The sequence below is a fragment of the Setaria viridis genome, chromosome 5 (assembly GCF_005286985.2).
Source record: "Setaria viridis chromosome 5, Setaria_viridis_v4.0, whole genome shotgun sequence".
Classification (NCBI taxonomy): domain Eukaryota; kingdom Viridiplantae; phylum Streptophyta; class Magnoliopsida; order Poales; family Poaceae; genus Setaria; species Setaria viridis.
The window spans coordinates 42,418,237-42,647,044 of record NC_048267.2 but is presented as its reverse complement, the minus strand read 5'-3'; the positions used below and the strand labels follow the sequence as shown (position 1 = coordinate 42,647,044).

Sequence of the window (228,808 nt, the reverse complement as noted above, 5' to 3'; positions counted from 1 at the left end):
CACATCGGATGTTTGGATACTAATTAGGAGTATTAAACATAGACTATTTACAAAACCCATTGCACAGATGGAGTCTAATTCGCGAGACGAATCTATTAAGCCTAATTAGTCCATGATTTGACAATGTGCTGCTACAGTAAATATGTGCTAATCATGGATTAATTAGGCTCAATAGATTCGTCTCGCGAATTAGTATAAGGGTTCTGCAATTAGTTTTATAATTAGCTCATGTTTAGTAATTCTAATTAGCATCCGAACATCCGATGTGACACTCCTAAAGTTTAGCACCTCGTATCCAAACACCTCCTTTCTCTCCTCACCTCCTCTCCCACTACTACCACCCCTCCCCACGCGTGGGCGAGTCGGCTGCGGACTGGGCGGGGGGGAGTGGAGCAAGAGCCTCAAAGTTCTATTCCAGAAGCAACGAGCTCAATTCTGCATCGGAAGGAGCTCGATTCAGCTGCGTCGTGGCAGGGGCTATCTTCTCTTTCAATCTGCAGTCTGCACCGATACGCGGCACCACCTCCTCCGTCCGCTTCCAGCCGCCGCTGCTTCTTGCCGTCGAGCTGGTGCCGCCACTCACCGCTACAGCTGATGGGCACCGCACGAGGCACAGTTGCTCTGGAGTCTCCATCGGCAGGGACCATCTCGAGAGCGCGACCTGCACGAAGGCGCCCGAGCTGCGACTGCGGATTGAACATCGCCAATCAGTGGACTGCGACCGCGGTAGCTCGCCTCGCCGATGCTTTGGCAGTCGGTTGCTACGGCAAGATGCGGTAACAGGGAGAAGGCATCATGAGGGGTCCCGTTCGTGGGGTTCTCAGCGCCGATGGGGATTGGGTCTCATCCGCTCAGGCTGCTTCTGCTCGGGCGTGGAGGTCTGATGGTGGGACGAGCAGGGATTGGATCGGGAGCAGCAGATCTCCTTCCTCCTCTCCAATCCATCTTAATTTCCCCCGAAGAGCAATCGTCAGATTTCTAATTCTCCAATTTTGGTGGCTGTTGCGCCACCTCTCTCCCATGGCCAAGCATAGCGCACGGTAGCGGCTCTTCTCCTTTCTCTCTTCACCGAGAAAACTTCTTGCACCTCTTTGCTTCAGCAAGAAAGCAGCAGCACCTCTCCTCTCCCTCCTACCCTACACGCAAGAAGCAATCAGTGCTTAATCCTCTCCAAATCAAAGCAGGCATGTATCTCTCTCTCCGAATCTTCTTCTCGAGAGCACATAGCAAACTGGCAGCTCAAGCATCCACCTTTCTACCTCCGGTTTCCTTCTCTAGAAGATTGAAGCATCAGTCCTTTATTTTTCTCTGCCTCGGTCGCATGGACTGATTTATCTCTGCGTATGTGGCAACGGGCCCGGCAGGCTGCACCTGTGCGCTGCTGCGGGAGGCCCCAATGGTGAATCACCAACAGGCGCCTCCCGTGCTATGTAGCCCCGAGTAGCCGCATCCGGCCGCAAGAGGGAGAACGCAGGGCACCACCAAGCTCGTCCGCAGGCATGCGGATGGAGAATGTAGGGCAACGCCGAGCTCGTCGCGGGCGGAGGACGGGCGCGACTGTGCAGCGCGGAAGGCTGCACCGCTAGCGCACTTGAAGCGTAGAAGAAGCTACATGTGAACCCCGTTCTTCCACGGGGCATTTAACAGCGATCATCGAGGGTCAAAATCATCTTTTCAGAGGGGCAAAATCGTCTTTTCATGGGATATTTAATGGCGATCGGATGGAAAATCTAACAAAGTGTCATATAAGGAACCAAAGTTATACCCGGTGTCAAATAGCGAACGAAAAAATTTTAAGGACCAAGAAAGTAACAAGTAACTTTTCTGGTGTCAAATAAGGAATTGTCTCTTTCCTATTTAGCTTCCGAAAGATCATTAAGCTTCGTAACTATAAAGCCCAAATACTAATTGCATTACTCTCCATTAACAGCCCACCGATATTTTTTCCTGTGTACGAGCGCGCAGGGTCTTGTTCCTAACACATGCAGTGGTAGAGTCATCACAACATACAGGCTTTTGTTTAGTTTTTTTCTTTATCCATTCTTCTAATTGACCTAGCTATTACCCAATTATATGCTAAGATGTACGGTGATGTGATTTTTAACATGAAGGGTCTAGTTCAACTCATTCTGAAAAAAATCTAGTATTCTGATTATACTATTTTGACATTTTAAGCATAAAAATTGGATAGATATACTTAAACTAATGCAGTCAACATTTTCAGATGCTAGGTTCAACATTTTCTCAAATTTAGGGGGTGTTTGGATACGAGGTGTTAAACTTTAACAGTGTCACATCGGAGGTTCGGATGCTAATTAGAAGAACTAAACATGAGCTAATTATAAAACTAATTGCAAAACCCTGTGCTAATTCGCGAGACGAATCTATTAAACCTAATTAATCCATCATTAGCAATTGGTTACTGTAGCACCACATTGTCAAATCATGGACTAATTAGGCTTAATAGATTCGTCTCGTGAATTACACTCCATCTGTGCAATTAGTTTTGTAATTAGCCTATGTTTAATACTCCTAATTAGTATCCAAACATCCGATGTGACAGGTGTTAAACTTTAACATATGGTTGCCAAACAGGCCCTTAGTTCAACAATTCGGATAGACTAGATCAACATTTTGTATATAAATGTTGAAGCAGTATGTTCAAAATGTTGAAGAAGTTGTTCCAAATGTTTAAACAACACATTCCAAATGTTGATTTAAAAAATACATATAAAAAATTAAAAATATACCCATATTGAATCTTATTTTGGTGTATTAATTCCAAATAACACTGGTTCAAACGGATTTCAAAACAGATCAACGGTCTAAGAGAAAAATGCATTTGAACTTTGAAACCTAGATGGGATTATCCTCCGCCTCCTCCATTTGACTGCTGACGTGTGTCATCCATTTGGCGGTGACTCGAGCGTGCGAGAGACGAAGAGAGGCAAGGCTGAGGAGAGATTAGGTGCATCCAATGGATAAGAAAGCTTGCACGAATCTCCAACATCTGAAGCCACGTAATAAACGGCATTCGGAAGCCATATAGGATCTCCGGGTCAGGAGAGGGAAAGACCAACGAACAATGTTTGTGAGGAAGGGCCCAAAGGCCCGTATCGGTTGCTGGGCCGTGCTGGAAAGGAGGCGGATGCCCACATGATTTGTGGAAGGGGTTCCCAGATTTTGACGCCAGAACAATTCAGATGCACCCAATGCTTGGGGCGCTCCCGTGCGCCCGGCCGAATGCATCCGTTGGATGCACAATCAACGCCCCCAGCCGGCGCAAGCAGCAGCGCACCGCCTCCTATCGACGTCATCAACCAGGGATTGTGCAATGCCTCTCCTGGACAGCACATTTATATGCCTCACAAGTCATAACTAGCAAATATACCCATGCGTTGCAACGGTGGAGAACACTTTTCTTGCTCATCAAATATGGCCCGAAGCTCAATTGATAACTTGATCTATAAACCACGTTAATTGCTCCCAAATTTGCTCGTCATTGTAGCAAATTAAGGTGTCCCATATTTTGTACTTTATGTTAATGTTTCTTTCTTCTCAGATTCTCTTATCTAAATGTTTTCCCTTTATTCTCTGCATTTGAGATGGTTTAGATTAGAAATAAATAGGGATTGAGTCATTGAGACGAAGATTTGTAACAGAACACCTAAATCCTATTCACTGCAACAAGGAAGAGAAACAGCTAGCGTAGCAAGATCTGGGTGACTGTGATTTGCAGCAAGGAAGAGAGAGAGCTTCTAGATGAGAAATAGCCGGGGCAGCAGCACTCAAGGACGCTCACTTCTCACCTTGGGGTGACTGATTTTCAGTGTGCAGCAAGGTCGGGATCGTGACCGACGGAGAACTCTACCGCGGCACATGTTCATGCTGAGCGTGCCCACAATACCGAGCCTAGCTTGCCAACGACCATGCTGTGCGCTCGTGTCGCGCCGCCGTGCCGTGCTGCTCGATGTCTGGCGGCGCTCGTGGTTTGCCCACTCAAACGCATCATGCATGCATGGCCTGGCGGCCGAGGCAGCCCACGCAAGCATGTCCTCTGTCCAGCTGCTTGCTCGGCCTGCTGGCGGACACAAGCTTTGCAACACCATGCGGCCCAGCCCACTACTTCATCAAACGCGCTTAACAGGGGACACGAAAAGGTCGGTGCCGTTTCTGTGTCAGCGCCATACGCGCCGCCCGGTCTGCCGAGGCTTGGCTTCTCACCGGACTTTCGCCGGAATCCGGTACCCGGCCATCGATGGCCATGCGGACAGCACCAGAGGGGAGCGGAGGATGTGGGCAACCCATTTTTGAGGTGATGGAGAGAGGATAGGGGTCCAGGTCGTGCAACTACGGCGTCTAGGGTTGAAAGGTTTCTTAGCTTTGTTGTTGGTTGGTGTATGGTAACTGGCCTCCGGAGTCGGAGTAGGTAGAGCACGTGCATCCAATTTGGACATGGAGACTATGGTCCACAGTAATATCGCCATGTTCGTGCCGATGTTTTCCTCCATAACTAATGGTTGATTATGAAAAATATGAGGAATTTTCTTCAAAACAACTACGGTGGTAAGAAACAACGGTATTTTAATATTATATATATATAGGATTCACACGGTGCGGAGAAAACGGAATCTCCCTATCTGCAACCAAATGTTCAGAAAACTACTCGACTCTGCAATTTAACTGAATTAGCACTGCAACATCAAGCCGTACGAGAGAATGCATTGAACCATCCATTGATATTAATTAAACTAGCATCACTGGCTAACTATATCGTTTATACTGTAATGTTTCGGTTAAAAAATATTTTCGAAGAAAAAAGAACTGAACAAACTATCCGATCAAAGTCGTTGTATGCAGTGGTGCTATCAGGGCTACCTCGACGCCATCAAAACATGTAGCTACAGTCGTGTTTCAATTAATCTTGTTGCATGTCCTGCTGGTGCTCGTCGCCGTTGCTCAAAGCCAGAGACTTGGCGACCTCGTTGAGCTCCTTCATTGCCTCTGCTTGGAGTCGCATGCATTCGTCTGTTACCTCGGCGCATCTCTGGTCGATGAGCACCCGACTGGGCGGAGGACAATGAGGCGCCTCCACTTGCTTGTGTTTGGTGCTTGCCGGCAGCAGCTTCAGATGCCGCATGATCACGCGGTCCATCGCCTCCGTGCTCCGGACGAGCGCTTCCGAGTTCCGACTTCCGTCGTTCATCCATATATTTTTACGGAACTTCTCACACACTTTTAGATACATATTTTGTACGTGTGACGCCTAAAGTTGCACAAGGACACTTTGTGGGTTTTAGGATACACAATGGAACAGTTGAATGAGGTAAGGGGAATATGAGTCCCTTTGAAGTAAGGGACAGAACATAACAACTGGTCCTTACATTTGAGCAGGCTCTGCTCGGAAATGTTACCAAACTGAGATATGAGATGTGACATGCTAGGGAGTCATGGGGTATTATACTGCTAGTACTCTAGTTTACTACCCTATATGACGATGTATGCATTGATGTTGATCTTATCACAAGCGAAGGTGGCAGATATTCCTATATGCGATCACGTTGATTTCCAATTATTATCGTGATTAGTTTCAGTCACTCATGTAGTCATGTTACGTTTCTTAATTGTCTGTTGGGAACCATGTTTCACACATGCTTGATTGTGCCACGATGGAAACTGTTCTGAAAGGTGGATTTTAGAGATGGGCTACATTTAACCGAGCAAAGATGGCACATCCTCACGCCCAAATCTATTTGTATTACTCTTGGTAGCACGCTCTTTTTTGAATTATCAAGCTTAAATGTACACTAAATTTTGCGTGGTATTACAAAACCAACCAACCGCTACTCTCTTGTTCATCACAAGCTGTAGGTATACATACAAAAATCTAGAAGAAACTATGAACAGTATGTACTTAAAAAAAACGAGAACATTTTGTACAATGAGTTATCCTATATTCAAACATCAGATTGGAAGAAGACAGTACCGAATAATCGCGACCTGAAAATGTGCATTAAAAAGTTCAAAGACGCTATGAAAATTGTTTGCAAATAAATATCAGATTCTCAATCCGAATCATAATCCAATTCAAGCATCAGACTGGAAATCGACAATGCTGGTGAGAGTATCAGTTTAGCCGTACGTGTGCAGAAAGGACGTCGGATTCGGACGCGCTTCCTGTCGGAGTCGGCAATAGGTCAGGGTTATAAGAACAGTCGTCGTCCGCTACCAAAAACAACACCACGGATCGCATCAGGCCTCACGGGCAGCTGCTTATAAGAACAGTCGTCGTCCGCTACCAAAAACAACACCACGGATCGCATCAGGCCTCACGGGCAGCAGCTAGTAGCCATGACGGCGGAGCCGGACGCCGACGCCGCCAGGCGGAAACTGGAAGCGCTAGTCCAGATTATGGACCCGGTGATTGAGCGGCTGGACCGCGTGATGCTGCGCCACCGCAAGGTCACGCCGGCGGGAACCAAGCGCAAGCAGCCGGAGCCGCGCTCTAGCCGCCCGCTCAGCTTTCTGCTGGAAATTGATAAGAGGCGCGCCGAGCTTAAAGTAGAGTTCAACCGGATCTATGAGGAGGCGATGGCGGAGCTGGACAAGGTTGAGGCGTCGGAAGCCGATGATGCCGAGCTCCAGGGCATGCAAGGTTCCGATGGCATGGAGGTGGAGACCTCTCAGGCTTCCACGTCCACGTCAAGCAACTTTGATCCGTAGGCAGTGCTACCGGTCGGGGTCTTTTAGCGTCTTACTCCGATCCTATTTTTTCTTCTTTGCACATTTTTTCCTGAGGGATTATAATGGTGATGAATAAATGCTGTTGATTTGAATCAATGAAATGAAAAAACGGAAATACGGCAGAGTGCCAGAGTCGATCTCGAATACCAAGTCTAGTCAACTACTCAACTCTGCTTTCTTTAAGTTATCTCAGTCTTTTTTCCCATTATTGATCTGCATCAACATCATTCTTTCACGTGCTGAAAGACACGTGGCTACATGCGAGAATAGTGAGTAACTACTCTTCTATATGATGGTGGTCATATTTTTAAGATGATGTTATATTAGAGCTATATGGATTGTCTGAATTGATTGAGAGAAGTATGTTAAACCATGTTGTTGATTACAAACGCAAACTTTTGTTCATGCCAATATCCAACAAACCAATACACACTGTGGTAGAGTAAAACAATGCAACTTTGAACTGATTTTGTTGCGCCATGTCTAATATTTCCCACTTTTACTGTTTCCTCCAATTTTTTCCATCAGGTAGTGTACTGTCTTTAATAGGCCTGAAGTTTAGAGAGTTCACTTTGGAAATTTGAACTTGCGCACTTAAAAACAAATTGAAGGCGTGCACAAGGAGATTTTTGCTCGATCAAAACAGGGTCTGAAGGTCCGAGGCAAACCCCTACACAACACGTACTGCTCACGAGTATGTGCACCAACGCGCGCGCCGTCCACGCACGCGAAGAGTTTGGCTTTGGACTTGTACGTGTGTGTTGTAAGCTTCGTGTCAGAGGACGGAACAGCACAGATCACACTACCACACAACGCATATGGCATCAAAAGCGAAGAGTTTGGCTTCGGACTTGTACGCGTGTGTTGTAAAGCTTCGTGTCGGAGTATGGAATAGTAGAACTTTTTTTTATTTTTAACCCTTTTTTTTCTTTATTTTTAAAAATAACCTCAATGGGGTTTAATTTGCGCGGCATAACCCTTTTGGCCGCGCCAGACCGCCTGGCGCGGCAGGAACATGCTGCCGCGCCACATGCACTGGCGCGGCAGCCCCCTGCCACGCTGGCGCCGCGAGCCGCGGCGCCAGGCGGGCGCTGACGTGGGCGGGCTTTTGCCGCGCCAGCCCGCCTGGCGCGTCAGGGCCAACACTTAGGCCGCGCGCCGGCTCCCTTCCTCCTCCCTCCCTCCTTTCTTCCTCCTCCAGACACACCACACAGCAGCACCTTGCAGCGCCGGCCCCCGCCACCCCACCCCCAAATCCACCAAAAATCCGGCATTTTTGGTGGGGGGAAAGTAGTGGGAATCGATCCCTACTTCGTGTGGAAGGTATTCCCCTACTTATTCTCGTGTTTTACCATTGCATTTGGTAGATCAGAGGATGTTTAGGTGACTTAGGGTTAGGTTAGTGATTTGAAATTTTAATGAAATGCAATGGTGTTTTGTGTTAGATGATACGTAGTTCATACACAATTGAGTCTCTGCCCGTGATATTGACGTGTAGAACTTGTTGAATGCTTCGATTTAGGTATATATTCATTCAATTGTGTGGTTTACATGACATGTATTTTTTTTATATGTTCAATTAATTAGTCTCATTTTTGTTTCAGTGTTTGTATTTTGTAGATCGAGTGTTTACATTTTATCAAAATGATGTATATAGCTAGTATGAATTACGTGTGTAAAGTTTATTTGTGTATTAAATTTGTTGCACTTAATTTACAGGTGAGATGGCGTCGTTTGGTTCTGAATACAAACGGCGTAGGTGGTATGTGCGTTATGTGGGCGAGTCCAATGTTGCTGGTCCCGTACCTCCTGCTCTTCCGGTACCACTTTGTAGATGTGGCGCGCAAGCAGAGGTGAAACAATCAAGGCATCCAAAGACAGCCGGAAGAGCCTTCTATGTATGCAAATGGACTTTTGATCCATTGCCTGCCGCACCTTGCGATTTCTTTCAGTGGATCGATGGACCCGACAAATATGATCCTAGGATCCGCCTATTCCCATATCATAGCACAGAGCTTAAACCATACCATAAGTTTAGGCGTTGGGTTCCTCCTCCACCAAACCCACCTAGGATGACCGATGAGGAGAAGCAGGAGGCTGCTTGTAGGCGTGTGAGGGATCCCCCCATGTGCAAGTGTGGTGTTCCTGCTAAGCTTATGCGTCCTAACTTAGGGGATCCACCTAAGTTTACTCCATTCTTTCGATGCTCCCTAAAGACTCATGTAAGTATATTACGAGAATATTAGTATGTTGTTTAGCTAGCAGTTATAATTTTGCAGTATATTGTTCATACTTTAACTTGATGTTATTGCTTGGTAGTTGGAGAAGCGTTTTGTAGTTACTTTACATCTGAGTAGTTCACGTCATGGGTTTTTTGCAGGATGGGTGGCCGTTGTGTGATTTCAATGAGTATATATACGGCCCAATGGCAATGTGGCCAACAGAGGAGGAAGTGCGGGAGTTTGAAAGTGAAAATGCACCGTGGCCATGTGTGTCCTCTCCTAGTGATAGATGCAAGTGTGGTATATTGGCAACAGAAGGTGTGGTGCCTTCTGAACTTGGATATGGTTCGTTCTGTGGAAATGCACATGGCGATTACTGGGTTAGTAAGTACTCGTCTCTTATGTTTTATGAAGGTTGTAACTTGGTTCAAATTTGTAAGAATATTGAATTGTTGTTGCAGGAGGGAAGGACATGTGATTGGGAAGATTTTTGTGGTCGATATGATTTGTTATTAAAGTTGGGAAATACATCGGAACCATGGAAGTTAAGGAAACAACAAGAAATTAAAGAAAAGATTAGGAAAAAGTATGATGTGCCTATTCCTGACGACGACTTGCTTTGGGGAAAAATATATCAAGATATGGTGCATGAGACTGGAGTGAAACCTAATGGACTTTATGCAAGAGAAACTATTATTAAGTATTGGAGGCAAAATAGATCCAAGTATCCACGACCTCTAACTGAAAATGAGAAGAGAGAAAATAGGAGGAAGTTGCAGGAGGAGAGGGACTTGGAGAAACAAAGGTTGATGGAGGAAAGAGATCGCTTAGGTTATGTGGTTGATCCGAATGTGAAATACCCTGAGGGTTCATGGGAACAATATTTGCAACAAAAAGCGGCAAGAAAAAGAAGGCTTGAAATGGAAGAGTTACAACAAAAAGCGGAAGAGGCACAGATGGAGACGATGAAGGCTCTTGTTGCCGATTTACCTGTTGGTAAGGTTAATGTCGATAAGAAAGGCAAGGGAGTTGTTGTTGCCGGAGATGTTGATGATGATGATGATGACGACGAGTTACTATATGAAGGTGACTCGGACTAGATGAACGTGTTGATGTAGCTGGATCATGTTTCTCTGTAGCTGTGAAAACAATGTAGAACATTATGTTTATGTTTATTCTGGGAACTACAATTAGTTGTCAAAAACTATTTTCATTTTCGAGAGAACTATGTTCAGACGCATCAAAGTTTGCCGTGACATGACTGGCTTCTTGTGGTTTTGGCGTGCTGTTTTCCTGAACTCCTGTCCACGGATCACCGTAGTCAATCTCCATGCATCTTCCCGACCCGGAAGGAATAAGGTATAAGAAAGAAAGCAATGCTTTCTTTTTATTCATTTTTATCTGTAAATTGAGTTGTTAATGAATCCGCTTCATTCGCCGACTCTATTTCATTCGCTGAATATATATGATATTTCTTTTCTTTGAAACATAAATTCTATAACAAGGTTTGAGACCTTGTGTTTGTATCTATTTATCTTTTTTATACTAGTGGAATTTCATTGTATTGGGTTCTTTCTTAGATCTAAATGGAGTGGAATAGCCAAATAAAAAAAGGCCTTTCATATAAAAATGTAAGAATATTATGATTTAGATAAATACTCGAAAATCTACTAAAATCTACTGAAATCTACTGAAAATCTACTGAAATTCTACTGAAAGCCGGGTGCGGGCCGTGCCGCGCCAGGCGGCCTGGCGCGGCAGGGATGAGCTGTCGCGCCAAGCGCAACCTACTTTCAGTAGGTTGCGCCGGGGGCCGGCCGTGCCGCGCCAGGCGGCCTGGCGCGGTAGGGCTGGACTGCCGCGCCAAACGCAACCTACTTTCAGTAGGTTGCGCCGGGGGCCGGCCGTGCCGCGCCAGGCGGCCTGGCGCGGCAGGGCTGGGCTGCCGCGCCAAACGCAACCTACTTTCAGTAGGTTGCGCCGGGTGGGAGGCCGGCCGTGCCGCGCCAGGCGGCCTGGCGCGGCAGGGGTGCACTGCCGCGCCAACTGCAACCCAATTTCAGTAGGTTTCGCCGGGGGGTGGTGGCGGCAAGGGTGCGCGGCGGAGCCAATTTTAGTAAACTTTCATTAGGTTTCGCCCCGGGGGGTGGGGCATCAGGAGCGCGCTGCACAATCCGAAACGTATTTTTGTGCTAAACATTTACGGAAAAATACACGAAATACAAGTACATCATGGAGCAAACATATAATTGTACGAACATAAAAAAACGTAACAAGCAACTTAGTCTTTTACAAACGTGACATGAATAAACCTAACATGCTTAGTCTTTTACCAACTTAGTCTTTTACAAACGTGACATGAATAAACGTGACATGGAATAATTGGGCACATGATAGGTTCAGTGGCGTGACCGCCGCTCATCCGGAGGGCTAAAAGGATCTCTTGGGCGACGCTCCCTCCTTGGATGCGTGGGCAGCACATTGGCGCTGCCAACGTCGGTGTGGTCCCGGGAACGACGACGTCGGCGTGGCAACCGGGTATGAGTTGCAGGTTCCTATTGAATAATTGGGCACAAATCATAAAATTTGTATGACACTTCGGGAGCGAACATTAAAATATATAATTGAAATTGGAGGAACTTCTGAATATACCTGGCTGGACTCTCCCTGCGTCTGAGTCACAGGTGGAGCATCGTGAGAAATCTCGAGTTCCTCACCATACGTAGGGTCATCATCCTCAGACTGCTCACCTTCTGAGTCCTCGCTTTCCTGAGGGGATGCGGGTTCCTTACCTCGCGATCTCCTGCTAGGACCTGCCGCAGTGGACGGTGTTGCAGCCCTGGGGGTAGTCACCAATGCAGTCCGACGTGATCCTGAAGAAGTACCCTGGACATTGGCCCCGTCGTGCGCATCTGAGGATGTCATGCAGTTCATCCTCTGCGCCATTCGCCTGCAACTTTTACGAACCCTCTGCCATATATTCACGACTATGTTATTGATGGTTACAAAGATAGTACGAGTATAAGTGAAAATTTGTTTGGACTTCTACCTCTGCAAAAGCATGAAGCAGACTATCACCTTCCCCAACAGCGTGCTCCATAATCACGCCCGCCTCGTTAGAGAGCCTTGCAAGCTGTTGTCCCTGCACGCAGTAGTTTTCATTCCATAAGTGATCAATGTGACGATACTATAATTACAAACCGAAAGCTTACCATATAGTCGTGGAGAGGTGCACGCTCAGGCTGTGTCCCATGGCGTGTCACGGTGTCGTACGCGTCAGCTATGTCAGCGTCATCATCAGACGGTGCATCCTCAATGGGCACATTAGTCCAAGATGGTTTCACTTTGGTTCTCGTCGAAGTACAGTACCATCTTATGTACTCATTGTTGGGTCGCCAGTACGGTCCACCTTCAGGATCGCATCCTTCCTTGTTGTTCCACATGTGGATGTACCGGTCATGCTTCACCCTCCAATCATTTTCCTTGTACCGCTTTCTGCGGTCGATACTGCATCAGAAATTAGTGAAGTATTAGTATAACACGTTAATTGCGTTAATTGAATACCCTCCAATAGTTATTTATTCCTGCGTACCTGTGCAGCTGCTGCGAAGTCGATAATTCCAACGGAGGGCACGGTTGCATCCTCCCAAACTGCCGCATCACCCTATGCGGCATATGAAACTCTACCACGTAGTACAGTATCATTGGGGTCGTGCACCTCCACAGCTCTCTATCTCTGTAGCACGTCGGTGAAAAGACGATATCGCTAAGCTGCTGACGGTCATACGGTTTCCATTCCACCTTCAAAAATTTTCACGCAATACTTATTTCATCTACCATTATATGCAAGTTAGCTTAAAAAACTATTATGGTTACCAAATTACCTGGTACTGCGTGAGAACATCAAACTCGTTCGTGTAGGCCCTGTAGCGCCTATCCGGATTGCCACGAACGGGCCGCACATGCTTCCACACGTGATAGAACGTGGGAAGAGAATCGTGTCGATGCCATGGCTGAAATTGCAAGTAAGTCCAATTGGTCACATGATACAATAGTTTTTCGAACATTAACGTAGAAAAAGGAATTAGCCGTTGTCACTTACATCGACACGGAGGCGGGAAGGTCGACCCACGGGCATTCGCTCCCAAATCCATATCTGGAGCATATAAGTGCACCCTCCAATATTAGAATCTCTCGCTGTGCGCCGGCAAGCCTCACATAACTGTATGTACAGCCAGGCAAGAGCCGCTGAGCCCCAACTGTAAGTGGCTATGTTTTCCCAAACTTGACCTAGAATGGGGAGAACCATCCACGATACTATGTTCCCAGCAGCATCTGGAAGGAGGAATGTACTGACAAAGTGCCATAGCCACACTCGAGCAAAGCGCTGCACGACCTCGTCATTTGCTCCCGGAGGACACACCTCGAAGTGCTCCCTCAACCATGCCGAGCTAACACCGGACGTCTTCTTCGAGCTATCTCCGCCCTCTGGCTCTGGCGGCCTAATCCCAATATGCATCTCGACCATATCACGCCAATTCTCATTCTGGATAATACCTGTCACTGGCAGCCCATGCAGTGGAAGGCCGAGTATCATAGCCGCATCCTGCATTGTGATGGTCATTTCTCCGAAGGGCATGTGGAACGTGTGAGTCTCCGGACGCCACCTGTCGACCATAGCGGTCAACAGTGGTCCGTCCATTGGAGGGAGACCCCCCACGACCTGAACAGCGATATCCAAGAAACCTGCTCTCTGCAGGTACTGGGCGTACCGCTCATCCCACCTAAGTGGTGAGTGCACCCTAGCCCTCAGTGGTGTCAAATTCTGCAAAACATTATAAGAACATTTCAGTATGAGAAGTCAATCCAATTGTGAATAACGGGCTTCTAAAGTGGTAAGTAACACAAATATGATACAAATGACATTTTCAGTATGAAATTGTTTACACTCTACACAAGCGAATAGTAACGAAGGCACATCCTTAATTAATTTATAAGAACATTTCATACGAAAATCTTGCAATTCTCATCCTAAGGTATGCATTCATCAGCAAAAAATAGCAACCATTGTTATACCTCATTCATGTCCGCGAGGTGGTGGGCACGGTGGTGCAAGTCGTAAGCAGCCTCAAGAAGAGGGTACCCCGGGGCCGCCATCCTAAAAAAACAACATAAATGATCGTTAGTAAAAAGCTTCATTACATCATAAGTACGGAAAATATGATAATGTACGGAAAATATGATAGGCAACGCGCATACCCAATTGTTCGAATTACCCGGCCTATTACTGCTCGGTCTAGATTTAGTGCCTTTTGATTTTCTACTGCGGCATGTGCAATTCCTGATGATCTTGTGGCACTTGGAGCAACGATTTTCCGACTTGTCAATATCAAAATCACCAGTATCATAATCTGCAGAAAGCCTCCCTTCCGACACGTCCATCTCGCCTGTGAAACGCTTCTTCTGCCGCCTTCCTACTTTATTTCTCATTAAACTGGGGTTAGGCACGTACCCTACCCCTTCATATGCCGGCCATTGTGATGGATCTAGGTAAGGTTGGAAGCTTGATTCCCAAATTTTGATGGTGTGCTCCCTAGAGTACAACGGTGACAAGTACATGGGGCTTTCAAAGTTAAGACCTCTTGCCTTGCAAGCTGTAATGAAGTGTGAACATGGAAGGTGCAACAATTGAGGAACATTGCAGGTGCACGAAACTTCGTGCAGATCCACTCTATAGTGTCGGCCTCCATGACTCTCACCCCCAATGTTAGTCGAACCGTAACTTCTTATAGAATACACCATCCTTTCTGGCCCGTACGGATCTGCTAAGTGGTGCACGGATCTAAGCTCAGCCTCTGATAAATAATTATCTGCAACTTGCCCAATTCTATAGCCTTGATCTAACATATCACGCGCCTTTCCCCATCGGTTCACAAAGTAGGCGTTGCATTTTTCGAATGTGTATTCAATAATTCCAGCGACGGGCCAACTTCGGATGCCTTTGAAAACTCCGTTGAGTGATTCCGAGAAGTTCGTGGTCATAATACCCCACCGCATCCCTCCCTCATCGAAAGCCTGCGCCCATTTATCCTTGTCCCTCATTTCACCCTTCAACCATTCTTTTGCGTCGTCGTTCAAGTCCTTCACTAAATCTTCTAACTTCTCACGAAATTCTCTCTCTGTATGAACCGTGCATAATAATTTCAATTTTCCAATCACACGATTGCTCTTCTGCCGACGCGACATGTTGGCAGCAAAGTGCCTCATGCACCACCTATGCACAAGCGGTGGAAAACCATCAATGTGGTCCTTTGCACAATTTAGAAGCCCATGATGCCTATCTGATATCATACACACTATCCGTGAAGGTCCAAGAACATTTACCCGAACAAGTTTCATAAACCATGACCAACTCTCATTATTCTCACTCTCGACCAAGGCAAAAGCAAGAGGCACAATCTGTTGTTCTGGATCTACAGCAACTGCCATCATTAATGTACCCTTGTACTTGCCAGTCAAGAATGTACCGTCCACCAGTATCACAGGACGGCAATGTTGAAATGCCTCACTACATTGAGGGAAGCACCAAAATACCCTTTGCAGTATATGCTTCAACACTCCATTGTCAGGAACCATCATGCCACATGAGTCGATCCACCATTTAACTCCGTGATTGTAGTAGGTTATAGCTGAGAGTACCCTAGGAACCATGCCGTACGACTCCTTCCAGTCGCCCCAAAGCAGGGCAACAGCGTGTTGCTTCGCCCGCCAAGCCTTGGAATACTTCACACGGTACCCACTAAAGATGAAGATGGACTCCACGAGTGATGGCACCGATGTCTCGCTGTCTTTACGGATAATGCCTAGGATACGCCGTCCAAGGTACTTTGCTGTGCACTGTACATGCTCTCGCTTCGGCTGTGACGACCGACAAGTATGCGGTTGCACAACATTTGAAATTCTCCATTGTCCGGTGCTTGATATTAGCCGAGACCATACACGCCAATGGCATCCTTGCTTGCACATCACATTGTATCTTAAGTTCTTGTCAGAGTGAACTACGCTAAAAGGTCTATGTAACCTCACCGCGTAGTCAGCCAAGAAAAACTTCAGCTCCTCAAGGCTATTGAACTTCATCCCCTTCTTAATCACTGGACTCTCACCAATGGACGTCCCTTCTGCATTCACCATACTAGATTCACATATTGCTTTGTGAACCATACTTATGTCCTTATCATTGGGAACGGATGGCAGTTTGACATCACGTTCTTTTAACATCCGCAACTCACACTGGGTGTAAGAAAAACAATCGTCCATACGACGAATGCCTTCTACATCATGTACGGTTGCGGTGTCAAATTGCAGTCCATCCTCTTCATTTTCTACCCCGACGTTCTCATATTCATGCCCACCACTCTCAAATAGTGATTCCTCCTCTACCTCCTCACCTACTACCCCATCTTCCTCCAATTCACAATCTTCGGAACCCATAGAGACATTATCAACATCTATATTTGCTTCATCCCTCTCAAAAATGTTATTGGGAAATCATCATTGGCAATAGCCAAGTCAAAATCACGTTCTGTTTCACCTAACACGTGATGCAACATTTCTGACTCCTGGGTACCATTATGGTTCACTACCGTCACTTCCTCCCTCATGACAACATTTGGGCCAGGCATACGAACAATTTCGACTATAACCTCTAAACATGCAACATTACCTTCGTGCACAACATCCTTATAGTGCTTCCAATTCGCATCGGATGCTAACTTCATGAGAACATAATGAGCTCTAGCTTTCCCACAATCAAAACGACCTCTCAAACTTATCTCATCCACTCTACATCCATACTTCATCATTACACGGTCAACTAAATCACTAAAACTTGAAGGACCATCAAATATTTCAATTGACTCATTCATATTCTCTAACTCCCCATTTTGTTTCACAACACCACCATGAAAAAATCGAACTAAACGATCCATCTACAAAATACAAACATTTCACCATGTCATATACACTACACATTGCACATATTCGACATATCAACTACACACATTACATATATTGGACAAATTGCAAACAAAAAATACACATATACATTGCACTATACGATTCAATGAATATATCCTTAAATCAATAAGTTCTACACGTCAATATCGCGGGCAGAGACTCAATTGCGTATGAACTACGTATCATCTAACACAAAATACCATTGCATTTCATTGAAATTTCAAATCACTAACCTAACCCTAAGTCACCTAAACATCCTCCGATCTACCAAATGCAACGGTAAAACACGAGAATAAGTAGGGGAATACCTTCCACACGAAGCAGGGATCGATTCCCACTACTTTCCCCCACCGAAAACGCCGGATTTTGGGTGGATTTGGGGGTGGGGCGGCGGGGGGCGGCGCAGGAGCTTCGGGCTCGGGGGTTTCTGGAGGAGAAAGAAAGGAGGGAGGGAGGAGGAAGGGAGCCGGCGCGCGGCCTAAGTGTTGGCCCTGCCGCGCCAGGCGGGCTAGCACGGCGAAAGCCCGGCCCACGTCAGCGCCCGCCTGGCGCCCGCCTGGCGCCGCGGGTCGCCGCGCCAGCGTGGCAGGGGGCTGCCGCGCCAGTGCATGTGGCGCGGCAGCATGTTCCTGCCGCGCCAGGCGGTCTGGCGCGGCCAAAAGGGTTATGCCGCGCAAATTAAACCCCACTGAGGTTATTTTTAAAAATAAAGAAAAAAAAGGGTTAAAAATAAAAAAAAGTTCTACTATTCCATACTCCGACACGAAGCTTTACAACACACGCGTACAAGTCCGAAGCCAAACTCTTCACTTTTGATGCCATATGCGTTGTGTGGTAGTGTGATCTGTGCTGTTCCGTCCTCTGACACGAAGCTTACAACACACACGTACAAGTCCAAAGCCAAACTCTTCGCGTGCGTGGACGGCGCGCGCGTTGGTGCACATACTCGTGAGCAGTACGTGTTGTGTAGGGGTTTGCCTCGGACCTTCAGACCCTGTTTTGATCGAGCAAAAATCTCCTTGTGCACGCCTTCAATTTGTTTTTAAGTGCGCAAGTTCAAATTTCCAAAGTGAACTCTCTAAACTTCAGGCCTATTAAAGACAGTACACTACCTGATGGAAAAAATTGGAGGAAACAGTAAAAGTGGGAAATATTAGACATGGCGCAACAAAATCAGTTCAAAGTTGCATTGTTTTACTCTACCACAGTGTGTATTGGTTTGTTGGATATTGGCATGAACAAAAGTTTGCGTTTGTAATCAACAACATGGTTTAACATACTTCTCTCAATCAATTCAGACAATCCATATAGCTCTAATATAACATCATCTTAAAAATATGACCACCATCATATAGAAGAGTAGTTACTCACTATTCTCGCATGTAGCCACGTGTCTTTCAGCACGTGAAAGAATGATGTTGATGCAGATCAATAATGGGAAAAAAGACTGAGATAACTTAAAGAAAGCAGAGTTGAGTAGTTGACTAGACTTGGTATTCGAGATCGACTCTGGCACTCTGCCGTATTTCCGTTTTTTCATTTCATTGATTCAAATCAACAGCATTTATTCATCACCATTATAATCCCTCAGGAAAAAATGTGCAAAGAAGAAAAAATAGGATCGGAGTAAGACGCTAAAAGACCCCGACCGGTAGCACTGCCTACGGATCAAAGTTGCTTGACGTGGACGTGGAAGCCTGAGAGGTCTCCACCTCCATGCCATCGGAACCTTGCATGCCCTGGAGCTCGGCATCATCGGCTTCCGACGCCTCAACCTTGTCCAGCTCCGCCATCGCCTCCTCATAGATCCGGTTGAACTCTACTTTAAGCTCGGCGCGCCTCTTATCAATTTCCAGCAGAAAGCTGAGCGGGCGGCTAGAGCGCGGCTCCGGCTGCTTGCGCTTGGTTCCCGCCGGCGTGACCTTGCGGTGGCGCAGCATCACGCGGTCCAGCCGCTCAATCACCGGGTCCATAATCTGGACTAGCGCTTCCAGTTTCCGCCTGGCGGCGTCGGCGTCCGGCTCCGCCGTCATGGCTACTAGCTGCTGCCCGTGAGGCCTGATGCGATCCGTGGTGTTGTTTTTGGTAGCGGACGACGACTGTTCTTATAAGCAGCTGCCCGTGAGGCCTGATGCGATCCGTGGTGTTGTTTTTGGTAGCGGACGACGACTGTTCTTATAACCCTGACCTATTGCCGACTCCGACAGGAAGCGCGTCCGAATCCGACGTCCTTTCTGCACACGTACGGCTAAACTGATACTCTCACCAGCATTGTCGATTTCCAGTCTGATGCTTGAATTGGATTATGATTCGGATTGAGAATCTGATATTTATTTGCAAACAATTTTCATAGCGTCTTTGAACTTTTTAATGCACATTTTCAGGTCGCGATTATTCGGTACTGTCTTCTTCCAATCTGATGTTTGAATATAGGATAACTCATTGTACAAAATGTTCTCGTTTTTTTTAAGTACATACTGTTCATAGTTTCTTCTAGATTTTTGTATGTATACCTACAGCTTGTGATGAACAAGAGAGTAGCGGTTGGTTGGTTTTGTAATACCACGCAAAATTTAGTGTACATTTAAGCTTGATAATTCAAAAAAGAGCGTGCTACCAAGAGTAATACAAATAGATTTGGGCGTGAGGATGTGCCATCTTTGCTCGGTTAAATGTAGCCCATCTCTAAAATCCACCTTTCAGAACAGTTTCCATCGTGGCACAATCAAGCATGTGTGAAACATGGTTCCCAACAGACAATTAAGAAACGTAACATGACTACATGAGTGACTGAAACTAATCACGATAATAATTGGAAATCAACGTGATCGCATATAGGAATATCTGCCACCTTCGCTTGTGATAAGATCAACATCAATGCATACATCGTCATATAGGGTAGTAAACTAGAGTACTAGCAGTATAATACCCCATGACTCCCTAGCATGTCACATCTCATATCTCAGTTTGGTAACATTTCCGAGCAGAGCCTGATCAAATGTAAGGACCAGTTGTTATGTTCTGTCCCTTACTTCAAAGGGACTCATATTCCCCTTACCTCATTCAACTGTTCCATTGTGTATCCTAAAACCCACAAAGTGGAAACTAGACATGCCCCATGTCTCTCTCATGAGGACTACTACTTCTGCCTAAATACGTGACCGAGTAAGCCAAACATCAGCCCTTCCCTGTCTTTCACCACATCCTCATCGACTATACTTGCATACCACTTGTACTTCGCTTCTGATGCACTTTGTTCCAACCTTGTAGCTGTCAGGTCCAGCTCCAATTGGTTGATGGTATTATGCAGCTCGTCAATCCTCCTTTCTGCCCCTTTGATTCTCTTGATATTGTCTGACCCTGGCGATCTTGTGGAAGCCTTCAATGTTCTTATCTTCTGATCCAGCAACTCCTTCATGTCACGGCATCTCTGTATTTCTCTCAGAAGTTCATTCTCCTTCAGAACCAAAGAACCATGAACCTGCAATATATCCATCCAATCAATATTGGAACTGATGAACGGCTGAAAAACGAAAAACGAATACATGCCCATGACAGCCATTACCGACCTCATAAAAAAAGAACACATACTGGTATGCGTCGTCAACTTGTTCGTCTGTCAAATTGTTCAAGTCAATCTGGGCAAACAAACAAGTAACTCATTAGAAAACGATAAAGGCAAATTAAGTGCATCGCCGAAATTTCCAAATCAGTATGCAATATTCGACAACCAACAAATACACAGCTACCCTGGTTCTTGATTTTCACACCATCTAACAATTTCAAAGGTATCAAATTCACAGCTAACCTCTCATACACTGTTACGAAACACACAACCGGCACAATGAGGAGATATAACAAGAACGGCCAACGTCACTGCATCTAATCTAACATATAAAAGAAGCATCACAGAAGAATTTTTTATGATGAAGAAAGGGAACCAGAGGGCATCTTCCACCTCATACAGCAAGACATCAGATTGCTGCAACTAGCTTTGGGAGATGTAAGCATAGTAACATACAGAAATTCTGATGGAGCAAGGTCCACATGCAAATTTCCAGTCTAGATACAGGAATCACATGTCTTGTATACAATGCTGGCGGGAATATTTGATGGCTTGCCTGTAACAAACCTACTCTGCATCTCTGCCCCTCTGTCCTTACTTCTCATGTGTAATCTCTGCCTGGAATGCCAGGTATATTTGTGTAACTGCGCCTATTTCGCTCAATGAATGAATGTAGGTGGGGATTACCCCCCCCCCCCCCCCCCCCCCGTTTCAAAAAAAAAAAGAATGGCAGATGTCATGGGATGGGCTGGTTCACTAGTCATCAGTCCCGAGAGTAATCTTACTGAGGCAATCTTACTGTGTAGTTTGCACTGATGGGGGATAGGAATTGTAGGGTAAGCAGACTTCTGCATCGAGAGGGGCTATGGAGTCGACCCGGGAGCTAATATGAAGAATGCAAGTCGAAGCTGTGTTGAGTTTGGATGCAAGGGTGGTTGTTGGATGGATGAATGGACAGTTGAGAGGTGTATGATCTTTGAAGGGCAGATGTTGCTCTTCTGGGTTCCAAGAATTTTAACTGGCCTGCGTGCCGGATCATTTTTCAAGGAATGCTTGTGTCTGTGCTGTCAAACTGAACCGACCATTTTGGGACTGTGGTACATATGCAATGCATTCGGACTCAGGTCAGGTGTGCCTTTGTAGGACTCTAAAAAAAAAAGAGGCAATTGCTTCCCACAAAAATATTAGATTACTACACGATTTTCAATAAGGCAACAAATACACAGCTACCCAGTTCCTAATTTCCATACCATGTAACAGCTTCAAAGGTTTCAAATTCACAGCCGTCTTTCATAATTTTACAGATCATTCAAGCAATTTTAAAGGCACCATCCACGGTTATTCTGGTTCATAATGTAAAATCATCCACACAGATTCAAAACCACCGGATTAGAGGCGCATTCACAGATTTATACCTTCTCAGCCCGGTTCTCATCATCATCTCGTGCGGGCAACTGAGGAACCTGCGAGAAATGTATATATCAGACTAGATACAGACTAACACAGCAGGTAAACCAGATCAGATTAAGAGCCTAACATGGACGCACCTCGGGACGCACCAAACCTCCGCCCTCACTAAGCCTTCTCCTCTCCTCCCGGGATCTCCGGCCGAGTCTCCGACTCGAATGCCGCCGGATCAACCTCGCCATGGAGGCTGGAGCTCTCGACCCCTCCGCTTCGAGCACCCCAGCGCAGCAACAGAAACGCCAATTGCCAAACAAAGCGTAGGACGCACGGCTCCTTTTTTTTTTTTGAGAGAGAGAAAGGGTTGGATTTTATTGATACAAGGCTGGTAAAAAAGGACGCACGGCTCCTTGGTGGCGAAGGTTTCAGCGGACGCCGGAGCGGCGTGGATGGGCCGTATCTTGGGCCGTCTCGAATGGGCCCAAATGGAAGGATTTAGACCAGCATGATTGCTTCCTCTCTAAAAAGAAGAAGAAGAAAAGAAAAGAAAGCGTATTGCTCTCTTGATTGCGAGGTCAACATGCCACATGCGTGATCGTGAGCGGCAACACACGCGAAAGAAATCACCCTTTCACTGAAATAACAGATTGTTCATTTCGTTTCTGCAGCCAGTCTCAACTATCGCATCTGAAAATGCGTGCAACCATTCAGTATTCCAAGTGCACAAACAATCCTAATCAGCATGTCAATTCACGTCATTTAGTCTGAAGAAACGACCAGTGCGGTTTACGTAATGCTAACATGGATCATGGATGGCCTTTCTCTCTAGTCTCGAAATGCTTTTAAAACCCGAAACGGGTAAAAAAAAAAACTCGACAACTCGTGTGTTATATTGTAGTTCCTGATCCGATGAAGAAACTGCAAGCACTGGAAATGGGCATCATGGACGGCTATCCAAGGAAACCAAACACCCAACACCAGTCTCAAATAATGGACGCCCTCCCAGCCGGAGCGAGCAGCAGCAGCGCCACCCATGCACCGCCGGCGCCTCACCACGGCACGGCCAAGAAGAGGCACCACTCCGACCGCGCCAAGATCCTCCTCCTCTTCCTCCTCACCAACTCCGTCTCCATCCTCCTGTCCGTATTCTTCTCCCACGTCACCGGCGTCGGGAGCGACGGCGGCGGCGGCGGCGACACCGCGCTCGACTTCGCGCTCAGCGTCCTCTCCTCCAGCCAGAGCCTCGCCGTCGACCTCCACCGCCGCATCGAGGCCACCGACGCGATCATCAAGAGGCTCATCTCCAACTCGGGCAGGATGAAGCGGGACGAGCCCCCGCCAAAGCTGACGCCGGAGGAGGAGCTCACGCTCGCGCTCGGCCCCCACACGCTCCCCTTCGGCTACACCCCGAACCTCGACTCCGACAAGCTGTACCCGGCGGTCGGCGCCGCGTGCCACCGCCACCGCGACGAGCTCAGGAAGTACATGACGTACAACGTCACCGGCGACTGCCCGTCCGACGAGGCGCTCGCCGAGAGCCTGATGCTCCGGGGCTGCGAGCCGCTGCCGAGGCGCCGGTGCCGCGCGCGCGGCCCCGCCGGGTTCCCGGACCCGATGCCGTTCCCGGAAAGCCTGTGGGTGATCCCGCCGGACAAGTCCGTCTCGTGGGGCCCCTACTCGTGCAAGAACTACTCGTGCCTCGTGGACCGCGCTCGCCGCCGCCCGGGGAACCACCACGACCACCGCGAGGCCAGCTTCGACCTCGCCGGCGAGGAGCAGCGGCGGTGGGTCGGGAACGGCGGGGACCTCGACTACGACATCGACGCCGTGCTGGCGTCCAAGCCGCGCGGCACGGTGCGGGTCGGGCTCGACATCGGCGGCGGCACGGGCACGTTCGCGGCGCGCATGGCGGAGCGCGGCGTGACCGTGGTGACCACGACCCTCGACCTCGGCGCGCCACTCGGCGCCTTCGTGGCGTCGCGCGGGCTCGTCCCGCTCCACCTCGGCGCCGTCGCCGGCCGGCTCCCGTTCTTCGACGGCACGCTCGACATCGTGCACTCGATGCACGCGCTCGGCAACTGGATTCCCGGCGAGGTGATGGAGGCGGAGCTGTACGACATCTACCGCGTGCTCCGGCCGGGCGGGATATTCTGGCTGGACCACTTCTTCTGCACCGGGAAGGAAATGGCCGAGGTGTACGTGCCCATCATCGAGAAGGTCGGGTTCCGGAAGCTCCGGTGGAACACCGGCAAGAAGCTCGACAAGGGGTCCAACGCCGACGAGTGGTACATCTCGGCCCTGCTGGAGAGGCCTATGATGTGAAACTTCAGACAGAGCCGGAGCAGTGCGATGACAGTATTGAACGGAAGAAATAATGGTATTCCTAGATGTGAATTATGGTGTGATGGATCGTGTAACTGTGTTTTTTTAAGAAACCTATTGTCTGTTGTTTATTTTCTTCGGTGTCAGGAATCCTCTTTTGTTAATGCAAGTTTGGAATCTTGAAGATTCAGACTCTGTACCGACAGGCTTCTTCAGAATGAAGTGTTTCTCTTTTCTGAACTTCGTTGCGTGAGTCCTGGTGTCTTTCCTTTTACGCATCCTTCATCATCTTCAGAGCGAGCTTGTATCACTTCAACAAAGTGAGTCAATCGTCTACAAACATGCTCGTTGTTTCCATAAACGAAACTCTGAAAGTAGGAAGTCTTTCGTGCTCTCCCTGTCCCAACTCGGCAATGGGTCCAGCAAAACAGTGGAGAGCACGACAGTGTCAGTGAACATGATCCGAGGAAACCGCGAAGTTAAACAAGCGTTTTATATGACCAAATGCCACACATGCAATGGCATCTCTGACATGAAGAGTGGAGAATGCGAGGTCCCGAAGAGAAGCGCAATGGCGGCTGAGCAGGTGAGGTGACTGTTCACCTGAGCCCGAGCTGCTAATCCGCCATTGCCAGGGCTCTCTTGCGCCTCTCGTTCCCACTACCAGTCCATCACCGTTCAAATGGAAATCTGCACCCAGATTGGGACGTGCGGATTCAGAATTTCTCTCTCCCGGTTCGATCGCCGCTCGAGCCTCAATAATGTCCTTGCGCTTAATTGTACAACGTCAGCTAGCTTAGAGAATTAAAATATAATATTTTGTCTAGAGGGAGAAGGAAATATTGAGAAGAGTTATCTCTTGATTTAGAGATAGTCTTATACACATATTTCAAGACTACGTGGGCTGGTATGCAGGTCCATTTATATTTTAAGCTATGTGTTAAGGGTTAGATCATTGGACAAGTTGTCTTTTATGCCATTTTTATTGCTATGAGTTAGTGGTTGACTCCAACGGTTGGAAGAGGCCGAATAGTGAAATACTGAATTTCTGTGTTTAGACCCTGTACTTCTTGTCCGGATCATGACACTGTATCTTCAGGTTTGCAGTGTCGCTATCCGAAAGTTCAGGGAGATTGGCAGATTGCTAGCATATAGCGTGTGTAAAGTCAGTTGTTCAACAACATGAATCAGTTGCGAACAATCCAGTTTGGTTGGAGCACCGTCTGCAAATAGAAGATCACCAACTATGCCTGTCAACGTTAAACATCATCTGTTGATGATCTCCCTTTTTCTCTAAGATTTTGACTTAGTTTCTTCAAGATGAATGGCATTAGTCTTTCTTTTTAGGGAGAAAATGGCATTAATCTTTCTTCGTATAATAATTTAATAATTTCAATTTATATAAAACGTAACCGTAAAAGAAACCGAGACCACCAAGAAAACTATAGGAAACCCTCTTGGTCCACCGTGGACCGGTTCTACCGGCCGTAAACGGACACGCCGCGACGAGGAAGACGGCAGCGGTTTTGCCCGCGTGCCGAGCACAACACACGGATCAAAATAAACCGGGCCCAAATCCTCGCCGAAACGCCCACGAAATTCCCCGCAAAACAAATATAAACCCACTCCTCCCCTTCCTCCAACTCCTGTCTGCCTCCTCTCCATCCCCCCGTTCCCTCCACCACCGCCACCACCACCGGCCTTGCTCGTCTCGCGGCGACCCGCGGCCGCGCTCCCCCGCGCCGGAACCCTAGCGGCCGCCATTGCCCCCGCGCCGCGCGCTCGATGGACGGAGGGGGCTCTGGGGCGGCGCCGAACGCCGCGCGCACCGCTGAGGAGGTCTTCCGCGACTACCGCGCCCGCCGCGCCGGCATGATCAAGGCCCTCACCACCGGTACGCCTCCTCTCGACCCTAGATTGGGCTTCTGATTCCCGCGCGGCTGCGTGGATTCGTGTGATTGATGCTGTGTCTTTTCGTGTGCTGTGCAGATGTGGACAAGTTCTTCAAGCTCTGCGACCCCGGTGAGTGCGCTCGATCTCTTCGGGTTGCTCGTCCGGGATGGGGATCGGTAGCCGAGGAGCTTTGCGTGGGTTTGCTGCTTGGATGCGGTTGCTTTGGGGGGAGATTGGAAGCTAAATTTGGAGAAATTTCCCCTTTCTCTATCTCATCTGTCCTCTCTCTCTACACTCCTGGGATTTCGAATTATTGATGGTCTTGTAGCTTTCATTAACGCTGTGCTAGATTGTAGCTGTTGGATTTTGGTGACAGATTACGGACCGATATGACAGTTTTGTGGAGAGAAAAATGCTTTTTGGTTGGTTGGAACTGTGGAACTAGTGGTTGGCCTTCGTTTTCTGTTAGTTTGTTAGCACTATGTGTGTTGCGACCAATCATATATAGGTAGCTCATAAGAAGGATGCTGCAGAAAGTTGCTAGAGATTTTAGGCTCATTGGTGCCATGGGATTATCGACTAATTGTCTGTGCTTGGATTTCTACATGACTGCTTGCTAGTGTGTGCCGTCTGTTGTTTCTTATACTATTCCGTAGTTGTTGGGAAGAGTCGGTATAGCGGAGTCAATGACATAATTGGATAGGTATACTGAATCAGCATATCTTTTTCATTCAGTGCATTGATAGCACTGTACGTCTGGCTGAAATACGTGGTTGCTTTCGCTGCTTGCCCTATTCATGTAATTATTGTGGGGTTTGGTTGCTTCTCATTATTAAATATTAAGGCTTGGTCTGCAGCGTTTTCTGCTTGAGCTTTGCACCCTGGTGAGCAGCAGTGCACAGTTAGTGTGGACCTACTACTAAATTTTGAATGCTGCAGGATAATGCTATGCAGGATCTTGTTATGGATACTAATTCCATTGGTTTTGAACAGAAAAGGAGAACTTGTGCCTTTATGGGTATCCCAATGAGACGTGGGAGGTGACCTTGCCAGCTGAGGAAGTGCCCCCAGAGATCCCTGAACCAGCATTAGGAATCAACTTTGCTAGGGATGGCATGAACGAGAAGGACTGGCTGGCGCTAGTTGCAGTTCACAGTGATTCCTGGCTACTGTCTGTAGCATTCTACTTTGGTGCCCGGTTTGGGTTTGACAAAGAAGCTAGGTAATTGTTCTGCTATGATTGAACTATGCAGTTTTCATAATCAATTAATGTTGTCTGTTCCTTTCTTCCCAGAGATGAATTTCAGTTTGGCATACCAGAAAGTACAGATGCATGTTAATCTACAGTCTACAGATTTGCTAAGTTGCCATTTTCTAGATGCACCTTTGGATTCATTTAATGTGGATATGACATCCAACTAAGTTTGCGAGTGAATTCTTTTACTCTAGATTTGGTCAGTTGACTCAGTTTCTTGTTGCTCCCATACATTTGTTCCTACATTCTGAATTCTGAACAGTGTGAATAATATTTTGTTGAATGTTTTGCTCAAAAAATATTTTGTTGAATGTTGGGATTATAAAATAAATTATGTCCTGTACATAGTTGCTTAGTGCTGAATGCGTAAAGAAAATGGGCTTGCATTTTTGTGGCAAGTTAAGCTAGGGAAAGTTAAGAAAATGGGATTCCTAAATGAATGTTCTTATCTTCTTCGTTTTCTTTTGGTGTTGTTTTTACACTCATTTTACTTTTTTTTTTGAATAACCACTCATTCTACAATTTTCCCTTTTCAGCTAGATTTAGGAATATGAACTCCCCTGCTCTAATGTGGATATGAGGGCCTTGAGACTTTTGAAATACCATTTCACTTTAGGAGATGCAATTTATCATGTCTTGAATCATACAATTTGTGTTTCATGTGAACCATTTCACCTACTTTTGCCCTGTCAATAACTGGATAAATGTTGTAATATAGATAGCAATGTGTACCTTATGTATCCTTAAACTTATTTCCAGTTCTGCCTTTCATGTATAATGCAAGAACACTGATGAAGGGTTAATATATCCATTACTGAGAACCCCCATATAGCAGAATTTGTGTTTTGGCGGTTGTTCCTGAAGTCATGTTATAGACAACATATATTTACGACATTGCATTATGACCATAAGAAGTATGTCAAGCTTTATTTTACTGTTAAGTGTTGAAAGGAGGAAAAAAGGTAAACTGAATGTATATGCTGAATGGCTGCATGGATGAATGATGCTAATATTAAGTTACATGCTACTAATACTAGGCATCAGTAGTTAGCCACGCTGAATTCAGCATTACATAAAATTCCATTATAACCTTTTAGATCTCATCCTTGTTGTATATGTTGGGCCATTGACTTGTGATATCGATATTTAGTAAACCAACTATAGGCATGCACCTCCATATTGCTGTTAGAAAGGTGGATTTCATTTGTTAAATGGATTTGTTACTACTCAAGAGTAAACACTAATGCATTTTTGTTACTTTGTAACCGAAATGATGTCATCTGGGCACGACATGGTGTACATGTAAAGATACCCAAAAATACATTTTGCAAACTAAACTGTGGAACTGAGTACTGGACATAGAAAGTGTACACTGTATTATAGGAAGGTGTTATAGAATTAATGCAGTTGACTGAACTAACTTTCCCTAGAACCACTGAAATGTCAACACATAGCACAGTTCCCAGCTAGAATTATCAACACCTGAGCATATAGTTAAGAGTTAGGTATTGAGACTGGATCGTCTAACCTTTTTACTCCTTTCGTTGATAAATTTATTATCTGATTCATCGCACTTCATTTGTTCTCTCATCTTCATTCAGGAAGGTTCACTCCAACTAACTGGTCTCTTATTGCGTCCGGATCTCATATAGTGCCAGTACCTACTTTTTGAGGATAGCAATGTTAGTTTTAAATATGATCACATAGGATAACAGCAGAACAGTAGTACACAAGAGAGAGAATATCCTAATTGGCTGTCCAAGATCTACATAAATTGTTAGAAACCGGCTGCAATTTCAGGCAGCGGTATGAAAATGGGTGGTATGTGAAATTCACTAGAGTATGATGGGATGGGAATACCGACCTACTTGTTGGGAAATATCTGGATCTTGACAAAAACTTATTTTGCAATGGCTACTGTTAGTTGCATTTCTTATGATGCTTGATTGTTGTTATGCAGGAGGCGACTCTTCAGCATGATAAACAACATGCCTACAATATTTGAGGTAGTGACAGGATCGGCCAAGAAACAGACGAAGGAGAAGACACCTAACAGTAGCAGCAAGAGCAACAAGCCTAGTTCAAAAGTGGTAAATGCCATGCCCTTTTCTGTTTCCATCCAGCCCTTGATTCCTTCCGGTAACACGACTTTGCACCTGCAGCAGTCAAGAGCTGAGGCTCGTTCAAAGGCCAAGGTCCCCAAAGATGAAGAAGAGAGCGGTGACGACGATGGGGACGAGGAGGCGGAAGAGCACGACAACACCCTGTGCGGGACCTGCGGAACCAACGACGGCAAGGACCAGTTCTGGATCTGCTGCGATAACTGCGAGAAGTGGTACCACGGGAAGTGCGTCAAGATCACGCCCGCCCGGGCCGAGCACATCAAGCAGTACAAGTGCCCGGACTGCACCAACAAGAGGGCCAGGGTGTGAACGACGACCGAGCACCCCAGCGGCCTTTTCAGGAGGAAACCATCTCCTGGCGCCGGGATCATCCCCTAGATATGGCGTAGTTTCCTAGCCTGTAAAACCCGCGTTTCTATTTATGGTTACATATCTGTTGGTTAGTTGTTCGACCTAGCTGTGTGTCTCTAAAACGTGGCATGTCCCCTGTGTTGAGTGTTGACGTGAGCGTCTCTCTTCCTAGTATGTAAACACTGGAGGTACCTCTCAACTGACCATTTCTTCATTATTCGTGCAGTGCACTTGGTAGTAGTGACTAGTGACTGTAGTCTTTGTTAACAGTTCCCAGCATGTCTGCTTGTGCGTAGGTAGGATTTGAATAGTTCTTGAATTGCTCAAATCTGTATCTTACTGTGCAATATGTTGGTACTACATGAATGTTCTACAGATAGCATTCCCGCGGGTCCAATATGAATATATGATGATGTTCCGAAACCAGGTTTTCTCTATTGCTTTTGCGTCTGCAGAACATCTGCTGTCTGGGGTGTAACAAGTGCGCACGCCGCTTGCGTGCTGACGCTGCGGGTTCTTGGGGCAGCGCCTTCGCGTCGTGCCCCCTGGTCCGGCAGCGCGGTGGCGTCGTTACGGCGGCGCCATGGCGTAGCTCGCGTTGGGGCGATTCCCCGCCGGCCGCCGCAATTGATCATGAAGTCGCAATGGCTCAGTCGCTTTACCCTGAAGCAGAGGAGGTAGTCAGGTAGAGCAAGAAAGCGCCATGCCGCCCAACGTCAAGTTCCGGCGCCCCACCGTCCCCGCGCTCTGCTTCGCCGTCGCACCTCATCACATCACGGAGACAGCCGGCGACGGCCCGCCTCGCCGCCCAACCTGACACCAGCACCGTCCGCCCCCGCGCCCCCGCCGGACTTGTGCATCCACAACGGCGTTAAGGCGCCACGTCCGGCATGGACATGGCCGCGTTCCCGACTTCCCGAGTGCGACGCTCGACTCAGAGCACAGGCACCGTGCGACGGAACGGAACGCCATGGCGGCCGGCCACCTGCAGGCGCGCCTGGCGCACTGCGGAGTGCGGAGCGGCAATGCGCGTGCGCAACGGGGCAGGCAGAGGCAGCGGTGCATGGTGCCGACGGTGGCGGCGGGTGGCTCGCCGGCGCTCTTAGCGTTTACTCCAGAGCAGCAGCGTCCTCCTCCTGGCCTCGCTTGCCTGCTCGCGGTTTGCCGGCGGGTGGCCTTGCCGCTGGACACGGCGACCGGGGGCGGACGGCATCTCGTTTACCGTCCGGGGTGGGCGGTATTTCATTTACCGTCCACCCCCTGGGCACCTGAGGGCCGTCCAATCCGCAACCGACGGCTAGGAATACACCCGATACGGGCTCGAGCGAAGCGAACGGAGCTCTTCTCTCGTCGAGGCGAGGCGTGATCCCGCGGCGCTGCCTCGCCGGCGTCCGGCGAGCTCCCGAGCCTTTGCGTCGTTCTCGTGCACGAGGTGGTGTTGGTTCGATCCGGCCGCGGAATCTCGATTGCTTCCGCTCCCGTGGCGATTTGGATGTGTCTTTGTTCTTCTCTCAGCAGACCTCCACAACACACCTCAGTTCGTTCGTTTAATTTCCTCTTCGCGTCCATCGCCATGGCGAGCTGGAGCCGGAGATGCATCTGAGACGTTGCAAAAGCCTTGTTCCAGCAGTCGGAGGCTCGGAGCAAACTGAGGATAAGAGAACAACGCTCCCAAATTTTCCGTTGTCAAGAAAAACGACTTCCAATCTGTCGCCTGGGCGGCCGGCATACAGGGAGTTTCCGGTTCAAACTAACATCCGGCTATTTTTTTTATATAGTATATGCACGTCAAAGCCCTAGAATCGAGGGGAGGCGGCGGCCGGCGTAGGAACAGAGCAAGGCGGCGAAGGAAGAGGGAGCGATCGCGTGGATGTCTCTCCGCGCCCTAGGTTCCCTCCTCACCCGGAGGTTCGCGCCACGCGCACGCGGGGTCCCCAGCGCACAGGCGGAGTCCTCTCTTGGGATCGGCATCAAGAAGGCCCCTGCAGGGTCGGTGGCGGGGAGGCCAGCGCGCTCTCTCCACACACACCGGTGAGTCTCCGCTACACCCAGGTCCCAGATCGAAAATTTGGTTACGTTCTTCTGCACTCGCGGCTCAAAATTCTCATCCCGAATTCCCGGTACAGAGGGATCTCGCCGCTCGTGATGGCGCCTATGGCGCTGCAGCCACGGCCGCGTTAGCCGGATTCGTCGCACTTCTGTATTTGAACAAAGACACAAAGAAGCCAGGTACCAAATCGCCTCTAGATTCCTCGTCGATTGTTCTTTCCATGTGCGACCTGTCCATGTCTCCATGAACCACACTGCCCACCTTCATATGTACTGCTTGTAGCCGGCGAGGTCACCGGCGTTGAGGCCAGGAAGGAGGTGCCTCCTCATGTCCTCCAGGAATTAAAGGATGAGGAAGATCTCAAGGTGAACTTCGTGGGCAAAGACGGCAAAGTCAACTGGCGTGAGTACGTCGAATACCTCGACAACCGGAGGTATCGTGGTGGGAAGCATCACCATCACGCCACAGAGGCGGTTTCTGGTAAGGAAGCCATGGATGAGGTGACTGGAAGGGACGATGCTGTGGAGCCGGAGGACTTGGAGGTCGACGAGGAAGCCATGCGTGCCAGGTTTGAGGACTGGGTGAAGGAGTATGGCCGGTCATACAGGAGCAAGAAGGAGAAGGCTCGGCGATACGAGATCTTCAGGAAGAGGCAAATTGATAATGATAGGCGTAACAAGCGTAATGCCTCGAAACCGAATGGAGCCCGTTTTGGCACTAGCGAATTTTCAGACTGGACAAAGGAAGAGTGGAACAGCCGGATGAGCGGCCGTTGTGGTGCCTTTGACTGGGAGGAGTACTTTGCTCCCTGAAAGGCTATGATTCTTGAGGGGAGGGCGTGACGACAGCCGAAGATCTTATGGCTGAGCAATCAAGAACTGACTAGCATATAGGTTCACTGATCTTCGCTAAGTGTAGTTCGCTCGTTTCTTTTTTGGTTCAGAAAGTTCACACATTCATCGGAGTTTATGAGTGTTTTAAATTTTTTTTCAATTTTCAAAAGCTATAATGATCTTTGGTTACAGAAGGATGATAATTCATAAATCACATACCGAATCTCAATCAAGCACCGCAAAGGCTAGCCTGCTTGCGATTTTCCAGACCATAATAATAAAAAACAACAAAACGAAAATACGCTGAGATCTGTCCCGCGGGCCGTGGCTTCCGCGCCTCCTAACCGTCAACAGACGGCCCAGGACATCTAGGACGCAAAAAACAGGCCGCTTCCTCTGCCACGATCACACCTCCCATCTGCACCTCCGGTGACGCTCCGCTCGCTCATCGCCGCCCCGCCCCCGAAAATGGCTCGAGCGCTGCTCCTGCGAATAGCCCGATGCTACCCGCCTCTCCCGACCTCATCCGCGCTCTCCCAGCCGCGGCCCCTGCCGCCGCCGCTGCTCCGCCGCCAGGCGCCCTCCCCGCTCCGCTTCGTCCCCGCCTTCTCACTCCCCGCCTCGTCCGTGTCCACCAGCTCGGATGCTCCCAGCGACGGCGGGGGCGGCCGCAAGGGGGAAGAGGATGGCGCGGAGGGCGGCGGCTACGTCGACTACTTGGGGATGAGCGACGAGGAGCTCATGGGGCAGTGCGAGATGGGCACGTTCAAGGCGTCCGGCCCCGGCGGCCAGCACCGCAACAAGCGCGAGTCCGCCGTCCGGCTAAAGCACCGCCCCACCGGCATCATCGCCCAGGTCGGGAACTTTGCTGAATTAGCTGCCATTCTCAGTTAACATGGTCGCTTCATTGGGGATATCTTAAATAAATGGACATTTCAGACAATGCTTCCTTACTGTGTTCCTAGAGTTTGAATGATTGGAAGATTGGATTAATGCAATCACAAATCAATTGGACTTCAGATAAACTAAATAATTTTTTTTTTGGCCTGATTTCTTGTATTTCCTTCGTGCACGCTTCTCCTGCTTTGTTATGCGATAGAACTTTAGAACTAGCTCTTTTCCTTTTGCTTGTTAATTTATTTTCAGTGTGATTTCCCACAGGCTGTGGAGGATCGGTCACAACATATGAATCGAGCATCTGCTTTGTCTCGGCTTCGAACCCTGATTGCTCTTAAAGGTAAAATCTGGTCTGCTCCAAGTTACCCTTTTAGTATTGGACAAGTGTTTATTAGTTCAAGTAATTCAACATCCTAGATTACCCAGCTGCATCAGAGCTCCAGTGCTAGTAGCTAGGTGGCGTTAAGACACTTCACTTCCATTTTCAGTTCTCATGCTGCCTGACGGCCATAATACTCCATGACCATTAACAGCTTGATTCTACCAGTTAGGAGGCCAATAAACCTTGAGGACTACACTCCACCAGTTGAGCTTCTTCAGATATTGCCCCTAAAGTCCACCATACGAGGAAAAGATGTTGGGCCCCAAATTGGTCCAAATAACTCAAAATTTTCTCCAGTATGCACCTGTTGTTATGTTAATATGCTTACTGGATATGTTTTGTTGTCCTCAAGATCGCATATTTAAACATCTCCCTTTGCCCTTCGTTTTCCACTGGGCAGGGAATGCAAGCTTTATTAGATCTGCTGTTTGCTGTTGAAGGTTCTGTATCAGATGCAGCAAAGATTCTAGGGTAATGCATCACTTCCATATTCTAGGTTGCAACAGATGCTGTATGGCAATTGGCAGCATGTATATTAGTTTTACATTGAAGCCTCATAGATATTTCGCTAAATTATTGACTGCAACGCAGCCTAAGTACTGGTGCTTTGTCAAGATTGATTCTGTCAGATGACTCTCTCCGGACAGCTGCAAATGAACTGCGAGCTTCAAAGGTAACCCTGCAAGCATGTGGCCATAAATATCTACTCATTGACTAGAGAATATCACATAGCACATTCCAAATATTAGGTTCTAGAATCTGGAGTACCAGCAATAAGTGATCATGTCACAGTGACCTAGGCTAGCAATCTAAGATGTTATGTTGTTACAGACCACTGTTAATAGCCAGGTCCATTACAGTGTTTTACCCTAAAATACTTTAATACTTTAATAAAACAATTTCAAGCACATCTGATGGCTAATAATTCACCACAATGTGATGCTCCCTGATTTCCACTTGAGCACTTTACATGCAAGTACAATGTGCACACACCATCTAGCCATATCCAGGTGACAGCTCAACCCATTTTTAGAAATACAAGAAGAGTATATGGGAATCTGGGATGGACTTGTCAGAGTATGTTCACTAAAACACAAAAAATATCAGTATAACTGTTCATCTCTCTGTGCAGGGACTGAAGCCTCTAAGATGAAATCTGTAAAATTGTTACCTTCAAATGCACCTAGCCCAAGTGCCAAGTTGCTCAGAAGTCAGGAGCCATGATTTCAAGGGAAACATTTGGGACTTATACTCATTCTGTTGGTTTAAGGAATGTTCATATATCAGTTAAAATTGCCCCAAACATGGTCAATGGGCAGTTAGTATCTCGTGTATTAGATATACATTATGTTCTCCAACACCACTGTACTATTTTTTCGGAGGAATCTCCCTGCTAACCACTAACTCTTGATAAGGTTGTTGAAACGGATGTGCTGAATTGCTATTTGGATTAGCTGCAACTACCACACGGGTATAGAATTCTGATTTTGTTTTGTATCATTGTTTGACGATGCTTTTAACAAATTGAAGCCTTTACATTGACATGCGCAATAAACTTGTTTCTAAGTTCTATTGTCATTGCATGAAAAAAAATGGTAATCGGAGCTCCGTTTGTTCTGCCAAAGTATGAATTCAGCAGAAAACCTTACCCCATTTTTCATTGATATATAAAGAATGTTTACAAAGAGGTCAGCTATCTCGTGTACTAGCTCCATAATTATTCTAGTTTTCAAAAATGTTTAAGTGCTGATGAATGCTGCACTACAAAATCAAAGTTGTCTGTAAAATCAGGCAAACAGTTAGTTTTGCCTATCATTTCCCACTCATCAGGCGCTCAGCCAGAAGCATGTCATCCGGAGTGGTCACCTGCAATAAATTCACATTCGGACAGTTATCTTTACAAATTAAGCAATTCAGAACATTTTAGTTCAAACGTTATTGTGTGATACCTTAATGTTTGTGTAAGAGCCTTCCGTAATATAGACAGGGTGCTTGAGATATTCTACAATGGATACATCATCGGTGACTTCAAGGCCATCCCTGTGATGGCAAAATTAAATCAGCACAGAGCTCAGGAGAAGTATATCTATTATTTTGATTTGCTGAGCTAAAATTAAGGCTAACCGTTTAACAAGCTCAAAACCAGCTTTGAGTAAATCAGGCTTCATAACCTACAATCGGAAAACATGCTCTTTTTAACGTTGCAGTTTCTCAAAAAGAAATAGAGAGAGGTGCAGGAACAGGATACAAAACAAGAAACATAAAGTGCATACAAGAGTTAGTATGATTACCTGTGGAGTTTGCATTTCCCATAGAGTTTTCCGGTCAAGGGTTTTTACGACAAAAGAATCACTATTAGCCTGTAGGGAATATGGGTGGAAAGGAATGTTATGCCCCATCGAGAATGCTATTATGTGGATGATAGTTGCAGAGCAAAAAAAAAAGCATAAGATTTATAAGGAAGCACTGCAAGGCTGTTCCACATATGAAGTTGTCAAAGCTATTTGTAAGATCATGTTGAATTATTCCCAATCATCTGGATGGTATAAACACTCACCTCCTTTATTGTAGCTTTCACAGGCACACCAAGAACAGCTGCCCCATGCACAGCAGCATCTTCTAAGACCTAGTCAGTAAAATCAAAATCAATATTACTGCTTGAAAAAACTGCAAAGTGATTGTAGCTATTTTTTTCCCCCTATTAGAAAGCACAAAGCAAGCTGCAGCTTTTGGGAAATACACTTCTCTAAAACATATAAAGCAGCAGAATTAAAAGAGAAACTCTTAAATTGCTCTAAGGGCAGCACAAATAATATCAAAGCTGGATCAGTTATTTGGCAATAAATTCCAAGCAACCACACATGTAGTGAATCTGCAGTAGATATAAGTTGCAACTTGCAGGGTGAGTTATATTTCAATACTTCCAAAGAAAGAACAAGCTAAAGCAAACATTTGAGCAGATATTCTATGATGTAACTCATGTAGATAATGGACAATAGGAGTGACCTTTTTTACATCTTCAGAAGAAACTAAGGGCCTTGCAGAATCATGGACACAAACAAGTTCCGAATCCCCATCAATTTCCTGCAAACAAACAGAACACCAGATCCCTACGATATTTATCCACATGAGCAGAAAAGGCAATATACAGGTGGGTTGTCACTGACCTGAAGTCCATTAAAAACAGAGTCCTGTCTCTCTTTTCCTGGGCATGCAAATTTAAGAGGTATTTGCAAGTTCTCAATAGAACCTGCAGAAGTGGATAATGATTTTTGACAAACTTAGATAAATGCATAGCTAAGTCAATGAAAATAGAATAAGTGTGGACAATTTTGCAACCTTCAAATACATCACTATAGTCTGGGTCACACACTACCACGACTTCTTTCATTTCCTTCAGTTGACAGAATGTTTTCAAACTGTGGACAAAATGTAGAGATTCCTGTGTCCTCATCACCTTGCCGACTTGAGAAATTTGAAAATGTCTATGCTAGAGAAATGAACCTGTGCAATGCAATTGGTAGTCCCAGTAGTGGCAGATACTGCTTCGGCATACTTGCCTGTTAGAAAAGATGGGTGGAATTTAGACAAAACGATCAAGCATTGGAAGGACACGCTAATTTCACAGGCTCACAGCATAAATAGAACATTTCACTGCAATTCATCATCACTGACAACAACATTTCACTGTTCATTTTTGCTTAATCTGTTCATTTCCCTGCAATTGTTCAATAGGGCGCAGAGCCTTGATGCATTATGTTTCTTGTACACTAGTAAATGAATTGTTGCCCAAAGGCCCCAATATTAGCAGCTGAAGAACAGCTAAAGTGGCCGTATTGTCCCCAGAATAGAATCACCAAACTGATGAACATAACCTGAACCAATGTACGAGAACTAAAAAGCAAGCGCCCTCACATGGGTGCAACCAAAGGAACTGAAAGACAAGTTTGAAGCAGAAGAGATATAATACCCCCATTCTCTTTCCCTGCCCTCCGGACAAGAGGATCACCGAGACGCTCCTCTCCCTCACAGCCACACCCTGGCGAAACAAAAGCTCCTGTCAGTGCTTCCCCTCTCAGTCAACAGCGCTCGCATCCCCGCGGCCTCTGATAGCCACCTTACCGGCGCGCCGTCGGCTTCGGAAGCGCGAATCGCCGGATTCGAACGCCTCGTGGGCCGCCGAAGAGCAACCCCGTAGCTCCCACCTGACCACAAGCGGCAACAAAACGAAGGGCCTCTCTCAGCGTAGGTAGCAAGCATCTATGAACAATCAAATCGGAACTCCCGAAATTTGCTCAACGATGGTTGCGCGCGGCCCGGCATTTTGACGGAGCGAAGCGCCCGAACAAACGGAGAAGCGGTGACTGATTGCGCTGAAGCAATCCTTACCAGTCCGAATTCGGCGGGACGCGGGGAGCACCGCGGGCGCCGCGAAAGGCGGCGGGGGCGGCGTCGTGGCTGGTGGGAGGCGCGCGTGGAGACGAAGGCAGAGGCGGAGCTCCATCTCGGAGGCGCTGTCCGCGGCGAACGCGAGGGGGAAGCCGAGGTGGATGGTGGTGACGATGGACTGCAGAGAAGAGAAGCGACAAATGGTGGACGCCCTGACGGAAATGGAGGCGGAGGCTGCACTGCTGCAGCATCTCAGCCTTCGTGTTATGCGCTCCGGTCAATCCACGCCGTCCACGTTTTTCCATTTTCCCATCACGTGTTCTACTCAAATGCTAACTGTCAAGTGTCAATCGCATCTTCTTTAGATTTTTTAATTGAGTTGTAAGGTAATTTTACATCATTAGTGTTTTTGTGCAGCAGTTTCAATTTCTAAAGTAGATACATGGATTTGCCTGGGGGTTGCTCGAAGTCACACAGGTTCGCTAAAGTTCTTTCATATCGTTCAGAAGAAGAAGAATATGTTAGGCCATGTAAAAAGTGATCGAATTCCTTTCCATGTGTGACAGAAATTCAGCGAAGACCACGTTGGTGTACTATGTGGGTCGTCTAAAGCAAGGTGCAAAGCAGCTAAGAAAAGGCAGCGCCAAACTCAAAAAGAACTTCTTGTGCTTGCAGACTTCGTCGTGCTTTGTTTTCGAGAGGCTCGTCCTGCTTTCAGCACCACAAGTCCACAGCACACCAGATAACACAAAGAAGGCTTGCAGTTATTACCGAGCATGTATGTACAAGGTGGAGACCGTCGTCGACGGCATGAGTGATAAACTGATAACTCACTGAAACTGGAATTTACTATAAGCACTCTTTTTCCGAAAAAAAAGAAAAGAAAAGAAACTCTAAGGACACTGAAACAAGAAGCTCCGCAGCCGACCAGCACGCAAAACAGGTTACAGCAGGATGGCTACACCATATCTTATACATCAGCAAACATAAATTCAAGCCCCCCTCTCGTTGACCCCTTTACTCAGCACGCGAACCAGCGCACCACCTCTCCCCTCCATGAAAATTCATCTCCGTTCAGGTATTCTTCCTGTTCATGTCGAGAATCCAACAGAAAATGATCAGTAGCTGACAGTTTGAAGTAAGAGGTCTAGATCCAAACCGAACACGATCGGTTACTTACATATCACATAACTCTTGCTCTCCCTGCAATTTGGAAGCTTGGGAGTTGCGAATGAAGGTCCACTGATTCAAACCTAGTGCCGGGCGCCAACATATGTTAGTTCAGCTTCTAACAGCTGAGCATCCCGCGTTGTCAGAAAAGTTAGTCTCACAAACTGACAAACTAGAGACGACATCATCCCCTCGATATTAAACAGAAGGATAGTAGACTCATAGTGGTTTTGCCCCACATAATCGAGCCTTTCCAGGGTTGAGCAGTGATTCGGACATTATCCAACCCTGAAACACAAACAAAAATGTGGTTGGTTGTCACTGTCAGAACTAACTCACACGTATAATGGAAAGAGGTGCATTTATCATAAAGACAGGGAGTTTTGACCTGTTCTCTTGCTTTCTTCTTGAAGGTTCCATATGATGATGAAACGATTTTGCAAGATTCAGCGATGTGTGCCAGGAAATCCATGTTTCTTGAGTACAGGTTTCCATAGTCTGATCGGTCGGGGTTTGCCTGCTTCTGCTTCTGCTTCTGCTTCAGCCTCCGTGCATGTGATGCATTTATAAAATGCAGTAGCACATGAGCCTGTAAAACGGAACACCATGTCCAAGTGTATCAGAAAGAAACCAAAACATCCATAGCTATTGCATCCCAGTGAGAAAAATGCTTACATGGAAAGCAGCTTTGATAATGTCGTCTGATTTTGCTTGGTCCTTGAGCAAAGCATATACTTTATCCTTTGTCGGGTTATATGTTACCATGTATCTCTCATCCTATGTAATTAAGATACCAAATGTTGGTCATACCAAAAGAGCAAATTTCAAAATGCAGGAAATATTCACATATACAAAAACATAGTAGTTTCTGGGTATGTTTTCCGTTGCTGGTGGCCGAGGAGAACATACCTCAAACAGAGGCCTTATGGCAACAAATGAAGCAGGCTCTTGAAATGCTTCTCCAAATCGTGAACCTGAAATATAGTTGAAATATACTATAAATATGCCCGCAGTGTCTCAAGAAAGGACCACAATCTGAATAACTCTTGCACAAACCTATTGCAACTGGCTCGTGCCGCCAAGGTGGATTAAATATCGTCTCCTGTGAATTTCCTTCCTTCAAGGAGGGAATGTGACCTATAATTTAAAAAACAAAGATTAAAAATATAAGATAATGTAGAGCCAAGCGAATATGATTTCAAATTTTTCTATTTAATACTCCTAGAGGTCTAGAAAGGTCAGAAACATGATTCGAGCTTAGAATAAGACTTAAATATGTGACTGAAACATAATAACTAATAAGTGTGTTTAAAAATCTTTGGGTTTCATTTTCAGTATGCAGCTTTTATAGATCGAAATTGCAGCATCGCGCTAAAGAAAACAAAGTTTCCAGCATATTTTAACATTGCCTGGAAGAATCTAGTGCTGCAAAAATCCAAGAGCTCTCTGAACCCCTCTATGATTTTATATGACACTAAGGTCATTTGTCTATGAATTTCGAATTTATTTTATAGAGAAGTACTGCTTCAATGGTTCGATAAACAATTGAATACAGATCGAAGTGCGGTTATTTCTAGCACTTCACAGAACAATTCAAACATATGCTTGTGAGTTTTTGACCTACCAGTTTTAATGAAGGAATCCACTGCAACCGTAAACCTTGCCCTGTTTAGGGTATTCAGCACGACAGATCTCACCTGTTCACGGAAAATTACAGAATTTTAGTCTTTTAGGAAATTCTAAATATGCTCAGAAATAGACTAGAAGAGTAAAAGCGAACCTCATGATATGAACTCAGGAGGTATCCACAGGACAGAAAGGCAAACGAAGTCACCAATGATGGGTTCCTTTTTGAGATAAAGATGCTCAGACCAGTACCCAACTTCAGGTCAAATCAACAAAGAGAAGTCAGTGTAACTGCTAAATCAAGCTTAACATATGGGCGTAAGCATGCAAAGCCCTGCAAATGCTGTATTTAATACAGTGTGCTGACAAGCCAAATGAAATTTAGTAAAACATGCTCAACTTATATACTATAAGGACATTTCAGCTGCATGTCCAATTGCCACCGAGTGACAAGAAAGATGTAAAGGCAACACATGATAATTACCAGATCTGCAATGTTACCGACAGATTCGCCTTTAGCAGTGACATCACCAATGTTTTCTCCTCTTGCATAGGCCTTATAGATTGGAGTGCGCGTTGAGGTTGATGTAACAGCAGCGACATTCTAAATATTGCGTGAAACAAAAAAAATGATGTCCATCAACACTTTTAAAATAGAGTAGGCTCAAAATGCATTGGCTAATGCTTGATGAGGGCAGACCTTCACGACATTTGCTACGCAAGCCATAGGCAAGAAAAATTGAGGGAATGCTGCAGTAGTTAATTCAATACCAGCTCCTATCTCCAGCAGGAGATCACTAGAAAACCGCAGCTGCAGATGATTTTTGTTTCAGTTAGGATGCACGTTGGACACCAAGAAATTGGAAGTAAAGTGGATTCTGCAAAAATGAAGACATGTTTACCTGCTTTAGGTCGTAGTCAAACTTCTTTCCTTGACGTGCAAAAAGCATTTTTCCGACACGCCCAGCACCATCCTGGGGTACAGGTGCAATCACAATTATATACATTAGCCAACCTGAATTATTGAAGTAGACCGATAGCCCACTGGCAGTTTTCTTTTACTGGTTTTCATTCTGGCCATATTAGTGGATTGACAGTACTCCTTTAATGAATTATGGTTTCTGAGACATTGTAAGGACTGGTTTGGCGAGTTCTGGAATGGGAAAAAAAAGTACCTTGAGGATCCAGTTGATAGCAATGGCTCCTGGTGTTGACTTGCTTTGAGAGACTCCAACAGAGCTCAGCAAGGTTCTTGTTGTAAATACTCCCATTGCTCCACCAAAGAAATGCTAAATAATGATCAAATAATTGAACTTAGCCTGATTCATTTGAATCTAGCACTGACGACTGACTATGAACGTAGGTCGTGCAATATACCTTCAAAGCCCTCCAGGTCATGTATGGGACATATGAAGGAGTAACACTGTCAGGAAACCCTTCAGGTACGACATATGATCTTATGAATGCCATTATTTCCTGCAGCCACATTCCACAGTACACTTAATTTTTCAGTTCCAATGGACGAACTTCAACATTTCACATGCCACTTAACAAATCCCTATATTAATGGAGAACGAAAAGTTAAATTGGTAGCACAAATTACATTCAACTGTTCAAATTCTTCTTAATATATTGATACGCAGCTCTCCTACGTGTTCGAGAAAAACATTCAACTTTTCAAAACTTGGAACATAACCTAACACCGAAATCAATAAAGCTGGTGAGGTAGAAGTAATTGTCCCTAGGTGGGACACTAATAAATAAGGAAGCAACCTCCCAACTGATTGAAAGTTGAGACCAACACCCACCAGCTAATCTGAGACTGTTCCACAGTGAGACCAATAAATCTCGCATCTAATCCCCACCCAAGTGTCCAATTCTCTACGATTTTTTTTTGAAAACGAATTCTCTACGAATTTACGCGAACCAACTAGAAATCATCGAAAGATTAAGGTACATATAGACTAAAATCACAAAAGAATTCACAGCCTCGGAATTCTCGATCAAACCAAACTTCCCCCAATTTTGTCTCTTATTACCTCGAAAACACCGGTGTTACTTCAATCAGAAGTGTACATCCTATGGGCGAGAAAACATATCTATTGCCGATTAGATCAATACCCAAAAAAAAATCAAATCCACAAGCGACCATGCCTCGTATGCATCAATCCAATCGAAAAACACCCTAGCAATCCATCAAATCAAATTACCCAAAAGCCGCAACCAATTCTTCCCAATGAGCCGTCAGATGACCCGCAAGTTTGTAACCAACACCGAACCTAACAGCTCGTCACAATTCCACCCAGCTGCCTCACCTCGGCCGGCGGAAGCGGCGACTGCAGCGGCACGGCCCTGACGGAGGCCCCCGCGGGGCTCGCCGCCCCGGCCCTACCCCTCCCCTTCACGGCCCCTCGGTCCACCACGTAACTCCACCGCCTGCCGTCCACCTCCTCCAGGCACAGGAACCCCTCCACCGCCGCCGCGGGCGCCGCCGGCCTCTCCGCGGCCGGCGGCGCCTCCGCGGGCTGCGACGGGATCGTGGAGCGCAGGACGTCGCGCACCGCGAGCCGCGCGTCGGGCGGCGGCAGCGTGACGGCCTGCGTGGTGGAGCGCTTGATCCCCACCGCCGGCGCCATGGCTCCCGCGTCCGGCGGCCGGAGGCGGCGCCGGGGCCTCGGCTTAGTCAGGTGGGCGGAACGGGAATTAATTCGCGAGTGGTCGCGACGGGCGCAGAGGTGGCTGGCAGTGGTTAGAGAGAGAGAGAGGAAGCAGAGAGGGTTACAAAGGCGGACGACGCGAGCAATGCCAAGATGGAGAGAGAGAGAGAGGCTTTTATAGCAGTAATTTCCCTTGATCTCTACGTGCACCAAACAATGTACACAGTTTATTCCCCGCTTTATGACAGGTCAGTGATGGCCCACCCGTCATTCGTAGTCCAGCAGGAGGGTGTGGTGGTCCAGCTTGGCGTCGTCGGGCACCAGAAAGACGAAGCGCTGCTGCGCGCGCAGCAGTTTCGACCTGCTTCTCTACCCGTCACGATGGCTCGTGGGGTAGGACCGTTTCTATGGCCCACCTGTCATGGAGCGTGTTGTCGGAGCAGAGAGGAGAAGAGGGGTAGTGGGCGAGCGGCAGATGGACCAAGGGTGGAAGAAGCAGGAAGGACGGGAGGCTGAGAGAGGAGGCAAGGCAGGAGCCAGGAGCAGGAGGGGGTCGTCGACTTGTCGGGTCCATGGTCCATCGACCATTGGATCGTGATATTTTTGGGGGCGTGTGGCCGCTTCGCGCTGCCTGCCAAGCAGGCCAGGGAATTCAGCGCCTGTGGCTGCCTGGGCGTTAAGTACGAGGTGAGCAGCGCCGTCAAAAGAGAGCCTCGCGTGCAGTTTCGTCGTACGCAGGTCCGGTCCTGAGTCATTGCTGTCAATAATTCAACTTTGAAAGGTTTTTTCCGCCGATGCTGACAGTTATGGTCACGGTAAATAAGTCGGTAAATAACGAAGGTACTAGGATAACAATTCACATATATGACATGCTCGAAAATCTTCGTAGGAGACATTATACTATCTAGCAGAGTGAATTTCATAATCTTTAATTCAGAAATAAGACCATATACCTCAACATCAGATGAACCATCAAAAGAAAAGGTTTCTAATTTAGTGCAACATTCTTCAAGTTCATTATCATTTAACGACTTCAAAGTGTTAACTGGTTGCTCATCAACACTAGCAGACTGTGCATGTGCACCTGATGCATTTACTGTGTTCTCATAGTCACTTACATTGTTATCATCGATGTTGATGCTAACATTTTCTTCTTGATTCCCATTAGTTGGTTCATCTACAACAACTATTGCCAACTCATCTAGGTTCGTCGAAACGCCCGTATTACTCTTAGGCCCTGATTATTCTTGCAAAATTTATCCGTAGCTCCTCTCTGTGATTCATCAACTCATCCACATGTATTTTTGTTTTCCTTTTCTCGTTACCTGATTCATATTTTCTAGACGACACGATATCCACAGTGTTAAAATTATTATAAATATACAATAGTTATAAATCAGTTGAGATTAAATAACTTGTGATAGTGAATTAATAATTAATGGTACGGAGAATAGGGATTTGGCAATCAAATCATTTGATCACAGAAGCAAATTGACAATCTCCTATCTGATCTCCGCCCATCCGCCGTTCCGCCGAGGGACGGCAGGCGTGCGATGCGAGCGGGAGAGAGAACCAACGGCAGGATGAAGTAACAGAGATAAGGGGATGTGGTAGATGAATTGGGCCCTTTTTTAACCACGAAGTGGGTCCACCTTAATGTCACCTTTTACTGTGAACCATTATGGGCGAGGGCAGTAACAAAGGCTACATTTTTCTAGGCCCCAACCTTAATGCTATTTGGAACATAAGCATTGCTCTTGCCCTAAGAATTGTGTTACCGTTACTATGCCCCTAGGATTTGGGGGGCCTTGGGATTTGGGCTCAGGGTGGCCACACACTTCCCCCTAGGGCCGGTCCTGGTCGTACGGCCATGCCTTCTCACACTCACAAACAGTCAGCGTCGTAATTTGTAAGGCTACGCTCACGTGAATAATCGCTGTAAAAAATAATTGGTGCTTGTGCATTGGTTATCTGTTATCCAACCTACATTTTATGCATATATATCATTTTTTAAGACGTACATGGTGCGTTTTTTCATTACGAAGAAAAGAATTACAACAACGCAACTTCAGGAGATACCATAAAGCAAAGAGTTACAAAAGATGCCATCGGGGACAAACAACACAGAAAAGAAAAACCACCTCGTGACCACCACACTAAACATGACCAAGACGACTGAAGCCTGCAAGAGAGAGACACTAGGAACACACGCACATCTTCGATTGCCTAACAACTCGAAGGCAACGGAGGTCGAGTGAGGAGGTCATGCAAGATGATGCCTCTAAGAAGAAAGCGACACACACGCCACCATCGTCCGTCTGTCCGCGGAGGAGCAGACCAAGTCTTCACCTGGCAATCCCACACGATAAACCACCACGCTTGGATGAGAGCCAATGCGATGGGATGGCAGCGAGCAGTCCACGGCGACAATGATGAGGAACATCCGCAGGCACAGCCAAAGACGACCAAAGAGCGACCATGCCACTACTACGGCAACCCAAAGGCGATGGGCGGCGCCGGCGAGAAAAGGCGACCTAGAGCCATGGCAGACGACCATCAACAGAAGAATAGAAAACTCCATTCACCCCATAACACCCCTAACTATTGGAGCAACCAAAACAATTGAAGATTACAACCCAAACGACTAACAACCTGCAAGATTACAAAGAGACAACGCAAAGATTGCCTACAGAACTGCTAAACAAACAGAACAATGCCAAGGTCTCGAGCTAAAGTAGTGGAGCGGAGGGATATGCAAGACGACGCCTCTAGGGAGGGAACAACGTCAAAGACGTCGCCTGTCGTCCGTCCATTCAGGAAAGAATAGACCAAGTTTTCACTTGGCATGACAAAAGTGTTGTGGATGATATTGACAGCGCTCCCAACAGAGTGAGCTACACCCACAGATGTAGCCACTGCCAGTACTGGACAACACCAGGCAGAGATTTTGCTCGTGACATCCACAACCAAAGACTGCAAACACACCTTCGAAGCCCTAGTAGAAGGTTTGGGAAGAGGGCAGCCTAACAAAGGTGGCGGACCAATGCGAAGCCGATAACAGAAGAGCACATGCAGGCACTGATGAAGCCCTCCCCTACCCAGCAACACTCGATGATGACGATCGGGGACGACCCGTAGTGGGGCAATAGTAGCACCTCAAAGGAACATGGGGAGGACGAAGACGCATCTTCTCAACCCCACCAGCGAAGAAGACGGCTGGCGGAGGCATGACCCCACGAGCGACAACCATCGGCAACGAAGAGTGAGCGGATCCGGGTCAGGGGCAGAAATGGCGGAAGACCCACTGGAGGAGACCACCGGTGAGGGCAGCAACCCTAGGGAGCGACCGTAACATGACCTGGGTGTGGAGGGGTGAAGGGAGGAGGGGGAAAGGGATGGGAAAAAAAGGTGGAGGGGGAGGAGAGAGGAGAGCACGCGGCCGGGAGAGGTGGCAGCGGCAGCAGCAGCGCGGAGGTGATGTCGTAGACGAGGAGCGACTATCGGTGACCCTGCGACCCGGCTGACGTTGTAGGAGCACCAGCGAGAGACCGCGCTGCTGGAGGTCCAGCCCGGCGCACAGAGCAGGAGAGGAGTGGTCCCCACCGTCGTACCCGCGGTCGGCAGCTTGCCGAGAAGCCCGACCTGCGTTGCCGCTCCCGTGGAGGGCGCACTGCGCCGGCAGTCGTCGGGCCCCCGCCACGGGGAGCCACACCACTGGGCCGCCGGGCACCCACGTGGGGCGCCGCGCGCGTCGAGTGCCCACGCGGGCCCCCGCGACGTGCCGCCGCGCCGCTAGCTGCCGCGCCCGTCCACCGAGCCCTCGCCTGACCCGAGAGGCCACAGATCCAGTACCGGGAGACGCGGATCCCGGGATCGGAAGGTCGGAGCAGCCCCCGCCGTCGACCTGGATATGGATGGTGAGGGGAGGGAGGGAGGGAGGGAGGGAGGGAGCGGGGACGCGCGCGGCATCGGCTTCGAGCCACCGCCGGCTTAGGGTTTGGTGGGTGACGGTGAGCTAGGGTGGGTGTGCCCCCGAGCTGTTCCTGGAAGCGACGCTCGGGAAGAGACGTCATTTTTTCTTTTTTCTTGTGCTTGTATATATCAACGTGAACAAGACCTAGGGAATTCCTCGAGTTCCTTAGCCCAAAAAAACTGTGAAACATGCTTAAACTGCCGCATCAGCCCGTGTTGCCACATAATTCACATGAGATTCCCACGTGTTGGTAACGGTGCACCCGTTCCTACCATCCTCAGTCCGTTGCGAGACGCAAACCTCATGGCTCGTCATGTGACCGTTGTTGCCACCCAGCCAACACACACCTCAGACAGAGCACACACACCGGCACACCGCTGTTTTTTGTGCAGGCTGCAGGCGCGGAGCGAACGGACGGTCGCGGGGCGGTCTAGGTGGAGGGCTGGCAGCGCCGCTGTTTTCCCCGGGACGGGCAGGTGGCCTCGTGGCGAGGCGGGCACTGCGGCTCCCCGTCGCGACGCGCCCAAGTGGCGCGCCGCCCGCCGCTGCCTCGTTCGGGCGCCAGATTTTTATTCCCCGTCTCGTCCCGCCAGCACGCCGCCGTGGCGCGGGCTGGTCCGGTGGGCGTCGACGACGCCCATCGGTCGGGTTCGGTCGTGGTTGGTACGGAGTAGCTAGCTGCTGCTCTGCTCATCGGCTTCTTCCCCAGGCGGCGTGCGCAGCTCGGTGGCTGCCGCTTGTGCGAGCGTGTCGTGTTCGTGCTCTCCAGGCTGCTCAAGTTTCGCTTGGCTTGTTCGAGCCTCGCACTGCATTGTCTCGAACAATAACCAGCTGGTGAAAGTTTGGTGGTGGTCTGGTGGATTAGCTGCCGCCATTGAACGGAATTTCTGGTGTTCTGGAGCTAGAGTAGAATACCGGCTCGTGTGTTTGGGGCTAATTGCATGTTCGTGTACCGCACGGTTCCGGCGCAGAGTCGTGGTGACGTGGTGGCATGGTCAAAGGCCCAAAGCTTCTTTCCAGGTTCACCGCGCTCCCGCGTCCGGCACGTTCGGCGTGACCCTCTCCGGGATGAAGATGAAGATGAGCACTACCTAATTTTTGTTTTGTGCCTCATGACCGACACGTCACGTTGTCCCTGAGCAATCAGAACAAAACCCTGTTCGTTTTCTGAGCAAAACCTCGTCCTCTTTTCTGTCTACCACTCTACCGTCTCGGATCACAAGGAAGCTGCTACATCATTGCATACCCAAAAAAACCGTAAATAATACTCCTTTTTTTTTTGGACTACGAAGCCCACTCTAAAATGTTTATTCTGCATTGATGAGAACTTGGACTAGGCATCTTGGACAAAAAGTCTCCGTTCTTTCCACCACCTCGTCCAATGTTCCTTGAGCTAAGCGATGAACGCAATGTCACTTCACTATTATCCTAGAGTTTTCATAGCTTAGTTCCGCTTCTCTGGCGTTTAGTAAATAATGCTAAGCGATTGACCCCAAAACGCAATTTTAACCTGCATGCCATCACCGTCTTCCCGCAGTCAAATCGAAGTGGTAATTAATCATCATCTGCCGTGTCAGCTGGAAAGCAACAGGACGGAGTCCAACATGCCGCACAAACCCTACTTCTTCGTAGTACTCCCAACAAATAAAGCTTGCTATTTAAAATTTTGACCCACGAGTAATTAACGTCCAATCTAGACCTAATTCTTCTACTTCCACGATCAATTGGATTCCGCCGGCGCATCAAAGCTGGATGGGGAACAAAAATTAAAGAAACAAGTCAAGGCAGACGGCCCACCCAAACGGCGTGACCGGCGGGCGTGGCCGCCCGTATCTGAACCGAAACTCTGAAACAGTCACGCGATCTTGCCGCGCTGGGGGCGCTTGCGGTGCGCCTGAACTCTGAAGAACACGTCCGCGTAGGCGCCTGTGGCGCACGCACCGTTTGACACCTCCCACCATTTCCAGAGCCGGTCGCGGCGTCCGCTTCCTGCTAACCCCTTCACGCGTGTCCCAGTCTCGCTGCCGACGGAGGAAGACTTCTGCTTTCGCAGGAACAGAGAACCGAGAACTTTTTGATGGGTAGTGTTCCAGAGCACGGCATGGCAATCGGACTCTTGGAGTAGCTGACCAAATGCGCCCCAGCAGCTGCATTGTATATTTGCATGGGCGGGCGAACGTGTCAACACAGGCGGGCAGGGGCAGATGAGTAGTGAGTAGTGTGAGCGTCCTGTGTCCCCATGTCCGGATGCTGCGAGAGAGAGGGGCAGATGACTCTTTTTTGTGCACCCATGCACACCTTTAGTACTGGTACGATGTGACACGTGCCATGCGCGTGCGCCATACTGCCCCGCTGACACCGTCGCTTCTAGTTGAGGCTAGTTTTCCTTTTCGCCCGGGTGAATGGTGCTGGTGCTTGGTACAGTCATCATGTTGAGCGGGATCACGGGGGGCGCTGACGTGGGACGGGAGGGGATGAGGTGGGCCCCGTCAAGCTATCCAATGGCATGCACGCCAATGGTTCTGTACCCTCTGCCGTCGAGTTCTGAATGTTTGTGGCGAAGCACGACGAGACCGTCGACGACAGAAGCAACGAAGAAGACCCGGCCTGCGCACTAGAAACAAAAACAAAGGTATGTTCGCTTCAGCTTATTTAGCCGGTTTATCAGCTATCAAATAGTGTTTTTCTCTCACAACAAATCAGTCGTTTCAGCTTTTCAGCCAGCTTATAAGCTAAAACGAACAGGCCTAAAACGGATTATTCTGCTCTGCTATGTTCTGTTCCGTCGGGGGTTTCAGTTTGAACCCCTTCTCCAGTTCTCCCTTTGGAACCGAAAGAGGCGTGGACGAGCCTCGAGTCCTCGACGGCATGTCTGATCAGTTGAGCAGAAAGAATCTCATTCGTTTTCCACCCGGGGAGAAAGAAGTGCAGTAACAAAAAAAAGGTACAAAGAATGAGGCCACGAGCTGTGCTGTCATAAAATCTCCTGCCCGTACGCTGGTCTTTGTCGACCGAGGTGCTCCCGTGCTCCGCCGGAAAAAAAAACAGCAAAAGGTGCATGAAAAGTTTCAGCCAAAAATATGGATGAATAGATGCTGCAGGGATTTATATCCATACAAAATTTAAGATTTAATATGTGCAAGGAGAGAGAAAGAGAAAAAAAAAGGAGACAAAATTGGCTTTGTTTTCCTGTCCAGTGTCGTCCACTACAGTACTCCACTATCTGCTTGCCGGGCCAGGTCTACCAAGCAAGCATGATGAAGTGAAAATAACAAAAGGCCTGTATGTTCACAACCGCAAATGGGCCTTCCAAAATTCCCTTCCTCTTAAAAACAGATTACGTTTGGGCCTCCCTGGAAAGCCCAGTATGACCCTCTCTCTCAAAAACCACCCTTCTTCACGCATGCCCCCCCCCGTTTTTTTTTAAAAAAAACTTCACGCATTCCATGTGGTCCAACCGCTAATGTTCCCTCTGGATTTTCCAAGTGAAATGCGTCCTACGTCAGACGAGAAACCATACCCATCTTCCAACCAAATTCACCGCGCATAGTAAACAAGGTTCGCGACATGCGATTGGACCTGGAGGATCGAGATCCAGTTCTAGCTCGTGTCATGTGCGCGCACGTGATGCAAAAAAACACGAGGCGCTTAATAACAAAAACAAAATGGAAAAGCGAATACACCGGTCAGCCATTCGTCTCTATTCAATGATAGGCTCAGCTAGCTCGGGATATGCTCCTTGGTTCCTGCTCATCCTCCATCGGAAAGCGAAAACCTCGCTTTACTCGTACTGCTTGCGACTTGCGACGTTGACACTTGAGACTTGCGCATGAATGAAGATCAGAGAGTTGGGCCTAGGCATTAAAACACACCCACTCACTTCCGGTTCCAGATAGGCTGCTTGCCACATTGGCCAACATGCTGAATAGGATTTCTGGATTTTGCACAAACAATGGGCGGCATCGAGGCCTTCTGAAAAGAGACGTGAAGGCTGAAGCCACAGCAGCTGTAACGTCGAGAGTGGAGGGCGTGTCAGGAGCATGGCTCCTCCTTTCCGGCACGGCACCCGCGCGGGCCGGGGATGAGTCAGGGCGACGATCCCAACGATAACCGCGGCGCAAGCCTCGCGGGTACGCAAAGCGCCACCCCCCATGCGGCCATCCCTGGCAGATAAGATAAGGCATCCCTGATGGCTGGCCCCACGTGCCCCACATGGCAGCGGATCTCTCCCGTGAGCTGGTGGTCCCACGCGTCGGCCTCCATCTCTCTTCTCTGCCCCCGCGACACCCTCCCACGCGACCCGGCCGTTAACCGCTCCGGGCCGCAGGACGGTTTGCTCCGGAGCCGACGCCTCCGGATTCCTCCACGTCACCCCATCCGACGGCTGGAGATTCCCCAATCAAATCTCAGTCTCCCACTACCTCCGCCCGTATAAAAACAGGAACCTTCACCCACTTCCCACTTCCTCCCCTATCTCCATTCTCCACCAGCGTCCTCCTCCTCCTCCCCGGCTCCGCCCACCTCGGCCATGTTCCGGACCTTCACGAAGCTTCGGGATGCAGCGGCGCCGCTCGCGTCGTCGGCGGTGCGGCGGTGCTGCGGCGGGAGCCGGATCCGGGCCGACGCCAATTGCCCGCGCTGCGACGCCCACATGTCGGTCCAATTCTCCCTCCAGCAGCTCCCGGCGCCACCGCCGGCCGCCGCAGGGGTCGTAGATGCCTCCCAGAACCACAAACACGACGGGGAGGGTGTGTGCCCGGCGTGCCGGGCGGCGTTCCTGTTCCGCGCCCACCGGATCGACCCGCTGCGGGGCGCGTTCCTCGAGATCCCCGGCGCCATCGGGGGCGAGGAAGAGGACGCGGATAGGGGAGGCTTCGCCGATCGGATCAAGAGGATGTTATCGGAGCGCCCGCCGGATGAGTTCCCCCCGTTGCCGCAATCGCCCCCGATGCCGATGCCGCACTATCATCCGCGACGGAAAAATAACAGGAGGAGACAGAGGGAGGAAGGAGGTGGAGGTGGCGGCGGCGGCGGTAACGGCGGGGACTCATCGTCGGGAGGGGAGGGTACGAGCGCTTCGCCTAAGAGGGAGTGGTGGGGTGGAGCCAGCCTGGGCGATGAGCTGCCGACGCCTCGGGAGATGTGCCGGAGGCTTGACGAGTTCGTTATCGGCCAGGCCAAGGCAAAAAAGGTGCCCCGTATGTCCCCAATTCTGCCTTCTTTTTTCACAATTGGTGCGAATTTTGGCTTAATGTGACTTAGTGCACTTGTGAGCGAAACAATACTGAGGCTGTATAGTGCGGTAACTTAATTCTGCAATTTAACTTGAGTTCGAATTTTGGGACTCCTGAAATTATGAATAACTGAAGCAATGCAGAATTGCATTGCATTGCATTGTGGTCTCGTTTGTTTCTGTTTTCTGGTTTGAACTGATGGAACTCGTATTGTGTGATCTAGATCTCTGATGGGGCCTGCCAAAATTGATGAGCTAATGATGATTGAATTCTGCATATGTGTCACTGTCAGTGTGTCACTTAACGCAACTACCACATTTTCATCATCCTATGCTAGTACTGGCACTGTGCCCTCTTTTCAAGTTTCTGGTCTTAAAGTTACATTGTACTATAGTAGCTTCACATCTTGATGAGATGGATTTTGGCACCGATCGCAGGAGTTCCTAAACTTGGTTGTGGAAATTTAACATGAAGGCTAATGGTTTTATTGGTACATCAATTGCTTGACAAATTATTATCAACACAGCTAATTGCAGAGAGTGATAGAATGTTGAAATCACCAAATTATGCAGTTCAATTGCATGACTTGTGTATAAGATATTTCTTTGCCTGTGGATAAGTCATGAACTAAATTGGCAGGAGTTGGCAGTGTTTTACTTATATTTGTAAAACAACCTAAAACATGTTTGATGTGCTAGTTTTTTTTTGTTGAAATATCAAATAAGTAATTGGTGACACATCTTGTTAAAATTGACTATGATCCTTTTTGCTCTTTGATAGGAGTTAAGTGGGCACCGTGATCCTTTTCTAAGAGCATAGTATAGTTTCCAATTACTTATCGCAAATACCTTTTCCTTGCAGGTGCTATCAGTAGCTGTATACAATCATTACAAGAGAATATATAATGCAAATGTACAGAAAGAGTTAGTCTCTCCCTTTAATTTATCTTCCGTAGTTTTGATTTTTACACATGTCTCCACAATATGAACGACAAGTTACTAAGCTTTGTTACCCATTTGTAATATGTGACCCATACGGTTGCATGTAAATGCAAGTTGCTGATTGCTATGTCCTGCCCATTTCCTGACATGTATGTCTTGCTCTTGTGTCCAGATCTGTTGCCAATTCTGGGTTTCCTGACGCTGCACAAGATGATCAAAATATTGTAGAAATAGATAAAAGCAATGTACTCCTGATGGGCCCAACAGGCTCAGGTTAGTATTCTTTTTCCTTAAAAACTTATCTTCCATACCTCCAAGGTTGCCTTACGCGTGTATAATTAGAGTATAATTAGAGTTACTATAAATTTGAGCTGACAGTTAAATCTTTCTCCATGTTGTCTGCTGACAGGAAAAACATTGCTTGCAAAAACATTAGCACGTATTGTAAATGTACCATTTGTTATAGCTGATGCGACATCATTAACACAGGCAAGTTCATTACTGTTTTACAAACACTATTTTCTTTTGAATGGCTAGGAAAGAACCATACTGAAATGCATTAACTGATTCATGAATGCTCGACACATGATATTGCTGCTAAATTCATTTGTTCTCTTTCACTATTCTGGATTTCAAATTTTACACAATTCTTCAGTATCATACGTTACCACTCGCATTTAAGCTTATGTGGAAACTGGAAAGTAATTTTTGTGAAACATCAGTGAGCTGGCATTTTTATTTATGGTTTCCATCTGTTCTTCCTCCTCTTTTATCATGTTTGTCTGTTAGGGACATGTGGAGATCTTAATTGCACTGAAGTTATGGAGTAACTGAGAATGCGAGTTCAAATTTGGAACCATAACTAAACTTTGCTGCATTATACAGGCTGGATATGTAGGGGAGGATGTAGAGTCAATACTGCAGAAGTTACTAGTGGTACGTGTGGCTGGCCATTATGCCTTTCCTTTGGTTGTTAAAATGTATCCACGGACAGGGAAAATAATAATAAGAAAACCAGACCATTCCAGGATCCTCATGACATTCTAAATTTTGTTCAGGCTGCTGAGTATAACGTTCAAGCTGCCCAGCAAGGGATAGTGTACATAGATGAAATAGATAAAATAACAAAGAAGGTACTGATTCTTTAAATTTTTTTGGGTAGCTTATTTAATTTTTGAGGTTTCTAAATAGTGCCATGTTCCAGGCTGAGAGTGCAAATGTCAGTAGAGATGTATCTGGAGAAGGTGTTCAACAAGCATTGTTGAAAATCCTAGAAGGAACTGTAAGTGACCACACAGGCACACATGTTACATGCCTTTCTATTTGATGGCTTCAGAATTAGGAGTTTACAAGCTACCTTTGACTGACTGGAGCAGCCTGTCAAGAGACTACAGTACTGATGCGGTTTATTTGGAGTACTTACGGGTGTTTCTAATGCAGGTTGTCAGTATTCCTGAGAAAGGATCGCGCAAGAATTCTCGCAGTGAAAGTATACAGGTTACATACTCTAGTACTGTACATGGTCTTTGATGAATACATTTGCTGTATATCATATGGGTCAAAATTGGATTCAATTGAATGCAAACAGTTTTCTTTAGATAGTATTTTGTTCAAAAGGATACTGTACTAGAGTACATAGTGAACTAAGCAAGTATTGATACTCCAAAAGTATTTCATGACAACCAAATAACTGGCTGTGGTAAAGTGCGCAAAGTATAAATATTCTGCATTTTGTCACTATTTGCATAGATATTATGGGCATAATAAGTCCATCTTCGTTCTTCACTGTTTTCAGCGTGACATGCCTGTAACAGAATCTCATGATAATGCAGATAGACACGACCGATATTCTTTTCATATGTGGTGGTGCTTTTGTAGACTTGGAAAAGACTATTTCTGAAAGGTATTGCAGATTTCATGTGTAGATTTGTTACTCCAAAAAAATTGCACACAGAAATTGGACCCTAACTTCTGACATGAATCAGGCGCCAAGATTCATCTATAGGATTTGGGGCACCTATTCGTACAAACATGAGAAGTTCTGGAGCTAGCAGTCCAATGATTACTTCATCTTTGTTAGAATCTGTAAGCATATTATCAAATCTTTTTGCATCAATACTACGAAACAGTCTTTTATGTCTCAAAAATTGTTCCTCACATACGAAGTACTCATTAACTGGATAATCCAATTGCATTGACAGGTTGAGAGTGGTGACCTTGTAAGATATGGTTTAATTCCAGAGTTCACTGGACGTTTGCCCATTCTAGTTAGTCTGGCAGCTCTTAATGAAGATCAGCTTGTTCAGGTAGCTCCGGAAAATGTAGCATTTTGCTGCTTCTTTATTCAATGCTGTTAATGTTCTAAACAATTGTACTCAGATAAGAGTATAAGTAGCATGCTGCAGGTTTATGCAATGATGCTGACCTGTTATGATGATGACGATAACTAATTACTCCATTAGAAGCTTTTACATGGTTTTCATAAAAAAGGTTTTCTTGCCTGCTGAAGCTCATTGAAATGATTTGATCTCCTTTCAGGTTTTGACGGAACCAAAGAATTCACTTTCCAGACAATACAGGAAAATGTTTAACTTGAACAAAGTGAGCCTGCCAAAACTTATCATTATAACATATCTTCTCGTATCGATCAATTACTAATCTTGTATTGCGACTTTTGGTTCATCAGGTTAGACTGCACTTCACTGATGGCGCACTGAGGTTAATAGCTAAGAAGGCGATAGCTAAAAATACTGGTGCTCGTGGTTTAAGAGCCATCTTGGAAACCATTCTATTGGAGGCCATGTATGAGGTAGGCCTCTTTAGCCTTTCTGTAACCAGATTCAAGTTTGATCCATAAATTCTGAGTCTCCTTTTAAGCAGATCCCAGATGAGAAAGCAGGAAATGAGCGAGTAGACGCTGTTGTGGTTGATGAGGAGGCAATTGGTTCTGCTGATAGGCCAGGCTGTGGGGCAAAAATTCTCCGAGGAGACGGTGCATTGGATCAGTACATAACAAGAACTAACGTGATGAATTTACGGGTAGGGTGCTGTCAAGCAAGAAACAGTAAAACCAAACATTTTCTTTCTTACACAATTGTCCATCTTTGGTATTACCGAGAAATTTCTTTGCTTTACTCTGTGGTATTATATTATATCCTTGTAGGTGCAAATTAGCACTGGAATGGAAAATAGACCTCTTCACCTGCTCTGCTAACGTCTGTTTTCACGTGCAGGAAACTAACGATGGTTTGGCCGGGGAGCTCGAGGAAGCGTACATGCTGTCGAGAATTGTTAGTTTGTAACTGGAAAACGCCGGGAGAAGCGTAGATGCTGAGTTCTGACCGACTTCGTACATCATGTAACATGTCTACCCAACACTCACACAAGCTCTTTACTGCTCACCAAATCGCCTGTAATCTGTTCCATTCCTGCTGAGCTCTGACGAGCACATAGATCGAGGGCGCCATTTGTTGTAATTGATGTAAAGAGTTGCCTTTTGATTGAGCAACCGTCCTGCCAAGTAAATTGTTCCGCATTTTTTCCCCTGCTGCCCGAACTGGGCAGCTGAGCTCAATTGTTGTTGGGAAAGCTGTAAAGATCATCATTTTACTGATATGATAAGAAGGCACATTTTCACAAGGCCTACACAGGATCAAGTTTATACTGAATTCTGGGTTCCTGGCTTCTGATCGTTGGAAGTTTTCACAATCTTTATACCTGTCTAAGGTGTATGAGTTTGACATAGAAATACATATGTACACATGCAGCTACGCTCTCTTCAGTCTTCACGAGGCTCTCTAGCCCGCGCAGCCACGGCGCAGGTGAGGGGTGGGCCTCGGCCCACGATGAGTCGGCCTTTGTAGTTGTCCGCGAACTTTACGCAAACCTTTTTGCTATTCTTTCGCGCGCACGAATCGCCAGCCTGATCGGGCGGCGAGGCGCGGCCAACCGGCCCGCTGGCGTTTGATCGTTTCTCTCCCCTGCCGCACCGTTCCATTCCCTTCCCTTCCACTTCTCGAGAGGTCTAGGACTTATCCTCCCCTCGTTTCGAAGGGTGAGGGTGGGGGCGCGCGTACCGAGCGAGCGGGCGAAGCGGCGAGGTGGGTGATTGGGACTCTGGGAGAGATGCCGGGCGGCAGGAGGAGGGGCCCCCTGTGGAGCCTCCCGGTGGCGAGGTCGGACGCGCTCGGCAAGCTGGGCCCGGCCTTCGGCATCGGCGCCGGCTGCGGCGTGGGCATCGGCTTCGGCCTCGTCGGAGGTGCGTGACCCTTCTCCGATGTTTATTTCTCGTCCTGCTTCGTGTGCCGCCGGTTCGCCGCCATAGACACGTTCACGGAGCACCGTACCAGACCCGCGAACTGGAGTGCTCTTACATGAAGATTTTAACGGTCCAGCTAGGCACGCTTATCTCCCGCGGTTCGATCTTTAATCCGAGAACCGTACATTTTTTGGGTTCTTTGTTAGTGGTTTACTCTAATCATTAGAAGTTTGGAACTGTTGTGATATGCTGGATCACTTTTCCCACGCGCCGTTGGTGGATATGGAATGGGGATTCGGGAGGGAGTCCCTTGACAAAACGGCGAACGCGTCGGCTCACAAAGTGTCGAAATTCAAGCTTGTTACAAATGAAATCAACGCTTATTGTGTGCAAAGCGGCCCCTTATTATGTAGAAAGGATCATATCATAGGAATAGGCGACATGGTGGTCGCGGCAGAAATCCCTGCTATTTTGCTGCATTTTTTTTTTCTGTACATCATCTAATCACGTTGGGTAGGACATATTTGCAATTGATCATGGCTTTAGGGGCACCAGCGTTTCTTCAATCTGCTAGCAAGATTCAGGTGGTGTAATCCGCATGTTCCCACGACTGGAGCTGCAGCCCTTGCGCCATGCTGCAGCCTCGGCCATCTGTTGTAGTCTCATCCTTCATACCCGTGGTAGACTTCTCTGCCAGGCACCTCTTCTACACTGGTTCTGGTGGTAATCCTCAATCGCCAAACAAGAATCATCTTGCTGGTTGCTCCTTGCTTGGAGCCTGCTGCCACAGGTGTGGAGGCCTGTGGAAACAAGCAAGAGCCTAGGGTATTTCTAGAGTGCAATGAAGAATAGCGTAGATACTCATACGAGTCTTCTCGTAGTAGGCATCCTTGGTGGACCTTATGAGGAAGTAAATTGAGGAGAAAAAAGAGGAGCTGCTTCGTCTGCTGGTGCAGATGAATGCTGAACTGAGACCCAGTATCTCAGAGAGAAAAGCAGTTGTTCTGGGGAGAAGGAACAGCTGCCTCATTTCCTCCAATAGTACAAAGCTGACACAAACCCCACAAAGCAGCTTCTGATGAATTAAGAGATTTCATTATCAGCTTGAGTTTCATAATATGTTTAGTCATGTATCCCGCTGCTATTCTTAGATTGATTCTATGTTAGGAATGGAGTAGCTGCAGCTATGTATTCTATCGTTTTAAGTTCTGAACTCCATTGCAGAGATTATTGGAGCTGTCTGGTTATCATAATTTATTTATATTCTATTGTTTTAAGTTCTGAACTCCATTGCAGAGATTGTTGGAGCTACATGATTATCATAATTGATGTCTGTACTCTGTGCTCTGGTTTTACATTGTGGTTTTGTTCGCTATGTATGATAAGTTATTACTTAATTTTTGTGTGCATCTTTATTGTTCTTTGCCCTTTTTCTGTTATGTGCACGATGTGAATATGTGATCTCCTTCAGAGGCTGAACTTCACATAGAATAGGTACCATTTCCAAGAACACATTGTGCATGCTGTGATTGGAAACAGCAGAACTTGTCTTAGTTTAGATGGCGATGGCTGATGTCACCAAATATGCAATTATCTTGTGTTGTTTCTTTTCACAGTTTTTTAGCGGTTCCTTCTCACTTTTAGAACATTAGAAGCCATCTTAGTTTGGATTGTCTGAGGATTGATGTGACTGAATCGCTTGCTCTGTTCCTTCTCACTTTACATCTCTCTCTGAACAGGTGCAGGAATTGGAGCTGGATTCCCTGGTTTACAATTGGGATTTGGAGCTGGTGCTGGATGTGGAATAGGAATAGGTTTTGGCTATGGTTTCGGAAAAGGCGTTGCATATGATGAAAGTGGGAGATATTCAAACATCAGGAGACCATTCCAGAACTCCAGAAGCCTTGCTTACGAGTAAGTGACCGATCTGCTTCATGCTAATACAAAGTGACTTCATCCCTATTACTCTGATATGTGTTTTTCAGCATTGAGTTTTACTTATGAGTGGCTTTAGCCAGTCAGAGATCAAAATGTTTTTGCCTACTTTTAGTTTGAATTTCGTGAGTTTCTAAATACGTTCTACGATGACATGTTAGGTTGTACTTGGTGTATTCTTATTTCATGTATGCACCAGAAAGAAATTTACAAAAGTCAATATCCTACTTTAACAAGATCCTGTCAAACATTTTGCAGCGAGCAGTTCGACATCATGTTTGATGAACTGATGGAGAGCACCAGGAAGCTGATCAAAGCAACATCCAAGGAGCTCGACAAGTGGAGGCGGATGTAGGGCAAGCGGCACACATAGGAACTGCATATATTCAGAACCAGAAGGCCTCGGAGGCACACTGCACGTGCCCCTGCGGGAACTGAACTGACCTTTTGCTCGCTCGCTGTTAGCGGCGAATATCTTGAGCGATTCATGAGATATGCTGCCCGATACTCCTGGCCTGTTTGGTGCTCGAACCGATTACTTTTTCAGCCATGTGCTGGGATGCGACACCATGTGATATTTCAATTCACCCACGACGTCGCCGTCGATGCTACCCCTTTTGCGCGCTTCTGGAGAGCGACAATTCGCATCGAAATATCTGGCAGGACGTGGTTTTTTAAATTGCGCCCATAGGTTGACTGCAAGTTTGCATCTTGTCAACTCAATCATGCTGTTTTTCTTTGTTTTTTTTCTGGGTAATCTTGCTGCTTTGCTGAAGGAAACCCTGATTTTCCGGCGTCGCTGATCGACACGATCGCCGTTCCTGTATGGTGCAAAGTTCAAGCGATTCCGACGTCAGGTGAAAGCGAAATGCTGCTGGTGTTTGGATTTCCTGACCGATGTTCCCTACTCCGTGGGAGAGGCTGCAATTGAATAGTGTCATGTTAACGCACACGTCCATTTCAGCTTGTCGAATAAGATGAATAATAGGTGACGGGGAAATCTGCTTCCGTGCTACTCGAGGATTCTAGCTATCCTTTTGAGTCATAGTCCATTCGTCAGGCATCTGATTTCTCCACAAGGATTGCCCGTTTGTCCCCCTGCTGCCAAGTACTAAACCAAAGCTCTCCATAAATCTCCAATGGCATGTCAATTTCGATAGCAGCCCAATGGGAATCACAGTAATTCTGTCTAAAAAAAGGCGTAAACCTGGGGAGGATTTGCAAAACGAAAACAATCTGTTGGTGCATAGGACCACATGGAAAAAAGGTGGCAGGACGAGCAATCCAGCGAAAGATCCATGACGTTTTACGCCCGTGCGAATGATTGAGAGAGCCTTTCTGCTGCTGCAGCAGCACTGGCCTTTCATGCCAGGTCAGCTCGGCGCCCCACTCCCAGGCTTGTAGCCCTGGCCTGCCGGCACTTTAATGGCCTGAACTGCCACCCTGCACATGAGATCTTGGCCACAACCTGCCCAAGGAACATGGAAACAAAAGCTTGCAGCTAAGCAAAAATGCCCATCTCCATCATGAGACACAATAAAACATGGAGGCTGCCCATAGAGACGATCTACACGGATCTCATTTCAGGCAGACGAGATGATAATCCATGTACAAGGCATGACAAAGACATCAATATGTGAATGCAAATAATCATTGCCTCAACTAGAGCTGTCTGGTTGTCTTGAACTAGCACCACACAAAAGCATCAGCACTTGACATATTACAACTATTTCAGGTACACCCAACGAGACCCTTATTATTGTCCGACACAATTGAACCCCAGCTTCTAGAGTGATTGGCCAACCAGGCCTTGTTAACTTACCCAAACCAATAATGTTAATACTTAGGCAGTCAGGCGCACAAAGAATAAATAATTATAGAGTCAAACACAAGCCCACGGAGACCATCCGTCCAAGGACAGACATGTTGTTTGTCGATAAAGAGCATAGATCATGACAGGCATAGGCCAGCAGCACTGATGATCCCAGCATATGCATCACCAATCATCTCCAGCAGTACAGCAGCAGCAGCTTGTAATGGGGGCATTGAACCATGATTGATTTCGGAGGGTGAAGCTTACGGAATCGGGATTACCGCCCTGTTTTCGCACGCTTCATCCCAGTGGAGTTGAAGGGGGACACACTAGGGCTGAGGTGAGGGCTTGGGCTTTCCTCCCTCAGTGTGCCATTTAGAATTGCCAATTCCCTCAGCTGTTGCTTCTTGTAGTAATCCATGGACTCGTCCTAACAAGTAACAGCAGCTCCAGTTAGCTAACAGTACATATCAAAGTTACTATATAGAATGTCAGCAAAGAGGAATGAGGATACATACAATTGGTTTCAGAAGATCCTCTAGGATGGACACAGCTTGATTTAGACGCCCATCAACAATATCTGCTGGAAACTCTGCTTCCACAAGCACATGCAGTGGTTCATTGAGGTGTTCATACCCAGGCTTATCCCTCAGCTTGTCTTCCTGTGAATGAAATCAGTTTTTATTTCAGGACATTTGCATCAGGACTGGGCATGTAAAGTAGAAGTATGAAAAAGTAATGAACCCAATAATTACTTTAGATCTAGAACTTATTACACTGAGCCACAAATTAGATGTAACAAGAAAGCAATGATCACAATACCATACTATCTTAGTTGCCACAGAAATAAATAAAAAGGTTCAAGGGTCCTTCCAGCTCATTAATGTAACTATGGACTTCTGAGGTAAATTATTATAAACTGTCAATAAAGAATACAGTCGTTAAACACATCTAAACTGCATCACATAAATGCTGACACACCACGTCTAAACTATAATAGCGTTTCTACATGACTCTAAATGCCGATATTACATTGAAACTGGAAACAAAACTCACTAAACTTCAAATATTGATATTACATTGTTTTGTGGGTCACAGACGAGTCCTAAATAGAAATTGCATCCTTACTGAGCCCGAGATTGCAGCTTAATATACAAGAAATAACTGAAGCAGCTGATACTAAAAATGAAACGGACAATTTTAACCTTAATTAGCAATTTCCAAAATACCTCCCGTGTAACTATCATTGCATGAAGGGTCACAACATAAGCTTAATGTAATGCGGCTGAGTGAAATTAACTGCGCAATAACAGCTTATCAGTAAGGGCCAGCCACAAGTTTGTCCATGATATCAGTGATGCAATATATTTGCTAATTAATCATGTGCAAATATACTTAAAAATCCACATAAAGAGAACTGTGAGCATACATGGTATATTCAAAAAAAGCCAAATGATTCTAATGTACAACAATGATATTATTTAGATGGAGAAATATTAAAAAAAGAAGTTAAAAAAGAAGTTAAAACAGGCATTTATTTACCTTAACAGAGTCCTTCACTGAACCACGTCCTCGAATATAAACTCTACATTGCGTTGAAGCTTCAACTCTTTTCAGGGAGTTACCTCGGGGCCCCAACAGACGACCAACAAAGTTGTACTAATCACATCAGAAGGGTAAAGCATTAAGATATGGCATAGCACGTTCAAGAAAGTTAAAAGGAAAGAGTTTATTGTTCGAGAAAAAAAAGGAAAGAGTTTACAAAAGCTACACATACATTAGGATACTTGTCCACTGGAACATCCAGCCTCACAACTTTCTTGACAACAGGAGTGCCCGCAAGTGCAGGAGCACCATTCCAACCCATTGATGATGCTTGTAGAACCCCCATATGCTGAGAAAATAGAGCAGTTCTCCATATTAAAAGAAGCTGGCAATGTAAGCTAAGGAAAAAAGAATATAAATAATTTAGGTCCTCAACAAAAATATCTAAAACAACGACTAATCTCCATAAACACTAACAGAACATTTCATTTTTGTCAGCAATAAAGTCTGACATGGAAAAATAATCTTCATTTTTTGAAAGCTCTCCTTGTTACGGTTTACAAGTCATGTTATTTAATCCATGTCCAAGTGTCCAAACTATCTGGCATGTCTAATGCTCTCCCTATTACAATTTACAAGTCATGTTATTTAACCCCATGTCCAAGTGTAAAAACTATTGGTAGGTTGGATTGCTCATAATAAGTGGCAGCTCCAAAGTAAAATGCATAGCATACTCAAATAAAATATGCAAGGTCCAAAACCTATTTGCATTCTACGTTATAAATCCAATGGCCAAACAAGTATGTAATACAAAAAGGAATAAAAAGTTGTCTGATATGCACCTCTGTTTGCATCCCTGACCAGCCGCCCTCCAGATCCATTGGCTGACCATTCACTGGGTGGCCAGGTAACCTTAATGGGCTACCATGCTCAATTCTCTCAGGTTCAACAAAATTATGGTTAGGCGCCATAGTAGATGCCCGCAAAATCTCTGCATTAAAGAGCGTTAACTCAATTAGACAATGATACATATAAGTTGGAAATAATAATGACATTAATACTTTGTATGCCACTCTAAACTGGGGCAAAAGCAACGTATGTGGGATTTCCAAATTTTGTACAATGACATGAACTAATGCACTGTGCCAATGAGATAGTAAACACCTCAACTTTGCTAAAAATAGACATAAGCAGCACAATGACCATTCTTAAGATACGCATAAGCTGGACAATGACCATTCTTAAGATAAAAATTTATGTTTTGACATAACAGCAGCCATTTCTTAGAGTGTGAAGTCAACTATGTGAACAAAAAGATATTGTTTAGGGCCAGAACTCAACGGAATATTACCCTATTATAACCATAAATAAAGTAACAGGCAATAGTATGTTGGGATATTTGAAAAATGAATCAACAACAAAATCCAGTCAAAACAATCCTCTAATTAACTCCTCTGAACAACAATAGTATGATATGATTACAGAAAATCCAAGAAGACAAAGTGCTGAGGCAATCATCAAAGTTCACAGGAATGCATGATTAACAGCCCTAACCTAAAAGACTTCAAGAAAACTAAACATAGCAACTTGTGATAATGAATGTATCACACCATTACCAAACAAAATGGTTAAAGTAACAAAAAAATACATAAACCAGTAACACTAATAATGCCTGGAGGCAAAGGAAACAAACCTTGGTTTAAGAGCCTGGTACAGAAAGGAAGAACTTGCACGAATGGGGCCAATTTCTGCCTCTCTGCAAGCAACTCAGCCAGATATCTGCCAAACAAGCATGCTGTTAGTATCGCAGTAGCCACTACTGTTTTAATTATCACCTGATACACAAAAAAGCATAATTTGAAGGATCTAAAATAACTATAAGCCCACAGAATGAAATGTAATAACAAGAACTTCGATATGATTGATACAGCATGATCCATCAAATCAAAATTACATGTGACCATCGCCAATGAGCGATTTATTACACAAAAAAAATTACACCCATTAGCAGCCAGTCAAACATACAGCTCCTATTTATCCCTAGCAGCCGTCGTTGGGGAACAGCAGAAACAAATCTATCAGCGAGCGATCATCAAACATCCCTATTTTTACAGATCACTACTTCACCAATCTCGGCAGCATTGATCAAGGCGAAACACCACATCCGGAAGTTTAGAATTAAGCGGAAATCTCCACGGGCGGCATCAAATCTCGTGCTCCTCAGAAAGATTCCGAAAGGGCAGGATCAAAAACTAAAACAAAACTTGACCAAAAACAATAGGGAAAACAATCGCGGGAAACAAAATAAAAAATCAAGAGCAAAATAGCGAAACAGACACGCACCTTTCTCTTTCAGAGGAAGAATACCTCAGAGAATTGAGGGGATGGGGGGAAGAATGAACAGGAGACGGAGAGTATTGCAAGAGGGACGGCGGTGGAATCCTGTCATCCATGGTCCCCAAACAGCGAAACAACAAACTTCTCCACAAGATTTTGCAAGATTAGGGGAAAATAAGAGACCTAAGAACACAAAAATCCAAGAACTACGAAACCAAGAAAACAAGAACAGCAGCTACTCCGCAAGCTTAGGTGCAGAGGCCTATCTTGAGGCCTGGGAAATCTGGAACCGAAGAGAGTTAACAAAGAACCGGGATGATAGATATATAAGGGATAGATGGTTGATTCTAATCACAAAAGAGGGAAGGTAATAGTTGGGCAATCAGTAATGAAAGCCCAGGCTGTGCAGGGGTTGGCAGCAGCTCTTGCTGGTGTTTGGTTCTAGCTCTCCTCCCTTTCTCCTCTCCACAGCACACCCACAGCGAGAGAGAAGGGGTGGGTGGGAGAAGGGAGGCGAGAGAGAGGAAGAGACAAACCCAAAGGAGGGCTTTGGATTCTCTCTCCCTCCAGTATATGTCGCGCAGAAATCAAGATGATTGAGGTCTCTCCGCTTCTGGAGTTTCCTCTGTAAATTTTCCTCCTTTCAAGTATTATTACGTTTGTTTTGTATTTTTCCTTGCAGTTCCGGTACTCGTTTTGCTACGTGCACCCGTCAGGATTTCAGCAACACTTGTAGCCAAGCACATATATTGATTATAGGCCATCAATATATAAGATGGCACATCTAAAGAAAATATCTCTAAGATGCTACACAGTTCAAATCCTCATAGTAGATATGCCATTAATTGTAGAATCAATATCGAATATTGTTCATGAAATAAAATGCTTGTATTTTTATTGCGCTAATATTGGTCTATAAATCTACATAAATACATTTCATATTGCCTTGTCACACTTTCATTCAAACTCCTTGTTTTGTTCAATGATTTCCTTTCCAGAAAACCAATACAAATTTATTTTTTTATATATTAATCATGTGTATACCTAATAGCTTACAAATTTATATTGACAAGAGTTCATGGACTAGGATCATCTTAGTTCACGCATAGTAAAAACCATTCAACGCAACGTGAACTATCGAACATCTTGGGCTTTTTTCTTGTGTACCCCTAGCCATGTCGTAATAGTTTAAAAAATTCTTGCACTCAGCCTCAGTTAACGGAATCTAAGGTGTCCGTTTGAGGGGGCGTTGACTCCTCCAGCTAGCAAAGCGCAACCGCTCCCCTAGCCAGCTCCTCTCCATCTGGGCCGTTCATCACGCGCGCAAAGCTAATCGCCTCGCCACCTCCAGCAGCATGCGCAGCGGTCGACATTTCAGCAGCCAACTTTGGCCGCGTTAAGTTTTTCAATCATTGGAACACACTGTCTCGAGAGCCTCTTATTCTAGCCTTGCGCGGCCGCCGCTTCCTCGGAATTAGGCCTAAAAAACCACTCAACTTTGTACACATTTGAGGCATTTTTGTGATATGTTTCTCCTAAACCGATCAAGCTAGGGTTGGCCTGGTCATCATTTGACTGGACAAATTAAAAAAAAAAAAGACAAAAACAAATGGAGGTTTCATGTACACGTATGCACTGGAGGCAATCAGACAGGCAGGCAGACGGTGAGGCGCCTGCATTTGTTTATTGGCACACACTCATAACGTGTTGTTGCGGCGGCCACAACGGAACACGAGTTCCAGTTAGGCACCTGGAGGCCGGGCTCATTCTCATCCAAAACACAGCCTAGCTATGGGTTGCATGGATCATGACTAATCATGGCTGTGGAGCTAGCTAGCTTGATTACACAAGGCTAATCATATATATATTATAAGATAATCTAGCACAGCTGCTACCTATTTCCATCGGTGTAAATCAGAAAGCGTCATGTAGTGAGGATAGTAGGCTTTCGCTGGATGACAGAGACGTGCGTGCTACTGCAAAAAGGAAAAAATTATGAGCGACAGCTGATATATTTTAAGATCGTTACTGGAAATAATTTTGAACGAAATATTGTTTCTTTTCTTTTTAACGAAACACGGAACAGATGCAGACGCTTACATAAACACCGAAATTACCAGCTCGTATACGTTTCATGTATGTTTGTCTCATTAAGAGATGACCTGTACCATCTGTTCAATAAAAAAAAGAGGAAATGACCTGCCATTCTTCTACCACACATCAGTTACTCTGAGTTGTTGTTGTTGTTGTCCAGCTGTGTACCATGGACAAAAACAGGCCAACAGGCACTTTTAATTTGGTTTTATCTTCTTTCGCCAAATTGAAACAGTCACCATTAGTTAGTAGAACCGGTGTGGATCCGATTTTTATTCCTGCTCAGGATTTTTGGCGCAGCGGACCTCTACTAGCTGTGTCGTGCATACATGTGCTCAAGTCCTTTTCAATGCATTAACCTTGCTTCGCTTACTGACAGCTACGGATACAGATACGGCGGTTCCTGTTCAGTTCCAGTACAGCGTTTACCATGCGTCCGGTACAAAGATGAACATGTGATTTCTCTCGCTCCATGGAATGGATGAGTACATTACATTGATTTTGCAATGTTCAGGCCAAAGGAACGCCTCTTTTGTATTTTTTTTAATAAAAGATTAGTCTGCGAAAGAAACGTCTCGGTTTGTTTTTTTTTCGATAGGAGAGAATTGTTTGAATATATGTGAATGAATTCAACGGATGGAAGTTGGCTAGTCAGTGGTATAGCACGCACCCCTGTCTGTCGTACGTCTGAACGTCATGGTTTGAACCCGAGCTGTGTATTTTCTGAAATCTGAGCCCATCTAATTTCTGATCAGCGCCAACATGTCATCACAATTCATAAGTCATAACCAACTACATGTCCTTCTTCACAAAAGAAAAACAGGAGAAGAAACTGAGCAGAACTTTCTTTTCAGGATTCGCGTAGCCGCAATGGTTTGACGAAACCAAACCTAACCGAAGCAATAGCTCTGGGCAGGACGGCAGCTAGCTAGCTGTTGGCCGGTTTGATTTGTGGCCTGACGCAGTTCCTAATGAGTCAGCGTGGGACCCTTTTTATCCCCTAAAAAGAGAACACACTCCTAATGAATCTTGATCCTAGTTTAGAGTTAGGCCGCGCGATCGATCGACTAGGCAAAGATAACCTGCTTTTGAACGAAAAAGGTTTGCATATATACTAAGCTGGATTACCTGATGATAAGTAGGAATAGTTCACTATTCATGATCAGACCTATTATTCGCTGTACTCGTATGAATGCAGAGAAAGTGTTGCCGTGCCGATCGGTACGTCAGGCCTCACAAACCCAACAGCTTCTCTACATGGGCCAGAAGCCCATAAAGCAGCCTCCACGTTTTTCTTCCCCTATAATACTAGTATATGTTTCAGAGTTTCTTTCTTTTTTCCTTTTTTTGTTTTGCAGGCAGATCATCTAGCTAGGCACACATAACCGAGACAGGATGACGATATCATTCATCACACCATACATGCATGGTCAAACTGCAAACCAGCAATGTCTAACCACAAACTACTGTGACCTGAGAACAAACCACACGCTTACTGTGTCTGTAGCCATACTGAAGTAACTGATCCACACCGGTTGCCAGCAGCAGTTCTCCACACACAGCTAGCGTCAGCGTACGTATACTTGACATCGACGCGTTATTCTATATATATGTATATGTAGCATGCAGCCGCAGTTATTAGCAGCTGACGCAAATAGGTCAATGATCACCGGTCGTTTAGTCGTCGACGAGCACTGAGATGCACGCGTGCACCAATTCAGCTAGATGAAGCCTTTGCTGGCGGCGGCGGAGTCGACCTTGATGTGGTACCCGAGGTGGAGGGCAGTCTGCAGGTGGTGGTGCTCCTGCCCCAGCTGGGGATGATGCTGCGACGACGACGACGACGCAGCAGAGGCGGCGGCCAGCATGCTCGCCTGCGCCTGGAGGTAGTAGCCGCGCGGGTCGAACGACGCCGGCAGCGCTTGCAGCTCCGTCGTCGCCGTCGTCGCTCCAACCGGCGGCGGCGCCATCTGCTGGTCTTCTGCCGCCTCCTGCTCAGCTCGCTCGACCTCTGCAACCTGTTCGATCGATCAACACCCACCCATTCGATCAAGATTAGGGGTACTACTGCTTTATGTCATTGATTGTTCTCTTCCTAATTTAGCAAGCAAGCAGTGATGATCAGTACCTTGGCCCTCAGGAACATGTTCTCACTCTGCAGGTCTGCTTCCTGTACACACATAGATAAGATCAGAGCAGTTTAAAGAGGAGCGCTGCCAACAAAAATGCACCACGTGGAATTATATTTCCACGTTCATGTTTCATATAATATAGCTAGGAGGAATATGGATAGCAATGACATAAAGTTGTGAGTCCTTGTGACGACAGCTCCCTCCAGCAAGTGTCTGAATGAACTTACCCTCTTCTGCATATATTCGATCTCTGCAAGCAGCAGCTCATGCTGAAACACACACAAAAAAGGTATATACTGTTAGGGAGGTGACCTTTGCAGTGTCAAATTCACGTGCAGTTAAACATCAGCGCTGTTAATTCCTACGACGACGGCTTTAGATTTTTCAACGGAATAACTTTAAATCTATTGGCTTTTTGATCCATGCATGTTTACCTTCTTGGACCGAATTCGGCCAATGCCTCTTTCGAGCCTGCTTTCAATGCTCTTGAGCTCCTTTGCAGTCATATTGCCAATTGATTCACCCATCAGGTGCCTGACAAGTAGAATGTACCGAAAGGATTTGAACAATGAATCTATGTTGTTTTATCTATGGACACGAAAAAATGAGATAAGTTAACAGAAACTAGTTCGGTGGCTTAATACCTGTTTGAGTTCTGCAAGGTTTGTATCTGCTGATGCAGTTTTGCCGCTTCTTGCTGAAAGTATTGCTGTGAAAATTCCAGTGGCAGAAAATAAAAATGAAGCAGCCAAAAATTCACAATATCAGCTGTGAGTATATTATAGTTAAGAGAAAGAGTTATATATCAAAGCTATAACTCTTTGGGGTTTTGATGTTGATGATGCCGAGCTTTGTATCTGATTATAAATAATGTTTTTTTTTTAAAAAAAGAGAAAATAAATGAAATTATTCTTACATGAGAGTTGACATCTATCACCGGAGCTGTTCCCGAAGTGCTGGCAGAGGCTTTCTTGTACCTCTCTATTGTCGACCTCACGCTGATACAAATGTTAACTATTGTCAAATAAAGTCAAAGCTCTTGCTCATCAGAAGGAAAAAAAAAGATTCTCTCAGTTTCATCTTTGCGCATGGACTTATGTCCCACAATAGGTCTGGTTAGAATTTAACAAGCTTTCACACAAAACAAAGTTCAAATTTCCAAAAATCACTAAAAACAAAAACAAGTAGGAGACGTGCATGTATAAATATATGTTGCCTTGCCACACGTTGCACACAAAAAAGATGCAAATAAAAGCCTAAAGACTTGGTAGATAAATGGGCATCATTTGAATGGCCGAGTCCTAAAGACTCGGTGCAAAACACAAGCAGTCAAAGGCGTTCTTAAACTCCTTAGCACCACCAAGGAAAGGAAGGCAGGAGAATCTACAGTTTCCATCTCCATGCAACGCAGCATACTCTAGAGAGCGACGTCTGTGCAGTGTGCACATGAAATGAAAGAACCTTTTCAGGGAGCTAGGCCCATGCTTGTGATGATTCATGAGTGCATGCATGGCACGGCATGATGAAGTTTCCCAAGGACTAGAACTTGGCAACTTGCAACTGTGGAGCTGGGTTTTCATACTACAATATCGCTTTCTTTCGTGAATGAATGAAAAGAAGTTATCCACCGGAGTCCCAAACTATGACACAAGTAGTAGGCTTGTTTAATATCCATTGCACAAACGCAGCAAGGTACCAAATGCGCGGGAGTATACATGCATCGCCACACTGGTGAAAACTTGGAACGATCATCAGTTACCAGCCTTACCAAGTCATTAAGTCATCATGCTTATCATGTCGAGCAAAATGATGAGAAGACTTTGTTTTGGGGTTCACTCATACAAGTGTGTTTAATCGCCATGCTAGTTATATGTTAACCAGAAATTGACTATTTATCTTGAGTATTTTTTACTGCTGATCGAGTGTTCAGTTCATCACTAAATAAAGCGATTACTCAAAAATTAACATGCACGGTAATTTATTGCTAATCGAAAATATATTCAGATCTCATTATACTAAAGTGATTACTCAAAATTTAACATATAGTGAGTTTTATTTGTTTGTCCCAAAAATAACCCAGAGGGAACTAAAATCATAATTGACCAGTGTAGTTCATTAAAATAATGTGGTTTTCTTTGGAAGTTTTCACATATAACCATATACACGTATACATACCGATATATGGGCATATATATGGCACCGCGTACATCATATGCCTTTTCAATGCATGTATAAGGTGATGCAAATAATTAATGTTGCACCAAGGCATGCATGATTTATTATTTGCATCTCCAAGCTAGCTTGCTACTAACTACACTACCGTCAAAGCTAGCATATCACCTATGTGCAGTTTTGTTGAATGATTAAGAAGAAAAATGCAGCATAAAATGGAGTGAGAATAATAATTAACCAAGTCCATAAGTTTACGCACCTGTTGCTAGAATACTCATAGAGGCGGCCTCGGCTAGAGAAGATGACCAAAGCGATCTCAGCGTCGCAGAGGATGGAGAGTTCGTAAGCCTTCTTCAGCAGCCCGTTCCTGCGCTTGCAGAAGGTCACTTGGCGGCTCGTGGTGTTCTCGATTCTCTTGATCTCAATCTTTCCCCTCCCCATCCCCACGCACAATCACAGTTCACTTTCATAAGCAAAGTGCATGGTCACAAGAACAATTGGTAGATTATCATCAGTGGGATATTGATGGTCAGTAGTTCATGCGAACTTTTCACTTGGATCATGTTCGCTGTGATGAATCTGATGACAAACAAACTTTCCAACACACAACTGAGACCGGATACGAAAGAAGAAAGAGACACAATTGTTGGCAGCTCGGTTTAGTCAATCTTTAGGTTTAGTTTGATGTAGCAGCGAAATTTATTATATATGCAGGCACGTAGTTTTAACTGTTTGTTTGATATATGCAGGTAAATACGATTTTAAACCTAAAAGCACAAACACATTTCCCTAGCACACGCATGCCAGACGTAACTACTTTTGTGTTTGCTTGAAGGAGAACGAAATCTTGGCAGCGCAAAACACACACAGAGAAGAAATTCAGTAATTCAAGGTTCGTAGCTAGCTGCTTCAGTCTTCAGACCAAAGAGATCTTTAATGCATAATATTTCCAAGAATAAAATAATAATAAAGGAAGCACAGATCTGAAGGATATCCTATCTAGGAGCTGAAAGAACACAAGAGCTATCTCAAGAAGGGTTATAGCATCCGACATCCGTCAAAAGAAGGATCATGGACATGACAAAAGCACGAGCAGATAAGTCGAGAAGAAAGCAAGAAAAGTCAGCAAACTAAGCTAAAATCTCAAAGAAATGAAATCACATGTTGCAAGAAACGTTATATTGGCCACAAGGGCAACCAGATCTGCATATGGAGAGGCAAAAATAGAAAAGCCAAATCCAACGAATTTACACGCGAAAGACCTCGCTACTCTCATCGGACGTAGCTGCTGTACTGTAAACTCTCATCGCAGGCTCGCAGTTCTTTGCAGATCCTATTTACGGCAAAACTGAAACTACACCCCAAAGAAATAGCAGAAAAAGGCATGGAAAATCGCCAGGAAAAGAAACGGGGGCAGATCCATGCATCGATTCACACACACAAGAGCTAAGAAAATCATCGAGTACTGCGTGTGTTCTTACCGATCGATCGATCGATCTGATGAAGAGATCGAGATGGGGGCTTGCTGCGGGGCGATGGGACGAGGTGAGGAGAAAGATAGGGCAACTGCATGGGGAAGCCTCGGGCGCAGCGTGGTTTCCTTTTAAAGAAGGGGAGTGGTTGTGTGCCGCTGCTGCTCATTCGTGAGCTCGTGGCGTGTTGGTACATATGCATTTTGGCCCCCCTTCAATTTCCTCTTTTCAGAAAAGTAGCTTGGAAAAAATAGCAATTAGAATCAGTTTTAGTTCTCCTGCTCATCATGGCGTGCGTCCGTGCACGCATACAATTTTGTGGTGAGAGAAATTGGCCATATTGCACTAAACAACAAGCTTTTCCTAAAAGCATTGAGTTTAATTAGTGGCTTCATTTCTACGAGTTTCGTCCATAACTAATGTGTTCATTTCTAGGAGCATCTATCTGAAATCGAAGTAGTACAGCTTATCATGGCACACGGGCGTCAGATACATAGATGACCTTCAGCCTGCAGGCACTAACATGTCCACATGATGTTCCTGTCAAGTACTAAACACCACTTCTGTGAATTCTCTGTACGTCCATAGCCAAAAAAGTGTAGAAGACTGCATCCACGTACACGCAAGAATTACACAAAAAAGCAGCCCCGGGACTGAAGCTTTTTCGCATGCTAACGAGCAGCTTAACCGTGCATATATAGCTAGCTAGCTAGAGGCACGTACGTGTGATCACTACTCTGCTGCGACAGTATAGCCCTGTGAAAAACGTTCGTTCTGTAAACAGGAATGAGCTCATCATCTTTACAGTGATGCACAGTCACAAAAAGCACAGGTTGTACTTGTACCAACAGCAACACTGCTACTCCTACTATCCTGCACTGGCCATATATACACACATACAACAACATCAACATAATAAACTTCATGCACTGAAAATGTGTAAGGAACGCATGCGTACTTGCAGCACAAGCAGTAGCCCTCTCTGATCCCCTCCCCTTTCCTAGAGGGCTCCTTAGATTCACACTTGCCATTTCGGCACAAAGCTACAAGCACATCATCCCGAACTGTTTCAAGCAGCTTGCTCGTGTTGCAAGCCTCGCTGCAACTTTAGAACCTTACCTATCTTGAGACGCCACATCTTTCAGGCCGGGACCAAAGATATATATAGTTGGCAACCTCCAGAAATGCAGAGGTGGCACATGCATTATTCATGCTCAGCCCACCAGTGCAATGACCACCACATGACACGTTAACATCCATGAGAGTCGTTCCAAACACTTGATTTCGACAGAAGAAGATGCATGCTCCAGTTTCATCATCATGCAGTTACAAAACCTATTGATTTACCCAGCTTCCAGAACCCTGTGCGGGTATTATTTTTCTTTCTTGCAAGGAAAAAAAAACATGTCTACAACAGGCAGTGACAACAATTCACAACTTCTCAAGCATATATATAAGTGGTAAAAATCTGAACGGTAGGATGGATCATGTTGGACGGACCAGATCGCTGCCCTTGACTGCTGCCTTCCATTCCGATGGTTTCTACAGGACACCTCAACATACACACACTCCATGATTTCACCTCCTGACAGTTGCACTGCACTTGACATCCTTTAGCCAGGAGATGGACCACATGAATGTAATGGAGGTCAATTGCATCCACACAACCTTTCCTGATTCTTGCACAAGTTTCCTCTGTTGCCCAGCAAAGAGCCCATTGCTGTGAACGGGAACCTGCATGATGTGTGAAGAAATGGACCTTTGTGCTTGGAGATGGAGAAGGACCCCTCCACCAGCAGCCCTACCCAATTTATGGGCGCGTGTGGGCCATCTGATGCAATATGCTCTGTCTAAATTAGCAGGTCCATCAGGCAACAAGTGAAGGTTTAGAAGGTAGACCTTTGTTATCTGTCCATGCAACTAGGTGTTAGCGCGCATTAGCAAATGCTGAATATTAATTAGATGGGTAAGATTGTGACCGCATATATGTCTGCATGACTCCAGGGTTCCATGCCTTTCCATCAGGACACCTGCTACAAGCCAAGTAAAAACAAGACAAATTTTGTTTACAGAAACCACAAATGAACCAGAAGAACTTGTAAGTTGGAAGTGCAACAGATGCTAGACAGAAAAGAAATTAGTCACATATATAGTCTATCTGGATTGCTTTCAGGTTGTCACTGTCAACGGATGGGCACAACTCCATGAATGCTTCCATAATTTGAACTAGTGAATAAATGTATAAACTTGCAGGTTTTCTGCTCAAATGAATGACACGCAAGACTAACTTCATCACAAGAGGCAGAGCTTTGCTAATTCTCTGAAGAAAAAAAAGGTTTGAAACCACCGATTGCAAGACCTAGGTCCACTTCATTCTCAGTCACCTCTGGCTTTCACTGAATTCAAACCTGGTAGTCCACAGTGCGTTCACTTTCACTCGGGCACCCACTGACCGGGTTTCAGGTCCTTAAGACTGATCACATACTTCAATCCTGGTAGCGCATTCATCTTGACCATGAGCTCAATCCTAAAAAGGACGAACATCACCAAAATTATGTGTATAAAGTGAGGTCATTTGTTAACTTAAGCAATCCATTTTTCTATAACTGGTTTAATTAGGACAACACAAACCTTTCTTGCTTGCTTAAAGACAATGATTTGTAGGCTAAGAAACCAGCGTGCCAGGCATCGCTATAGTCTGCAACTTGACTAACCCATTTGTCAAGCTGCAGGCCTTCCTCAAAAGCTAACAGGGGCTGAGGCTGTGGTTCAGATTCACCATACACAGCACATAGCAGCTCCCAACTTTTGTCCTCCAGGCCCCATAGGAACTTCCTTTGTTCATCTCAGAGATTATAGTATGTCAGTGGCTCAACTTTCAAACTTCTCCAGTTTGGAACCATACTGGCTAATTAAAAATATTAACTCACGTGGTGTGTCTTCCCCTACCTTCTTGCTTTCCTCTACAAGTGTCTCCAGATCTGCATTAAAATAACAAAGATAGTGATACCAATCAAAACAAGAAACCAAAATTGACAAACCACTGATAGTGATACCTGAATCAAATGCTTTGATGAGGCCCTCTCGACAAGCAACATACTCTTCAAACATACTGTCAACCCAGCTCCTTGTGCTGTTACAAATTAAACAGGTGAATTTGAGACACTGCTCACAGAGCACCCAATATTAAACTAATAACTCGAGTTTGCTCAAAATAAAAGGATAAATACCACAACTAGAACATACTTGCAAAAAAGAGAGATAAATACCACAACTAGCATACTTGCAAGTACACGGATGAGGCGGTACCATGAGCCCCATGCAGTGGTGGAACCAGAAAAAAAAACTGGGGGGGGGGGGGGGGGGGGGGGGGGGGGGGGGGGAGGGGGCAAGGTGAAGGTCAATATTTTCATGGTAGACATAGGTGCGAAGATCAATGCAAGTACGCTTTTCACAATTTTTTCCAGCATTTCTGCTAGCAATACACTTTTTTCTCTCGAACTATGCAGGAGAGCTGCGTGTCATTTCATTAAGGTAGATAAAAATACATGAGTTTGGCAGACCCATTCGAGTACAGGAACACCACACAAACACACACACACACTCTAAGAAACTACAACAGACACGCCAAAAAACAACAGGACCTTCAGAGCCTAAAAGCCCAAGGTCGGGGACCTGGCCAAGAGCTCCTGGAGGTTTCTTGCTCCAGCACTGCACCAAAGATTGCCTTCAGTGCTGACTGCCCTAAGGACCTCCTGAATGCATGGTCTAGCATTTTCAAACACACAGGAATTGCGCAGGCCACCAGCATAATCAAAGAGTTAACACCCTTTCTCATTTCTTTGGGCACTGCTGAGATCGCTGTCCACCACCACTTAGAGAAGGGAGATGCTGAAGGATCCGGTGTCAGGGTAATAAAGCCCCGTTGCTGAAAGACGAGAGAAGACACAACCAACCAACAGATGATGGATAGTCTCCTCAGCTTGATCACATAGAGGGCAAGCCTCGAGATGGGCCAGGTCCCTCTTCGCGAGGCAATCAGCCATCCAACACCTATTGTGGACAACCAACCAGATAAAGAACTTGCAGCGGGCGCAGAGGGGGGGGGGGGGGGGGGGGGCAGCTTTTCCAAATTCTTCTCCACTTCTCCAGGGGCAAAACTTGATGGTTCCCACAAAATAGGCAGCATAGGCTGATTTACTAGTATACAAACCAGATTAGGTTAGCTTCCAAGAATATTGATCCGGCACCTCTTGTTGTAGAACCATTCCATCCACTATGTCCCATAACTGAAGGTACTCAGTAAGAACTTGGGACTGTTAGAGCTCCTTTTATGTCATTCACCCATCGACGATTTTGAAGAGCTTGAGCTATGGTCCGTCTTTTGGCTGTTCGCTTGGGAACAGTTTTGAATAGACTAGGTGCCAGTTCAGCCAGGGTATGGCCATCCAGCCACCTATGACCTATCTGTCCAGAACAAAATGTGCTCACCATTTCCCACTATGGCATCAACAGCTACTTTGAATAGGGCCTGAGCATTGTTAGGGACTTGTATTGGAAGACCAGCCCATGACCTTGATGGGTCAGTTTTTTCTGCCCACAGCCAACAAATCCTCAAGGCACAACTGAGAAGCTAACAACGTCAAGATCGACAATGTTGAGGTAACAACAGCATTTTTGCAATTGAACATCACTAATTATATCTTACAAAAATAACCAACTGTTTGTTTTAGATTTGAGCAAAAAATCCTTGAAAGATTAAAACAAGATTCTAGTTTCATATCACACATGTCCAGAAGACAGAAACAGATGGAAACTAGACTTTCAAGACAAAAAAGAAAAACAATCTGTCTGTATGCACTGTGTTTGATTGCATGATGCGTCCGTGCAACCTAACACTACGTGAGTGCTGGATAGGTGGAGTGTGCCGTGCGCCCATGCATGTTTGTCTGGTGTCAGCCATGGCAAAGCAAACCATATGCCATCCCTGCCTCCATGGTGACTGGTGAGCTTTCCACAATACACACTGCCCCACACTGCACGAATCACTCCTCATCCCGTTCTCACTTGGAATTGCCTAGGTTCTGATTCCTTGTGGTTGCCTGCTTGGGTTTTGACGTCTGGCTTTGGAGTTTGTAGACGACTACTGCAAGCTGCAGCAAGGGTCTTCAAGAAAATTTCAGGCGTTAGGGGGGCCACGAACCCTGCTGGGCGCTGGCACCCTCCTTGTTCCGCGACGCGGATAGCCCGACGCCCCGCGTCCCCGATGCCACTCCCACGCGTCCACCACCGCCGGCCCGGCTCCGGCGGCCCCTGCCGCCGCCCCACGCTAACCCCTTGGTGACACACGCCCCCGCCGCCTCCATCGCCCACCGGGGTTCCTCCACCGCCCGGCTCCGGCGGCGCCCTCGCCGCCTCCGCTCCTCCGCCGTCTCTCCCACCTCCACCGCCGGCCGGCCAGCCGCCCGGAACTCTCTCTAGGTCCGCAGGCCACAGGTAACCCCCAATCCCAAATCCCCCAAACCCTAAGTCCGGATTCTCTTGCCCATACAATTTCCAGTAGGATTCGGTGACTGATGGATAAGCAAGATTTCAATCGATTGACAAGGAGTAAATCTCGGGAAGAAATGGACCTGAAAGGAAAGCCCATCTCGGAGGCGCCGCGCTGTCGCCGTCGAGGCGTCGACAGCGAGATACTGCCCAAAACAGAAACCCCCAAATCCTATCTAAGGTATGGACGTTATGGGAGGGTACATTAAACGATTAATAATTTTTATATAAACTAGAAGCCACGCGCTCCCGTAGCTCAGTTGGTTAGAGCGTTGGTCTTATGAGCCGAAGGTCGCGGGTTCGAGCCCCGCCGGGAGCAGCGAAATTTGTTATTTTGTTTTTTTGTGGTTGTTTGGCAGCGACTGAGCATTGCTGCTGTTTTCTTTTGGAACAGTAAGCATTTTGCGTTTGCTATTTAATATCTCAGATTGTTTTCTTCTCGAAGACAGTTTTCGGATCATTAATTTTGTGTCCTTTTTTCTTTTTGCATCCATAGTGGTAGTGTGCTAAACATGATAATAGTAAACCAAATTATTTAGGGGCGGCCTACTAGCATGGCAATCGACAATTGTATCTCCCAAAAAGATTGTAGGCTTGTAGCACATTTCATTCTTTTGTGCTTTCTTTTTACCACAAAGAATAAATATTTAAATTTTGACCAACATTTCAGTACCTCTTTCTCAGATATAAAATCATATATTCTTAACAAGAATTTTAACCAACCGAAGTGATAAAAAAAAATGTGCAGGTAGTTAGAGCCTTAGAGGAAGCAGGGCCCAGACCCCAGCGACCTGTACTCTCTCTGCTCCCGATCTCTGTTTCCACTCCAACCCCGAAGGCCGAGCAGAGCAAGCGCCCCCTCGCAGCAATGGACATGTGCGCCCTCAACCTGAAGGCCGGTGGGCCGTGCCTCACGCCGAGGCACGCCCATCCGGCGACGCCGTCTCCCCTTGCCGCAGCCGGCGAGATCGGCTCGCTGGCTGTGGGGCTGACGAGGTGGAGGCGGCAGCCGGCGCGATGGCCGAGGTTGGTGGCGAGCGCGTCGGGGAGGAAGAGGAAGAGCAGCCGAGAGGACGGCGACGAGTCCAAGGACAAGGCCTCCTCTTCCGGTAGGTCCTATTGCCCGTGCTCTGATGCCTTGTCGATCGGCGAGATTGGTGTGGGATCTAGGCGATTTGCGTGTGTGAAGTGGTCAAACGTCTGTAGATTGGGTGGGGATTGATATGATTGGCGCTGGGTTATGAAACTGTCGGTTGAAATATGTGATCTTTGCATCGAGGTTGGTGTTGGTTACTGTATGATTTGTGATGCAAAAGGTGTACTTGTCTCAGGGGGATTCTAGTTGTTATGGTTCATGAGGTGTAACAAGGTAATTTGGCATAACAGTGGACATAGTCTTCGAGGTCCATTTGGAGTCTGAGGCACTTTTGGTGATAAACTACTTTACTGCAATATCTGCACTGATATCAAATTCTCGATGTATAGATTGTGGAGTTCTGATTGCTGCATTTAATTTTCCAGTCACAATATTGCTTAATCAGCGTAACAAAGCCAGTTTGATCTCTCTTGACTTCTAGTTATATACAACATTTCAGTGGAAAGTACATCACCGACTGACTGCAAAATTGGGAACTTGGGTCATGCGGTGTTGGGATTTTTCATGTTTCTTTCACTCTACATCAGACAAATAAATTATTGTAGCATTCTAGTTCTTTTTTGATGTGGTTATTATAAAATGTTTGGTAGAAAGTCTGTTTATTGCCTGTGTTGAGCTGCTGAATTCTGCATGCAGGAAAAGGTGATGCATCTAGTCCCAGTGGAGATGCTTCCAACCGAACAAGCCAAAATCAGGGCGAACCAAATTCAAATGACACGATGTATGTACCTAGCAACCTGTCATATTGGCGAGACGTGAGAGCGAGCTTTGTGATTCCAAAGTTGGTAAGACCTAACTTTGTGTGCTACCTGCTAAGTTTTTCCAACTGTCGCTCCATTATCTTACTGATGAGGCCAAAATATATAGATTTAGATGATCTGGTCTTTGCTATCTCCTTTGTGCTAGAAAGTGTGCCAAAAGATTTTGACAGGCACCTTTAGTCTTGCTCATTTAGTGATTCTATAAGAGTGGCCTTAGAATCTGAAATGAAATTTCATATTAACTCTGACTACCGTTTTACCTCTCCTGCATTCATTCATTACCATATAAAAGAAAGGAGACCATTCACTGTACAACCACCTAAGACTATACCTTAATGTTACAACTTCTGAAATGGACACATGAGACTTTGGAAACTTAAGACCTTCCATCGTACAAAATGTATTTTTGTTCCATATTCAAATTTTAATCTTAGTCAATCTTATTTTTCTCTGTTTTCCACCCTTTTCAGAGAAGATTTCAGTTTCAAGACTTTTGACTGACCTCAGTTGACTAGAACATTTTTCTCACTATCACATATGTGCAGAGGCCTTTGATTTAGGAATTTCTTATGGTTCTCACTGCAACTATCATCATCCCAGTTCCTGCTAAACTTGCTAGCTAGCACTATAGATGGGCAAAATTAGGAGTTTTTTTAACCTTAAACAGCATCATGCTGCTAGACAGTTCCCATAATGTAGTGCGACAACATCTTCAGTGCCATATTGCTAAACATCCCAGTGTCTTATTTGCCTTTTGGTTGTCTCAAATATTTTTCATTTTTTCCTGTATATTCACTTGATGACTGATATACTTATCAGACCCATTTATTTTTCTCCTCGTTTAGCAAAGCAATGGCCTGTCTCTACCTGAAGCTAATTGTTGTTTTGGTTAAGAAATCTCTTGTTGACTTGGTCCTTTTTTAATTTGTTCTTATCCTGTATTCGAACCAGGAGCAAACAGTAGATGTGAATAGTCCACAGACAGCTAAGGATGGACAACTATATCATCTTCCCCGGAAGTGGGCTCATTCTATTCCTATGCCAGAGTCTGGATGCGTGTTGGTCGCCACTGAAGAGCTTGATGGCAACGGTACCTTTGAGAGGACAGTCATCCTTCTCCTAAGCCTAGGCTCAAGAGATGCCTATGATGGTCCATTTGGTATCATCCTGAACCGTCCCCTGTACACGAAGATGAAACATGTGAACCCATCCTTCGGCGAGAAAGCAACCCCTTTTGGCGATTGCTCTCTGCTATTTGGTGGCCCAGTCGATATGAGCCTATTCCTGATGAGGTCGACTGAGGGAAAACCAATCAAGGGGTTCGAAGAGGTGGTACCAGGCATCTGCTTCTGTTTCCGGACTGACCTGGAGAAGGCTAGTGCTCTGATGAATAATGGCACGGTGAAGCCTGAAGACCTGAAGTTCTATGTGGGGTACTCTGCGTGGGATCATGACCAGCTGCTGAGTGAGATTGACGCAGGATACTGGGTTGTCACTTCCTGCAGCTCAGGCCTGATAACGGATGCCTTGACGACGGACCCCTCCTGCCTGTGGACTGAGATTTTGCAGCTGATGGGAGGCCAGTACTCGGAGCTGAGCCAGAAGCCGAAGCAAGATGGGGTGTAAACTCTGCTCATTTGCAGCGTAGTTTGCCAAAATCTTTGTGGTCAATTTGTACATACTTCCAAGTAATCTTAGCTGGCTTGTAGCCAGTGTGATTGCTCTGCTCTGCGTAGTTGCATTAGTGGACCGATTAGCTTTTTTACTTGGTATAAAAAGAACAAATAGCAGTGGTACATGAGTATGTGTAGCTATCCAAAGGCACCTGCCTGCTGTGCCCAAAGCTGAAACTTCCTGTTGTGACTGTCCCTGATGAAACTTTACTGTAGCGTGAATACAAGGAGGTGTTTGGATACCACCTGCTAAAGTTTATACCTGTCATATCGGATGTTTGATACTAATTAGGAGTATTAAACATAGGTTAATTACAAAACTAATTGCACAGATGGAGTCTAATTCGCAAGACGAATCTATTAAGCCTAATTAGTTCATGAATTCACAATGTGGTGCTATAGTAACTATTTGCTAATGATGGATTAATTAGGCTTAATAGATTCGTCTCGCGAATTAGCTCAAGGATTCTGCAATTAGTTTTATAATTAGCTCATGTTTAGTCCTCCTAATTAGCATCCGAACATCTGATATGACACTGCTAAAATTTAGCACCTAGTATCAAACACCCTGACTGAAGAAATTTTCTATGTGATTTGCCATATCTGGTTGGAGCTTGCGTGTGGTCCAGAAACAGACATCTCAAGCATGCTTAGTGGCAAACTGCCAACTGATACCACTCTGAGACATCGGTACGATATGATCCGACTGTCCGTGTGCTCTCCAAAAGATATGGTAAAACGCGTTTGGGATGTGCTCTCCAGAGTTTGGGATCTCCGCGACATCGACAGGCTGATCAGTGATCACCTTCTGCTTCCCTGTATCCGCGTGCAAGTCCTCGTCATTCGTCTGCCCTTGTTATCTCTCTGCTCCAAGGTCTAGCCCGGGTTGATGCAGGATTGCTACAGGAATCAATACACCGCGCAGTCAGGATTCCAACCGTCAACTCTGACTACCTTCTCCAGAACCTGCTACCTGCAGCAACCTCATCTTCTAGTGCACTCACGACAAAGTCTAGGAGCAAAAACACGGCACCCTAGTCGACTTCACCTCACCATCACCCAGTAACAAGTAGGAGGACCACGTCAAGGCTGCAGCCAGGTCAAAATTAACCGTTTTACCTACCAAAGACGACGCTCGCTAAATCCGTTTTTACCTGCAATTGGATTCTGCTGGTCACCGTCATCCAACTGCTCGGCGTTCGGTCGGTCGTTCTGGATGCCCCGGCTGTTCAGACCAGCTCGGGAGAGAACAAGCTTTTAGGGGCGTTTGGTTCCTTTACTTATTTTTAAGCACCTGTCACATCAAATATTTAGATACTAATTAGGAGTATTAAACGTAGACTATTTATAAATCTATTATATAGATGGAAGCTAAACGGCGAGAGTAATTTATTAAGCTTAATTAGTCCATGATTTGACAATGTGCTGCTACAGTAACCATTTGCTAATGATGGATTAATTAGGCTTAATAGATTCGCCGTTTAGGTTCCATCTGTGCAATTAGTTTTATAATTAACTCATGTTTAGTTTTTCTAATTAACCTCCAAATATTCGACGTGACACGAACTAAACTTTAGCTCGAGAAAACAAACGCTCCCCTTTGCGTTCTGACTGATGAAACAGTGTCAGCTTGCTTGACATTGAAATGCGTCTCTGTTTTTTTTTCCCTTTCATCATCTGGTTTATTTATGCGTTTTGCAACGGCATGTACGTGCCAATAAGAATTTTATTGCATCAGTCAGTTTCAGTAGCACTATCTTTTGGCTTGTTACATCAGGATCTCTATGTCATCCACGCTAATCTCCCCGGTGACGAGCTGCTGCTCCCTGCTCCCGCCCGTGCTGTTACTGCTAGCGTGCGCGCGGCTCGCGTACGCGTCGTCGTCCTGATCGCGCGGCCGTGCGCTCGCGCCGCCGCCAATGCCGGTGCGATCCGCCGCGTACCTGTGCGCGGGCGCGGGCGCGCTGTCCCGCGCCGTGACGAGCTGCGCGTCGGCGGCCATGCCGGCGTCCGACGCCACGCGCTGCACGGATCGCGGCGACAGGCGCGCCGCCCCGGCGCCGGCGCCGGCGCCGTACGCGGCCGCGGCGCGCTCGGGGAAGTTGAGCGCCGCGACGTCGCCGCCGGCTGCGACGCCCGGCCCGGCGCCGGCCCCGCCGCGGAGGAAGTAGACGGCCGTGTCGTGCGCGACGGCGGCGGCCTCGGGCGTGGCGTAGGAGCCGAGCCACAGGCGCTCCCGCGTGCCGGGCACCCGGATCTCCGACACCCACTTGCCCCACCGCCGCCGCCGCACGCCCTTGTACCCGCGCCGCCGCTCCGCCTCCGCCTCGTCGCCCCGCTCCGCACGCCTCATGGCGCGCCCACGCGAAGAGCAAGCTCTGGCCTGGCCTGACCTCTCAAGGATTCAAAGCTCGCGACTTGCGTTCTCGAGGTGTCACCGGCACGGGCTTGGCTGACCTTGGAGATGCACGGGCTTGGCTGACCTTGGAGATGCACGGGCTGCGTGTATTTATAGGTATGGGAGGTCAGCCCCCGAGGCGAATTGACCTTGCCCAGTTGCCCTGATATGGTTTGAGTTTGACCTTGAGGGAAAAAAAAAAGTAGCAGCTGGAGAGTGGACGCGCGATGACATTTCTGGTGGTGGTGGGCAGGTCGGTAGGGGAGCAACGCTCGCTGCTGGGTCAAAATTTTCAAATGGGGCCGGGCCAGTCAAACTCTGTGCTTCATTGTCATCTTGTAATAACGTACGTCAGCTTGGCGCTCCAGGTAGGCTCGCCGTCATTTTCGGTTCCTCACAAGTCACAACCATGTGACACAGCTTAGGGCTCCATCCAACTCCGGGTCCTCATATGCGTGGCAGGGGTATCGGAGGAGCTGGAGCCGGTGGAGCTAAAATTTGTAGCTCCACCGATTCCTTGCCAATCTGTGAGGAGGAGGAGAGAGAAAACTGGCTCCCGTAAACAGTGTAGCTACAGTATATGAACAGTGACGTGGAGCTGGTGGGAGCTCCACCAAACTGGCCCTTAATATTCGGTAATATTTTTTTTGCAGGGATTAAAATTCAGTAATGAGAGATTCAAAATTCAGGTTACTGAATTCAGAAATAAGGGTAGTCACACGTTCTGATTATTGAACTCAAGAACATAGCACTTTTCTCACTTCTTGGATGTACTTCTACTTGTTACCTATCAGTGATCTTTTGTTGCGTAGTTTCAAGGCCTTTTGGGTTTGCATCCTCTCAAGATGTTTCCTTGCAGACCGCTGAGAGTGCATCTTGGACCGCGTCCGGCGTCCCTCTCACTTTCTTTCAGTGAGGCGACAAAAGGGACGCAGCAAACGCACTACGCGCATGCCTATCCCACCCCAAGGACACGTTCATTTCATTTAGGCAGGCGCCATATCTGAAGCATGTGCCTGCATCAACTTTATTCTTGCGCGACAAACATGAAACCTGTGCCGAATTAAAGCCAGGTCAATTCGGAGCCAAGTCCTCTTCAAAAAGGGAATGGACCCAAAGGCGGTCAGTTCCCTCCCGGTCAGGCAACGACAGAGAGCTGCGTATCATCGGAAAGGTATGGACACGATGAGGAGATACCGTCCATACCGGCTCGAATCGTTCTAGCTCATTTGACCTTTTTTTTATAAAAAATAAAAATAAAATGTTCGACTCTTTTCTGCTGATTTTCTCCGGTAGCCTTCTTCTTTGGAATCTGTTTCGTCAAATTCTTCGTATAGTCTTTTTTTAAGCATTCCTTGTTCGGCTTCAACTTGTCCACACCTAATCTTGAACCTGAACTACTGATTGTAAACAAGCAAACTTGCTTCACCAATCTTTGGCCCTGCACGGCCAAAGATCATCGATGTCTAGCCACACCTACCCTGCCCTTGCTTGCTCTCTATACTACGGACGGTACGGGTGTGCAAGGTCGTAAGAGTTGGCCTGGAGTCCGATCAGGGGGCGTCGGCATTCTGAGGCCGGCAAAAAAGGAATTGTTTTGGGCTGGTGAAAAATTCCCTTGGGCTCCAGTCACGGTCGGTGAAGATGCATGGAAACCGTGCCCGTTCAGTTCTCTATTTTCCACCCGCACCGCACGCTAGGCGTCCATAAATATTGGCGGGCCACCACCGTGCCACCGATCCCGATCCCAAACAAGAAGAAGAGGCGGCGACGAAAGCGAAATCTACCGTGGAGGAGAGCACCGACGCCGCCGGTGGCCGCTCGCCGCTGGGCACCCTGCCGGTGCTGGTGTGCGACCACGGGCTGAACCCCAACAACCGGCAGACGGCGTTCGCCATCGGCGACCAGAGCCTCCACACCAGCGTCGTGCCGGAGCTCGCGGGCAACCACTACCACGTGACCCCGCACGGCTGGGCCCTCCTCGTGGCGCCCGGGCCGTCGCCGCGCACGCGCCTCTGGGACCCGCGCTCCGGCCAGAGCGTCTCCCTCCCTGCAATGGAGCGCGAGCCGCCGGAGGACTGGGAGTGCTGCCTCTCCGACGCGCCGACGACCTCCCCGTCGTGCGTCGTGCTCGTGCTGCACATGAAAGAGCCCAAGTTCCTCTACTGCCGCGTCGGGGGCAGCCACTGGTCGGCGCACGAGTACGACGTCGGCGACGTGAAGCTGCCGCCCTCGTACGCGCCGCCGAGGAAGATCGTCATCCAGGACGCCGTGGGCGGCAGGTTCTATTTCAATACCGGGAAGCTTGGGGTCATCGATTTCTCGCCGGCGGCGATGCCGGAGCTGAGCTTCATCGACTACCCGCCTCCCGAGTTCCCAATGGGATCCAACTGCCGCAGGGAGTACATGCTGGAGTCGCGCGGGGAGCTGTTCAGCGTCTACATCTGCCTCAAGGAATTCACGCCCGAGATACGGTGTGCGTCTACAAGATCGATCCGTCTGGAGCAGCTGGGCCAGTAGAGGTTGACGACTTGGGAGATAGGGTGTTCCTTCTGAGTTACTCCAATGCCCAGCTGCTGTGCTCGGCGAGCAAGTATGGGGTTAAGGGGAACTGCGTCTACTTCTTCCACAATGTCATGGGGGACATGGACGGTGAGCTCCTGTACATCTTCGACATGGACGACAAAAGCTTGAAGACTGTGCGGCCGTGCCCGGAGATGGCCGAGCTTCTGCGCAGCCCTTTCTGTATGCTGCCTATTGATGATCAAGACAGCACCCGCGAATATTAGCCGCCAGGCTAGCAAAGTAGTAATACTAGTAACAAGACCAGAATCAAACATGTTGTAAACTTTTTTTAACACAGGATTTATCACCCGACTTAATTAGGTGGAAGTGAGCATTATTCATCCGCGACCGTCGTCATCAAGACATCAACCATAACTAGGCAAGTTAACCTCGACACTCCACCCAGTTTCGCTAACACATGAGCAGCAAACACCCCTTCGATCCTCGCCTCTTACAATTATTTTCCAGCCAGTTGGTTGTTCCAAACTTTACACATGTTGTTGCCATCGTCAATTTCTTCGAGTAGAAACAACTTTGTTTGTGTAACGCCTCAATTCAAATATGGCTCAATTCTACTCGCACACCAAGTGAAACACGCACTCGCACCAACCCCGTTTACGCTTTCATCCTTGCTTCATGTAAAAGGTTTAACCCGGGGTTTAGAATGCATTTGATACTTGGATTTATATGCTAGTAACATGACATGCCACTCACATGGACCACTAGTGGGTTCTAAATCATCTAGGACCGGATGATACAGTTTGTGTCTCAATTACTGTCATTGTTATATTATTTGATTTGAGTGAGATGAGGTCATTGTACGTGATCAAGTTTCTGTTGATACTTGAATACATAAAAATGGAAGAAACCATTATCACCCAAATTAAGTATAGAATTACATCCAAATTAACACAAGACCAAAAACTATTTCAGTAGTTCAATTCAAAAACAATTTGTATCCCCCATAAGTCTATTAAAACAATGCCTAAACATACCATCACAACGTAACATGGAGTGCATATCTTGAAAATATAGATTACAAGTCTTTTACCATATTAACATGTTATCACACAGAGTACTAAAATTTGAAGTCCAGCACAACACTGCACAAGACTACATATAACAAATTCACAAACTATCATACTAAATAAACGTGTTAGATAAGTATATTGCAAGCAAGTATGGTTGATTAAAAACAAAAGTATGCAACTGATAGTCAGAATATGAAATAAAAGAATGTTGACATCACTGCCCATAAAACTCACAGTTAGCTTGGTCAGGCATTCAGGCATCAATCATTCGTCCTCATTGCTGACATTACGAGATACTCCATCCGTCTAAGGCATCCTGAGTTTGTCTAAAGTCAAACTTACTGGATGTCACAATTATTAGTTTTGTTTTCTATAAAGTTGATGAAACTTCGGAGTTTAACTTAGGACAAACTCAGGTTATCTTGTATTTCAGGATGGAGGAAGTAGAAGTAGACAACTTAAACTGGCACAAATATGAACAAAAGTTTGGCAGTTGGGCGGGTGGGCCACTTAGATAGAACAAGCAAAATAAAGATTAAAAGGATATCACTGTTGCAGCAGCTAACCAACAATAATAATATGACCTGACGAAGCTAAGCTTCTGGTATTATTAACAAACATTGCAATTATAGGATATACATCTTCGAAACTTTGAACCCCAATTTTCAGACGCAGATTTCCGAACCAAGAGTTTTTAGTTGATTTCATGACTGTAAAACAGATAATTTAATTCAGGATATCGCAGCTGCAAAGTTAGGAGTCAATTACTGAGACGAGCTTGAAAATGTTTCTCATTCGTTTAGTGTATAAAAGATAAAATAACTGGTTGTTCCTCGAAGAAACAGCACAGGTGTAGATGGCTATCATGTTACACACGCGATACAGGAAAAGAATGAACAAAATGAACAAACATGCCAATGATTGCAGTTAGCATCATCGCTGACAGTTTCCCCCTCCCTTCTTGTATTATACACGTATTCTATTCATGTCATTGCATCAGCTCATATCATCACTGGCTCAAATTATGGTTTGGTACTTAATCTTGCATTCCTCTTATGGTAGTCTCGACTCGGAAGGTTGATGAAAGAATCCGAAACAGACCATCTGGGTTGTCTGCATGAACCTGAAAGAAAACATGCAAATAGTCAAATCTTCGGTTTGCAACTTTAGTAAAAACAGAAGGCAGATGCCAAAATACCCAGTGTCCAGCATCTTCAAGCACGTGCATTTCAACTCCTCCACCCTCATCTGCAGCTAATTCTTCTGCAGTATGAATTCTTTGGAGGTCTTCAAGAGCCCATCTATGCAAACTCCGTTCAGCTTTTAGAAAATTAATATGAACCCCCCTTGGTACATTCTCTACAATCCTCCTGAACGGTGCAACATTCAATTAGTCACATAACATGATTTCTTAGGATGATCTCAACTGGCATCGATAAAGATTTACCATAAGTTAGTATCTTCATAAGACTTGTACATCTCAGAGATGCCATTTAGGTCAAAAGTCCATGAGAAGCTTGAAGATGATCGCTGACCTAATGGACTGCTCCGACGTAGATTTGTGGCCACCCACTGAAACAAAGAACCAACCAAAAGAAAAGGAATCCCGGTTGTTTCATTGGAGAGAACAAAATAGAGTAGTCTAAAAGGCATCTTAAAGAGCAGTTAGAATTCAATCATACCTGTGCAACATCCACAGAAAATTGTTCTTTAACAAGAGCATTGACAACCTCCTGCTTTGAAGAAACCTATATTTCAACAATAAATGCAAAAAAATTGCATCATAAAGCAGTGACCTAGCATCAAAATGTATTAAGTAGTATTGGTTTTCTAAGATAGCTTTTAAAGGCAAACCTGCGTAGGCATTCTTCTGAGGAATTCAATAAGTTCAGCAGGGTGATCTTCGCCATCTCCTCCAGCACGAACTTTGCCAGGAGTAGCATCAAGGACCCATACCTTTTGAGGATCAACACTTTAAGAAAATTATCACAAAAGACAAGAAATAATATCTGCAATCCCATTTCCACTACATGATAACATGCAGGATTAGAAGTATCACTCACTCTAACAGGACGAGCAAGTGGTTTTGCAGCTTGTTCTACCATACTCAGGGCCACTGCAAGGACATTTATGAGTACCAAGACAGAATGTAAAGCATGCCATTTTGAAAAGGTAAAGGCATAAAAAGATAAAAACCTTTTCCACCAAAGCTGTGACCAACCAAAACCCGAGGGGCCAGCCTGAGCTGCACTACCTGTTGGATTTAGATAAAGCAAAAGATAAGGGAGCGGAAAAGGTGTGAACAACTGAGAAATAACAGATAGTAGCAGTTAGTATAGCATAGAAGTTATAAAACAAGGTGTAGTGCCAGGCCACAAATAACTTTGCATACTGATGATTATTAAATTATAGTAACCTCAAATCTGCATTTCCTATATATGATTCTGATGTGTGTAAGATGACATGAAGAGTTAGGCCAAGTCACCAAACACTTGGAATCCAGCCAGTCCACGAATGCATAAAGCAAGATTTGCAAAAAAAGATGTATGCAGATATTGCGCCAAGCACATTGGACATATGTGCAGTTTATGTTCAAACAAGGGTCACATCTTGTTTTATTTGACCAAAAATGAAGGTTGAAAACATTAGAAACCAAGGGGCCAATGCATAAATTGCAAGCAGCTACAAACCAGCTTTAGAACATCAAGAGCAGTTGAGGCAACAGTGTGTGGTCCGCGCTTCTTAATTGATGCTGAGTCGCCATGGCAGCGCAAATCAACCAAGAGAAACTGCATAGAGAGAACAAATATCAATCCTTGTTAGTTTCTGCATTGTTTAGCAATTTCAGACCATCATCAGAATGATAGATATAATGACCTGCCACATCGGGAATTCCTGAGCCAACCTCTTTGCAAAAGATCCTTCACAAACAAAATAGTTTGTTAGTAACATGGTTCACAACCAAAACATAAAGGTATCAAGGTTTATTGCTCAACTGACAACTGCAAACTCATAACAAAATATAAAATGCACCAATTCACAATGAAGGTAAAACATATTGAGCACTGCTCATTTACCCCAGTTTTTCCTGCTCCCAAGGATGCCATGAAGGAGAACAGCTGTTGGTGGATCAGGTATCGATTTGTCCATAAATGAATTCCACTGCACCTGAAGTTAAGTGTTGAACATGATCTATCTTGAATTCTTGATAGCACAGGAACATCTCAACATTGAGCTAGTGTACAACTAATGACCGGTCATTGAAGTTAAAGCAAAAACTTACAAGGCTCCCTTGGACCAGTTCATAGGCCTGCAGGTGAAGAGAAAACATTTGTTACCACAAGGGTAGAGGGCTCGTCCCATACAAATACTCTGAAAGCTTCCATACCAGAACTCCAGCATGCTTGCCAACATCAGGCTGATAAAAAATTCCTGTGTCAGCCAAAGCCATTTGAGCACAATTGCATGGAGGGCACACTGACGACCTTGAATTCATATTAGACGACATCAGCAAGCGATGGGTATGAAAATTCTCCTGAAACCAACAGGCAAATGTACAATCACAGCAAAAGTTCAGATTCTGTTGGTGATAAATAAATCAGACCATTCGGGCAGCAAATTATAACACATGCAGGCAAGCCAATGTACATGTAATAAAATTTTCTATACTGCAAACTCTTCATCACACATTTCAAAAAAAAAATACACTCTTCATCACAACCCTGTTTGAGGTCCAGATATACCTCCTATTGCGTCATATGTGTTTTATGGACTAAAAAACACCAACAAGGAACAGTAGTAAAACTAGTAAATACAAACAGATGTGGCATCTATACTCTTTAGCTATGAGAATAGTAAGAAATGTTTTTGCAGTTTAGAACCTTTACCACAGCAAACATTTAAATAGCTCTAAACTGATCACAGAAGACTGACGTTTGCCACAGCAAACTACACTGATCACTGCAGCAAACACTTAAAATTGCCACCAAAAAAATTAATGATGGTCACTACAGTCACAATGACTGATAAGTCCATGGCCATTACTACCATTACCCTAAAAATTTCTTCCTTCTAGTGTCTCCAGGTGATATACATCATATTTTAGGACAATCATACCACAACAAAATGAGACCAACACATTCCACGCTATGAAATGAAACAATCGAAGCAGATCGCTCAAAATGTAAGAAATGCATCAGCACAATAGTTTGCACGGTTCGATAGCAATGAGATTCTGACCCAATTGCATCTGCACTAGGCCGATCACCAATTCACCGCCCGCCACCTCGCACCCTCAAAATTACACCAAAACCTCGCGTTTAGCTTCAACCCAACAACGCGAGGCGGCAGCACCCATAACCGGACCCAGCATTAGCTCCTACAGCTACGACCACGGCGGGACGATTTCGGCCACCCAGAGCAAGCGAAGAACGGAAGAAGACCCCGTACCTCGCGTGGCCGTGCCGCGCGAACCCTAGCCCCGGGTCGCAGCGCGGGGAGGGCCACGGCGCCGAGCGCGGTCCTCCTCGATTCCGCGGAGAGAGAGCGCGGCGGCGCCGCCGCCGCCATGAGACCACCGGCGAGTGGGGGTCAGCAACGGGGGGGCGGGGGGTGGGGGGTGCGGGCGGCGGTGGAGGGCGCACGGGGACTCGGGCGTGTGTTCGTCGGCATAAAAAAATGGCCGATTTATTTGTTCGATTTGTTGTGGCGGGGAGGCCGGCGGAAAAAGGTGGGGGCGGAGAACCCAAAGCTCTAGAGGCTGGCGCGTGGGACCCTGAGACACGTGGCTGGTCCGTGGTAGTGGATGACAGGTGGGGTTGGATTCGGGGAAAGGTCTTCGTGGCGGCGTGTGTGGTCGATGGACTGGCGCGTGTGGTTCAGGTCCAGTTTGGTTTCAATTGCTAAGCAACTCGCTTATTGTAGTGGTTTATTTTTAGCTCTAGGTGTTTGGTTTGGGTTGCTTATCTGATTGTTATTGACATATTTACCCTTGCCATCCCATTTCTCTCTACCCCTAATAATTACCCAGCTCCTATGGGGATCGAGTGGGGCGCGAGCGGTCGGCGGCCGGTGACGGCGGCGAGCGCGCGGCGCGGAGGCGGGCGGGTGGGAGCGGCGGCGGCGGGCGGAAGCGGCGGTGGGCCTGAGTGGTGACGGGAGAGAGGGGGAGAAAGGGGAGAAAGGAGAGAGAATGAGGGTAGGAGGTGTAAAGTGCTCCATAAGCAACCTAAGAGTTGTTTATTTGCTTATGCATAAGCAACTTATAAGCAAGTCTATAAGCAAGAGTGATTGGTTCATAAGCAACTTATTTGCTTATTTTTAAGTTAATGCATAAGCAACTCAAACCAAACAGGTGCTCATTAGCATCCTGAGACTGACCAATCTGGCATGTAGTACTGTATTGCGCATCAGCATCACAGCATCCAGCAGTTGATGACCCTAGGTTCTCGCTGCAGATTCCGAGATGAGCCGCCGCCAATGGCCCTCCTTCCTTGTTTCTTCTAGTGGCGGACTGCACGGCGCAGACGACATAGTAGAACGGCTCAAACCAAGCGCATGAGGCCATCGATCTTCCCAGTGCCAAGTGCCAACCGCCCTTGGTTCAGACCGCTTCACCGAAAGGGAATATGCAAAGTCTTCCTGACTAATGACTGCTGGGAAACAATTTGATATAATGCAACTAAGCAACAAATTAAAAGGAGTTCTCTCTGTCTGTTTCTGGTCCTCTGTTCGCACATGAATGCCGTTACGGCGTTTCCCTGTTCTTGGCCTACCGGGTACTACGATCCGTCGGCGTTGCTGGTAGCTCGTACGTCACAATCTGCTCTCTGTCTTCCTACAAACAGATGCACCTAGAAGTGTTAATGCACAGGACGTACAAGTACAAAGCTGGAACGAGATTTCCTTGCTAGTAACAGCTGGGCAGCGTCCTGTCAGCGTTGGCCTTCAGAATCGAACTTCCAGCTGACGCGACGCGAGCGATGATGAGACAGTTCGTTGATCTGGGTTCTTATGGAAAAAAGCTCCTTCTGAACCCGATGACCTGTTGGGTTGGTAGAATGGGAGGTCAGTTGCAGAGCCCTTTAACCCAGCCCGGCCTAAGAGCGAATGGATAGAATGATATATATAGCCACCGATGCAGCTGTTAGTGATGCATGTACAGAGTATTAACTGACGCTCACTTTGTTATGACAGAACTGCATTCTGTTGTTCTTCAGTCGATAGTGCCATCAGTTCTGCTCTTGTCGGATTCTCCTTTGATCCAAAACAAGCCTTGCTAAAGAAAACCTTTTCTTTTACTTTCTCACCACATTCCCTTGAGACATGAAAAGAAAAGAAGGAGGAGATTTGTTGGAACTTAGAAGAGCTGGAGCTTTCCTATTTCATGGTCTGCGAGTCATAGCTGAACCATTGGCAAACGAAAGTCATCCTGGTCCAAGGTGCACGTTCCTCCACCAGCCCACCTGCAAGGGACATTGATCGCCTTGCCTCCTTGAACTTATCATCACGGTCCAACCGTGCAGGCTCAGCGACAATGGCTTCTGTGGTGCACGTTTTCAGGGGATCCTGATCGATCTCCATGTCTGCTGCATTTTCCTCCCCTTTTTCTGTTGTGGATATTCACTGGATAAGGAATGGACGTCGACCTCCTGCATGAATGCTGTCTCTATGTCAGCAGAGATAATCCCAGGAAGAAGAAGAAGAAGCATTATCCTCATCCCGAGTAGTCCTGCTGTTATCATCGAATAATCCATTTGTCCGTTTGACACAGCTTTCAGGAGTATACACACTCATCTGCAAATCTCTCATGATACTTGACATCATATCTACAGTGTGCTGGTTAGTGCTGCTACTACGAACCACACTGTCGAAGCTATATGGACCTTCCCAGCCGCATCCATTTCTCTTTCTCGTGACATTTGACATCGTATCTATAGATTGCTGCTACTCTATCTTCTTCAAGCTGGTAGCTGTACATCGCACACTGACGCTGTTCTTGTTCATGATCTGTTCCCTTGTCAACTACCACTAACTGCAAAAGAAGCTGCTGTAGCTAACTGCCCATTTCACAAATCAATTCAAAGGCCGCTGCATGTTTGTATTCACGGGAACCGCTTACATAAGTTTACGCCGCTTAATCCCACTTGGAAGCCGAAATTCTGGACAGCAATCGAAGTCCTATTTTGCGCCCGAAGTCCTATTCTGTGATTTTCAGGCTGTTGAAGCGTTCATGGCCTCTGCAGCAACCAAATACGAATAGACTACTTGACATGAGATTTCAAATTTCTTCTTTTGAAAGCGGGGATTTGCTGCGATCCTCGCATGTGTCAGGAATGATGACGCTCACCTAATCCATACGGGAAAAGGTTTCTTTTTTCCCCTGGTTTATCTTAAGATAATATGGCTCCAGTCGTCGTACTGGGGATAGATATGGATGATGGATTGACGGGAGGGGGCGAGACGAGAGGAACTCAATTTCAAGTACGCAAACATATGGACCCCCATCTTGACCGGTGGAAAGGCAAGGCCCAACAACCTATCCCCATCCATGCCCTTCACACGGCCATCCTTGCTCCTTTTTCCTTTTCCCCGGCAAATTTAAGTTCTCCGCCGAATATTCCTAGGCGCCGGTAAAGCATTTCCCGACTAGTATTTGAATTTGCCACCATGAATTTTACTTGGACAAGTTGAATGATCACAGTCACAGGCTACACTACACTTTTCACCAGAGGCTGATGCTTCTTCACAGCTAGAGTTGAGAGCACGAGCTAATTTCTTCCGTCTCCAGCTCCCGAATTTCTTGCAAATTCGTAGCATGGTGCCTAGCGAGAAAAAGGGAGGTAGAATCTATCTAGCGAGGTCCAGTGATCCTACGCGGCCAGTAGGTTAGATTCCCACGGATGGAGGGTACCCTTGGCCCCGTCACGGGCTCACCTCGCATCGTTCGTGCGAAGGAGATCGAGGACAGAGGAGGACGATGGGAAGATTGGCAGGCTCAAAGCCTCAAACGCCTAGTCCTTTGCCCAAGCGATGCAGGGTTGGAGGGTACTTGGGTTTGTTGGCAGCTGGGGCATGGCAGTGCGTCGTAGCCCTTGCATGATTTGGTGTGGTTGGCGTCTACATCTAGAGCTAGAGCGGTTGGGCATCAGTGCCCCTCCCTGTGGTTGAAGCCCTGAAGCCTCTCTGATTGATTGGTTAGTTAGCGAAACAGTACGAGTACTTTCACGGGCGCTTTCTGGAAGAAGGGAGAAACAGTGTCCTCTGTGCACTGTCCCTGGGTCACAATTGACTTACTAATGCTCTGCTTCGGTTGACCATTACCGGCCATGGTGACTGGTGAGCGCAGAAGCCAGTGGTTTTTTTTTTATACTGAAGCCACAGTGGTCGATCGATCGAAGAAGGCAAAAATATCTTTATGCTCTCATGTTGTCAGGCATTTGTTTATTCTGATCCTTGTTATCCTGGGCCTGGACGATCGATCGGGTGGCCGGACATGCCTAGGATAATGGGTAGAGCGTACACTTGATCAGGGAAGATTCCTGATCGACCAGGCGCATCTCCTGCGTATGCAGGGCCATGTGGCCTTCATGTGGGGGATCCTTGGACGTTTCTCGGAGCAGAGCTCACGTCCTCCTCCCGCATGCGTCGCTTGCAGGTGGAGCCGGGCCCGACATGTTCACCCTAGCCGGCCATGGCGAGAGGCTCCCGTCCGTGATGCTGCTCACACGTCAGATCTGACCAGCCTGACCTGAGCTGCAATGTGGGCTGCTGCTCACACGTCAGATCAGATGGCTAGAGCTTGTTAGTACTGCTCCTGCAAGTCGGCAGGCAGTTTACTGAAGTTTACTGGAGGAGAGGAGGAAGAGAGAGAAAGGCCAGGCCAGCTGCATGTCGGCAGAACATCCCCGGCTGTCTTAACACGGGTTTAAGTTTAACTATAAGCGGCATGCATGTGTACTGCCTTTGACGAGCTTAAAGAATATCCATCCATGACACACAGTCACACAGAGACAAGAGAAGCAGGCTGCTGAACTCCAAGATGCGAGCCAATGGGAGGCATGCCACGTTATGGCCGTCGAGTATTCCATGGCAGGGCCATGTGACGTCGCCCTCTCATACGATACCACCAACAGTATGCGGTATGCCACTGTGCCACCGGACCCGGCCTCCATGATTGGACTCGTCCTCTGCACCCAACGAGAGAGAGAGAAGGAAGAGAACACTGTGCCTGCATGGTGCGTGGCACGAGACCACTGCTGCAGCCGGAGGTCGGCGACGACAAGCGAGCGGCGGCCGGCCGCTTCGTGGATCCATTCCAGCGGCGCGCGCGAGCGGCCCCCGAACGGACAAGCGCGCGAGACAAGATCATGAGGAACCCCCGCTTCCCCGCGAGCGCCTGTATGCTGGTAGTAGCAGAACGGAGGGTCACATGGGCGACAGCGTCTCGTGCCGGAGATCCATCCATCCACGGAGCCCCATGTGGCATGCTTGGCAATGGCAATGGCAACCTGCTCGCAGCCTGCCTTTCCCGGTTGCTTTTTCTCGCGGTTGCTTGCTCCCGAGATCCAAACCCGTATGCACGGGCTCTCTACCTTATCTCTCCCCCTAGCTAATCCATCGTCACGATCAGCGTGCGTGAAAAGAAGGGTGAAAAGCTAACCGAACCGATCTCACGCTGCTCATGTGTGCGCCACGGACCGCGTCATCCACGAGCCCTTTTGCCTCTAGTGCTTTTCTTGGAAACAAACACGAGTCTAGTACTTGGCGTGATGCCGTTGAGGACTTGCAGTGCGGTGTTTTACTTTATTTTTTGATGCGCAGGAGAGCAAGTCGATCGGATCGTGAAAGGTGATGTTCCATCCTGCTGCGCACGGGAAGGCTTGCTTGCTTCTCGTTTGCCCGGACTGCGTCGGCGATTTGTGTGTGCCCGCCCAGTAATCCATCATCTGGGCGAGCCTTCAAGTCAAGATTAACCTTGTGCCCTGCAAAGTTGCAAGTAAGAGGCAGGCGGGCAGGTCTTAATCAGACGCTCAGAGTGATACATTGCTCTCATGATACAATCTTATCTTGGACGTTAAATCTGACGAGGCCAGCGAGCATGCATTGAGAACACCCGGTGAAGTTAGGTAAAAATGGGTGCATGAGATGGGACCCAAATTCTGCCTTGCTGGGTACATGCATTATCCTTCACCTTTGCCTCCAAGGCCTTAATTCAACCAGGAAAAGGACAAGAGAACTGCTGGCTGGGCCAACAAGTGCATGCCCTGCCCCCACATGAGGAATAGACAAGTGATGAAAATTAGGGCGTAGGTAGGGTAGGGCAGGGAAGCGTTTTGGAAGCCTCTCAAAAGTTTTCTATTTGTCATCGTCTCCTCCCTCCTCTCTAATATCCAATAATTGGGATGCTTGCTGGTTGTGTGTATATGTGCTCCTTAGTCTTATCCTCGACCAACCTACCTTGGCCTCTCGTGTCCTTGCAGAAATGAGAACTCAGAACTGCTCCTGTTCAACTCAAAGTTAGCTCGGGGAGTACTATCACATTAACTAAATGCTAGTGGTAGTCCTTAGCATCTCAGTCAATTTCACTAGCCATCATCACTCATGTAGCAGTCAAATTAGAGAGGTTAGGAAATCTAATCTACACGATTAACAAGGGTTAATCGATTTTTCATTTTTCTTTCTCAAATCATGTTTTTTTTTAAAAAAAAATGGATCGGGTTAGGAGGGCCGCACGCGGTAAAGGCATCCACGTAACCACCCGGAAGCCACTCCCACGCGGACGCGGGCCCACCGTCAGAGACACGCGAGCGCGCGCGCCGAGCGTTACTAGCACGCTCTCCACTCTCGTCTGGCCAGTGAAGGCAGTAGAGCCTGAGCCTCCCCTCCTCCCGTGAGCAGAGCACGCAACGAATCGCCGTGGTAATTACTCGGCCGCGAGGCGGCCATTAGAGGGCGCTAATCACGCCCAGAATTTAAGAGCCCCCGCCTTGGCCTCGCTGCGCACGCACCTACCTACCTGCGTTGTTGTGTTCTTCGCTTCTTCTCTTCCCCCCCACCCAGCTGCTGCGTGGCGGCACTGCGCTGCACCGCACCGCACAGCGGCGGCTGCGGCGGCAGAGCTGAACAGGGACCGAGGAGCGAGTGGGCTTCCCGTGGCCGCCTTTTGTCTGGTCCGGAGCCGGGGGCGGCGGCGGCGGCAGCTTGCGGATCCCATGCGGCGGCCTCGGTGTCAGGTACTTGAGAATTTGGCTTGGTGGTTTCTCCAGTTCCGAGTTCTAGGGCGCGTGTGGGTGGAGCGGCGCGGTGCTTGTGGGATTTTGGCGGCCGGTTTCGTGATGCGGAACGGCTGTGTTGGGTTGCTGGTGTGGAATTCTGCAATGCGGATCAGTTTTGCCGGATTTTGGTCCTCAACTGTGACTCTCTGAGCAACTCCCGGTCTCCTTCCGGGTATCTTGCGTTGAATTGGAGGTGCTCCATTTGGAAGTTTGAGATCCAGTTCAAATTTGAACCCGCTCGTCCAAACACTTCCTTAAATTTGGGATCAGTGACGCGTAATTTTCTCCTCCTTTTTCTTCGCCGAGGTGTTTAGTCTTCTCCTCTTGTTTTGACGCCGCGAAGGTTTGATTCCCTTACAAGTTCGCCCGACTGAGATGTCGCGGAGAAGAAGCCGAATTATGCATCTTCGATTCAGCTTTTGTCTGACAGAAAATTTGTTTTCGAGCGCTGCAGCGCTTCAAAAGCGCTCCCTTTCCTCAGTTTCAACTTTTTCGTTCTGTAGCTGCTCGGTGGCCTCTCTTTCCTTGCCTTTCCCTTTCTTTTCTGTGGTGAGTTTAAATTCTCACTTTGATGGTATTTTTTAACGGATCTGACGGCTCTCATGATTACCGACAGTTTCGCCTTTCGTTGTTCCGCTTCTCTTTCCTATAAGCAGAGAAGCTTGGTAGAACACGTCCTGAACTCAGCGTCCGTGCACTGTTGTGTAGAGCCGGAGCTACCAAGTTTCTTCTTCTTTTTTTCTTGCTCCATAACAGTCTCTATTTGTTCATGATTTGTTCTGGTACGGCCGAAAATTGCTGGATTCTGCAGATGCAGTTATGTGCCAAATTCTGTAATATGGAGAACCACAGTTTCAACTTTGAAGGATAGGCAATAGACATACTTTCGGTGCTCTAGATGATTAGTGGGATTTACAGGAGTTCTTCGTTCTTTCTTGTTTATGTCAGTTTATTTAGTGTTCTGTTTTACTTGGCCGCACATGCTTTTATCCTTTGGATTGCAGCTGGTTTGAGTTTTGGCATGTGAACTAACAACGTCATGGTATGGGTTGTTGAGAAGAAGACCAGCTGTATCTGGTTTCGTGTTTAGGGATTCCACTGCAGCTTGGAAGGTTGGAATTTTGTGTCTGAAAACTTGAAAAGAAAGGAAAGGATAGGTGCTGAAATAGAGGGCTGGATGCTTCAAGTCGAATTGACATGATGAATATATCATGTTATTAGCTTCCACTGTTCTTCTCAAAGTGTTCTAGAATTGTGTTCTCCCTAACCCCCTTCTCAGCTGTGGTGTTCGGCAAATATTGCTTTTAGACTTACTGATGTGTTCCTAGATATTAACCTGCAATCTTTTACTTGTGGCCAAGAACGAACCAAACATTGTATATCTAACTTCCTTTTCAGCTGTTTGCATTTTAGATCAAATTTCAGCTATGCTGTTATGCCTGGATTTTGAATGTTCTTGCAAATGATTTCAGGGTTTGCCTGTGGAGTTCGCCCAACGATGAATTAGCCACGCCATACGTGATGGCGACGGAAGTCAATCAAACTTATTTTGCATGGTCACAAGGAGAGTCAACTGAACGGGATGGTCCTCAAGTAAGTTTTCCGATGCATTTTAGGTGATGAGCTCTTGTTCAATTTATTTATACTATGTCAATTAGCTTATTGGAAAAAAAAAAGAAAATCCAGACAGTTTGGTTCTTGGCAACTACCACTAGTGGTTAGTAGTCTCACCTCCCTTTTCTGTTGCAATTCGTTTCTTCAGGGAGTATCTGTATCCCAGACACTTGATCATGGTTCCATTTCCTTTGGAAGATTTGAGCTGGAGTCACTATCGTGGGAGAAGTGGTCTGTATTTACTAATGACAGACGAAATGAAGAATTTGGAAAGTTCAACGGTTTAGTTGCTCAGAAGAAGGCTTATTTTGAAGAGTATTACAAGAAGATCAGGGAACTAAAGGCTTCACAGCAGCAAAACCAGCAAACTGAACTTACACTGGAATACAGTGGTGATGGTAGTGACTCTAGCCAGACAGCAGAAGATGAGCAGGGTGCTGATCTTGAAACTCCCACCGGATCTGGAGCACCTCTGGATGACTACGCGGAAGAAGCTCCTCAAGAAACCACGTCGGAGCACGGACTGCAATACTGTGGTGACCAAGGAAACCAAAACTTCAACACAGAATTTTCCTCATCTAATCTTTCTTTGTCAGCTAGAGTTCTGCAGCACACTGACCATGATGTAAAAGGAACTGTCTGTGGTGATAATTCTGCCAGCAAAATGGATGTGGGGCAACAGAACACGAGTTCTGGTCATGATGATCATAGAACAGCATATGAAGCTACGAGGACTCCCGGAAGAACCATTGAGAAAGATTCCAGGCTCAGACATACTCCAAAGATGATACCAAAATCCATCAGAAACCTTTCGAAAAGTGCTATGGATTACACATTTGCTAGTGAGGTAATAGCACAGATTTTGGTTCTGTATTCGTTTGTCTTATAGAAAACTTTGTTGCCATCTACTACCAAATTATAAACTTCTGAGGTATGACATTACATACTAGCAATGTAGGTGCAGTTTGTTTTGATTTGGCATACCTTCTTTCAACATTTCTGTTCCTCTACGCTGAATTGTAGCCAACTACCTAGATGAGTGCATGTTTTGCTTTTATATGCCCACCAACATGAATTGTTTGGTAAATTCATAACACTTACATGAATCATTTCAGAGGCCTGGTTCAGTGAAGCCCAGTACAAGTATGAACCAGAAGACTAAGCCGGTGCAAAGGCCAAATGCAGCACCCCAGAAGATGGCTGGCACTCCAGAAAAGAGCAAGCTTACAGGTCTCAGAAGACCTTCCTCAGCAGGTGCGCAACGGCCCTCTACTGGAGAGCAGCACCCCATTGCGAAGGCAAATTCAAAGACCCCTGCTGTTGTTTCCACCCCACGACGACCTTCCACTGCTGAGAGACGCCCAGTCACCCGAGATCATGCACAGAAGCAAGTCAATGTTACCACACCACGCCGACCTTCTACTTCTGAAAGACGTCCCATCAAAAGAGAGAGTGCAGCAAAGCATGCTGATATTTCCTCTGTACCCCGGCCCTCTACAGGAGAGCGACGTGCTAGTGGTGCTATTACTAGAGATGTTGCTCTGAAAACGGATGCGAAGACTCCTAGCAAGGCAAGACCAACTGTGGCTCATCCAAGGGGTGAAACAACTACAGTGGTATGCTCCAAAATCTCTTATGGTGACAATTTTTTCCAGCTAGATTATCATAACAGTAACTGAAGCACCTCGTGTAGCACTTGTAGTTTATAGCATCATCATTTGGTTTAATGATCATTTACATGTTCTGTTAATGTGGTAAAGTTTAATTGCAGCGAATCTTAACATTTTACTTGTTCATGTAGGCCAATCCCAAAAAGGCTGTCACTCCAAATGCTGCTAGAAGTAGCAAGCTGGAAACCAAAAGGTTACCCTACAAACATATTGGCAGATTTTTTAAAATGTTGGTTTATTGTGTTGGATTTTGATTCCATTGTTTCTTTCCCTGCTTCAATGAACAGCAATAACAACAGACTGAAGGCATCTTCAGCATTGGATAGCCACTCTACTAGGTCTAAAAGAATGGACTTGCAAGCGTCTGGCAAACAAAAATCAAGGTTCTAACACTAAATTAATGTTGGAAAATCTTGTGATGCTTCTAAAATATGATTGTAAAAATTCTATTTGCCACGTTTTCTGACAAAAACTTATGGTTTTGTAGTTCTGTTAACCTTCCTCCAAGGAAAATTTTCAGTTCTACTATTGGAGAACCAGCAGTAGAAACCATTTCTAGGACAAAAAGGAAAGAGGTAATTTGCTCATGACTTTATCTATGATCGTTGCCTCTTTTTTTTATGCACGTGAGTCGTGACAAGATTGGCAGTTTCAACTAAATGTTTACCTTTGCAACTTTGAGTGACTAGTGTCAGATAATACAGAGGACTGTTTAAATGCTTTCCATCTAAAAAACACATTTCAATCTAGATGCTAATTTCTGTCATCTGCTGATAAATCTCATCAATACAATTGTGAACCTGCTTGCTGTAGCCACAGCAAATACATAGTTATGATCATTAAGCTATACTGATGTTCCCAACAGTGTGGCTGTACTACTGGATTTTGCTTAGTTTAGGGTCTCAGGTCAACTTACTAAATTCCAAGAATTCTTTATCATGCTGTAAACTACCACACACCGCCAAACCTTTGCAAGTCATCCCTCTCGAAACAGTTATATCTGAAATGAATTTGTGAATGTAATGTAAATCTTGCACCCAAGTTAAATCAGATTTTCTAACAACTGTTGCCAACCTTTTTGTAGGGCATTCAGGCGACAGTGCAATCTCGAGTATCCACTTCAAAGAGAACAGCTACTTTGCAGACTGGGAACTTAAAGACGAGGGCTCCAAATGTATGACTTTGTACACATCACAGTATTCTTATTATGACCTCCAAGAATTCTAAGATATTCATTTGTTGGTGAGGATGTTTTCTCATCAGATTTGACCTCTTACCAATCTCATTTTTGCAGCCACCAGCACCACCACCTCCACCACGTCGGCCATCACGAATGATGAGCAAACCAACTGCCAGTGCCAGTACCTCATCGGTCGGCGGAAGAAAGCCAAAGTATGTTACCCATCATGATCAGAATACCGAAAAGCCATCTTATTACGCCTCACTGCAATCTTCTCAAATACGCGCTTTTACAGTCTCACACGCTTACCAAGGTCATCTCTCACCCATCCAATGCAGAGCTTCAGCACCACAATGGCACTGAGATGCAGTGGAGACCAGAAAGTATCCGATCTAGTAATGGTCTGCAGAACATGATGGACCTGTGCAACTCATGATCAGCCCTTAGTCCCTTTGTATGGTGTATCTGTAAATCTCAGTACCTCCGTTGGCCCTCCTCTTCTTTGCAGAGCAGCTCCAAGTGTAGTCTAGTGTACGTAGTCGCGCGTATCATATCCATCCACCGGTGCCTAGCTTCATCGTCCAAGGAACTTAGAACAGTGTAAATACCTGGAAATAAGTCTGCCGTTTTTAGCTAAAGTAAGTTCAGCCCAAATCTGTGAACACTCATGCATGTCATTAGCATTGATGAAAAGTCCTCCTTTTTCAGCTTATATATATGGCAACTTTGATGAATTTCTCTTGCACTCATCTGGTTATTTTGCTTGTCCCTCTGAAATGAAAGAATGCACCCACAGTTGAAGTTAAGTGGCAACGGAGATCTGTCTGAACGGCTGAGGCTACGAAATTCCTTTGTGATCTCTAGCGTCCTTGGGAAATGTACAGCCGACACGGCACGATCCGGCCGCGGCAGGCAGCAGACTGACACCGGCCAGTGGGGATGTCGGGGGCTCAGCCAAGGCAGGGGAGAGCGGAGAGGAGTGGCGAGCCGCGAGCGCTTTCCGATCAGGAAAGATGCGAGCCGATCTGGCGCGCAGGCACGCCGCGTGCAGGCGGTACGAGGTTGGGGTCGCCGCCACGCCCAGGACCGCACGGCCGGCAGCTCCGCATCATCCGCACCCTATGACGACGCCCCTCGCCGCGCCGCGCCAAAGCGAAAAGCCAGCCATGATTAATCGTGGCTCGCAAGGCTGTGAAAGAAGATGAGGGGAAAAGGAAGGGCCGTGTGCCGCCGGCAACGGCACCCTTGGCTTGCCGGCCGGCGGATCCCCACCCCCCCACCTCCGCCCGCCCGTCCTCCTGCCGTCCCGCGGCGGTTGGGCTAGCGTTCGCTCCGTCGGCGCGCGGAGATCCAGGGGCCGTGCGGTACACGCCCCCGTGCGGGCGGGTGCATCGCGTTTGACCTTGCGCCTGCCTGCCTGACTGCCCCAGCCCCAGGCATGGCCGGAGCAACGTGCGAACAGGGCGCGGGGAGAGGTTGCACGTGTTGTCATGTCCATATCGTTCTGTTGTTATTACTTAACTGTATATGGCTTTTCTTTCTTGTTAAAGCTATATATGATATTCCAGCGAAAGTGCACTCTTTTGTCTGGTTTCAACTTAGCCCGTAGGACGAAAACTAGGATTTGTGGAATGCTGGTGGCTTGGAAAGATGTGTAACATAATTTGTCCACTTCTTATTAAGATGATAATGACTACACATCATTTTATTTTGAAAAAAAGAAGTAATGTGAACAATAATCTTATAAGCTTGAGATGGACCCCACGAGTGACTCGAGAAGGAGTCATTTCAGAAGGTAGGAAGATACAAGGCGGTTGGCCATACTCATCCTATCTACATTGCGCTTCTACGTCATCCTTGTGGGGGTGCTAAGAGACGTGTTTTCATGTGAAAGTGTTATTGGTAGAAGACTATAAGCATATTTTCATGTGTCTTTAGATTTGAGCTCTGTATCGTATCTGACATTTGGATGCAAGGACAAAAAGAAGTACATATGTATATGTGCACCGCACTTTTTTCCTTGTAATAAACCAAAGTATATTTTTTCACGTAGCATTATTTGGACTATCAAGCATTTATCGTTGAACCTACATCCAACAATATAGTAAACAAGCTAATCCATACTTTTGCATTCATGCTCTTCTTAATATCAAAAGAACAAACTATAGAACATGTTATATTTTTTAGTTAGCTCTTTAAGCTTTACTACAAAACATTTTTTGGGGGCATGTAAACTCTTTAAACGAGTGTTTGTTGCTAATTTAGTGAAAAACGTAATAATGAATTTTCAGTTAGTCCGGTGTAATAAGAGTTTGAGTTCATGGAAGTTTACTTGGATTTTATTAAAATTTACTTCGACCAATTTAGCATCTAAGGGGAAAAAAAGAAATACCATCCTCCTCCTATGGTATATACATGCACAGTAATTCTTATTTGACTCAACATGCCTTGTCATCCGCTTCGCAACAATATTTCTTAACAAAGTACCTATTTCAATTACCTATGATGTTGCATTTAACATGTCACTTGCCTCGCAGTTTGTCACAACTTTAAGGGAGTTTTTATTTGCATCACACTACATTTGGCCTACTTTTGTACTTTGCCGTATTTTTTTTTTGCTAAACCACACATAAATATGACTAGTAATTTGTTCACCACACTTTATCAAAAAGTTTGGTAAAAGGACCGAATCAAATGCGTTGGATATCAAGCTGAAAAAGTATGGCTAGCTACAGTTATCGTGGAGAACCAAACACTTGCTTAAGAGAGATGTTTAGCTAGAAACTAACAATGTCCACTCTCTTCTCCACCCCAAAAATATCCGCAGCCCTCTCCTCCATCTCGGGCAAGACTAGACTTCTCAAATGAGATCGCGTTAGAGGTTTAAATATTTTTGAATTAGGATTGCGGATTTGGAGGGAAGAGCATGGGAGGAAGTTTTGCCGGTGGTAGAGGTGGCTAGTGGGCAGGACAGTAACAAGAAAGGTGTTTGGGCTCCGCCAACCAAGTGGTGGACGATGCTCGATGGGAATAGTTGAAGTTAGGACTTAGGACAACTCACTTCGATGGTTAGCGCGATGAAGGAGAGTGTTTGTAGATGAGAGGAGGAAGAGGATGGTGTAGGACAGTAGGAGGCTAGGAGCAACAAGACATTGTTTGAGCGCCATGGATGAACTAAGGAGAAGCAGAAGGAAGAAGAAGACGGGAGGCGAGATAAAGGAAGGAGAGCCATCAGATAAAAGTGTTCGTTTCAGCTATTGTTGTGGCTGTTGCTGCCGCTTTTAGTTCAATGCTACAGTACTTTTGTATAGGTAGGATGCAGCTGCAGCCACAACAATAGCTCAAGCGAGCAGAGCTAACATTGACGGAGATCTAACGGTCTAAAATACTTAATGTGCTATATAGAACGTTAACATTCTTAATAATTAAAATAGTAAGACTTATAAAAAATATCATCATATCACCTCATCGTCCAGCACTATTGTTTCCTGACAATCGACGAATGAAGCATCAAATGAACACAAGAACTATGATGCCTGGTAGGCTGGTAATGGGATTTGCGGGTACACGTATCAATTTGCCAGGCTCCACGCAGGCTCGGGTGGGGGCGACCGAGGCTGGAGGTCCGGCGCCTACCGAGCCGCAAGACAACTGGAGACAGCCTGTCTCCCACCCCCACTCCTCTCTTCTTCGCTCTGTCTCCGCACTCCTTTCCTCCCACTTCTCTCTTTCTCTCTCCTCCTCCTCAACCCCTCCCCCTTCCCCCATTCCCCACTGCCTCGCTTCACCAGCTCCGTCGCTAGGGCTCCATTCCCCTACACCTCCTCCGCCGCCGGATCCCACCTCGCCTCGCCGCCACCGCCGGTTCGACCCAGGAATCGCCGGATTCGGTGGTGTTTCTCGGCTGCCTCGGCTTCCGCCGCCGGGAGGCCCCTGGCGGCGCTCCCCGCCGCCCTCCGGCCTTCGCTGAGGTGATTTGCTGAGAGCTTGAGTAGTTTCTCCGAAGTTTTTTAGGCAACTCCTTTTTGGTGATCCCGTGCTTACTGTGGTGATTAATGGTCTGGGTTTGAACCGTTTAGCTGTTGGGGAACGAGCAAATATGCTGCTTATTGGATTATTTAAGAGCTACCAAGTGCTATTCTTCCTATTTCTGAAGTGGTTAGGAGGTTCAAAAATTGCCGCGTTTTAGTGCAGGAATGGTAAGCTTTTAGCTGGCTGATTCAAGTAATTTGCCACCAACTTAAATGGCATAGGTTATGCGCCTGCTGATTAACCTGATCAAGTTATGGCATTTCAGTACTGTATTAACTTAGTTATGGCAGTCACTAATGGGTTTGTCCTTGCACGAGCCCTGGAGGTCTAGGGTATAATCAACTCAAATAAAATGAATTTGGTTTTAGGTGTGTAGTGGTGAAGAGAAAATAGCTTTTCTTTTTTTGGGGTACTAGTCTTTGCAAATTTGCTTTCAATCTTATACAGTTACTTGTTGATTGCAGTGCTTAGAAGCTGGCCATCGTTGAGACTTAGAAGGCAGTTGCGTATATGGTATTTGTGGGCCATTGTGCTGTCGATGCGAGCGGAGAGCATGCGTGGCAACTGTTCTTCGGGTGATGCCCCTGACCAGAGTAGCTGCCGATGCATTCGGTGTGTTGACAATTGCACTGTTTGCGCTGTTCGCTGCTCTGGGCCTCTTCTGCATTTTCCAGTCAGTCTACTTCAGGCGTCGGATTCAAAGAGGGTCCTCCTTTCTTCCGCTTGGTTACTTTAACGGCCCATGGGTGACTCGCATTGTGCTGATTCTGATCACCATTTGGTGGGGAGTAGGGGAGATAGTGAGGTTGAGCTTCTTGAAGAAAAAGTTGTTCTCCAGCTTAGTATGGCAGAGGAATATATGTGACGTGTATATACTTTCCAATCTAGGGTTTGCAGAGCCAGGGATCTTGTTTGCATTTGCGCTTCTGCTCCATGGCTCATTACAAAAGAGGGAGCTGGGCACTTTGAACCAAAGATGGAATTGGAAGACCATGGCCTACATGTTGGTGTTCTGCATTCCAGTTTTCTTTGTGCAGGCAATCTTAGTGTTTCTTGGGCCAAAGTTTGTTAAAGATGAGAACAGTGAACATGGGAGGAGAAAGATTGCTAAATACTTCATACGGACATCCATGGCAGTTGGAGATTCAAGCGTTTGCACTTACCCATTGTTTGGCACCATTTTTCTGGGACTTGTAGATGCTATCCTCATGAGCTATGTATCATATGTTGGATCTCGGGTGCTCTCCTTGGTCATCAACAAGGCACTGCGAAGGAGGGTTTCCCTGCTGATGCTTTCAGTCCTTTGCTTCCTTCCTATCAGGGTGCTTCTCCTTGGGTTTTCAGTCCTACCCAAGCCGGGAGATGTTGCCTTTGAGGGCATTATCTTCCTGTCATTCTTGATGATGCTGTCCTGCACAACTGTTGGAATACTCTTGCTTGTTTACTACCCTGTAGCTGATTCGTTGGCCCTCCGAGATATAGGCCACAGGGAAATAGCAGAGATGGTGCCCTATGATGATTACTACTATGAAGGTGCGTCACTTGTGACCAACCAGAGTTTCCGAGAAATTGAGCGGAATTCTGACACTTCAACAAAGCGGGGCTCCATATCCTTCCGCACAATGATCAGGGAAGACCAGCTCCAGCAGGATGGTGCAGATGAGATGGGCTTCTCTTCTCGCAGCGGTGTCCAAATTGGATCACCCTCAGGATCTTCACCAAGTGCTGCAATGCCTATGCTCCCTCTCAAGGAAGTACCTAGATACTAAGAAGTATTCACCTGTGCCTTTTGCCCCTCTACTATGTTCTCCCTTTTTTTCCTTCCTCTTCTTCTTCTCTTCTTACTACCTTAATGATAACAGTTTTGTGGCAATCAAAAGGTTTTTGTAAAGTTTTCCAAGTAGCTTGACTCATGATTAGTCCAGTACTCTAATTCCATTTATCAAAGTAGCAAGTAGCTAGATTTTGCACTGGCATTGGCTGGAGAAGGCTGAGTTGGAATTCACTTTTGGTTGGTTTTGCTGCTCCACAACTCATAATATCTTAGCCAATAAGTTACACCATGGACTAGGCTGGAATGGGCCTCTGCTGTGTCGTCTAATCCTTAGCTGTTCGTCTCCTGTGACAGCTGTGCGATGAGTATATTATATTTGCTTCTTGGCCTTGAATTGAAGGAGGATCTGCCGGGTATAAATGGCTTTGGGAGAAATTTAGTAGTATATGCTGGGTAAGGACCAAGGACCACCACCAAGGCCTTCCATATCAGTACACCCTTTTTCTTTTCTGTTCAAACAAGCAGTTCAACAGTGAAGATATCTATCTAGGTGGTAACAAATGTTTGAGCAAATTTGGTAAAATACCAGTTGAGACTCCACTCAGATCGTTTTTCACCTTCATTAGTTTTGTGTCACACTTTCACCTGGATGGCTGGATGTTGTATGAATTGATATCACTAGATGTGGATGTGGTCGTGTGGGGGATGGCTGAAGGGCCCAAGACTTTGCTATGGCCCCTAGCTGACAGCTTGTCTTTGCAAGGATTTTGTCATGAGCTGGGTTGGAGTCTTCCCGTGGTTCACACCCCGCCCGTCTTTGTGCTTGCTGTTGACCATGCCTAGGGTCTGCGGATGTTTCCAGCGAAATGTTTATGCGTAGCGTAGAGCTGTGCATGATCTAGATGCCCGTTGCCTGGGCTGGAATCCAAAGCCGCCCCCCTCGCTGGAATTAGTCAACTGGACAAGTGCAGGCTCCGTTTATTTTTGCCGTTGGCTTTTGCCCTGCTACGAGTTTTCTACTGCGCTGGTGTTCTCTGCCAGTACATCATCGGATTCCTGAATGGGCAAGCAATGCGGGTGGGTAGCTCTGCTGCTTAGCGCTCCTATTTTATTTGCTAATTTTTATAATCTGGCCGTGCGTCCACCGTTGTTACGTTAGTACTAATAAAGTGCATGTGACCTGTGTTCTTTGATGGGTCGGGTAGTATCATTAGTTTGTACGGGGGCTGTTTTTGCGTTTTCATGATTACTCTTTGGAATCACTCCTCTCTCAAAACAGGAGCAAAAGCGAAGCGAACCTTGCTTATTTGTACTGGGGAGAATCGTGTTCATGATGGAAGAAGACCGGCATCTGGAAGCAGCTGTGCCCATCACCGCGAAACTCCGTCGGTTTTGGCGTCTTTTATTTCACTTGTATGCAACGGCTGCCCCAGAAATTAAACGGCAAAATCTCGGCTGCATTGCACCCCGGCCGAAGGAATTCCCTGTGGGCCGTGTGGACACAGCACAACTTCTGCAAGTTGCAACGCGTAGGTAGGGGGCAGGTACGTACGTTCACTACAGACTCGTGCCGCGTGCATGTGCATCGGGAGCATCGCAACGTTCCCTTGCCACTGCCCACTAGCCAACTGGTACTCCTACTGCATATATCTGGTGATGGCAAATCACCCGACGGCCCGGTTGTTTAATCATCGAGCACTCCAAAACCGCCCTGACTCCATCGTAAAGAATAGAACGACGGGGTTCCTTGGTGATCTGATGACCTGTCCCGGGCTCCCGGCACCCCAGGTGGATCGCCTAGTCCTGGCAGAATCGTCCTAGTTGGACGCGCATCTTTCTGGCGCGCGGAATCGAGAGAGGGAGAGGGCGAGCTTGCGGTAGCGCAAGTGGCAAAGTGCCAACTTGTCGGCGACATTCTCGAGTGGCCTGCCGGCCCGGCGGCGGCGCCGTTGCGCCCGGGCGCGCGGCGACCCCCCTTGCCGCGCGACGCGGTGACGAAACCGGCGAGGCCACAATGCCACGATAAGCTGTGGGCGGGCTGCGCAGCTGTGGTGATCCCTGTGGAACGACGAGCTGTGGTGATCACGTGGATACTGGGGCTCGATCGCGGCTCGCATCGTGGTGCATCAGCATCAGTTGGGCTCCTCGGTGCAGATAGCTTTCCCATGGAGTTAGGCCCACGACATAGGTCGGCCCAACATAGTAGACGCTGCTGCGTCCGGCGGACCACGCTTCCCGCTCCGCAAACCCTCGAACGGAAGGGCACTATGGTAAATTGGCGCGCCGCTCGCGTCCCTCGTACGCGCGGTTTGCACTTTGTTTGTCCCACTTCGGCTGCTGTGTCAGCGTGTCGTCTCCTCGCTCAAACGAGCACACGCACCGCCGCCGCCTCAAACTGCGATCGAAACTCTAACCCTAGGCCAGGTTCCCCTTCGTGCTCGGCGGCGATGGCGTCTTTCTCAGAGGCGCCCCCGGGGAACCCCGCGGCCGGCGAGAAGATCTTCAAGACCAAGTGCGCGCAGTGCCACACCGTCGACAAGGGCGCCGGCCACAAGCAAGGTGAGCACCAGCGCTAATCCCTGACTCTTAAGAGAATCACTCTGCATCTGATTCCTTTGGAAATCGATTGCTTGATTTCAAGGGGCGATGCCGTTAGTGATTGATTTCTTTTCACGAGCGGCGCGTTTGCTTGCACATCCTGGGTGGCGAAGGCTTCAATTGCTTTGCTTCGTCGGTTCGTTGTAATTATACCACGTTGGATTGCATGCCACTGCATTCCAGTTGTACATTGATGCGGTTTGCGAATGTGAGATAATCCCAAGTGCTTGCTTGATGATCTCTAGTTTGTCGGTTCCTGCATTGTACGTCTGACTTAACTTGGTCAGAGCTCCCCGTCTTGTCTGTTTGTTTACATGTTCTGCACCATTTTGCTAGTTTGATGTAGTATGGCACCATTTGCTACTCGCTATGGTAGGACGTGGATAAATGCAGTTGTTGTCTGCATGAGTTAGCAAATATCTCTTATACCGAGTATTGAATACGCCTGCCGCCTGCAGATTTTGATCAATCATATTTTCTGTCATAGTGATCTAAGTACTTTGCAGTTGGTTCATGATACCGCAATGTCAAGTGCACATTTGCTAGCTTCAATGTTTTTATACTGTATTCATAACTTGGCTTTGGATTCAAACCATTTGAAGCTACCAATAATATTCGTGTTGATACTTTGCAGGGCCTAACTTGAATGGTCTGTTTGGGAGGCAGTCTGGTACAACTCCTGGTTACTCTTACTCCTCGGCTAACAAGAACATGGCTGTGATTTGGGAGGAGAACACTTTGTATGACTACCTGCTTAATCCTAAGAAGGTACGGCTAGCATTCACTCTCCGCTCTGATAATTTCATTCATCTATTATCACCAAAACATGTTGCATCCACACATATGAAGTGTACGCTGAATGTGCAGCTCTGCCATGTATATTTGCATTAAGATATGTCAGTGTTTTGGCCAGTCTGTTTGTTACCATGTACCTGCTGTAGAGCACATTGCTAAGTATGGAATGCATTGCAAATCTTTGTTCTCAGTTGAATTGGTAGCACCCTGGAAGCTTACTCCTGGGATTGTTTAGTCTATCTGTTTTCAAGCTACAGTGTGATACAGAATCAGTGATATTTGCTATTCTAGTACCCTGGAGAGGAAACTAGTACTTGCATCTCATTTTCATATGCCTCCAGACCCTGCTCTCTGTAGGTATTCATTAATCTAGAACAGCTTGTATAGTTACTACTAGTTCTAGCTGTGAAATGATGAACTACCAAACATTAATCCTCTGGTTTTGCATACGATTTGTCATATTTGCTCTCTTGACGTGCCATTTTTTGATTTAATATGATTTCACAGCAACACTAAAACTATTCTGTTTTTTCTATGCAGTACATTCCTGGAACCAAGATGGTGTTCCCTGGACTGAAAAAGCCACAGGAACGTGCTGATCTCATTGCGTACCTGAAGAATGCCACCGCTTGACGAGAGGGGACTGATGTGGCCCTAAGATGAAGTGCGGCGATTCTGTTTGCAGTTAAAATAATGATACAAATTTACTTTAACTTGACAGGTTGCGTGAATGAGAAAGTTAAGGACTACAAGTAGTTCTAATGGTTTTATCTGTTGGGAAAAAATCGAAGAGCTTTTTATTCAAGGTGTGTTTGGTTGCATGCACCACATGATGCATGCATGGATGATCCTGGATGGGATGGTTCAACCAATTTACTTGTACCATATGGTTCAAGAATAATATATTAAGTGGGATGGCCTCATCCTGGATGAGTTGGTCCAATTCACCCAACCAAATAAAATGATCATTATTATTTCGAATCATTTCATACATGAATCAAATGATACAACCAACCAAACACACCCTCAGTGGTTGAAATGTCAGACCACCATAATTCTTTTGACCTGATAATCATTCAAACGCCCCATTTGGGAAGGTTAAAGATACCTATATTATGTATTCATGTCCGTTTCTCATTTGCTGTCTCTGAAAAGGTATCTTGATTTCCGGTCATGTGCTCGTGAGCCTTGTGCTTTTATCGCTGATGTGGTTACGAGCTCAATATTGAATTCTTTTTTTTTTAATGTTATTAAGCCAATCTGTAATGGCAAGCGGCTGTCGTTCCCTCCTCTCCTCGTAGCCTGGGAGCTTTGGCTCGAGCGAAACGCGAGAACTTTCCAGAAAATGGAGAGGCCGGCGCACATCCTCCTGCTCAAGATCAAGGAAGAGGCTCGTGCGTGGGGTGGTGCGGGCGCTGAAAAGATCAAAGTGAATTTTGCAGGCCACGCAGTTGGAATCGCACCAGGTGCTTCTCCGATACCCCTGAAAGAACCAGACCGGCATCACACTGACAAAACGGGCCCACGCTACAGCTTCCGCTTGTCTCGTCCTCGCCTCCACTGCCCCAGATGGTGCCACGCGCTCCGCTCCTTCCTCTCCTCTCCTCCTCCTCTCCAGCGCCTTCCCGTTCCCCGCTCCCTTCGCTCCCTCCTCTTATCGCTTCCGCGCTCTGATGGCCTCACACCCCGCCACGCAGTAAACGCAAAGCCGACGGGCCCCACTCCCTGACGCCCCTCCCCCACGCCCCTTCCATGAGGCAGCCGCACCTCTCGCCGCTGCTCTCCCCCTCCCCCGTCCTCTCCTCCCACTTCTCGCCGCCGGCGGCGCTCGGGGCCTCGCCGTGGCGGCGGCGGCTGCTGCACCGGGGGCGGGCCTTCCAGCCGCCGCTCTCCTCGCTGCGGGAGCCCAACAAGGCCACGCTACGGAAGGCCTCGCCCAACGTCCCCTTCCGCCTCGGCGGCGGCGGGAGCGGCAACCCCAAGGACCGCCGCCCCGCCGCCGATGAGGAGGAGGAGGAAGAGGCGGAGAGCGCTGGTGGCTCCGGGGCGGTCACGGGGACGCTGCTTGCTGGAGCGCTACTGGTTGGGGTCGTAGGGGGGTTTGGGGCGGCAGGGTACGTGTACAAGGACCAGATCAACACCTTCCTCACGCAGTTCTCTGGGTTCATTGATGGTAATGAGCTAACCAACCTTTGCTCTTCAACTATTATTTCCATGTGTTTGTTTTAGCTTAGCTACTGATTGGATACGAGTGTTTTTGGACTTGGATCAAAGCCAGTGGACTTGAACTAGTGTTTTCAACGACATGGGTACGGTTTGCAATGTGTGGATGTCATGTTTCAGAGAAGTAGAGGTCTTAACTAGGTCATTACTTGTGGTGACAGTGATAGCATTAGTATCAACATTTACCCCTGTTAGGGGATCCCAATATTAAGTCGTTGTCTGCCCATTCTGGCCACTCTGTGCATTGCGCAGTATCCACTAATCGTGTTATGCAAAATTTATAGGAAAATAAGAACCACAGAACTGATCAGTTGCATGTCTGCACTGCTGCTTGTTTGATTGTCATGGAAATGTTTTGCATGTCCCTTAGTTGGATATTTTTTGGCTAAACTGCTTCGTTGCCTTATATGGACAGGTTATGGCCCTGCTGGATATGCTCTGTTCGTACTTGTATATGCAGGATTGGAGGTATGTTCTCAAGTTAGCAACCTTGGTTCATTTCATGGTGTTGTTGACTTGTTGTAGCAGCTTATGATCATATCCATGGCAGTAGCCAGTGGCGACTGGTGAAGCCACATTGAACTACCATGGTACCATACTGCCATGGCACCAGGGTAAAAAAAAAAATACTACCACTAACTAGACCTAAATCCACAATGCATTTATACAAAACTTTATATGTTCTTTAATCAGTGCACCAGGGTCAATTTACAGCTAGCGCCACCCCTGGCAGTAGCAGTCACCTGCAGATTACTAACACAAAGTTGCAGCAGTTTTGCCACATGCATCTAATAGCTTCTGAATATTTATAATTTTATTTTTCATCTCAGGTTCTCGCAATTCCAGCAATACCTTTAACCATGTCAGCTGGTCTATTATTTGGCAGTGTCACTGGTACAATTATTGTTTCAGTCAGTGGAACAGTAAGTAACCCTGCATCAATAGCACTTGTGTTGTTAATTCATCCCCCATGGTTGCACTTCCTTACTAAACTCTATTGATTTGTAGCTAGCTGCAGCGGTGGCCTTCCTTATTGCTAGATACTTTGCCAGAGAGCGAATTCTCAAATTGGTTGAAGGAAATAAGAAGTTTCTAGCAATTGATAAGGCAATTGGTGAAAACGGATTTAAGGTTGTCACTCTGCTACGTTTGAGTCCCCTATTGCCTTTCTCCCTTGGTAACTACCTATATGGCTTGACTTCAGTGAAGTTCTTGCCTTATGTCTTGGGCAGGTTAGTTTCTCTCTCTTTGCTTGCTTGCATTCCAGTGTGGTTCTTAACTTCAATTCCATAAGCTGCATTTTATTGAGTACCTAGTTTCTTCTGCATGCTATGTGATGCAGTATTATCAATCTGGAAGTGTGTATTGCATGAGAGCAAAAGAATCGCAAATTTCATTTGATCACCTTCTTGTTAAGTACAGTTGGCACTTTATGTTGTGAGAAATGGTGCTAACACTATGGTTGTTCAAAAACCTTGTTTGCTCTGATATAACCCTATTTTTGCCATTCACATGCAGTTGGTTGGGAATGCTTCCAGGATCATGGGCTTATGTGAGTGCTGGTGCATTCGGGCGAGCTATAATTGTAAGTTCTTCAACCGTCAGTATTTTTTGGGTTCATCTTCAGTAAATAGAATTTTCTCTGCCAAAAAGGTGGATCTGTTCTATATTATCCTCATATTTTGTGCCATCAAGTTATTTTCCAGCTTCTAATAGCTTGCTGGTTGTTCTATTCCAAGTTTGCTAATAAGAACACCTGTGCATATGTATCATATGGCCCATATGGGCTCCTGGTCACGAGTTACCCCTCAAGAGTTATTGACCTAGGTCCAGCATCCCGCACGACAAATATTAACAGTTCATTCTAGGCAAGAATACTTCAGATGTTCACATATTCCAATGCAGACATCTTAGAACACCTCAAGGCATCAGTTAGCCTTTCAATGTATTTAGTAGTTGCTGTTGAAATCTTTGTCATAGCAGTTTAAATCTTCATGAGAATATTAGATTCTAGTGTTAACGACAGAGTATCACATAGTTCTGTTGACTCCTAATATAGTGCGTACCCTTTCCAAGTGAGGATTGATGAGAAAAATGCAACTATAGCGAGGAAAATGATCTCTGTTGGTTTTCCTATTTGCATTGCAGCAAGTCTTGTACGACCTTTGAAAAAAAATATCAGCGGCTTGAATGGAATAATGACATTGCTGTCTAGCGGCTTGAATGGAATAATGACATTGCTTTCTCATTTTCACAGCAAGATGAATCGGAGATTGGTTTGGGAGGAAATGGCCAACTATGGACACTTGGCGTAGGGTTATTATTTACAGCCATTGCTGCTGTTTATGTAACAAGGCTTGCAAAGGTAATGACTTTTGTTTTTGGTATGGATTATAGTACTATACATGCCTATACAGTGGCGGATCCAGGCCCTGGGCTGGTGGTGCTGCAGCCCGTGTCTGATCCATAAACTCCTAGTATTTCCATGTGTTATGTAGTGCAAATCAGCTTACAAAGCTTCAAATCAGCCATAGTATCTCCTGATAAGATCAATTTTTATTGGAACAGCCCTGGCCCAGCTGCAATTCTGGGTCCACCCCTGCACCTACATAATGTGGCAATTCACAAATGAGATTCCTGCAAAAAACATGACATAACGGCGCGTTTCTGATATCCCCAGATAGCAAGACTTCATGAAAGCTTGGGGATTAATATCACGCGTGCTTAATTTATTACCCTGCAATTGGTTCGGGGCTTAGTACTGACTGCTCTCTTTCAACTGTTTTTTCAGGATGCTGTAAAGGAGATCGACGATTAGAATTGGTAGGACATTCTAGTAGAAAGGGCCCTCTGAATAGTATACTAGCACATTGTACATCACTGGCACCTTTGGTGCGATCTAATCTAAATAGAAATTCAGAGCAATTTTCTGAGGGAATTTGATCTCTTTTTTATGTGTTCTCACTTTCAACTAAACTGGATTCCTATTTTCTCATACCGCTGATTCACTCTACCATAAACATCCACAAGCCACCGTAAATCTACCAAGATCGAACAGTTAAAAGCTCCATCTAATCTCCCTACCAGTAATCGCCACAAGAACAAGCTCCATCCTTCATGTGGTGGAAGCAATTCGCATCTCTCAGAATGATCTCCCTGCCGTACACCTTGGCGACCATCTTGATCGCGGCATGGCAATCACCGCACACCCGGAGGTTCTTGAACACCCGGATGGGCGCGGCCGCCGGCACGGCGAGCAGCCCGAACGCGACGGCGAGCCTCTCGCTGTGGTACGCCAGGCCCCTCTCCCTCCCGTCCGGCGCCTCGTCCTGCAGCGCCCAGTCCGTGTCCGGCACGTACCCTCCGGCCCTGATCCTCTCCATCATCTCCTCCACCTTCCGGTAGATCTCGGCGGCGCGCGGGTGGCCGCGGTCCTCGACGTGGAACAGGTGCATCACGCCGTTCACCCCGACCCAGCTGCACCCGGGCTCCTTGGTGACCCCTCTCGACTTCATCAGCGCGCGGATCCTCGCGACGTCGCCCCATCTCCTCTCCCGGGAGTAGAGGTTCGAGAGCATGACGTACGGCACGGCGTCCGCCGGATCAAGCCTCCACACCATCTCGGCCGCGCGCTCGGCGAGTTCCGCGTTCCGGTGCACCCGGCACCCGCCCAGCAGCGCCTTCCACACCGTGGCGTCCAGCTCCGTCGAGCTCCGGTTCAGCAGGTCCATGGCCTCCTCCAGCCGCCCCGCCCGGCCTAACAAGTCGACCATGCACGCGTAGTGATCCGGCCCGGGAGCGATGCCGTAGTCGGTGACCATAGACCGGAAGTGAGCCCGGCCGGCGTCGACGAGGCCGGCGTGGCTGCACGCGAAGAGCAGACCGATGAAGGTCACGTAGTCCGGCCTGCACCCGGACCGGACCATGTCGGTGTATATCTCGAGCGACTGCCTTCCCCGGCCGTTCTGCGCGTACCCGACGATCAGCGCCGTCCACGTGATGGTGCACCGCGCCCGCATCGCGTCGAACACTGTCCGGGCATCGCGCAGCGCGCCGGTCTTGGCGTACATGGAGACGAGCGAGTTCCCGACCGAGAGGAACGGCAGGAACCCGAGCCGCACCGCGGCGGCGTGCACCGACCGCCCCAGCTCGAGCATGGTGGAGCCGGCGCAGGAGCTGAGCACGCCCGCGACGGCGAACTCGTCGGGGTCGACCCCCGCGGCGGCCATGCCTCGGTACACGCGTACGGCCGCGTCGTGGGCGCCGGCGCGGGCGAGCCCCGTGAGGAGCGAGGTCCAGGTGACCACGTCCCGGCGCGGCATTTCGTCGAACACGGCGCGCGCGGCGCCCGGGCGGGACAGCTTGGCGTAGGCGTCGACGAGCGCGTTGGCGACGTGGAGGTGGGACGCCAGGCCCGCGCGGAGGAGCAGGGCATGCAGCGTGGCCGCCGCGGGCGGGGCCCGCAGGAGCGCGGAGGAGTTGAGGAGCGGCGGGAGGGTGTACTCGTCGGCGCGCAGGCCCCGGCCGCGCATCTCGCGGAACAGGGCCAGCGCGCGCGGGTACAGGCCCGCGCGGGCGCAGCGGGAGATGGCCGCGTTGTAGGCCACCAGCCCCGCGCCCGCCGGCAACGCCATCGCCGCCGTCGCGTCGTCGTGGCGGTGGTGCCCGTGGAATCGGGTTGTGCGGGCGATCAGAGTGAAACGTCCGCGCGTCAGGTACGGCGATGGCGGTTCGATGATTCGCCGTACACGTCCTGATGGTGGCAATGGCAACTCATCTTCGAGCGCAGCTCCACGGCGGCGCCGGCGCCGGCCGTCACCGTGTCAATGCGGACGGGACGAGATGTAGGAGAAGTTGGTTGCAAAGTTACAAGTCAAGCATTTGGATTCGTGCCACGCGATAACGCGAGTGCACCAAAACTAGGGGAGTGGAAAGAAGGCGAAATCGACACGTGTAGAATGGGGAAGAAACCGAAGGAGAGATAAAAGTTCGTCAAGTTCGGGGGACTCTGGTGCCAATGGAGTGCTAAACCAGGACATCCCCATGGAAAACTAAGGACTCGGCAAAACAAGTAGCAGCTCGCCATGTTTTCGCACGCCGAATTGCCGACAGAGCATGCCATCTCCACTAACTTGAGCAATGAGCAGCCAATCAGCTCATTTTCACCATATTTGGCTTTCAGGAAGCCAAGACGCCCATTGCACGGAGCCAGGGAGCAATTCTTTCAGGAAGCCAAAATGCCCATTGCACGGAGCCAGAGAGCAATTGCTAGAGAAGCTCAAGCTCTCATATCAGGAAAAGAAAAACAAAACAAAACTCTTACGTAGACCGCATGCACTGCTATCATTTCCCGACGGACAATTGACGTGCTAAAGAACCATTCCCCTTCGCATCCGTGCTGATGACAAGAAAGAACCGAACCGTCGACGTGGACAGACTCGTGCCTTTCAATCTCGCCGCTCCTTCCCTCCGTTTCAGGCTTTTCAGCGTCGCTACTGGATCCGAAGGGCTCGAAGAACAAACAGCTCGTACATTTGACTGAAACGAAACACATCGAGTTTTCATTTCGTTTTGCCAATGACGACGATCGACAACCAGGCCGGCTCCAAAAACTCGCTCTCGCTCCAAGTTGCCCCGAGTACCAGAGCAAAGCTGCAACGTACAAATGAGATTTGGGGCATTGGGGGTGTGTGCTTTGCGAAACAAAATATCTCGAACGTAATTTTTGACCGCCCCACGAATCGACGAGAAACGAAATCGAGTCGTTGTCGACGAAGGCCTCCAAAACCATGGAAAATCCCCAGGTTCGCAGCCGCCGCTACCAATCACACGATCTGCATGCAGGCCTCTTAAAATCTGGTCCGTTTCACATTTCGTCCTCATTTTCTTTTGGGCGTGCTCGCTTATCAAAACGTTCAGAATTATTGACTGCCTATCACAAGAGCTAGTACAAATAAGCTAATTTTTTTTTAAAAAAAAGTTATTCAGAACAGCTTGCAATTGCCTAGTGAAATGAGCTGATTTTATGGGATAATTTAGCAGGGTCTTTTCATCTGAAATGGTGAGAATCCGATTGGGATATTGTGCATTTTTACTGCGAAAGATTATTAACATCAATCCTGTTTAAATCGAATGCAATGGCGTAGTCGCGGCATGGGGGAGGGGGGAGTCCAATAACACAAGCAAATTTTCACTAAACATTTCAATTTTTAACTAAATTTTGAAGACTTCAACATTATTGATCTCCTCTAACAAAGTAAAATAATGTCTGGCTCCATCATCGATCGAATGCCCACTGAATCGCTTCATGATGCGTCATCGTTGGACGACTCATGCAGCCAAAAAAGAATCAAATTCCATCCCAATCCTTCATCTTCTTGCCCCAAACGCTAAACTCCAAGCAACCGCAGAAATAACCACCGTTTCCTTCCAACCCCGCGAATCTTCGACCCCCTTCCCCACCCGACACGCCACACCACTCTCCTCCTCCCCCTTCCTTCCCCTTCACCTCTTTGCCTCCGAATCCCAGCTCACGCCTCCGCTGTCCGCTCCCAATTCCCAAACCCTAGCCAGCCAGCTACGCAAGATGGACGAGGACTGGGAGCTCCTCCTCGCGTCCCCCAAGGCGGCGGCGGCGGCCGAACCGTACGCCGGCGGCGGCGGGGAGGACGACGCCGGCGCCATCAAGCACGACTACTTCGACCTCGGCTCCGACGCCAAGTACCCCAGGAGGACGTCGCTGTCGAAGGAGGACGAGGAGGAGGAGGAGGAGGAGGTGGAGGGGCTTCTCGCGGCGTCGGACAACGCGAGCTGGGTGGAGCCGGACCCGGATGATCTTCTCTTCCCCGGCCGTGACCGAGCGGCGCTGTGGTCGGACTCGTCCTCGGACGGGGAGAGGCCCGAGGTCGAGGTGACCGAACCGGTGGAGCGGGCCAGGGCGGAGGCCGGGGCTGCTGCTGCGGCGGCGGCGGCGGAGGCGGAGGCGGAGGGGGCCGAGGGCGCGGTGGCGAAGGGAGGTGGACCTGAGCCGTGGTGGAAGCTGCCGCTGGATGCGCTGCGCGTGTGGGCCCTGCGCGCCGCGAGGAGCGCCTGGTCGGTGCCGTTCGCCGTCGCGCTGCTCGGATTCGCCGTGCTCGGGCGCCGGCTGTACCGGATGCGCCGCCAGAGCAAGGCCGTCGGGCGCGTCCGCCTCGTCCTCGACGAAAAGGTGACGCCTTTCGATCCTCTTCCCTGCAAGCGTCTTGCTTGTGATTGTGAATTTTGCCTTATTTACACTGCTTCTTGGATCGCTTGTAGAAATTGATACTGAGCTTTAGCAATAGCCAGCTTATTTGAGAGCTTAGCTGCTCGTTGTATATATTTTTCTTCCTCTGAATATATGATGAGAGCTATAAATGCTATATGGTAGCTACCTGCCTGTCTTGTGCTGTTTATGCCGAAGGCAAAGCAGAGAACAGAAACAAAAGGAAATCGATAATCTTGTCTTGCTACTGCCGCAATCATATTTGTGGTTGCTTCAACTGATTAGGACTCGCTGATAGAAGAACACACGCAGAGCAATTGTAAAATTAAATACCAGAGTATTCCCCTATATTTCTGTGCACAGACATGCGAAATGTGTATGATTCAACAAATCTTCGGTTCAAATGTTGGGATTTGATGCTCGGATCGATCTTTATTCATGTTTGCCTCCCAGTTCTCCCCTATGTAAAACATGTTATGCTTAGCTCTGATGCACTTTACTTAATGCGTATCTCTCTTAATGACTCTGAGTTTTATCCTGTGCTTCTTCGTCTCTGCAGAAGGCATCCCAATTCAAGGGCCAAGCATCACGTCTGAAGGAATCCACGGCCATGCTGCGGCGAGCTCCAATCATAAAGCCTATGCTTCCCGCCAATGGAGTGACTCCATGGCCTGTGCTGGGGCACCTGTGAGATGTGTGATCGGTAACTTAGAGCTAGTAATACCATATTACCATAGTCCGCGGCCAACCAGTGTCACTCGCCTTGCTACTGGCAAGCATACTATACTATGCACGCCCCTGCAGTCTGCAGATGTACAGACTGATTGTAATTTGGAACTACACGGTTGTGGAATGTGGAAGACCTTGTAAGTTTCCGTTCATGCGGAATGGTATTTAGGCCTGCTCTAGTTCATGTTTCATTTGTACCCGTGTTCATATTTTTATTTTCTGTAGCCTTTATATTGTCGATCTGATGTGCTTGAGATGTATATGACTGAAGTAATCATGGTAGTGTGGATGTATATGACTAAATTACACATAAATGAATGCAGGGTGGTAGTTGGATTCTATGCTGAGCATTGTTCCATCGCTTCTGATCTAGTTTCAAGTCACTACAAATACATTTTGCTGAAGTTGTTTTTTTTAAAAAAAATAAATTTGCTGAAGTTCCAGGCTAGGGGTTCACCGTTCACGCACATCTAGGGTTAGCACATTGCCATGTATATGTGGACCAATCTAACGTGCCTTTGGCACATTGCCATGTTTGGAGGGTACGAGGAAAGTGAGAAAATATAGACCATATAATCTATCACATCCATAAATAGTTCTTTGAAAATGAAACATCACCGTGTACGATCATACTCCCTCCATTCTAAATTATAGGTCGTTTTGGTTTTTTCAGATTCATAAATTTTATTATACACTTAGATATACTCTATGTCTAGCTTCTAGAAGAGTCAAAACGAGGCAGTACCAAACTGCATTTCGCACAGGCAATTTGTAACTCCATCATTCTTCCAGGATATGCTTTTCTACGGGTAGTTGGCGGGTCATCCGCTCGTTCTGCGTCTAGATTCTCAACAGAACGGTTTCTCTCTCAAAGACTGAAGCGGAAAACGGAGACTCCTGATTGCCATGTAACTAGTCTGGATCTGCATGATATGTCGGCCTAAAACATTCTCTAAATCAAGTCCGACACACAAAAGGATCCCCATAAAGTTCAGATTTTGATACAGGGGTCATGTTCGTCCTGAGGATCGAAGCAATGGTACAAAGTTAAAGTCGAACTTTGTCATGCTATAGCACTCTACGTGATACCAATGTCGATCATTGCTACAAGAACGACCAGCCACACTGTAAAAGTCCAGTCACCAAACCACTGGTACGTACGATCATGGAACAATAAAGGACCTGTTCGCTTCAGCTTATTCAGCCGGCTTATCAGCCACCAAACAGTATTTTCCTCTCACAACAAATCAGCCGTTTCGGCTTTTCAGCCGGCTTATAAGCTGAAGCGAACAGGTCCAAACTCCACGGCTTTGTTTCTCTTTTCGCAAAGCAACTGTCACTGCAAATACCACGTTATTTGGAAGAAGTAAAAAATGACTTAAATAACCGATTCTCAAACGTCAGAAAAGTGGTCGTGCCGGAGTGGTTATCTAGCAGTGCTAGAAATCATGCGGGCTTTGCCCGCGCAGGGTTCGGTTCCTGCCTACCACGCTTTTCTGTCTACCTTTTCATTTTTCGTTTCTGCCGAGCACGTTATTCATCTATTTCTTCGTTCCTCATACATTTCCCCCTTGTGTTCGTTCCTCATTCATTTCCCCCTCGTGTTAAGGTGTTAGTAATCATCCTGAACGCCTTGTTGATGGTTCAGGTACGTGCTGTACGGGATTGAAGCAGTTTCAGTGCCATAGCGAGGACATGCTGGACCCACACTGGTGATGGAGAGTGAAAAGTAAATAAAAAATAAAATATGGCTCAACCACCAACATAATTTTCCTTTTAACAAATTCGTGCTTAAGACCGAAAGTTTCATTCTTATTAAATAGAGCTATATCAACGTGTTTTTGATGATACGGCAAACAGTTAATCAGGAAATGAAATGAGTTTCATGCTGATCTTTCTTATTAAATAGAGCCAAATAGAGCCATATCAACGTGTTTTTGATGATACGGCAAACAGTTAATCAAGAAATGAAACTCATGGTGATGAAAACTATGGGTACATTATTTCAAACACAAACTACAAATTAAATATTCTCTTAGTATTTTGCAAACATAAACAGTTCATCGAGGATGGCCTCGGTACAAAGTACAACATGACAAGGACACGAAATAAATGGCCCACGTGGGCCATACTCCCTCCATACTAGTATTAGGAGTCGTTCTGGCGTTTGGATGGAAACGAGTAAAAGAAGTCGTTCTGGCGTGGTTAGGCAAAATTTGACGCTGCTGCCCCTCCGCTTGGGCTCCAGCGCCGCTATTAACGCGCCGTTCGCCTCCCACGACTCGCTGCCGCATTAATCGATATTAATAGCGCCGCATGCCGCTCGCGTCGTCCACTCGCCTGCTTGCCTCTTGCCTCGTCTACTCGCTACTCGCGCTCGCTGCCAGACGCGCGTACGCTCGCCGCTCGCCCAAGTCATGGAGTCCAAGCCGGCGTCCGAGGAGATCGTCGCGCCGGAGGAGATTGCGCCAGCGTTCGAGGAGATCGTCGCGCTGGAGTCCGAGGAGATCGCCGCGCCGGAGTCGGAGGAGATCGTGCCTGAGTCGGAGGAGATCGTCGCGCCGGAGTCGGAGGAGATCGTGCCTGAGTCGGAGGTAGATACCATCCCCTCGTCGGAGTTGCAGGAGCTCGCACCAGACTCGGTGATGGTGCCGGATTCTTTGCCGCCGAGCGCTTTTATTTGCCGCCGCTGTCAAGTCGTTCATGAAAACCGCGAAGCATGGGATCGTGTGCACAATGGGCGCTATCCATGCTCTCGCTGTGGTCTCAAGCACGCAGACTACATGATCTTCGCCATTATTCATGGCTTCTACGAATTCGAGTGTGAGTTTTTCATTCCAGATGTCGACAATATCGTGTTCGATGGCGATCAAATCGTGCTGCCTCCAGACGTGCTCAAGACGGTCAAAGAGGAGGCTAAGGAGAGGCACGAGCGTAAGCTCGCTGCCAAGAAGGCTATGGAGGACGCCAAAGCAGCGGTAAGATCATTAACATTGAATTCTAATTAACTGATAATTAACAAGATTTGTCTCCATTACTAAAACTAACAACCATCAATCTACTTGTTTCATGCAGCAAGAGTAGCCTCGGCTTCATCCAGTAAAGATGGATCACAAGGGATACAAGATGGCAGCCGACCTTGTCTTTCAAATGTTCCTTTTTTCATGTGAGGTATCTTGAAGTTGTTGCAACCTTTCTTCTTCATAGCTTCCACGAAAACACCTTGTAGTGTTAGAAACATTCGGTTTGCAAGGCATGGTGAGTACTCCATGAATGCCTACATAACAAGTGTGAACAATTGTTGTGGAAGTTTAATTCGGTTTGCAAATTGTTGTGGAAGAAAACATCGAAACATGTGTGAACAATTGTTGAGCAAATTACCTCTTGCATGGCTGGAAGTAGAGCCTCCATTGTTTTTGCATTCTTCTCATATTGAATTGCTTGTATAGCTCGAAAAAAACCCAAGTCGAGAATGTTGAAATCTGGAGAGTTTGGTGGCTGACATATTAGACGAATATCAAATCCTCCTAGCTTAGCGGCCTCACAAAATTGTGGGTCATCCAATTTCAAGTGAGAAGGTGCATTGTCCTGTTAAATGAATATTGGTCTACCCACATCTTCTCTTGGCCACTTAGCTCTAATGGCAAGCAACACTTTGTTGATCATAAAATCTCTAATCACTTCTCTAGTGATCGAAGTTATGGGCTTCATAACCAAGTCTCCACGAACACAGCCTATCCTCTCATTACCTCTTTGAGCCGCTTCATACTGAACAAGTGGAAAACAACCAATCCTACCATCAAAAATACAATTCCCATCCCTAAACCTTGACCGAGCGCAAACACACAAGAACATGAGCCTAGGGATGTAGTTCTTATTCTTACAAGTCCGATGGGGTTCATCTTCTTCGGGTAGCAAATAATATCTTTCAGATTTTTTATATAGGTAGAACCATTTCTCATCAATGAACACAAAGTCATACAACTCCTTAAACCTTGGATCATCAAGCAACTCCCTATTAACCATGTCAACACACCATTGTAACCTAGACTTCTTGTTAGCTTGAGTGAGATATGGTTTGATGCTACTAGAGTGGCGCCTAATCAATCCTAGTTTCAAATACCTTTGAACCCTCCATTTGCTCATGTTTAGTTTGGCGCACACATCCCCTATAGTCATTCTTTCCTTTAGAGGAATATTTCGCAATGCTTCCAAATCAAAAGGTATTGCTTTACGTCCAACTCTACCCTTCTTTAGACTACAAACCACAACCGGAACACCGCTTCTAAGTTGTGTTTTACCTCGGTTCCAAACACGCTGAGTTGTCCGTATATGAATGTCAAATTGAGCAGCAACAAATGCAGTGTCTTCCTTGTGTAGTGTACCGTCATTGCTTCTAGCTAACAAAGCTTGGTAAACTCGTTTTCGGAGAGCTTCAGTCATTTCCTTCCTTCGGTGGGGTAATCCTCCATGAACTGCTTTCACGTTGGGGTTCTGGACAACATGTTCTATTACAAGAAAAAAGAATCACGTTCATAGCTCTAATTATAGGGAAAAACCTTATTCACGGCATGTTTATACTACTCATGTTCTAATTATAGGGAAAAAACAAACACTTTCATGCATGATCTAGTAGAAGAATGTGATTGTGACAAAAAAAATTACCAGCAAGATTTTGTACAAAGTCCAAATCAACTGCACCGAACTCATCTACAGGTAAGTTTAAATCCAGTACTGTAAAAAAAATAATGAGAACTGAAATAATATGAACAAGCAACGAACGGATAGATCGAAGCGATGCATTTACCGTCATCTTGTTGCTCTTGGAGATCAAACACGCCGCCGTTGGCATCATTAGCGCCGTCGTATTCTGGCTCGTCGAAATCAAGCACGTCGTTGGGGTTGGGGCCATCATCTTCTTATGCTGGAAAGTTGAGATCACCTCACGTTAATGTTGTGAATATAAAAAAAGGAAAGAAAAAATGAGTAAGAATGAGCACGTTACCATTGTTGTTGTGGTCCTCCAGTATAGGCTCGTTGAGATTGAAGGGATGATTGCCGTCGTCATCTTCCTCCATACGAATGTTCAAATCGAAGCCATGGAGGACATGAGCCATCACGCCGTACAGATTGCTGTGGAAGGAGCAGGTAGAAAGCTAGAGAAGAAGCTAAGCCATGGCTAGATGAACAAGCAAGTGAAGAACAGTCAAGGCAAGGCAGTAGTACTGCACGCAACGAGTCTTAATACCGCAGGCACTCCAACCGTCGGACCTGCTGAGCTGTGAGCGCCAAACGAACGAAATTAACGCGCCGAACCGAAAAAACGAGTGAACGAAAAAAAACACTTGACTACAAGCCTCGGGAACAGGAGTGCTCACCACTTGGTCTATGAAGAATTATTGTATAAGGGACACCCGCAGCGCTATTTAATAAGGGCAAAGAAGGAAAACTTCCCCTTAACTAATTACTCTTGGTAAGCGCAATCATGTCTTAAACGACTTCTAATACCAGTAGGGCAGTCCCAATGGGACATTGATGATAGTTTCTATCTCTCTTAATTATCATGCCAACTAAGCAATTTGCTGATGTGGCAGTAGATTTATTATGGAGAGAGAGAAACCATTTCTTAGAGAGGAAACCAAGTCCTCACGCGCACCAATGAGCCAAGAAACCAGCGAATCTGCATTGGGGAGACCCAAGTAGTTTCTTCTTACTTACTGCCGGATCCTTTGCGCTTGCACCGCTGCTACCCATCACTCGAGCTCCTTTACATGATGCACAGAGGATCTGGTACTAGAAGGGAGAATGATTGGTTGGATTTTTGTTTAGACTCTAGATAAAAAAGTTGTATTGTGAAGGATGATTTCTTGATACATACAATATCCTAGACTATGGAAACTAGGTTGGTTACTCCTATTGGTACTGCCCGTATGGAGGGAGTATCTCCCGTCTGTTCCACGCACAGGCGATCGGAGAGCGAATGCAAAAAATAAAAGTTAAAATATGACCCAACTACCACCAAGCTCAATATATATTTTTTTGACACGAGCGACAGCTAATAAACAATGTTCCACGGTTTCAACTGGTTGCATCAAACTGGCAACTCGGCAAGCCTCTCTCGCATGGGCAGCGAACATAGGGGCCCACGCGTCAGCCCCTCCTACCGTTCCACAGACCGGCAAAGGAGAGTGAGAGGAGGAGGCGCCGCAAGCGTGCAAAAAGGTTCAGTGCCACGCGTCAGTGACCCGACGCCCGACGGCGTGCCCGGCGCTCTGCCCACCCCCCGGCGCGACGCGAGACTCCGGCCGTTTCACCTGCCCGCCCACTGTTCAGAATTCAGGCCAGTTTGCAAACCCTCGCTGTTCCAGACCACCCACCCATCCGCCGCCGCCATTTTCGGGGGCCCCGAATCCTCCGCACGCCGGCCGTCGTCCTCCGCGGAGTGGTGCGGCTCCGGGCGGGGATCGCGGAGGTTTTTGAGGGGTTTAACTCCGGGGCTCCGGGCCCCGGTTCCCGTCGCGCGCCGGTGGGGAGGAGGCGATGGGTAGGCGGAGGAAGAGGCAGGATAAGGAGGAGATGGCGGAGGAATGCTGTTTCGCTTGTAAGGACGGCGGCGACGACCTCCGCGTCTGCGATTACAAGTAAGTCTCCCTCGTCTTGTATACGCGCGATTCCGCCGCCGCCGCTCCGATGGTTGGTTGAGTAGACGATGAACATGCGAGATTTTTTCGGGGTTTTCGTTTTTGGCGTCGATTGGTTGGCTCGTTTGGTGTAGAAAAAAGGCTATGATTTTGTCACAGTTGAGCATTGATGGGTTGCGGATTGTCGTGCCGTTGGTTTGTTACGGCGTGTTTCGATGGCTGTGCGCGATGCTGCTCGCCTGTTCGGTAGATTTTGATGCCACAATTTTGCATGGTGGATGCACCTGCCAATGCCTTTGTTGGCTTGGGGAACAGTCTGGGTTACTTCTCAATTCAAACGTTGCCGACAGGTCGGCCAGCTAATTTTGCCTCCTGATTATTTCCAGGAACTGCCTCAAGGCGTACCACCCAAAGTGTATTTGGAACGATGATGAACAGTTCATTTGCGGTGAGCTTATATTCTGTCCCTTTTGGTGTTCTACCATGAATGCATGAGTTCTATGTGATTTCAACCAATAGTTTTGATTAGTGTTTTCTTATTCCGGAGATGATGAACATGACCTTGCATCCTAAATTTTGTCGTGGCTTTATCTACCTGTAATGTTTCCTTTCAGGGAAAAAGTGTTTTTTCTTTAATTAATTGTTGGGACCAGTTATTATACACTAATCTTTATAGTGTTTTGATAATGCACCACCATGCTTGACTACTATGAAATTGCCATTCAATAGTTTTGATTGGTACTCCCTCGTTCCAAATTGTAGGTCGTTTTGTCTTTTCTAGGTTCATAAATATTATTATGCATCTAGACATACACTATATCTAAGTGCATAGCAAAAACTATGCACCTAGAAAAGCCAAAACGACCTACAATTTGGAACGGAGGGAGTATTCTTTTCTCGAGAGGGGCATGGGCTGGTATGGTGGGCTGTTGGAAGAAAAAATAGTACCCCTTCCAGCCACTAACACTTAATGTTTGGACAACGTTATGATCCTAAGGAAACCTAGCTTCAACCGCTATTTTCTATTGGAATATATTTATAAAATCCATAACTTTTGTGTTATGAAAGTGTTTTGCAAGGAAAATACTGTATCCATATGTTTTTGGTATTTCTAATATATATATATATATATATATATATATATATATTGATGTCAAAGCTTAAAAATTTTGACCGGAAGCCTGTCACATTTTGTATTTGTGACTAAAGGGGGTACCACATTGGATACACATATCATTCTGGCCACTCGTTTTCACTTGCTCATTCCTTGGTTATGGCCACCTATCCTAAAGTATAAATCGCCTTATGAAATTATCATTGTTCCTTTTTGGATATCGTTTTATTCTCTTTACACAACGGAGCTGCTGGACACCTAAAATTTCAGTTGTTCGCCATTTTGCCTAGCTACCTGTTCCAGCATCATGCAGCATGGAACAGAAATATAACCAGGACTTCAATTCTACCAATAAACTTGAAACATTAATTATCCTAGACCTATCTTTATGAAATGCCTGTTTTAACCTCTGTACTCTGGTAATCTAATCTAATGGCATTTATTTGTGGGCCTAATTTTGAATTTTTACAGATTGGCACAAATGCCTCAACTGCAGAGGAAGTTCTGATTATCAGTGCCTGTGCTGTCCGGTATACTCGGTTTGCAATGCTTGCATTGGAAAAGTGGAATTTGTGCAACTTAAGAAGCAAAATAAAGGATTCTGCAGCATGTGCTTGAACCAGGCTATCTTGATCGAGAAGAATGCTGATGCTGATCCTGATGCGGTAACTGCATGCATATACCCAACTATCTTTTGAATCACAATATTGTGTTTATCAGTCAATTCTGGAAAAAAAATTGTTGCCTACTATAAAGCTCTTCACCATATTATATCTATTTTTTAGTTCTTCCCCTGCATAATTTTTGTTGGATTTCTTTTTAGAAAGCATGCCAAGGTAGTTTAGATTATTTAGAAACCTAATTTGATCTCTCGAATTTGCACTTGTTTTGTCCTTGTCTTTTCTGACAACAGTTCATGTGCATCTCCAGGCAAAGACAGATCACGAAGATGCACAGATTGGCAAAATTTTGTTTAAAGACTACTGGGAAGTAATTAAAGATAGAGAACGTTTGTCATTGGTTGACCTGGAAGAAGCTAGTGCTCTTCTGAATATAAGGCTTAACTGTAAAGGAGGAGTGAATTCAGAGAAATCTCCAGATGATTATCACAAATCAGATGGAAATATATTGCCTGACAATGATACCAATGACCAAACAATTCCTTCTGACTCTAAGCGCAAGCAAAATAAAGTGAACACATCACTGAAAAACAAATCAAATAAGAAAACATATGTTGGCTGGGCTTCGGAAGAGCTAATTGAATTCTTGTCAAGTTTTGGCAAGGACACAGCAAAACCTCTTGATGAACCCGAAATTGTTGGAGTTGTCAAGGGATACATTAAACAGAAGAATCTGTACCAGGATGATAAGAAACTTTGTTTCTTTTGTGATGATAAGTTGCAACCTCTGTTTACAAGGAGAAAAGTGAGGTGCAAAATGATCCGTAGGTTCTTGGCAGTCCATCTAACTTCAAATGCTGTTTCAGATGATGAAATATCTGATGGTTCTGAAGATGATGATACCCCAGTTATGAAAAAGAAACCTCGGAATAGTCTGGAGCCGAAGATTGCTAAAAGGGTTTCAGAACGAAGCAAGAGATGTTTTGCCTCCCTTGTTCAGAATAACATCAATCTAATCTATCTGAGAAGAACTTTAGTTGTTAGTCTTTTGAGTCAGCCAGACACATTTGAACAGAAAGTTGTTGGCTGTTTTGTTAGATTCAAGATTCCCTTCAGTATGGACTGCTATAAAAATTCTCCAAATGCATTCATGCTTGGACGAGTAGCAGGTAAAGATCAATTGGAAGCGTTCGTTCTTATCTTTGATGGTCTAGTTCATTTGTTGAGCATGTACAGAATGTTGTTAGCAGTATGGTGTAAAGTCAAATCACATTTTCTTACATCCTTTCCCCCTTTGTTTATCAGTATATGAAGTGCTCTTTTGCTTTTGAAGTGGGTCGCGGGGTCCAAATTGATTCATACTTTGTACACGAGGCCTAACACTTTCGATTCTATACTTCAGAAAGGAAACAACTTTCTCACCTGCTCTTGAATAAATTCATAACAGGCATCAAGAAGTCTTCAAAAGAATACAAGATAAATGACACATATACAAATGTTCTCTTATGTGTTACCGGTTTGTGGAATGATGTCAATATCTCTGAGCTCTCAGATGAGGACTTTGTAGAGGTATGATTTTTATAATCCAGTAGTGTTAATGCTATTGTGTTACCAAAGCTTCTCGGGGCGCAATAGTAGAATGATGAACTCCTGGGGTCACCTGTAACCAGCCTGGGTTCGAAACCGAGTTGCTCTTCTTTAAGACGAAATCAGAGGGCGTTTATCCCTCTGGTTGATTTTTTTGGTTGTATGTTAGCTTATGGGAAATTAAATTAGATGCCAAATCTATTTTAAAGTAGACTAGAGTAGTTTATGCAACATTGGTTCGCCAATTCATTAAATAGCTTTATTTGTTTGCCTGAATAAAAAAATTGGTGTAATAATTATGCCTTCTTTCCTTGGTAACAGGATGAATGCAATGATCTTATTTCTTTAGTTAAGAAAGGACTCCTGGAGAGGGCTACCATTGTAAGATCACATTCTGAAAGCTTTGTTTTTAAATGCAATGCCTAACCATGTGATACTGGATGGAGCAGACTTACCATGCTATAAAATAAATGATTTCATTCTTTTAACTTTCACATTCATTGCTCTTGCGATGGGAACATTTTGTATCCGAATGTGTTTTATGTATCTGTCCATCCATTGCGAATCAATATTATGGCTCACTCATGCTATCATATTCACATTGTGATTACTAACACAAATCTGCGACCTTATCTTTGTGCCAAAAAAAACCCACCAATTCCTCTAGCATATTTCAATACAAGTAGATCAGGTGGATCTACGCTCCTTGTGCTCTATATGTGTTTTAATTTGATCTAGCCTTTTTTTTTCCTTTAGTTGCTCTTCCCACTGGATGTTTAGAACAATGGCAAATACTGAGCTAGGAGGATGAACAGACCAGATTGTTTAATTGCTAGAAAGGAAATTACTAGTCCAAAGAGATGAAGGACCACAGTGTTACTTTCTGTAGGTTATGCTAGCTGGAGTTCGCATCGATTAAATAGAAGGATGGAAAACGTTGAGTGTTGCATGAGTGTTATTTTGTTTGTGCCGGGTCATGTCATGGACGGTCTATATTCTTTACTTGTTGATTGTAGACCATTGATGTGTTTCCTCTACTCCCTTTGGCCATAATAAGTTTGTTCTTTGGACACCGGCCACCTTGTGAGTGCAGCTTGGACCACTATTGCACAACCTTATAAAATTAATGTTTAAGAAAGTTTCCAAGACACTAAAAATACTATTTCCAATACGGCCAAAGATAATATATTGACAATATAAACTTCAAACAGCTTGCCTGCAGTTCTCTTGGGGACACTATGAGCAAGGAGAAATTGTCTTACGGCCATATAAGCCAGCTTGTTTACCTAAGTCTTCACCTATTAATTTCTGTTAGCTGGAAATACTTAAAGATCGTTGGATCACCTGTTTTACTTGGGTTTCTAATGTGCATATGCTAAGCTCCTTTGTAGATTTTTGAGTTTGCTCTTTTTGGCAGGCTGAGTTTGAGGAGAAGGTGGCAACGGTACATAGAGACATAGTAAATCATGTAAGTGCACCTGGGAGTTCAGTGAATACCGCACTGGTTTGGTACTTCATGCTTGTATATGCTGGAAGGAAATTGTATGCAGATTGATAAATTAGAAAATCTTAACAAGTAACTGGTTATCCGAATCAACTAAACAGTACTTGACACTCTTACTAGAGGACATAATGCACCATATAGCATTTAAACTTGTACACGAATAATTTATATCACTGCTGTCTTTTGCTTTGAAACTTGAATTATCTGTCCACCATACCCTAATTTTTAAGTCTGAAAGCAAAGTTCCAGAAAATTCTCATACCAGATACAGCACTTCATTTATCCTACTATTGTAGTAATATATTCTTTATTTCCATTTGTTTGTCTTATGTGTTATTGATCAAATTGCCATTTTTCAGTGGATTGAAAGAGAACTTGTGATACTGGAAAGATATATTGACAGAGCACATATGAAAGGGTGGCACGTAGAATATCCTTTCCAGACTAATGATCACCTTTTGATAAAGAGTAAAATGCATCGGGGGTCCATCAACTCGTAAGAGGGTGTCACTTAGGTCCACAAACTCTGAAAGTGCATTTTTGGGTCCATAAACTTTTTAAGTTGTGTCAAATAGGACCATACCCCTCCATGTGTGCTCCTATTGCTGACATGGCATCCTGATTGGGCATCTTCTCTCTTATCCCTCTCCATCCTCCTCCCTCCTCATGTTTCTAGATGGGCATTTTATCAAGCAGGTTGTGGGTGAGATGAGCTCCAATGGACTGCCTGTCAGATCAAGTGGTCCACGATGAGCCTGAGCACAGGTACCTTGAGCTCATCTATCGTGAAGGCCTGGCCAAGGCGAGTGCGCGCGTTGGCGTTGATGGGCAGGTACCCATGCGGCTGCAACTGTGGACGTGCGCCTGCGAAGCTCTCCGAGTCAACTCCCGCTTAGGCGCCCAACAGCGCACACCCACAGGCAAGCGCTCGCCACCGATGTTCTTGCAGTTGTCAATGATGTCCGCAGCTACGTTGCAGTTGCCGGAAGAGCTCGCCGTTCTGCGTAGGTTCTTGTCGTCGTCCCTGCTCTCCCTCACGATGTCCAGTACCAGCTTGCACGCACCTGCCGGAGTGCAGGCCGCATCTCACGTACTTGCTCCCAAAGCACGTCCTCGAGATCACGTTGGCTGAATAGGTCCTGATGTCGTCATCAATCTTGAGCCCCAAGCTGCTGCCTCCACTATTGCTAATAATCTTGTCCTCCTATGATCCCACCAGCGCTGTTGCCGAACATAGCTTCGACAGTTCCTGGCTGGAGCTTCACCTCTCCATGGCGTCTCCAGCTCCACCAGCCGCCTGGAGTCTGTAGTTGTTGTAGGCGAGCAATTCGCCACGCGGAAGCTCCTCTCCACGGGCTTCTTCCACTCGTGCGTGAGCAGGCCATTTGGCCATAGGACCGAGTGGCAGAGCAAATGCAGGCAGCCCCTGCTCATCCGTCGGAGTTCACATTGCCCACAACCTGCTCGATGAAATGCCCCAACTAGAAACCATGGGAGAGAGGAGGATGGAGAGGGATGAGAGAGGAGATGCCCAGTCAGCATGCCATGTCAGTGTTAGAAGCATATGTGGAGGGGTATGGACCTATGTGACAACTTAAAAAGTTCATGGACCCAGAAATGCACTTTCAAAGTTTGTGGACCTAAGTGACACCCCCTTACAAGTTGATGGACCTCCGATGCATTTTACTCTTTGATAAATTTCTACTGTTTCATTTTTTATGTCATTTTACTTTTCTATTTCACTGTCAGTACTTTAGTAGTTCATTTTGTTAGTACCATTGAAGAAACTTCCCGCAGGGTTTCTTCCTTGACTCGTTATTTTCTTACAATGGAGGAATTACTGCAACGAAAAAAGCTGCTTAGTACACCAGCTGAAAGACAGCGTCGACTTGAAGAGATTCCAGAAATTGTTCCAGATACAGAATATGAAGAAAAGGAAACTAAACTGGAAGTTGCAACAAGTAACTCTTCTCAAGAGAATAGAGGTGCCAATACTTGAAATTTTGGTTTCTTAAAACACCTTTTCCTTCTTTTGGATTCTACATTCATAATTGTCCCAAATACCTAAGTTGTTACATACTCGATCTAACATCTTGTTGTGGAAAACCTAGTTTAGACAAAATAGAGCTACATTATTTTGCCAGTGCATCATTTTACAAAGATAATAAAAAGTCTGATCAAATAGCACCATGTAACAGTTCGTACCAAACGACTTGTCTGGATAAAGCACAACATATTATACAAGCTGTGTAGTACGACTGCATCCACCTACACCCATCTAGCATGCAATCTTTTATTATCTGCATCCACATCCATCCAGAGTTGGAGTGCAGGAGTTCAGTCCACCTGCAGCCCTTTCTTTATGTAGCGCGAGCGCGCTACTGAATTCTCTGCTGCACCATGATTTCAACACCATTGAATCTGCCTTTGATCCTAACTATCATTCCACCACTGTTTACAAATTTTAAACTTCAACATGTTAATAGCCATGCTCGTTAAAGTGTTACATATTTAGGTTCACAATTTACAATAGATGGAATAGCCTCATGAAGACATCTTTTTACTACATACTAATTCTTCTGTTGTCAAAGATCTGTTGAGGTGGTGGATACGTGATACAGGATGTACTTCTACTATGTCCAAAGTAGTTCCATACAGATTACATTCCAAAAGTTGTGGGCTTTTTGAGAGAAAACTTTTGAGTTATTATATAACCACTTGTGTGAATCTTTACAGCGTGGTGGGTTTGTTTGATCGCAGTGCTTGTGTGTGCTTGGCCACTTCCTTATAATTATATATAAAAAAAGAAATCCACAGGAATTGCATAATCTTTTACGCTAATTAGAGGTAAACTTTGGATCCTTGTGCAGGTAAAAGAAGAGGCAGAGTTTGTTTCATAGACGTGGAAGAAACTTCTAAAGGTTTGTTCATATTGCGTATGCCGAAGTTTTTTCTTCAATATTTAGTGCTTTAAAAAACTGAGTAAGCTGTGTGTGCGGTGGTATGTATGCCTGCAAAGACAGGTGAGGTCTGAGGTGTTCACCCTAGAAGCTGACAACTTTTACCTGGTGAACCCAGATAACAATGTTTTAAGCTTTTCCGTATTGAATACATTGAGTCCTGTATTATTTAATTTGAAATATTAAAACTGATATTTAATTTGAAATCATCTAAATGGTCAATGTAAAGCCATTTTCAGAAATATTACTGACGCTTCAGTTTACTGTGCTGTGATTTGATTCATTTAGATTTCGTACTTATTTAATGTTCACTTATCAATAATGTTATGTTTTGCTTCATTTTGACATTTTCATTGTTTATTGGATATGTTCCCTATTGAGTTTACTAAATACTTTTTAGAGCTATTTATATTATCTACGTGTATTAATAATTTTACTAAAAGCATCTATGTTATTTTATATCGAGAGAATACATTTATGTATTATGATTCACAATCCTTCATTGTGTCATATTCACTCTCCATCTTTGAGTTTTCCAATTAGTTGCCACTTATGGTTTGCTTTTGTATCTATGTGGTTAAAATTTTTACTTTGGCCGTGCACTCCCCACCCCAAAAGGTTCCAGCAGCATCTAGGGTGTTTCTCATGTTTGCGACTTCCTATTCTGAACTTTATTTAGTTACTAGATGAAACTGATGGTGAGTTCGTCTGATCTCTGTCCACCAACTTAACTTCCTTGTCTCCAGGAGCAGCACAGCAAGTAGCTAATCCTCTAAACGATCTTAAAGAGGAGCCACCGAAAGGTTCGTTTCAGTTCTGATGTCTTGAGTAGCTACTGTTTATAAAAGTTACTCTACCTGTTTTTCATTTGCATCATATTTTTTCACTTTGATAATCGTTATGCTCCTTGTTGTTCATTAATCTATTTAGTTTTATTCTCCACCTCCACCTTCTGTTTTTTTACATATTTGCTAATTGGACCTTAATTTTGAATTATATCGAACAAATTGTGGGTTCGCTTCTTTTACTACTTAATTTCTTAGATATTCTTATCTTGTCTCCAGGTGCAGCAGCGGATGCAGTTGAATGCTTAAAAGTCCTGGAGAAACCACCAGAAGGTTTGTTTTTAGTTGTTAACTTGTTATGGACAGAAAGGATGGGCTTAAGTATTGGAGGCATAGAAATAAGGACTTGAGTGTGCCTGGATCAGCAACTAAATGGATTCAGCTGAGCCTACGGATGGCTGAGATATGCATGTTACTATTTATAGTAGAGTTGAATTAGTATATCTGTTCCCTTGTCTACTTCAGAGTCATGTTTATTAATTTAGCTAGCATTGTACGACGCCTCTTATATAACCGTAGGCTGTAGATAAGTCTGTTTATCAAGGAAGCAATAATACAGTAATGAGCTCTGCCCAACTAAATCAGTTTGATCAGAACTTCTTCGCACGGGAGAAGTTTGGTGATTAGAGTTGTGATAACTCTTATCCCTTCCTGCTGGTTTCTTCTACATACTATAATATTAGTACGCTATCATGATGTTTCTGTATATAGTAACTAGGAGAAACATTGTTTGTAATTGTTTTTTATTGGTTTGCTTTTTTTTAAAAAAAATATTAAGTTGCACTCATGTTTTATTCACACTGGTGTGTTGAGCATACTTTTATGTTGACCATATCTTAGATTTTGCATCGCGTCTAGTAATTTCTATTCTGCGCTTCTACTTTTCTTTTCACAGGAAAAGTGGTTATATACCATGGGGAGTTAACCAGTCTAGGTTTACCATCAAAATTTATATACCGTGCAAAGCTGCATCTGTGTTGTAGCTTGCCTTTCGCTAAACCCTAGATTTTTGTCGCTTCCCATTTTTTATCGGGGTAAGGCAACAGTAGTGAGATATGAGCTTTACACCAGTAGTTCTTGTAGTTGAACTGAAACCGTATCATGATCGAGTGTGAGGGGTTGGCCCGGAAGAGCAGAGCAATCACGCAACTGCCTCTCGAAATCAGCACCTGGTGCTGAGTCTGGCAACAGCATCATGGTTCAATTGAAAGGGAGCTACTTGCTCTGCATACCGAGCCTGTTGCCTCATCCCACTCAGGCTGCTGCACTGTTTACTTTCGGAATTGGAGCCCCCAGTTACATTTCGGATGATATTGCATTCGCCATTTTACACAGCAATATACACAATAGAAACACAACAAAAAGAGCGTGAGCCACCATTACACCATGCTACTTCATCAACTTGCATATTTGCAGCACAAAGTTTCTCAGCTTATTGCCCTTGAATTAATTGGTTCTGACCGTAATTTAGGTGCTGGTTTCGTTGAAGCTGCATGAATTGCTGTACTGTTTTGGAGCAGAGTCCGACACTGGCTGTTGTCTGCTAGACGGCCGTTTATAGAAGTGTCGGGCATAGACTTCGGTGGCATGTTTGTCACTATTAGTGGGCCAGCCAACCTTGCCAATGATGATGTTCAAGTCGTGGATGCTCAACTGCCTAGATGTTGATTTTGGCTTCAAACAAGTTGGCTGCAAGTAGGCAAGTGGTGATAGCTTTTAGTCGGGAAGGGGATTATGTGGGATGTAAGGCTTCGCAAAGAAAAAAAAAAGAATGTGAGATCTAAGGATTGGGCCAGGGCAGGGGTGTTCAAACCAGTTTTGCACAACCTGCACAAACCGGATTGCGGGGAAAATAAACTAATTGTGAACACTATGCAGTTTACATTCCCCCCAATCTGGTTTGGGCTGGTTTGTGCCAGTCCAGTTTGAACAGCCCTAGGCCAGGGGCGTTTCAGCCTAGATGGCAGGAGGTATAAATTAGATGGAATGTTAAATTACCAAACATGGGCATTTTTTTACGCTATATAAATGAATTGGCATCTTTTGGTGGTTGAAACCTAAACTGGTGGACTTTCTACAATATATAGCTAACTTTCCTTTTCTGAACCACATTGAATGGTGGATTTGTCTGCTCTATCTAATATTTGGACCTGCTTAAACTGCTTCTTTCCAGGTGCAGGAGATCAAGTAACTGATTCATTGATCGTTCTGAATGAAGAATCATCAGAAGGTTGGTTTCGGTTATCAGTTATGATGTTTCGGGTTGCTGATGTTTAGGAAAATGATTCTACCCTTTCTTTTGTCTACCTTACGCACTTAAAGCTGACAGGTTCTCATAAAAAAAGGGGAAATAATTTAAGTGGGGTGGACCCCAAGTAACAATGTTCCGACCCTTTCGTGTTGAATGCTTCAACTCTTGAATTATCCATGATATTTCCTTATAAAAATACATTTGAACGAGCATCTGGGAATTATTTTCCAAAAACTTACTGATACTTTGGTTTAGTTGGCATTTGACATACTTTGGTTGGGTTGTAAATTGATCTACTATCATTGTTAACTTTGAATTTAAGTTAGCATTGACGTTATCCCTTTTGTTGTTGCTTATTCTGTTTCATTCATCGGATATTATTGGCATGAATTGGTGTTGCTCGTTATAAGTATCATAAATTGGTGTATACACGTTCATTTCTATTAAAGTTCAGTGTTAGCACCGCAAACACGTTTTTAATTCAAAAGTTGTTCTAAAATTAGAGTAGCCAAGTATTTTAGAAGCAGCCGTAACTAAGTATGGCATGAGTTTTTCTGTAATTTTCTGAATATAAAGATCTTGTCCTTATTCAATTCACTAAATACCTTTTTCTGATAACTCATATATTTTACTCAATAAGGAAAGAGTACATAGATTGGGGCTGATTGCCCTTGATTACAAGAAAGTTTGTTGCTTGGCTACTGGAAAGGAGTCACTAGCTAAATACTGTAGACTCAAGATTGTTGATCCTTGAAGTGCCTGCTGCAACTCAGAACTACTGAAATAGCAAGATGAACTTAGAGATTGCACACAGACATCGCAGTCATCTTCGTCGGGGACCCGCTTGTCATTGGCAAAGGAGGAGTCTGACGATCGACTGCAACAAGAACATCCATCTAGGACCTCGCTCGTGCTCACTGCTTGACCTGCCGCCAATCCCTCCGGTTGCCTCCACGGATTTGGCAGTTGAATTGTGGAAACAATGAGCCATGTATCTCGTATATGCTTCACCGTGCTGTAGCTATAGCAAACATGCGATCCATGCTGTCTTGAAGACAGTCAGTGCTCAACCCGAACAACAGGATCAACATGACTAGTTCTGTGTTGGATGATGCAGTTCATAGCTACAAAAAAAAAAGTTACCTTGGTCTGGATCATGGATAACTTGTTGAGCCTCACAAAAGTTGCCGACGGCGAGACCACAGCGACAGCGGAGGGGGCAGCAAGGGCAATGCCCACTCAGCGGAGGTGCCTCTCAGTCATGGACGGCCAGGAGCAGCACAGGACCATCGCTGAGTGGAGATTCGCCGGCATATCCAGCTTGAGCCACTCGGTGCGCTGGAGGGACATGAGCAGCGCGATAACGACCAAGAAGGTGCTGAGAACAAAGGTTATCTCCTGTGGCTTGTGGCGCACTCGCCAAGTTGTGGTAACGAAGCTGTAGCCGGACTACCGTAACGGAGGGGCGCACGCAACCCCCCAACCCTGTGTGCCTGATCAAGGAACGGTAGCATGGAATGGGTTGAGCAGCTAGATCCATGACAGGGTGGATGGATCCAATCTGTGGACAGGCTCCTGCTCCTCCACTGATTCCAGCAGGCTCAATCTTCCCATGTCCGGCAGCTATGGCTTCTCTGTCAGCAGCATCAAGAAGACTGGCGACCGCAGCAGCTCTAGTGGCCAGGAAGACAAGGGAGGAACAGCCCATCCTGAGCAACTAAAACCTACTACTATGTGCTAATATGCTACTAGATGAGAGGGCCCCTCACCCTGACGCAGATGAATGCATACAAAATTAAATTAGATCAATTAATGTATTATGAGTTATGAGCCGTTTTATACTACCTCCGGTCACAAGTACAAGTAGTTTTAGGTTTGTCTAGTCAAATTCGTGTAGCTTTGGCCATCAACAACATAAGGTTGATATGACTACATTCACCACGAAAAGTAATTTCATAATATATACCATGCTGATGTACTAAACTGCTTATATTTTGATCGGGGGAAGTAATCCTCTAATGTGCCACGGGGTGGGTCTTCCCTTTCTTTCTTTTTTTAACTTCCCTTCTGAGTTTCCATCCACGGAGTACTCTGATTTCGGTGTGATTAAAGCATTTAAACATTTATTTTGGCCATGCTTTGCACTTAAAAGTTTGATTGTATTTTAGAAATTTCCTTCCTGATCACTCTGACAATGATCCTGCATGTTTGAGAGGGAAAAGAAACAATTTTGCAGTCTGCATCTCTAGCCTTTTCCCATTAGCTTCTACATGCAATTATGAACTGAGTATTAGACGAAAGTGAAACTAACGGCGATTTGCCTTATCACTCTTATGGTAAGACCTGCTTGCCTGGCTTGTTTGCAGGTGACACACATCAAGTAGTTGATTCTTTGAATGTTGTTCATAATGGGGAACCACAAATCGAAAGGACTGAAGGTTCTGTTCTATGCTATGCCCCCCCCCCCCCCCCTTCCTCATTTTCATTAATTTTACTATCTGGTACTCACCTTTTTCCTTTAAAACAGTTGCTATTCTGAACTTTTACTACCAGATGGAACTAATGGGTCGATCTCTTTCCACTTTATGCTAAGGGTTTGGTTGCGATTGCTATGCTGCGCAGTTGAATCAACTTAGCGAAATCATGACTAATTGTAGTAAGATTATGCTGTTAAAGCTCCATAAAAGATGCTATGAACTAAATACTGCATCCAAAGTTAGAAATAAATGAGTGCTTTTACAAAGACGTCATAACATCAATCGGGGCCAAGGCCCTGCTTACCTTGCTTTCCTACAGATGCAGAGACCTATTAACTGATTCTTTAAGATGCCCTGCTAAGTGCTGCTTTTCGTCTAATAATTTACTATCCCACACCTCTACTTTTTATTTCGAACTACAGCTCCAGCATTAGGTGGAACTATTTATGGAGCTGCTTGCTCTCCATCTAATACTAAGGCCTGCTTATGTGCTTGTCTCCAGGTGCTACGGAGCAAATACCTGATTCTTTGAACCTTCTTAACAAAGAATCGTCAGAAGGTTTGTTTCAGTTATGATGTTTTGGGTAATTAATGTTCGGTAAAATTACTCTACCTGTTTTCCTTTGTTTACCTTATAACTTCCCTGATGTAACTAACTGCTATCTATGGGCTATTTTGTTGATTTTGTCTGCTATCAGTGGCATCCAAGCAAGGTGATGCTACTCGTGAAGCTCCTTCTGAAGGTACTGTATCATGATTCTTTTACCTCCCCATTACTCATCTTCCAGGGGATCCTCTTATGGTATCAAAAATCTAGGTTTGGGGGGGGGGGGTGATAATGTTCCTAGGAAATTGAACGTTTAACCATCAAATCATTATTCAAAAAACATCAAAACCATTTTTCTGATATATTGATCCTATACATTCAGTACTGCTAGTTTTGGATCTTATGTATTCATTTATCCACGCAGCTCCTGAAGCCTGCTTCAGTGGTGCTATTCTTGATCTGCACTGCATTCTCAAATGCACGATACTCAAGGTTTGCAACTCAAGCCCTTGGCTAATGTAGTGCGATGATAGACCCTTAAAAAGAGCTGATGGAGGCTTCTTATGTTGCATATTTGGCTCCCGTTTCTCAATGTTTCGAGTTTGGTCATATTGGTTAAAGCGTTAAGTAGAATTTAGGTGACTGGGCATTGTGAAAGCAAACAGTTTTTGTTTTTGCTAAAAGCCAATATTTAAAAGCTTTAAAGATTAAGAAACTAGGTGGATAGGCGCGCTATGCTGCCCCGCCCCTATTTGTATTTTTTATGGGTCATGTCAAAAACTGATAACATCAAATATTAGTGGGATGTAATTTGTATAGATAATAAAAAGTAACAAAAATATAGGTAGCTAAATCATAGAATTTGCACCGCTCGATCTACATAGTTCCATCAATAGCCAATTTCACTTCTGCCATTTGGAGGAACATATATTCCCTAGGTTCTCTAAAAAGATAAAAAAAAAAGGGATAATTGAAGGTATACATTCATCAAGTGCTTTGTAAACCTAAGCCCCTAGAATGGCTCCAAATCTAGGCTTTTGTATAAGGTATAGGTTAGCTGCATGTTTAGTGTTTGCTACCCCCCCCCCCCCCCCCCCCCCCAACAACAACAACAACACCCAACACACACACACAAATGTTTACATCCTAGGTCAGCCCCTGATCTGATTGTGCTGGTCTTGATCATACCCTGCTGCAGCTGTTCATTAACTGTTTGCTGTGAAGAGATTGCACTATGGCATGCTATTCTCAATTCTGTCATTAACTTTCTACCAGTTTCCTCTTTTTCTCCAACCACAATTAATTTTGCAAGTTATTGCAGATGATAGCCCAACTCAAGCCATTGATGTTGACCGAGAGGAAAGTGACCACTCCCGGCAAGTTGTCATGACAAAGGATAAAGAAGTAGAAGTCATCAATCTAGACAGTGACGAAGATGAGGATCTTCCCACGGTGCAACATAAGCCAGAAGGCAACACGGTGCATGCTCCAAGGGCCATGAATGGTGGCAACATTCTCATAGAGTGGTCCGAGTCAGCCTCGCCTGCAACCTTACATGCTCAGAGAGGCATGAATGGGGATGTTCTCCTTGAACAGTGCAAGTCAGCACCTGCAACCATGAACGGTGTTCTTCAGCCGGAGCTGCGCCAGCCAGCACCTGCAACCATGAACGGGGTTCTTCCCCCCGAGCAGTGCGAGCCAGCACCTGCAGCCATGAACGGGGTTCTTCACCCGGAGCAGTGCGAGCCAGTGCCTGCAGCCAAGAACGCGGTGTCACCTCGCGAGCCCCTGTGGCATTACGTGGATCCTCAGGGAGACCCCCGAGGGCCGTTTGCGCTGGTGCGCCTGTCTTTCTGGAAACAGAGCGGCTTCTTCAACGAGGACTTCCGAGTGTGGATGACGGGGCAGAACGCCGAGCAGGGTATCTTGCTTACAGATGCCTTCAAGATGCATCTGTAGCCTGCTCACTCTCCCTCGAGACTCTGGACATGTAACATCTCTTTTGCTCATTCTCCGGTGCCTTTAATTTTGTTACGCCCTGCTATAATTCAGTCGGGCATATCCGGATGTAAATGTTCGTTCTGGGTTGGATGTGCAGCTCGTAGCGTTCATAGGCCAGTCGAGAAAACGAGAAAGGTTAAACAGTTTAGTTCTGAGTTGCCTCCCATATTCGGATTTGATGCTTAAAGCCATGTCGTTCTCCCAACTTGCAACGCCGGTGGGCTATACGGCGAAGCCAGCAGGGTTGATGACAAAGATTGCATAGTACCAGGGTTGGTGACAATCTTGCAAATCTGCTACTGCTACTCCATTCCTGTGTCCGTTTGTATATTTGCAATTTGGCACACGAACTGACGAAAGTAACTCTTTCCCAACGTCACAAACAACTGAACAAGTGAAGAAATGATTAGTACGCAATATACAATGGAGACGTCTTACACCAATCACTCTTTAACCACTCGCTACCCAAGAATATCACTACCTATGGGATGTACACCACTTGCCCAACAAGCATGGTTGCGCAAGAATGCAAGGAAAAGCAGTCGTAATTACATCAGAAGGTACACCCGGGGTACTCCGTCATCATCTGAATCTAGCGTCTAATGACCTTGCCAACTTGGCGTTGGTTGCGAAAAAAGCTCAGAAGAACCTGTGCCTGCACATGCATAACAAAAAGAAAAAGGGTAAGCCGGTGAAGCTACTACTATGTAGCACATAGGTTTCTCTTGCAACCTTTCACTTCTCAGCATCAAATACAGAACTGAAAGTGTCAGCTTATGCCAAAATCAACATGATAGGGACTGCAAGTGCAACAGTACCTTCTCTCTTGCACGGGCCGTGCCTGATTGCGACAACGCCACCAAAGGCGGCATGGCGCCTTCCTGGAGCACCAGGCTGCAGAACTTGCTGTTGTTGGTGCAGAGCTGCAGCAGGGCAGCGGCAGCATTCTCCTTCGCCCTTGCTGAGCCCAGCTCGACCACCTCAACCAGCACGGGAATACCACCAGCCTGAGCGATGCCATCCCTCCCCTCCTGCACCGTGGCAAGGATTGAAAGGACGGAGACAGCCTTGTCAACCATCCCTGCTGCAGGGTCCATGAGCTCCACCAGGGGCTTTACAGCCCCGGCCTCAATGATTCGGGCCTTGTTCTCGTGAAATATCGATAGGTTGAAGAGAGCCGTTGCTGCATCCTTCTTCCCCTGTGCATTCCCATCTTCTAGCAAGTCTACTAGTGGTTTAATTGCGCCGGAGCGTCCAATTTTGGCCTTGTTTTCTTCATTTACTGAAAGGCTGAAGAGAGTAGCAGCTGAGTTTGCTTTTGCTTCTGGGTTACCCGTCTCAAGAACGTGGATGAGAGGCTCGATGGCGTTGGCACATGCGATGGCGATCTTGTTGTTGTCATTAATTGACAAGTTCAGGAGTACCGTTACAGCACTTTCTTGCGTGCTGGGATCTGCAGAATAAAGAAGACTCACCAAGAAGGGTATAGCACCGTGGTTTGCAATGGCAATTCTATTCTCCATGCTGTGCCTAGAAAGAATCAGCAGCTCTCCTATTGCTGATCTTTGGAGCTCAGTAGACTCATTTTTCAGGTCCTCAATAAGTCTACGAACTTGAACATCGACACCGGGAGAATCGGATCTTGAATCCGCTGGAACAGCTTTATCTGATAGTTGACGCCAGACTAATTGACTTCTAGAACGAATACCACCAAACCTTGGCAGGCGATTCGGTTCTACCATTGAGCTTGTGACCATTTGATCATTTCTAGCAGTTTCTGATGCACTGCTGTTACTTGAGACCTGTTCCTCCTTATGCTTCGCGACAGCTTCAAGATGGTTGCTGCTCGAAGAAGTACCTGTGTCGATATCACTGCTGCTACTACTGCGTGGGAGATGCTGCTCAACATCAGAAACATGGAGACTATCCTTTCTCAACTGCTTAAGGGCTTCACAACCATCAATTGTCTCATTGCATATTGATTTGTTTGCTTCAGTAGCTGCCGACTGTAACCTCAAAGCATCAGATTCAGAATCATCTGTGTCTTCAAAAGATGACGCCTTGGAGATTTGGTCATCTGAGTCAGAATCGTCATGTGTCAAATTATGATAACGACTATCCTCTGAGGAAATCTTATGTTCTGGTGAACCACACATGTTTGACCTTGGAGAGTTATCAGAGAGACGAGATCTATCGCTTGTACTATCATTTGTCAGGTTCAGGAAAACAGGAAAGCTCAAACTCAAGAGTTTCACAGGATCTGGTAGCACTATGCCATGTATCTCAGACCAATTTTCTATCAACTGTTTGACAGTGTAATTAGGAATCAAATTGGTGTGCCCCAATGTTTGACGTGTCTTTGGGCAGACATTGTAGCCCAAGTCAAGCCATTTTTTGATGAAAACCCGTTCATATGTTTGACCAGATGCCACAATCACTGGATCTGACATTAGTTCAAGGGAAAGGGGGCAACAAAAATCAGCAGGAATGGGTACTCCATTAATGCTGTGCATCTGCTTTTCTTCCACATGTTTATCAAGCATATAGTTGACTAATTTAGAGATATCGTTGACACCATCCAGTTCTGCACTATCATCAGCGCTAACTCTCATTCTAATCTTGGACAGAGCAACAGCCTCCATCAGCAATTCTTGATTTGTGGATAAGCTCAATGATACTTGGATATTTTTCAATTGCTCTGACTTTGGCATACTTTTCCCTACAAGATCCCTGGAAGCCTCCCCAACAACAGCTGTCATTTTGTCACAGTGAAATTGCTTTGCTTTCTGAAATTGCAAGAAGCCCAGTCATTAGAAGATGAGACAATATCAAAAGAGTGGCATTGGTATGATGATAAAGCTTTTTGTTACCTCCAAGTACACTGAAATACAATTTGTTTCTGATGGTAACATGAGAGAATTGAGAGCTTGGCACACTTCAAGAACATATTTTTGCATCTTGGTAATAAGGGACTCCACCTGTGTGGCCTTCATATAATAATTTGCAAGTATCATACAGTGAATTAAATACTGAAAGCACTGTACTTATATGCTGTGAGTTGTCTGTTATGTGAAGGACAGTAGTAAAGGAAAAGGACAAGGGAGTTACAAAGTAAATTTTGCTCATCATCCAATCCCAGCTTCCAACTAGCTTTAGTGCCTCGTTGATGGTAACATCTAGTTCCTCAAGCACATCCAGTAGTTTATCATCTGGAGTGACCTGGGTTAAAACTCCATCGATGACCATCTTCAGAAGATCCAGGATTTCATCAATCTTCCTTCCATACCTCTTAACTAGCTCAGTTTCAACAGCGTTGCTAGAAAACAGGGCACGGAAGTTTGAAATACTGTTGATAATTGACATTGGCACTGACTCCCCCATTGACCTGTACGAGGAACATAAAAACAAGTCTTATTTAGGTGCACAAGCCACCGAAACAAATGGATGGATTTTTTTTTGCGACGAAAAATGGATGGATTTGACAGTTTCCGTACAGCTTAACAAAATTCCAAACGCCATTTATGGGTCTTATTTAAGAAAACACAGAGGATCGCACATGCAAGCACATCTCATGAAGTGATCACTGGTGTAACGTATCAGTTGTATTTGATCATAAATTGCAGAGAATTTTGTTCCAGCCTCTTGAAATGGGGAAATTTAGCATGAGAACGGCGAATTATCATACTCAGCGTGTGCAACAAAAAACTGGAGATCAGGAACTCCATTTTTAGTCCAAAGAGTATTCTACTCGTCAGTTCTCAGCTCTTTGAATCTCAATTCGGCAATCCCCCCCCAACTGTTTCATAATCGGAAAGCCTAACTGAGTCGAAACGCAAAATCACCTCAAAACTTCCTGCTAATCCCGAGCTCAGCCTAACAGAGCGCTCTCGCGAGCGCGGGTTCTCGCATCAAATCGAGCTCCAATCCCTTCTAATCGCAGCACTTCAACACTCCCTAATCACAAATGCAGCAGCAACTGCACGGTCCGATGCCGAAGTAATCAAGCCGACATGATTACGATGCGCGGCGACCGGGGAAAGGCTACGAGTGAAGGGCGCTAGGCATGCGAGGCGGGGAGAGGAAGGCGACTTCGTACCTCCGGGAGCTCCAATGGCGGTCGCCGCCGTGACCCGTGAGCTCCACGCGGCTCGCGAGGCGGACGCGGGGGCGGAGGCGCGGACGAAGACTGGGAGGGAGGCGCCTAGAGGAGCGTGTGAACACGAGGGGCAGGCGGCAGCGACAAGAGCGAGAGAGAGCCCGGGTAGGCGGGGGTGGTTGAGGTAGAGGTGATCCATGTGCATGGTGCTCCGGCTACTTTGCATGACTGACTTGTGGGGTCACAAGGGAGGGGACCAGTGGTTCTTTGGTGAACCGGGTGCACGGATGTGACGAGGTCCGTCTGCGGGACGGCAGCAACTGCTCCCTGAGACGTGGGTCCCGCTGCTGATGGCAGATTCCCCGTGCTGCTGCTGGGTTTGTATCGGCCTCTGCACGGACTGGGAGGTGGGCCCTGTTTTTTCTTTTTTGAGATGAGGGGAGCCCCTGGTTTTTGGGACGTGGGGCCCGCATGAAACGCTTTTATTCGTCCGCGCCGCGTGTACGGACCGAGGTTCATACTCTCTAGTGGGCCAGATTATGGCCCATGGGGATTGTATAACTCGGTCCACAAGCCACTGAAACATTGGGCGCTTAACCTGAATTTAGTGCACGGAGTAATAAATAAGCTTAAAATTTAGTAGGAAAAAAAGGGGAAATAAGCTTAAGAAAGGTCATAGATGTGCTAATTCAATGCTTGTGCTGACATCTCAAAATGTTTCTTTTATCACCCATCTGATCATCAGTGAGTTACAATTTTCATTGACATTGGGGTTCCAAAGAAAGGAGTGGATTTATTTGGAGCATGCTCTGCGCAGCCTGGGCTACTTACTACTCTAGTATAAAAGAATTACGATGGCAATTTAATTGTGGCACGCACAGCAAACTCTAATCACCCACTGCCCTTAACTTATTTGGTCCAACTGAAAAGGCGGATCGACATGTGGGCGCAGAGGAGATGTCGAAACCTGCCTGCGTACTAGGAGTCACGGCCCTGCTCTGTCCCATGGCACCCGCACACTGATCCCTCGCTAATGCGCCACTAAGCCATACATTAATCGGCCTGATGGCAGGGTAAGCGGCATAAACAAGCCGCGGAATCATCCAGATCCCTTAAACAAATGCTGCTGGCGTTATCGCGGACGCGGAGTGAGATCAGATCGTACATGAGCGAGCGCTTTCGTCCCAGCTGGGCTTCCTAATCAGACGCCATTAGAGAATGGTTTCTCCGTGCCCAGTGATTGAGAGACAGCCAGCCAGGACGTGTGGGTTATCAAATTAAACTAGCTAGTACGCGAGTAGTATATGATATCTGGATGGAAGCAGCTAGGTGATCCCCTTTTTAAAGAGGAGATCATGTATGCATGAAAGGCACAGTTAAATTACTATAGCAGCTACCACTTGGATGTAGTTATACAGGTAATGATGCTATCTGGTGCTTCATGCATACGTAAACATGCGTGTAGGTTTCCAGGGATAAGAACGTAGGTATGACTCATCATCCATGTCACTGTTTTTTTTTCCTTTCTTGCAGGCAGACGAGATAGGCACACACTGTAGCAGAAATGACGCGAACCGAACCGCTTTTCTAGCGAAGCGGCTAGCCGGAGACCGAGACCTCTGAAAGAGAACACTGACCGTTGACTGACGCCGCCGCGGGCAGCTCGCATGATATGCGCGGTATTCTGATGCGGCTCGTGTTTTGCAGCAACGACCGAGAACTTTGTTCCACCGCCTTTTCAATTGTCTTCTCTTGTGTGCGGCATCGGGACTTCTGGGATCTTATGTGGGGGCAGTTGCTGCACTTCTCGATCGGCTGGGCGAGCACCAGAGGAGCTGCCACCAGCTCCGTGTTGTTTACCATGGTACTACGGTATTATCGTGAACTGTGGATTAGCTGCCAACTGATTACAGCTTCGTAGTAAAACCTATTCATCAGGATTCGTCCTAAGATGTATGGTAGTAAGCTCGCTTCGTCAATATGTTGTATCTAAGCATGGCTGTGTACCTAAGAATGAAGCGAAATGCCTGTATTGAAGTTTTCATCGACTTATATTTGGCGCATTTGGAAAACGGGTTAGATGGAGTTATATCTGAGGAGTGTAAATTAGTTTGATCATTCAAAGGCAGTGAATATTTATCTCTCTAAAATTATTGAGGAAGTGTAAAATTATTGACCAAAGTCGTGTTCTCCATAGACGGTACTTCATATTGGATTATTTGTAGTTTGGTACAAGATGATACCTTTTTTTAACATTTCATTTCGTCATGGACTTTGGTAAGTGAGGTACAATAATCACTACCCATTAATTATTGCTAGAGTAGTTAAGATAGATGATAATATGTTTACTCCATCGATTTGGTTGTTTTACCCATGGACGTCTACAGGAGAATAAAGCAAAAGGTCGTATGGGATTTGTTATGGAGTTATATTTGGTGCAGTTAGAAGAGGGTTAGAATAGATGGACATATATATATTTGAGATAAGAGGTATGTATAGTTTGATCATTTCAAAGGTGTGAATATTTATCTATCTCTAAAATATAGTTTAGTAGTGTAAAATTATTATGGACCAAAGGCGTTCTCTATAGACCATTTATTTGTACAAGATGACACATTTTGTTAACATTGCATTTTGTCATAGGCTTTGACGACGTATGCCCATGCCATGATTGGTTAGTGAGCAAATATTCGCCTCAATGATAAGCTAGCTAGGGATATATACTACTCCAATATATCTCAATGATAGTAGCAATAATTCATCAAAAAAGACACCAAATCTCCTCTAGCAAATCATAATCCTAAATACTCCAAAATCTGCTAGCTGGCCCTCCTTTATCTCCGGATTTCCCCCTAAAAACAACCCGGTGCTAACTCCTAACTACACACCTACCGCACATAACTCATGGGCCGCCTCACCATCTCGTCGTCGTCGTCGTCGACTCACTCATCCTTATCCGACCCGTCACGTCCTCCTCACCCCCGGGCGCCCCGCACCTAGCCATCCGTACTTTCTCGGCCGCCCCCGACGTGTCGCGCCGCCGCCCGGTCCATTCCCGAAACGGAGTGGCCCCACGCTGACGCCCGCGCGCGTCCGTCCAAGAAGCCTGACGTAAGCAGTGACAGAATTGGCGCCGCCTCCCGGCGTCCACGTGTCGGGGTCAACTAGTCAGAGCGGGCCTCCACGTGTGCGCCATCGCGGGGCCCGCCCGCCCCGCCCACACGTGCCGCGGCCGCCCGCGGCTATAAATGCGCGGCTCCGCACCCGGAACAAGTTTCAAGCCCTCCTCTTCTCTTCCTACCATTAGCAGAACTGCAGAAGAAGGGAAGAACAGCAGAGAGAGCAGCAGTAGCAGGCTAGCAGCAGCGAGCGAATCGATCGATCGAGAGGGAGACACGATGAGCGGCGGCGGTCAGGACCTGCAGCTGCCGCCGGGGTTCCGGTTCCACCCAACGGACGAGGAGCTGGTGACGCACTACCTCTGCCGCCGCTGCGCCGGGCTGCCCATCGCCGTCCCCATCATCGCCGAGATCGACCTCTACAAGTTCGACCCATGGCAGCTCCCGAGTACGTTCGTCCTCCTCGATCTCGCGCATACTCATACACGAGCAGTGATAATTTCCACCGATCTGGTCCTCCTCTGATGGATCGTGTGATTGGTGTGCAGGGATGGCGCTGTACGGCGAGAAGGAGTGGTACTTCTTCTCCCCTCGGGACCGCAAGTACCCGAACGGGTCGAGGCCGAACCGCGCCGCCGGGACGGGGTACTGGAAGGCCACCGGCGCCGACAAGCCGGTGGGCACGCCCAAGCCCCTCGCCATCAAGAAGGCGCTCGTCTTCTACGCCGGCAAGGCGCCCAAGGGCGAGAAGACCAACTGGATCATGCACGAGTACCGCCTCGCCGACGTCGACCGCTCCGCCCGCAAGAAGAACAGCCTCAGGGTAAGCATCTCGCTTCTCTCCTCTCGCCGGTGATGAACACGGCCGTAACGTAAGGACAAGTTCTCCGTGTGTGTCATCATCCGCAAAAAAAAAATAAAGGAACTCGATGATAACGTGTTGCTTTCGAAATGAATGCGGGGATAAGCGTGGCCCATGGCTTTGGGCCGCTGAATTTTTTTTTTGGGGGGGATAAGCGTGGCCCATGCAAGGGGGGCTGCACCCAGCGCAACTTGCCCAATGATTCCCAACGGCACGGCGCGTCGCTGTCGTCGGTGTGAAAGCATCGGATGCCATGGCCAGCCAATCATTTTCGCGCGGCAAGCCCTGCGACGGCGACGGCGGCGAAGGCAACACGCCGGAGAGCAGCCGTTGATATGAACACTAGAGTTCTCGTGGGGTCTGGGATTATTAGATACCGAAATGGCGCTGTCAGATTAATACGTGATCATCGAGCAGTATCTGACAATTTCTTTCTGTGCAGTTGGATGACTGGGTCCTGTGCCGCATCTACAACAAGAAGGGCGGGCTGGAGAAGCCGCCGGTGGCCGCCGGCGACCGCAAGCCAGCGCTGTTGGCCCCCGCGTCGGCGGGTTCCCCGCCGGAGCAGAAGCCGTTCGTGGCTGCGCCGGGCGGTCTCCCCCCGGCGTTCGCGGACCTGGCGGCGTACTACGACCGGCCGTCGGACTCGATGCCGCGGCTGCACGCGGACTCGAGCTGCTCGGAGCAGGTGCTGTCGCCGGAGCAGCAGTTCGCGGGGTGCGACCGGGAGGTGCAGAGCCAGCCCAAGATCAGCGAGTGGGAGCGCACCTTCGCCTCCGACCCCGTGAACCCGGCCGGCTCATTGCTCGACCCCGTCGGCCACGGCGGCGACGGCATCGGCGGCGACCCGCTGCTGCAGGACATCCTCATGTACTGGGGCAAGCCGTTCTAGACGTGACGCGCGCGTAAAGACCGAGGAAACGGCAGAGCATTATGCAACCCCATCCTCGGCGGCGGTTGGCTAGCTGTCGTCGGCACTCGGCAGCGCAACCGCGCGGTGTGGGCTTGACTCAGGCGAGCCGCCATAGTTGACTACTAAGAGCTCTAAAGGTGGAATGGATTGATAATGATAAAATTAAAGAAGAACAAGAAGAAGATGGGAGGAGTGCGATGAGGACAACGACGATTCGAGGCGGCAATGAGACCCGTGTGGCCCCGCCGGGAGCTAGGGAGATCGCCGTTGCATTGGTGGTCGATCGTGCGTGTGGCAATGTGTGTGTACTTGTACATATACATACAGTTCATGATTGATTCGGTGCGGGGTTCCTGTTCCTTCATTGGTTAATTAATAATTAATTATACATAAAAGGGCTTGTAGTGTACGGGAGTAATGGGACTAGTCCAGAGGTAGTGTGCTAGTGTAAGCCATTCGTCAGCTGCAAGGATCATTGAAGAAAGAAAAAAAAGAAGGGAGCGTTCGGTTCCTTGTTTATTTTTAACACGTGTTACATCGAATGTTACGCTCCCTTTGTTTATTTTTAGCACGTGTTACATTTTGAATGTTACGCTCCCTTTGTTTATTTTTAGCACGTGTTATATCGAATGTTCTAATACTAATCGTATTAGAAGTTTAACTTTGCTTATTTTTAGCACGTGTCACATCGAATGTTTAGATACTACGATTAGAAATATTAAATGTAGACTATTTACAAAACCCATTATATAAGTGGAGGCTAAACGGCGAGACGAATCTATTAAGCCTAATTAATCCATCATTAGCAAATATTTACTGTAGCAACATATTGTCAAATCATGGACTAATTAGGCTTAATAGATTCGTCTCGCCGTTTAGCCTCCATTTTTGTAAATCTATCATTAGCAAATATTTACTGTAGCAACATATTGTCAAAACATGGACTAATTAGGCTTAATAGATTCATCTCGCCGTTTAGTCTCCATTTATGTAATGAATTTTGTAAATAGTCTACGTTTAATACTTCTAATAAATAAGCAAGAGTAACCAAACCAGATGGAAGAAGAAATCTCGTGTTATTTGTTATGAAACACTTTAAATCAATGTAATTGCAGAGGAAAGGGGCTAACTCCATCCAGTAATCGGATCATTCATTCAATTAACTAGATCATTCATTCAATCAGTAGAGAAGATCTTCATATTAATTCTTAGCTCGATAGATAAAATCTTTATATTAATTTTTTCAGTCTCTCTTCAACTCTCAACACGTTATCAGTCACGTTTAGCCTCTATTCGTTTTGAGTTCGGCCACTACGATGAGGACAGTTCTTCGACTTTTCATCACTAGCATTTGCAAAGTAGAAGACGCGAAGATCTCTGTCAACGGAGGCATCCTCTTGCCTTCCAATCAAGACATCTATTGATGGAGTTTATCAAACAACTATAAGCATCAATGAGTTCTTCTTTCATAGAGATGCTTCACCTTGACGACTGCTTTTGTCATAACCTAGTTACCCCCACGTCTCGGTGGCCACTACTCCGACTTCCCATGCCCCTCCGGAATTGATGGCGTAGGTCGGCTACAAAAGTGGCCAAGGGGCAACAGGCCTCAACAGCGTGGGCACCATGGGCGGCCGCTTCTCCCCACGCTTCGTTTGTCGTCCTGCAGGACGCGTGGTCGTCGTGGTCGTCGTTTCGGTGGCCGCGGTCACCAAACTTCAAGTCATGGAAGCTGACTCCTCACTCCACCACAAAGGCAAAGCCAGCGACCTAGTCTTGCGTTGCCGGGGACGGCACACCCTTCTTCACCAATGGTCATCCGAGAACTGCATCTGCAGCGGTGACATCAGTAGGGGACCAGGTGACGGTGCTCGCGGCACCAAGCCACTTGGCCGCGCCGCGGCCGTTGACTGCTGCGAGATGTGGGGCCCAGCAGTGCTGGGCTTCTCCTCCCACTCCTGCGCAGCCGGCAAAGGATGGCAACTGACGGATGGCAGACACAGGGGGTGGATAACAAGGCGACGACGCGGCTGGGAGATGGCGGCACAGCGCGAATACAGTGGCCTGGCTATGCGCATCTACACGGCCTCCAGGCTAGCGGCCTAGCCGGAGAGCGGCGACGAGGCCACCAGGTCGGCGACGCAGCTACAGGAGGCGGCGAGCGCACATGCGTGCGCTGTGCAAATCGGCGGCGTGACGTGCGGCCTTCCAGCCGGCGGTGCGGCACACAGGTCGACGGTGGCGCAACATGCGACCTTTTGGTCAACGTCGCGATGCACAAGCCGAGCGGTGGAGGCTCAGGGGAGGAGGCCGGTTAGGGTTCCTTCTAACCGCCTCTCAACCTTTTATATGGGCCAGCTAGGCCAAGCCGCCATGGGCCGCAAAGTCTGCATGCCAAAGCCGTAGGCCGTCTACCAACCAGGCCGCTTTGGGCCGGTAGCAAGCGCCCGCAGGCCGACCGGATAGGACCAGGCGATTACAGGCTGGCCCTCTACTTTGCAGTCTCAGCCTAGATTTGCCTCCAAATTTCATTAAAGCCCCCAGGCTTATGACTATTTATATGTTTAGAAAATTCTATTATGCATGTTCCTGTTTTAGTCCCTGGATTGTTCTGTGAATATGTGTTGTCATGCACATAGTTAGATATACCATCAGGTATTAGCACCCATGTAATAAGGATGTCAAATTTAACGCAGTAATTGAGCATCATAGCAGATCTTTCAATGGCGTTGAACAATTTTTTACATATGCAACTTATTTTGTTTGCATAATTAATACTTAGTCAATATTCTACATCTTGTAGAAGGTGATACAAAATAAAATTAAGGTATATAATATGATTTTCGAATAACACAAGTTGTTGCGACCTAGGCCCTGGCTGTGATAAATTCTTTTTTAAGAATTTATCTGCCGAGAGACCGTGCTTTTAGGCAACTTTTGTTCATCACTGAGAGGTTTACATCTTTATGATGATTACCTTCAATGTGTATATCCAATTTTCATATAAATGGACAACTTTGCATATGACTATAAAGTCATTTATTTATATAGGAATTAATGTCCTATACCTTAATTTTGTTGTAAGAATTATCTTACTTTCACTAGTTTTGCATAATCATAATGCCAACATGGAGATTATTCTCCAAATGACAACTTAATATTATTAGTATCGCACATATGAGTGGAGTCTAAGGCATCTATTGCAAGCATACAAACTATGCCTATAGCAACGAGTTTCTCGTCCACTACTTCAAAGTCTACACCATTCTGGTGACTACCTTTTGATATGTTAACTCACTAGTATATGATGATCGAGTCATACTCGATAATAACAGCGATTTCATCGCCTAATAAAGATGAGGTCAACACTACTTATAATTCAAGTCACATTTTGAATGTACAGGATTTTGCATAGATTAATTCAAGACTCATCTTGAATCCAACATTTAGGCATAAAATTTTGCTTAAATAAATAGTAGCAAAAGTGCAACACATTTTGGTGACTATCTTCTATCATATATACAGATACTATGTTTTGGCCGTGATCATCAGCTTATTTATTCTCACAAGAGTGGAGTCCAGAACATGTGCAATGGCTTTTGTCACTTGTAAATAATAGAATAGTACATCTATAATCAAGTATCAACTTGATTGAAAAACATTGCACAACAATATATTTCATGCTATATAATTTACTCCTCGAGTAAATCATTAAAAATGATGATCTGTTCATGTAGGACATAACTAATGTTTCCAATATGGAATTTTCTAAATTCACATTGGATGGGATTTACTCTCCAACATGGGCACTTGATATCAACGATATCATTGGGAGATTCATGGCATCAATACCACCATAGTTGTACCCTAATCAAAGTACCCAATCCATTATTTGCATTACCACACATACACCTTTGTGTGTTACTACATTTCCTCCATTCAGATTTTTACAAGTTTGAGTATCCAAAGGAGGAAGATTCATTTATTCTTTGAACTCCCAATAGAGTTATCAACAAAGAATAGAACTTTCAGTTTATAATTTACAACACAATGGATCTCAAACAAAAAATGTCACTTTCCATAAAAGTGACCATAATGACAAATCTCATGTTTGTCTCAAGTGTGGTTGTACATGCATATACACATGATTTCCAAATTAAATATTTGGTTCAAACAATACCTCCACTCCATTGGAGGACAACGAGTTCAAGGAGATCAATTTGAAGCTCACTTCAATAAATTAGATCTCCATAGGTTTCCGTATAATTCATGAAAATTAGCATTAGTTCAACAATATACTACATATGTAGTATATTGTCCATCATTAATATCATATATCTCATACATGGTATTTATTTGGGATTCAACCAGAAAGAAAAGGAATTTCATTTAGTGGATCATATAACCACTATCACAATTATGGGAGATATATACTCTTCTCACGGGTATTCCATTATTAATTGTAGATGCACTCATACATTCTACAAATACCCAACATATGAATTCATGCCATCCATTTGTATGGTTTAGTATCGAAACCTATTGCTAAGAGTAATGATAAAATATCAGCACTCAACTTGGTACAATGGACATGGAAATTGAATATTCATAAAATTCCTTTCATATCATATAGGATATGTTATATGTACATACATTAATCCCGTATGACATGTTGCATATAAAATATTTTTTCAATCTTGATTATATCAAGACTTGGCATGATAGCCTTGGTCATCATTCTAACTCATGGATGATAAGAAAAATTGTTATCAACTCTATTAATCATAACATATGTTCCTAAAATTTTCAGATTTTGTGTACCGCATGTGTCACAAGGGAATTAATTTTAAGGTCCTTTTACCTTAAAATTCCATTAATGAGCCACTAAATTTCTTGAACACATTCAAGATAAGTTGGCCATATTCAACCATTTATGGATTATCTAGGCACTCTAAAGGGCTTATGCATGCATTTGCAAATAGTCCCACATGCGTCCCTTACTGATCATAAGGCATCATAATTTTTACCAAATTCATTGCTCAAATTTTTAATTTAGAGCAAATTTTCTTGGACACAGGATCAAATCCATTCATACGGAATTATTTGGTTTTGGGAACTAAATCACTAAGTCCCTATGTTCATACCAATTATGGCTTAATTGAATCTCTTATTAAGATAACTCATTTGCATGATCATCAAATAGAATTCAATTTATCAACATCAAGTTGGTAATATGCAGACTTACTGTGACGACCGGCCCCAAATCTTCCCAGTTAATCTTAATCCGAGCCCCTGATCACCTGTCTAGTTTTCCGCGCCTAAGTGTTCAGTTCAACCTCCCGACCGGTCCCGACCCCTGAGACCCGACCCCTCCCCGCTTCGCTCCGGTTCCGACCCCGCCAAACCCAGCTCACCGTCGGATCCTTCCAAGTCCTTCCCAAAACGTCTGTTCTATCTGACCAGTGGACCCGCGAAATCTTTTTCCCCCAGATCTTCCGCGACAGGCGCACTCGAGTTGCATGCCCGCTTCAGAGTCTCCCCGCCGCATGGCTCATCTTCTCCGACGCCCGCCGCTCAGCCTTGTCTCTGGCCCGCGACCGAATGGATTCTCGCGCCCCCTTCCCCAATAGCAGCGGAAGCCCCTCTGCAACCTTTCTGCAATGCCTCGCCTCCCGCGCCCATCATCACATCGCCAGATCCGGGCCGCAGAGCCCGATGTCGCCCATCTTTTCCGTCACTTCGAACACAGTCGCGCCGCCTGGTCTTCGCTACCCGACGATTCCTCCTTTGCCAACCCCGACCACGGCAGCGACAGCTCCTTTTCCCGTCCTGTCAGAAGCCGCTCGATAATATGTTGCTCCGCGCTCGCCCGCGCGCCCGCGGCTGCCTGTCTTTTCACCTATGCGCCCTCGATTCTAGCGCCGTTACCCCGGTCACTTCCATCAAATCTACCGCACGACGACGCTCGCCTCCGCCAAATCTCAACCACCGGCATACCCGCTCCTGCGCCGCCCTGACGCCAGAGCCCAATGACCGCTGGCGTCATCCCCGAAGTCCTGCACCACCGCCCTCGTCGCTCAATCGCCGCCCCGGCAGAGCACTCCATTGCTTCTTCCCCGGTCTTCGCGTCGCTCCCCTTCTCACTCCCGCGCCGCTTCCCTTCTCCCTTCCCAGCCGCTATAAAAGGGAATGCGCGAGCCCCGCTGGAGTTCCCTCCGCCATTGCTGCCTTCCGCCATTTCTCTTGCTCCCTACTCAAGCTCCCAACGCCACACCCTAAGTTCCTGAGGAACTCTCCTCTCCGCTCCCCTCCGTTTTCCCCAAGCCACCCAGCCGCTTACTCCTCCGTGCTGCGTAAGAGCTCACTTGTGATCCACAAGAAGCACCGCCGCCGCCGGAGCACTGCCGGACCTCGCCGCTGTTCAAAGCCTTAGTCCCTCCGTCCAAGTCTGCTTTTTCCCGACCCCAAGCTTTCCTTGTAGGAAGAAGGTAAGCTGCCGACCCCAGTCCGCTTCGCCCGACCCCTCTTATCCGCCGACCCCGGTTCCGTCTCGCCCGACCCTATCTGTTCCGCCGACCCCTCTCCGCCTCGCCCGAGGGCTCGGCTGTGATCTTTTTCTTCAACCCGAGGGTGTATGTGTAAAACTTGGAAACCCTTCAGCGGTTGAGTCTGAGGATCCCTAGTATACCACATCCTCTAGTTTAAGGATCAGATCATAAGTTCCTTTTCCGACCCTTACCTCTTGATCTCCACCAGCTCCCTTGAACCTTCCCACCCTCCTACTCTTTGTCGCGAGTTTCTAGGCTCAGACTTGCAAGTGTTGCTGTTGAAATAACCGTCTATGCTAACTCTTGCATTGCATTCGTGTAGAGCTGCGCCTCGCCGACGGCTTCTACGAGCTGCACCCGGTGCCAGAAGACGAAGCTGTAGCTGAGCTCCTGCCCCCAGAAGCCGAAGCCGCCCCCGAAGTCGAGCAGTTCTCTTCCTCCTTGCTTGAAGGCAAGTCCCGATTGCATGAAAACCCTGTGTTGTTTTCCAAACTTGTGCATGCCTTCCTTAAAACATGCTTGTGCATTTACGTATAGGAGTTGTTTGAAACCCTAGATGCATGACGTAGTTTCCCATGATCTGAACACTAGCTGTTGGACCGAGTAGCTGCTTCCTTAACTAGGAGACGGTAAAAGCCGAGTGATTCCCTGTCACTCGCGAGTTGTAGGAGTTGGATGTCTACCTTTCTGTTACAACTGTAAGGACGATGGATGGGGCAGGGTTTTGGGTAACTCTCTTTGGTGGTCGGATGATCGCCCCGTCTATCTATGGAAACTTGCTAAGGCCCGACAGTGGTGGTGTTCGTGATCAAGTGTTTGAAAGTACTAACCTCATACTTAGTATGGGATGAGGAAGCCTAGTACCGGATTGAACCTAGACGTGAGCGGTCGCCCCATTGTTCTTGGAACGGAGTTTCCCCTGCTGGTTGTCGCACGTGGTGGCAAGCGTGGTCACAGAACGGCAGAGGTCGGGTCTGTGGAACCTTGCACCAAAGGAAATGGGCCCGACACGGGTTAGGGGATTTGATGGGGAAGGCCGACACAGGAAGCGACCTCCGGGTACGCGGATGTCGTGAGGTTAGGTTCACCATGCATGGTTAAAAGAACTCGAATCGATTCGTCTGCCTCTCACAGTTTGAGACTGCTGCTATGTCACCCTGAGTAAATGAGGAATCTGATGATGACATGGTTTTGTTGATTTATACATACCTTGTTTTGGTTCTATGATTGCTTAGAATAGATTGCAAAACCTAGATCGGTTAATGAACTTAGAACCGGAGCTAAAACTTGAAAATAGGGTTTTACTTAGTGCTTTTGGCAAACAAACCCCTCAGCCAAAAAGCCCTGCATGTCTAGAAGTGTGGAGTAGCTTTTCTCCTGTCGGTTAAGTCTTGTTGAGCTTAGTAGCTCAGCCTTGTTGTGGCTCCTGTTTTTCAGGTGAAGTTGCTGCTCCCGACCCTTCTCCTGCTGGCACTTGGCCGCCCCAGCTCCCTCCGGGTTGGACGGTCGAGTGGGATCCCTCCTCGGACGGCGAGGAGAGGGATCAGTGATGTCCCGGCTGGCCTCACCAGGGACGTCCAACCCCGACGTTGCTTCCGCTAGTAGTTTTTACCTTCTGTTGTTTTTCTGAAACCCTGTAAAACTCTGATGTTTATTTCATAATCAAACTAAGTGGTTAAGTTGTTAACCCGGTGGACTTGTTGTACTCTCTGGAACCGCTCACCTTCGTGTGGGTCTGCTAAAATGGTCCTGTTCAAGTGGTTAAATCGGAGGAAATCCGACGGCACTTCGTGTTTACTCGGCTTAAGCATGAGCGTCGTGTATCAGGCGGCTAAATCATGTTTAACCAAGTAGATCCGAAGTGGATCCGCCACACTTACACACCGCATAAGACTAAATTCATAAAACTGCAATCATATGGCTCCCTCTGTTGCAGTTAGTACGTGGAAATTTGGCCACAACCAAATATTTCCCATCTGCATCTCAGTTATATTTTGCACATGCCGATATCACCACCTCAGCATACATCATGGGCATTGGGGACCCACACAAGGTATTATTATCCATCATTAATACCATAGTTCCCTTATGGGGATTTACACATAAACCCGTATGTTGAATTTGAGGACAATTCCAGACATTAGGGGGAGATTAATACCACACATAGAATGCCAGGAATCCAAAATCAATGTTACACACATTCAATCCTCACATCCACGTGCGTATCAAAGAATATCTGAAATAACAGTTTAGAACATCTTATATTTGTAACATGTTATAAATAGTCTGCCAAATGCATTTGCTTATCAAAAGTATCATCATATCCAATCTCTACAATTAGTGTGCCAGAAAGAGTGATGATCTAATAGGATCACTCAACTCTCAAATTAAAATAAGAGGGTGAGAAGTATGATCACCAGGGATACAACTTATTACAAACATCCGCGGAAATAGGGGAAGACATCCTCCAAGATAGTAAATACAAATCAACATCATGCATGTTGTTAGACACTTTATGATCCAAAGCCTATGAATGTTCAGCAATCAAAATCCTAGTACATGTGCACATAAATTTAGGATTGGGTCACTGGAACATCCTAACTCTATCATCGTGGGAAGTGAGATATGAGTTCTAAAGAGTTAATATTTCACATGCTATATTAGTTTCATGACTTGAAACGGTCAAGTTGATTGCGGTACAACTGACTAAGAGAGTATCTTTCGTACAAGGATTACTCCAATCACTATGATTGTGTGTGTTCATAAACAAATCCAACTTGAATTTTCCATTATCTCAACACACAAATAAACCAGCAATCTTTTTATGACGGAATTTGAGATGGAAATTTGGGTAAAAGCAAATCATGTTTAAGTTTACAACTTAGACATATATATCAATTTATCAATATTCAATTGATATTGTACCAATATTTAATTAATATTGGACAAGCATATCCATCAACACTTATGGTCATTCAATCCGTATAGACCCTGGGATGATAAATTTAGTGCCAACAAAGCACTTGTGTATTATACAAAATGCAATAGGATTGATATTGCATTTATAGATACCTTGCTATAGCGCAACAACTCCAACAACACCATACTGTGGGAGTCAAAAAGATATCCACAAATACCTAAATGGTACTAAAAAGTCTTGATTTATTATTTTGAGGTATGAAAAATAGGATATTAAGATACTGGCTAACTGATCCCCATATTGCCAGATCATAGACTGATACAGATAATAAAGTTTTCATGCAAGTCATCAAAATAGACTCTAATAGCAACTTTTATCTGTCATTCTAAAGCATCACATGTATATGTGTGACTTCGATGAATGATAAAATGTGATTCCATCTGATCACTGATATTATCCATAAATGATAATGCAAAATGTATTACTTGAATGAAACAAGGTTATATACCAACTCAAAATGTTTTATCCTCATTTTTACAAAGTGGGGGAATAAACATCTTGTAAAATATGGTGTTCATGGTAAGTGGTGAGTAACAACTTTAAATTTTACAAGGCTCAGGGGAGACTCTCCTGAAATTCTAATCTATCCAAACATCATATTGTACTCTTTTACCTATATGAGTTTTTCCTCACAAAGGTTTCTCATAAAAGGTTTTAATGAGATAATATCAATATAAGAATATATGTCATATCAACTATTTCCCCACCGGAGTTTTTAAATGTGGTATTCAAGACATTATATGTCATATTTTTTGTTTTCTCTATAAAAGTTTTTAAGAAGGTATAAAAGATATAGAATTCATTCTCATATTTTCCCATTAGGTTCTAGGGAAGGTTATGATCCTGATCATAATATTATTGATCTCCAAAATTATAGAGGACCTTTCATGAAAGGCCAACTCCATCCCAAGGGACATGATGCTTTTTAAGTATGCCCTTTCTCTTTTATAAATATGTAACCAGACTATTTATTTAATCAATGTCTTTTTAGTCTCTATTCAACTCTCAACATTATTTATGGCAGATGATGCATTGGCACTTTCAAAGGAGAAAATTGGGATCAGTCGTGTGGCGTTATACTGTTTCTTTATCTGTTCTGAAGAACAAGTGTTGCCTGTATCTTGACATCAACAGCACCCCAGTTGGCTTATAGAAAAAAAACACAGCATACCAGTTGTGCTTGACCTTGCAAAGAAGAAAAACGTCTGACCAGTTGTGATCCTTCCAGCTGGATACGGGCGCTAGCTTACGCACGAAAGAACGTGTTTGGGCCACGTTTTTCCAGCGAACAGGAAACGTGCTCATCTAACGCATTTGAAACCCGCGAGGTAGACGAGCTCGACGGGCAGGTGGTGGTCAATGCGCACGTGTAGGTGGCGGCCGCAGCGGTCGTGGTCCGAGAATTCACGGGCGGCAAGGCGGCGCGGCGCGACGGCCGGAGCCTGGACTTCCACGTCCACACGGATCTCGTCTTCGTGCCTATCGCCTCCGCGCCGCACGTCCTGCGAGCCACCCGTCAAATCTCCCAAGCTGTGTTTTCATGGACGTGCGGTGCCAGACAGGCCAGCGTGGTTACTGCTTCCAGCTGGGGCCTTGTCTGTTCTAGGCTTGTTCAGTTCCCTGATGATCTGATGCTGACATGCTGTAAGCAGATTAGAGCTCGATTGCAGGCTTGCAGCCAGTCTGCACACGGGAAATCCACAGGACACAGTGTTTTGCTTTGGCGCCAGGCCAGCGACGAGGGCCTTGTTTAGCTCTCAACTTTGGAGTGCCAAAATTACTATAGCAACATTGTAGCGTTTCGTTTGTATTTATGAATTATTGTTCAAATATTGACTAATTAGGCTCAAAAGATTCGTCTCGCAAAGTACAATAAAACTGTGCAATTAGTTTTTAATTTCGTCTACATTCAATACTCCATGCATGTACCGTAAGTTTGATGTGATGGAGAATTTTTTTTTTGCATAGTGCTAAAGTTAGGATTTTAGAGTGAACTAAGCATGGCCTGTAGTGCAGTTACCGCTATGCCAGGGACAAAACAGCTGATCGCACATCCTGCTAAGATGACACCGATCTCGATCTAATGCCCAGCCGGATACCAACAAACGGGTGGCGTCGCCGTCGCCGAGCTTTCCAGCGAGGCCGCGACATGGGTTTTTGTCCGGTCCAGCAGAGGAATCGTCCGGCGTTCCTGTCGCCGTCGCGTACGGCGGCTACCTCGCCTTTTGATCGGAGCTGAAGCTCGGCGGCGGTTTACGGCTCGCATCGGCGCCGTGGTTCTGTTCCTTTAATTTTTACCGGTTCCACACTGGAGTTTCGGCGCCGAAACTGAGAGAGAGAGGAGAAATGCGGCGCCGATTGGTTTTGCCTTTTCTCTGCTTTGGAGAATGTCCTCTCCTGGTCTGTACCAAGTGGCACGACATCAAGGTCATCAATAGGCAACTTATGGAGTGAATAAAGCATGCATGATTTCGATTTGCACTTTCGTAAGGTAAATAAGGCCCACGCAAGCTCAAACCGTGTAAACCGACAAAATTAAGTGGATTAGGATACTGCACTTAAAGAAGTTTGCAAGAATAGTCAGACTCTGCTAGCTTTGGAATGAATGGAAGGAGCCACGTAAATTCTAGGTTGGCATGCCAACCTCATGCAGCAAAAAGGATAAGAACTTGTTCGCTTCCATAACGATCATCACCTTAGGAGATAAGGAGAAGGTCAAATTTTAGGATTCGGCGTGGCTTTAGGGAGAGACTCCGAAACATATTGCTGCATTTGTATATACCATCTTAAGAAAGAAGAAACGGACGGTCAAAGACACCTTACTGAGCGACAGATGGATATCTGACATAAACGTGGCCAATTTATTGTCGGCAACGCACCTTGCAGAATTTACCATTCTTTGGGACCGAACAAGAACAGTCCAACTGAACCCGGGCACACTAGACTCCATCATATGGAATCTTCCTCGACATGGTGAGTACACGACGGCATCGGCATATAAGGCACAGTTTCAAAATTCAACACCATCTGATATGGAACGACTCATCTGGAGGCCACCAAAGTGCAAATTCTTCTCATGGCTAGCCTTCTAAAACCGTCTATGGATAGCAGACCGACTAATCATAAGAGGATGGCCTAACCAAAAGATTTGCATGCTTTGCCACACGCACGATGAAACGCTGCTGCACCTGCTGACAAAATGCCGCTACACGGTTTGACTCTAGAATAAAATGCCGCTACACGGTTTGACTCTGGAATAAAATCTTCGACTAGACGGCCACACACATACCACCCAGGCTAGATTGGTCTGTCTTTTCATCCGTCAGCGAATGGTGGACGCAATTAGGATCTATGCTTGGCGCGCCCTAAAAAGGTTTCAGATCCCTCATCATTCTTGTGTCACGAGAGCTTTGGAAGGAACGCAATGAAAGAGTTTTCCAGCGAAAGTTTAAAAGCTTCAACCAGCTATTGCGCAAAATTAAGGAGGAAGCACGATGTTGGATTCTAGCGGGTGCAAGACACCTAGGCGATATCTGTCCGCTTGAGGAGTGATGACGTTTTTTTAGCATTACTGTATAGTCTGTATAGTCTTTGTTTAGTTTGCTTCTTTAATTTTTTCCAGTGTAGACCCGTAACTCTCTTCTCCATTAATTAATACAAGTCCAGCAATCTCTGCTGGGCCCGCAATTTCAAAAAAAAAAGCCCACGCAAGGGGCCCAACAGAAGAAGCATATCGTGGGCCTTTTCCCATGTCTTGGGCCTAGGGTCATTGAACTTAGGTCCATGGCATGGTCCAAGCGAAGGTGTCTGTGCAAGGCCCTTTACGTACATCTCGGGCCTATTTGAGGGCTTCTGCAACAATATTTAGGCCCGTATTCTCACTTTTGTGCGTTTGGACTCGGAACCGGCCGGCTCATCTGATCAGGGCTCCTGAAGTGAAACTCTTTGTTCCTCGCCGATCTGCTGCGCCGGCGAACTCCAGCCTAAACTTCAGAGAACCGCGAGACGACGGGGTGTTCGCCTGGGAGTGCGGCGTTTCATCGATTTCCGTCAAACTTTTCCACGACCGCAGACTGACAGGATGCCTGGGCGCCAGCGCAAATCGTTACGTCTTCAGGCTCGCAGCGCCGCTGCTGTGGAGGACGACGACCACCAGCGCCCCCGATGGTGACTTGCTATCCCCCTCTCTTGTTTTAACCACACCTATCCTGCCTTTGTCTCGCTTCTGAGTTCTCTTCACGATCAATGCTTTCTTGTGCAGTTGTGCGTAGCCATTGCGCTCTAAAAGCTGAGACGGATGATGGAGAGAGAAAACCCGACATCTCCGCTGGTGAGTGCAGCCATCCTGCTGGCACTTCACTCCCCTCTGTTCCTGTGCCGTTTGGTTGGATTCTGGCAAAAACCGGTGCTGGAGGGTGCAGAGCACGGAGCACCAAACAAGGCCGAGGCTGGCCAGGGGTTCAGAGATTCGAAATTACATCGTGAAAGAATTCTGAACATAAAATTGAACGGTTTGCTCGTTCAGTTCATAAACGATTGCTATAGCATTTTTCTATCTCGGGTACAGTGTGTGCTTTGAGTCATAGCATTAGTTTTGCTGTTCACTTACTTCTTTAGCGACTGCTTATAATAAAGTCAAATTCTGTTATGCAATCGGCTATTAGCCTATTACTTGGGAACATTTGTATTTGCAAATAGTACTAGCTTATGGAGCATCACTTGAGTGTAAGTTGTAACCTTTATCAAGTATAAAAATTCCACCTCTAAAGTAGCAAGCCAAATAAGCTAATAGAGTAATATTCAACTGAATGTTGAATGCTCCTGGCCTTATTTTGATGCACTAATGATTTACCTATGTACTTTACAATATTTTTATTTTTTTCAGAACGCAAAATGGTGCATACTCAGAGTAGGAAGTTTAGGAGGCGCTGTGGGAGCGAGTATGGCTTTGGTAGTCGTTATGAGTACATCATGTCAATAACATAACGAATCAAATCATCGCCAACTGATCCAGTACCTGGAGTTGGAGAAAGGTTATTTCATAATGTATACAGGAGCCTGATTGATGCAGTTGTGGCCTCTCAGACAGAAGGTACAAGCAAGTCTGTGTACTGTCTCACTGAAACTGAACTGTGATTATGCTTTCGCCTTGACCTTTTTTTTCCGACGATGCTTTAGTGAAACGTGTTCTACGAACTAGTATCCTGCTTACTGTGTATTTTTGTACCCACAACATAGGAACTGAAGAAAAAGCTATAGAAGTGGACTTCAACTCTGATGGCTCTGGTTCTCTGGAGCGTCTTGCGGGTCGAGAACATTACCTGGAGAAAATCTTGACTCTCCTCCTTTGCATGGAACGTATACGTGTTTACAACCCCTCATCTGATAGCGAAGTTGTTTACTATCGAGAAATTAAGAAACACATCAGATGTATGATTGCATTCCATGAAGCCAAGGGAAACAGAAAAGATAATGCTCTGAAAATCTCGAAACCATCGGGTCTTCACAGGAGACACGCAAAGAACACCGCAACAGCTAGCAGTAGCTATCGCCGAAGAAGCAGCGCTCTGGTGCAGTGCAGGGGCTCATTGCCTGTACACTGTCGGCTGGCATTTTCAGAGTTGATTTTGATTTGCCTAATGGCTTAAGCTATAGGAGTTCTTGTCTCGTGTAAACAGCCCTTGAGTCATTCACCGTGTGCGTGTGCCCGGTTTAGGCCCGCGTTGTATTAACACTTTTATCTCTTCTTAATGGAATGATACGCAGCTCTCCTGCGTATTCTAGAAAAAAAAATGCTCTGAAAATCTGTACTGGCTTTGCAATACCATTGGCAGAACAATTAATTACACACTACAAGACGAAAAATAAGCTGTAAGGCATGTGAGCTATGTACTGTAATGCCTTTTCAGTCTTGAGTTTTTATCTTTGTTAATTGCATACTTGGCGTTGTTCTTTCACAGACATCCAGTGTGCAGATTCGAAGGACCCTGCAAGTTATCATACAATGTCATTGTCACAAGCCATATCAGCTGTTGAGGAACTTATAGAACTAAGTGGTACTCTTGCAGAGACCAACACGAACATTTGGGATTTGAATCATAAAAATGGTAAGTAAAGTCCTAATTTTTTATCTTTATTCGACATTATGTTAAATCAGATTGCTTGAATCATGGGAATTTTAGCAATAATGCTGTAGGCTTCAGCATTTGCAACATGATTCCACAGTTGCAACATTACTAGCCACCTTCCATTCTGAAGATGAAAACAATTTCTCAGCTTCCGCAAACCCAACACAGCAATGCTAACATGTTGACAGTTACATTTTTGTTGGAGAACACTTTGAAATGTTCTATCTTCTGTAGTATATCAGAAAGGACTGATCGCATTTCTTAGCTTCCACGTTACATGTATATAGTTTCTCTTAAGTTGTAGATTCCTAGCCAGACATGGAGTTCTTAGAAGAGTTATGCAAAGAATTTCTTATCTACCATTGTTTCAAGTACTTCATATGCTCAAACTAAGACTTACCTTACAAATCGTTTTCTTGGCAGGTTCAGCACCTGATGTTGCCCTTCATGTGAGGTCCAATTTTAGATCACTACCTGAACCAAACTGGAGTATTGAAAAAGTCAATGCATTCTACTACAACAAATTGATTTTGGTACTGCATGATCTTGAATGTTCAGGCCTGGCAGGTCTGCCTCCTGACAGAAGCAGAAGAAATCTCTTGATGCATTACTAGATTATGTAACATCTGGTTCCATTCATGTGGGAAAGGGTAACTGAAAAGAATATCTCTACTGGATCAGCTGCGTTTGATAAATTCCTACCTGATCCAATGTTTCCTTCTTGCAGTTGATAAGAAGGCTGGCTCCTCAGATACATGTAAACCTGTCAGTATTGTATCTGTTGATCTGTATATTCGTACCCATGCTTGCGTGAATCTTTAAAAGGTGCTATTTACCAAACAGTCTTGCGAAGTCGTTTTTTGTGCGACAATATATAAACTATCCTAAAAAAATACTCATTCCTAACTCTCATATGTTGTGTCAGAAACATATGAAGTGATGCTTTTCGCAGCTGGGGTGGATACAACAAACGGTCTTTTTGATGGAAGATTGTTCGAGTATGTGCATGAGTTAAGGCTATCTTACTTAAGCTTCATGCTTAAACTAATGGATAGGATGGGAAGTGTGGTTTATCCTGAGAATCTTCACAGGAGATTTGGCAAGGAGGCCACAGAGATTATTAATCAGTGGATGAATAAACAGAAGGTCAATCCAGAGAGGTCTCCGAACTACATCGAGGGCATTGATCAGTGCATTGCTCTTGCACGCTATGCCGCTGCATTGCTCAAAGGGATCAAAGGGAGGCATAGGTGCTACTTGCCAATGTACATAGGAGATTTCTACGTCAAAAGCAGCAACCGCCGGCGAAAGGGGTTTAGGGATGGAAGCTGTGGTGGGTTGGTAGGTTTCCTCTGGTGGCTCAGTCAGTGGCTGGAATCGGATATACTCGCACTCCCGTTGCATGGCCCTACAAGGAAAGTAACAAGCCCAACCGCCAACCGATGTGATTCGGTAGTACACTCGGTTGTGGATTGCCCAACCTCACGGTCACGTCAGGTGAGGTGCGTTCCAAGCAACTGAAACCTCGCACCTCTGTCTCTGATCTTCCTCTCTCTCTGATCTTCTGCACCTAACATTCCTAGGCCTGTCCGGGGTGTAGCTGATTGCAAGATTGCTCCAGTAACAATACGAGTCTCTCCGCGTCAGGAAAGCCTTTGCCGTAAAACTCGCACGAAATAGTACCTGGTCTTAGAGCACGAGGAAACTTAGGATCGAAAATCCTTGGGGAACATATATGATGAGGCGGCACCGCGGCAGGCATGATTATTCGCTCTGTTCGTTTCAGCTTATCAGTCATCGAACAATATTTTTCTCTCACAACAAATCAGCCGTTTTAACTTTTCAGCCGGCTTATAAGTCCAGCCGAACAGGCCCATTGATTCTCGCTATTGCCCCTCGCTTGTGTAATCTCGTTGCGGGCGACTGCTGTCGCTGCTTGCTTTGCTGTTCGTCACTCGTCACTCGGCATGAGTAAGGCTCTCTTTGGATACTCCCTCCCCTGAAGTTTAGCACTTATCACATCGTATATTTAGATGCTAATTAGGAGTATTAAATATAGGTTAATTATAAAACTAATTGCACATATGGAGTCTAATTCGCGAGACGAATCTATTAAGCCTAATTAGTTCATGATTTGACAATGTGGTGCTACGGTAACCATTTGCTAATGATGGATTAATTGCTTAATAGATTCATCTCGTGAATCAGCACAGGGTTCTGCAATTAGTTTTATAATTAGCTCATATTAAGTCCTTCTAATTAGTATCGAACGTTCGATGTGACACTGCTAAAGTTTAGCATCTAATTATCGAAACATTACTGGGTTAGCGCGAGGAAGCAGGCTGCTTGCTTTGCTGTTCGTCACTCGTCAGTGCTACGGCCTATACGAAAATAGATGGAGCTCTGTGTGTGCGCTGCCGTGAAGTTCTGATCGACGGAGATGGGCACTTACTGTTTAACGTAGACACTAGCGGGCATGATGTATAAATAAAACTATACAAAGATTAGACAGAAAAGGACCGAGGACTAGCTAATGCTCCGTCAGCGGTTGACCGGCAGGCAGCCCTCCGCATTGCTGCTTTGAAATCCAAAGTCAAACTCAACGTAGAGTATTACTAGTGGTCACTGGTCAGCATGAGCTCCTTCAGTGAGAAACGGTCAGCGCCCTCTTGTCTCCACTCAGATTGGCACGCACAAAAATTAGAGCAGTTTGGCGCGCCTCAACTCGTGGGGCGTGGCAGTAGCGGAAGCAACTATTCTACTAGTACGAAAATTCGAGCTGAGGCCACCACCATGGCACCATCCAAGCATCCAGCGAGCGAGCGAGCACAAGGGGTCGGTCGGTTGGGCAGGCGGCATTAGCCAGCCGGGCAAGTTGCCCCCAACCGGCCCCACTCGCTCCCAATCAGCCAGCCTCGTGACGCTCCCGTGCTCAGAAGGCGCGATGCCGACGGCCGCCACCGACACCGACGCCCCGGGTTGCACGCGCCCGGTTCACTGCGCCTGCGGAGGACCTGCAGCGCCGCGGGCCGGGATGCCGGAGAGGAAACCGGACGGTGCAGTGGACGAGGCGCGCGGGACGGCCGATTCCAGTGGGGCGCCCTCGCACTTACTCCCGCGGTCGGCCCCACCCGCACCCTCACATTTCTTGGGCCCTATTTCTGCATTTGCAATCCACTCCTTGGAACAAAAATTGTTCCGCGTGCCTTGCTTATCATGCTCTTGGCCAACCTGCGAGAGTAGAGCGAAACACCATCTCTTAGGTTGTTTTGACTTCTTGGGATATACAGGGTCTATTGGATGTCCTTGCTAAAGTTTAGCAGCTAAAATTTGTTAAACTTTAGCAAAAGCTGTTTGGATACCCTTACTAAACAGCATTTAATGAGCTATAAAAAGACTTATCTACCCTTATTAATGGTATCCTTCCTTTCCTCTCTCTCCTAACTCCTCCCTCCTCCCTCCTCCTGCTAGATGACTCGCTCACCAAGCTCCCGCCACCGCTGAAGCTACCTGCGACGCCCCTAGCAGCAACAGCAGCGCGTCGGCCGCCGGTCCCCGGCAACCGCCCCTACAGCCTAACGTCGAGCGCCCCCGCCGTCCTCCTTCACTCGCGCTCCTAGCCCTCGCCGACCCACCACTCGTGGCCCTCACCGCCGCCTGCTTCGAGCTTGCCTGGCGCGCTGACGCGCCGGACCGCGACACGCTTGTCTAGGGGTTGCGGCGGCGGGGATGGTGGATCCGGCGGTGACGGAGATGGATCCGGTGGCGGAGCTCGGACCACCGTACCACCGGTGATGGGGATGGATTCGGGAAGAACGGTGGCGGGGAAAGCGGATGGCGCAAGGGGGTGCGGCGGATTGGGTAAGAGCCGGTGACGGGGATGGCCTGGAGGAGCCAGTGGCGGCGGAGGCGGCGAATATGAGAGCGGTGGCTGCGGGTGCGAGAGCGGAAGGGGGGTGAGAAAGAGAATGGTGCGCACGGGTGTTGCAATAAATGAGGGGTATAGGTTGTCCAGCCCCTTTAGCAACTCAACTTTAGTAAATTTTAGTAGAAGTGTTTGGCAGTTTAGCAGCTAAAAGCTGCTAAAGTTTAGCAAGGGGTATCCAAACACCCCCATAGTTTTTTATGTATTTAGATATAGCGTATATCTATATGTATAGAAAAATTACGAACCCAAAAATACCAAAACGACCTACAATTTGGGATAGAGGAGGTAGCGAATAGCATTGAGGAAAATATAACGCAACTCCCTTCTTTTCACAGCCCCTGTCATGAAAATGAAATAATGCGATGGTGGAAGGGCAAATCTACAAAATACCCAAAACACGGATCGGGCATTTCGGTCAAGATTTTCCCGAGTAATCTAATCCGAGTATGTACGTACGGTCGTCTAAACGCGTCCCCATCCTGCTCTCCGCCTCCGCTCACACACAGACACACTACCGCTCGCACTCCACTCACAGCGCTGCCGCTTCTTCGCTCGCGCTAGCTGTGAGTGCGCGCCCGCCCTCCCTTTATAACGCGGCGAGGCCAGCGCGGAGGCAGAGAGCCCAAGGACGCGCCTCGCCTCGTCGCCTCCTCTTCGAGATCCGCGCGGAGGCCGGCCTCGACCGCTCCGATTCCGGCGAGGTACCGACTCACCGCCCCTGCATTGCTGCCCCGCCCCCGTTCCTCTTCCCCTTGCATCCGCGCTTGCGGGCGTGGATCCAGCAAGCCGGTTCCTTCGTTCCACCGATTAGCTAGCGAGCTGCTGGATTAGCTGTTCTTTCTCTGGAATCCGCCATTGATTAGTGCGCGTTTGCGCCCAGCTCGGAACCAGCTCGATCCGCAGATCCGGTAGCTGGCCGTGCAAAGAACAGAACGGATGTGCGAGAGGTTTCAATGCACCCGCTTTAGTAAATTTCTTTCCATGTTTGGCCACACGCGGATATTTCTTTGCTTTCCCATCGCTTTTAGTTATTCTGGCAAGAGTTGCTGTTGTAGGAAACAAGAAGCTAATAGCAGCAAGAACAGATCTTTCTTGCTTTGTTGCTTCAGTAGATCCAGCGTTTCCTTCTTTAGATCCACCGATTGGTTTAAAATCCGCAGCGATTTCTGTTCTTGACAAGGTTGTCGTTTGCTTCAGGTGCCGCGCGGCCTAGAGGCTACTACAGCAGACAAGCTGCGGTTTTTGGGGTTCTTGGTCGACCCGGTAGTTGGTGCAGACAAATCGCGTGAAGCTTGGTGACCTGTACATGTGCGTGAGGGACTGATGGCATTTGGCCGGGGTGCAAAGATGGACGGCCGCCGGCCGTCCTCGTCGTCCTCATCGTTCTGCACGACCACCACGGTCGTCGTCTTTGTGGCGCTCTGCCTGGTCGGCGCGTGGATGATGACGTCGTCCACCGTCTTCCCGCTGGAGATTTCGTCGAATAAGAAGTCTGTGGTGAAGCAACAGCCAGCGCCTGTTAACTTCGGTGCGTCCGAGGATGCAGCATCTGGCAATGCTGGTGAAAGTTCTGGGAAATTTGAAGATACCGACAACAACGACACCACTGTCCCAGAAGAGTCGAATAACAAGGAAGCTCCTGAGGAAGAGAAGTTCACCGAGAACATGGCGGAGAAGCCTGAAGAGAAGGAGCAGGAACCACCAAAAGAGAGAGAGGAGAACAAGGATATGTTTGACGATGCAAATGGAAAATCAGAAGGGCGGTCAGATGATGTGAAGAATGACAATGATGATGGAGATAAGAGCGAGGAAAAGAAAGATGATGAAATCACAAATGAGAGTGGTGGTGAGAAACCTGACGGTGAGAGGAAGGATGATCAAGAAGAAAAGTCTGAAGGCGATCCCACTCAGGAGGAGCAACCTCAAATAGAAGAGAAGGTGGAAGAAAGTGGAGAGAAGAAGGAACAGAGCTCAAACTCTAATGAGGTATTTCCTGATGGGGCTGAATCAGAGCTTCTAAAGGAGTCAAATACCCAGAATGGTTCATTCCCCACACAGGCTGCAGAGTCAAAGAATGAGAAGGAAGTTCGAGCATCATCAAAATCATCAGGTGATGAGTCCAGCTATAGCTGGAAACTATGCAATAGCAGTGCCTCGACAGATTATATTCCTTGCCTTGACAATGAGAAGGCTATCAAGAAGCTACGAAGTACCAAACATTATGAACATCGTGAGAGACATTGCCCTGAGGAGCCCCCGACCTGCCTTGTTCCACTCCCAGAAGGATATAAACGCCCAATTGAATGGCCAAAGAGCAGGGACAAGGTGATTCTGTCTATTCTCCATTTTACAACACTAAGTTATCGGTGACTGACCAAGATATCTGTTTGCTTATTACAAATTCTACTAATTTTGCAGGTATGGTACAGCAATGTTCCACACACCAGGCTTGCGGAGTACAAGGGTCACCAAAACTGGGTTAAAGTCTCTGGTGACTACCTCCTGTTTCCTGGGGGAGGGACTCAGTTCAAGAATGGTGCACTTCACTACATTGATACTATTCAGCAGGTATATTATCGTCATCCCTTAGACTTCAACTTATCTGACACACGCTTTTGAGCATCAGCGATTGATTTATTTTTATACTATTCATTCCACAAACATAATTTGTAGACAAGTGCCTCAGTGATATCCTTATGGAAATTTGCATGGGTTCAGGAATGTATTTATGTGTTAGACTAAACAACATCACGTTTCAAATTTGTACATGTGCTTTGAGCCCCTCTCTGACAAAGAAAACTTGCATTTTTCTGACAAAGAAAACTTGCATCACGTTTCAAATTATGGAACCATGGTAATGAAAATTTTATTTTGTGTTTTTGAAGTTGATATCACACTTGCTTTCTCTCTGCTGATTAAACTGCTTACTGCTGTGTGCAGGCGCTGCCTAATATTGCATGGGGCAAACGAAGCCGTGTCATTCTAGATGTTGGTTGTGGTGTTGCCAGTTTTGGAGGTTACATGTTTGACAGAGATGTGCTTACCATGTCTTTTGCTCCAAAAGATGAGCATGAAGCTCAAGTACAATTTGCACTAGAAAGGGGAATTCCAGCAATATCAGCTGTGATGGGCACAAAGAGACTTCCATACCCCAGCAGGGTCTTTGATGTCATTCATTGTGCTCGCTGCAGGGTCCCTTGGCACATTGAAGGTTTGTCTTGTTGGTTACATGTCTTCCTTTCTTTTATCAATTTGCTATAGAAGTCAATCTTGTAGCTGAGTCTTGCTACTTTCAGGTGGCATGCTTTTGCTAGAACTTAACCGCCTTCTACGCCCTGGTGGTTACTTCGTCTGGTCTGCCACTCCTGTTTACCAGAAACTCCCAGAGGATGTCGAGATTTGGAATGGTATGCAATAACTGCTTCCTTTAATTTCATCCTAACTGAATGAAGTTCTTAAATTAATGCCTGCATATAAAAAAGCATTATACCATTTTGCATGAACAGTATATATCCATAAGTACTTAGGTAGAGTAGCTGGTAACTTGATTTCTCATGTCAAAAACAAAGTACCGTACAACCTCCGATGTATGTTCATACACTGAAAGACAAAGAAGAGTGACACTATTGTTTGCGTGGAAGTTAGCTACCTTTTACTTCCCTTTTCCTATAGTGACTAACGGCAACACAAGTTCATCTGTTTATGGGTGAAAATACAGAATATTCTAAGTATAAGGGGCCAACTTTTTCATGGACAGGGCAGGCTTGCATTATTAAAAATACACACTGTGAGCCAACTGTGCAAAATTGATTTTTAATGTCTAACACGCGATCGCTTACTCTTTTCAGCCATGTCGGCTCTGACAAAGTCCATGTGCTGGAAGATGGTCAACAAGACTAAGGATAAGTTAAACCAGGTTGGTATGGCAATATATCAGAAACCAATGGATAACAATTGCTATGAGAAAAGATCAGAAAACAACCCGCCATTATGCAAGGATTCTGATGATGCAGATGCTGCTTGGTATGATTTCAGTTCTATGTGAAGGATATGTTTTCAATGTGATGAACTACTCTGCTTTGCTTACACAGCCTTTTTGATTTGCAGGAATGTACCTTTGGAAGCATGCATGCACAAGTTGCCCGCTGGCCCGACTGTTCGAGGAGCAAAATGGCCAGAGTCATGGCCACAAAGGCTTGAGAAGACCCCTTTCTGGCTTAATGGTTCCCAGGTTGGAGTCTATGGAAAACCTGCAAATGAAGACTTTGAGGCAGACAATGCTCACTGGAAACGGGTTGTAAGTAAATCATATGTGAATGGCATGGGAATTGACTGGTCCAAAGTGAGAAATGTCATGGACATGAGAGCAGTGTATGGAGGGTAAGTGGTTCTCAGTTTCTTTGATAAACTTTTTTTGAGTAATTCCAGCTATGCTTTATAACTATCAATCCAAGCTGGGACAGTGCTACCAGAAAATATAACTGCCAGCAACTTGTCCACAAGCCATTAACCATTTTTCTTGGTTTGGATTTGAACACCATTAATCTTTTTCCTTCTGTACTGAACTGTTGACAATGACGAATGCATTTTAGCACCTCCTTGTCTTTGTTTCTGAACTGACTTTTACATTGTTGCATGGCAGTTTTGCTGCAGCTCTGAGGGACCAAAAGGTCTGGGTTATGAATATCGTGCCAATTGATTCGCCAGACACGCTGCCCATCATTTATGAGCGCGGTTTGTTTGGTATGTATCATGACTGGTGTGAGTCTTTCAGCACTTACCCAAGAACATATGACCTTCTGCACGCAGACCATCTGTTCTCGAAGCTCAAAAAGAGGTTGGTATTTCGTGCTCCTATTCTGAATGTTTGCAGTTTCTTCATGGTTTGCCAATAGCTTTAGATTGAACTATAGCAACATGTAAAGGATTATGTCCTTGGCTTGTACTCGGTCCATCTATTGAGCAAAACACTGCAATAATCCCTTTCATGTATCTATTGAGTCTGTCGTGTTTCTTGATATGTAGCAGTAGCCTGTTTGCATGCTTGAGGCTTCTTGCACAACTAAAATGTGTTGCAGAGCTAAATCTGTGTTGCTTGTTTACAGATGCAAATTGATGGCAGTTTTTGCTGAGGTCGACCGTGTGTTGAGGCCACAAGGCAAACTGATTGTGAGGGACACCGCGGACACAATAAACGAACTGGAGAGCATGGCCAAGTCCCTGAAGTGGGAGGTGCGCATGACCTACACCAAGGGTAACGAGGGGTTGCTCTGCGTCGAGAAGTCGATGTGGCGGCCCAAGGAGCTTGAAGCAAGCACGTGAAGTATATGTGTTGAAGAAAACTGTCACTGGGTAGGGTAAATTAGACGAATTTTTGCTCTAGATATGCATATGATTCTTGTTGATGCTGAAAGGACAAATATCTTTGGTGTAACTGTAGAATAATACATCCGTTTGTCCCCATTTTTTTGTTTCACCACGTTGCTGTAAGATAGTGCTGGAAATCACATGTACGACGTTCAGTTCAATTGGTACCTCTTTCACCTTGTCGGGTAGCAGTCGAACACTCCGGAATTTCGGCTGTGTTTGAACTGTTCTGCAAGTTGTTGCTCAACACCCAGCAGTCAACAGTGACATGCTTGGTGCTTCCGCGCCCGCTCTCTGACCAGTGACTGCGTACAGTACACTGGATCCGGTGGTGCAAGACTGCAAAGTTATCAACTGCTTGAGAACGCAACTGAGCGCCGGGAAAGCTACAAAAATGTTCAGGATGCGGCACGGTTGGAAGAGGTTGAATGGTGAGATTCAAATTGCAGTCAGATTTTTTGCTTCCGTTAAACTTTTTTTTTTTTTTGTCTCGGCTCTCACTGAAATGCAGGTACCAAATGGTTTCCCATTGCAGATCATCCTGCCATTTACCAAGTTTATTCTTGGTCACTCAAGCGTTTGCCTTCAGAGCTGAATTGTGCTGTTTGAAAATTAAAATTGGAAACCGGGCAACAGTCAGGCCTCCGGTTTCACCTCCAACCTCCTTATCCGAAGTTCTGAAGTTCACTTCCCTCGTCTGCTGAATCTGCTTCCCCATGTCCAAAGATATCGAGCAAAGAAACCAAATTTTGGGGAATCCTTGACTAGTACAAAATCTGGTGTCGGGTTTTCACAAAATCTAGTGCGATCAAGGCTCGAAGGGTGAGAGGGCGGGGTAAAGGGGAAGCGGGCAACGACAGGGGCTCGCTTTGAGAACGATGCGACAAGTGGCAAGGGAGGAACATGACAGTTACATTGCCATAGAACTTTCGGTGGCGACGGAAAATTTCGGGTGTCGAAGCGTCGGGAACTTTCGGATGCCGGATCCGGACGGGTGGCACTAGAATTTCTTTGGGCCCACCAGACATTTGGCACGCAGCTACCGCTACCAGACACGGAAGGGGCACGTGAGCTCCTCGTCCGTTCCAGATTCTGAAATTTCATGAGCCCATCTACATGCATGCGTACAAACATTTATCCATCCATCGAATCCAGAGATTGTGATCGACAAAACAAGAAAACGAAAAGGGGCACCGGGCCGCTTGCTTATATATTTATACTACGTATATATGTATGTTTGTATATGTACACTAGTAGCAGCAGTAGGCCGTGGACGCACGCATCCGGCATGCGCGCGGGGCGGCAGCGCCCAAAAATGGGAAGGCGGCGCGGGGCCCGCGGGCCACGAGGCCGCCACCTCGCCCACCTGGGCGCGCACGTGGGGTGAACCCCCGCGCGGGCCCCGGCGGCGGCGGAAAGGGACGGCGTCGTCAATGGGCTCGGTCGGATCCGCGCCGCTAGCTAGGTGGAAGCCGCCGCCGCCACTGGCGCGTCCTGGGCCGGGCCGTGGGAGAGCCAGCGTGTGAAGGCGTCCAGCGTGCGGGTGTCGGCGCGGTAGTGGCGCTGCGTGAAGCGCATGAGGTCGGCCCAGGTGAAGTCCGGGTAGCGGCGGGGCGCCTCGCCGACGGCGCCGCTGTCCGGCGGGCGCACCACCCGGTCCTCGCGCGGGCACAGGAAGAAGGCCAGCGACCGCCGCTCCTGCCGCTGGTTCACCACCGCCCGGTGCAGGCAGCTCTTGTACCGCCCGTTGGACAGAGCCTGCAATGCATCGAAGACACACACACGAACACAATCAGCCGGTCAGATACACGTGTAATCCATCATTCACAGATGTTATTTATTTATATATATACACACACACACGCACGCACACACACACATACACACACATATATCTACGGAAGTCTTGTCAAAAGCACAGGGAAACCTCAAGACGGGGGGCCAGGCGCGGAAACCGGACGCACGAGACGATGCAGGGGTGCCTGCCACCCACACGGCCAAAGGGGCCGAGCTGGAGCCCCGGCGTGGGCGCCGCGTGCCGGATCGCGAGCGGAAACGGCTAGAAAGCGGGCGGGCAACAGCCAAGCAGCAGCAACCCAACCCAACCAATCTGCTTGTACTCCAGCCGCTACAGGCCCCCTCGCGCATAGGAGGAGCAGGATGAGAGACCAGGCGGGATGGGCGCCGGGAGCAGGCCAGACCACCGCCCGGTCTCGGTCGCCGCTAAGCCAACCCATTCCCGGACACAGAGAGGTGGCACCAAAACAGGGAAGGCGACGAGACCGCGCGCGCACGTGGGTCGCGGGGGCCACCGCCGAAAGCGCCGCCCGCCCGCGCCATCGCATCCTCCGCGCCGCCGCGCAACGCAACAAAACACCCTCCCGGCCTCTCCTGCCGCCACGCTCCAACGGCACGGACCCGTCGGCTCTCCTCTGCCGTCGCCAACGAACTTTTCCCGCGGAAGGGCTCGGGGATAGGGATCAGGGAGCCCTAGGAGGCTAGGAGCCGCGGCCGCGTGTAGCGGCGCCGAGATGGAACCGACTCGAACGCACGTCCGCGTTGCGTCGTCGCTGCGCAGCACAGTGCAAGTGGTGGCTACGTGACATGCCTACGCGTGCGTGTTGCAGTCTGCCCGGTTAGCTCCATTAGGACTTGGGAAACAGAGCAGGACAAGGAGCAGGGGAGCTAGCGCTTTCGTTACTCGCACTCGCCAGAGGAGATAAGAGCAACAAAAGGATGGATTAGCGGCGGCCGTACCATGAAGGTGTCGCCGATGTTGATGACCATGGCGCCGGGGACGGGGCGGACGGGGCGCCAGTCGCCGTCGACGAGGACCTCGAGCCCGCCGACGTCGTCCTGGAGGAGGATGGTCAGCGCGGTGGGGTCGCAGTGCGGGCCCGTGCCCAGCGTGCGCTCCGGCTCCGGGCACGGCGGGTAGTAGTTGCACCGCATGATGGAGCGGCTGTCCTCGAAGAAGTCGCGGTAGTAGCCGCGCTCCACGCCCAGGCTCAGCTCCAGGAGCTCCATGATCGTCAGCGACAGAGCCTTCATCTCCTCGCAGTACCTCTGGTACACCCGCCTGCCACGCCATGTGTGCATGCCGGTTGGCTCAGCTCGTTCGATCAGCACGCCATGTGGATGCAATGCGTGCCAAGTTCATTCCTACATACTTACCCCACTGCCTCGAAGTCCTGCCCGAGGGTGCCGGCGAAGTAGTCGACGACGACGGGCGACGCGGCGCCGTCGTGGAACCCGAAGGAGAGGGTCTCCTTCCAGGGGAGCTTGGACGCGAACCGGTCGGCGTGCGCGCTCGTGTACCCGGACACGGTCCCCGGGACGCGCCGGGCGCGCTGCTTGTCCGCCAGCGGCAGCCGGAAGAAGTCACTGGCGCCGTCCAGCGCCGCGCGCGCCAGGTCCGCGCCCACGCCGTGCCCGCACACCTGGAAGAACCCGTGCGTCGCGCACGCCGCGGCCACCTGCGCCGCAGCGCGCCGCAGCCCCGCGCGGTCGCCATTGCGCAGCACGCCCACGTCCACCAACGGCACGTCCAGCTCCGCCGCCGACGCCGGCCGCGCGTCGTCGTGCGGCCACACGAATGGCGCCGGGATCTTGGGCTCCCGCCGCAGGTCGAACACGGAGGCGGCGGCGGCCTTGCCGGCCGCCGCGGCGGCCCTGTCCGGCTTGGACGCGGGGAGGTCAATGCTGGGAGTCGGGGCGCGGAGGAGGAGAGGCTGGGCCGGGCGGGCGTCCATGAGTGACGCGGCTGCGCGCTTGGCGGTGCTGCTGCTGTGAGGCAGAGCTGGCTCTTGCTGTGCTTGGGACACCATGAGATGTGCGAGCTGCGAGTGTGCAGGAGACCTGTCCGGGCCGGTGGGGGTATTTGTAGCAGGGGAGGAGGGGGAGTTCGCGAGCAACGACAGAAACAAGGGAAGGAGGAAACATTTGCTACCTCATGTGGGACCCGCCCCACAGGGGAGGCCATGCCATGGGGTCTTGTTGGAGGCAGGCAGCCCATATAAAGCCGAAAAAGCACCTAAACAATGAATTTACTTGTTTTATTTGGCTTGTTTAGTCTCCACATCTGTATTTTATTTACCTCTGTTGCGTTAACAAGCCAGAAAAGCCTCCTATTGTTCTTTTAGAGCTTTGCAATAAGCCAATAACGTTATGAGATCCTGTCTAATATTGGATTTTTGTGCTGTTGGCACATTAAAACATGCTACAATCCAACCATGCCATGATGTGGCGAGCATATCATATCATTGGACTATAGCTAGTGGGTGAACCATGCAAGAACCATTTATCCTATAAAGCGAACTGCATTCTTTCCCCCACATAATGGCTATGAACATGACCCTAGATCTCTTTGGGAACACCATTTGGCTATGAACGATTTCTCATCACGCACAACATGTGTGGCCTCTTTTCTAAATAGTACTTACACGCATGCAAACTGTGTGTGGTTAGTCGGTTAGGTTTCTTACAGTGGAATATGTCTGCCCAAGTTTAAATTCTAAACTTGTCATGGATGCTCCTATTATTTTTGAATTTATTTTAAAAAATAATGGTGCTATTATTTTGATAATATGTGTGACTTCGTCAATCTCAAGATTTGATTTCATTGCTGCGCAACCTACTCAACCTATCAATGATTTACTCACGAAACGAAACAACATGTTTCTCATTGCTTCGATACAAATTCTAAAATTCTCTTGGTGAAAGACATTACAATGATCCATACACTTTTAGGCATTGATAGCTTCAGTTACGCGCATAGAAGGCAAACACCACTAAGTTGAACCTTGCCTATACGTATCCTGAAAATGGAAGGAGAATACTCGGATGGCTACTGCCAGCCCAAATAAAGTTGATTGATAGAAGCAATTATTTGAAGTTGTATATAAAACAAATGCAAAATTGATTTCAAGGTGGATGGTGTGGTGCAAGTAACTTTCACTCGTCAACATGCATGCAAGACGAGGCGCGCACATTCATGCATGCGGCGTTGGAGCTGGGTGCCATGGCGTTTAGCAAGTACTCCTACAGTACATGACCCTGCAAGATATGGGGCGCGCGGCAGGTCGTTGTCGTGAGCTCCCCGACCCGGACACGTCAGCGAATAAACGAAATGTGTATAGAAGCAGTGTGCTGCTGCTGCTGCGACTGCTGAGTACACGTACGAGGCTATTCTTAATGGAGAGTTTCATTACAATATTTCTAAAAGTGCTACATCATCTTAAATCTTTGATGAATAAAACATCCCCTCACAATGCACAATTTCATGTGACGATTTCATAAGTTACTCAAAGTATTTAATTATTATATGGTGTTGAGATCAAATATGTCATATAAATATGTAACTACTTGTAATTGTACGTAATGGCACACTAACTATGTGATCGACAAAAGTTATGGAGATGAAACAAATTGCTTTTAATAGGGGTTTCATCATAGTTTTAAAGTCTAGGTAACCGTATACACAGGATTTCATCCCCATGAAACTCAACTCCTCTCTCTTCATAAATTTTATGCCATGTTACTATTTTTGCCTATGTAGCATGTCAGTCAATGAGTTTGAAATCCTCATAAACTTGCATTAAGAATGGCCTAAACGGCCTGGACTAACATGCATGTTCTAACGTTACAGCATCTGGCTCGCGTAGTTGCATATCTCAGTGTCCAAGGGCAAAACACCGCTGGCTCGCGTAGCTTGTGTTCTAACGTTACAGTATACTACCTCCGTCCTAAATTATAGGTTATTTTAACTTTTCTTATGAATATAGAAAAACTAAAACGTCGGAGCTAGTAGCTTAGTTATCTCTGAAGTTAAACCATGCACACGAGAAACAAAAGGTTGTGTTCCACGGTACAACCTATATGACTACATTGCTGCAGTGCCTAGCAAGTGGTTATATAGTTGCACGATTGTCCAGTCTCACTAAAGTGTAGGTAGATTCTTTAACTATCGCAATATGTCTTCTCCTTTCACCTCACTATTAGTTTAACTGGTTGTCTTAAAAGTAAATTGTACGAGCAATAAAGGGTTATATTTGATGACATTACCTATTGGAATTGTGTAATGAGTACGGATTAGGTATTGTTAGAACCTGAGTTACAGTTAGTAGGTACCGATAGTGTTTTAGTCGTACTTCAAGACCGTAAACATAAGTGCATCATTGTTATTACCGAGAGACGATTTGGTGGCAATCGGTTTTGGCAGCAATGTCGATCATAATATGCTTGTTGGCGGTCTGACCACGGACAAACTAAGTTATATAGTAAACTTCATCTTAATCTAAAATGCTTTATAGTATAATAGAGAAAAAGAATTGAACCTTGAGGGCCTGAGGGGGGCCTGGCCGGCTGGCCCTGCGCCCCTGCCAGCCCCCTACTAGCTTCGTCAGATCGTCACTGTAGCTATACTTTAGTAGCATCTAGCAAACAGAGTACATAGTTCCATGGTTGGCCAGCCTCATGAGTGACAAAAGGTGGGTCAGAGATGAATGGTTGGTAGGTTGTGATATGCATAGGATTTTCTTTCACCAGCATGAAATTCTTAGGTGCGTATTCATTGGACTTCAGAATTTTGCTCTGTAGAATTTTTTTTTTTGCCGAGTATGCTCTATAGATTTTTGGCACCGCCACTAGAAACAACTTAAAGCATGGGACAGAGGTTCATCCCACATATATGCTTGCGTCTCTTGTTGCACCCATATGTTCCAAAATGAGGACATGTAGTTACATATAAGATTGGATAACTATCATATATACCACTAATATTTGTTCTGTCTTTAGGGAGAAAGTGAGAGAGTGAGCCAATGAGTTCACATTGGAGAGGTCGAAGAGAAGAGATAGGAATCTTCCCCCCGACTAGATTGTTTGTTTGAGATCCCAACCGGAGGTAGAGTTGAGAGGGCTCTGTTGTTTGCTTTAACTTTGTCTCAAGTCTTGAGGGAAGCGTGGTGGGTGCCTTGGGGGAAGCTACAAACCAATGTGTTGTGTTGTGTGTTGCAATGTCCCCATTCGGTTTGCCTGCAGGGCAAAGGGCTTTCATTTTCCTTCATTCACGTCAGGCCACTTTCTACCCCAACGTGTCATTTCTCCTTTAGTGTGTCCTTTCTTTTTCCAAAGTTCTTTCTCCCAATCATCAAGTTTGCCCTACACCCTCCAATAACACCCTCAAGCATGTTGATTGAGTTGACATCATACATAGTATCAACTCATTAAATTTGAGAAACCAAACTACTTGGACCTATAGTGAGAAAATATTAGATTCTAAGAAACAAAGAGATAGCAACTATTTTCACGCTTCTATCGGGGAATGAATGCAAGATTGCATCAGGAGGCTTATCCCCTTATGCGCCACATATCCACGTTAATTGTTTTGAATAAGGCGGATACCTGATCACCGGGTTTCAAAATCTCCGATTTAGTACAGGTGCTCACGCTCGCCGCTCATTACTCTTTTGGTGGTAGATGATGTAGTAACCGATGAGTATTCGTTTATGTTTTTTTTCCAACAAAAAGGTGTTAATCTGAAAGTACCCGTACTATATTTTTGGCGGACTTAGGCCCTGTTTGGAAGAGGGATTTTAAAGTTTAGCACTCCATTTTTAGTACCCTTTTAGCACTTGGACTCCCAAACAGGTGTGCTAAAAGGTGAGGGATAAAGTTTAGCACACCCAATTTCATTAGCACATCAAAGGGGTGCTAAAACCTGCTAATAGTGCTAAAGTGGTCCTCAAGCCCACATTTTCCCTGGTTGCCCCCCTCTCTCTCCTCTCCTCTCTCTCCTCCCTGCCGCCTACCTCTTCCGCCTGGCCCCGCTGCCTCCGCCGGCCATGCCTCCTTCGCCCGCCCCCGCTGCCTCTGCCCGCTCTGCCTCCTCCGCCTGGCCCCACCGCCTCCACTGGTCACGCCGCCTCCGCCGGGCCTCGCCACCTCCGCCGGGCACGCTTCCTCCGTTGGCCCCGCCTCCAACGCCTGACCTCGCCGGTCCTACCTCCTCCGCCCGACCATGCCTCATCCGTCGGCACGTGAATCTGGAGGGGGCGCGAGGGAGGAGTGGGGAGGGAGGCGGCGGCGGAACTGGAGCTTGGCGAGGAAGTGGTTGGCCTTGACGACGCAGCGCACACCGATGGTCCCGAAGCTCGGCCGCTGAAGAAGGCGTAGGTGGCCTTGGAGTGCACAGCGACCACAACGGAGTTCCGCTCCTTTCGCCTGCGGCTGCTCCCTGGCGGCCACCGGTTCCTCCCGCCCACCCCGTCGCCTGCGGCTGCTTCCCGGGGGCCACCGATTCCGCCGCGACCGCGTGGCCCCGCGCTGTGGGCAAGCACGACGCGCTCGATGGAGAAAAGAGGAACCTGGCTTAGATTTGTTCAGTGGGGTAGAAGAGCAAATGGGTATAATTGTCTTTTGAAAACCAATGTGCTAAAATTTAGCACACCATCCAAACATCTCAAGGTGCTAAACTTTAGCTCTTCATTTGAGGGTGCTAAAATTTAGCACCGTGTTAAACTTTAGCACAGAGTATCCAAACAAGACCTTATACTGCTACATACGTGGCACTAACAAAAATATTATCCTATTCTTAGGAAGTGGATCGTAAACTGGGCGCAAAACAACACGTAGCTAGTGTCCGATTCCAGTCGAGTTGGTTCAAATTGTCACGGAGCACGTCAATGGCTCCATAAGGGACATGAGCATCTTGGGCACCCAGATAGTACTGTATGATACTTCTGGCACTGACTTTGGACGCTTGCGATGAAGTGCTTGGCTGCTTGCTACGTCCCAAACTTTCACAGAAATTTTTACCACCTCCCCTGCCACCATGCGTTTGCACCTGTACCTGTACTTTGTGTTGTTTTCCTTCTTTTGTCCTGGCTTCTGCTCATCTCTGCGTCTGCTGATCTGCTCAGTGGACAAGTACTTCATCGTGAAGCACTGCAGTCCTGCACCACCACCTGATCACAAGAGAGCAGTACTTCGATTTGCTACATGCACTCCAACTGACGAGAGCCTCCCAATCCCAGCTGCCGGGGTATCAATATCAACCTATCTGTTAGCATTCAGAAAAAGTTCCCTCCCCTCTTTTTTCTTTCAGATGAGTCAACCGTACCATGATTGATGTTCTACATTAGTTACCTATAATAAGTACCTTTTTCTTGGATTATAATCTGCCACAGTAGTTAAGCAAGTGCTAGCATAGATCTTATCTGTTCAGATCAAGGAGCTTGGAAGGGGCAAAGGGCGTCATGGTCATGGAGAACTGGCCACACAGGCAGGTGTGGCCACAGTCCAAGCAGCTAGCGTTCAGCCTCCCAATGCGCCGTGTCGGCTCGGCTCCATCTCCCTCCAAAACCCCTGCACTCTCATCGCGCCTGCAAGTGGGCGTGCACGGCGGCATCGACGAAGAGTCCAAGCCCGCATGCACGGCTGCTCTCCGTCACTTGTCTGATCGACCGACCGATCGATCCGGCCGCTGCATCGCACCCGATCCGGCCGCTGTTTGGCCGAATAATCCGTGGGGGTGGGGGCCTAGCTGCTACCAGGTCTCCTGGTGGCCGATGCGAGCCGATCTGCCGGTGGATGCCGCCGCCACCAAACAACACAAATTGGCCAGCACTCCTGTGGCGGAATCAGAGGTTGCAAGTGACCATCTGCAAGGCCGCAACTTTGAGGCGCGAGCACGTCAAGTCATGGCACCGGAGATCGATCGGCCCGGGAGCCAGACACCAATCGATCGATCTCCCTCCCTCCACTGTGCGCGTGTCCGTCCATGTCCGTGTCCCCTTCGTGCGCGCCCCGGCCGGGACCGGGAGAGGAGAGAACTGATCGGCTTGGAGTTGGAGGCCCCGCCGGCCATTATCGCCGTGTGCGTGCATCGGTGCACGGAGCCCCGCCCAGCAACTTGCTGCCGCGGAGACTTTTCGCTAGCGCGCAGCTCCACCGATCGATGGGCTACGTGCTCCTTTCCGACAGATTTCACTTACCATGATAGCGCAAGTTCAGAACTACAGGCCAAATGTGGCATGGAGTCTATCGGGACTAGAAAGGCATATGATAGCTGACACCATATGCCTATTCAGCACATTCAAATGCTATTTGGTAATAGCGAAAAAAATCAAATAAGATCCTCTTTTCTCTTCTCTTCTTTTCTTTTCTTTTCTGTTCAGAAAGGAAGGATTTTTTAATTATACTATCGTGTTCCGACTGTTATGGGACCAGTGGCAACATATTTGCCACCTTGGCCCACTGTTTACTGACCCAGGTGACCTCACGTGTCGGTGACATCGGAAATTGCCCATTTTGAGAGTGCCAAAAGGTTAAATGTGCTTAAAGGAAATATTGATGATGAAACCTGCCTATTCTGTATTGACGTAGAAACCACGCATCACTTGTCCTTCAAATCTAAAAAAACCTTTAGATAGAGGAGATGGGGAGGCCAAGGGAGTAGTTGGGGCCATACAATTTGGCAGGAGATGATTGTTGAATGTTGCTTGTTCGGGGATGCTAATACCTAATAAGCTGTGGAGGGGCTATTGCTTGACGGATTGTGACTGTGCTAACAAAGTATGTCTGTGACGCATGAGCACAAGAGGCACTGGGTGATTGCTAGGTAAGCAAGGAGGGCGGTCAATCAATAATTTTTTTTTAAAAAAATAGAAGAACTGCTGATTATATTGAAAAGAATTTTTTTAAAAAAAATAGAAGAACTGCCGATTATATTGAAAAGAAGAAGGAGCGCGAACTAAGTACAACATCAAAATAAACACATGCAACTGCTGGTTCATGCGTAATACAACTCAAACGGTATTAATTAATAAGATTATACGGAGAGATGGGATTAATGTTACAGGGATCTTTTTTCAAACAATCAGATTGTGCGTGGAGACAAACAAAACAAAAATAACGCATCGGATATTTAGATACTAATTAGGAGTATTAAATATAAACTATCTACAAAATCCATTACACACGGATGGAGGCTAAATGGCGAGACGAATCTATTAAGCCTAATTAGTCTATGATTTGACAATGTGCTGCTACAGTAAACATCTGCTAATGATGGATTAATTAGGCTTAATAGATTCGTCTCGTCGTTTAGCCTCCATCTGTGCAATTAGTTTTATAATTAACTCATATTTAGTCTTTCTAATTAACCTCGAATATTCGATGTGACACGGACAACCTTTAGCTCGAGTAACAAACACCCTCTAAGTCTGTGTAACAGTACAAGCCCGGCGACTGTAGGTTTCAGGTTGCCATCAATCCGTAGCATCACATCCATTAATATTGCCTGTTCACCTGTCTTGATTTCAGGAAACAGTGCACCTATCAGCAACTTTTCAAAGAATAGTCTCGAGAGCGGAGCTTGACACCACCCCGGAGGATCTAGCCAGCTAATTAAGCTAGAGCGATTAGCCGAGATCGATCGATTAGCTTGCAGTACAGTTAGATCTCATCAAAACAGGGTGATTGAGTGGATAAACGCGTGGGCCCTCCCATCGGCGGATCATGGCTGCTACGCCACAACCTGCGATCGCAATCTGGAATCCCTGGAGCTGGAGGTGCCGGCTCCTCGCTGGCTGCTAGGTGCCCATGCTGTGCTGATGGTGCTCTCTATCTGATCTCTTCCTCACAATCCTTGTACTATATGCCTTTTTGGGAAATGCAATTTCTTACGCACCAATACTCATCCATAGAGCCTTTACCCGATTTTATTTTATTTATTTATTTATTTATTAAAGGGCATGTCTTGCCACTTTTTGTTGTGTTAGAAAAAAAGAAGATAATACATGGAGCCATGCATTTACATGTCCTGTTTCTTTCTTTGTCCACACTCTTGATCGAGCCTGTGGACAAGCTAAGGGCTACCTTGGGGACGGGACGACGAGCAGGATATATTTCTTGAGATCCTGGACGCGCTAGGGTACAATGCAAGATTGTTGTTGCCTACCTGCACAAGTACATCCTCCATGCATTATTACTACTTTTTTTTTCTCTTACCCTTTCAGTCCAGACGAACTGAGAAAGGACAGTACTCCAGGATGCAGGGCAGATGGATAGATCTTTTCTTGCTTGGCAGCATCTGTTCGTAATGTGCATGCAGATCCAGGGCAGAGGAGATCGGATTTAGAACGCAATAATGCCATGCTTGTGTCGATCGCCATGAGACCACCTTGCTAAGCTCTGATCAGATTCTAATGGCTGTTCAGGCAAGAGGCAGCAAGCAGGCATGGAGTGGCATGTACATGCTTGCTGGATCGACGCTGCCTTAGAGGACAAAGCGATGGATGCACTGTGCGTCCATCCCTCTCATCGCGACATCATCCAGCACATGCCGTTGTTAGTTTGGTGCGGACTGTGGAGGCATCGAAAACGCCGAGCTCTCACAGACTTTCAGATTGATCCTCCCGTATCCTACAATGACACGGACGAAAATTAAATCCGGTCCTGCCTTGAACTGTGTCTTTATGCTCACTGACGCCTGGGTCCAACAGAACCGGTTGGTAGTACACTACTCCCCTGGACTGTTTGTCGGCGTCTCTTGCAGGAGTTCAAATTCTTGGAGGTCTCTTTCATTTTCCACGCCGGTAATCAACTTGGCCTGCATACAGTGCCTAGGTCCCTTGTCACAAGAAGAGGTACATGTGAAGAAGACAAAGCATCAACAATGACCCCAGAAACTAGAGAACATCTAGCTAGGGAACATAAACATATTGCCCTCTTAATTCTTGTGCTTGCAACTTGTGTAGCAGCTGGGGCCTAGCCGACCCCTTTCATGGCTGTAACGACAGGGGCAGGGAAAACTCCACCAAAGCCTGCCTGCCCTCAGCCTCAAGGGCATCTCCATGCATCTCCATTGTCATTACTTACCGTCTTCATCCTAAATTATTGTTCATTTTATTTTTTAAGAGCATACTCCTCCATCGTAAATTATAGGTCATTTTGAATTTTCTAGATGCATAGATATATGGTATATCTAAGTGCATAACAAAGTCTATGAATCTAAAAAATCAGAACGACCTATAATTCGGAACGGAGGGAGTATCTTTTGATATACACATAGATATATACTATGTCTAAATACATGTCAATTTATGTATATAGAAATTCAAAATGAATAGTATTTTGGGACGGAGAAAGTATCTGAATTCTTTCCATGAAAACATTCTCCAATCTTCCATGAGCAAAAACAATCCCTTTCATGTGTATATATACATGGTTCTGGTCTTGCAAGCATGCCAGTACTCGGTCGCACGAAGCTTAGATACAAATTAACAATAGATCGTTTCATAATTTCCCCTCCCACACAATCATCCGTCTTTAAGCTAAATCAGGCACGCAAGTGACTTCACCTGGTTATCAGTACTGTACATGAATACTTATTCGTTTTGACTTTTCTAATTACGTAGTTTTTTCTGTGCACTTATAGTATATAGTATATGTCTAGATGCATAATAATATCTATAAACTAAAAAATCAAAACGACCTATAATTTGAAACGGAGGGAGTGCTACGGTAGTGTCAAGTGTCAGAGCATCATAGAAAAAGAATAAATGTAATCTTTTTACATTAGCATAAAGTCTGTAAAGACCATTTCGTTTGTAATTTCTTTTTTGACGAAGTCAGCAGGGAAAATCCCTAGCTATTTTTTTATAATTTTATTTATTTTAAACCTATTTAATTCGTTCCCATGGGAAGTCAAACTTGGGGCTGGTTACTACTTGTGTGGGCTGGTTGCTACTTGTGTGCTCTAACCAGGCTTTTTTAATTCGTCCCCATGGGAAGTCGAACTCAGGGCTGGTTACTACTTGTGTGGGCTGGTTGCTACTTGTGTGCTCTAACCAGACTCTTTTACAATTTCGTTTGTAATTTCACTCCTTACAATGTACTGAGTACCACCTGGCAGTAATATAGGCCACGCCGCGACAATCTGCCGCCAGGCGCCCAGCTCCCGGCGGGCTGGTCGTGTCGAGCGCAGGGCAGTGCGTCGGATCGATGAAAAGTCTGCCACCGTCACTCACCCACCGAGACGATCGGCGATGGCCTCATGGCACTCGGCGTCAGTGGCGAACCGCGCGCACGGGCACAGCCGACCGGGCCGCAAGACCCATCGGCGGATCAGCCCGGGCACCGGCCGGCGGCGACAGCGAGCGGCATTGCGCGTGGGACGTCGCGGCGCTCGGCGGCCGGCACGTAGCACCGGTCGGCACCTATCGAGCTTTGGAGTGGCTCGCCGCCGTCGCTCGCGCTCGATTCGATTCGACGCAACAACGCACGGGTACGCGGTGATTGACCCCTGCAGTTCCATCGCCGGATACGAACATGGTGATGGCGCTGGTTGCTGGTGTGGGATTGGGTGCTCTTTTCCCCTTTGTGTGTGAGAGGGAAGGGCTGCTGTGACAACTGAGGGACGGCTCCTGGTACGGGCAGGAAAGTACCATGGGGCATGTGTCATAGGCTGCCTCAAGGCTCAAGGTCCTTGTTGGCCAATGACTGCTTGCAAACCGGACGGGGAGGAGGTTTTTAAGGTATCCAATACTATCATTTAGTGGTATATAGTATAGAGAAAATCTAACCGTCCATTGTTAATTATGGCCCGACCCTACCGATTCAAGTAACACAGTAACTGCCGATCGGATCCTTTCTACAAGGTATGGCGGCGACTTCATGGCCGTAGCTGCGCCTAAACCGAGAGGTGGGTAGGTCCATCGCAGCCATGCGCATGCAATAAGCGCCGCCGGCAAACAGTACAGAGCCCACAGAATTGGATTTTCAGAACTGGATTTTCATATTTTGTGTCCTCATTTCATTTGTTCTCGTTGACAGTCTATCAAGAACGTCCACTAGATCATGATGCATATGTGATCTAAGGAGCTAATTACTTATTCATGCAGAGAAATGTAGATTAGTCATGCCATTAGCAGATTAATTATTTCTGGACACGCAACATAATTCTTGGTCGGCATTCAGTCGAACATGCAGCATTCAGTCGAACATGCGCAGCACGTGGCTCCGAAAACGATATTGTCCGTCTGTTCGAACAAGCTTCTTGCGTGCGCGAAGCCATGACGACAAGACGAGCTTGTCGGCCCTCTCTCGCAGCTATGCCCTTAGAGCGGAGGGAAAGCACCACCCACCAAGGCTTGCTTCTCCCGACTCGACCGTCGTCTTGCTCTAGGCTACGGAGTTCGATACGTCGGCGCGGGCATCACCCATGCTTGCCGGTTGCCGCGTCCAAGCTTGGGTCAGGAGGCCTGTCATTCCGGCGCTAGAGCCGAACCAAAGGACGGCTCGCCGGCGTGGAGCTCTCTGTCTCCACGTAATGAATCACCCCCGCCTCACGTATACTAGAACTTTGCCCCGGTGTCAAAATTAAATAACAGTAACACACTATCTGTATCTTCCCATAATACCCTTATACTACCTATACTACTTATACTACGGGTTAACTCTTTGATAGTATACAATTAATCTTAATCGTAGGGTCTAGTATACACTAGTATGGGTACCGTAAAAATCTCGACGGGACCTTTCCCGAAGCTGTCGAAAATGCAGTGGGTACAACATGTACAAGGCCTTTACATTGAAAACAAAAGGCATTGAGGCAATACTAGCTTAACCTAGGGATGGCAATCGGGCGGGTTCAGATCTGAAACCCGCGGGTTTAAGACCCGACGGTGCAGGGGCAGGTCTGGTTCCTCCCCCACGGGGCTGCGGGTTCAGGCCCCGAAATGGGTCAGGGTGGGGCTGGGTTTTGATTTACCCCAGCGGGCGCCCACAGGCCCCCAAAGTTAGGTCAAGCTAGCAACCCACCAGCATGAATATACTCAACGCTTAGCCCATGAAGCCAACGAGGTCGGCTCACCGCTCCTCCCTCTCTACTTCAGCCCACGAAGCTCCGGCCCACAACGCCCGCCGCTCCTCCCCCTTCTTCTCTACGCTACCCGTCGGCCGCCTCTACATCTACACCTGCTGCTCCTCCCTCTCTCCCCGTTCCTCCGGCCGCTCCTTCCCCTTCTTCTCTGCACCGCCAGTCGGCCGCCTCTGCGCGGGCGACCCGGCGGCACGGCGGTCACCGCTGCCGTTGGGGAGTGGGGATGGGGTGGAGGCCGGCGGCGGCTGCGACGGCGTGTACCTCAACTTAGCCTCCTCCCCGATTGCATCTTCACCACCATCCTCTTGCTCCTCTACCTCCCCACTGCCGTGCGCACCCAAATCCTCTCCCGCCACTAGCGCCGCCTCTGGGCCTCTGCGCCGCTCCACCTCCTCGACTCCCACATCCTCATCCCCACCTCCTCCCTCTCCGTCGTAGTCTCCTGAATCCTCACTTCCCACACCGGCAACGCTGCGTGGTTCCACCTCCTCCTCACCGACCACGACTCCTGGCTCCGCGACCCCACGGCCACAGGCGGCAGCGCCGGCGACAGGGAGCCCGGCGGGCGGCACGGCCCCCGCAACACGGCGGCGGTGGCGCGGCCCCCACGGGCAGACGGCTTGGGTGTCAGGGGACCTGCCGGGTTTCGGGGTCGGGGCAGCATTTCCACATGAATGGGGTTTCGGGTTCGGGGCGGGTTTACTGTTCGGGTTTCGGGGGTGGGTCTACGGAAGCTTCACCCGTCCCCGACCCGCCCCATTGCCATCCCTAGCTCGGCCATGAATAAGGCACGACTAAACAAAATGAAAAACGCTAGGTCGGGCTCCAATGGAAACTACTCTGATCGAGATTTTTTTTAAAAAAGGAAATTCGACATGATAATTTTAATTTTTTAGATGATCTTCCACCGATGTGTGATATTTCTACTTTTAAAAGGTCTAGTTCCATGTGTGTTACGAAGGATGCCCCAAAGGAATAGTGGAGCCCGAATATTCTACCACTTGACTTTACTTTTCATATCCTTCCTAGAGCTATACAAATGTCACTTTAGCTAGTCGGTCCATAATCCTTTAAGATTATTTAAACCAGCATCATTAGATTAAAAAACCTCTAGTCCAAAAATAATCTCACCTTTCTTTCCTTCTTTCCATTGCATCGTTAACAGCACCGTCCCTTCTATAGTTGTACCCCTCCACCCCTCCCCCGCCCATCTTTTTTTTTTGTCAACAACGCATACATTGTTGGACTAAAATGCCCTCATTCTTAAAGCCCCACCTTGCTTCCGCACTACACCCAGCGTCCGTTGCCGACCTCCCACCTCTCCTAAATCTCTATTTATTAACCAATCCACACCGTCAGAATATATGCTCTAACCCTAAATAGCCTCACTTCCTACTACATCCGTTGGCTGCCGCCACCACCCTTCCTACCTCTCCTAAATCTTTATTTATCAACCAATCCACACCGTTGGATGGAAATGCTATAACCCTAAATAGCCTCGCTTCCCACTACGCCGTCCGTCGCCCGCCGCCACCCCTCCCACCTCTCCCTGCACCTCATTTACAAATATGGTCGTGAACAACACCCTCCTTCCTACCACACCACCACATAGTATTGCAAGATCCAACTCGATTCCTTCTCGTCTCCATGGCCAGTCAACTCCGCAGCCGTATGATGTCCCCATCCACTATTTCTCCCTCCAATCTAGGGTTTGAGCCAACAAGCGGCAAGGATTGCGCTGGAGATCTGATGACTAGATTGAGTACATATGGAACTCGAAATGCGGCCATGGAATCACTTGATCAAGCGCAAGGAATCGGGTATGTTTCATCGTGTCCCTTATTTAAAACTTGCAAGGTAGGCATGGCATACTGCATCCATGGCTTAAGTGAGCTAAAACAGAGGCATTAGATTCGGTTTTAGCAAAATTATCATCACATATATCAAATCCATAATCCTTTTCTCTTGAATCGACTCGGTGCCACCCTTGATTTTTAGATTTGGTCTCTTTTTTCATCATTCGAGTCGTCTCCCGTCCTGTCGCTCTACCCCCAAATTAGTGGAGGAGGGGTCATAACGCCCATTCCCACGTTGACTTACCGTCTAGGAGCTGACTTGAGAAAACAGGGAGTGGATCCATGTTTCTTTTCCCATGAGAAAGATGCAGCCAATCCGCGCTTGAAAATTGATGCCAATCTCATCGATCCGATCAATTACTAAATCGGGATTCGCGGACAAGCAGCAGCATGAATTTTCAAACAGATTCTCATGCAAGATGAGGACATGATTAAGGTAGCTTGGAAATCTCATCAGTGTGTGGTCCCACTGCAGAGGGCAAATCACTGCCATGACCATGGGAGAGGAAAAAGCTGGGAGTGATTGGCTGTCACTGTCTAGGCAGGAAGCCAGGAGGGCCCCTCGAAACTGAGGTGAACAAGAGCTGCCGCGCCGCCGCAGACGAAAGGCAACTGTCCCGGTTGCAACTTGGGTCATGGTGGGCCTCGAACGAGGCCCATCGAGTCCATTCACTGTCCTTTCCTGGGCCTCGAACGAGGCACATCCTTACTGTCCTTCCTTGGTCTCAGGCATCACGGCACGCGCGTTCACGTGGGCGGGCTTAAAGTGAACGGTGGGCTCGATGAGAGGGAAAGGAGTTAGTATCGCTCAAGCACAGTACGGAGAGAATGCACAGTGACTGACGCATCCTTAAGAAAAAGGGTACAGTCCCAGTGCAGCAATTTGCAGTTTTGGAATCTCTCAGAGACTGAAAAACTTTAACTTTATTCCAAAACTGTTGTAAACATGTTTGCAGTTCAGTGTTTAGGCTGACAAGTTGTTGGCTACCCTACTTACAAAGTGGGCCATACATGTCAGTCAAAACTAGCTGCTTGCGCCACGCACCAATTTACATCTGGATGACGGAAAGGGGTCAGCCATCACGCGCTCTCCATGGATGATAGACCCCAACCATACTTGACGTCCGGAATTTCAGGTGAACACAACAATTTAAACTCTGTTTCAACATAGGAGGGATCCAATGATGCACCTAGGAGGCTACTGAAGCCTGCGTGCGGCTGCGTCAGTCGGCTCATGACAAGCTCTGCGAACTAACTGGTAAGATCAACAGAGTCATGATGTTATAGGATTCTAAAAGAAAATTCATATCGAAAAGTGCTATCTCGCTTGTTACTGATGCAGAGAATACTCCTTGATGCTCCATTGAGTAATAACTCTGACCATTTTTTTTTTTTTGGTTATGCAGCTCTGTTTGTTTCTTGCAGGCACACCTGTAGGGTCCAGTCCTGGGGAGGATGGATGCTGTTGCTGAAGCCCAAGTGATTCCTAAGCAACAGGTACATGATCCTTCTGTCTGTGTGTGTGTTTTTTGAAACCATGAATGGCATATGTCGAGTTGAACAAAGCCTGATGTTTCAGTGCGATATTTAGTTAGTGCAGTGAGAATCCAGAGTTTGTTGCATGTCAAGACTCATAGGGGTATTTTCTTGCTTCTGCCACTGCAAAGTACCCGGACCTTATACGGTTTGCACGAGGAGCGTCACGTGACGGATTAGACGCTTTGGCGATGGCAGCAGATTCGTGGTCGGGAACGGCATGCAATGGCATGCAGATAAACAAATTCCCCCTGTCCCATTTTTGGCCTGTCAACAGTTTCGACAGGGGAAACTCTACAGAAATGGCCCAGTAGGATGTGTTGTCCCAACAATGCATTGTAGTATAGCAACGCCTTGTCATTCAGGATTCCAGCCTTTCAGCTTTCAGGCACCAGCACCACCAAATAAAAAAAACGGGCAAAGACTGATGCATCAAGCTGCACCACCAGCCTTTCATGGCCTTAGTAAGGAATACCTGGGCCGATTTCCGAACTGGAAACCACCCACAAATCAAGCTGCACCTGCAATGCACACAAGCTAGAACATAGAAACCACAGCATTTAACAACAGACACTTTAGTCTACCAAGATCCACCATTTCATTGCAGTTTAAGTACCCAGCAAAGGTATCAAGGGTGCTCACGACCTTATGAAGTTCCGACGCCGGCAAGTTCGTCAAGTATGACCACGGCAGGATGAAAGAAACGATTAAAAAAAAGGATAAGAGCGATTCTAGCGAACTCATATTCTCTACCATCAGTTCAAACGGCACTTGTTTCAGTTCAGAGACCCTCGGCCTCTAGTCCCAACTCCTGACCATCAGGTCTTCAGCTGGGACAGAGCTGAGGCTCTCCGGACAGAAACCTTGTGCTGCTTGAACTCATGCCAGGGAACACAAATCCACCTGCTCACAACCTCCATCCCAATGCCTCCTACTCTGCAGCGGTCGCCGGCTCCTCATTGCCTCCTTTCAGCATCTCCAAGGTGATCGCCGCCTCTGCGGCAGCCGCCTCGTCATCAGCTCTCCACTTTTTCACGCGAGAAAGCAGCAGGTCCACGCCCGTATACTTGTCACTCTTCACCATCGTAAGATCATGCTTCCTGTGTTCCGACAGCATCCTATCCTCGTACTCTTTCACCTTCACCTCCCGTGCCCTCGCCTTAAGGCAGAGCTTGCAGTACCATTTCCCCTTGGGCACTCTAGTGCGACGAGGACGCAGGCAGTAGAGGTGATATGCCTCATCACAGCCGTCACACAGGATGATCTTTTTGTCATCCTCGTCACGGTGACAAACCCGGCAGAGGCATGATGGGCAGTACCAGCATTGCTCGTTCATCTGCTTTTTGCTTGCGATCTGGTCAGGACTCATGCACCGGATGTGGTAGTACTTGTACATGCAAGGAGGGTGGCCACAGATTAGGAACCTCTTGCTGTCCTCTTCAGGTTCTCCACACAGCTTGCAACAGCCTCTACGAGCAGTCTCCGACAGGTTCGGAACCTTGGAGGCGGCCATAGTGCGGGCAACAACAGCTCCCTGAATTACGGTAGCATAACATTTGGTCAGTGATGTTTGATCCGTAGTACAACTCACAAAACTGAATATGAAAATTGATCGCCAGTTCACAAGGGGATCAAGATGAACTAATGGAAAAATGCCAAAACATGGACAGAAACAGCACAGGTAAACATTCATCCTTCCTCGCAAAAAAAAAAAAAAGCTAAACATTCATCCTGAAGAAATTTAGGTGTAAATAAAAGTAAGACGCAACAAGAAACATTTGGTGATAAAAATGTGTCCCATTCTTTGTTATCCAATTACTCCAACTTGGAGCTGCAAAATCAATCCAGCCCACCATGTCATGTCCTGGAAGCTGCCTCAATCAATTGGCAAATTCAGGCAAAGGAAGAAGGAACAGGGTTTGTTTTGTCAACCAAAACAACTGCCGGCGACGTCCCAGATAAATAAGCCACTGTGAAGGGGAAAGAAAGATGATCCAGGACCCCAGTCCTCCAGATAAAATCGATTATCGATCTTTGTTTGAGATAATCTGCTTCGACTATCAGTTGCCAATTGCCATGGACCTGTTCCGTTCTTCCTTCTGAACAACAGGAACTAACTCATGTGTCCATCTTTAACTCCCAATCCCCCTTGCCTTTTCAGCTAGCAAATAACATCCCATCTGACCAAAAAATATCCATGGTCACCCTGCCACCATAGATTGGTATGTTGAACTAAAGTCGATAGGTATTCGCACAATCCCAGCAAAACAAGCCTCCTTCCTTGCGAAAAGCAGCCAACTATCCAAGATGTCAAACACTTCGTTTGTTTGTCCATCAAGAATTTCCAATCCACCTCAAGGCAAGCGAAGGAGAGTGACCATTACAACTGATAAATCTGCCAGCATCTCTGCTCTTTGATTATCCTCTCCCCAAAAGTACAAAATCATTCTTCAGATAATTTATCTTCATATCAGGAATTCTTTCATATGCACACAACAGAAATTTCACACTGAACCACAACAAAAACGTCTTTGAAGCAAGTCTAAAGTCCATTTGGGATCAAATGGCACCTCGATTTAATGGAAGCCTTTCAAGTATTCCAGTAGGTTTGATTAAATTCATTAGAAAAACCATCAGCTATGGTGCTCCATTCAATCTATGGACTGAATAACATCAGATATCTTCCCTTAACAATAAAAATTTAAAGAAAATAAAAATAGTGTCAGATACTTCTTGTTCTGTAGAATATGCAACCAGCATATCATACTCAGAAGTTTTTAACTTTCCCTCGTTCAGAGATTACAAATCTGGCTACAGCTGAATTGAACTTCGCATCCCTTGGCTCAACGACTCTTTTGTACAATAGACAGACATCGATAGCAAGACGAAGTAAAAAGAAATTCATGCAAATCTCCAACCTAAAACACCAAGCACGACCAGAAAGCACCCTGTTTCCCCAACAGAACCTTCTCCCTCAAAGATCCACCGAGGGAGTTGGAAATTTTTGGGGAAAACGCGGCCAAAACAGCAGGAAGTAAGGGGAACAAGTAGAAGAACATGGTTTTGGAGAGTACCTATGCCTGGTCGCACTTTGGGGGGAGATCGCTACTGGATCTGGGTCTCTGGGTCTCGGCCTCTCGGGGGAATGCAGGAGGAACACGGATCCAGGGAAGATGAGCACAGCCAAAGGAGAGCGATATCTGTATTGGGTACAGCTCAACGGGGGGAGGAGTGATCCTCCTTAATTGATCAAGGAAACGCTCCTACCTCCTCCAAAATATCGAGGGGGATCATGACAAAATTCTGGCCTAGGTGTGAATTTATTGCTGCCTTCCTTTTTTCTGTTTGTTTCTTTTTAATCCCCTCAAAAGAGTTGTGCTTCTGTCATTACCCCTGTTAAGCACAATTTCTGAGATGTTTTTTTTCAAAAAAAATTTGATCCATGCCTTGCCTACAATTTCTTATATGTTTGTCACTACCCTGGATATCTCTGTAGTTGTTCATGGTTCTGGCGTATTGGTAACTGAAAGAATGAAGTGATATTTTGCCCAGCTATATATTTGTGTTGCAATTCTTAAGGATGCAGTAAGTACTTGATGATATTACTTAATCTTTTATAAACTAAAGAGAACTGTAAATTTCCAGTACACTAATCTCATAGGCTCTACATGAACACTCCCAAGATTAGTATTACTTTTCATGGGATGTGGAGCACTACTGCATTAGTATAAGTTTCCATACCAGAATACTACCACTGCTCATCTTGGTTCGACTCTTTATCCCCTCCGAGGTAAGTGCCACATGAACCTAAAACAGCAGTGTGAAAAGGTTCATCTATAGAATCAAGAGAAACAGGGAACTTCTTGTTGTTGAATCAAAATTTTGTTTGCCTTTGAGGTTTTCTTCTAGGTTTTATAATTATTTCACTTTCAAATGCTTACTATATCAAGTGACCTGATGACACATTCTAATCTTGTTGGCAGTCTCTTCATACATTTGGATGCGATGTTTCTTTTTTCCATTTCTAGTTGCAGCAGTATCTAGGACAATTTCCCATTCGTCCTAACAATGAGTTGACAATAGAAGTTGAATGCATAACTGCATATAAGTTTGCATTATCTAGGAACAAATTACTAAACGCTCCTAAGTAGGTACAGCGTGTTATCATCTTAGAATACTGCACTTCAGTATTTAACTGTGTGATGCCTTCAAACTTTTAAAATATATTTCTCCCTTCTCTTTCACCAAAAACTAGGAAACTGACAAAAATGGTAAAAAAGAGGGGGGGGGGGGGGGGGGGGGGGCGGGGGCAGAAAGCTACTCATATGGCCAAAACGGATATTATTAATTCATTGGGTTGGAAGTGCCAAAAATGCTTCTTACCTGTAACATGCATGGATTAGCAGAAAACAGCCTAGAATGTGAGAATGCCAAGCTGGAAAAATTTAAGCTCCTTAAAAATTACCAGAAGAATAGACGTTCAAAGAACTTGTGAGCCTGTGACACCTAGAGGGTCTTATCCGCAGTTTCTTTTCACTATTCCATTTCAGCCTTTTTTGGAAGTTTACAGTTTATGCTGCTTCACCAGACTTTTAGGAAGCCATTGAACGATGCCAAGAGAATATACAGGGATATAGCTCAATAGAACATGTCAGTATTCACATCCACTACACAGATGTCCTAACAGCTATATTCGTTTCACATTTTTGGTGGTGTTATTTGAACTCATCACAATCAATATTCATATAGAAGACATGTGACCCATGGATCCTCTATTAACATGTTAAATAGAGTTATCTCAATGAAAATTTATAAGAAAATGAACAAGTGACATCAGTTTGACCATCCATATAGAATTGTACACTAGATAATAACTCTTTCTTAATGCTGTTTGTAGTGTTTGCCTTGTCTTATCATAAAAAACGAGGCTGCTTACAAAATATAACTATTGGTTAGCATTTTTCTGTCAAAATTGTAGGTTCCTAATGGAAATTCCAGTAATGCAAAAATGATTGTTCTTTTAGTGCATACTTACCCTTTTAGAGGCAGATACATGTTCAGTTCACATTGCTAGAACTAGTAGGGTTGAACCGAAGAAGTAAGCAATCTGCACAAACTGCCACAAATGCACCACAGCACCAGCGATGAACTTCACTTTCTGCACCTGAACCAAAGAAAGACTCCCAGGTGTTGATATGATGGCTTTGATACATTTGCAAGTTTTAAAGATGAAAAACATGTGATTATACACTTTGACCTGCAGTATGAACTATGTTAATGTCCAAATATCTGAAGAGATTGCCCACAAGATCATGTTGAATCATAAGGTCTGTTAAGATTTCTCTTTGGTTTTGTTTTATTTTTCAAGAAAAATGAGCCTTTTCACATAAGCCAATCCAGGTATAGGTGGCACAACATTGCCATGAATAAGGAGCAAAATATAATAGTAACCTTTAGTTGATAAAACCTACCTACCAATGCAGTGATGATCTCCATCTCATCAAAATTAGTACTAGCCTAAAGAGTGTCCTGTTCAAGGCTTCAAGCAGTCAACCAAAAACAAAAACGCTACTAGGAAAGTGCTCTTATCATGTGCTTTTCCTCCTAAAGGTTAAGCAAAATCAGCGAGTATTTTTGACAGATTTTAGAGTTGCAGCATTGATATATAGCATGGAGGAAAAATTGCCACGTTCAATCACTTATCATGTCGCATCTTATTCCGCAGGTACAGTAATATAGAAACCATGAAGCCCTCTCAGCTGTTCTGTGGTTCAACAAGCAAGACACAGTGTTGATTCCACACAGAAGACAAGAGTAACAGCCGATCTTACCCAACGCACCTGCTTCTGTCCATGGAAAAAGCGAAATAGGAATAGCCTCTTACACAATTGCGGTGTATGCTGCTGATGGTGCTTCTTCCAATAATCAGTTTCACGCATGTGCTTGCTGTCTCACCATGAGTGGACGAATACGCTCCGCTTCCATCCTGTTTCGATGCTGTTGCTGTGAGGTGTCAGTCGATCAGTATGAGCATGTCAATGGAAAATATGGGCGCTTCAAGAATTCCGGGACTCTTTGCAGCAAGGCTGCCGAAAGATACATATAGGATATAGATTTAGCAGACGGGGTGAGGAATGACTCTTGCGAACTGTAGAAGCAGTAACATTGCTTGCTGCTGGCCGCACCATGAATTCCGCGATTCGAGCTTGCACGGCACAATTGGGTTGATTGATCCAGCAGGGAAGGAAAGGCTGGCCAGATGATTACCTGGATCGTGTCGGCTCCGGAGCTCCCGTCACGCGATCTCGACAGCGAGAGGAGGCGCGGGGCGAGCGGGCGGCGCTGATGGATGATGGCACCGCGCCCACGCGCGGAGCCATGGATTCGGCGGGTCGGAACAGGGCGCGGGGCGGGATGTCGCGGAGAAGGCGACCCGAGGGGCGGCGGGGTCCAGGCCGAAGGAGAGGTCTCGCCGCGGGGGAGGCGGGCCCGGCGGTCGAACGGAACGGTCGGAGCGCGGGCGCACGGCCGCGATTGGGGCCGGGCCGGCGCTGCACGAGGCACCAGCAGGGTGCTGTTGGAAACTTGGGAAGGCCGAAGGCACGGCATGCCGGCAGTGCCATGGCACCAGCTTGCTGTGGCGGCTGCCGAGGCCGCCAATTGGAGGCACGCGGCCGCCGCCCGGTGCCGGGTTGGCTCGCACGGCTGGATCGGGGACGAGGCGGGCGGCAAGGTTGCCGCGTTGGTGGCGGCCGCCTTCGTTTGGCACTTGGCAGCGGGGTTCCTCCTGCCGTGGGTGGCTGGGTGCTCGCTCGGCGGTGGCAGAGGCAGTGGCAACCGGCGCTCACGGGGATGCTTTCACCTCGCCTTCAGGATCGGCCAGGCCCACCGCCGCGCGGCATCAGATCTCACAGCAACAGTTGGTGTCCACGGCGCAGGTTTGCAGGTAACAAGCAGCCGATGCATGGAGGAAGGAGGATCTGCAGCAGCACTGGCATCTCCTACTGGGCTACTGGTGGCGTGGCGGTTTAATTTGAGCACGGCCAGGTGTCCCGGAATGACGCTACGATTGGTCGCGCCGCGGCAGAAGAGAATGGCAATTTTTGAAGAGCGCATTGTGTCGCCGAGCATCTTTGTTCCACAGTCCCATGGCGGAAGAAACTACGGGCACCTCCAGTCCTAAATCGATTTCTGAAGTCAACGAAAACGAACACAAATTTGGTTCGGTAGCTCCTGTGCGCCATCGATTGATGAGTCCCGCATATTACAATAAAAAAAAGTATCCTTCAACCTATCCCGTGTCTCATCCAGCTGCCTCTCACATACATGGAGGTCGAGGAGATGCTCCTGGAAGAATTTTTTAACCGTTCAGTTCGACGCAAGTCTGGACATCGATTTTGTTTCTGACAAGCAAACATCGATGGCCACAGTGTGCTACGTTCGATTTTTTTTTTTTTTTTGCCAATGTTCGATTTCTCCACACACTGGAGCTGGCCTAATGGCAAGGCTGCGGAACCGTGTCAAGCATCCTGGTGGACGAGAAGCAAATGAAGCGAGGATGGATCACGTCATCTCGGCGGTAGCAACCGCACAATTGAAGTCAAGATTCCAGAGGACGATTGCTCTGTCAAAGTGTCAATTAGTTGGACGAACACTGTGGGGGTGTTCGGATACCCTCCGCTAAATTTCACCTGTCACATCGGATGTTTGATACTAATTAGGAGTATTAAACATACTCTAATTACAAAACTAATTGCACATATGGAGTCTAATTCGCGAGACGAATCTATTAAGTCAGTCCATGATTTGACAATGTGGTGCTACATGAACCATTGCTAATGATGGATTAATTAGCCTTAATAGATTCATCTCGCGAATTAGACTTTATCTGTACAATTAGTTTTGTAATTAGCTCATGTTTAGTTCTCTTAATTAGCATCCAAACATCCGATGTGACCCTGCTAAAGTTTAGCACCTCGAATCCAAACACCCTCTATATATTGGTGGTTATTGCAAATCCTTTGTACACTACTCTCTTCATGCTTTGAAGACATCCATGCGGATGTGGATGGTAATTGATCCTCTAATTTAGCCTAGCAAATTTAAGGATCGAGCTCAATAAGAGTCGAGCTATAATATTATAAGATTTTAAACTAAAAATAGATAGGTAGATATGATTGAGTTGAATTATGAAGGAGACATGAAAGTCAGTTGAATTATGAAGGAGACATGAAAGTCAGGATCATTATCATCATTATCACCCCTGCATGCGGAACATGGAACATGATGGAATTAAGGTTTACTACATGCAAAATTATGTTAATCGAGTCCAGGCAGGCTTCTTCTAGGTTTACGCCATTTCTTATTATTTTCACAGAAATTGGTAGAGTATTGTCCCTGGGAAATTGGCAAAGTACGATTTAGACCTGAATCGCTTGTCCCTCATGATTCAACCATAGAGAGCAACCGAATCGGCATTTAATAGCACTATGAACAATACATGTCATGACGAGCAGCGATAGAAACGATTCGTAATTACAACCAATATTGTGGTGAAAACCTGCACCCGAATTACAAATGGTCAATAATATCCTCTCCACTCGGATACATGTTAGTTTAGACAATCGGTGCTGAACACATGGAAAGACCAGATTTTGTTACAGCAGCTGAAAAGGGCCTATAATGGAATTAAATATCCTGTAAGGCAAAATAATCAGCTAGGTTGTTGGTTATGACCAATCACGGTTGGGAGGCCAAGCACGGTTTGAGTGAGCTGGCTACCGGCATTTGTCTCGTCGGAAGGCTTGGAGGGCCTTTGCCTCTCATTCCCATGCTGCAAGGGAGCCTTTGGTTGGTTAGCTTGTGTATCTACAGGATCATATTCAGGTTTTCTTTTTTTCTTCTTCATCTCGCCAGCATTTCTTTTGCTGTCATCAGGGATTGCCCTTGAGCTTATTTCGCGAACCCTTTCGTAACTTTTCACTCCTTGGTTCAGTCCATAATCAGGTGGATGGTATGTGATGGGATTCGGTACGGGTGGTGGTACTTGTGACATAGGTCCAGTTTGTATTACAGCAGGGTAGCCATCTTGCAGTTTAGCTGCTGCAGCCAGCTTCTTCCTCTTCATTCTCTCTTCGTTGCGAACCTAGATTAGTTCAAAGGAAAATTGTGAGCAACAGAATGATACAATATATTACATCAGCCGAAACAATTCTAATGTCGCATCTGCTTCAACTTTTAATTCAATATGACAATATGTACAAATTAAAAATGAATGGGAAAAGGAATATTTATAGTGATAACCTTTTGCTGGTTGTGCAATAACCTTTTTCGCTCCTTCGATCTAGAAATGGCATCTTTGATTCCAACATTATCCATGTAGCCTTGCGGCCATAGCTCTGCAAGCTGGTGTAAAGAATATAACATTTTAGCATGATCATGACGATTGCAGATGCACTTAAGATCAATATGATATCAATAACTCCAAAACATAATTTTTTTTACGAAAAATATCATTTTTTGCATGATTCAGTAAGTATTCAACATAACAATTGAGTTAATATTGCATAAAATTACAACCAAAATTGGAGAGAGAAATGGACCATTACAAAAAGCACCAGCGGGGGCAAGGCATTTTACAAAACCAGTATTTTAAACCCAGCCTACAATAATGTCTGCATCAAAAGCATCTCTTGCTCTTCTATTCAAAATAAGTAACTAAACTGACCTCCAGTTCACAGATTGTGATCTACAATCCACATAAACGTCTTGGTAAAATTTACATCCAAGGAAGCTAGAGAAGCAATGGATTAATAACCCTTCCATATAAGATAAACAAATAACAGCCCATGATACAAATTGGAGAGAGAAAGAAGCATAACATTTAGTTTTGCCTAAGGGTATTAGTAACTAATTTGCTAAATCAGATTTATTTAGCAAATTAAGGAAAAACACAAGTCAGGTATGTTTCTGCCAAAAAATGACTACAGGGGGGAAAATAACATGCTAATGAAAGATTTTCATGAGTGAAAATGGGCAAGCTTTCAACCATAATTGGTACAAGAGATCAAGTCAGCTAGTCAAAAAGGTAACAAAATTCAGATTCTAAAGAAACTTTTTAAAGGAAACCAAAATAAGAAATGAGTTAAAGCTTCAGGATCAATACCTCAACATATAACTTCCTGCTTTGAGGGCCCTTGTCTTCATCCATACCCTGATAAGGATTCAGATAGGATCCTGATCAATCCACTTTGGTTCTATAGAAACTCATCTACATGTTTCACTAACAATAACGATATAGAATAAACAAGAATCAAATATACCAATATGCACTTATACCTTCATCATTCACTAACTTGCAAATGTTAACAAAGTCTAATGAATGTTCCCTTGGGTGCTAAAGCCTTTTCAGGCTCCAAAAGAAAAAAAAAACATTATGTATATGTTTATAGGTTTATACCTCAACATAAAGATCATAGAGATCACATATTCTATCCTCCAATGCAGAATCCATTACAGACTTCCCTTTTATAGCTCTTCTTTCATCATTAGCAACCTGAAAATCATCAGCCGAACCATCCTGTTGTTCATTGACCTGGTAGCATGTTAATAACAGTATATATGTCATCAGACACAACGAATAAGAGAAAAATAATTAACAAGAGTTCAAATGTCAATAGGCTAGAAGTCCCACACTTGTCACCAATTATATCTTTACCTTTGACTTTGCAGCCACACGTGCTTTGATCATTTCATTGATCTCCATTTTTATACGCTGAAACCGATCAGCCTTCTCCAGTTTAGCAGATAGACCTGATTCTACCATTTCTTTCATGTTTCTCTGTTAAAAATAGCATTACTTAGAGATGGAAGCAGACATGCACAAGGTTAAATAATTGGTGTGGATATGTAGTTTGAGTGAATGGCCCAGAAACTAGAAAGTGATGGTCTAATTGACAATTAGATATTCTGGGTAGCTCACAGATTTCTTTTGACACCACATCAGGCATCAAAACATTGTATCGTCTGTTCAGTTGCTCTTGTTGTTTCACATCAATACTCTTATATTAAAGTTCCTGGACACGGCGGAAGATGAGGGGCTCAGGTTACTGTAGCTACAGTTAGCTGGCTGACATGCAGGACCCACCATAAAAAACAATCTCCACCCTTCTAGAGCTGTCCAGCGGTTCTCCTTAATCCTGTACCACCACGACTTAGCTGTGCATACCGGAGCCTCCTCATGAAGGCCTGAACCGCTTCTACTCCGCGCCATCGCCTCCTCCGCCGCATGGCTGGTGCCGAATATCCCAACACCTGCGCCGCCGGTTCCGCGGTGGGGTGACTACCCCGCCTCCTCCTCTGCTTCCCTCTCTGGCTCGCTGCTATACATGCCATCCGAGCTCAAGACCATGGCCAAATCCAAAGGTAGAAGAAGCCAAGAGGTTCAAATCAGGACCAATGGAAGCCAAATCGAGAAAGAAAAGTGGGGATCTGAACAATAGAGGCTTATCAAATCCATTTTACTCAACCAATGGCCAAATTGTTCACTACAGGAGGCAGGTTTTTCAAGTTGCTCTACGGGAAGAAAGAGAACGAGAGAATGGCCGCCACAGGAGGAGGACGGAAGGGGAAGAGAAAGATATTTTTTTGGGGTTCACGTAGAGAGTGGATCTTAGTGTAGCACGATATAATTTTCTATAAAGATTTCTTCTTTTACCTAAACAAACTAAGATAAAATGAATTATGCCTGATCTTTATCTCAAAAGTATCAAATTTTCAAATACAAATAAAAGATATAATTTAGTTCAACTTAGTTTATATTATCTTTAGGTATATATTTTCATCTGACCTCATGAAACAAAGCTTTTAGTCAGGTGAGTATTTTCTAATTCATGAATAAGACACAGACCGGCAAAGTGTAGCAGGCTAGCAGCTACTACTATGAAAAAAAAGCTACCTGCGTCAAAGAATTGTCAACTTCTTAACATCCTTTCTCAATCCTAAGAGGTTGGTCCTGTAGACCACCAGAGACTATGCCCACATTATACTACCATTGTAGTTGTATTCATGGCATGTGGGTTCAATATACTATTTTTAATAGGTACATCTTTATATTATTTTGGTCAACATATTTGGTGCAGGAGCGCAAAGCGCGTCAATCTAACTAGTTGTCTTATATTGACCTCACAGATCAGCATGGGTTGTGGTATTTGAGTACTTGAATTACCGGATGATGATCACTTACCTCGGATCAGTAAACTTTCGCAGCATAAAAGAAGTAACACAGATAAACATTTAAGGGCATGTGCTGGCATGCTTGAAAAGTATTCTTTTTTAATTACTTGTTCTCTTTCACATTTGATGAAAAATAACAAATTGAGAAGCTTTGCCAAAATATGCCCCAAAAAAAATCCACCCCACCCAAACATTTTCAAATGCACATCCTCTTGGATTTGTCTAACTTAACCAGTAACACATATACAGGTATTAGAAGTGATCATTTCTCAAATATACAATTAGTTTACCCCAAAAAACTGATCTTCATGATATATTGTCATTTTTGCTAACATATATTAAGATGAACATAGGGCAACATTACAAATTGAAGATAATTTCAGTTTTTGAAACATCTTTTTGAACTGAATAGGTAACCTTTTCAATTTGAAACAAAAAGAATGATGAATCAAACGTAAAAAGACAACCCACTAGTACCCCACGGTCCACGGTACAAAGAAGTCAAGCCAAGATAAGTTCATTAGCTTCCATCACTAACCTTCAGTGTCCTGCGCTGCACAAGGTGTCCAACTATGCCCATGAGGCGATCCATCAACTCATGTTCTTGGATCTTTCCTTGATTTGCCTACACCATACAACAGTATTACGGACAGCTAAAGTAACCACAAAGTAGTCGAGAGGATTATCCATTGTTTGAGTGTGTAAGAATTGAAATACTAGAGAATCGTGTTTAGTACAAAAAAAAGAAAATTGCACTAAATGGACACTGCAAATAACAGCAGTGCCACAAGATTTTGAAGAGCGACCACTTCTTCAATAAGCTAGAATTTTAGAGAAAGCAAAACTGCATAAATCAATGCATATATGTGGTATGCAACCATAATAACTTTTAAAATTCAGGCAGGAGTATCCACGCTTGAATTCTGAAGTAAATTTGGCTGTGGTGCTACGTACCGATAACCTTGCAACCTTGGCAAGCTTTTGCTTCACTTCTTGAGGCAACCGTCTTTTAACTGCTGCATGGCCATTTGGATCTACCTCATTAATATCGATTGTTGGTGGTCTATCTGCAAGGAGAATTTCAAGCATCTGAAATTACTTCCAGCACTACTTCATCCACAGAAAGACTTCAGCACATTAGAGGAATACTGTAACTCACATTCAGCAACAATCTTCTGGAGATCCCGAATAGCTCGCTCAAGCCTGGTGCCTTTGGGTTTAGTACCTGAACCCTCCCTACCAACAATTGGGTTCTGAAAACAACAGAAAGTGTTGAGTTAGGTAGAATATATAAATCTTTGCCGATACAGGTAGAGAGAATATAACTACATGAGAAGTGGGTTGAAGCCTTTCACTTGTGCCCACAGAGAGAATATGACTGAGAAAAAGATTCTTACCACTGTTTGTGTAGAATAGACAGCAGTACCCATAGCCACAACAGGATATTCACTTGTTCCACATTTCCCTTTGCGATAGATTCTATTTGATGAATCATGATTTTCCCTGCTTGCCTTTCTTTGTTGGAAATCAAGTTGCACTGAAGTGCCTTTATCCCTGTAAGCTGAACCATAATCATAGGTCTCGCTGGTTTTTGACTTATGTGCATAATCAAGAGGTAGTAACATGTCGCTGCTTTTTGACTTATGTGCATAATCAAGAGGTAGTAACAACTCTTTATCTCCATAATCAAGAGGTAGTAATACATCTTTATAATCTTCCAGGTCACTTAGCTCCACAGGAGCATTTGAGGCATCCTTACTGATCTTAGCACGCGCTGTAGCATCAGCAACCGCAGAGAAATCAGATTTTCTTTTAAGGGCTCCTCCAGGACCACTGGTTTTGTTCTTCACCACTCTGTTGTCCTCAGGGTATTGACCATAAGAACCTACGCTGCTACTGGCTAATTGCTTCCCTGCCTGCACAGTGCCTCTTCCAGAGGATTTTCCAGGCACATCACCAATACTTAAATAATCAACTGGAGCATTGGTCTCAAGATAAGTACTCGAGTCCTTTCTTCTCCTTTTTTTTGGAGCGATATTTGTCGATGTGCCAGGGTCACTGCAAAAGAGGATCAAATTGATGAATATTCCATTGGTGGCTTGGTGCTGCCATCGACATAGCAATGCAAGTGTACAAGAAACATGTAATGATGTCACTTTGATCCATTATTTTGATTAAACTGATGTAAATCACCATCCTAACATCTACAAAAGCCATGTGCAGATTAACCATTTGTTATTCTCATTTTTGTTCTGACTACTATGAGCTTATTCTCAAATGCCCATGACATTTTTTTTATATCAGCCAGCACATAATGTATATCAAAAAGATTAAAACCAATACCAATTGCGCTGCTCAGAAAGGATGGCACATGCATTAGCAGAAGGATGTGGAGCATAAATGCTATTTGCATATCTATGTACTCCAGATTAAATTATTTGAGGAACCTTACATCTGTTCCAGCTTTCCTTTGTTCACAAAATACCCATCGTGCTTAGTTTTCAAATTATCGACTTCAAAATATTCATCCTACAAAGAGGCAAACATGAAGTAAATTAGTAATAAAAAGGAAAATCCATTCTCCAGTGATATAGCAAAGTTAATGGTGCACAGAAACATGTTTTAAATATCTCATGAAAAGCATATTTACAGGATGACTAAATCACACAACAGTTTCTGTTTAAACTGTGCCACCATATATCAAAAAAAAAGGTAGGCATCAGGTAGTTCAATATGGTGTAGAAATATTTAGAAGCACCTTTTTTCAGACATAAGCTCAGGTTTTGACTTGTCATATATATGATCAAATATTCTATTAGAGCTCAAGTGGCAATGCCACATCAGAATAAAGATTTCTCCTACCAATAAGCAAAGAGTTCACAAAAGGTAGAACAGGGGATCAGGGTAAATATTGATTAAAGAAATGGGTACATCAAGCAATATTATTTGATGTAACCTACACACTAATTATAGCACGTACAAAATCAAGTCATTTGAGGCGTCAGATTTAACAAGCATAAAGCTGGGATCATAAAAGATCCAGAAGCAACAAAGACAAATTTGTCTAGACATAAGCAAAAAAAGTTTAAATGACTAACCAATTCAGCATCATCAATAAAAGAATCCTCAGTGTCATACTGATCATCATCTGGTACATCGTCAAGATCTTCTTCGTCACTACTATGTTTGCCCTGGCAATTTGGATATGGAGTCAAAACATCATGCGTCATGAACCTGAGATCAAATTAAGCCCAGTGTTTACTACCATGTAAAGGCGCTCAATTTTTTCAATGACTGCATTAAACCGATTTGGCTGTGTTGGATCCTTTGGGTCACTTTCTGCAGGATGTGCCTGATTCAAATGATAAAACAAACTAGATGTTATATGCAGGACTTCTTTAACCTCAAACAATTCAGTAGATTCTAGATGCAGAAGCCAAAGTTTAATAAACTTTTCACACTGAATATTGAGAACATCATTTCATGAATGGTAAGTTTATGGCATGAACATGTACAACAATGTATCAGGATGAGATTTAACTAATTTGGGAACAGAATAGTTCTGGCACATTGACTATCAACGTTTTGGCAGATTACAAGAGAGGAGAACTAGTAGTCAAATTCCAGATACCAGAAACAGGCACTAGCTACAATACTGTAGAACATCTCTGGTCTCTGGAAGATAGAGCACAATCACCTAAAAAAAAGATACTAGTTTACCAGAACAACAGAATGTAACCACCCTGTGTTCATAAATCAACTATTGGCTGTAATTAAGAATATCATTGATGTTGTCCACTACAATCAGGGTCACTACAATCAGGTTAACTATATAGCTTTTGCGCCCTTTGCCATCTTTAGATAGCATCTCTTACAAGGGATGACATGTTGCTGTCTACCAAACACGAAAGAGCCTTTACGTTTCATCTTCCAGATCTTTACCGTCAGGCCCCAGAGAATCATCCTATTTTCATCTACTCGAAAAGCTAATAAGCAGCGCACAAATTACAGCAACACGGCAGGTAACCAACCAACACGCAACAACCACAACAGCACTGCTTACCGCACCGGATGGGCCCGCGTGTGCGGGGAACGCCGGCTCCGCCGCCACCACCGGCGCCGCGGCCGCGTTCCCGGCCTCCCTGAGGAGCTTCTTCCATGACACGATGGTGGTCTCCCCGGGCCGCAGCTCCACCGTGAACAGCTGCCTCCGGCACGCCGCCGCAGCTTCAGGGACCGCGGCCGCGGTGGCGGGCGGCTGCTGCGGAGCGAGAGCGGGCGGCGCCGCGGCAGGGGCAGGGGCCGCCGCCGGAACCCTAGCTACGGCGGCGGCGGCGGCGGCGGCAGGGGCAGGGGCGGAGGAGGGGGCGGCCGCGGGGTCTTCCATGGCGAGGCTTGGGGAATTTGGAATTCGAGAGGTCACGGCATTAGATCGAGGGAGCTAGGGTTTTGAGGAGCTGGGCTGGGGGAGGGGAGTGGGGAGTGGAGGAGGAGGAGGTGGGCTCCGGAGTTCGAAGAGGGAGGGGGGGCACGAAAACGCCCTCGGTTTTGGTCGTGGCGGAGGGGGGGTGGGTTGGGGGGTCGCGCGCGCCGGATGCCCGGATGGGATGAGCTAACCGCCGTGGATTTCTCGTCGCCGTTGGCTTTGGCTCCTCGTCTCGCCGCCGCGTACCCTTCCAGCCTTCCTTGCTTCTTCGGAGTTCGGAAGGGGCGCGCGTGGGCTGTGGACCGGTGGTTGGTGACTCGGCCCATTACGGGTTTGTTCTCGGTTGAACGGGTTAGCGGGCCAGATGGACATAGCCAGACCGGACCGATTGGCCGTTGCAGCCCAATATATATAACCAAAACACGCACGCGGCACGCCACGCCCCCAATGAGTTGCTCGAGCCCATTTTGTAATAAAATAACAAAAATATTCGGATTTCCTAAACGTCTCACTTGGCTGATTCTGATTTTCGATCTCAGTCGATTTTTTCTGTGAGTATCCTCCTGGTGTCATGGGCTACTTTTTCTCGCTAGACTATTTATGTTTATGTTGTTCTTTGCTGGGTTCTTGTTTTGTTTTACTTTTGTATAGTCTTTCTTTATCTTTTGTTGTTTTTTCATGCGGGCCTGTTAACCCTAATGTGGCATTGGCTTCCCTTTCTTCGTTGTCATTTTTTGTTTTCTATATTTTCTTTCTTATTTCCTTATGTTAGCATAATGTTGTCTTCCATATTTCATATTTTTAATCTTTTATCTTGTTTAGGAATGAACATATTTGTTTACATTAGGGTCGTTGTGTGCATGGTTTGTCTTGTGATTAATTTTTTGGTGCCTTGGTGTTCTATAGTTACGGTAGTCATGTTGTGTTTATACATCATATTCATATATAATTTAGGTTTATTTTTATAGAGGTAATCGTGTAAAATAAATTTCTTTATATCTACTACTCCATCCATCCTAAATCACTATTCGTTTTGACTTTTATTAGAGCAACTCCAAGAGTAGCATAAAAAATTCTCCCCATTGGGGTTCTCCTAAAAAAAATTTCCCCAAAAACATATCAATCCACAGCAGATCACTAGTAAATTGCTCCCAATATTTCAAAACAGGCCACGTCATCGTATTGGGCCCATCAGAAGGGACGCGCGGGCATGCGGGAATCAGGATTGGGGGAGGAACGCCAACGCTAAAATATACACGGTGGCAGGCTGTTTTTTAGCGTCGCTAAAAAATTGGGGAAGGTTTGGATGGACTGTTGGAGTTCGTTTTTTCTCTTTTTCTCCTAAAAAAGATATTGGGGGTAAGATTAGCAGCATTCTAGAGTTGCTCTGAGTATGTAACTTTTACGGAGGGAGTAGTTTGTAAATCTCTTATACAAATATGATGCGTAATATGCACTTCAATTTGTGCCCATGGTATAAACATAACTAGCAAGATACAAACTAAAATTAACTTCTATGTGGTGAGATCTATCTATCCAAGATTGAATCTCATATAGAAGGTTACTCCAAGTTTGAGATGCTTGAGGTGGCTTCATCAATTTTAACACCCATCGAAGCTCGCAAGGGTAGTGTTAGATGTTTATCATAATCTTTCGCAAGTGCTCGTTTAGTTAGGATGTGCCTTTTTGTGTTAATATACAAGTACATGAACATTTGCGTTTTGCAATGTATTCTAAAAAGCGAGTAGCTAGCCCATTGAATTTTTTAGTGAACGCATGTTCATAACCATTTTTTGTTTGCCAATAAGGCAGTAACGCCCAGTTAAAAGCAGTGAATTCATATACGTAGTCTCCCTTCAGAAAATTGCGAGATGTAGCTTTTCCACCAAAACGTGATAGATTCCATCGATCCCAAGTGAAAAACACCCAAATGGCGGCTACGTAAGATTTCATAAATTTGATAAAGGTCTGCAGCTACCAAGTCCTTCCCTAGAAGAAACGATGACAAGACACGACACAAAACGTACACGACGCCATCACAAGCGCGTCACGTCCCTCCTCCCCTGCTTTCGGCTTTGCCTTCAACTGCAATCGGACAGAGAGGTAAGCCAAGTTGCCCGGCGGACGCAAAGCATACAGAGCACTTGCCGTTTCCGGCGCGCGCCTCTGAACGAACCCGAAAGCCCCCTCATCACCATTCCTCTTCCAGCCATGGCGATCCCCTTTACTACTCCTCTCCCACCACCACCGCCCCTCCCAACCACACCACACCGGCACCACTACCAACCGGGCGGCTCCAGGCTCCAGTTCAGGAAGGGGAGAAGAGCCGAGCTTTTCTTGGGAGGTTGCCGGAGGAGGAGCTGAGGAAGGATGGGGCGCGGCAAGATCGAAATCAAGCGGATCGAGAACTCTACCAACCGCCAGGTGACCTTCTCCAAGCGCCGCAACGGGATCCTCAAGAAGGCGCGGGAGATCAGCGTGCTCTGCGACGCCGAGGTCGGCGTCGTCATCTTCTCCAGCGCCGGCAAGCTCTACGACTTCTGCTCCCCCAAGACATCGTGCGTGCCGTTACCTGCTCCCTGTTTTTCTTATTCTGTCTGACTATCTTCTCATGCCGCCTCAGTACTATATTATTCTAGTTTATGCTGGACCGGAGAAAGATTCTGTATATTTTTAGTCTGCTGCTGTTCTATTTTTGTTGGAACATGTAGTAGTTTCCACTACTGCGGTAAATAAGCAATTCTGACTTGTTTTGGATTGGGGAAGAGACTGTGCAACTAGGTAAAACATACGGCTTTTACAACACAGTAGAGAAGATACGCAGCTCTGTTTTCTTATCTATTTTTGATGAAGTGTTTTGATTCGCTTTGTTCCTGTTGAACCGACACATGTATCAATATTCATGCCTGTATCTTAAACCTTTTTTCCTTCTTAACTGAATGGCAGAGGTCCTGCCTTTTTGTTCAAGAAAAAAAAGCAATATTCATGCCTTTATATGTGATATCATTTTGGTCTGACATAGGCTATCAAAAATCTTGGAGAAGTACCAGACCAACTCTGGAAAGATACTGTGGGATGAGAAACACAAGGTAATCTATGATTTCCAGACAGAATGAGAATACCATTTTTGGAGCTAAAATATCAGAGTTTTGCTAGCCTTCTAGAATTAGTTGAGCATACTGACTGACCATTGGTGAGCACATGAAACATTTCAGAGCCTTAGTGCTGAGATTGATCGCATAAAGAAAGAGAACGATACCATGCAGATTGAGCTCAGGTAAATGCTTAAACTAGAATAATTTGTATTTTTTCTTTTTTGAGGATTCTCTCTTAGTTTCAAGTTCACACTTACGGAGAACGTGACCTCCTGTTAAACACTTAAGCTAGAAGAATTTAAAATTTCTTTTTTTGGGATTTTCCTCTTCCTTTTCATGTTGATATTTATGGAGAATGTGATCTCCTGTTTTGATGGCACAGGCATCTGAAAGGTGAAGATCTAAACTCGCTGCAACCCAAAGAACTGATCATGATTGAGGAGGCACTTGATAATGGGCTGACAAACCTAAATGAGAAACTTGTAATAAATCTACTTAATCAGTTGATCTCAATGTGGTTGATGTTATAGTTATCATCATGTCTCGACTAAATGGTTTTTTTTTTATGTAGATGGAGCACTGGGAATTGCATATGAGACACGTACGAGCTTAATCAACTATAGATCCTGTATTATGAATTTTATTTGACATATGGTTGTTTTTAGTTTCTGTCTTCATCCATTATTTTATTGGTTGATTGTAGAATAAGATGCTGGAAGATGAGAACAAGCTGCTGTCCTTTAAGCTGGTAAGCGTCCTTGACCCCTTGTAGGATTACATTTCACTTGTTGAATTTGTACAGGAAAAGGCTGAGTTCTCGAACTCGCACTTGGAAATTTTAATATTTAAATTCAACACTATCTTGGACCCTTTTAACATCTCGTTAGAGAACTATCTTGGACATCTTATGATTAAATTGTGTGTACTGCATACAGTTTTCAGAGAACAAGTTAATCCACTATTTCATAAAGGACACGGTTATTGATTGGGGATTTTTTTTCTGTTGAAAACACAAAGAATTTATGTAACTACAATTATAATGAAAACTACACACCATACTGTAAAATCACCTATCGATCAACTTCATTGTCGTCCTCCATGTGCTAAATTTTGCTTGCTTCCTACTGAACAGACTGGATAAGTAAATGTCAAGATTCCTATATTGAGTTGGTGAGATGAAAAAGATCACTGAATTTGGGTTTCAATGTGGCGCAAAATGTCTGATACAGAATATATATGCAGTTATGCACTAGTAGTGTGTCAGTGAGTCAATTGTGAAGTAGAGACTAAACTGAGCCACCGTTTTTCTTATTTCCAGCACCAGCAAGATATTGCACTAAGCGGCAGCATGAGAGATCTCGAGCTGGGGTACCATCCTGACCGGGACTTTGCGGCCCAGATGCCAATAACCTTCCGCGTGCAGCCCAGCCACCCCAACTTGCAGGAGAACAATTAGGCTGCTGAATTCCCCACTCCACTTGCCGTTTCATTTGAAGATTTCACCCACCACCATGGCTTGTATGTTCTAAACTTCTAGTGCATTGCCAACTGTATCTCTTCTTTCCATTATGTTTGGAGGAGCATATAATGTGTCAGTTGCATGATGTGCTGATGTCATCGATCTAGCACACGGTTAACTTGGTATTGTATGGTTGTGTAATCAGTTAATTACTCTATTTGTCGGACAGTGAACAGTTCCGTTTGCAATCAAAACACTGTGATGATAAACCATGATGTAATATTTGCGTCGATGACATCCATTTGGCATTTCAGTATAAGATTACATAGTTCATGTACATCAGGTGAGGGCTATACATCACCCTGAAATCCAGGTAACCAGCACATGTAGCGTAGCATGTGAAATTGTGAATACAGAATACATCCCATCTATATATATATGTGTGTGATCGCGACCTGAAACTTGAGCCGCCCTGCAAATTGTGTACGCACCCATCACCGCCGCCGCCGTCGTGCATCACCTGAGCATGTCGCCAAAGTCCACGAACGGGCCGCTCAGAATCGACGAGGCGCTGAAGTTGCTTTCGCCTTCGTCGAACGCGATCCTCTGGCCGAACGCCTGCGGGCGGTCCGGCAGGTCGGGCACGTCCATGTCCCCCTCCAGCATCCTCAGCGCCTCGGGCATGGTCGGGCGGCACGCCACCGTGACGTGCGCGCACAGGATCCCGACGAGCATGAACCTCTCCATGGCCGCAACGACGGCGCTCGGCTCCTTCCGGAGCGCCCCGGCGAGCACCTCCCGCGGCCGGCCGGCCTTCACGTGCGTCCACGCCCAGTCAGTAATCAGCACCACGCCGGACGGGTCCGACAGGTCGATCGCGCGGCGGCCACTCATGGCCTCGAGCACCAGCACGCCGAAGCTGTACACGTCGCTCTTCTCGGTGAGCTGCCCGTAGAGCGCGTACTCCGGCGAGAGGTAGCCGTGCGTGCCGGCGACGCGCGTCGTGAGGTGCGACTGGCCCTCGCGGCTCCGCCGCGCGAGGCCGAAGTCCGCCACGCGCGCCCGCATGTCCGCGTCCAGGAGGATGTTGGTCGCCTTGATGTCGCGGTGGTAGATCCCCGGCTTGACGCCGTAGTGGAGGTACTCGAGCCCCCTGGCCACGTCCAGGATCACGGCCCTGCGCTGCGCCCACGACAACGCCGGCCGCCGCCTGCCGTCGCCGCCGTCCTCGAAGATGTACTGGTCCAGCGAGCCCTTGGGCATGTAGTCGTAGACGAGGAACATCTGCTTGCCTTCGTCGGGGTCGTCGTCGGCAATGCAGCACCCGCGCAGCGGCACCAGGTTCCGGTGCCGGAGGAGGCTGATGATCTCCACCTCGTTGGTGAACTCCTCGTCCCCGCCCTCGACGTCAGGGTCCAGCATCTTCTTGACGGCGACCACCGTGCCGTCCGCGAGCACGCCGCGGTACACGACCCCGAACCCGCCGCGGCCGATGAGGTTGCGCTCGGCGAAGCCGCCGGTCGCCTTCGCCAGCTCGCGGACGTCGAACATCACGGAGCCTGTGTTTGGCCGCGGGCGCGACCCCCGCGACGACTCCGAGATTTGGATGCTCCTCATCTTGGTATCCCCACGCCTCTTCCTCCAGAGAAGCAGAGCAACGAGGGAGACGAGCAGGACGGAGGCGATCGGGATCGTGGCGGCTACTGCGATGTTGGTGTGGTTGGTGGAGCTGGATGCAGGCGACGCCGGGGAGGAAGGGGTGGAGAGAGCGAGGCCGAGGGCGCAGCTGGCCGTGGCAGGGGAGTCCGGGCCGGCGGAGCTAGAGATCCCGGCCGCGTAGAGCACGGTGAGGTAGAAGCAGTTCTGGGACTTGGAGCTGTTGCCGGCGGCTGCGGTGAGGCGAGCCGAGGCGCCGACGCCAGCGTTGAGGCAGCGCGTGCAGGTCGACATGGAGGTGATGTCGGCGCCGCAGGAGGCGTTGAGGCCCGCGACGGACGCGTCGCCCGCGACCGCGGCGTACTCCGCGGCGGTGGTGACCCCGGCGCAGTAGTCCGGGGTGATGGCGAACTGGGACGGCACCGGGAAGCAGCCCGGCACGAGGGACGCCGGCAGCGAGAGCGGCGGCGCTGCGAGCGCGCCTGCAAAGGCGCGGAGGCAGGACGCCGACGCCGGGGCCGACGGGAGGCGGAAGCGGCCCGTGGCGCGGAGCCGCGCCGCGAGGCCCACGGCGAGCACCGAGAGGAGCGTCATGCAGCAGGCGGTCGTGTTGGCCACCGGCGGCACGCACGGCGTGCGGTCCCACGGGAGCGTCGCCACGTAGCCCAAGTCGAGCGGGCACGCCGCCGCCGCCGTGGAGTTGCCGCCGGCCGCCGTCGAGTTCGCGACGTCGTCAGCCTCGGCCGCCGGCGGGCGCAGCATGAGGACGACGAAGAGGATGGCGAGATGCTTCCGCGCTGCCTTCATTCTGGAGAGAATGAACGGAGCCGGAGCAGCGCCGCCGATGAAGAGAACGAGAACCCGATGCAAAGCGAAAGGCGAGTCGAAGTGGAGTGAGGCGGCGATGCAAAGGGAGGACAGGAGCCCCGTGCCAGGAGCTGTTTTTTAAGCGCTGGTGGAGAGTGGATCGCCCGTGGGACCAACCGACCTGTCAGTTCGGTGCAGGATCGCCATAGCCCATAGGTGATAGGTCCATGCTCGTCGGGTAACGGAACATGTCGAGAAGGGAAGAGTGGGAGACCAAAGCCACCATGGAAAAACTGTGGCCGTGGCGTTCTGTAACCTCGTAGAACGAATCTGACCCTGGTCGGAATCCTACCGACGAGCAGCAATTCGTTGACCAACGGCGCGGCTCGCCGTCACGAGCTGCATTTTTCTGGTCGTGTAGCTACGAGCCACTAGCTGCACCAGGAAAGAGATCTCTTCTTCAGAGGCTCGAGGCGGGAAACATGAGAAAGTTGGTTCCATGTGGCCAGAAAAGAAAGCTCTCTCTCTCTCTCTCTCTCTCTCTCTCTCTCTCTCTCTCTCTCTCTCTCTCTCTCTCTCTCTCTCTCTCACACACACACACACACACACACACACACACACACACACACACACACACTCGATCACGGGGCAGCTGGCTACCTTTGTCGTGGCAACAACTTGAGGTGATGATCTTGGATGGAGCAAAGAACCTGCCGGTTGGTGTACGGAGTATATCATAGGTGCATCGTTTTTGGTTTAATATAAGCCTGACGTCGGCGATAAGCCAGTTCAGGTTATCATTGCTGCTGGCCGTATGTCCCGGCCGGAAAGAAAAGGGTCGTACTGGGTCGGCCTGGCGACGGAGAGCAGTGTGTCTGGGAAAGAATACAACTAGAATCGATCACATGCTCCCCATGAGCATTTCTTATGGCTTAATCCCAGCAACACATGGAGTTTGGGACACGTACGAGTACGACGACCACAGTAACCCTGCCAGCAGCTAGCGACAGCGATTCAGTCCGTTGCTGCACTGCAGATGGTGTAGCTAGCTAGCGTCGATCCAATAAGCCTGAAGTTGTACTATGTATGTGTGTGTGTGTGTATGATATCTGAATCAACACCATATGCATAGGTACAGAGCGTATGCTGCTGTTCTTGGTAGCTTATCTGGAGAACGACATCCAGACCCAAATAAATGCTGCAACCTGCACAATACTCCCTGGTGTTTGGCATCAGTACGCAATCCGTAAACTCCACAGCATGAATCTGAGATCAGATCATCTGGTCCCTTAGCCGGAACTAGCAGCTCAATGATTTGTCGTGTTTCGAGAAAACTCTGCTGCAGCAAATTTAACATGTGATTGTTCAACGTAAAGATCTGGCCCGTTTGCAACCTGCTCCCTGTCAGAGTCAGGGAAGTCCTCAGATTTGGGCTATCTGCGATGTCGTAGTGGATTTGGGCCATCGAGCAGCACGTGAAGAAGCTAGTCAGGCCCATCGTCCGCAAGACAGGTATTCTACTCTCTCAACCATCAAACAACCCCATGTAAGGCCGAAATCCACATTTTCCCCACCACCAAGCTCCGCCAGCTGCTGTACGTACCGCACGCTGTTATCCATTGCTCCACTGACCGACTGACGAAGCCACATGACAAGTCAAAGCTCACCGGAGCCTTTCTTCTTCTTCGTCTGTGGGCGCCCTCACCCTTGATGAGCAGACTCGCTGCCATCACTAGACATCTCATTGCTGCTGACCTTGTTCCATTTTTTTAATACACTCAGTCACCTATTAGTTTTAGACTTCGAGTCTTGTCTGCATGTTTTCCTTCACGTTTACAGGACTACCAACATATCATCGGTGAGCATCTCGCATCACTCCGTACATCTCCATGATCACAAAAAGGCCTGGAAAAAAGAATGGCCCTCCATCACAAAGGCATATGCGTACGTTCTTCGCCGCTGCTTTTTCCTTCCCTCGTTTCTTCTTTGGTCGAGGACCGGTCAAACAGAATAATGTATGTCTGTACGTGGTGCCTGTGTGAGACTCTAGCCATGCATGCCCTGAAGCTTAGCAGCCGGGAACGCGGCCACGTTCCTTGTCCCAGGAACATCGTTCCGGGAGCGATTATGTCGAGAAACGGGAATAATTTAGTGTAAAAACCTTTTATAAGTGTCGTACTACGTTTCCATTCCCATCGTTCCGGGAACACGGCTGCTATGCCCTGAAGGTGCCAAGCTCTCCAGCTTCTGATTCTCCAGAGCCATAGAACGGGACCAAATCGAACCTATTCGATGCGCTACGAGCACGGAGGTGAAAGGATGGACGAGAGCTCGGAATGGCGTCGCCGTGGGGTCCTGCGATCGCGAACAGAGCCCCCCTGCCGTTCATGCTGCATCTGCCTGCATGGTGCACACTGCACAGAGCCTTCATCAGCAGGGCATCAGCTATAAATAAAACCCAGCTGATGCAGGTAATGACACACCGCACCAGAGATATTAGCTCCATCTATCGCTACGCATCGCACTACTGCCTCGCCGCCGCCGCCTCCTCGTCCTCGATCTTCGTCTCGATCCCTCCTTGCAACAAGAAGAGGAGCACCAGCAAAAAAAAAAAAGGTAACAAAGGCATGGCAAGTGGTTTTCATAACACTGTTGCAATCTTATCGCATCTTCGCTGTGTTGGGATTCTGGATGCAACAGCGCATGCAGCGCTTCACACGGTGGTTTAGGTTACCTAGATCCGACTTTGCGCATAACATTTCCACGACGATCCTCCATTGCCCACGCGACTGTTCAATGCATGCGTATGATGAGAGGGTGGCATCAAAAGGGGCTATGCAGTGTGCAATTTAGGTGCTGTGTTTCCCGTAACGCAGTCGCCGTCGTCCAACTTGCTGCACGCTCAGTTTAAGCAAGCGTTCGACGGCAACCCCTGAAGCTCCCCGGCCCGCGCCTCCGTACAGGGAGGGAAGCAGCACCTTTCTCCCTCCCCCCACCTGCAGCCTCAACTCGATGGCGACTGGTCGGGGCCGGGGCACCAACTTTTCCTGCGCCCTGCTGCTGGCGCCTATAAATCGCGCCCCCCACACCCCGTACCTCGCCACCCGCCCACGCCCACAACCACAAGCACCTCTGCACCTGCAACCTCGTGCTCGATCGATCGCACAACATTTCACCCGCTGCGACGCAGCAGCGGCTAGTGATCACTGGATCGGTCAGGCAGACAGGCTTTGGCGCCACCACCGTCACGTGCATCTGCAGTCACGCACGCGCAGGCTACGGGTGTTTGGATACTCCAACTTTAGCAGTGTCACATCGGATGTTCAAATGCTAATTAGGAGGACTAAACATGAGCTAATTATAAAAATAATTGCAGAACCCTGTGCTAATTCGCGAGACGAATCTATTAAGGGCCTGTTTGGGAGCACTTCACTTCACCAAAAATCACTCCACTCCATCAACTCCAAAAAAGTCGCATCCAAACGCGTTCGGCTCCAGCAAATCCGGCTCCAGAAAAAACGTGGAGCAGGGGGTAGATCCACGTTTTTGGTGGAGTACCTCAAGAGGTGCTCCAAAAACCTTGGATACAGACCTCGTCGTAGAGTTCGTAGTTATTTACCCACCATGCCATCCGTTACACAGTACCCCTTCGTTTCCAGTGAAAAGAAAGTCAGACGCTACTCACCCGATACTCATCTGCCCCGTCCGCTCATCTGCTACTCACCCGTTCACCCGTCCGTGACCGTCGCCGGTGAGATGGAGACTGCCGGCCTGGGCGCCGCGCCGACGGAGCCGCCCGCCGGCCTGGCCGCCGCGGAGATGGAAGGGGCGGCGGGCGCCGGCCTGGACGCCGCGCCACGGGCGGCCCCCGCCGGCCTGGACACCGCGCCGCGGGCGGCCCCCGCCGGACTGGACGCCGCGCCGCGGGCGGCCCCCGCCGGACTGGGACTGGGCGGCGCCTCGCGGGCGGCCCCCGCCGGCCATCCTCAGGGCACAATTTTGGCAGGGGCCCATGCCGCCCAGAGGTTGCTTGCCGGCGCCGCCGGCGAGGGAAACTTGGGCGGCGCGGCCTGGGCCGGCATCGCCGCGCAGGAAGGGCCCCTCGGCGCCGTCGGTCAAGGACCCCTGGGCGCCGACGGTGAAGGGCCCCTCGGCGCCGGCGGTCAATGGCCCGTGGGCGCCCGCACCAGGGGGGGTTGGGCGGCGAGGAAGAAGGCGACGGGGAGATGGCCGGCGGCGGACGAGGTGGCCTGGGCGGCGGCGCAAGAGGTGGTCTGGGCGGCGGCGCAAGAGGTGTACTGGGCAGCGGCACAAGAGGTATAGGTCGCAGGGGCGCCGCAGCCATGTCAGGCACCAGGGGTCGTGGCCGTGTTAGCCAGGGCGGCGGCCGTGACCGTGGCCGTGGCCGTGTGGCCGAGCTTGGCAGCGACGATGTGGCCAGGCTAGGCGGCGAGCCCATCGGCCAGGATGTTGCCGCCGCCGCTGCACAACATTCAGGCGTGAAGAAGACATCAAAGAGAAAAGCTTACGACACGGTAATGGTTTCTTCTGTTCCTTTGTTGTGTTGCTTGTTGTTATAGCAATGCAATCGAAGCATTTCCTTCAATCTTGTAGCAGTATGCCCATATTTCTCATGCCGTGCTGCACATCATGTTCTGCCTTCCTGTCGAGATGTGTGGCTTATTAGCCTGTAGTTATGGCTTCCAGAATCGTAATTAGGGGAAGGGACCAACACTGAATTCATGATGACAACATATGCCCCCTCCCTTTTTTTAACTAATCTGAAACAATTAGCCTTTATATTTTCTATGACTTTATCTCTTTGAAGAATTCATACAGAGTAGCTATAAAATTTGTCCTGCTAACACAGAAAAGTTTCTTTTGCTCAGTGTTTCAATTATCAAAACGACATTTAGTTGTCAGGGTTTAAATGAAAAGATTAAACTCAGTCTCCCAAATTCTTGTGTGGAGGTTCTTTCTCATAGGCTGTGGATGTATTTTCTATGAGAACATCATATGCGATTTCCCTTCTCCATTTTCTTTAGTTAATAAATTTTTATCCGCTATAAATTATGTAAAGTCACAGTTAAAAAAATAAAGTAATTTCTGGTCAGCTATCATGGTTAATAAAAAGCTGCACCCTGGACCTCAATGTTGAATTTGTTAGTTGCATCATGGGAGTATATGTACTGCTTTATATTGAAGATATATGTGCCTACACCGTATATTTAATTATATAGATGCCATCAACTAAAAATTTTATAGCTGACCTAGAATTGTTCTACCTCCATAAAA

At 46.7% G+C, this 228,808-nt stretch overlaps 30 protein-coding genes, 1 long non-coding RNA gene and 1 other non-coding gene across 47 annotated transcripts; 18 read left to right on the top strand and 14 right to left on the bottom strand.

The window, feature by feature from the left end:
- Nucleotides 1-19,815: 19,815 nt before the first annotated feature.
- LOC117857034 (uncharacterized) lies at nt 19,816-22,307 on the bottom strand. The gene is made up of 4 exons (XM_034739505.2): nt 22,095-22,307; nt 21,963-22,010; nt 20,552-20,620; nt 19,816-20,463 (listed from the first exon to the last, which is right to left on the bottom strand). Exons 1-4 carry the CDS (start codon nt 22,194-22,196, stop codon nt 20,122-20,124), a joined length of 561 nt encoding a protein of 186 aa, XP_034595396.1. The 5' UTR covers nt 22,197-22,307; the 3' UTR covers nt 19,816-20,121.
- A 561-nt stretch (nt 22,308-22,868) lies between these two features.
- Nucleotides 22,869-24,513, top strand: LOC117856558 (probable methyltransferase At1g29790). The gene has a single exon (XM_034738898.2). It carries the CDS (start codon nt 22,885-22,887, stop codon nt 24,271-24,273), a length of 1,389 nt encoding a protein of 462 aa, XP_034594789.1. The 5' UTR covers nt 22,869-22,884; the 3' UTR covers nt 24,274-24,513.
- Nucleotides 24,514-25,910: 1,397 nt separating this feature from the next.
- LOC117857033 (PHD finger protein ALFIN-LIKE 6) lies at nt 25,911-30,162 on the top strand. 2 transcript variants are annotated; one of them, XM_034739504.2, is made up of 5 exons: nt 25,911-26,167; nt 26,263-26,295; nt 27,160-27,388; nt 29,382-29,511; nt 29,587-30,162. In XM_034739504.2, exons 1-5 carry the CDS (start codon nt 26,059-26,061, stop codon nt 29,851-29,853), a joined length of 768 nt encoding a protein of 255 aa, XP_034595395.1. In that variant the 5' UTR covers nt 25,911-26,058; the 3' UTR covers nt 29,854-30,162. The 2 variants fall into 2 exon arrangements, with proteins under 2 accessions (XP_034595395.1, XP_034595394.1); XM_034739503.2 differs by having other exon boundaries at nt 25,926-26,167; nt 29,584-30,162.
- A 703-nt stretch (nt 30,163-30,865) lies between these two features.
- On the top strand, nt 30,866-32,992 carry LOC117856557 (uncharacterized). The gene is made up of 4 exons (XM_034738897.2): nt 30,866-31,054; nt 31,696-31,926; nt 32,022-32,124; nt 32,228-32,992. The coding sequence occupies exons 1-4, from the start codon at nt 30,866-30,868 to the stop codon at nt 32,755-32,757; spliced, it is 1,053 nt and encodes a 350-aa protein (XP_034594788.1). The 3' UTR covers nt 32,758-32,992.
- A 166-nt stretch (nt 32,993-33,158) lies between these two features.
- Nucleotides 33,159-35,557, top strand: LOC117856942 (uncharacterized). The gene is made up of 6 exons (XM_034739395.2): nt 33,159-33,633; nt 33,940-34,015; nt 34,223-34,353; nt 34,458-34,528; nt 34,649-34,730; nt 35,190-35,557. The coding sequence occupies exons 1-6, from the start codon at nt 33,247-33,249 to the stop codon at nt 35,208-35,210; spliced, it is 768 nt and encodes a 255-aa protein (XP_034595286.1). The 5' UTR covers nt 33,159-33,246; the 3' UTR covers nt 35,211-35,557.
- A 131-nt stretch (nt 35,558-35,688) lies between these two features.
- On the bottom strand, nt 35,689-38,669 carry LOC117856941 (2-C-methyl-D-erythritol 4-phosphate cytidylyltransferase, chloroplastic). The gene is made up of 12 exons (XM_034739394.2): nt 38,447-38,669; nt 38,180-38,262; nt 38,028-38,096; nt 37,562-37,617; nt 37,397-37,476; nt 37,225-37,307; nt 37,064-37,141; nt 36,615-36,683; nt 36,349-36,417; nt 36,182-36,228; nt 36,007-36,097; nt 35,689-35,923 (listed from the first exon to the last, which is right to left on the bottom strand). The coding sequence occupies exons 1-12, from the start codon at nt 38,559-38,561 to the stop codon at nt 35,870-35,872; spliced, it is 894 nt and encodes a 297-aa protein (XP_034595285.1). The 5' UTR covers nt 38,562-38,669; the 3' UTR covers nt 35,689-35,869.
- Nucleotides 38,670-39,189: 520 nt separating this feature from the next.
- On the bottom strand, nt 39,190-44,048 carry LOC117856940 (protein root UVB sensitive 6). Its single transcript, XM_072293859.1, has 14 exons — nt 43,558-44,048; nt 42,620-42,718; nt 42,418-42,531; nt 42,145-42,216; nt 41,943-42,053; nt 41,727-41,846; nt 41,397-41,498; nt 41,241-41,313; nt 40,673-40,753; nt 40,526-40,590; nt 40,292-40,393; nt 40,005-40,205; nt 39,627-39,904; nt 39,190-39,533 (listed from the first exon to the last, which is right to left on the bottom strand). The coding sequence occupies exons 1-13, from the start codon at nt 43,876-43,878 to the stop codon at nt 39,836-39,838; spliced, it is 1,530 nt and encodes a 509-aa protein (XP_072149960.1). The 5' UTR covers nt 43,879-44,048; the 3' UTR covers nt 39,190-39,533; nt 39,627-39,835.
- Nucleotides 44,049-52,336: 8,288 nt separating this feature from the next.
- On the top strand, nt 52,337-57,686 carry LOC117854601 (CLP protease regulatory subunit CLPX1, mitochondrial). 3 transcript variants are annotated; one of them, XM_034736830.2, is made up of 15 exons: nt 52,337-53,063; nt 53,968-54,029; nt 54,220-54,320; nt 54,457-54,536; nt 54,933-54,983; nt 55,106-55,180; nt 55,252-55,329; nt 55,488-55,544; nt 55,880-55,950; nt 56,033-56,132; nt 56,249-56,353; nt 56,586-56,648; nt 56,734-56,856; nt 56,928-57,086; nt 57,281-57,686. In XM_034736830.2, the coding sequence occupies exons 1-15, from the start codon at nt 52,401-52,403 to the stop codon at nt 57,347-57,349; spliced, it is 1,857 nt and encodes a 618-aa protein (XP_034592721.1). In that variant the 5' UTR covers nt 52,337-52,400; the 3' UTR covers nt 57,350-57,686. The 3 variants fall into 3 exon arrangements, with proteins under 3 accessions (XP_034592721.1, XP_072149958.1, XP_034592722.1); XM_072293857.1 differs by having other exon boundaries at nt 52,990-53,070; XM_034736831.2 differs by lacking the exon at nt 52,337-53,063 and adding an exon at nt 53,374-53,442.
- A 368-nt stretch (nt 57,687-58,054) lies between these two features.
- LOC117854604 (uncharacterized) lies at nt 58,055-60,851 on the top strand. The gene is made up of 3 exons (XM_034736833.2): nt 58,055-58,305; nt 60,045-60,219; nt 60,499-60,851. The coding sequence occupies exons 1-3, from the start codon at nt 58,173-58,175 to the stop codon at nt 60,593-60,595; spliced, it is 405 nt and encodes a 134-aa protein (XP_034592724.1). The 5' UTR covers nt 58,055-58,172; the 3' UTR covers nt 60,596-60,851.
- A 1,024-nt stretch (nt 60,852-61,875) lies between these two features.
- On the bottom strand, nt 61,876-66,531 carry LOC117854602 (KH domain-containing protein At1g09660/At1g09670). Of its 2 annotated transcripts, XM_034736832.2 has the most exons (7): nt 65,942-66,531; nt 65,292-65,377; nt 64,441-64,589; nt 63,831-63,947; nt 63,596-63,712; nt 62,572-62,715; nt 61,876-62,483 (listed from the first exon to the last, which is right to left on the bottom strand). In XM_034736832.2, exons 1-7 carry the CDS (start codon nt 66,049-66,051, stop codon nt 62,331-62,333), a joined length of 876 nt encoding a protein of 291 aa, XP_034592723.1. In that variant the 5' UTR covers nt 66,052-66,531; the 3' UTR covers nt 61,876-62,330. The 2 variants fall into 2 exon arrangements, with proteins under 2 accessions (XP_034592723.1, XP_072149959.1); XM_072293858.1 differs by lacking the exon at nt 65,942-66,531 and having other exon boundaries at nt 65,292-65,912.
- Nucleotides 66,532-69,411: 2,880 nt separating this feature from the next.
- Nucleotides 69,412-79,583, bottom strand: LOC117856933 (MADS-box transcription factor 21). 2 transcript variants are annotated; one of them, XM_034739384.2, is made up of 12 exons: nt 79,439-79,583; nt 76,862-76,938; nt 76,437-76,786; nt 75,785-76,332; nt 73,815-75,713; nt 72,593-72,796; nt 71,078-71,159; nt 70,806-70,870; nt 70,596-70,695; nt 70,389-70,430; nt 70,158-70,199; nt 69,412-70,047 (listed from the first exon to the last, which is right to left on the bottom strand). In XM_034739384.2, the coding sequence occupies exons 6-12, from the start codon at nt 72,772-72,774 to the stop codon at nt 69,751-69,753; spliced, it is 810 nt and encodes a 269-aa protein (XP_034595275.1). In that variant the 5' UTR covers nt 72,775-72,796; nt 73,815-75,713; nt 75,785-76,332; nt 76,437-76,786; nt 76,862-76,938; nt 79,439-79,583; the 3' UTR covers nt 69,412-69,750. The 2 variants fall into 2 exon arrangements, with proteins under 2 accessions (XP_034595275.1, XP_072149956.1); XM_072293855.1 differs by having other exon boundaries at nt 73,815-76,332; nt 76,437-76,640; nt 76,736-76,786.
- Nucleotides 79,584-79,600: 17 nt separating this feature from the next.
- TRNAI-UAU (transfer RNA isoleucine (anticodon UAU)) lies at nt 79,601-79,674 on the top strand. The gene has a single exon. It is a non-coding gene; the product is annotated as a tRNA-Ile (tRNA).
- Nucleotides 79,675-80,103: 429 nt separating this feature from the next.
- LOC117856932 (uncharacterized) lies at nt 80,104-83,190 on the top strand. Its single transcript, XM_034739383.2, has 3 exons — nt 80,104-80,464; nt 81,148-81,296; nt 82,224-83,190. The coding sequence occupies exons 1-3, from the start codon at nt 80,224-80,226 to the stop codon at nt 82,896-82,898; spliced, it is 1,065 nt and encodes a 354-aa protein (XP_034595274.1). The 5' UTR covers nt 80,104-80,223; the 3' UTR covers nt 82,899-83,190.
- Nucleotides 83,191-84,601: 1,411 nt separating this feature from the next.
- On the bottom strand, nt 84,602-85,596 carry LOC117858871 (ethylene-responsive transcription factor RAP2-1). Its single transcript, XM_034742016.2, has one exon. The coding sequence runs from the start codon at nt 85,296-85,298 to the stop codon at nt 84,714-84,716; it is 585 nt and encodes a 194-aa protein (XP_034597907.1). The 5' UTR covers nt 85,299-85,596; the 3' UTR covers nt 84,602-84,713.
- Nucleotides 85,597-86,607: 1,011 nt separating this feature from the next.
- On the top strand, nt 86,608-88,594 carry LOC140222754 (uncharacterized). The gene has a single exon (XM_072293856.1). It carries the CDS (start codon nt 87,399-87,401, stop codon nt 87,861-87,863), a length of 465 nt encoding a protein of 154 aa, XP_072149957.1. The 5' UTR covers nt 86,608-87,398; the 3' UTR covers nt 87,864-88,594.
- Nucleotides 88,595-89,707: 1,113 nt separating this feature from the next.
- Nucleotides 89,708-93,544, bottom strand: LOC117854451 (abhydrolase domain-containing protein C22H12.03). Its single transcript, XM_034736642.2, has 13 exons — nt 93,389-93,544; nt 92,328-92,474; nt 92,223-92,249; nt 92,017-92,107; nt 91,817-91,860; nt 91,630-91,728; nt 91,136-91,193; nt 91,003-91,055; nt 90,794-90,895; nt 90,622-90,687; nt 90,387-90,511; nt 90,138-90,309; nt 89,708-90,062 (listed from the first exon to the last, which is right to left on the bottom strand). The coding sequence occupies exons 1-13, from the start codon at nt 93,506-93,508 to the stop codon at nt 89,976-89,978; spliced, it is 1,191 nt and encodes a 396-aa protein (XP_034592533.1). The 5' UTR covers nt 93,509-93,544; the 3' UTR covers nt 89,708-89,975.
- A 580-nt stretch (nt 93,545-94,124) lies between these two features.
- LOC117858905 (uncharacterized) lies at nt 94,125-95,585 on the bottom strand. Its single transcript, XR_004641068.2, has 2 exons — nt 95,122-95,585; nt 94,125-94,982 (listed from the first exon to the last, which is right to left on the bottom strand). It is a non-coding gene; the product is annotated as an uncharacterized lncRNA (long non-coding RNA).
- A 4,233-nt stretch (nt 95,586-99,818) lies between these two features.
- On the top strand, nt 99,819-105,413 carry LOC117857353 (uncharacterized). 3 transcript variants are annotated; one of them, XM_034739982.2, is made up of 10 exons: nt 99,819-100,173; nt 101,688-101,808; nt 101,978-102,676; nt 102,945-103,445; nt 103,631-103,692; nt 103,787-103,882; nt 103,987-104,074; nt 104,584-104,673; nt 104,794-104,891; nt 104,975-105,413. In XM_034739982.2, exons 2-10 carry the CDS (start codon nt 101,737-101,739, stop codon nt 105,093-105,095), a joined length of 1,827 nt encoding a protein of 608 aa, XP_034595873.1. In that variant the 5' UTR covers nt 99,819-100,173; nt 101,688-101,736; the 3' UTR covers nt 105,096-105,413. The 3 variants fall into 3 exon arrangements, with proteins under 3 accessions (XP_034595873.1, XP_034595872.1, XP_034595871.1); XM_034739981.2 differs by lacking the exon at nt 99,819-100,173 and adding an exon at nt 101,012-101,031 and having other exon boundaries at nt 105,018-105,413; XM_034739980.2 differs by lacking the exon at nt 99,819-100,173 and adding an exon at nt 101,012-101,031.
- Nucleotides 105,414-108,378: 2,965 nt separating this feature from the next.
- LOC117858044 (uncharacterized) lies at nt 108,379-110,687 on the top strand. Its single transcript, XM_034741023.2, has 2 exons — nt 108,379-108,650; nt 109,176-110,687. Exon 2 carries the CDS (start codon nt 109,290-109,292, stop codon nt 110,478-110,480), a length of 1,191 nt encoding a protein of 396 aa, XP_034596914.1. The 5' UTR covers nt 108,379-108,650; nt 109,176-109,289; the 3' UTR covers nt 110,481-110,687.
- Nucleotides 110,688-112,784: 2,097 nt separating this feature from the next.
- On the top strand, nt 112,785-114,862 carry LOC117857115 (cytochrome c). The gene is made up of 3 exons (XM_034739611.2): nt 112,785-113,044; nt 113,718-113,851; nt 114,419-114,862. The coding sequence occupies exons 1-3, from the start codon at nt 112,933-112,935 to the stop codon at nt 114,509-114,511; spliced, it is 339 nt and encodes a 112-aa protein (XP_034595502.1). The 5' UTR covers nt 112,785-112,932; the 3' UTR covers nt 114,512-114,862.
- Nucleotides 114,863-115,486: 624 nt separating this feature from the next.
- Nucleotides 115,487-119,039, top strand: LOC117857114 (uncharacterized). The gene is made up of 7 exons (XM_034739609.2): nt 115,487-116,051; nt 116,517-116,569; nt 116,932-117,024; nt 117,110-117,333; nt 117,620-117,686; nt 118,359-118,466; nt 118,893-119,039. Exons 1-7 carry the CDS (start codon nt 115,631-115,633, stop codon nt 118,917-118,919), a joined length of 993 nt encoding a protein of 330 aa, XP_034595500.1. The 5' UTR covers nt 115,487-115,630; the 3' UTR covers nt 118,920-119,039.
- LOC117856556 (pentatricopeptide repeat-containing protein At2g03880, mitochondrial) lies at nt 118,939-121,914 on the bottom strand. Its single transcript, XM_034738896.2, has one exon. The coding sequence runs from the start codon at nt 120,733-120,735 to the stop codon at nt 119,182-119,184; it is 1,554 nt and encodes a 517-aa protein (XP_034594787.1). The 5' UTR covers nt 120,736-121,914; the 3' UTR covers nt 118,939-119,181.
- Nucleotides 121,915-122,497: 583 nt separating this feature from the next.
- Nucleotides 122,498-124,412, top strand: LOC117857113 (uncharacterized). Its single transcript, XM_034739608.2, has 2 exons — nt 122,498-123,308; nt 123,904-124,412. The coding sequence occupies exons 1-2, from the start codon at nt 122,688-122,690 to the stop codon at nt 124,033-124,035; spliced, it is 753 nt and encodes a 250-aa protein (XP_034595499.1). The 5' UTR covers nt 122,498-122,687; the 3' UTR covers nt 124,036-124,412.
- A 5,816-nt stretch (nt 124,413-130,228) lies between these two features.
- Nucleotides 130,229-146,786, top strand: LOC117855322 (zinc finger CCCH domain-containing protein 44). Of its 3 annotated transcripts, XM_072293854.1 has the most exons (18): nt 130,230-130,714; nt 131,101-131,162; nt 132,300-132,493; nt 132,759-133,617; nt 133,896-134,017; nt 134,357-134,416; nt 135,453-135,503; nt 135,899-135,970; nt 137,368-137,524; nt 138,410-138,460; nt 139,246-139,302; nt 139,564-139,617; nt 141,518-141,574; nt 143,962-144,033; nt 144,575-144,631; nt 144,771-144,815; nt 145,044-145,111; nt 145,941-146,156. In XM_072293854.1, the coding sequence occupies exons 1-18, from the start codon at nt 130,614-130,616 to the stop codon at nt 146,007-146,009; spliced, it is 2,208 nt and encodes a 735-aa protein (XP_072149955.1). In that variant the 5' UTR covers nt 130,230-130,613; the 3' UTR covers nt 146,010-146,156. The 3 variants fall into 3 exon arrangements, with proteins under 3 accessions (XP_072149954.1, XP_072149955.1, XP_072149953.1); XM_072293852.1 differs by lacking the exon at nt 145,044-145,111 and having other exon boundaries at nt 130,231-130,714; nt 145,941-146,786; XM_072293853.1 differs by lacking the exons at nt 134,357-134,416; nt 145,044-145,111 and having other exon boundaries at nt 130,229-130,714; nt 145,941-146,786.
- Nucleotides 146,787-146,971: 185 nt separating this feature from the next.
- LOC117855323 (U-box domain-containing protein 4) lies at nt 146,972-150,865 on the bottom strand. The gene is made up of 5 exons (XM_034737644.2): nt 150,717-150,865; nt 149,729-150,005; nt 149,491-149,607; nt 147,439-149,406; nt 146,972-147,275 (listed from the first exon to the last, which is right to left on the bottom strand). Exons 2-5 carry the CDS (start codon nt 149,999-150,001, stop codon nt 147,213-147,215), a joined length of 2,421 nt encoding a protein of 806 aa, XP_034593535.1. The 5' UTR covers nt 150,002-150,005; nt 150,717-150,865; the 3' UTR covers nt 146,972-147,212.
- Nucleotides 150,866-153,981: 3,116 nt separating this feature from the next.
- On the top strand, nt 153,982-156,136 carry LOC117858227 (NAC domain-containing protein 48). Its single transcript, XM_034741257.2, has 3 exons — nt 153,982-154,283; nt 154,384-154,658; nt 155,140-156,136. Exons 1-3 carry the CDS (start codon nt 154,115-154,117, stop codon nt 155,587-155,589), a joined length of 894 nt encoding a protein of 297 aa, XP_034597148.1. The 5' UTR covers nt 153,982-154,114; the 3' UTR covers nt 155,590-156,136.
- Nucleotides 156,137-175,732: 19,596 nt separating this feature from the next.
- Nucleotides 175,733-180,722, top strand: LOC117856824 (probable methyltransferase PMT24). The gene is made up of 9 exons (XM_034739242.2): nt 175,733-175,895; nt 176,392-177,519; nt 177,613-177,762; nt 178,135-178,405; nt 178,491-178,601; nt 179,043-179,217; nt 179,302-179,574; nt 179,837-180,031; nt 180,300-180,722. Exons 2-9 carry the CDS (start codon nt 176,518-176,520, stop codon nt 180,514-180,516), a joined length of 2,394 nt encoding a protein of 797 aa, XP_034595133.1. The 5' UTR covers nt 175,733-175,895; nt 176,392-176,517; the 3' UTR covers nt 180,517-180,722.
- Nucleotides 180,723-181,686: 964 nt separating this feature from the next.
- LOC117856825 (gibberellin 20 oxidase 2) lies at nt 181,687-184,614 on the bottom strand. The gene is made up of 3 exons (XM_034739243.2): nt 183,736-184,614; nt 183,319-183,640; nt 181,687-182,319 (listed from the first exon to the last, which is right to left on the bottom strand). Exons 1-3 carry the CDS (start codon nt 184,386-184,388, stop codon nt 182,023-182,025), a joined length of 1,272 nt encoding a protein of 423 aa, XP_034595134.1. The 5' UTR covers nt 184,389-184,614; the 3' UTR covers nt 181,687-182,022.
- Nucleotides 184,615-200,410: 15,796 nt separating this feature from the next.
- On the bottom strand, nt 200,411-207,070 carry LOC117857563 (PHD finger protein EHD3). 7 transcript variants are annotated; one of them, XM_072293848.1, is made up of 5 exons: nt 206,104-207,070; nt 205,721-205,839; nt 204,872-205,000; nt 203,578-203,643; nt 200,411-201,370 (listed from the first exon to the last, which is right to left on the bottom strand). In XM_072293848.1, the coding sequence occupies exons 4-5, from the start codon at nt 203,596-203,598 to the stop codon at nt 200,768-200,770; spliced, it is 624 nt and encodes a 207-aa protein (XP_072149949.1). In that variant the 5' UTR covers nt 203,599-203,643; nt 204,872-205,000; nt 205,721-205,839; nt 206,104-207,070; the 3' UTR covers nt 200,411-200,767. The 7 variants fall into 7 exon arrangements, with proteins under 7 accessions (XP_072149949.1, XP_034596182.1, XP_034596181.1 ...); XM_034740291.2 differs by adding an exon at nt 202,911-203,229 and having other exon boundaries at nt 204,872-205,839; nt 206,104-207,065; XM_034740290.2 differs by having other exon boundaries at nt 204,872-205,839.
- Nucleotides 207,071-208,342: 1,272 nt separating this feature from the next.
- Nucleotides 208,343-216,609, bottom strand: LOC117857096 (ubinuclein-1). Its single transcript, XM_034739588.2, has 13 exons — nt 216,134-216,609; nt 215,336-215,422; nt 215,169-215,261; nt 214,523-214,599; nt 213,468-214,128; nt 213,230-213,323; nt 213,025-213,137; nt 212,609-212,695; nt 210,554-210,676; nt 210,296-210,430; nt 210,002-210,049; nt 209,140-209,241; nt 208,343-208,981 (listed from the first exon to the last, which is right to left on the bottom strand). The coding sequence occupies exons 1-13, from the start codon at nt 216,455-216,457 to the stop codon at nt 208,550-208,552; spliced, it is 2,376 nt and encodes a 791-aa protein (XP_034595479.1). The 5' UTR covers nt 216,458-216,609; the 3' UTR covers nt 208,343-208,549.
- Nucleotides 216,610-218,595: 1,986 nt separating this feature from the next.
- On the top strand, nt 218,596-221,345 carry LOC117854844 (MADS-box transcription factor 2). Its single transcript, XM_034737096.2, has 7 exons — nt 218,596-219,054; nt 219,519-219,585; nt 219,712-219,773; nt 219,974-220,073; nt 220,163-220,192; nt 220,295-220,339; nt 220,910-221,345. Exons 1-7 carry the CDS (start codon nt 218,867-218,869, stop codon nt 221,045-221,047), a joined length of 630 nt encoding a protein of 209 aa, XP_034592987.1. The 5' UTR covers nt 218,596-218,866; the 3' UTR covers nt 221,048-221,345.
- Nucleotides 221,323-223,839, bottom strand: LOC117854843 (probable receptor-like protein kinase At1g11050). Its single transcript, XM_034737095.2, has one exon. The coding sequence runs from the start codon at nt 223,511-223,513 to the stop codon at nt 221,567-221,569; it is 1,947 nt and encodes a 648-aa protein (XP_034592986.1). The 5' UTR covers nt 223,514-223,839; the 3' UTR covers nt 221,323-221,566.
- Between the last annotated feature and the right edge of the window lie 4,969 nt (nt 223,840-228,808).

What these genes read in the sequence shown, in the direction of transcription:
- LOC117857034 (XM_034739505.2), bottom strand. Translation starts at nt 22,196, where the DNA reads ATGGCGAGGTTGATCCGGCGGCATTCGAGTCGGAGACTCGGCCGGAGA. An exon ending in ATGAGAACCGGGCTGAGAAG is followed by an intron (nt 20,621 to 21,962) that starts GTATAAATCTGT and finishes TTGTTTGCCCAG; the next exon opens with ATTGACTTGAACAATTTGAC. An exon ending in ATGTGTTCTTTTTTTATGAG is followed by an intron (nt 20,464 to 20,551) that starts GTCGGTAATGGC and finishes GATATATTGCAG; the next exon opens with GTTCATGGTTCTTTGGTTCT.
- LOC117856558 (XM_034738898.2), top strand. Translation starts at nt 22,885, where the DNA reads ATGGGCATCATGGACGGCTATCCAAGGAAACCAAACACCCAACACCAG.
- LOC117857033 (XM_034739503.2), top strand. Translation starts at nt 26,059, where the DNA reads ATGGACGGAGGGGGCTCTGGGGCGGCGCCGAACGCCGCGCGCACCGCT. An exon ending in GATCAAGGCCCTCACCACCG is followed by an intron (nt 26,168 to 26,262) that starts GTACGCCTCCTC and finishes TGTGCTGTGCAG; the next exon opens with ATGTGGACAAGTTCTTCAAG. An exon ending in GGGTTTGACAAAGAAGCTAG is followed by an intron (nt 27,389 to 29,381) that starts GTAATTGTTCTG and finishes GTTGTTATGCAG; the next exon opens with GAGGCGACTCTTCAGCATGA.
- LOC117856557 (XM_034738897.2), top strand. Translation starts at nt 30,866, where the DNA reads ATGGCGGCCGGCCACCTGCAGGCGCGCCTGGCGCACTGCGGAGTGCGG. An exon ending in GCCTCGCTTGCCTGCTCGCG is followed by an intron (nt 31,055 to 31,695) that starts GTTTGCCGGCGG and finishes TCAAAGCCCTAG; the next exon opens with AATCGAGGGGAGGCGGCGGC. An exon ending in CGCTCTCTCCACACACACCG is followed by an intron (nt 31,927 to 32,021) that starts GTGAGTCTCCGC and finishes TTCCCGGTACAG; the next exon opens with AGGGATCTCGCCGCTCGTGA.
- LOC117856942 (XM_034739395.2), top strand. Translation starts at nt 33,247, where the DNA reads ATGGCTCGAGCGCTGCTCCTGCGAATAGCCCGATGCTACCCGCCTCTC. An exon ending in GATGCAGCAAAGATTCTAGG is followed by an intron (nt 34,529 to 34,648) that starts GTAATGCATCAC and finishes ACTGCAACGCAG; the next exon opens with CCTAAGTACTGGTGCTTTGT. An exon ending in ATGAACTGCGAGCTTCAAAG is followed by an intron (nt 34,731 to 35,189) that starts GTAACCCTGCAA and finishes CTCTCTGTGCAG; the next exon opens with GGACTGAAGCCTCTAAGATG.
- LOC117856941 (XM_034739394.2), bottom strand. Translation starts at nt 38,561, where the DNA reads ATGGAGCTCCGCCTCTGCCTTCGTCTCCACGCGCGCCTCCCACCAGCC. An exon ending in CTATAGTGATGTATTTGAAG is followed by an intron (nt 37,308 to 37,396) that starts GTTGCAAAATTG and finishes CCACTTCTGCAG; the next exon opens with GTTCTATTGAGAACTTGCAA. An exon ending in GGTTTTGAGCTTGTTAAACG is followed by an intron (nt 36,098 to 36,181) that starts GTTAGCCTTAAT and finishes TTGCCATCACAG; the next exon opens with GGATGGCCTTGAAGTCACCG.
- LOC117856940 (XM_072293859.1), bottom strand. Translation starts at nt 43,878, where the DNA reads ATGGCGCCGGCGGTGGGGATCAAGCGCTCCACCACGCAGGCCGTCACG. An exon ending in CGCCGCTTCCGCCGGCCGAG is followed by an intron (nt 42,719 to 43,557) that starts GTGAGGCAGCTG and finishes ATGTGGCTGCAG; the next exon opens with GAAATAATGGCATTCATAAG. An exon ending in TCCTGAGTTCATATCATGAG is followed by an intron (nt 41,314 to 41,396) that starts GTTCGCTTTTAC and finishes TTCCGTGAACAG; the next exon opens with GTGAGATCTGTCGTGCTGAA.
- LOC117854601 (XM_034736830.2), top strand. Translation starts at nt 52,401, where the DNA reads ATGTTCCGGACCTTCACGAAGCTTCGGGATGCAGCGGCGCCGCTCGCG. An exon ending in TGAAAATCCTAGAAGGAACT is followed by an intron (nt 55,330 to 55,487) that starts GTAAGTGACCAC and finishes TTTCTAATGCAG; the next exon opens with GTTGTCAGTATTCCTGAGAA. An exon ending in AAATGTTTAACTTGAACAAA is followed by an intron (nt 56,649 to 56,733) that starts GTGAGCCTGCCA and finishes TTGGTTCATCAG; the next exon opens with GTTAGACTGCACTTCACTGA.
- LOC117854604 (XM_034736833.2), top strand. Translation starts at nt 58,173, where the DNA reads ATGCCGGGCGGCAGGAGGAGGGGCCCCCTGTGGAGCCTCCCGGTGGCG. An exon ending in CGGCTTCGGCCTCGTCGGAG is followed by an intron (nt 58,306 to 60,044) that starts GTGCGTGACCCT and finishes CTCTCTGAACAG; the next exon opens with GTGCAGGAATTGGAGCTGGA. An exon ending in TCCAGAAGCCTTGCTTACGA is followed by an intron (nt 60,220 to 60,498) that starts GTAAGTGACCGA and finishes AACATTTTGCAG; the next exon opens with CGAGCAGTTCGACATCATGT.
- LOC117854602 (XM_072293858.1), bottom strand. Translation starts at nt 65,562, where the DNA reads ATGGTCACATGTAATTTTGATTTGATGGATCATGCTGTATCAATCATA. An exon ending in CAGTGGACAAGTATCCTAAT is followed by an intron (nt 63,713 to 63,830) that starts GTATGTGTAGCT and finishes TGATGTGATTAG; the next exon opens with TACAACTTTGTTGGTCGTCT. An exon ending in CAGTGAAGGACTCTGTTAAG is followed by an intron (nt 62,716 to 63,595) that starts GTAAATAAATGC and finishes TTTCATTCACAG; the next exon opens with GAAGACAAGCTGAGGGATAA.
- LOC117856933 (XM_034739384.2), bottom strand. Translation starts at nt 72,774, where the DNA reads ATGGGGAGGGGAAAGATTGAGATCAAGAGAATCGAGAACACCACGAGC. An exon ending in ACCTTGCAGAACTCAAACAG is followed by an intron (nt 70,696 to 70,805) that starts GTATTAAGCCAC and finishes TCTACTTGTCAG; the next exon opens with GCACCTGATGGGTGAATCAA. An exon ending in TCGAATATATGCAGAAGAGG is followed by an intron (nt 70,200 to 70,388) that starts GTAAGTTCATTC and finishes ATGTGTGTACAG; the next exon opens with GAAGCAGACCTGCAGAGTGA.
- LOC117856932 (XM_034739383.2), top strand. Translation starts at nt 80,224, where the DNA reads ATGGACATGTGCGCCCTCAACCTGAAGGCCGGTGGGCCGTGCCTCACG. An exon ending in GGACAAGGCCTCCTCTTCCG is followed by an intron (nt 80,465 to 81,147) that starts GTAGGTCCTATT and finishes TTCTGCATGCAG; the next exon opens with GAAAAGGTGATGCATCTAGT. An exon ending in GCTTTGTGATTCCAAAGTTG is followed by an intron (nt 81,297 to 82,223) that starts GTAAGACCTAAC and finishes TATTCGAACCAG; the next exon opens with GAGCAAACAGTAGATGTGAA.
- LOC117858871 (XM_034742016.2), bottom strand. Translation starts at nt 85,298, where the DNA reads ATGAGGCGTGCGGAGCGGGGCGACGAGGCGGAGGCGGAGCGGCGGCGC.
- LOC140222754 (XM_072293856.1), top strand. Translation starts at nt 87,399, where the DNA reads ATGGAGCGCGAGCCGCCGGAGGACTGGGAGTGCTGCCTCTCCGACGCG.
- LOC117854451 (XM_034736642.2), bottom strand. Translation starts at nt 93,508, where the DNA reads ATGGCGGCGGCGGCGCCGCCGCGCTCTCTCTCCGCGGAATCGAGGAGG. An exon ending in TCACAGCTTTGGTGGAAAAG is followed by an intron (nt 91,056 to 91,135) that starts GTTTTTATCTTT and finishes ATGTCCTTGCAG; the next exon opens with TGGCCCTGAGTATGGTAGAA. An exon ending in TTTCTGTGGATGTTGCACAG is followed by an intron (nt 90,512 to 90,621) that starts GTATGATTGAAT and finishes TCTTTGTTTCAG; the next exon opens with TGGGTGGCCACAAATCTACG.
- LOC117857353 (XM_034739980.2), top strand. An exon ending in ATTACACATTTGCTAGTGAG is followed by an intron (nt 102,677 to 102,944) that starts GTAATAGCACAG and finishes GAATCATTTCAG; the next exon opens with AGGCCTGGTTCAGTGAAGCC. An exon ending in AGCAAGCTGGAAACCAAAAG is followed by an intron (nt 103,693 to 103,786) that starts GTTACCCTACAA and finishes TTCAATGAACAG; the next exon opens with CAATAACAACAGACTGAAGG.
- LOC117858044 (XM_034741023.2), top strand. Translation starts at nt 109,290, where the DNA reads ATGCCCCTGACCAGAGTAGCTGCCGATGCATTCGGTGTGTTGACAATT.
- LOC117857115 (XM_034739611.2), top strand. Translation starts at nt 112,933, where the DNA reads ATGGCGTCTTTCTCAGAGGCGCCCCCGGGGAACCCCGCGGCCGGCGAG. An exon ending in GGGCGCCGGCCACAAGCAAG is followed by an intron (nt 113,045 to 113,717) that starts GTGAGCACCAGC and finishes GATACTTTGCAG; the next exon opens with GGCCTAACTTGAATGGTCTG. An exon ending in ACCTGCTTAATCCTAAGAAG is followed by an intron (nt 113,852 to 114,418) that starts GTACGGCTAGCA and finishes TTTTCTATGCAG; the next exon opens with TACATTCCTGGAACCAAGAT.
- LOC117857114 (XM_034739609.2), top strand. Translation starts at nt 115,631, where the DNA reads ATGAGGCAGCCGCACCTCTCGCCGCTGCTCTCCCCCTCCCCCGTCCTC. An exon ending in CATTCGGGCGAGCTATAATT is followed by an intron (nt 117,687 to 118,358) that starts GTAAGTTCTTCA and finishes TCATTTTCACAG; the next exon opens with CAAGATGAATCGGAGATTGG. An exon ending in ATGTAACAAGGCTTGCAAAG is followed by an intron (nt 118,467 to 118,892) that starts GTAATGACTTTT and finishes CTGTTTTTTCAG; the next exon opens with GATGCTGTAAAGGAGATCGA.
- LOC117856556 (XM_034738896.2), bottom strand. Translation starts at nt 120,735, where the DNA reads ATGGCGTTGCCGGCGGGCGCGGGGCTGGTGGCCTACAACGCGGCCATC.
- LOC117857113 (XM_034739608.2), top strand. Translation starts at nt 122,688, where the DNA reads ATGGACGAGGACTGGGAGCTCCTCCTCGCGTCCCCCAAGGCGGCGGCG. An exon ending in GCCTCGTCCTCGACGAAAAG is followed by an intron (nt 123,309 to 123,903) that starts GTGACGCCTTTC and finishes TCGTCTCTGCAG; the next exon opens with AAGGCATCCCAATTCAAGGG.
- LOC117855322 (XM_072293852.1), top strand. Translation starts at nt 130,614, where the DNA reads ATGGGTAGGCGGAGGAAGAGGCAGGATAAGGAGGAGATGGCGGAGGAA. An exon ending in TGATGAACAGTTCATTTGCG is followed by an intron (nt 131,163 to 132,299) that starts GTGAGCTTATAT and finishes GAATTTTTACAG; the next exon opens with ATTGGCACAAATGCCTCAAC. An exon ending in TGAAAGGGTGGCACGTAGAA is followed by an intron (nt 135,971 to 137,367) that starts TATCCTTTCCAG and finishes TATTTTCTTACA; the next exon opens with ATGGAGGAATTACTGCAACG.
- LOC117855323 (XM_034737644.2), bottom strand. Translation starts at nt 150,001, where the DNA reads ATGGGGGAGTCAGTGCCAATGTCAATTATCAACAGTATTTCAAACTTC. An exon ending in TGATGAGCAAAATTTACTTT is followed by an intron (nt 149,608 to 149,728) that starts GTAACTCCCTTG and finishes TATTATATGAAG; the next exon opens with GCCACACAGGTGGAGTCCCT. An exon ending in GTATTTCAGTGTACTTGGAG is followed by an intron (nt 149,407 to 149,490) that starts GTAACAAAAAGC and finishes TTGCAATTTCAG; the next exon opens with AAAGCAAAGCAATTTCACTG.
- LOC117858227 (XM_034741257.2), top strand. Translation starts at nt 154,115, where the DNA reads ATGAGCGGCGGCGGTCAGGACCTGCAGCTGCCGCCGGGGTTCCGGTTC. An exon ending in CGACCCATGGCAGCTCCCGA is followed by an intron (nt 154,284 to 154,383) that starts GTACGTTCGTCC and finishes ATTGGTGTGCAG; the next exon opens with GGATGGCGCTGTACGGCGAG. An exon ending in GCAAGAAGAACAGCCTCAGG is followed by an intron (nt 154,659 to 155,139) that starts GTAAGCATCTCG and finishes CTTTCTGTGCAG; the next exon opens with TTGGATGACTGGGTCCTGTG.
- LOC117856824 (XM_034739242.2), top strand. Translation starts at nt 176,518, where the DNA reads ATGGCATTTGGCCGGGGTGCAAAGATGGACGGCCGCCGGCCGTCCTCG. An exon ending in GGCCAAAGAGCAGGGACAAG is followed by an intron (nt 177,520 to 177,612) that starts GTGATTCTGTCT and finishes CTAATTTTGCAG; the next exon opens with GTATGGTACAGCAATGTTCC. An exon ending in TTCTCGAAGCTCAAAAAGAG is followed by an intron (nt 180,032 to 180,299) that starts GTTGGTATTTCG and finishes GCTTGTTTACAG; the next exon opens with ATGCAAATTGATGGCAGTTT.
- LOC117856825 (XM_034739243.2), bottom strand. Translation starts at nt 184,388, where the DNA reads ATGGTGTCCCAAGCACAGCAAGAGCCAGCTCTGCCTCACAGCAGCAGC. An exon ending in CAGGACTTCGAGGCAGTGGG is followed by an intron (nt 183,641 to 183,735) that starts GTAAGTATGTAG and finishes ATGGCGTGGCAG; the next exon opens with GCGGGTGTACCAGAGGTACT. An exon ending in ACATCGGCGACACCTTCATG is followed by an intron (nt 182,320 to 183,318) that starts GTACGGCCGCCG and finishes GATGCATTGCAG; the next exon opens with GCTCTGTCCAACGGGCGGTA.
- LOC117857563 (XM_034740290.2), bottom strand. Translation starts at nt 203,598, where the DNA reads ATGAGCAGTGGTAGTATTCTG. An exon ending in TGAGCAGTGGTAGTATTCTG is followed by an intron (nt 201,371 to 203,577) that starts GTATGGAAACTT and finishes ACCGTAATTCAG; the next exon opens with GGAGCTGTTGTTGCCCGCAC.
- LOC117857096 (XM_034739588.2), bottom strand. Translation starts at nt 216,457, where the DNA reads ATGGAAGACCCCGCGGCCGCCCCCTCCTCCGCCCCTGCCCCTGCCGCC. An exon ending in CCAAGGTTGCAAGGTTATCG is followed by an intron (nt 212,696 to 213,024) that starts GTACGTAGCACC and finishes TGTATGGTGTAG; the next exon opens with GCAAATCAAGGAAAGATCCA. An exon ending in GCAGGAAGTTATATGTTGAG is followed by an intron (nt 209,242 to 210,001) that starts GTATTGATCCTG and finishes TCTTTACACCAG; the next exon opens with CTTGCAGAGCTATGGCCGCA.
- LOC117854844 (XM_034737096.2), top strand. Translation starts at nt 218,867, where the DNA reads ATGGGGCGCGGCAAGATCGAAATCAAGCGGATCGAGAACTCTACCAAC. An exon ending in TGTGGGATGAGAAACACAAG is followed by an intron (nt 219,586 to 219,711) that starts GTAATCTATGAT and finishes GAAACATTTCAG; the next exon opens with AGCCTTAGTGCTGAGATTGA. An exon ending in CAAACCTAAATGAGAAACTT is followed by an intron (nt 220,074 to 220,162) that starts GTAATAAATCTA and finishes TTTTTTATGTAG; the next exon opens with ATGGAGCACTGGGAATTGCA.
- LOC117854843 (XM_034737095.2), bottom strand. Translation starts at nt 223,513, where the DNA reads ATGAAGGCAGCGCGGAAGCATCTCGCCATCCTCTTCGTCGTCCTCATG.